Genomic DNA, 288,358 nt, shown 5'->3' with positions numbered 1-288,358 from the left:
GAGTCTGTGGAGGGGAGTCTGGTTTACTGAGGCACTGAGGAAGTGTGGAGTCTGTGGAGGGGAGGCTGGTTTACTGAGGCAATGAGGAAGTGTGGAGTCCGTGGAGGAGAGGCTGGTTTACTGAGGCAGTGAGGAAGTGAGGAGTCTGTGGAGGGGAGGCTGGTTTACTGAGGCAATGAGGAAGTGTGGAGTCTGTGGAGGGGAGGCTGGTTTACTGAGGCAGTGAGGAAGTGTAGAGTCTGTGGAGGGGAGGCTGGTTTACTGAGGCAGTGAGGAAGTGAGGAGTCCGTGGAGGGGAGGCTGGTTTACTGAGGCAGTGAGGAAGTGAGGAGTCTGTGAAGGGGAGGCTGGTTTACTGAGACAGTGAGGAAGTCCGGAGTCTGTGGAGGGGAGGCTGGTTTACTGAGGCAGTGAGGAAGTGAGGAGTCTGTGGAGGGGAGGCTGGTTTACTGAGGCACTGAGGAAGTGTGGAGACCGTGGAGGGGAGGCTGGTTTACTGAGGCAGTGAGGAAGTGTAGAGACTGTGGAGGAGAGGCTGGTTTACTGAGGCAGTGAGGAAGTGTGGAGTCTGTGGAGAGGAGGCTGGTTTACTGAGGCAGTGAGGAAGTGTGGAGTCCGTGGAGGGGAGGCTGGTTTACTGAGACAGTGAGGAAGTGAGGAATCTGTGGAGGAGAGGCTGGTTTACTGAGGCACTGAGGAAGTGAGGAGTCTGTGGAGGAGAGGCTGGTTTACTGAGGCAGTGAGGAAGTGTGGAGTCTGTGGAGGGGAGGCTGGTTTACTGAGGCAGTGAGGAAGTGTGGAGTCTGTGGAGGGGAGGCTGCTTTACTGAGGCAGTGAGGAAGTGAGGAGTCTGTGGAGGGGAGGCTGCTTTACTGAGGCAGTGAGGAAGTGTGGAGTCTGTGGAGGGGAGGCTGGTTTACTGAGGTAGTGAGGAAGTGTGGAGTCTGTGGAGGGGAGGCTGTTTTACTGAGGCAGTGAGGAAGTGTGGAGTCTGTGGAGGGGAGGCTGGTTTACTGAGGCAGTGAGGAAGTGAGGAGTCTGTGGAGGGGAGGCTGGTTTACTGAGGCAGTGAGGAAGTGTGGAGTCCGTGGAGGGGAGGCTGGTTTACTGAGGCAGTGAGGAAGTGTGGAGTCTCTGGAGGGGAGGCTGGTTTACTGAGGCAGTGAGGAAGTGTGGAGTCTGTGGAGGGGAGGCTGGTTTACTGAGGCAGTGAGGAAGTGAGGAGTCTGTGGAGGGGAGGCTGGTTTACTGAGGCACTGAGGAAGTGTGGAGTCTGTGGAGGGGAGGCTGGTTTACTGAGGCAGTGAGGAAGTGTGGAGTCTGTGGAGGGGAGGCTAGTTTACTGAGGCAGTGAGGAAGTGTGGAGAGCGTGGAGGGGAGGCTGGTTTACTGAGGCACTGAGGAAGTGTGGAGTCTGTGGAGGGGAGGCTGGCTTACTGAGGCAGTGAGGAAGTGTGGAGAGCGTGGAGGGGAGGCTGTTTTACTGAGGCAGTGAGGAAGTGTGGAGTCTGTGGAGGGGAGGCTGGTTTACTGAGGCAGTGAGGAAGTGAGGAGTCTGTGGAGGGGAGGCTGGTTTACTGAGGCAGTGAGGAAGTGTGGAGTCCGTGGAGGGGAGGCTGGTTTACTGAGGCAGTGAGGAAGTGTGGAGTCTCTGGAGGGGAGGCTGGTTTACTGAGGCAGTGAGGAAGTGTGGAGTCTGTGGAGGGGAGTCTGGTTTACTGAGGCAGTGAGGAAGTGAGGAGTCTGTGGAGGGGAGGCTGGTTTACTGAGGCACTGAGGAAGTGTGGAGTCTGTGGAGGGGAGGCTGGTTTACTGAGGCAGTGAGGAAGTGTGGAGTCTGTGGAGGGGAGGCTAGTTTACTGAGGCAGTGAGGAAGTGTGGAGAGCGTGGAGGGGAGGCTGGTTTACTGAGGCACTGAGGAAGTGTGGAGTCTGTGGAGGGGAGGCTGGCTTACTGAGGCAGTGAGGAAGTGTGGAGAGCGTGGAGGGGAGGCTGGTTTACTGAGGCACTGAGGAAGTGTGGAGTCCGTGGAGGAGAGGCTGGTTTACTGAGGCAGTGAGGAAGTGAGGAGTCTGTGGAGGGGAGGCTGGTTTACTGAGGCAGTGAAGAAGTAAGGAGTCCGTGGAGGGGAGGCTGGTTTACTGAGGCAATGAGGAAGTGAGGAGTCTGTGGAGGGGAGGCTGGTTTACTGAGGCAATGAGGAAGTGTGGAGTCTGTGGAGGGGAGGCTGGTTTACTGAGGCACTGAGGAAGTGTGGAGTCTATGGAGGGGAGGCTGGTTTACTGAGGCAGTGAGGAAGTGAGGAGTCTGTGGAGGGGAGGCTGGTTTACTGAGGCAGTGAGGAAGTGTGGAGTCCGTGGAGGGGAGGCTGGTTTACTGAGGCAGTGAGGAAGTGTGGAGTCTCTGGAGGGGAGGCTGGTTTACTGAGGCAGTGAGGAAGTGTGGAGTCTGTGGAGGGGAGGCTGGTTTACTGAGGCAGTGAGGAAGTGAGGAGTCTGTGGAGGGGAGGCTGGTTTACTGAGGCACTGAGGAAGTGTGGAGTCTGTGGAGGGGAGGCTGGTTTACTGAGGCAGTGAGGAAGTGTGGAGTCTGTGGAGGGGAGGCTAGTTTACTGAGGCAGTGAGGAAGTGTGGAGAGCGTGGAGGGGAGGCTGGTTTACTGAGGCACTGAGGAAGTGTGGAGTCTGTGGAGGGGAGGCTGGCTTACTGAGGCAGTGAGGAAGTGTGGAGAGCGTGGAGGGGAGGCTGGTTTACTGAGGCACTGAGGAAGTGTGGAGTCCGTGGAGGAGAGGCTGGTTTACTGAGGCAGTGAGGAAGTGAGGAGTCTGTGGAGGGGAGGCTGGTTTACTGAGGCAGTGAAGAAGTAAGGAGTCCGTGGAGGGGAGGCTGGTTTACTGAGGCAATGAGGAAGTGAGGAGTCTGTGGAGGGGAGGCTGGTTTACTGAGGCAATGAGGAAGTGTGGAGTCTGTGGAGGGGAGGCTGGTTTACTGAGGCACTGAGGAAGTGTGGAGTCTATGGAGGGGAGGCTGGTTTACTGAGGCAGTGAGGAAGTGTGGAGTCTGTGGAGGGAGGCTGGTTTACTGAGGCAGTGAGGAAGTGTGGAGTCTGTGGAGGGGAGGCTGGTTTACTGAGGCACTGAGGAAGTGTGGAGTCTGTGGAGGGGAGGCTGGTTTACTGAGGCAATGAGGAAGTGTGGAGTCCGTGGAGGGGAGGCCGGTTTACTGAGACAGTGAGGAAGTGAGGAGTCTGTGGAGGGGAGGCTGGTTTACTGAGGCACTGAGGAAGTGTGGAGAGCGTGGAGGGGAGGCTGGTTTACTGAGGCACAGAGGAAGTGTGGAGTCTGTGGAGGGGTGTCTGGTTTACTGAGGCATTGAGGAAGTGTGGAGAGCGTGGAGGGGAGGCTGGTTTACTGAGGCACAGAGGAAGTGTGGAGTCTGTGGAGGGGAGTCTGGTTTACTGAGGCACTGAGGAAGTGTGGAGTCTGTGGAGGGGAGGCTGGTTTACTGAGGCAATGAGGAAGTGTGGAGTCCGTGGAGGAGAGGCTGGTTTACTGAGGCAGTGAGGAAGTGAGGAGTCTGTGGAGGGGAGGCTGGTTTACTGAGGCAATGAGGAAGTGTGGAGTCTGTGGAGGGGAGGCTGGTTTACTGAGGCAGTGAGGAAGTGTAGAGTCTGTGGAGGGGCGGCTGGTTTTCTGAGGCAGTGAGGAAGTGAGGAGTCCGTGGAGGGGAGGCTGGTTTACTGAGGCAGTGAGGAAGTGAGGAGTCTGTGAAGGGGAGGCTGGTTTACTGAGACAGTGAGGAAGTCCGGAGTCTGTGGAGGGGAGGCTGGTTTACTGAGGCAGTGAGGAAGTGAGGAGTCTGTGGAGGGGAGGCTGGTTTACTGAGGCACTGAGGAAGTGTGGAGACCGTGGAGGGGAGGCTGGTTTACTGAGGCAGTGAGGAAGTGTAGAGACTGTGGAGGAGAGGCTGGTTTACTGAGGCAGTGAGGAAGTGTGGAGTCTGTGGAGGGGAGGCTGGTTTACTGAGGCAGTGAGGAAGTGTGGAGTCCGTGGAGGGGAGGCTGGTTTACTGAGACAGTGAGGAAGTGAGGAATCTGTGGAGGAGAGGCTGGTTTACTGAGGCACTGAGGAAGTGAGGAGTCTGTGGAGGAGAGGCTGGTTTACTGAGGCAGTGAGGAAGTGTGGAGTCTGTGGAGGGGAGGCTGGTTTACTGAGGCAGTGAGGAAGTGTGGAGTCTGTGGAGGGGAGGCTGCTTTACTGAGGCAGTGAGGAAGTGAGGAGTCTGTGGAGGGGAGGCTGCTTTACTGAGGCAGTGAGGAAGTGTGGAGTCTGTGGAGGGGAGGCTGGTTTACTGAGGTAGTGAGGAAGTGTGGAGTCTGTGGAGGGGAGGCTGTTTTACTGAGGCAGTGAGGAAGTGTGGAGTCTGTGGAGGGGAGGCTGGTTTACTGAGGCAGTGAGGAAGTGTGGAGTCTGTGGAGGGGAGGCTGCTTTACTGAGGCAGTGAGGAAGTGTGGAGTCTGTGGAGGGGAGGCTGGTTTACTGAGGTAGTGAGGAAGTGTGGAGTCTGTGGAGGGGAGGCTGTTTTACTGAGGCAGTGAGGAAGTGTGGAGTCTGTGGAGGGGAGGCTGGTTTACTGAGGCAGTGAGGAAGTGTGGAGTCTGTGGAGGGGAGGCTGGTTTACTGAGGCAGTGAGGAAGTGTGGAGTCTGTGGAGGGGAGGCTGCTTTACTGAGGCAGTGAGGAAGTGTGGAGTCTGTGGAGGGGAGGCTGGTTTACTGAGGTAGTGAGGAAGTGTGGAGTCTTTGGAGGGGAGGCTGTTTTACTGAGGCAGTGAGGAAGTGTGGAGTCTGTGGACGGGAGGCTGGTTTACTGAGGCAGTGAGGAAGTGAGGAGTCTGTGGAGGGGAGGCTGCTTTACTGAGGCAGTGAGGAAGTGTAGAGTCCGTGGAGGGGAGGCTATTTCCAGTGATGTGCTGAGCTGTGTTCAAGGTTCAAAGTACGGGCTCTGTAGTTCCTTGCATCCGTAAACAGTTCAGATGCCGTACCGCACTGTGGTGCACCCAGATAGGATGCTTTCCACGGGGCATCTGTGAAAATTAGGATTTGCATAGACACTGCTACAGTGTAAGAAATGAATGCAAGAGATTAAGTGTGTTTGGGATCCATATCATTGGCCTCTGGACACCAAGGAAGGGATGAGGGAGCAGTCATGCTTTCCAGCATGGTAGTGTAGCGGCCAGTGCAAAGCTTTAGTGCACCAGGCACAAGATCGGGGTTGAAACCACACGGGTTTCCAAAGATGTACCAATTCGGGTTAGGGTTAGTAAGTTGTGGCCGTGCTTTGTTGGCGTTGGAAGCATGGCACCATTCACACGTTACAGATCAGGGTTCAATTCCCGCTGCAGTCGGTAAGGAGGTTGTACGTTCTTCCTGTGACTGCGCGGTGTTCCTACGAGTGCTCCCGCATTCCAACGACATACAGGTTAGGGTTAGTAAGTTGTGAGGATGATATGCTGGCGCCAGAAACATGGTGACTCTTACACACATCCTCGGACTTAGTAGTCAGTGACACAAATGGTGCATTTCGCTGTATGTTTCAATGTCCTGATGAACGTTTGACAAATAAAGCTCATCTTTCATCTTTTAGCATCAAGAGGCCTTTTGTTCCTGCCACTAACTAGATCACAGTATGGAGAGGAAAGATTTAAAGAGGTGTGGGTCAAAGGCAAGCAACTGGGAATAGCTCAGGTAGGACACTGGGTCAGCATGAATGATTGGGCTGAAGGGCCTGTTTTGCACGATGTGTAGCTCTGTGACATTATCTTGTACCGCAGCACCATTTTCACATAGTCACACCAATCCCAGTCCTGCACCACAATCGACAGAAGATTTGTGTCCATGTTTGGTACAGTGGGAATGACTGACAGCTTAGACTCTGGAATAAAGAGGGGGTTGGTACTGGTTTAATCGGAGTAAACCAGGAGCCTGAATCCAGGTTAACCCCTTGAACGCTGAGTGGGATTGAGATAGAGTCACAAAGGTATACGGTACAGAGAAAGGCCTATCAGTCAACAATCACATTACACTAATCTGACACACTCCACGTTCCAGTCAACTGCACCACAACCATCACGTTCTGCCACCTACATAGAGCCTACAGCACAGAACCAGGCCCTTCAGCCCATCTAGTCCATGCCCAACTATTTATTTGTCACAACCCGTCCATCAGGACCATAGCCCTCCATACCCCTCCCATCCATGTACTTATCCAGATTTCTCTTACATGTTGAAATCAACCCTGCACCCACCACCTCTGCCAGCAGCTCGTCCCACACTCTCAGCACCCTCTGAGTGAAGGAGTGGGGGGATTGACAGTGGACATTTAACCTGGCTACATGCATATCTTTGGGGTGAGGGACCCTGAACCCCAGCCAGTAGCAGGGAGAATGAGCAAAGACCAAACAGGGAGTGCCGGAGGTCAGGATCAAACCGAGGTCTCTGGCTCTACCCCTTGCACCACTCTGCTGCCCTGAAGTACATCAGTTTCTGAGCTAGTGCACTGTCCCAGAGCGTCTTCCACACTGCACCAGGAAAGCTGAGCTACGCACGTGTGTTTACACTACGCAGGATCAGGAAAAGCTACAGTATGTTGTAAACTCAGCCATCACGGGCTCTAACCTCCCCAGCAACAGGGACGTCTTCAAAGGGTGATGCCTCAAAAAGGTGGCATCCATTATAAGAACCCCCATCACCCAGGACATGCCCTCTTCTCATTGCTACCGTCAGGAGGGAGGTACAGGAGCCTGAAGACACACATTCAACATTTCAGGAACAGCTTCTTCTCCTCTGCCATCAGATTTCTGAATGGACATTGAACCCATGTACACTACCTCAGTATCTTTGCTCACCTTTTCTGCTGCTTATATGTACATCTCATCATCGTCATCATCTGCCGTGTCATCTGATGTGGGTGATCTAGGTTTTTTCCATGGCCATCATTGTTATTGACAAATTTTTCCACAGAAACAGTTTACCATTGTCTTCTCCAGGGCAGTACCTTTACAAGACAGTTTACCCCAGCCATTATCAATATTCTTCAGAGATTGTCTACCTGGCTTCGGTGGTCACATAATGATATGCACCAGCTGCTCCCATGGCTTCACGTGACTCTGATCGAGGGGAAGGGTGGCTAAGCAGGTGCTACACCTTGCCCTAGGGTGACCTGCAGGCTAGTGGAGGGAAGGAGCACCTCACACCTCCTTTGATAGAGATGTATCTCCACCCCACCACCACTCTATCTTGGCCTGTTAATATTTGATAGGTTTTAATGAGATCCCACTCCCACCCCCTCATTCTTCTAAACTCCAGCAAGCGCAGGCACAGAGCCATCAAACACTCCTCCTACATTAACCCTTTCATTTCTGGGTTCATTCTCGCAAACCTCCTCTGGAATCTCTCCATAGCCAGCACAACTTTTCTTGGATAAAGGACTCAAAGCTGCTCACAATACTCCAAGTGCGGTCTTTACCTTATAAAGCTTCAGCATCACATCCTTGCTTTTGTATTCAGATCTTCTCGAAATTAACGCAAACATTGCTTCCTCACCAGCAACTCAACTTTAGGGAATTCTGCATCCCAAGTCACTCCGATTTCTGAATTTATTCCTCTTTCAGAAACTAGTTTACACCTTTATTCCTTCTACTAAAGTGCATGACCATACACTTATGAGTAGATTGGATAGGTATATGGATGAGAGGGGTACAGGAGGCAATGCTCCAGGTGTCACGATGAGCACTGTCAGATGTGGAGGAATGGCAGACTCTGTCACGATGAGCACTGGCAGATGTGGAGGAATGGCAGACTCTGTCACGATGAGCACTGTCAGATGTGGAGGAACGGCAGACTCTGTCACGGAAAGCACTGGCAATGACTGAACCCAGGTGTGGAGGAATGGCAGAGAAGGACACAAGAGCTCGTTCTCATAAGAATACCAACAGAGCATCAGTGGCACAACTGAACGACACCACAAGACAAATCTTTCTAAACCCACAGGGATTGTGCCAAACAAGAGTCCGTTTTAAATTATCATAGAGTGCAGAAAACCCACGTCAGTCACAATTACCTTGGCAAGACTGAACAGAAAGCACGGGGCTTAACGATGCCACTTAAGACAACAATTAGTAAATACAGCTGCTCAAGAAATCTGGACCAGTGCTCCAGGACTCGCTGCAGAATCCCACAGGGCTCATAACACCAGGTGCAGGTAGATGGGACTGATGCTCAAAAGCTCAAAGTAAAATTATTATCAAAGTACATATATGTCACCCTAAACAAACAACCCTGAGATTCATTTTCTTGTAGGCATTTGCAGTAAAAACAAAAATAAAACAACAAAAAAGCTAAATAATATTAATAAATAAATAAGCAATACATCTCAAGAACATGAGAGGAAGAGTCATTGAAAGTGGGTCCATAGATTGGGGAAATAGTTCAGTAGATGAGGCTGGTTATGGACTAGATGGGCCAAAGGGTCTGCTTCTGTGCTTTAGTGGTTGTTAAGTCTGTGAGTGTTGTGAACATTTGTGCCGCCTAATAAGCGACCCAAAGCTGGCATAATCTAGTCAAGTTCATGAAACCGTCCGACTCTTGGAGGGTACCCCAGACATCCCAATTCAAAACTCCAATCACTTCCTGTTTGTGACTGAGTTACCCTGGCAACCGGCCCAAAGCCGCACAGCATCACCCCGATAATTGGCAGCAGATGCTTCCTTGACCCTTGTTCGAGAGAACCTGGAAGCATTTATTCTCTCAAGAAAGATGTTTAGTTGAGTGAAGCAGTGTGTGGCTGGTACGTTTGGATGGTGGAAAATGATGAATATGACTGCTGAAAGGTCTGAAAGCTTTTTCCTGTGTCCTTCCTTCCTTCGTATTAGATTACTGGTTAACAGACTTCCTGACCGACCTCAATATTTGTTTCTTATTTGAACTTTGAGAGTGAGGCTCATCATGGGTGGTTGTGGGCCCTGCCGTAAACCAGAGACTCTCTGATCGGAGGGACTGCAGGTTCAGCAGCAGCCCACAGACCCCGGCACGTACTCCACCAACTCTCGCTACGGCTGGAAGCTTCTGGCATAGAACACTGCAGGCCCTTCGGTCCACAAGGTTCTGTTGACCTTTTAACCTCCTCGAAGATTAATTTGCGCCACTGCAGTGCAGCGGTCAGTGCTACGCTATTACAGTTGGGCTACAGAGTCCAGTTCCAGCTCTGTCTGTAAGGAATTGTATGTCCTTCCCTCGTGTTTCCTCCAGGTGCTCCGGTTTCCTCCCACAGTCCAAATGCGTAGTGGTTAGGAGGTTAATTGGTCATTGTAAATTGTCCCATGATTAGGCTAGGGTTAAATAGGTGGGCTTCTGAGTGGCGCTGATCATTGGGCCAGAAGGACCTGTTCTGCACTGTATCCACAAATAAATAAATAAAATTTCCCTCCTACAAAGCCCTCCAGTTTCTATCATCCATGTGCCTTTCTCAGAGTTTCTTTCACAGTTCCTAATGCGGCTGCCTCTACCAGCACCTCTGGCAGTACATTCCACTCACTCATCGATTGCACTCTATTTCTGATACCCCTGCACTTCCCTCCATTCAACGCACAATTACACCCCTTCATATTAGCCATTTCCTCACTGGGAAAAAGTCTCTGGCTATCCATTCAGTCTTACACATCTCTATCAACTCACCTCTCCTCCTTCTTCGCTGCAAAGAGAAAAATCCCAGTTCGCTCAGCCTATCCTCAGAAGACATTCTCTCTAAGGGAAATCAGCTCATGGCTACAGGAGTCTGACATCCAAAGTGTGATGACCACATCTTGTGCCATCACCTAACCATTCCTTAAACTTCAGAAAACTGGCTTCCATCATCAAGGGCCCCCACCATCCGAGATGTGCCCTCTTCTCATTGCTAGCATCAGGAAGGAGGGACAGGAGCCTGAAGGCACACACTCAGCGCCTCAGGAACAGCTTCTTCCCCTCTGCCATCTGATTTCCGAGCTGATATTGAACCCATGAACACTACCTCACTACTTTTTTGTTTCTGTTTTTGCTTATTTAATTTAACTATTTAATATACATATATACACTTACTGTAATTTACATTTCTTTTTGTCTATTTATCATGTATAGTATTGTACTGCTGCTGCAAAGACAATAAATTTCACAACAGATTCTAGTGATATTAAACCTGATTCTGATTCTGATTCAGTGTCACCAGCACCACAGTTACTATTTGCAGGATGTTCAATGCCAAACAAGATTTTGTTTATTCATTTGACTTTTTATGTTTCAAACTTTTCTTACTTGTATAATTTTGTTTCATTTATATGAAAGTTATGTTTTTCTTGTGACCTGCTTATCTGATGCTCCGTGCCTGTGGTGCTGCAAGTAAGTTTTCCGCTGCAGAAGACAGAAAACTGGATTTGGACTTTGGAGACACGCCACTCACCCCTTTCTCTTACTCCAGCACTGAAACAGAGTACCAGCAGTGCGTTCTGTCTACGGGATGCACTGCAGCAACTCAACAAGACTCCTCAGACAGCAACTTCCAGCAACTCGTTCAGTAAAGATGGAAGATCACATGCATGTCGAAGCATTGAAGCGTACAGTGAAATGTGTCGATTTGCGATGTGCTGGGGGCAGTCCGCAAATGTCGCCCTGCTTCCGGCGCCGACGTAGCACGCTCACAACTTACTAACTCTAATCATACGTAGGAGGAAACTGGAGCACCCAGAAGAAGTTAATGTGGTCATGACGAGAACATACAAACTCCTTACAGACGGTGGTGGAAGCTGAACCCAGGTGACTGATGCTGTTTAGCATTAGACTAGCTACTACACTATTGTGTCCAGAAATGAGTTCTGATGAAGAGTTGCAGCTTGGAAGTTCGACTGTTTGTTCCCCTCCATGGATGCTGCCTGGTCTGCTGAGTTCCTCCAGCACTTTGTGTGTATTACACTAGAATTCCAGTATCTGCAGAATATTTTGTGTTAATGCAGATTATGTAAATTCTGATGAAATATTATTGGCACAAAACCAGCTCTGTTTCTCTCCCCACAGATGCTGCCTGGCCAGCTGAATATTTCCCAGCTTTCTCTGTGTTTATTTCAGGTTTCCAGCATGTGCAGAATTTGCCCCTTGGATCTTCTGTACACCAATTGAGCCAACTGAGGAATGCTGGTGAACACTGTAGTTCAGTGCTGGTCTCTACTCTCATCTCTTTTCTAAAGGGCCGTCCTTCCAATCTGAAGCTGCTCCTTCTAATTCTAAACCAGGGGCTGCCAACCTGGGGTCGACAGACCCCTCGGTTAATGGTAAGGGTCCATGGCATAAAAAAGATTGGGAATCTTTGTCCTAGACTCTCCCACCTTTGGAATCATCCTCTCCAATTCCACTCGGTCTAGCCTTTTTAGTATCCAGAAGGTTTGAGAGAGATTCCCCCCCACCCTGCCTCTTCCTTCTAATCTCCAGCAAGTACAGGCCCAAAGCTATCAAACACTCCTCCTACATTAACCTTTCTATTCCAGCAAGCATTCTAGTAAATCTCCTTGGGACCTTCTCCAGGACCAGCTCATCCTTCCTTAGATACAGCCCACAAAATTGCTGACATTACTCCAGATGCAGAATGGGAGAGTCCCCCATGAGATCAGAGGATGTGAAACTGAGATCTCACAGTTCCCAATGGCCCAGGCAAGGGGGAATGCAAAGAGCAGTCACTCGATTACTGTTGGTAATGTGGGCAGTAGCTGCAACAACAAGCTGAGGAAAGAGAGAGAAGCTTTAGGACAATGAGTTCAAGGAAACGCAATGTTTTAGGCTTCTGTCAGCCCAGACACACTCAACAGGAAATTAGTCGTAGTGAGAGGCAGAGAAGGAAGAGAAGGGTTTTATTAAAACTTGGATCAGGTTTGCAAGCGGCCAGTCCATTTATGGATTGAGTCTCTGTTAGCTGGAGAAGACAAAAACACCAAGAAAGCAGACCCAGTGAGAACGCAGAGGAGACGGGTGACACGAAATGCCAACGTGATGGCGCCTGTACACTGGGTGGAAGATCCATTCAAACGTATCGTATTTCCAAAGATCACTCATAGCTCCAAATGCATATATATCACCATACAGTATGCTACCCTGAGATGAACTCTTCCACGGGCATTCACAGTAAGCCAACGATATAGAATAGAATCAATGAAAAACAGCACATAACAGAGATGGACAAAAAAAAACAATGTGCAAAAGACAACAAGCTGTGTGAATACAGAAAGAATAAATAAATAAACAATAAATATCAAGAACATGAGTAATAGAGTCCTTAGAAGTGAGACAATAGGTTGTAGAATCAATGCAGTGTTGAGGTGAGTGAAGTTCAGGAAACTAATAGTTGAGGGGTAGTAACTGTTCCTAAACCTGGTGGTGTGGCTCCTGAGGCTCCTGTACCTCCTTCCTGATAGTAACAGTGAGAAGAGTGTGTGGCCTGGACAGTGAGGTACTGACTAATGGATGCTGCTTTCCTGTGACAGCGCTCCTTCGATATCAAATAGCCATTTGCATCAGATCATTTTTCCAAAGATGATTTAAATAAATGGGCTAAACTTCAAATGGAGCCGCAAATCAAAATATAAGTTTTTATATGCCGCATGAGGTGATTAATGGATTAATAAGAGAGGTAACTTGGTAAATTTATTTATTATTGTACTGAGATCCAGTGAAGAGCTTGCCTGGCACACCGTTCACACAGATCAGACCGTTCCACCGTGCACGGAGGTAGAACAAGGTACAGTAACAATGCAGAATAAAGTGTGACAGCCACAGAGAGAGTACAGTGCAGGCAGGTAGTAAGATGCAAGGGCGATAATGTCAGGGAATATGTTCAGATCTTTGGACTGAAGGGGAGTTGAGGACTGCGGGGAACGGGTGAAGAAATGGTAGTGACCAGGGTAGGCGGGGTCTTTGATTAATCGCTCGTGTGTTTGTTATATGCTGCGTCGTGTGGTGTGGACGATCATGGTCTTTATGATATGATAGTTCTTGGCAAATTTTTCTGCAGAAGTGGTAGTCAGTGTCTTTACAAGACGGGTGACCCCAGCCATTGCTCCCATGGCTTCACATGCCCCTGTCGGGAGGGAGAGGGGCTAAGCAGGTGCTACATCTTGCCCTATGGTGATTTGCAAGCTAGCAGAGGGAAGGAACACTTTACACCTCCCTGGGTAGAGATGGATCTCCACGTTGCCACCCGAATGTAATTATTCTGGCTGTTTTACCGAGGCAGTGAGAAGTGCAGACAGCGTCCATGGAGGGGAGGCAAGTTTCCGGGATGTGCTCAGCTGTGTCCACCACTCTCTGCTGTTTCTAACAGTCACCAGTTGCTATACCGAGCTGTGATGCATCAAGACAGCACACACAAAATACTGTCCAGTCCAGTCCTGCTGAAGTATTTTGGCCCGAAACCTGGACTGTACTTTTTCCACAGATGCTGCCTAGCCTGCTGAGCTCCTCCAGCATTTGTGTGTGTTGCTCGGATTTCCAACATCTGCAGAGTTTCTCTTGTCTCTGCATCTGGATAGACTGCTTTCAACGGTGCATTGAGATAAATCGGTAAGGGTCGACAGGGTCAAAATGATGTGGATGTGACTGCATTATTATAAAAACTGGGCACAGTCTCTTCTAGCCATGCCTCTTAACTCGCAGCAGCCCCGTAACTAGATTCAACAATTTCCTCAGTTCGAAGAACCATGTGTGGGTCATACTGAACACATTAACTGTTTACCCCATCCTCGGTCATTTTCCAGTTTGATATCCCTCCCGTTTCTCCTGCGGATTTTGGTGATCTCTGAGCATCATCTTGACATTGTTTTGACATGGGGGCTTCAATCTCAGGCCAGATGTGGTCCCACCTGGATTGGCTACAGGAATGCTGAGGAATTCAAAGCCTAATTAGTTAATGAGCCACCTCTGGACCAAAGATGACGGCCAGTCCTGGGGTGAGAGGACTGTGTATATGCGTGGGTGGGTGGGAGGGAGGGAGGAATGGGGCTTGTTGTGCTGTTGCTTTTCGTGTTCTGTTTTGCTGCATCTGTTCAGCATTATTATTCAGTTAGAGACGCAGTGTCGAACAGTCTCTTCTGTCCCAACCAGCCAAACTGCCCAGCGGCCCACCTGTTTAACCCCAGGACAACTTACAATGACCAATTAACCTACCAACCGGTACGTCTTTGGACTGTGGGAGGAAGCTGGAACACACAAGTACGTTTGGGAAGAATGTGCAAACTTTCATACAGAGGACGCCAGAATCGAACTCTGAGCTCCGAAACCTGAGCTGTAATGGCATTGTGCTAACCACTGCGTTACCGTGGCACCCCAAATTCCAGCACGGAACTGTGTGGTGACACATCCTCGGGTGTGTTAACACAACTGGCCCATTTCACTTTTTGTTTCGATGCAGAGAAATAAATGAATCTGAGCCTGGGGAAAACACTCCCTGAGTGGAGTGATAGTATCCCCTCGATCGGAGACAGGCCTCTCAGCCCACCCTATTCATCCTGTCCCTGTCCCTACCCCTCTAATCCCTTTCACCACATTTGGTCCATAGCCTTCTTCACCTTGGTGAATGAAGTTTTGTCCAGTTGCTTCTTCAGTGGCTCTGAGACTCTCTGAGGCTTTGTAAAGCATTGGTCAGACCATACTCAGAGTATTGTGTGCAGTTTGTGATTCCTTATCTAAGAAAAGATGTGCTGGTATTGGAGAGGGTCCACAGAACGATTCCAAGAATGAAAGGGTTAATGTATGAGGCAAGTTTGATAGCTCTGGGTCTGTACTCACTGGAGTTTAGAAGAATAATGGGAGATCTCATTGAAACCTATCAAATATTGAAACTGAGGTACAGAGGATGTTTCCTATAGTGCATAAGTTTAGGACCAAAGGGCACAGCCTCAGAGTCGAGGGATGTCCATTTAGAACGGAGATGAGGAGGAATTTCTTTAGCTGGAGGGTGGTGAATCTGTGGAATTCACTGCCACAGACAGCTGTGGAGGCCAAGCCGTTGGGTATATTTAAAGTGGAGGTTAATAGTTTTTTGATTAATCAGGACGTCAAAGGCTACAGGGAAAAGTCAAAAGAACGGGTTTAAGAGGGATAATAAATCAGCTTTGAAGAAATGGCGGAGCAGACTCAATGGGCCAAATGAACGAATACTGCTCCCATGTCTTATGGTGTTCACCACCATTCCAGAATCCAACCATTCTCTGGGTCACAAAATGTTGGAGAGGCTTGATGGGCCAAATGGCCTACTCCTGCTCCTGCCTTATGTTCTCATTGTCTCAGGTCCCTTCTAATCTTCAATCTCTTAGCTTTTTATTTGTGCTCAATTATCCTAGACAACCCTACCATGCGGCAGAGGTAGAATCGACCCCATCCCTCCCCCTCATGATTTACCTACTGTCTGAGGTGACCCTGGTGTTTAGGTCGGCAACGAAGATCCTCCATCTCTGGCAGTGTTCAGGATTTCCTTCATTGTGTCAGTATCCTCCACTCGATCTTCACTGCCAGCAGTCATGCAAATCCTGGGTGGAGATTCGGGAGTACCATCACACTCAGATTGTTCATTGCTGTTTCTGTAACAATATTGTTTTACCAATTCGGGTTATTAGCCCTCAGCTGAGCCCCCGAATCTGGAGGATTGATGGACAACTCTAGACTGGCCTCTTCCTTTGGCCTGTTTTGCATGAGTGCCCCTACCAAGAGCCGAAGCATAAAAGCCCTGACTCCAGCCAACATAGCCCTCGGGTCATTGAGGCACACAAGCCTCTAGCCACAACAAGGTTGTGGTCCTCTTGGAGGTCCTTATGATTTGGTGATCTCTGACAGGTCCCTGCTTTGGTAAAAGAACACCAGTCTCCTTATAACTGGATCCCATACAACATACAGTGGAGTAAAGAGAATTACAGAGACATGAGAAAGGAGTTGACCAGAATTGATTGGAAAAGAACACCGGCAGGGATGATGGCAGAGCAGCAATGGCTGGAATTTCTGGAAGCAATTTGGAAGGCACATGGTATATACATCCCAAAGAGGAAGAAGTATTCTAAAGGTAAGACAACACAACCGTGGCTAACAACAGAAGTCAAAGCTAACATCAAAGCCAAAGAGAGGGCATATAATAGAGCAAAAATTAGTGGAAAGCTTGAGGACTGAAAAACTTTTTGAAACCACCACAATGCAACTAAAAAAGTCATTAAGAAGGTAAGGATGGAATATGAAAGTAAGCTAGCCAATAATATTAAAAAGGATACCAATAGTTTATTCAGATACATAAAGTGTAAAAGAGAGGCAAGAGTAGATATTGGATCACTGGAAAACATTGCTGGACATGTAGTAATGGGGGAGGGAGAAAATAGCAGATAAACTAACTAGTATTTTGCATCAGTCTTCACTGCAGAAAACACCAGCAGTATGGCGGAAATTCCAGGTGTCAGGGGTCATTAAGTTACCATTACTAGGGAGAAGGTTCTTGGGAAACTGAAAGGTCTGAAGGTAGATAAGTCACCTGGACCAGATGGCGTACACCCCAGAGTTCTGAAACAGATTGTGGAGAGATTGATCTTCCAAGAATCTCTAGATTCTGGAATGGTTCCATTAGACTGAAAGATTGATTGCAAATGTCACTCCACTCCTCAAAAAGGGAGAGAGACAAAAAAAAAGAAAATTATAGGCCAGTTACACTGACCTTTGTGGTTGTAAGATGTTAGAGTCGATTGTTAAGGATGTTGTTTTGGGGTTCTTAGGGGCACATGATTAAATAAGAACCTTCTCCCTAGTAATGGTAACTTCATGACCCCTGATACCCCCAACTTCCACCATACTGCCGGTATCTTCCACAGTGAAAACTGATCCAAAATACTAGTCAGCATGGTTTTCCTCAAGGGAAAATCTTGCCTGACAAATCTGTTGGAATTCTTTAAAGAAATAACAAGCAGGATAGACAAAAGGGAATTGATGTACTTGTGTATTTGGATTTTCAGAAAGACTTTGACAAGATGCCATACATGAGGCTGCGAGCTACGAGCTATGAGCCCGTGATATTACAGGAAAGATTCTAGCATGGACAAAGCAGTGGCTGATTGACAGGAGGCAAAGAGTGGGAATAAAAGATGCCTTTTCTGATTGGCTGCCACAGGGGTCTGTGATGGAACCGATTCTTTTTACGTTATATGTCAATTATTTGGATGATGGAATTGATGGCTTTGTTGAAAATTTTGCAGACAATATGAAAATAGGTGGAGGGGCAGATACTTTTGAGGTATTACAGAGGCTACAGAAGGACAGATAGATTAGGAAAATAGGCAAAGAATTGGTAAATGGAATACAATTTTGGAAAGTGTATGGTCACTCACTTTGGTAGAAAACATAAAGGGGTTGACTGTTTTCTAAATGGAGAGAAAATACAAAAAGCTGACATGCAAAGGGGCTTGAGAGTTCTTATGTAGGATTCCCCAAAATTTATTTTGCAGGTTGAGTCTGTGGTGATGAAGGCAAATACAATGATAGTGTTCATTTCAAGAGGACTAGAATATAAAAGCAAGGATGTGATATTGAAACGTTATAAAGCATCCACTTGATACGTTGTGAGCAGTTTTGGGCCCCTTCTCTTAGAAAAGAAATGCTGAAACTGGAGAGGGTTCAAAGGAGCTTCACAAAAATGATTCCAGGATTGATTGGCTTGTCATATGAAGAATGTTTGATGGCTCTGGGCAATTAGTTCAAGCCTTATTCCGAAGAATGAGTGGTGAACTAATTAACACCTATCGAATGGTGAAAGGCCTTGACAGAGTGGATGTGGAGAGGATGTTTCCTATGGTGGAAGAGTCTAAGACCTGAGGATACACCTCAGAATAGAGCGGTGTCCTTTTAGAACAGAAATGAACAGGAATTTCTTCAGCCAGAGAGTGGTGAATCTGAGGAATCTGTTGCCACAGGCAGCTGTGGAGGACAAATCTGTATGTATATTTGTTGATAGATTCTTGATTAGTCAGGGCATGAAAGGATACAGGGGTGGGAGGGGAGGCAGGAGTTTGGGGCTGAGAGGAAAAATGGATCAGCCATGATGAAATGGTAGAGCAGATTCGATGGGCCAAATGGCCTAATTCTGTTCCTATGTCTTATGGTTATGATCTTATCTTGGTGAATCTTAAACACAAGAGGTTCTGCAGATGCTGGAAATTCAGAGCAAATCAAACAGAAAGATGGAGGAACTCAGCAGGTCAGACAGCATCCATGGAAAGGAATAAACAGTCAACATTTCAGGTTGAAACCCATCATCAGAACTGGAAACAAAGGGAACACTAACCAGAATAAGATGGTGGGTGGAGAGCTGAGACCAGGTGAGAATGAAGGTGGGTGGGTAAGGAAGGAGGGATGAAGTGAAAAGCTGAGACGGGATAGGTGGAAGAGGTAAAGGCGATAAGATGGAATCTGATAGGAGAGGAGAGAGGGCCATAGAAGAAAGGGAAGGAGGAGGGGCACCAGATGGAGGTGATCAGCCGGTGAGGTGAAGTCCTGAAGAAGGATCTCGGCCTGAAACAACAACTGTTTTCCACAGACACTGCCTGACCTGCTGAGGTCCCCCTGCCTTTCGTGTGTGTTGCTCTGGATTTCCAGCATCCGCAGATTCTTTCATGTAGATGAGATGAGAATGAGTGAGAGTCATTTTGTGGGGTTTTATTGTACAAGTCGGTCACTTGATTTCCTGTATGACTTTAGTGACTACTTCAGTAAGTACTCCATTTGGCTGGTATAGAAATGCAAATCTTTCATTGCAGACTGATGTTCATAGTTTAGAATTATAGCAGGGTAACAGGGCTTTCTGGCCTAACAAGCCTACACCACCCAGTTACACCCATGTGACTATTTAACCAACTATCCCGTACGTCTTTGGACTGTGAGAGAAAACCGGAGCACCCTGAGGAAAACCCACACGGTTTCTACATCAAAGCAAACATCATTTGTGTTAACAGCCAACACATTCCAGGATTGAACTACTTGCAGTCCACAAGTGTCCCCACACACTCCGCCACCAACACAATCTGCCCACAATGATCAGCAGAACAACACAGAACACACAAGCAACAAAACAACAGCTAAACAAGCCCCTTTCCTCCCTCCCATCTATACACATGCATGGTCCTCTAATGCCAGGACAGGCCTGAAGCCTCCAGTGGAGTCAGGCCTGCAGACATTGGGCTTTGACCTCCCCAGTGGACTTGCATAGGTTCAAATACTTGGCTCGAGCCAACCGGCCTCAACTTCTGGATTTTGGGTCTCAATCCCAGGACACAGATGACTGAAAACTAGACCTTGAAATCTGGAATTTCCATTGGCAGTACCTCACAAAATAGGCCTTGAACTCTGGTCATTCCAATTCATGAACGCTGGGGGACATCAGAACCTGTTCCTACTTGCCACAAAGTAATGAAAAGTAGATTCCAAGTATTATTTAGTAGTAGTACTTTATCATGTGGACCAGTGCAAGAAACTCAGGCTTTAAAATTGGTAAATGCAACTTTAGGATTGATTTCAGGAAATTCTCCTCTACACAGGCGATGATCCATGGTCAGAGCAGTGGAAGCAAAAATCTGGGAATAATTTTTAAAAACAATCGTATTTTACAATGTGAGTGCTTGGCTCATTTCGGGTAATTGAAGATGGACTTCCTCATCTGTAATTATTTCATGATCTGCCACAGTTACAGATAAAATGTTGTGCATAGATCTTTTATTAACTCCACTATGGACGGCTGCGAAAGGAGGAGGGTTGGGCATGGAGCTAGCAATCCCATCTTGTAAAAACCCAAAGCTACAGAAACGCCAACTGAAGTTCCAATGATCTTTGCCTAGAAGACATATAAAGCCATGTGATGAAAGTGGAGGCCACAGGGCGATCAACCTTCCACACACAACAGAGATGTCTGCCGAGCTGCAGTCTCCAGCCTCTGCCCCAGTGGGGATTCAGAAGGAGAACAGATCTTTTATTCTCATTTAGAATATATCATTCAGTTGAAAATGAGGGAACAATATAAGGATTAATGATTAGCTTTATTTGTCACATGTACATCGAACATTGAGAGTGTCCTGACAAGCTGCATCTCCATCTGGTCCGGGAGCAGCCAAACATTGGATCGGAAGCCCCTACAAATGACTGTGAGAATGGCCGAGAGGATCACGGGGGTCTCCTTACCTTCCATCGGGGACATTTATCAGGAGCGCTGCATACACAGGGCCCTTAGTATTATTAAGGGTCCCACCCATCCATCCAGCATCCTCTTTGACTTTCTAGGAGACTACGATGCATAAAAACAAGAACGGTCAAGATGAGAAACAGTTTCATCCCCAAGCTATTGGGTTTCTGAATTCCCTGCCACATCACATTTGAAGAGCCACCGGTTAATTTGTCCTGCAGCCTACGATAATTAATTTATGCACTTTGCTTTGTTTATTCACGTGTAATTCATTTGTAGATTTAATTCCTACTTTCCTAAGTTATTGTGTTTTATGTGTGTTGTCTGTGTTACTGTGCTTTACGCCCTGGTCGGGGAGAAATGCTCTCTCGTTTGGCAGTATACATGTATATAGTTAAATGACCATTTCCGGTACCACATAGCATGCCCACAACTTCCATAAACTTAATCCGTATGTCTTTGGAATGTGGGATGAAACCAGACAACCCAGAGGAAGCCCACGCGGTCACGGGGGGAATGGACAATGGTGGGAATCAAACCCTGACTGGTAATCACAGACACTGTAGAGCATTAACTGCTACACAACCATGACACCCTTCTTCAGAAACAACATCAGCACAACCCATTTTAAAGAAAATACTTGTATTGTAAAATTTATAGCATTTAAGAAGCATGTTCAAAATTCAAAGCAAATTTATTATCAAAGTACATACTGTATGCCACCATATACAACCCACCTATTTAACCCTAGCCTAACCACAGGACAATTTAGAATGACCAATTAACCTACTAACTGGTACGTCTTTGGACCCTGAGAGGAAACTGGAGCACCCAGAGGAAACCCACGTGCACTTGGGAAGAACATACAAACTTTCATACAGAGGACGCCAAAATCAAACTCCAAATTCCAACACCCAAGCTGTAATGGCATCGTGCTAAGCACTGAGTTACCGTGGCACCCCAAGTTCTGGCACGGGAGTGTGTGGTGACACTTGTGAACTGACCCCAGCGCATCTTCGGGTGTGTTAACACAACTGACCCATTTCACTTTCTGTTTCGATGCAGAGAAATACATGAATCTGAATCTGAATTTGTAAATCTGGTGGGAGCAAAGGATGTTGGGAATGGTGAGGGTGGAACACCAAGGGAGGGGTGTGGGACAGGTGGCTGAGAAGGAGTGCCACGGGCAGGGGGTGCCATGGGTGGAGACACACCCCGCCCCGAGACACCAGGCAAGGTTGTTTGATTCCGAACAATTGGTTTATAGATCATTACAGAATGTCTCTCTGATGTTTTCCACTCCCTCCTCTCTCCCTTCCCCTTTTCCCAACCATGATTCCCTCCTCCCTGCCCCTTCCCACTCTCAATCCACTATAGAGACCCATATCAGAATCAGGTTTATCATCATTCACACATGTCATGAAATTTGTTTTTTTTGTGTGTGGTAGCCATGCAGTGCAATAGATAAAATTACTACAGTACTGGTCAAAGGTCTTTGGCACCCTAGCTATATATTTGTTCCTAAGATATTTGCACAATACTATACCTATCTATCTGACTATGGATCTATCTGTCTATCTATCTATCTATCTATCTATCTATCTATCTATCTATCTATCTATCTATCTATCTATCTATCTGTCTATCTATCTATCTGTCTCTCTCTCTCTCTCTCTCTCTCCCGCAATCTATCTATCTGACTAAGAATCTATCTGTCTCTCAATCTATCTATCTATTTATCTATCTATCTATCTATCTATCTGTCTGTCTCTCTCAATCTATCTATCTGACTAAGGATCTGTCTGTCTCTCAATCTATCTATCTATTTATCTATCTGTCTCTCTCTCTCTCTCAATCTATCTGACTAAGGATCTGTCTGTCTCTCAATCTATCTATCTATCTGTCTGTCTCTCTCTCTCAATCTATCTATCTAAGGATCTGTCTGTCTCTCAATCTATCTATCTATTTTATCTATCTGTCTGTCTCTCTCTCAATCTATCTATCTGACTAAGGATCTGTCTGTCTCTCAATCTATCTATCTGTCTGTCTCTCTCTCAATCTATCTAAGGATCTATCTATCTCTCAATCTATCTATCTATCTGTCTGTCTCTCAATCTATCTAAGGATCTATCTATCTCTCAATCTATCTATCTATCTGTCTGTCTCTCAATCTATCTATCTACTTATTATTTTTGTGTTTGAACAGTTTGTCTTTTGTACGTGGGTTGTTTGTTAGTCTTTGCAGTTTTTCACTGATTCTATTGTATCTCAGGATTGTATAAGTACTTTGAGAATAAATGTACTTGAACTTTGATATATTTACAAGAGATTCTGTGGGTATCGCCCAGTACTTAGAGGCAGTGGTCAGCCAGGTTTTGTTGTTAGACTGGCTGCCAGCCTGCAAGTCCTGAACTAATTTCCTCCACAGTTCTCATCCACAAACCTGTAACATTTGCATTTCTTGACAAAGTGCTGCCGAGCGGGTAATTTGTCCTAATTTCTGGATTGCCCGTCACCACTTTCCTACGGCAGTGAGCTCTCAGAGTGAAAGATGTTCTTTCTGTTCCGTGCCTGCTCTAGCTCAGAGCTGAAGGTTTATTATTTAATTCGGTGACAGCTATTTCCTATGCCGCAAAATAGCTTTAAAGTAAACAATGTTTGCGTTCCTATGGAGCTGATCTGCTACCCTAACATTTACTAAGCCTTATGCACCTCTCCTCAGTCCCGAGACAGTTTCACCTGTCACTGGAGGGAGAATAGCCTTGGGGTTTAATGAGCCCAAACACAGTCAGGGTCTCTCGCTAATCCCAGACTTCCCCAGGGGGTCCTGTTCCTTGCATATGACCTTGTGTGGTGAAAAAACTCAAATTGGCACTTAAAGAACACGTTTATTTTTGTGTTAATATATTTATCATCCAGATTACACAAATAACATAACCAGACTCTTAGGCATGTCTCGGAAAAGTCAAATTTCCAGCTCGTCCCACATTTTGACTTCTGACAAAAATGTGTGGTAGTACGTGTGTCCTGTGCTGTATAACTTTGGTCAGATGCTACACTGATTTTTAATTTAATTATTCTTGATTAAAACAACAAATAAATGAATACAGAACATAGAACAGTCCAGCAAAGTACTGGCCCTTCGGCCCACAATGGTGTGTATTTAATATTTCAGTAATGTTTGTGCATATATTGGTTGATTAAACATTCTTGTTCTTTTCAATAATTAATTACGGGTTATTGTATAAGTACGTGAATCGCATACGTCATTCTGTAGACCAGCATTCCTGGACTCCTGTATCTGAGTTAGTTTAATGTTTTGAAGTTACAAAAGATAACCTTTTAACCTACTCCAAGATCAATCCCTTCTAACCCTTCTCTCGCACATAGCCCTCCATTTTTCTTTCATCCATGTGCCTATCTAAGATTCTCTTATTAAGTCCCTACCACAACCCCAGCAATGCATTCCATGCACCCACCAGTCTCGTTGTAAAAACCCAAACTCTGAAACCCCCTCCAATCACCTAATAATTATGTCCCTTGTATTAGCCATTTCCACCCTGGGAAAAAGCCTTTGGCTATCCACTCCATCAATGCTCCTTATCACCTTGTGACCTCTCATCGTCACTGCAAAGAGAAAAGCCCTAGTTCATTCATACTTTCCTCATAAGACACATTCTCTAATCCAGGCAACATCCTGGTAAATTTCTGCTACACCCTTGCTAAAGCTTCCACATCCTTCCTATAATGAGGAAGCCAGAACTGAACTCAGCAGTCCGAGTGTGGTCTGGTTGCTGTCTTCTTGCTCTTGGATGTTACAAATGGTAAGGTAGGTGCAGAGAAATGTACATTTGTTCGCTCTGAAGGAACTGAATCTCCACACTCCTCTGCACTGGTACTTCAATTGGGAAAGAACCTTCAATCTTTTGAAGGAAGTCTTGTAGTGGAAGTTATGAGTAAACTGAAGGCTTGCATAAGAGGGATTTGTTTTATTTGTCATTGATACACCATCAATAACTCTCGGAGACGTGAGGTGAGAGATAGGCTTTTATTAGCTGGAAGACAGAGCACTATCAGCAGCAAGAGACCATCACACAACATCCTGGAGACTGAGGGGGGAGCAGTGCCTCCAATCGCCTTTATACAGGGGTCTGTGGGAGGAGCCACAGGAGCAGTCAGCGGGGGGCGTGTCCAGACAGGTATAGGTAAGGTATAGGTAGTTCACCACAGGGAGACAGTGTGGGAGGAGCCACGGTCAGTGGGAGGGGCCACAGGAGCAGTCAGCGGGGGGGGGCGTGTCCAGACAGGTATATGTAGTTCACCACAGGGAGACAGTGTGGGAGGAGCCACGGTCAGTGGGAGGAGCCACAGGAGCAGTCAGTGGGGGGGGCGTGTCCAGACAGGTATATGTAGTTCACCACAGGGAGACAGTGTGGGAGGAGCCACGGTCAGTGGGAGGAGCCACAGGAGCAGTCAGCGGGGGGGGGGGGTGTCCAGACAGGTATATGTAGTTCACCACAGGGAGACAGTGTGGGAGGAGCCACAGTCAGTGGGAGGAGCCACAGGAGCAGTCAGCGGGGGGGGGGGGTGTCCAGACAGGTATATGTAGTTCACCACAGTCATGCACACATCGAAACATACAGCGAAATGTCTTGCCGTGTATCAACAACCGGCACACTCCGAGGATGAGCTGGGGCAGGCCACAAGTGTCGCCATGCTTGTAATGCCAACAGAGCGCGCCACAACATACTAACCTTAACCTGTACGCCTTTGGAATGTGGGAGGAAACCAGAGCACCCAGAGGAAATGCATGGGGTCTTGGAGAGAACATACAAACTCCTTGCAGACAGCAGCAGGTATTGAACCCTGATCACTGATGCTATTAGTAATGTTAGGCTACCGTGCCCGCTCACAAAGACCATGTACGTCCAAACGAGCTCATGGTGTGCTGCCAGCAGTGCTCCCTGTCCTCCTGTACAGAGATGTATTTCTTTAGAACAGAAATAAGGAAGGAATTCTTTAGCCAGAGGGTGGTGAATCTGTGAAATTCATTGTCACAGGTGATATAGAGGCCTAGTCATTGGGTGTATTTAAAGCGGAGATTCTTTATTCATTTAGTGACACAATGCAGAGTCTGTCCTTCCAGCCCTTCAAGCCCCACTGCCCCAGCAACACCCAACAAACCCGATTAACCCCAACCTAGTCATGGGACAATTTACAATGACCTAACCTACCCAGTACGTCCGAATCCAGAGCTCCCAGTGAAAACCCATGCATTCCCTAGGGAGGACATACAAACCCCTACAGAATGGCACTGGAATTGAACTCCAAACTCCAGAATGTCCTGAGCTCCAAAAGTGTCCCACTAATGGTGTGCTATCATGGTTAAAAGAGGGTCCCACAGGGACCATGGTCCTCAGCCTCCAAATTTGCAATTCCAAACATCTAGGTGGCAAGATGGAGATACCAAAGAAGGTGTCAGGCACTCCTTCCCTCCCCTAGCCTGCATGTCACCTTTGGACCTTGGACTTGCTTTGTCCCTCGATCAGGATCACGTGAAGCCACGGGAGCAGGTGCTGGATGGTCATATGAGCAGCTGGTGCAGATCACAAGTCCTGGTTATGCACCAGGCAGACAATCTCTGAAGAGTATTGATAATAGCTGAACTCACCTGACTTGTAAAGACACTGCCCAGGAGAAGGCAATGGCAAACCACTTCTGTGGAAAAATTTGCCAAGAACAATCATGGTCTTGGAAAGACCACGATGTCATATGACACAGGACATAATGATGACGATGTGGTAATTATCTGTCTAACACCAGAGGGTATCCACTTGACATTCAAAGTAGATGTACAGGGTAAGTTTTTTACATAGGGTGGTGGGTGCCTAGGGTATTGTGGAGACAAATATTTATTCATTTATTTATTTGGAGATTTAGCGTAGAACAGGTCTATCTGTCCTAATAAGCCACACCACCCAGCAACCCACCAATTTCACCTGAGCCTAATCACAGGGCAATTTACAATGGCCAATTAACCTACTAACTGGGATGTTTTCGGACTGAGGGAGAAAACTGGAGCACCTGGAGGAAACACAGGGGAGAAGTATGATAGGAACATTCTAGAAGCAAGAACTGAAAGGATACAGACATCATACAGGCATAAAAAATTGGTTTAGTTGGGCATTTAATTTGTTCAGCACAACCTTGTGGGCTGAAGGGCCTGTTGCTGTGCTGTACTGTTCTATGATCTATGTTCATTTATATACTGATGGCACGATGGCGCAGCCCTGCAGTGAAGCAGTTAGCGCATTGCTTTACAGTGCCAGTCACCAGTCACTGATTTAGGTTCGATTCCCAACACTGACTGTAATGAATTTGTATTTTCTCCTGATGTATTCCAAACAGGTAGAGGTCAGGGTTAGTGAGTTGTGGGCATGCTATGGTTTTACTTAAAACATGGCAGCACTTGTGAATGAGTGAGCTGGCCTAGAGTGGACCCAACAAGTCCCCTCACCAGAGATGCACCCCATACACCCCAGTGAAAAGAGTAGAATAACAGGCAAATGTCAGAGGTAAATATGTATTATCTTTGGTTTCTATAATTTACTGCGGAGCTTGTTCCATGAGTGTATAACACATTGAGTTCATGTTCCTGTCTCTAATTTGCTTCAATGACTTGGGGTCTGTCAGAACAGACACTTGGTCAATGTAATATGTAAAGTGGGGAAAATTGTGTCGGGGCAGATGGGGCTCGTCAGCCACAGTTGGCAGCTCATCTAGAAGAAGGAAACATCTGATCTCAAACCTCCCCCCACTACTTTCAAATCTCTTAGTATCTCTCCTTTCAGTTAGTCCTGATGAAGGGTCTCGGCCCGAAACGTCGACAGCGCTTCTCCCTATAGATGCTGCCTGGCCTGCTACGTTCCACCAGCATTTTGTGTGTGTTGTTTGATCGCAAACCTCCGCTGTCTTGTGGCTATACACACTGATGGGGAAGGTTTCGGGTGTACACCCCAAGAAAAAATCTGGAACTGGAGTCCCTAAGGCAGTCCTACATTGAGCTCAATGCTGACTGGCAACTCCTGTAACGCTGCTAGTGCCAAACTGTATCGATTTCTGCCGTTGCTTTGGATTCGTCGGCTGTGTGGAGAGGGAGAGTCGGCTGCTCTCCAAGTCGTACTGCCCTGGCTTGTGTATCACGTAGACAGCTAGGACGCAATATCCGTGCTCGACCCTGACCAATGGAGGGCCTCTAGGGGATTAAAGGAGAGGTTTATAGAGAGGTATGGCTTTCAAGTGAACGAGAGGCTGTATAAGGTGAAGGGATACAGGAAATATATACGTGGTCATGTGTTGAAAACACATCATCTTCTCAAAAAGCAAAGTCTGCAGAAATGCCACACATTATTGATCACTTCAGCATCCTGTATTTCACTGCTTAACTGAGATTCACGTTACAGAATTGAAGGAAGTTTTGGCTGCAGCCTAGTTGTGCTGTTGTTGCATGGTTATTAATCATAAAAAAAGCCTTTGCTCTCTGGAGTTCAGAAGAATGAGACGTGATCTCATTGAGACAAACAAGATTCGAATGGGGCCTGATGGAGTGGATGCAGGAGAGAAATTTCTAAAGGGGTCTCAAACTACAAACACAACTATTCAGAAACATAGAACATAAAACATACACAGCACAGTACAAAACCTCCAGCCCAGAATGTTATAGCCATAGAACACTACCACAGAAATAGAGCCTTTGGCCCATCTAGTCTTTGTCGAACTGCCTCGTCCCATTAGCCTGATGCCAGACCATTGCCCTCCATTCCTCTATCATCAATGAACCTATTCAATTTTCTCTTAAATGTTGAAAGTGAACCCACATCCACCACTTCCACTGGCAACTCGTTCCACATTCTCACCACCCTCTGAGTGAAGAAGTTCCCCCTCAGGTTCCCCTTAAACATTTCACCTTTCACCCTTAACCTATAACCTCTAATGCTGGTCTCACCCAACCTTATTGAAAGAATTCTTGCTTCCATTTACCCTAAATACACCCTTCATAATTTTGTATACCTCTATCAAATCTCCCTTAATCCTCTGCAATGTTGTGCCAACCTTTTAACCTACTCTAAGATCAACCTAACCCTTCCCTCCCACATAACCCTCCATTTTTCTATCATCCACGCAAGATGCTGGAGGAACTCAGCAGGTCAGGCAGTATCTGTGGAAATGAATAAACAGTCAACGTTTTGGCGAAAACTCTTCATGAGAACAGGAAAGGAAGGGGGCAAACGACTGAATAAGAAGCTGGAGGAGGGGCAGGAGTACAAGCTGGCAGGTGATAGCTGAAACCAGGAGAGGAGGGAGATGAGTGAGTAGGGGAGGGGTGAAGAAGGAAGAAAACTGGAGGTGATAGGTGGAAGAGGGAAAGGGCTGGAGAAGAAGGGATCTGATAGGAGAGGTGACTGGACCAGGGGAGAAGAGGAAGGAGGAGGGATACCAGGTGGAGCTGAAGGGCAGGTGAGGAGAAGAGATGAGCTGACAGGGGAACTAAAATGGGGAATGGAAAAAGAGAGGGGGGAGAGAAATTACCAGAAGTCGATGTTCATGGTTCAAGGTTATCTAGACGGAATATGTGTTGCTCCTCTAACCTGAGTGTGAGCGTGGCAGTGGAGAAGTTGATGGATAGGCATGTCGGAATGGGAATTCAGGACTGGAATGAGATGAGATGCCTTTACCCAGAGGGTGGTGAACAGCTAGAAGGCTCAATCATTTAGTGACTGAGTGTATTGAAAGCAGAAAGCGATCATTTTTTTGGATACCAGAGGAATCGAACGGTATGTGTTAGTGCAACGAAATTAACGCAAGGTAAGAGATTGAACACGAACTCAGTGAGTGGTGGAGCAGACTCGGAACCGGAATAAAAAGTTTTTGCAGCAGCCGTATAGTGCAAATACATAAATATCCTTAAATTACAAAAAAAAAAAGTTAAAAGGGAATAATGAGGTAGAGTTCTCTGATTCATGGACAATTCAGAAATCTGATGGTGGAGGGGAAGAAGCTGTTTCTGAATCATTAAGCATGTGTCCTCAGGCTCTTGTACCTTCTCCTTGATGGTAGCAATGAGAAGAGGGCACGTCCTGGCTGGTGGAAGTCCTTACCGATGAACACTGCCTCTTTCAGCCTTTTGAAGGTGTCCTTATTGCTGGGGAGGCTAGTACCCATGATGAAGCTGGTTGAATTTCCAACTTTCTACAGCTTATTCTGATCCTGTGCAGTGGCCCCTCCATACCAGACGGTGATGTAAACAGTCAGAATGCTCTCCACGGTACATCTACAGGTATTCGTTGGAGTTTTGGGTGACATACCAAATCACCTCAAAGTCCTACTGAAGTAGAGTTGTTGATGTGCCTTTGGTGTGATTGAAATTCAAGCATTATTCATTCTTATGGTAGTGAAAGGCTGCTGGTTCTTGCTCTGGAGGTGCCGGCCTGTTTGATATGATCTTGGGTGCAGAAGTACACACTCACACTGAATGTACAGGGGAATCCTAACAGTGCCGAGTCCTGTTTGAAGGTGAAAAGTTTGCTCTCTGTGGAGTCTATATTATTCAAAGTTCCTCTTTTGATGGTGAGAATTCACTCATTCATTAGTCTGTATCTCCAGCGAGGATTTTCAAGTTTAATTTTCATTCAGTTATACACATGGATACAGCGAAGCGAACCGGTATTCCTCTGGGGCCAAGGTGTAAAGCGCAGTACCAACAGCACACAACACATATAGTGCATATAATTACGATAGCAAAAAAAAATACAGTCACACAAATAATAATACAGTCCATGTCCCTGAGTGTCATAGCCTGTAGCTCAGTGATACCCTGGAGCCATGTTTCTGCATGAACAAACCCACAGCAGATCCTCAGCACATACTAGTGTGGCCACAGACATATGCAATCCAGCATGTCTTCCACCAAGCGGACACTGGAGGCCTGCCCCCAACCCAGCACAGAATCTAATGGGACACAGCCAGCTCTGGCATCTCTTCCCCTGGGTGGCTGCAATAGGCCATTCCGCGGCATGAGGGCCTGGTCCGTGCAGCAGCCAAGGCCACACAAAACTCCCCTGCTGACAGTCTCACTACTGAACCAGTGACCCAGACTTGCAGTATTCTACATTACCAATTTCCAACAGAGTCTTGCGATCACCTTAAAAACGCCCAAGACAGTCATCTGCATCCTTTGCCGGACCGTGTACTGACTCCACACAACAGGTCGAGGTGACAACATGGTATGTGTCTCATTGTGATCGAGAAACCCGCTGATGGGGTAGGGCTGCAGTACTTGATATTCTTAATATCGAGCGGTGTCTTGTGCTTGTAAAGGGTGTAAAGGACCCTGGTACAGAGGGTACTGATTTTGGGCCATAACCATCTACTGTACACTAAAACAACTCATACTCCGATGCACACACAGCGACACAAGTTCCTGAATTTGAGGACCACACAAACATTTCAAAACTCTTTCCTGGATTTCACAATTTTACAAGTTACAGCTGCAGGGAAGGAAACTCCGCAAACATCAGGAATAAACCTGTCTGCTTATATTAACCTGACGGGTATAAAATATGTGAATCCCACCACAATCTCGGAATCTCTTTTCCTGATCTCTGTTGCCCACAGGGATTAGGAGTCAGTCTTAATCTATGGCATTGGAGAGGAGCTTTCAAACCTAATGCTCGGTAGGCGAGATCTGAGAGACGGTGTCACAGCAACAGAACATGGCTGAAACGAAAACAATTGGCCCAGAAAATAAAACAGAAGCCTCAGATGTAACCAAGGAGGAAGCTCATTGCCTCATCAGACCATAATATACAGGAGCAGAATTGGGCCAATCAGCCCGTCGAGTCTGCTCTGCTATTCCATCATGAGTGTTTTTTTTCTCAACCCCATTCTCCCATGTTCTCCCGTAATCTTTAACCCCTGACAAATCAGGAACCTATCAATCTCTGCCTTAAATACACTCAATATACTAGTCCTCCACTAATCTCTGTGAGAATGAATTATGAATTCCACAGATTCATCACTCTCTGGCTAAAGAAATTCCTCCTCACTTCTGTGCTAAATAGACGTCCCACTATTCTAAGATTGTGCCCCTTGGTCCTAGACTCAGCCAATATAGGAAACATCTTCCCTACATCCACTCTATCTAACCCTTTCAATGTTTGACTTGTTTCAAAGAAATACCCTCTCATTCTTTCAAACTTCTGTAAATACAGGCCCAGTGCTATCAAACACTTTCCTCTCAAATGGAATGCAGCCATTGCATTTACCTTCCTTACCAGCAGCTCAACCTGGCTTTGTAAACTAGCTGTCCTCCCTGTTGGTACAGTCTTTCACTCATTCTATTATGGTTATTGGATTTACTGAGTATACCCAAAAGAAAATGAATTTCAGGGTTGTATATGCTGACATAATAAATTTACCTTGAAGTTTGAAGTTAGCCTTTAGGGAATCCTGCATGAGGACTCCCTAGTCCCTTTGTATATCTGACCTTTAAATTTTCTCCCTGTTTAGAAAATAGTCTACATCTTTATTCCTTCTACTAAAGTGCATGACTATACACTTCACTACACTACATTCCATCTGCTACTTTTTTGCCCATTCTCCACGTCCGCAGACTCCTTGCTTCCTCAACACTATTTGCCCCTCCACTTATCCTTGTATTGTCCACAAACGTGGCCAGAAACCATCTATTCCATTATCCAAGTGATTCACATATAACGTGAAAAGAAGCAGTCCCAATATTGACCCCGTTGGAACACCACTAGTCACTGGCAGCCAACCAGAAAATTCTCCCTTTATTCCCACTCTTTGCTTCCTCCTGTCAGTCAGCCCATCTTTTATCCATGCTGGAATTTTTCCTGTAATGCCAGTGGCTGTTATCTGGTTGAGCAGCCTCAATTGCAGCACCTTGTTGAAGGCCTTCTGAAAATGCAAGTAAGCATCATCCACTGACTGTCTATCCTCCTTGTTATTTCTTCAAAGAAATCCATCAGTTTGTCAGGCAAGATTTCCCTTTGAGGAAGCCATGCTGACTTTGACCTATTTTATCATGTGTCTCCAAGTGCCCCAAAAACTCATCATTAATGGTAGACTCCAACATCTTCCCAACCACTGAGCTCAGGTTAATTTCCTTTCTCCTGTCTCTCTCCTTTTTTGAAGAATGGAGTGACATTTCCAACTTTCCAGTCTTCCAGAACCATTCCAGAATCTAGTGATTTTTGAAAGATTGTTATTAATGCCGCCACAATCTCTTCAGCTCCCTCTTTCAGAACCCCATGGTATAGTCCATCTGGTCCAGGTGACTTATCTTCCATCCCTATGGCTTTTTAGTTGCCTTCTGTTGTTTTTTTAAAAACATCCCAATTCTCTAACTTCCCACTAATTTTTGCAGTATTACATGCTCTCTCTTTTGCTTTTATGCTGTTTTTGACTTCTCTTGTCAGCCACAGTTGCCTCATTCTCCCTTTAGAATACTTATTCATTTTTGGAATGTATCTATCCTTCACCTTCCAAATTGCTCCCAGAAACTCCAGCCGTTGCTGTTTTGTCATCCTCCCTGCTAGTGCCCCCTTCCAATCTACTTTGGCTAATTCCTTTCTCATGCCTCTGTAATTCCATTTAGTCCATTGTAATTCTAATACATCTGACTTTAGCTTCTCCTTCTCAAACTACAGAGTGAATTCTATTATATTATGATCACTGCTTCCTAAGCATTCCTTTACCTTAAGCTCCCTAATCAAATCAGGTTCATTACACAACACCTATTCCAGAATTGCTTTTCCCTGAGTGGGCTCAACCATGAGCTTCTTTAAGAAGCCACTTGGTAAGTATTCTGCAAATTCTCTCTCTTGGGATCCGGCACCAAACTGATATTCCAAATCTAACTGCATATTGAAATCCCCCATGTCTGTCATAAAATTGTCCTTTTGGCATGCCTTGTCTATGTCCAGTTGTAATTTGCTGCCCACATCCTGGATACCATTAAGTAGCTTGTATGTAATTCCTGTCAGGGTATTTTTACCCTTGCAGTTTCTTAACTCTACCCACAAGGATTCTACATCTTCCAATCCTATGTCACTTCTTTCTAAGGATTTGGTATAATTTTTTTCCCATCGAAGCCATCCTATGTCCTCTGCCTGTCCTTTTGATGTGATTCCTTGGATGGTAAGCTCCCAGCTATGACCTTCTTTCAGCTATGACTCAGGGATGCCCACAACGTCACACTGACCAGTCTCTAAATACACTACAAGATCATCTACCTTATTCAGTATACTACATTAAAATGCATTCTATACATTGAAATAGAACACCCCCAGTCCTGTATTCATCACCCTTTTTTTGATTTTGCCCCGTGCTACACTTCAACGCATCCCACTGACTGCAATTTTGCCCCATTGTCTGCCATTCCTTCTGGATAGTTTCACTGCACACTGCATCGACTTGTATACCAACCGCACCATCCTCAGCCCCATTATTCCAGTTCCCATCATCCTGTCAAATTAGTTTAAACAACCCTGAACAGCTCCAGCAAACTTGCCCACAAAGATATTGAGATCCCAATGATCCAGAAATCTGCCCCTTGCAGCAGTTCCTCAGCCACACATTCACCTGCCAAATCATCCTATTCTTACCCTCATTGGTGTGTGGCACAGGAAACATTCAGAGATTAATACCCCGGAGGTCCTTCTTTTTTCAGTTTTCTGCCTAGTTCTCTATACTTTCTCTTCAGGACTTCCTTGCTTTTGTCATTGGTACCAACATGTGCCACAACCTCTGGCTGCTCTCTCTCCTCCTTTGGACCTGATCTGAGATACCCCCAAAGCTGGGAGACAAATACCATCCAGGTATCTTTTCCACACCCACAGAATCTCCTGTCTGCTCTGCGATCTATGTGTTAGGGTTTATTGTCCGCTCTCAACCCCATGCTCCTGTTGCTTCCCCAAACTTTTGATGCACTTACAAATCAACAACCTATCAACCTCCACTTTAAATGCACCCAATGAATTGCCTCAACAGCCATCCGTGGCAATGAATTCCACAGATTCACCACCCACTGGTTAAGGAAATTCCTCTTCATCTTCATTCTAAATGGATGCCCCTCTATTCTGAGGCTGTGTCCTCTGGTCCTAGACTCCCCCACTACAGGGAACATCTTCTCCACATTCACTCTATCCAGACCCTTTAATATTTCTTGGGTTTCAATGAGATACCCCCTCATTCTTTTCAAGATTGATGTCCTCAATTGATGCCCCTCTGAAACCCAGGAGATGTTTACACCAAGTATGTGTAATATTTGTAAAATCTAAAATTAATTAATATGGAAATAATTGTCCATATTAATGTAAATTAGACCATATACTGTACCATAAAACTTAGGAGCAGAATTAGGCCATCGTCTGCTCTACCATTTCATCATGGCTGATCCATTTCCCTCTCAACCCCATTCTCCTGCTTTCTCCCCATAACCTATCATGCCTTCACTTATCAAGAACCTATTAACCTCTGCCTTAAATATATGTGATGACCTGGCTTCCACAGCTGCCTGTGGTGACAAATTCCACAGATTCACCACCCTCTGACTGAAGAAATTTCTCCTCATCTCCATTCTAAATGGACATTCATCTATTCTGAGGCTGACCCTCTGGTCCTAGGCTTCCCACCATAGGAGACATCCAGTCCATCTAGACCTTTCAACATTCCATAGGTTTCATTGAGGTCCCCCCTCATTCTTCTAAATTCCAGCAGGTACAGGCCCAGAGCCATCAACCACTCCTCATATTTCAACCCCTTTCATTCCTGGAAACATTTTCATGAACCTCCTCTTGTCGCTCTCCAATGTCAGCACATCCTTTCTTAGATAAGGAGCCCAAAACTGCTCACACTATGCCAAGTGAGGCCTCACTCGTGTCTGATGAAGCCTCGGCATTACAAATGACAAATTATTGATACTCCACTCCTATTAACTGGTTTTGGGCTGTTATAGTCATGGCATCAAACAACACAAAATGACTCTGCCAAACATTAAGTACTCATCTACACTGATCCAATGTACTTCCTCTAGAGCTTAAAGAAATTTGGCATGTCATTGTCAGTTTTTATTGATGCACCAATGAAAATATCCTATTGGGAGGCATCATAACTTCCTGAACTGTAGGTAAGTGACCTACTGAGTCACAGGCCTCAAATGCAGACTTATATCAATATGATAAATCATAAATCAAATTATCAATAAATAAATCATATTGTCAATGTGATAAATCATATTTTGTCTCTATGTCTACAGGGCAGTACAGTAGCAGATTGGTTAGTGTAACATTTTAAGTGCCAGTGACTAGGTACAATTCTCGCCACTATCTGTAAGGAGTTTGTACCTTCTCCCTGTGACCATGTGGGTTTCCTTCCACATTTGAAAGAGGTACATGTTGGGGTTAGTGAGTTGTCATGTTGTCAGCAGCAGCATGGAGACACTTGCGAGCTGCCCCCAGCACCTCCTCATTCTGTGTTGGTAGTTGACACAAACAATGCATTTCACGGTATATTTTGATGTTTTGATATACATGTGACAAATAAATGTACAAGATCCCCTTTTAAGTTGAAATTCAAATTTAATTGTCATTGAAGCATACATGGATACCCATGAATAGAGCCAACTGAAACAGCGTTACTCTGGGGCAGGGGTTCCCAACCTTGGGTCCATGGACCTCATACCTAATGGCATTGGTCCGTGACATAAAAATTGTTGGGACCCCCTGGTCTAAGGTCAAGGTGCAAACCTCAGTACCAACAGTCAAACACAGCACAAGGCACATATGGCATACAGTCACACCCAATAAATAATAATCTAGCCCTAGTTCCTGAGTGTTGTGTCCTTTAGATTGATAGTGCATGGATGTTGTCGGCAAGATGACGCTCACTGCAGTCCACAGGCAAACGCTCCAGCTTGTCTTCAACCGAGCGAATACTGGAGAGCAGCACTGATGGCCGGGGCCAGTCCCTTACCTAGCATGGACGCCCATGCCACACCGCCTCCAACGTCTCCTCCCCTGGGCAGCTACAGTGGGTAACCCCAAGAGATGAGGCCTAGTCCATGCTACAACCGAGGTCACGCAGCTTCCCCATCATCAGTCTCACCAGTGAAACAGTGAACCAGACTTGCAGTATTCTACATTACCAATGTCCAAGCATTATGGATCATAAGCAAAACCAATATCAAACTACTGGGGACTACAAATAGGAAAGAACTGATTAAAATTATTTCAATAGATATATTAACTCTGCTCTGAATGGCAACGTCTCTCGGATATAAATGAAACACCAGAATCCCCTTGAGTTTCTGATTTCTTAGTAAAGTTGGACTAAAATATGCTTTGACGTTTCAAATCCAACCTAATTGCAGTCACAAATCAGAAAACTGAACAATAGCTTAGTTTAAGGTTCTACGGAGACAGGCCGTGAGTACAGTACTCACAGAAGGATCAATACTAAACATCACGTCGCAGAGGATCAGGGCTGGAGGTCAGGAAATTGCCACAGACACAAAACTAAATATACAATCTCTCTATATCAGCCAATCGTGATATCCAGCAGATTTGAAATGACATTTTAACCACTTTCATTCAAAGAAGCTCTGTCTAAGGAAGGCAATGTGTGCCATCGAAGAACTTCTACCTTTCTTTCTATTGGGCTGAACTTCCCCTGTAATTGACTGCATGTTTGACTAACTACAGTGAATTCTTTAGGTCAGTTGTTTGTAGAGACATCTGATGGAAGGAAATAATTTACCTTATGGGATCAGTTACCTGATTTAAGAGTTTATTTTATAAAAAATTGCTTCGGAATGGTCCGCTGATCTCGCAGCTGCCACACAACAAATCTGGCTTCCAAAACTAAACCATGTGTTTGAAGAGACGCATGTGTACAGTTTGTCAGAGTGTTGCTTCCAGTAATTAAACACTTTTTACTTTCGTTTTGACAGAATTAAACCATTGCTACTCACCATTAGATGTTTGTTAAACTAATTACTCTTTCAATCCTTCCTACTAAATTATTTATTTTTATTGAGTAGGTTATTGAATTTTTGATTATACAAAGACTGTTCAGAATCAGGTTTAATATCACTGGCATACGTCCTGAAATTCATTGTTTTGTGGCAGCAGTACATTGCGATACATAATAATAAGAAACTATAAATTACAATAAGTATATTAAAAAAAAGAAAATTACATTAATTAAGTGCAAAACAAGGGGAAAAAGTACTGAGGCAGTGTTCCTGGTTTCATTGTCCATTCAGAAGTCTGATGGAGGAGGGAAAGAAGCTGTTCTTAAAATGTTAAGTGTGTGTCTTGAGGCTCTGGTACCTCCTCTCTGATGGTAGTAATGAGAAGAGGGCATGTCCTAGGTGTTGGGGGTCCTAATGATGGATGCCACTTTTATGAGGCATCGCCTTTTGAAGGTGTCCTTGATGCTGGGGAGGCTGGTGCCCATGATGGAGCTGGCTGAGTTTACAACTTTCTGCAGTCTTGTGCAGTGGCCCCTCCATACCAGACGGTGATGCAGCAGCTAGAATGCTCACCATGGTACATCCTTTGAAATTTGTAGTGCCTTTGGTGACATACCAAATCACCTCAAACTCCAAGTGAAATATATCCGCTGTTATGCCTTCTTTGTAAATGCATAGATATGTTGGACCAGGATCGACCCTCAGAGATGCTGATACGCAGGAGCTTGAAACTGCTCATCCCTTCCACTCCTGATCTCCTGCAGAGTACTGGTGTGTGTTCCCTCCATTTCCCCTTCCTGAAGTCCACAAACATTTCATGATTATTCTTGCAATGATTTCTGAAGTTGGTATGCACAGTAAAATACCTCTTTCCTCAGCATCCAGATCAGGTACTAGTCAGTCATCCGTCCTGGCCACGAGCAAGGGATGTCAAAGGAGCCCAGATCAGGATCTGGAATGCCAGGTGTCAGGAACAGGGGTGGATTTTCAGCCCGAACTGGAGTCCAGAGTGTTATGGAGTCATAGCACACTACAGCACAGACATGGGCCACCTAGTTCATGCCACACTTTTTCTCTCATCAACCAGCACCTAGACAACAGCCCTCCACACGCCACCCATCCATATAATTGGCCAAATTTCTCTTAAATGCTGTTGTTGAGCTCATATCCACCACTTCCACTGCACCTCATTTCATCCCCGAGTGAAGAGGTTCCTATGACCCCTAGTTCTTGTTTCACTTAACCTCAGTGGAAAAAGTCTGCCTTTACCCTATTGATACCCTTCAGAACGCTTGTATATTTTTTGTTCCCCATATCCACTCTAACTAGACCCTTCGATGAGATCTCTCTCCCCCCCCCCCATTCTTGTAAACTCCAGTAAGTACAGGTCCAGAGCCACCAAACACTCTTCATGTGTTAACCATTTCTTTCCCAGGATTATTCTCATGGACCCTCTCCAATTTCAGTACATCCTTTCTTGGTTAAGGGGTGGCAGTTACCTACGGGCCTCTCAACAGTAGCCGGGATGTGGACCATAGATTACAACAGGAAAAAGAACAGGTGTGTCAAAAGGGCAATGCCATGAGAGGTACAGGAGATTTTAACATGCAGGTCGATTGGGAAAATCAGGTTTGTAATGGATCTCAAAAGAGAGTTTATTGAATATTTACAAGATGGCTTTTTAGAGCAGTTTGTCATTGAGCCTACTGGGGGTTCAGCGATACTGGATCGGGTGTTATGTTATGAACCGGAGGTGATTAGGGAGTTTAAGGTAAAAGAACCCTCAGGAACCAGTGATCACAATATAATTCAGTTCAATTTGAAATTTGATAGGGAGAAAGTAAAGTCTGACATAGCAGTATTTAAGTGGAATAAGGGAAATTACAGTGATATGACAAAGGAGTTGGCCAAAGTAAACTGGAAGGAGCTGTTGGCAGAGATGACAGCAGAGCAGCAATGGCATGAGTTTCTGGGAAAAATGAGGAAAGTGCAAGACAGATGCATTCCAAAACCAAAGAAATACTCAAATGGCAAAATAGTACAACCGTGGCTGACAAGGGAAGTCAAAGCTAATATTAAAGCAAAAGAGAGGATATACAACAAAGCAAAAAATAGCGGGAAGACAGAGGATTGGGAAGTTTTTAAAACTCTGCAGAGAGCAACTAAAAGAATCATTAAGAGGGAAAAGATGAAATATGAAAGCAAGCTATCAGACCTGCCTGGTGGAACTATTTCTACTGACAAGAGAAAAGGCAAGGGTGGGTTACTGGCACCTTAAAACCAGTCACTTCGGGCAGATGGAGCTTGTCAGCTGTGTTTGGCAGCACAGCCAGGAGAAGGAAAACTTTAATCTCAAAACTTCACTGTCTTGTGGCTACATCCTCTCACCCTCTCATGGGGAAGGTTTCAGGAGTAAATCCCAAGGAAAAATCTGGAGCTAGAGTCCGTAAGGCAGTCCTACATTGAGTTCCACACTGACGCATCATATAGTCACACACCGTCACACAGCACACAGCCACACAGCATACAGTCATACAGCACACAGTCACACTGTCATACAGTCACACAGCAGTCACACACAGTCACACACTGTCACACAGCAGACCGTCACACACTGTATATATAAGATAACAAGCACATATAAGGATGATAAAGTGAAAGATCACAATGAGGTAGATTGTGAAGTGAAGAGTTGATATTATCGTACAAGGGGTCTGTTCAAGTGTCTGATAACCGCAGGGTACGGGCTCTAGTCGTAACATTTCAACACAAAATAATTCAACTGATGTTATTAAAGATTGTTTATTGTCAATCTTCTGTATACGAGTGTAAAGGAGAACAAAATAATTGTACTCTGGATCTAACAAAGCATAAAAACACGATAACATAAAGAACCTAATAAAAACACAATAAATATAAATATGTCCAGAATGAGGGGTCACAGTTTAATGATAAAGGGGAAGCCTTTTAGGACCGAGATGAGGACAAACTTCTTCACATGGAGAGTGGTGAATCTGTGGAATTCTCTGCCACAGGAAACAGTTGAGGCCGGTTCATTGGCTATATTTAAGAGGAAGTTAGATATGGCCCTTGTGGCTAAAGGGATCAGGGGGTATGGAGAGAAAGCAGGTACAGGGTTCTGAGTTGGATGATCAGCCATGATCATACTGAATGGCGGTGCAGGCTCGAAGGGCCGAATGGCCTACTCCTGCACCTATTTTCTATGTTTCTATGTGTAAAAGCAATTCTATAAAGCACAATGTACAAGTAAATGGGCACCACAGTAGAGAACAGTAGTTATTAGTAAGTTGTCCTGTGATCAGGCGAGGGTTCAATTGGAAGTTTCTGGAACAGTGTGGATTGTTGGGCCGGAAGGGCCTACTCTGCACCTGCAGCCTCTGTTACCTGCTGTAGAATGTTGATTTTGATTTCTCCAGCCCCTGTATTTGCTAATCATCCTCTTAAACGGAGTCATTAAGCCCTTGTGCTTTCAGTTTAATCTTGTCGATTGTGTCTGGCACGGGTTTCCCACATTCTCTGATTATTTAAAGAGGACTCTTGTTTAGTGCCTTAGTGGGGTCACTGTGTTGGGGAGAATGAATTGTCTCGTGGTGTCGTTCAGTCATTCCTCCGAGGCTCTGTTGGTATTCCTATGCCTGGACTTTTGTTTTCCTCTCTTCATGGGAAACCTGGGGTCAAGTTGTGAGCCTGCTGCTCCTGGGTTGAGGCAGAGCCAGTGACTCCCCGCTTCCCGTGACAGGGAAAGCCTGCTGAATGCCCCCCCCCCCCCGTGAGTGCACACCACGACAATGCTGTATCTCTAAATAAATAAACAAACAAACAAATAAAGCTGCTATATACACAGGTTGATTATATGTCCAAGTGATGCTAGGTACTGGAGTGACTGACAGGAAATGATAAAGCAGTGGTGGTTGGGGGTGTGGAAGGGTGGGTTAGTGGGTGGAGGTGTTGATCAGCCTCACTGTTTGGGGTAAGTAACTGTTTTTGCGTCTGGTGATCCTGGTGTGGACAGCCTCCCTTCTGATGGGAGAGGGACAAGCAGTCCATGAGCAGGGTGGGTGGGATCCTTCGTGATGTTACTGGCTCTTTTCCGGCACCTTTCTGCATGTCTGTCCTTGATGGTGGGTAGACTGGTGCCGCTGACGCTGTGGGCTGTTTTGACCACCCGTTGCAGAGCCTCCCTCTCGGCCACAGTGCAGTTTCCGCACCGTGACTCAGCTTGTTAGAAAGCTCTCCACTGCACATCCTCTCGTGACTTTATAACTTCTGTTGGGTCGGTCTTCCCTCTCTATCACAGGCAACAGCACGGAAAATGTAGCTGTATGTCTTCAGGCCCAAGAATGACTGTTACAAGCCAGTACTGAATGGTAACAGATCTGTTTGCCACATTTCAAATCATTTTCCTGTCTCGGGCTAAAACGGCGTGCAGGTTCCACCACAGCAGCTACAGATGAGTGCAATGGACTTGCTTGGAAGCCGTGTATGTGTTGGGATGTCATGTTTGTGAGACCATTCCAGGAGTATCGTGAAGAGTTTGGGTCACCCAGCTATGGGAAGTGTGTGATTAAGTGTGGTATAGGGAGAGGAAGAAGCTGTTCCTAAAATATTGAGTGTGTGTCTTCAGCCTCCTGTACCTCCTGCATGATTGGCATCCTCTTCTCATTACTACCATCAGGGAGCAGGTACAGAATCCTGAAGGCACACTCTCAACACTTTAGAAACAGCTTCTCCCACTCTGTCATCAGATTTCTGAATGGACAATGAACCCATATACACTACCTCACTATTTTCTCTTTTTTTCCACTTTCTTTTTGCATCACTTAGTAATTAAATGGATACATATGTCCAGTACTATGCAAAAGTCTTAGGCACATATATATTGAACTAGGGTGGCTAAGACTTATTTGTCAACATAGAACAGAGAGCGAGTTTGTGGAGCTGGTGTGAGCAAAGGACGTTGGGACTGGTGAGGGTGGAGCGTTATGGGAGAGGTGTGGGACAGGTGGTGGAGAAGGAGTTCCGGGGCGGAGGGGTGGTGAGGATGCAGGCAGCACTGAAACACCAGGCAAGGTACTTGATTCCAAACAATTGGTTTATTGATCATTATAAACTGTCTCTCTGATGTTTCCCACTCTGTCCCCTTTCCTTTCCCCTTTTCCCAACTAATATTCCCCTCTCCCTGCCCCCTTCCCACTCTCAGTCCACAATAGAGACCCATATCAGAATCAGGTTTATCATCACTCACATATGTTATGAATTTCGTGTTTTTTTGCGACAGCGATGCAGTGTAGTACATAGAATTACTACAGCATACGTTGTATGGTATTACTATGTATGTATTACTACGATGTGCAGAAGTCTTAGGCACCTAGCAATATATGGTATACGTTCCCAAGACCTTTGCACTGTACTGTACATATTCCTCATAATTTATTTCTACATATTGCATTGTACTGCTGCTACAAAGCAACAAATTTCATGACATACGTCAACGATATTAAACCTGATTCTGGGAAGATTCACAAGGATGTTCCCAGGACTGGAGGACATGAGTTATAAGGAGAGAGGAAACAGACTGGGACTGTTTTCGTTGGAGTGAAGGAGGCTGAGAGCTGACCCTATAGCTGTTTATAAAGTCATGAACGGCATAGACAAGTGGATCCTCCGGGCCTGCAAACCCCAGTCCTTGACCTTGGGGATCACAGGTCTTCGACCTCTGCACCTGCCGACCCGACCTCGCTCCTCAGGGATCACTGGAGTCCTCGGGATGTTGCCAGGGCTGCAGGTTTGAGCTACAAGGTGGGACAGGCTGGGACTGTTTTTGCTGGAACGAAGGAGGCTGAGGAGTAAACCTATAAAGTCACGGGGAGGAAAAATAATGTAGGGTGGTTACTGTCATTTCCCCAGGGGAGGGGGGATTGAAACTAGAGGGCAGAGGTTTAAGATGAGAGGGGGGAAATTCAAAGGAGGATTGAGGGGCAAGTTTTTCACACTGGGCTGATGGGTACATGGAATGAGTTGCCAAAGGAAGAGGTAGATGTGGGTACAATTACATTTAAAAGACACTTGACAGGCAGGTGGATAGGAAAAGTTTAGAGGGACTTTGACTTCTTTGACAAGCTCTCCACCGTTGCAGACAAAGGGGGTGCTGTTGTAGTGTGAAACTCTGATCACTACCTTGCCGAAGCCAGGTGACAACCCTCAGTCAGTTCTCCATACCTACCCTCCAGGAGAACCCTACTCCACACCATCAGAAGACTGTCTCCAACACTATCACTGACCTCATCCACTCTGGTGGTCAACCACTGCCACCAAACTGAAAGTTACCTTACCCCATACTGCTCTACCTCCTACCCAAGATCCACAAACCTGACTGCCCTGCCCAGTTCAGCCCACTGTCTCTGCCTGCTCCTGCCCACTGAACTCGAATCCTCTTATCTCGATTCCATTCTTGGTTCAGTCCCTTCCCACCAACATCCGCGACACTTCTCATGCCATCAATCATCTCAGTAACTTTCTGTCATGATCCAGATCATTCCCCTTTAAATTTAGTTAGGTTGCGATCCAGACCATTGACACCTTGTACCCTTCTAATTTCGTTCCACGCATCCCTTGAGCTTGGCAATCAAGGTAATCTACCCTCGACCCGAACCAGCAGCTTATAAGCCCCTGGCTTTAGCCGTTCGAGGCGAGAGTGTTAAGAAGCTTTCGCAAGTCACCGCCGCATCGCCAGAGTGATCCAGCCCGCATCAGAGTACCAGCAATTCGCCTTCCGTCACCAGAGTGGGTCCGGGCAAGGTCAATCTACCAGGGGTGAGTTGAAGGCGGAGTCCTGACTCGACGTTTATGCCCCTTGTTCATGTCTACCCTTTGAAGAGTCCCTGCTCAGTGCCTGAGCTGAAGGCGGAGTCCTGACTTGACATTCATGCCCCTTGTCCATGTCTACCCTTCAAAGAGTCCTGGCTCGGTGCCTGAGTGGAAGACGGAGTCCTGGCTCGACGATGTCATGCCCAGTGTCTGTGTCTACCCCCTGAAGAAGAGTCCCGGCTCGGTGCCTGAGTGGAAGACGGAGTCCTGACTCGACGATGTCATGCCCAGTGTCTGTGTCTACCCCCTGAAGAAGAGTCCCGGCTCGGTGCCTGATCTGAAGGAGGAGTCCTGGTTCAAGATTCCTTGTCCTGAGTTTTGGTGTCCACGTTTCTGGCTGCAGCGATCCCTGGTATCCAAGTGTCTGGCGGTGGTGAATCAAGGTCCCAGTCTCCAAGTCCAAGGGCCGTGGCGATCCCAGTCCCCAGGGTCCAAGTCCAAGGTTCACGGCTGTCCATGCTCCCCCTGTCCAAGTCCAAGATCCGCAGCTGTCCATGCTCCCCCTGTCCAAGTCCAAGGTTCACGGCTGTCCATGCTCCCCCTGTCCAAGTCCAAGGTCCGCAGCTGTCCATGCTCCCCCTGTCCAAGTCCAAGGTCCGCAGCTGTCCATGCTCCCCCTGTCCAAGTCCAAGGTTCACGGCTGTCCATGTTCCCCCTGTCCAAGTCCAAGGTTCACGGCTGTCCATGTTCCCCCTGTCCAAGTCCAAGGTCCGCAGCTGTCCATGTTCCCCCTGTCCAAGTCCAAGGTCCGCAGCTGTCCAAGTCCCTAGTCTAAGGTTCGTGTTCCTCTTTGTCCTCAATTTCCCGACCTTCTGTGTAGCGAGTAATAAACTTTATTTTATTGTACCTAAGAAAGACATGTTTGTGTCCTGCGTGTGGGTCCTCTCCCAGTACCCTTGTCCCCACCTCATGACAGTTTCAGTTCTCTGGCCCTGATGGCCTTATCTTCACCAAGGATGTTCAGTCCCTGTACACTTTCATCCCCTGTCAGGAAGGTCTTAAAAGAATCCACCTCATTCCTGACAGAAAAACTAACCAATTCCCCTCCTCCATTAGGCAGAACTGGTCCTCACTCCGAACAATTTTTCCTTTGGCTTCTCCCACTTTCTCCAAGCCCCAGGGGTGGCCATGGCAGTCGCATGGGCCCAAGCTGTGCCTGCCTCTTCATTGGCTCTGTAGAATAGTCTATGTTTGACACCCTCTCTGGTTATTTTCCCCAACTCTGATGACTGCACTAGTGCTGCTTCATGCACCTATGCTGAGCTCATCAATTTTTTATCAATTTTGGCTCTAACTTCCACCCTGCCTTTAAATTCACTTTGTCCACTCTGACACCTCCCACCCCTTTCTTGATCTCTCTGCCTCCATCTCTGGAGACAAACTGTCGACCAAAACCTTTTATAAACCTACAGTCATCTCGATTGTACCTCTTCCCACTCTACCTCCTGTAAAGATGCTATTCCCTTCTTTCGGTTTCTTTGCCTCTGTTCTCAGCAAGTGGCTTTCCATTGCAGGCCAGCTGAGATGTCCTCCCTTAAAGAACAGAACAGGGTTTCTCTCCCTCTGCTATTGATGCTGCCCTGACTGACATCTCCTCTTTTTTCCATACATCTGTGCTCACACCATCTTCCCGTTGTTGGAATAGTGATAGAGCCCCTTTTGTCCTTGCCTATCGCTCCATCAGCCTCCGCATTCAACACACCATCCTCAGCAACATCTACCATCTCCAGAGGGACCCTGTCACTGGACACATCTATACCTCCCTTCCACTGTCCGCTTTCTGCAGAGATCACTCTCTCCACTATTCCTTTATCTGTTCGTCCCTCCCCACTAATCTCCCCCTGGGCACTTATCCCTGCAAGTGGCCTAGTGATACACCGGCCCATTCACCTCCTCCCTCATCTCCATTCAGGGTCCCAAACAGTCCTTCTGGGTGAGGCAACACCACCTGCACACCTGCTGGGGTACATTGTGTCTGGTTCTCCCGATGCAGCCTCCTGTACACTGGTAAGACCCATTATAGATTGGGGGACTGCTTCGTAGATCACCTCCTGGTGGCCAAACATTTCAATTCCCATTGTTACGTGCCGATCCATGGTCAGTGCTTATGTCAAGATGAGGCCACCCTCCGGGTGGAGGAGGAACACCTTATATTCCATCTGGGCATTCTCCAACCTGATGGCATGAGCATCGATTTCTCCTTCCCGTGAACAAAAATTCCGCACTCTGACATTTTACTTCTTCTCACTTGCCTATCACTTCCCCCGGGTCCTCTCCTCCTCCCCTTTCTCCTGTGGTCCTCTCTCTTCTCCTATCAGATTCCTACTTCTCCAGCCCCTGAACTTTTCCACCCACCTGGCTTCCCCTTAATACATTCCAGCTGGCTTCTTCCCTTTCTCCCCCCACTTCCAATTCCAGCATCTTATCCATTCCCTCTCAGTCCTGAAGAAAGGTCTCGGCCCAAAACATCGACTGTTTATTCTTTTGCACAGGTGCTGGGTGGCCTGCTGAGTTCCTCCAGCATTTTGGGTGTGTTGCTGTCGGGTGATATGGGTCAAATGCAGACCAGTAAGACTACCTCAGGAAAGTATCTCAATGGGCATGGAGAAGGTGGGCTGAATGGCCTGTTTCCGTGTTGTGTGGTTCTGTGACTCTAACCAAATTGAGCTGTCCTGCGAAAAGCTATTCCTTCCTGACTGGAATCTCCTGTGGGCTGCTGGAAAAGCCAGAGACTTACAACATCCCGGTGCCTGGTCTGCTCTGCACAACTTCATCAGGAACTCCCTCTCCACAGAAGCAGCCTGCCTTTAGTGGCGTCTCAGCCCTCATTAAACAGGCTGTCAATCAAACACACAAACAGCGGGGGTGACCCGCCTATTTTATTTAAATTAATGAGACCAATTTGAGGCTCTAGTTGCATCCACATGCACTCGTTTTGTCTTCAGCCAAGACCCAGAGCTGCTTCCTGCCACACAACAGGAGTCGGCTGGCTGCCTACAGGAGTGCTTGTGCAGTCAGAGGTGACCTGGCCAGCTCCTACCACTGAGGATTCCCTTAACATGGTCAAGAACCAATTCCCTCCTCACTGTTCACTACCATTATAACTCCTGTTCTCAGATTTATTCACTTAGCTGTTTTTCAAGCTCAGTTTAATTATAGTTTTTCATAAATTCTATTGTATTTCTTTAGCTTCCTGTAAATGCCTTTAAGACAATCAAGTTCAAGTTTATTGTCGTCTGACTGTACATGTATACAACCAAACAAAACAATATCCCTCCAGACCACGGTACTCCCAAAACATATATCACACAAGACATAAACCAAAGTATTAATGTAAATAAATTCATAAAATATAATACAGAAATGCATGTATCACTCAGCAAAGATGAACAGCAAGCAGCTCGCTGCCCTGGTGACGAGACCTCGGTGGTGACAGGGTATTCATTAGTCTCACAGCCTGAGGGAAGAAGCTGTTACCCAGTCTGGCAGTCCTCGTCCTGCTGCTCCTGTACCTCATTCCTGAGGGTACTGGGTCAAAGAGATTGGGGATGGATGATGGGGATCCTCAACAATGCTTCAGGCCTTTGTATATAATGCTTCCTGTAAATACCACAAATGGGGGGAGGAAGACCCTGGTAATGCTCTCGGCAGTTTTTACTCCCCTCTGTAGGGTCTTGCAGTCCGATGTGTGGTACAGGGACTGCAAGACAATGATGCAGCTGAACAGGACACTCTCGATGTGCTCCTGTAGAAATTGTTAGAACGGGGGCAGGGAGCCTTGCACGCCTCAGTCTCCTCAGAAAGTGCAGACACTGCCATGCATTCTTGACCAGTGAGGAGTTGTGGGTCCAGGTTAGATCGTCCATTGTGTGTACACCAAGGAACTTCATCCTCTTCACTCTTTCCGCGGCAGAGCTATTGATGTGCAATGGAGAGTGGTCGAACTGTACCTTCCTGAAGTCCACAATCATCTCTCTTGTCATGTCCACATTGGGACTCAGGTTGTTGTTCTCTGGGTGGTATGTGGTAACATATAGTGTAAACATTTTGATAATAAATTCACTTTGAACTTGAACATTCAGATTATAACCACTCCCCACATTATCAGCCCTCACCTTCTGCACGTTTCATAAATGGTCCTTCTGAAAGAACAACAGAATTCCGATAACTCAGGGTGGAGATGGCTAAGATGAGGAGGCATAATTTTAGGGTAATAAGCAGTCGATGTTTCCAGCCAAAACCTCTCATCAGACTGGAAAGGAAGGGGGAAGAAGCCAGAATAAAAAGGTGGGGGGGGTGGAAGGAGGACAAGCTAGTAGGTGACAGGTGAAGCCAGGTGAGTGGGAAAGGTAAGGGGCTGGAGAGGAGGGAATCTGGTAGGAGATAAGAGTGGACAATGGGAAAAAGGGAAGGAGGAGGGACACCAGGAAGAGCTGATAGGAAGTAGGAGAAGGGATAAGAGGCTAGAATGGGGAATTCAAGAGGGAAGGGGAAGTGATTTTTTTTTACCAGAAGGAGAAACCGATGTTCATGCCATCAGGTTGGAGGTTCCTCCACCCTGAGAGTGGCTCTGTTGTGGCAGAAGAGGAGGCCATGGACTGGCATGTTGAAACAGGAATGGGGATAGGAATTAAAATGGTTGGATACCAGGAAATTCTGCTCTTGGTGGGTAGAGCGGAGGTGCTCGACAGTGAAATTTGTTGTTTGCATTACCAACACACCCAAAGATGTGCTGGGGCCAGCCTTTAAGTATCACCACACATTCCGGCACCCACGTAGCACGTCCACAACATTCAGCAGAACTAAACAAACAATAAAACGAACACCTTCCATCCCTCCCACCCACGCACCCACTCAGTCACACAGACATGCTCCATCTACAGGATAGGCCACCTCCAGCCTCCAGTCCTTGGCTTCAGGCCTCCCATCTCCATGCTCACCAGCTTCAGTCTTCTGTGGTTTACGCTAGGACTGCAGGATACTCAAACACATTCTATTTACTTTATGTGTTACACAGTGGTATCATAATTATCACAGAGAACCCGGCACGTTCGAAGAGAGTGGGAATCACCCCAACCGCATGGACTCCGACTTCTGTCAGAAGCTCAGCAGTTACTACGACGGTTTACAGTGCCAGCAATCAGGGCTCCAGTGCCACCACTGTCTGCGCGGTGAGGAGATATGTCTGTTCTCCCCATGACTGTGTGGGTTCCCTCTCACATTGTAAATCCGTATATTCCCACTGCGTGTTTCAATCAGAAATAACATCCTCCTTCTCGCTGACAGTTAACACTGGCTCACCTCAGGGGTGTGAGCTCAGCCCACTGCTCTACTCTCTGCTGTTAAATGAACACGACCCCACGTTCCTGCAAAATGGCTACAATGTGAAGGAAATCAATTGGGCCCCCGCCGACGGAAAAACCAGGAAACCGAATAATGAGAAGGAACCCGTCGCTGCCATATGTCTTCCCTACATTTCCACGGTTTCTGGAAGGATTGCCAGGATCCTGAAAAGATAACAGAGTAATACCATCCACGAACGTGGAAGGAAGCTCAAGTCACAACATAGGTGGGTCAAACATGACCTGGGGCTCAGGATGTTTACAGGGTGCCCTGAGAATGCAGAAGAGCATATATCTTCAAACAAGATATACAGTGGAAAACTGCATCAAGGAGAACAGGAGGTGTATCCATTTGGGTTACCCAGAGAAATTGGCGGCAGCTTAACATTGCACTTGCAGTGGCCATAGATTTGACTTTGACAGTACAAAACTACCGTGCTGCACCGATGGCCTTTGGAACTGCCTGGTGAAGGAAGCCTTTGAAATTAAACTGGAGGAAAAGAATTTTAACAAAGGCAAAGATGTTGCTCTATGTAAGAACTGGAATTCAGGGCGGCACAGTGGAAACTTGATCGGATGAGGACAAAACAATCAAAAGAGATGGATGATGGGAGTATAGATACCACCGGACGAGACATGCCTAGGCATATCTGATGAAAATGGCAAAGTTGTCATTGAAACATCGATTAAAATTGATACCTGTACCTAGCTGGAAACCAGAGAAGAAGTTATTCATCAGACATGCCAGGAAAACACTAGATCCTTTTCCATTTATGAAAATCTTCAGAAAACCACAATACTAAACACCACGGAACAGTCTGAAAGTTCCTAGCAATTGAGAAATGAGCTCGCTTGGCTATGCCTGTACCTCAGGTTTTGCCAGCTTGAGCTGAGAAAAAATAAATAATAATAATGAGAACAAGAGAGGAAGAGTTCTTGAAAGTGAGTCCAACGGCTTTGGGAACAGTTCAGTGATGAGGCAAGTAAAGGTGAGTGGAGTTATCCCCTCTGGTTCCAAAGTCTGATGGTTGAGGGGTAATAACTGCTCCCGAACCTGGTGATGTGGGTCCTGAGGCTCCTGTACCTCCTTCCTGAGGCAGTGAGAAGAGAGCATTTCCTGGGTGGTGGGGGTCCCTGATGATGGAAGTTGCTTTAGAAACATTGAAAATGCTACAGCACGATACAGGCCCTTCAGCTCACAAAGCTGTGCCGAACGTGTACTTACTTTAAGAAATGACTTAGGGTTACCCACAGCCCTCTATTTTTCTAAGCTACATAAATATTTTTCTATTTCCTGCCACAGCACTCCATGTAGATGTGTTCAGTGGCTGGGAGGGTTTACCCGTGATGGATTGGGCCGTATCCATTACTTCTCGTAGGTTTTTCCTTCCCTGACATGGGCTCACTTGCAGATGGTCAGGCCTCGTGCAAACCAAGCCACCAACTTTGATGCATTAATTACACCGGCTCGGATTGCCACTTTGAAATGCCGCATTAAAACAGCGTCGAGCGCCTGACACACGGACGCCCTGCTAAATTACATTTGCTTTCTGATGACTGTCCCTCTGAAAGGAGTGGAATCTGGTGTCAGATTAAGTCTTAGAGGCGTAAAGAGGACGGAGCGCCATGCAAAACAGAGCCTCTGATTGCATCATTTCGAACTGAAATCACTTTTTTATTCATCTGGGTGAAGATTACAATGTAATGTACGGTGCAGATGGGGATAAGAGTCATTGACAGCCAATTACAAGCAACTGAAGTGATTAATGAACCTCTTCAGTCTTCTATAACTACCCCTGCATCGCTCTGCAAATTGTATCTCATCAGGTGCCAGTAGAAGGAAGTTAATAACAGATTGATTCATTCTGGGCTTTTCTGCCACTCAAGCGTACAGCCTTACAAGAACATGAGTTATGCTAATGACATTCGATTTGGCGCAAAGATTGCATTCTCCTGTGAAAGTGCTCAGCATCTTGGGGGCCGGGAATAGATTTCTGAAGAAATATCTCTTCAACCATCGCGGCTGAGAGGGAGCGCGCCGGACACAATTGGAGCGCCGCGGTCGGGGTGTTGCCTTTAGTGGCAGACTCCATTTGACGAAAAACTATTAGTCTCGTTTTCTTCCCCACAAAAAGAAGTGCCAGGTGCTGTGGGAGGGAGCTGGCAGTCTCAGGTCTCCATCAGGGGGGAGAATTGGACGTGTGGTGATGGAAATTACCGGTCACTTATCTGCCTCCAACCTTATTTTCTGATTTCACTCCCCTGCTATTTCAAAATTGATTCCTGACATCCTTTGAGCCGAATCAGTGTTCTTTAACGCTTCTGCATTCACCACCTGTAATCCCCAGTGAGATTTCAGATTGTTTGTCTGATTTCACTGAACTTCCTTTGGGTTTTTTTTGTGTAACTCAGTGCAGGGTAGTTCTCGCTCCTGTTTAGCTGAAATACTTGTCGAATGCGGTTACTCCCGCAGTCGTGTCAGAAACTTGGGGAAGAGGTCAGCGCTTCACTTTAAACAGTCACTTTTAATACTTCAAAGTAAGTTTATTGTCAAAGTATGCATATGTCACTACCCAGAGATTCATTTTCTTGCAGGCATTCACAGGAAATAGAGAACTACAACTGAACTTGTGAAAAGCTGTACACCTGCTGGTTATCGAATCAGCCAATCATGTGGCAGCAACTCAATGCATAAAAGCATGTAGACATGGTCAAGAGGTTCAGACCAAACATCAGAATGGAGAAAGAAATTTGATCAAAGAGACTTTGACCATGGAATGATTGTTGGTGCCAGACAGGGTGGTTTGAGTATCTCAGAAACTACTGATCTCCTCAGATTTTCATGCACAACAGTCTCTAGAGTTTACAGGGAAAGGTGCAAAAAAAACAAAGAAAAAAATCAGGGAGTGGCAGTTCTGTGGGCAAAGATGCCTTGTTAATGAGAGAGGTTGGAGGAAAACGGCCAGACTGGTTCAAGCTGACAGGAAAACCACACGTTACAACAGTGGTGTGCAGAAGAGCATCTCTGAATGCACAACACATCGAACCTTGAAATGGACGGGCTACAGCCACAGGAGACCACGAATATACACTCAGTGACCATTTTATGAGGTACAGAAGGTAGCTAATAAAGTGCCCACTGAGTGTATGTTACCATGTATTAACTTGAGATTCCCCTTCTTGCAGGCATTTACAGGAAACTGAAGAAATACAAATGGGTACTACAGTAGCACAGCAGTTAGTGTGTGCTCTTATAGCTTGGGTCGTTTTGTAGTTTGCGGTTCAATTCCAGTACTGTTCTGGAATGAGTCTCCCTGGAATCCCAGTGTGCTCCAGTTTCCTCCCACAGTCCAAAGACGTACTGGGTGGGTTAATTGGTCATTGTAAATTGTCCCATGATTGGGTCAGGGTTGGCTGGGTAGCCTCCAACCTGTGCAACCACGTACTTGTGCAGATGACCATAAACTCAAGTTTGACCCCACAGAGACTTTGTGTTGGCTGCACTAAGCTTCAGTGCGTTGCCTCCAGTGCAGGCTTTGCTTGGTGTCTTCCTGTACTGGACAACCAATGAGCTATGGCAATTGCACCTTTGACAGAGCCGATCTTCAGCAGCATTCGATGTTTAGATCATAGAACGGTACAGCAAAGGAACAGGCCCTTAGCCCATAATGTTGTGCCAAACCAAATCAAATGCCCAACTAAACTAATCTCTTCTGCCTACACAATGTCCCTATCTTTCCATTTTCCTTACATTCATGTGCCTATTTACACTTCTCTTAAAAGTTCCTAATGCAGCTGCCCCTATCACCAGCCCAGGCTGTGCAATCCAGGCACCCATCACTGTGTAAAAAAACTTGCCTCAAGCAACTCCTTTAAAGTTACCCCTTCTCACCGTAAATGCATGCCCTCTGGCCTTAGACATTTTGACCCTGGGAAAAGGATACTGTCTGTCCACTTTATCTGTGCCTCTCATAATTTTACAAATGTCTATCAGATCTCCCCTCAGCTTCCGGCATTCCAGAGAAAACAACCCAGGGTGCCAGTTTCTAACTTATCACATGCTCTCTAATCCAGGCAATGTCCTAGTAAACCTCTTTTGCACCCTCTCCAAAGCCTCCACATCCTTCCTATAGTGGGGCAACTAGAACCGTATGCAATACTCCAGATGCAGCCTAACCAGAGGTTTAAGAAGTTGCAACAAAACTTCCTGACTTTTGAACTCGACTATTAAAGGCAAACATGGCATAAGCCTGCTTAACCGGCCTATCAGCTGGTGTAGCCACATTCAGGGAACTATCAACTTGGACCCTGTGCTCATTAACACTGTTGAGGGTCTCTTTACATTTGGCCTACCAAGGAGCAACACTTCACAACTGCCTCAGTTTGTGTCCTAGGCCCCAGAGTCCAGAGTTAGGCACCCCAACCAGGACCACTCTGTATTCCTTTCCAGACCGTCTCAATGACCAACGGGCAGTCCAAAAAGCTGCCGGCTTCATCCTCACTGCAGCCACATTCCGGGATGCAGGAAAGGCCACTTGGCCCTATCAGCCTCTACTGGCCTTTGTGCTGCCCTCTCTTTTATATCGAACTGTCTTTGCTGAGTAATGTAAACGTTCTGGCTGCAGTCCCCCCAGTGTGACAAGATTTACCTTGTTACAATCTTGCACTTCATCATTTACCTGTACTGCGCTTTTTCAGTAGGTTTTACACTTCATTCTGCATTGTTCTACCTCAGTGAACTGCGAAACGATTCAATCTTAATTTTCTTTCTTTCTTTCATCCCCTCTGGCCCTTCAAGCCACACCGCCCAGCAACCCCTGATTTAACCCTAGCCTAATCCACGGGACAAATTACAATGATCAGTTAACCTGCCAACTAGTACGTCTTTGAACTGTGGGATGAAACTGGAGCACCCAGAGGAAACCCACGGAGTCATGGGGAGATCATGCAAACTCCTCAAAGACAGAGGCAATCTGTATGAACAGTACACAAAGCAAGTTTTGCACTGTATCCTGGTACTCCCGACAATAATAAACCAATACCACTATTTGCCAGTCGTACATACAGGATGTATAATTTATATTTTCCTTGTGACTGTTGTCTGACAGGAGTGCAGAGGATGAAACATCTACATGGAATGAACTCATTCACCTTTAATAAGAACTGCACAGATCAAAGGAAAACAATAAATGCTCAACCAAAAGGGCCACTAATTAAAACCTCTCAAACTAATTAAGAACTAATGCCATCACTACGGCTCAAAAGTAGTAACCCAGAACAAAGTTAATATCACTCCTTTAACAGCGTCTATCTAATTCATTGATCTTCTTTCCCAGAACATGAACTAAGGTAAGCAGGGACTGTTGTCATCGCTGTGCTTCAATAGGATTTGACAAGACTGACACAAAAGGAAGGAAGTTAAAAACAATTACAAGGAAACCATAATTGGTTGGAATGTGTTCATTCCTACATGTGTGTGATTGTCGACTTCTTTCAGCTGCCCACCTGCCAGAACGCCCAGGCTCGGCAGCAGTGTCTGTGGTTGTGACAGTTGTGTATGTGGTTCCATCCAATGCCATGTGCCAGTGATGCTGCTGTAGGTAGGTTTTTCATTGCATTTGTGCATCTGACAATAAACTCAACTTTGAAGAAAGACCACAAACCTTTCAGGCTTAAGCGAATGAGAGGTGACATCATTGAAGCATACAAAATTCCTAGAGGACTCAGCAAGGTAGATGTGGGAAGAATGTTCTCCCTGGCTAAAGAGTCCAGGTGATGAAACTAATTCTTCTAAGAGCAATTGCTTAACCCTTGATGTTTCTGTCACACCCATGACTTGATTGATAATATTTTTGCCAGAAGTAGAATGTACTGGTTTCAAGCCCTGTTCCCAGAAAATGGGAAGCAGTTTCAGCCCTGGGAGAGTGTTGCACTGCCAAAGGTGTCCTCGTTTAGGTGTGCCGTCAAACCAAGGTCGGCAATGAGCCCTCAGGTTGACGTAGAAGAACCCACTGGAGAGAGTTACTTCCAGCAATTTTCTCCCTCCCCCTTCCCTTTTCTTTACCTCTGCTCCTCACCTGCCTATCACCTCCCCCTGGTGTCGCTTTCTCCCGTAGTTCACTCTCCTCTCCTATGAAATTCCTTCTTTTCCAGCCTTTTACCTTTTCCATCAATCACCTCCCAGTTTCTTACTTCTTTACCCTCCCCCACTCATCTGGCTTCATCTATCACTTTCTAACTTGTCTTCCTTTTCCTCCCCCAATTTCTTATTCTAGCATCTTCCCCTTTCCTTTCCAGTCCCGATGAAGCATCTTGACCTGAAATTTACACTATTTCCCTCCATATAGATGCTGCCTGACCTGCTGAGTTCCTCCAGCATTTTGTGTGTGTTGTTCTGGATGTCCAGCATCTGCAGAATCCTTCATGTTTAAGTTACCCACACTCACCTGGCCAGTACCCACTGCAAAACCAGCTCTAATGCTGGTTAACATGTGGCTGTTTTGTGGGATCGTCTGTGCATAGATCTGCCACCTCGTCTCCTGCACTTTAAAAGTTTCTTCATTGGCTGTAAGATGCGTTGAGGTTTCCATGAATGTGAAGGGTACTCTACTAATGTAAGTTGATGAGAATTGCTCTGTCACCAAAGACTCTTGCAAATTTTCAAAGATATACTATGGAGAGTATTCCAGCTGGCTGCATCACTGTCTGGTATGGAGGGGCCACTGCACAGGACCGGAAAAAGCAGAAAGAAGTTGTAAACTCAGCCAGCTCCATCACGGACACTAACCTCCCAACTATCAAGGACACTTCCAAAAGGCGCTGCCTCAAGAAAGCAGTGTCCACCATTAAGGACTCCCATCACACAGGACATGCCCTCTTCTCATTGCTATCATCAAGGAAACAGGAGCCTGGAGACACACACTCAATGCTTTAGGAAGAGTTTCTCCCCCTCCGCCTTCAGATTTCTGTATGGGCAATGAACCCACCCATGGACACTACCTCATTATTTTTGCTCACTTTTTTACATGTTGTATTTAATAAATTCTTATATGCACATGTTATTATAATTTGTAGTTTTTATGTATTGCACTGTATTGCTGTCACAAAACAACAAATTTCAAGACATATGTAAGTGATATTAAACATGATTCTGATTAGTTCTGCTTTCCAATAAAAGATATTCACTCATTTTTGTTCCACATAATGCAGCCACCCCAGTCTCCCATTGAAAGAAGCAAAAACTTAAGAGCACGTGCCACCAGGCTCAATCATAAACACAAGGGATTCTGCAGATGCTGGAAATTCAGGGTAACACACACAAAATGCTGGAGGAACTTTACAAGTTAGGAAGCATCTTATGGTGGGAGATAAACAGTCGACATTTTGACCTGAATCGCGGACTGTTTATTTCTCTCATTAGACACTGTCTGAACTACTGAGTCCCTCCAGCTTTTTGTGTGTGTTCCACCAGGCTGAGGGATAGCTTCTGCCCTGCTGTGGGAAGACTCTTGAACAGACTTCTCCTGCTAGAGAGGATGAGCTCCTGATCTCCCAATCTATCTTCAGCACTTTGGTGTGGACCAGCTCCGCGGTAAACACAGCACTAAACTGGACTGAACTAAACATTCCTAGAATGTCTGAAAGACTCTGCGGTTTGATGTTTAATATTCTGTGGTTTACTCACTCGTTTTTTTTTGCCGATTGCACAATTTGTTCTTTTCATCGCGTGACGGGTGTTTGACGTTTTCTTTGAATGGTCCCATGTAGTTTCTTTGTTTTGTGTTTGCCTGCAGGAAGACAGATCTCAGAGTTGGATACTGCATACATACTGTAATAATAAGTGTACTTTAAACTTTGAACTCTATCTCGTTACGGCCTTGCACCTTACTGCATTTTCTCTATCAATGTTATACTTTATTCTGCCTTTTTGTACTTTTTGTACTGCCTTGATACATTCAAGTACTTAAGGCTTTAAAAGGCTTCGGTTAGACTGTGTTTGGAGTATTGTGAGCAGTTTTGAGTCCCATATCTATGAAAGGAATTGCTGGCGTTGGAAAGGCCCTAGAATGATCATGAGAATTCATGAGAATGATCCTAGGAATGAAAAGGTGAAAGTGCATTTGATGGCTTTGACTTTGTACTCACTGGAGTAGAGGGGAGATCTCCTTGAAACCTACCGAATATTGAAATGCCTGGAGAGAGTGGATGTACAGAGGATATTTCCAGTAATGAGAGAGCTGAGGACCAGAAGACACAGCCTCAGAATAGAAGGATGTCCTTTTAGAACGGAGATGTGGAGGAATTTCTTTAGCCAGTGAATCTGTGGAATTCATTGCTACAGATGACCATGGAGCCCTGACTATGACAGATTTCAAAGGTCCATTTTGATATCAGAGGATGTATACAGTATACAACCTGAAATTCTTACTCTTCACAGACATACACAATACAAAGAAACCCCATAGAATAAGATAAACTTTGAATTCCTGGAAGCCCCCACCTCTGCATTGACCCAAACCCCCCCCCAACTCGCACCAGCAGAAGCACCAACCCCCCACCCCACCCCTACCAACAAGCAACAGCAAAAGACTGCAGAGACCCTGATCCAGAGTCCATCAAAACTATAGTCCATTACCCAGCCCTTCAGAATCTCAGACAGGACTTCTCAAAGGCCACTCCTGCAACAACGATACCCGAAACCAGCAACTCCCTGTTCCCATGTTACAGTCTTCCGCATTGCTTTTCCAAGCTCCCGCCCTGAAGACCAATAGAAAGAGGGAGAGGGAGGGGACTGCTCAAGTACAGGGGCCTTCTTCTGAGAGCAGCCAGCGATTTGCAAACGCACCGCCTGCTGTTGTAGTGTTCCAGTCTCGGTGCTTCAGTCGGCAGAATTGGTGAGGAAACCATCATCCACTGGGCTGTTCCCCAACTGCCCAGCTCCCAGCCCTGACGGCCCATGTCTTCCAGGCCAGTCCTAGAGATAGCAAAGCAGTAGGGTGCACAGTCGTCTGAAAATCAAAAGAACTGTAGATCAGAGACTCCAACAGAACCTCAGCCACCTTGGAAAGAAAAGGAAGACACAGAAGAAGAAAAATAAGCTGTCTTGAATGAACTGGAAAAAGCCGCCTAGGTCTACAAGATCTGCTGGCACCATCTTTCCTTGCTTTAAAGTGGAGGTTGATAGATTCTTGATCAGTCAAGGCATCAAAGGGTACAGGATGAAGGCAGGGGAATTTGACTGAGAGCCATAATAAATCAGCCAGGACTGAATGGCGGTGCAGCATACTCAATGGGCCAAATGGCCTAATTCTGCTCCTGTGTCCTATGGCGTTATTAACTGGATGGCCCACAAGCAGAAGTTTTTCACTGTTTCTTGGTAAACAAGAAAATAATAAACCAATTACCAATTACAAACTCAAGATTCACCAGACAATCAATCTACAATCGTTTTCTCTTGAGGCATTATGGCTTTATTTTATTTAATTCATCCATTTATTTAGAGATACAGCCCGAACAGGCCCTTCTGGCCTCTTTGAATCTCACTGCAACTCCCGACAAGTGTGAACACATTCCAGCCCTTCCACCTTCAGCAGGGACAACATTATATCTGAAATGTAAAAGGCTTTCTTAGATCTGAATCACACACCCCATGTCACAACATCCTCAGAAATGGGAATAAATAGGTTTCTTAAATAAAACATATCATAACTAGTGGCCTCAGGCTAGGAGACACTCAGTGGCCACTTTATTAGCTGCCTCTTGTGTATGTTTGTGGTCTTCTGCTGTAGCCCATCCACTTCAACATCTGCGTTCAGAGATGCTCTTCTGCACACCACTGTTGTAATATGTGGCTATTTGAGTTGCTGTCATTTTCCAATCAGCTTGAACCAGTCTGGCCATTCTCCTCTGACCTCTCTCATTAACAAGGCATTTCCACCCACAGAACTGCCACTCACTGTCAACTCTAGAGACTATTGTGTGTGAAAAACCCAGGAGATCAACAGTTCCTGAGATACTCAAACCACCCCGTCTGGCATTATTAATCATTCCGTGGTCAAAGTCACTTAGATCACATTTCTTCTCCATTCTGATGTTTGGTCTGAACTACAACTGAAGTTCTTGACCACGTCTGCATGTTTTGAGTTGCTGCCACATTTGCTTTAACGAGCAGGTGTACTTACTAAGTAAGAGGCCGCTGAGTGTGTATTTCTTATTGTAATTTATGCTATTGGACCATTTTTCGATGATCTGGACAGTAAGACATAGAGCCGTACAGAATGAAAATAGGCCCAACTTGCCAATGCTGACTGTGTAACCCAATGGCCTAACCAATCTGCCTGCGGTTAAGGATTAATGATGGTCTTTATTTGTCACATGTACATCCAAACATACTGTGAAATTCACTGTATGCATCAATAACCAACATAGTCCGAGGATTGTTCTGGGGTTAACACACAAATGTCACCATTCTTCCAGAGCCAAAATGGCATGCCCACATCACTAACCCGAACCCTAACCCTCACAAGCTTTGGAATGTTGGAGGAAAGTGCAACAGTCAGAAAAAACCCAAGCAAACACAGGGAGAACATACAAACTCCTTACATACAGTGGTGGAATTGAGCCTTGGGCTAGCTGAAAGATTATAGCTGCGAGCTTAATGTCCAAGGATACACATTGTATTGAAAAGACGAGCAGGAAGGAAAAGGGGGCGGCATTGCTCTGTTGGTAAAACAATGAAATCAAATCTGTAGAAAGAGGTGACGTAAGGTTGAAAGATGTTGAATCATTATGGATAGAGCTAAGGAACTGCAAGAGTTAAAAGACCCTGACGGGAATTGGATTCAGATCCTCAAATAGTAGCAAGGATGTGGCCTACAAATTACAACAGGAGACAGAAAATGCATGCCAAAAGGTCAATGTTACAATAGTCATGGGGAATTTCAATATGCAGATAAGTGGGAAAATCTGGTTGGTGCTGGATTACAGGAGGGGGAGTTTCTGGATTGCCTATGAGATATTTTTTTAGAGCAGCTCATGGTTAAGGCCACTGCATGATCATCTGTTCTAGATTGGGTGTTGTGCAAAGAGCCAGGATTGATTAGTGAGCTTAAAGTAAAAGAATCCTTAGGGACAAGTGATAATAATATGATCGAATTCACCCTGAAATTTGAGAAGGAGAAGCTAAAGTCAGATGTATCAGTATTAAGTGGAGTAAAGGGAATTACAGAACCATGAGAGAGGAGTTGGCCAGAATTGATTGTAAAGGAACACTGGCAGAGCAGCAATGGCTGGAATTTCTAGAAGCATTCAAATTCACAGGATGCATACATTTCAAAGAGGAAGAAGTATTCTAAAGGAAAGATGACGCAACTAAGCCCGACAAGGGAAGTCAAAGCCAACATAAAAGCCAAAAACTGGGCATATAATAGAGCAAAAATTAGTGTCAAGCTCGAGGATTGGGAAGCTTTTAAAAACCAGCAGAAGGCAACTAACAAGGTCATTAAGAAGGTAAAGATACGAAAGTAAGTTAGCCAATAATATTAAAGAGAATACCAAAATTTTCTTCGGATACATAAAGTGTAAAAGAGAAACAAGTGTGGATATCGGATTGCTGGAAAATGATGCAGGAGAGGTAGTAATGGAGGACAATGAAATGGCAGGTGAAGATCTGAATAAGTATTTTGTATCAGTCTTCACTGTGGAAGACACTAGCAGTGTGGTGGAAGTTCCAGGTGTCAGGGGGCATGATGTGTGTGAAGTTACCATAACCAGAGAGAAGGCTCTTAGGAAATTGAAAGGTCTGAAGATACACAAGTCATCTGGACCAGATGGTGTAAACCCCAGAGTTCTGAAAGAGGTGGCTGAATAGATTGTGGGGGTATTCGTAATGATCTTTCAAGAATCGCTAGATTCCAGAATGGTTCCAGAAAACTGGAAAATTGCAAATGTCACCCTTTCTTCAAGAAGGGAGAGAGGCAGAATAAAGGAAACTATAGGCCAGTTAGTCTGACCTCAGTGGTTGGAAGATGTTGGAGTCAATTAGTAAGGATGAGGTCTCAGGATACTTGGAGGCACATGATAAAGTAGGCCATTGTCAGCGTGGTATTCTTGCCTGATAAATCTGTTGGATTTCTTTGAAGAAGTAACAAGCAGGATAGACAAAGGAGAATCAGTTGATGTGCACTTGGATTTTCAGAAGACCATTGACAAGGTGTTACACATGATGCTGCTTAACAAGCTGCAAACCTATGGTATTACAGTTAAGATTCTAGCACGGATAAAGCATTGGCTGATTGGCGGGAGGCAAAGAATGGCTTCCGGTGACTAGTGGTGTTCCACAGGTGTCTGTGTTGGGATTAATTCTTTTTACATTACAGGTCAATGATTTGGATGATGGCTTTGTTGCAAATTTTGAGGAAGTAGAGAGGCTACAGAGGGACAGATTAGGAGAATGGGCAAAGAAAAGGCAGGTGGAATACAGTGTTGGGAAGTGTATGGTCATGCACTTTGGTAGAAGAAATGAAAGGGTTGACTATTTTCTAAATGGAGAGAAAATACAAAAAAAAACTGAGATGCAAAAGGCCTGGGGAGTCCTTGTGCAGGATTCCCTAAAGGTTAATTTGCAGGTTGAGTCTGTGATGAGGAAGGCAAATGCAATGTTAGCATTCATTTCAGGAGGACTAGAATACCAATACAAGGACGTAAAGTTGGGACTTTATAAAGCACTGGTGAGGCCTCACTTGGAGTATTGTGAGCAGGTTTGGGCCCCCAATCTTAGAAAGGATGTGCTAAAATGGGAGAGGGTTCAAAGGAGACTCACAGAAATGATTCCAGGATTGAATGGCTTGTCATATCAAGAGTGTTTGTGGGCTCTGGACCTGTATTCACTAGATTTCAGAAGAATGAGGGATGACCTCATTGAAACCTATTAAAAGGTGAAAAGGCACTGATAGATTAGATGGGGAGAGGATGGTTCCTATGGTGAGGGAGGACACGGCCTCAGAATAGAGGAGCATCCTTTTAGAACAGAGATGAGGAGGAATTTCATTAGCCAGAGAGCGATGAATCTGTGGAATTCTTCGCCACAAGTAGCTGTGGAGGTCAAGACTTTATGTATATTTAAGGCAGAGGTTGATAGACTCTTGATTGCTCAGGTCTTGAAGGGATATGGAGGAAAGGCAGGAGATTGGGGCTGAGAAGAGAATTGGATCATCCATAATGAAATGGTGGAGCAGACTGGATGGACAAATAGCCTAATTCTACTCCTATATCTCATGGTCTTATGGTAATAGCATTACACTAACCTTCATGCTACCATACTGCTCCACATAGTAGGTATGATCCTGTGAGAAGAAAACTAGGACCCAGTGCCAGTCTGTGTAACCATTTGCATCAAGCAAGTGTTCCCTCTAAGATGTGTGCGTGTGCACGCTCACACATCATTTCATTTCAATTCAATTTAATTCACAGGAAGGAATATAAACTGTGCACAAAAGGTTGTCACCCTCTACCTCATTAGCATATTAAATACATTTCATGAACGTACACAATCATATTTCCTTTTCCGGTTTCTGATGTGGATGGTGTTCAACAACGTGGAGTTTGTGATGGTTTACCTGCAGATTTCAGAACTGGCTCATTTATACTGTTTTTATTGAAGAAATTATTCAATGCACTCATGTTGTTGTCACTGAGCAAAAAAATCGCACAGCACAAGATGTTTGCACACACTGGTATTTACAAATTAGAGGGAACATTGAAGCCAACTACAGCAGCCATTTCTCCTTGAAAGCTGAATTCTTTCTACAGATCTATGAGGAGAGAGTGGCTTTGGTTTTCTGTTTAATTGGAGAGTGTGCAGTCCTTAAGGTTGGCACAGCCAGGGGTGCTAGTGGGGATAAGCTCCCGCTATTAAATAGTCCCAAAGGTGTGCATCTCAAACAGCCTCTGACAACCAAGTCCAGCTCCTAGCCTACACGTATGGCTTAGCTACTAAGCCCAGCGGAACTGTTTCTACAGACAGGACAAGGGGGAATGGTGGGATACAGGCACTTTAAAGTCATTTCAGGCACAGCTTGTTCTCCAATATCACACTGCCCTGGATTGCGTATCTTGTAGACAGTGAGGATTCAACATCCATGGTTGACCCTGACCAACAAAGGGCCTCAAAGGAGAGTGCTTCTATTTTGTGGAAATATTTGGAACTTCTCGGTCTAACATCTTAACTCTGGACTTTGAAAGACTTTGTTGGAAAAACAGATTTTGTAGATGCCAAAATTTGGATTAACACACACAAAATGCTGGAGGAACTCAGCAGTTCAGGCAGCTTCTGATGGGGGGGGGGAGGGCTATTGCCTTTTCTGGTCAAGACCTTTCATCTGAACCCCAAAACATAAGAAATTCTGCAGATGCTGGAAATCCAGAGTAACACACATGAAATCAGGCAGCATATGGGTGTTCCCAACTTAGGATCCATGGACCCCTTGCTTAATGGTATTGGTCCATGGCATAAAAAAGGTTGGGAATATCTGAACTGGGAGGAATAAAGAGTCAATGCTTCCAGGTGAACATCAGGATTCTCCAAGATGCTGCCTGACCTGCAGAGTTCCTCCAGCATTTTGCGTATGTCAATATGAACTTAATATTGCCTGATTCTTGTAGGGAATATTGAGTTTGTAGATTTACTCAAATCTCTTAGAATGAGGGGACTCTCTCTAGATGCACTCAAAGTTGGCATCTAGAGTCATAGAGTAATGTAGAATGGATACAGGCCTTTCGGCCCAACCGGTCCATGTCAGCCATGGTGCCCACCCAGCCAGTCCCAATTTCCTGTGGTTGGTCCATATCCCTCCCAACCTGCCCCAATCAACTTGATGGAGGTGTTCAAGATATTAAGAGGCATAGACAGAGTGAACAGCCAGAGACATTTCTCAGGGTGGAAATGGCTAATATGAGAGGGCATAATTTTAAGGTGATTGGAGGAAATTATAGGGGAGATGTGTATTTTGTTCAATGCTGGCATGAGAAAGAAGTGAAAGTGGGGGAGATTATTAATGGGGGGGGGGGAATAACTCACAACAGCAGCTTCCTCTGTGTTGTAAATCTATGTGTCCACACATTCTGCATGGTGCAATTTATTTATTTATTTATTTATTTATTTATTTAGAGATACAGCATGGAACCGTCTGCTTCGGCCATTCAAGCCGAACCTCCCAGCAACCTACCAATTTAGCCCTAGCCCAATGACAAGACAATTTACAATGGCTAACCTGCTAACTGGTACGTCTTTGGACCGTGGCAGGAAACCAGAGTACCCAGAGGAAACCCATGCATTCACAGGGAGAACATACAAACTCCTTACAGAGGATGCTAGGGTTGAGGCCGAACTCCGGGACGCCCTGAGCTGTAATAGCATTGCGCTAACTGCTACGCTACCGTGGCGCCCCATCTCTTACACAGTAGTAACTCGGTGTATCCATTGAAAAGTATTTGATAAATGTCAAATGAATTGAAGTGATCAGCTGAAAGCAATTTGTACAGCCCTGGGACTGCCCAGGGGCTTACGATTTTCCCTCGTACATCTATCATGGAATGCCGTTGTTAGCCAAAATACACAAAGCCCAGAAATTGCTGACATATGTAGACCAACTGCGAAAAAAAAATCTCACTCTTCTTGTGAGCGGGCAAAATAAACTTTTGTTTATTTGAAGACTGTTGAACACTTTCTTGCTGTTAACAATCTTTTCTTTTTTATTAAATAATGTGCAGTTTACTCAGAATTTTAAGATGATTGGAAGATGTCATAGGAGCGATGTCAGATATAGTTTTTTTTACACAGAGAGTGGTGGGTGTGTGGAACGTGCTGCCAGGGGTGGGGGTAGAGGCAGATACATTCAGGTCATAGATGATACAAAAATGCAGAGCCATGTGGGAGGGAAGGGCTAGGTTACAATGGGGGAGTCTAGGAACTGAGGGCACAATCTCAGAATAGAAGAACGTCCATTTAGAACAGAAATGAGGAGGAATTTCTTTAGGCAGAGTGTAGTGAATATGTGGAATTCATTGCCGCAGACAGCTGTGATGGCCAAAGGAACACACGCAAAATACTGGAGGAACTCAGCAGGTCAGGTAGCATCTATGGAAATAATTAAGCAGTTGACGTTTTAGCTGATATTTCTTCAGGACTGGAAAGGAAGGGGAAGACACCAGAATAAATAGGTGGGGGGTGGGGTGAAGGAGGCTAGCTGGAAGGTGACAGGTGAAGTCCAGTGGGTTAGAAAGGTAAAGGGCTGGAGAGGAAGGAATCTGATAGTAGAGGGGAGTGGACCATAGGATAAAGGGAAGGAGGAGGGGACCCAGAGGGAGGTGATAGGCAGGTGAGAAGAGTTAGGGCCAGAGAGGGGAATAGAAAAAGAGAGGAGGGAATTTTTTTTAACCAGAAGGAGAAATAGATTTGACGCTACCAAGAAAGAATATAATGTGTTACTCATTTACCCTGAGGGTGGCCGCACTGCAGCACACGAGAAGGCCTTGGACCAACAAGTCAGAATGGGAAGGGGAATGGGAATTAAAAGGTTTGGCTACTGGGGAATTCCGCTTTTGCCGGATGGAACATAGGTGCTTGATGAAACATTCCTTCAATTTATGCTGGGTCTCACCAATGTAGAGGAGGCTGCTTCGGGAATACCAGACGCAATAGACGACTCCAGCAGATTTGCAGGCGAGGTGTTGCCTCTTCTGGAAGGACTGTTTGGGCCATGAATGGAGGTGAGGGAGGAGGTGAATGGGCAAGTGTAGCACTTTGGCTGCTTTCAGGGATAAGTGCTAGGAGGGAGATTAGTGGGGAGGATATATTCAAATAGGAGGTTGATAGATTCTTGATTAGTCAGGGCATCAAAGGTTACGGGGAGACAAATGGAATAGGGCTGGGAGGGAAGATAAATCAGCCATGATGGAATGACAGATCAGACTTGATGGGCTGAATGGCCGAAATCTGCTCCCTCATCTTATTCCTGCTGTGTTCTGTGTTGAAGAAAGCTCAGACAAAACAAAAACCTGTTAGCTAATATCAGATCAAGCTGCACTGGTGAAGGAGGAGTCAGTGTTCTATTTTAGTGACAGCAAAGCAGCTGGATAAATACTGAGTGTCCCACTGTGTAAATGCGCCATTGAAATCACTCAGGTTTGAACAGGGGCATGTGGCAAGGCTCATGTTGAACTGATGTTAACAATAAAATACACTCAGTGGCCACTTTATTACGTACAACTGCTCATTAAGCAAATATCTAATCAGCCAATCATGTAGTAGCAACTCAATGCATAAAAGCTTGGTCAAGAGAGTCAGGGATCACAATGACGTCATTGAAACGTCAGCAGATTACTGAAATTTAACTGCAGGTCTTTGTTTCTTTACATAATATATAACGCCATCTTTAAAATAAACTTCATAAAATAGCTATCTTACAGATTGAGCTCTTAACTCTGTAATTATGGCACCAGCTTGTGGAACTGATGCCAGTTGACCTGTATATTGAAGTGAACAGTGAATTATAACCCAACAGACACAAAATGCTGAAAGAACTCATTACGATAAAGGGTCTTGGCCTGAAACGTCGACTGTTTATTCCTCTCCATAGAAGCTGTCTAACCAGCTGAGTTCCTCTAGCATTTTAAGTGTGTTGTTCTGGATTTCCAGCATCTGCAGAATCTCTTGTGCTTAAAATAGTTCACAATGTTGGATCTTACAACCATATAACAATTAATATTCTAGTCTGTGCTGAACGCTTACTCTCACCTAGTTCCACCTACCTGCACTCAGCCCATAACCCTCCATTCCTTTCCTGTCCATATAACAATCCAATTTTTTTTTAATGGTCTTAGAGCTGGAAAAGTGCACATTTTGCCATTTACAGTGCACTCTGACTTTACACCATTGCGAGTATGCAGTCTGTAAATAGCATGATTCTGCTAGTGCAGAGATTAGCTAATACCGTCATACAATACAGACAGTTTTGGCATTAATTCATTGGTAACATAATTAGAGTTTAATTATTTCATTGTGAACAGTTTTAACACTATAATTTTTTCCACACAAGCACATTCATGCAAAACTTATCATTCTCAACATTTTAAAATACTTGCTAAAACTTCAAAACAACAGCTTAAATGCAGATGGAAAGTAACATAAAAGTGGATGAAAGAGCTTTATTTGTCAGTATGAATGTAGGTGTTGAAGAAAAACAATTTCAAAATTCCATTTTTTTCATCAGAATTATAATCAGGTTTAGCATCACAGAATTATATCACTCAAAATTTGTTGTTTTGCATAAATTCATGGTAAAATAATTAAAGATTTTAATTATTTCATTGTGAACATTACTAACACTACAATGTCTTCCACACAAGCACATTCACGCAAAACTTTTCATTCTCAACATGTTTAAAATCCTTAAAATTTCAAAACAATAACTTAAATATGGATGAAAAGTCATATGAAAATGGGTTAAAGAGCTTTATTTTCAGTATGCATTGAAGAAAAACTGATTGCAAAGTTGCATTTTATTTATCAGAATCTGGTTTATATTATTACTTACTGATAAGACATGAAATTTGTTGTTTTCAGCAACAGTACAGCACTGAGAAAAAAATTACCATAAATTATAAAATAAATAACTAATGCAAAAATCCTCCCTGTTTGGTCTTAAACCAAAATATATTGTAAATCATAAAAATATCACACCCACAAATGTATTATATTTAAACAATAACTCAAACAACTCTGCCATGGACAGTCCCAAGGCTGGCTGTGAGAAAAGAAGGCTTGGACGTGTATTCCGCTAGCACCCTAACACATAAAAACCCAGAGCTACAGAATTGCCAACAGAAGCTCCAAAGATCTCATTCCTGAGAGGAATAATCTCGGAAGATGGGGTACACCTGGCACAACTTGTAAGGAAGGCCCAGGACCGAGGATTCTGGAGAGATGCTGTCAGGCCTGTGACAGGGCTGAAGGCCTTAAAAAGCAGAAGAACTCAAACTATTATTTTTTTTTATATTAAAAAAATAATTTTCAGGAACAATGCAGTTTTCAATCTGATAATAGAGAAAACTCAGCACTGCTTAATCCTGTGGTGGTGAAGCGATAACAATCAGAACAAACTCAACCCTGGCCTTCAGTCTGACAACATCGCCTTGTCCTTAACCACAGTGAAGGCTCAGTGGCAACTCAAGTCATGCTGGTTTTAAGGAATTTAATAGAACACAAGACTGAAAAGTAGTTTTGTAATTAAAAAAAATTATGAATGAAGTTTATTTTGATTTATAGAAGTACATGTCTAAGGAGATACTGTATATGATGATTTTGAGTAAGTGACTGATGAAATCAGGCTGGGTTCCCATCACAGGTAAAGCCCCCTCCACCACTGAGCACATTTGTTGGAGGAAAGCAGCATCCAGCATCAGGGACCCCCGCCAACCAGGCCATACTCTCTAGTCTCTGCTGCCATCAGTTGGAAGGTACAGGAGCCCCAGGACTCAGGCCACCAGGCTCAGGAACAGTTATAACCCCTCTACCATCAGACTCTTGAACCAAAGGGGTAACTTCACTCACCCACCACTGAACTGTTCCCACAACCTTTGGACTCACTTTCTAAGAATCTTCATCTCACGTTCTTGATACTTATTGCATTTTTTTTGTTTTTATATTTCTTTGTATTTACTGTGAATGGCCCACAAGAAAATGAATATCAGGGTTGTAGGTTTTTGCAAATAAAATGATGAGGCATTTTATGTTTAAGCAAAAAAAATCCATCTCATTTGGACGACATCCCAAGGTGAGTACTCAGGATGTGAGCAGCACAACTGGCAGGTGTGTTTACTGACACTTTTAATCTCTCCCTCTCCCAGTGTACAGTGCCCTCCTGCTTCAAATTATCCACCATTGTCCCTGTACCAAAAAAGACCAAGGTTATATGCCTGAACGACTGGTGTCCTGACGCACTCACCTCAATAATAAGCAAATGCTTTGAGAGGCAGGTCAAGGATTACATTTGCAGCTTGCTACCACCCACACTGCACCTCCTACAATTCGCCTACCGACACAACCGATCGACAGATAGCGCAATAGCCATTGCTCTACGTACTGCCCTTACACATCTGGAAAAGAAGGATGCTTATGTGAGAATGCTGTTCTTGGACTACAGTTCAGCATTCAACACCATAGTTCCATCCAGGCTCAACAAAAAGCTCAGGGAGCTTGGCCTTACACTGCCTTGTACAGCTGGATTCTGGACTTCCTGTCGGTTCTCCCTCACCTCCACCCCTCTGACTCTCAATACAGGAGCCTTTCAGGGCTGTGTACTAAGTTAATTCCTTTACTCCCTGTATACCCATGACGGTGTTGCCACCCACAGCTCCGATCTGCTAATTAAATTTGCCAATGACGCTACATTGATTGGCCTTTTCTCAAACAATAATTAGGTGACCTACAGGGAAGAAGTCATTTCTCTGACACAGTGGTATCAAGAAAACAACTTCTCCCTCAACGTCACAAAAACAAAGGAGCTGGTTGTGGACTACAGGAGGAATGGAGATGGGCTCACCCTATTGCCATCAATGGATCCGGGGTTGAGAGGGTGAACAGCTTTAAGTTCCTCGGCATCCACATCACCGAGGATCTCACGTGGTCTGTACATACCGGCTGTGTGGTGAAAAAGGCCTCTTTCACCTCAGATAATTGAGGAAGTTTGGTATGGGCCCCCAAACCCTAAGAATTTTCTACAGGGGCACAATTGAGAGCATCCTAACTGGCTGCATCACTGCCTGGCATGGGAACTGTACTTCCCTTAATCTTAAGACCCTGCAGAGAGTGATGCAGATAACCCAGCACTTCTGTAGTTGTGAATTTCCCATGATTCAGGACATTTACAAAGACAGGTGTGTAAAAAGGGTCCGAAGGACCATTGAGGGCCCAAGTCACCCCAACCACAGTCTATTCCAGCTGCTACCATCCGGGAAATGGTACCGCAACATAAAAGTCAGGACCAATAGGCTCCTGGAAAGCTTCTTCCACCAGGCCATCAGATTGATGAACTCATGCTGATTTGATTGTATTTCTATGTCACATTGACTGTTCTAATTACTATAAATTATTATAAATTACTATGATTGCACATTTAGACAGACATAACATAAAGACTTTTATTCCTCATGTATGTGAAGGGTGTAAGAAATAAAGTTAATTCAATTCAATTTAGTTCAATTTATTGAACTCCATAAAACTGTAGACAAAGTGCAGTACAAGCCTTATACATAACTGTGTCATTGCATCAGATCAGCCTCTTGCAGTGAACCCCAACTCAGTCAGTGGTTGTGAATTATGGACATTTCCACCAATTACATTACCCTATGGGGTCGTATATGGTGACAGATATGTACTTTGCTAATACATTTACTTTGACTTTGCAGTTTGTGTCTCAATTATAGTCGGTCCTGGTCAAAATTCTATCCTTACAGAAAAATAACAGAAATGTAGAAACACATCCATACTAAGTGCTGGAGGAACTCAGCAGGCTCTCACGCAGCATCTAGGTAGAGGATCAAACGGTCAACATTTTGGGCTGAGACCCTGATGAGCAGTCTTGATGAAGTGCTTAGGCTAAAATGTCTACCATTTATTCCCCTGCACAGATGCTGCCTGGCCTACTGAGTTCCTCCAGCATTTTGTGTTTCTCAGGATTTCCAGCATCTGCAGAATCTCTTGTCCAGGTGAAACATTGGTGTTATACTGTTTTGGAGCCTTTTTTGGTACACAAACACAAGAGGTTCTGCAGATGCTGGAAACCTTAAGCAACAGACACACAATGATGGAGGAACTCAGCAGGTCAAGCACCATCAATGGAAATTACTGTATTGATTCCAATACCCCTTCTGGCAATGCCTTCCAGATATCAATTACTCCAAGCACTTTCACCTTAGGTCTCCTCCTCACATTTTATTTATTTTATTTACTGAGATACAGAGCAGAACAGAACCCTTCCAGCCCAGAGTCGCATCGACCAGCAACCGAACGATTTAACCCGCCTAGCCCAATCACAGGACAGCTTACAATGACCAGATAGCCTACTAATCCATACATCTTTTGACTGTGCAAGGAAACTGGAGCACCCAGAGGAAACTCACATACTCACGGAGAGAACACACACAACTTTCTTACAGAAGGTGCTGGAACTGAACTCTGAAATCTGACATCCTGAGCTGTGATAGTGTTGTGTTACTGTGGTGCCCAAAGAACCGTATACTTTAGAATTTAAAGCCAGCTACAGTGTGCTTTGAACCCCTCACCAGATCAGAACCATTCTGCTAACATGAATTATTCTAAAATGTAGACCTTTTATTCAGAGTCTTTCACATGTTGACCATCGTTAATGAAGATCTCGGTAATTCTCCCACAAGGACGCAGTGATGTAGTCGTTAGCGTAACGCTAGTACAGTGCCAGCAACTCGAGATCAGTTCCTGTCATTTTCAGTAAGGAGTTTGTACCTTCTCCTTGTGACCATGTGTGTTTCCTCCGAATGGTCCAGATTCCTCCCACGTTCCATAGACATACAGGTTGGTAGGTTAATTGGTCACATAGGTGCATGGGCTCATTGGGTTGGATGGGCCTTTTACTATGCTGTATCACTAAGTAAATAAATCAAGCCAACTGTACAAATATTAGTGCATAAACAAGAAAAAATCTGCAGATGCTGGAAATCAAAGCAACACAAAATGCTGGAGGAATTCAGCAGGCCAGGCAGCATCTATGGAAAAGAGTACAGTCAACATTTCAAGCTGAGACCCTTCAGCAGATATTGGTTCATATCTGCAGGTGAAAGTTGATCCTGGTCCAGAGCAATGGGGGTGATTTTGTTGATCTTGTAGGTTTAAGGGATTGTAGATACTGTCAGGAAATATAGACAAACAAGCCACAAAGGGTCACAAAACAAGAGAGAACAGATACTTAACACCACAAGGCAACAAGATACCTTAAGGCTGGGAGCAACTGATTGGCTAGGTTGGCTAGATCGATGAGTAAACAAGGATTGTGGATGAGAGCTGAGTTTAAATAGGCTGCAGGTAATGAGTTGAAAACGAATGGCAGTAGACTCCTGTTAGCTGGGCAGATACTGAGAGTTACCTACCTATTCAGGCCTGACAGACGCAGAGTTACAGGGAATTTCAATTTCAATAGGTGGAATTTCAATCCTAATTTTACCTTCAGGAATTCTAAATCAGTATCTCAGAGTGACCACACACAACTCACATCACATAATTTATTAATAATGCTCAAAAATCCTGAATTTACAATTCTAAAGTAACCAGGCTGAGTTGATCCAAATAATCACACTATTTCTTTCCGACTCACATATGTTCCCATTTTATTTAGCAAGTGACCATAAAGTCAGAGTCAATTGTGAAACACAAATACACGGACTTTCCGTTTCAGTGGAGTTGGGACGTGTCTTCAGCTCCTGTTATTTCTGCTGCCGATTTTCTCCCCTTGGGGCTATTTTCAAGACCACATTGCAGGCTCTTTTGTCTCTTTAGCATTTCTTTTTGTACAACAGGCTTACTACTAGTCTTTAAAACATTCTGCTGTTTTGTGCTTGTCGCTGTATTTATCATAGAACACAGACTAGTACAGCACAGGAACGGGCCCTTCAGCCCACAATGTTGTGCAGAACCAATTACATTAGTAATTAAATGGCCAACTAAATTACTCCCTTCTGCTTACACAGTGTCCATATCCTTCCATTTTCCTCACATTCATGTCTTGTCTAAACGTCTCTTAGAAGCCCCTAATGTATTTACCTCTACAACCACCAGGCAGTGCATTCCAGGTACCCACTACTCTCTGTGTAAAAAACTTCCCCATCACATCTCCTTTGAAATTACCCCCTCTCACCTTAAGTGCATTCCCTCTGGTATTAGGCATTCCAAACCTGAGAAAAAGGTACTGTCTGTCTACGCTACCTATGCCTCTCATAATCTTATAAACCTCTATCAGATCTCTGCTCCACAGAAAACAACCCAAATTTGTCCAACCTCTTGCCCTCTAATACAGGCAGCATTTTGGTAAACTTCTTCTGCACCCTCTCCAAAGCCTCGGTATCCTTCCTGTAATGGGGTGACCAGAATTGTATGCAATATTCAAGATGTGGCCAAACTAGAATTTTATGAAGCTACAACATAACTTCTTGACTTTTGAACTCAATACCTCAAATAATAAAGGCAAACATGTCATATGTATATACGTGTAATGCCCTGGTTCACATCTTTCCTGTTATGCTGTAGGTATTTCATTTAGCCGCTGTTCTGATTTCAGCCTGTTTGGGTTATTGTTGAAGACAAGGGCTGATGTGCCATCCAATTAGTGGGAGGTTTTCTTGGTGAGGTACAATAAGGTTGGGCTTGGGGTTTTGTTTCAAGAGGAGATGAAGAAAATAGACGTGTGGAGAATCAGTCGTAGTATACGATCCGGTGGGAGATCTGTTTGCTCGAGATGGATTGCGAACGACGTTCGAATGGTGGTGTGTGGTTTCACGTTGACCGAGGGTCCAGCATGTGAGTGACAGAGAAGTTCAAGATGAGCTCCAACTTGTGCGCATTTGTTTGTTTAATTAGAATAGGCTACCTTCTTTTTGTTATTCTTTACTACCCTTCAGTTAAAATTCATGAATATAATTCCTTTAATTGTACACAGTGTAATCATGTTACTTCATGGCATTAATTTGTAACAGGGTAGGCAATGACACAGCATCCACACAAACCAAGGTTTGGGGTGGGATCAAGCACGTCTCAATCACAAGAGTTTGGTGGGGCCGTAGGTTGTCTTCCTCAGACTTACACAGCCAAGGAAACCGGGGTGTTTCACACAGTTAGTTTACTCTGTGCAAGCAAGTAATTTCATTATGCTGGTGTATATGACAATGAACTATACTGAATCTTGAAAGGTAATTTGATCACTAAGAGATTGTCACACTCACCTTAAAAAGGTCAAATAGGTTATTCCCTAGAGTGTAGGAGAATGAGGGGAGATTTTATTGAGTTATGCAAAATTATGAGGGGTATAGATAGGGTGATAGAGTGGAGATACGTCTCTACCAAACAAAGTGTAAGACTCTCCTACCCTCTGCTAGCCAGCAGGTCACCTTGGGCAAGGTACAGCACCCGGTTAGCCCCGATCAGGGTCATGTGAAGCTTTGGGAGCAGGTGGTGGATGGTCACTGGTGCACGTCACAAGTCCAGGTTATGTGACCACTGACTCCAGGCAGACCATCTCTGAAGAGTATTGATAACAGCTAGGGACATTAGTCTTGTAAAGACACTGCCCAGAAGAAGGCAATGGCAAGCTACTTCAGCAGAAAACTTTGCCAAGAACAATCATAGTCATGGAAAGACCATGATCAGCCACATCATATTACATGGCACATAATGAATAACAGATAGATTAAACGTAAGCGGGCTTTCTCCACTGAGATTAGCTGAGACTAGAGGCCATGGGTTAAAGGTGAAAGATGAAATGTTTAAGGGGAACCTGAGGGGAAATTTCTTCACTCAGAGGGTGGTGCAAGTACAGAATGAGCTGCCAGCAGAAGTGGAGGTTGTGGGTTCAAATGCAGAATTAAAGAGAAATCTGGACAGGTACATGGATGGGAGGGGTATGGTCCAGGTGCAGGCAGCTTAATAATTTGGCACAGAGGGGCCAAAGAGCCAGTATCTGTGCTGTACTGCTCTACGGATCTATCACCTCTGCAATCCTGTTTCATGCCAGTTAACTAAGAGTTCATGTGATTTGATCTCATCTTGTGTGCTCAGAGGTGGCCTGTCTTGGGGTTGGAGGACGATCTGAGTGTGTGAGTGGGTGGCTGGGAGGGAGGAGAAGGATTTGTGGTTTTTTCCCCTACCTCCTACAATTACCCACTCTGACCTCTAACCTCTTCCCCTCACCTGTCTAACACCTCTCCCTGGTGTTCCTCCTCCTTCCGTTTCTCCCATGCTCCAATCTCCTACCAGATTCCTTCATTTCCAGCCCTTTACCTCTCCCTCCCATCACCTCCCTCCCGCCTGGCTTCACCCATCACATTCTAGCTTGTCCTCCTTCCCCTCCCTCCTCCTCCTTATTCTGGCATCTTTCCCCTTCCTTTCCAGTCCTGAAGAAGGGTCTTGGCAAAAAGTTGACTGTTTATTCATTTCCACAAATGCTGCCTGAGGTGCTGAGTTCCTCCAGCACTGTGTGTGTGTTGCATTGTTCTGCTGAACATTGAGGGCTGGTGCAGTGACATTTGCGGGTGGGGACTGCCACATCCTTAGGTTGTAACGGTTGTTAACACAAATGACACATTTCACTGTATGTTTTAATGTGCATGTGAATCTGTATCCGAGTCTGATTTCACTGCCTCCACCTACAGTACGTATTAAGGGTACCTGGTGTGACCTCAGAGAGGTGAAGAGATGGACAGTCGATGACAAATCCCATGCTCGGATAACATTGCCAGCCGTGTCGCCTCCATACTCTGATTCAGGAATATTTGACTTTCAAACTGGCACCTCATAAACCCTGAAGAAAGACTGAAGATTGAGCATGTTGTGCATTGTTACACCCCTTCCAACAAAATTCTACTAACCTTTGACCATAAGACATGGGAGCAGAATTAGACCAATAGACCATTTAGCCCATCAAGTTAGCTCCACTATTCCATCATGGCTGATTTATTATTCCTCTTAACCCCATTAACCCCTTTAACCATATACAAGACTGAGGTTCGTTTCTGTAGGATTTTCCATTCGAGGGCTTTGGTGTTCCCATACCAGGTTGTGATGCAGCCAATCAATATATTCTCCAAACCCAATCAACAGAAATTCGTCGAAGTTTTAGATGTCACAAAGAATCTTCACAAACTCTTAAGGAAGTAGAGGCACTGCCATGCTTTCTTCATTGTTACACTTGTGTGCTAGGCCCAGAACAGGTTGTCTGAAATGGTAACACTGAAAAATTTAAAGTTGCTGACCTTGTCCACCTCTGATGCCCCGACAGGAACTGGCTCATGGACCACCAATACATACATCTAACTCATGACAAAATCTGCATTTCCCAGAAACTGATGCTTGAATACTGAACCAAATTAACAATGGGAAATTGAACTCTGTAAAGGCCATACTGTTCTTGACATTTTGGAAAAATTACAAACTTCTCCAAATAAAACTTTTCTACAGCCACAAATGAAAACCACAGCACTGAATTATTTATTCAGGAAAGACATGATTTTGATGCAAAACATTAAATATAGTCAGATAAAATTGTTTGTGTTTATTTCCGGAGTCACCTGTTGCAAATCAATAAGACATGAGCGATGATTTAAGAAACACATCAGCTCATATTGTTTATAGATTTCTGGAAGGGAATTTTGTGAAAAGAACAATTATTTTACAATCACCAATTTCTGTTGGTAGTATTATAAAAGAACCTCCCAATTATTATCATTGTTTGAGTGATAAAATGGTGCAGGCTTCTTCTCACATCTGTTAAATTGAATTATTCTGCTTCACTGAATGAATTTATTGAGGCACATTGGTTAGAAATGTCAATTGCATTTTCTGTATCTATTTATTTATTCATTTATTAATTTGGGATGCAATGCAGAACAAGCCCTTCCAGCACAACGAGCAGAGCTGCTCAGTAACTCACCACCTAATCACAGGACAATTTACAATGACCAATTAACCTGCTCACTGGTAACCCTTTGGATTGAGAGGGGAAACTGAAGCACCTGGAAGAAACACATATACATTCGGGAAGAATGCACAAACATTCTTACAGAGGACACCGGAATTAAACTCCAAATTCCAATGCCCCAAACTGCAACAGTGTCACACTAACTGTTACCCTACTGTGGCACTGTAGCAGCAAGTGTGTAGAATGAAGATGAATCAAGCCTCATCATTGTACAGAGTACCTTCAGTGACCATTGTGTAACGTGGTGCGATGCAGAACTAAGGATAAGGAGGAGAGGAAAACTTCCATTTATAGAAATGTTCACCTCCTCAGGAGATAACCTGTAGACCATTATTCTGAAAGTAGTCATCCGAGTCATAAAGATCAAGAATGGTGAAATTGGACGTGCACTGTCCCCAGTTAACGAGAAGTGAGGAGAATAACGGGCAGGGGTTCTGCACCCACAGCTCTGTGGATAGAATCCATGTTCCATAGTTCATTAAAGTTCACAGGCTATGTAACGTGTATTAGTGGAGTTAGATCATGAGTTCCCAACCTTTTTTATGCCGTAAACCAGTAAGTAAGGGGTCCATGGACCCCGGAGTCAGATGGTTGAGGGTACCGGTCTCACGCTGGACAGCTGAGGACGAGTTGACATTCGGGCACAGTGCTACGGGAAGGTTAAACTGTCAGAGGTGCCTTCTTTCAGGAGAGATGAGGCCGTCTGCCCTATCAGATGAAGAATCCTCCAAGATTCTGTGGGCTGAAAGATAACTGTGTTCTTGAACTTTTCAGCTGAGCCAGGCAGATCGCTGTATTTAAAGCTGACTGCTGCATTTTATCAGTGATATCACCTCAAAAGTACTTCAGAGCTTTAGACTGTGTGAAAGGAAGTAATTAAATGCAAATCTTTCTTTAGGAACATGTAGAAAATGGTGTCCGGAATAAACTCTCTGACTGCCAGTACTTACAAACAGGAGCACTAGGTTTTTGGGAATAGGGGTGGGGGAAGGGAGCAGGGAAAAGGCTTTGCTTATTCCCAGCTCATTTCGCACATTTTCCCCATCCTGATCATCCCAGCAGTTCTTTGGTTTTAGCCACAAGATGTTTGTCCATGTCAGCAGTAACATCCTCTGTCATCTGTTGAATCTACAAAGAAATACACAGCAAGTTACCAGCAAAACTTAACCCTTGCATCTCCTAACAACCCTTGTTAATCCATTTTATAAATAATCTGAATTAGCATTTCATCATTATGCATTAGACACCAGAGTAAAATGGAAAAAACATTTTACTGAGCTTTAGTTTTAAAATTGTCTAATTATAATAAATCATCATAAAATTGAGTTTTCTTTTAATTTAATGAAAGGGGAGGGGTCATAGGTTTAGGGTGTGAAGGGAAAGATTTAAAAACAACCTTGAGGGTCAACTTTTACATGCAGATGGTCGTGAGTAAAATGGAACGAGTTGTCAGATAAAGTGATTGAAGCAGATACAACAGTATCATTAAGAGGCACGTGGACAGGTACACGGAGAGATATAAGCTGAATGCTGGAAATTGGGCACCATGCAGTACCGCTCTGTGATTCGATGGAAAGATAACGAGCAAGCATGTGCCAAAGAGATTTTGATTCTCCCAACAAAGATCTTCCAACTGAAATGTTAACTGAGGCTGCCTGGCCTGCTGAGCGTTTGCAGCAGTTCATGTATTGATTTCAGAGATTTACATATTATTCAGCAACACTGAGACCTAAGTAAAGCATGATAACTGTATAAAGCTCTGCTGACTTTAATAAATTTAATTCAAATGCACCTTAAATTATCACTTACTCACTGGTGGCAAGGGTAGTGTGAAATTTGCAGATGTATGTGGGTGTCAAAGTTGGGGGCTCTACCAATGTTTTGTTTGTTGTTCCTTTCCACGCATTGTGGCACATTGGATGGCAACCTTGCTGTTTCTTTAGCATTTTTTGTCAGTTTTTTTTTACAAAGCCAAGTTGCTAGCTTGACACTCAATCCAGCACAGATAGAGAGCCGGCAAGGAGCTGGCCAGATCTGAACCCGGGACCACTTGCCTCAAAGTCTGGTGCAGATGTCACTACACCGCCAGCCAGCCAAACATAATGAGAATTACTGAAAAAGACCCTGAACAAAGGGACAAAACACTGACACATAATAATCATTTTGATATAAATGTAGGAATACATCTTTATGTAAAGGGCTGTGGAACTCATTGCTACAGATGGTTGTGCAGGCCCCATCATTGAGTATATTTAAAGCGGAGGTTTACATCCACAAGGAGTGCTGTCACTGGAAAGCAGCATCCATTAACAAGGATCTGCACCATCCAAGCCATGCTCTCTTCTCACTGCTGCCATCAGGAAGGAGGTACAGGAGACTCAGGACCCACACCACCAGGTTTGGGAACAATTATTACCCAGCTATCAGAGTCTTGAACCAGAGGGGATAACTTCACTTGGCCCATCAATGAACTGTTCCCAGAATATAAGGACTCACTTTCAAGCATAATTTATCTGATGTTCTTGATATTATTTGCTTATTTATTTATTTTCATTGTTTTCTTTTGTATTTGTAGTTTGTTGTCTTTTTTTTTGTACACTGGTTGTTTATCTGCCCTGCTGGGTACAGTCTCTCATTGATTCCATTATGGTTCTTGTTACTGAACATGCCCGCAAGAAAATGAATCTCAGGGCTGTATATGGGGCCATACATGTACTTTGATAATAAACTTACTTCGAAACTTTGATAGGTTCTTGATGAGTCAGGGTGTTATAGGTTCCAGGGAGAAGGCAGGAGAATGGGGTTCAGAGGGATAATAAATCAGCCATGATGGAATGGTGGAGCACATTTGATAGGCCAAATGGACTAATTCCACTCCTATGTGTTATGGTCTTATTGTCTACTATCTACTGAGAGAAAATGATGACATGTATGTACTTCGATATTAAGTTTATTTTGAACTTTGAATGCTGGCAAGTGGGACTAGCTTGGATGCACCTTGCTGGGCAAAGACCAGATGAGCTGAACAGCCTGTGTCTGTGCTTTATGACTCTATGAGTAGAATATCTCTCAACTTTTAGGTACATTGTGTCCCAAAGAAATCCAATAGTTTAATTGGACATCATCTTCTCCAATAAGACCCTGTGAATATAGTAACTATCCCTGGGTGGTTCATTATTCACCTCATGTCTTATGGTCTTATTATCGGCATTTCTCTGTCCCAGTACCACTGGGCAATGGAGCTGGCAAGGAGCTGAGATTCCTGAGAGCCCCAGCAAACATCATGCAAGTGGCTCACATCTTTGTCCGAATGGCTTGCTTTTCTCTGCTCCTGTCCCTCACCCTGTTCATCTGTAAGAGGCCAAATCGATGGAAGATAACTCAACGCTGACAACTGACAAATTGATGAGCTGACCTTTTGAGGGCACTGTATTGCTGGGCTTGGTAATCAGTGAACTACAAGTTAAAGTGTCAATGGAAACATGCTGGAGAAATTGCGGGGCTTTCAGATTAATTGGAGAGCCCTTTCAAAGCGTCAGGAGAGACAGGATTCGTCAAACCTGCTGGTGTACTAAACCATGCAGAGAACAGGGAAATATAGACCATTAATGGCTTAGCAGAAATCAGCTAATGCAGAAGCACTGAGAGGAGCAAAGATAGTCCAGCGTGATTTTTCTTTGTTCAATTATTCCTTGATTTGCACTGATTTGCAGCTGACCCTTGTCAGATCATTTCACATGCCCGTGCTATATGTACTGTGGTCCAGGTATAAAAATAACCGAATGTCAGCTTGAAAATTACCTCATACAGTTGACATTTTAAATGTATGTGGAAGCTATTCCCTACCTGTAACAAGCAGAATTAGTGCATACAGCTCCTGTAATTCAGTTAAACCTTTCCAGCATTCTTACAGCGAACCCTAAATTTGCTCCATTATAATACCATGTTTGAACACTTAACCCATTCGGAAGAAATTACTCTCAGCGTTACTTTATTTAAGGTGTCAAGCCACTTACAATGATTATGTGATTTCAGAGCCCATGTTTAAAAGATTTGTTTAAAGGGGGAATTCCCATGGTGTTAGAATCACTACATTTCCTTTGCTAAAGTGCAAACTATTTAAAATAATATTAAAAAATCAGCAATTGTTAAATAAATACACAGAAATCCAAATAACACCCTTCCACAATGCACAAAAAGCCTTTTTATCCCCAGCAAATCTATTTGCCTGTTTCAGGACAACATCACAAACTTCTGCAAGTGGTATCTCGATTATAGCCATTAAAGTTTAAAGAATTATAAAATGGGTCAAATCTAAACGACAGTCAGAAGGAAGTAATTACAGGAATTCATGCAAGAGGCTACAGTGATCTGCAAAGGGTTTTGGCTGCAGTATCACTTACCAGAAAATTAATGTAGCTATGCTGTATAATTACATCTTCCTTTGTTTAGCAACCATTTAATCTTTGATATACACGATATCTATAGCAACATTAATTGGCCTTCACTATTATGGTCTCTGCAGTCAGCAAGCCCAGGTGCTTCCCCACAGGAAGCAAGAAGGAAAGATCAGGGGGAAAAAATCGTTGCAGCTATTCGAGTGACCACAGTGACTCATGTCGGGAACAATGCGTTCGGAACGCTGGAGGAACTCAGCAGGTCAGCCAGCATCTATGGAGGGAAACTGAGAGTTGATGTTTCAGGCTGAGACCCTTCATTGGGGCTAGTCAGGAAGAGAGATGTGCAGACCAGCATCTGTACTCTTCCCCCTCTCGTCTTTTTCCATTTGCCATTCTAGCTCCCCCTCACCCCTTCTCTTCACCTGCACATCACCTCCCTCTGGTTCCCCCATCAACCCTTCTCCTCACGCCCATCACCTCCCTCTGATTCCCCTCTCAACCCTTCTCACTTGTCCATCACCTCCTTCTGGTTCCCCTCCTCCTTCCCTTTCTCCACTCTCCTCTCCTATCAGGTTCTTCTTATTCAGCCCTTTACCTTTTCCACATATCATCTCCCAGCTTTTCAATTCATCCATCCTTCCCCACCCACCTAACTTCCTCTTCAGCCAGTCTCATCTATAAACTGCCAGCTTTTACTCCTCCTCTCCCCCACCTTCTTATTCTGGCTTCTTCCCCCTTCCTTTCCAGTCGTGATGAAGGGTTTCAGCCTTCACATCACCGAAGACCTCACGTGGTCTGTACAACATCAGTTGTGAGGTGAAAAAGGCACATTGCGCCTCTTTCACCTCAGATGGTTGAGGAAGTTTGGTATGGGCACTCAAATCCTAAGAACTTGCTACAGGGGCACAATTGAGAGCATCCTGATTGGCTGCATCACTGCCTGGTATGAGAACTGTACTTCCCTCAATCGCAGGATTCTGCAGAGAGTGGTGCGGACAAGCCCAGCGCATCTGTAGTTGTGAACTTCACATGATTCAGGGCATTTGCAAGGACAGGTGTGTAAAAAGGGCCTGTAGAATCATTGGGGACCCAAACCATCCCAACCACAATCTATTCCAGCTGCTGCCATCCGGGAAATGGTACCACAGCATATAACCAGGACCAACAGGTTCCAGGGCAGCTTCTTCCACCAGGCCATCAGAATGATGAATTCACGCTGCTTTGAGTGTACTCTATATTACATTGACTGCTCTACTTATTATAAATTACTATGATTGCACATTGCACATTTAGATGGAGACATAACATAAAGATTTTTACTCCTCATGTATGCGAAGGATGTAAGAAATAAAGTCAATTCAATTCAATTCAAAAGGTCAGCATACCATCATGGGACAAACAGTCTGTACTGTTCTATGTTCTGTATGTTAATACCAATTTCAGTATCAAATGTTGATTAGTACTAAGGCAACATGAGTGAATCTGCAGATGCAGGAAATAAATAAAAACACAAAATGCTGGCAGAACTCAGCAGGCCAGGAGGTAGGGTTTCGACCCGAAACGTCGTCACTACCTCCTCCCATAGATGCTGTCTGGCCTGCTGAGTTCTGCCAGCATTTTGTGTTTTTTTATTGTTATTACCTCCTCCCATAGATGCTGTCTGGCCTGCTGAGTTCTACCAGCATTTTGCGTTTTTGTTGATTATTACAAAATGGGTTTGTCTTTGAAAACCAGTACCAACTCCTCCACCAAGCTAACTTGGACTTCTATTGATATGACCGAGATTTGCAGTTCAGGTTTGAAGCCACTGGACCTTTGATGGTCAGATTTGATTTGATAGGATTTTAACCTGGCTCACACAATCTGTGGAATTGTTACACAGTCAGAAAGCCTGTTTTTACCCTTATCTCTCTCCCTCCTCATGTCTGTGCAGTGCTGGACTCCATATCAGTAAAACCACAAGAGATGGAATGGATATTCTTTATAAATTCTTTATTTTCATCCAATTAATTGGGCCACCAAGTAAGAAATCTTAAATTTCAACCCCAAGCAAATTAACCATTCGACAAACTTCAAAAAATCTTTGTTTGCAGAAGCAGGGTGATTATAGGGCACGCCGCAGAGCACTGACGTTCTGGCAATTGATCAAAACGTCATGTACACACAATACTGATCCATGTAGCAATCTCTGCAAGGTTGCAGAAAAGCCAGAACTGAGTGCAACACAATGGTCAGACTTTCTTTCGTCTTTACTTCTGTTGCCCTTTTCACTTTTCCACTGCTCTACAACTTATAGATCTACTGGTATCCTGACATGGCTTCCTAAGGTTGTATTCACTGGAGGAGGAGGAGGAGTGGGATAAGCTCCCACTAACTATTAAATGCTTATAATGGCGTGCCTCTGACAACCAACTCCTGGCCCTTAGCTACTAAGCCTGACGGAACCAATTCTACTGACAGGAGAAGGGGCAAAGGCAGGATTCTGACACCATAAATCCCATCATTTCAGGCAAATGGGGCTCTCAGCCCTTGGCATCTTGTCTAGGAGGAGGAAAGCTCTGATTTCAAAGCTCTGCTGCCTTGCGGCTATATCCACTCATGGGAAAAGCTTTGGGAGTAAGCCCCGAGGGAAAAAGTCCTGAGCTGGAGCCCCCAAGGTAGTCCTACGCTGAGTTCAACGCTGACTGGCAACTTCTGCGATGCTGTTGGTGTCAAATTGTATTGATCGCTGCTGTTCCTTTAGACTCATCAGTTGTGTGGAGAGGGAGAGCCTACAGCACGGGCAAGTTTGCTATCCATATCGTTCTGCCTTGACTTGCATACTGGCTTGGGTATCACGTAAACATCTAGAACACAACATCCATGGTCAACCCCAACCAATGAAGGGCCTCAATCCTGACATGGGGCGCAAAAGCATTTGAATATTTGTTGGTCAGAATGGCAGCAAATGCCTCTGTGGGCATCATATGTTGATACTTAGCTGGAGAATTATACAATAGGGAAACAGGCCCTTCAGCCCATCTCATAAATGCCAACCAAAGGAGTCCTATCCAAACTAGTCTCATTTACCAGCATTTCAATGTTCAAAATTCAACCAAATTTATTATTAAAGTATGTATATGTCACCATATACTACTCATTTTCTTGCAGGCATTCACAGTAGAACAAAGAAGTTCAATACAATCATTGGAAAAACTCCACACAAAGATTGACAAATGACCAAGTGTACAAAAGAAGACAAACTATGCAAATACAATAGTATTAAATCAATAAATAACACAGAGTATGAGGTGCAGAATCCTTGAACATGAGTCCATAAACTGCAGTGACAAAAGAGCATGGCCTGGATAGTGGGAATCCCTGAGATGCTGATGCATTTGGTCCATACCCTTCTAGATTTTTCCAATCTATGTACCTGTCCAATTGCCTTTTAGAAGCTGTCACTGTATTTGTCCTGAAGAATGGTCTCAGCTCGAAGCATCAACTATTTATTCCCCTTGGCTAAAAACGTTGACTGTTTATTCCCCTTGGCCCAAAGCATCTACCGTTTATTCTCCTTGGCTCAAAACATCAACTGCATTTTACCCTCGGCCCAAAGCATCGACTGTTTATTCCCCTCGGCTCAAAGCATCGACTGTTTATTCCCCTCGGCCCAAAGCATCGACTGTTTATTCCCCTCGGCCCAAAGCATCGACTGTTTATTCCCCTCGGCTCAAAGCATCGACTGTTTATTCCCCTCGGCCCAAAGCATCAACTGTTTATTCCCCTCGGCTCAAAGCATCGACTGTTTATTCCCCTCGGCTCAAAGCATCGACTGTTTATTCCCCTCGGCTCAAAGCATCGACTGTTTATTCCCCTCAGCCCGAAGCATCAACTGTTTATTACCTTCAGCCCAAAGCATCGACTGTTTATTATCTTCAGCCCAAAGCATTAACTGTTTATTCTCCTTGGCTCAAAACATCAACTGCGTTTTCCCCTCGGCCCAAAGCATCGACTGTTTATTCCCCTCGGCCCAAAGCATTGACTGTTTATTCCCCTCGGCCCAAAGCATTGACTGTTTATTCCCCTCGGCCCAAAGCATGAACTGTTTATTCTCCTTGGCTCAAAACATCAACCGTTTATTCCCCTCGGCCCAAAGCATCAACTGTTCATTCCCCTCGGCCCAAAACATCGACTGTTCATTCCCCTCGGCCCAAAACATCGACTGTTTATTCCTCTCCCCTGCCTGACTTGCTGTGTTCCTCCAGTATTCTGTGTGTGTTGCTCAAGATTTCCAGTATCTGCAGAATCTCGTGTTTATGTTATTGCACCTGCCTTAACCACTTCCTCTGGCAGCTCATTCCACACCCTTTGTGTAAAAAACCTGCCCATCAAGTTCCTATTACAGTAAAACTTCCTTTTCTCCTCTTAAATCTGTGCCCTCTAGTTTTTGATTCCTCATTGTTGGGAAAAATATTGAGTGCGTTCACCCAATCTGTTCTCAGATTTTATACACCTCTATAAGATCTCCTCTTGGTCTCCCATGTCCCAAGGGATAAAGTGCAAGCCCAGCAACTCCATTTGCCATTCCTTGGCCCACTAATCAGTTAATCAATCCCCTTGTAATGTTTGATAGCTTTCTTAATTAACCACCACATCACCTACTTTGGTGTCATCTGCAAACTTACTGACCATGCCTTCTACATTCTTATCCAAATCATTGATATATCCAGCATAGCAATGTAGCAGTCAGCATAATGCTTTACAGAGCTAGCAACCGGAAGATCAGAATTCAATTCCTACTGCTGTCTATAAGGAGTTTGCATGTTCTTCCTGTCACTGTGTAGGCTTTCACCAGATGCTCCAATTTCCCCTACATTGCAGACATATGGGTTACGGTTGGTAAGCTGTTGACGCTGGAAGCCTGGCAACATTTCTCCATGCTCATGCTCCACAATGGTCACTCCTCTCTCTCTCTCTCTCTCTCTCTCTCTCTATGGTGGTAAGGCTATGAAGACTACCCTGGCTGCTATGTTCCATGCCTGCTAATGTGATGAACTGATAAGCAAATCTCTGGGCTGCTCTGGGGTTTGGATCTGAGGACTCAATTTTTGGTTCAGATTGTCATTTGCTTCAATCGTTTCCATGATTTGTGCTTTTATTTCTTTTCTCTTGCGTTTCAGGTGTTGGTCTTTTATTTATTTAATTGGGTTCTGGGCTTCTTGCCTTGTGGTACCTGTGAGCAAACAAACCTCAAGGTTGTATAATTTATACACTTTGAACTTCGGACACTTGTGGGCTGCTCCCAGCACATCCTCAGACTGTGTTGGCCAACGGCGCAATTCACCTCATGTTTTGATGTACATGTGACAATTACAGCTAATCTTTAGTCGTTATCCGTGCTCCTGAATATCACTAGCTTTCTCAATCAGTGATAATCAGTGCAGTCGACCGATAATCTCTTCTGACCACATTCATTGTGTAATGCAGCCTGTATGTTTTTTGTTCAATCTCGGTATGCAACATGAACAAAGACAGGATTCTAGGGGAGAGATTGCTCCCAGATGACCCATCCTGGGGTTAGAGGTCTGTGTATGAGTGAGTGACAGAGCTTGTTTTGCTGTTTCCCCTCCCTCTTCCTCAATTCTGGCCTCTTACCTCTTCTCCTCACTTGCCTATCACCTCCCCATGGTGTCCCTCCTCATTCCTTTCCTCCCATGGTCCACCCTTTTCTCCTATCACATTCCTTCTTCTTCAACTCTTTACCTCTTCCTCCTATCACCTCCCATCTTCTTAGTTCATGCACCCTCCCCACCCACCCACCTTTGACCTCACTTGCCAGCTCACGCTCCTTCCCCTTCCCACACCACCTTATTCTGTCATCATCCCTCCTTCCTTTCCAGCCCTGATGAAGGGTCTCAGCTGTTTATTCCACTCCATAGATGCTGCCTGACCTGCTGAGTTTCTCTAGCATTTTGTGTGTGTTGCATTTCCAGCATTTGTAGAATCTTTTATCTGTTTTGTTTTGTTGTTGTTGTTTTGTTGCTTGTTGTGTTCTGTGTTGATCTGCTGAGTTGAACGTGTGGCAACATTTGCAGGCTGCCCTCAGCACATTCTTGGACTGCGTTGGCCGCATGTCACTGTGTGTTTCAACGTACAGTGATAAATAAGCTTGTATCTTGAAATTGAATCTTGATCTGATTGAGAGAGTGAGAGCAAAAGTGTGCAGGAGGCAAGCAAACCTGATAGCACACATTTAGTGCCAGAAACCAAAGATAAATTTCTCATTTGCAATCTTATGGTGCAATTGGGAACACCAAATGCCTTTGGTTAGAAGATTATTATAGTGCTTTTAAGAAACACTTAAGAAAACATTAAAAGGAGGGGGAAGGGGGAGTGGGGGGAAAATTGCAACCATATTGTATTAAGACACTCCACTGACCTGCTTTTCCAGCAGTCTGATTGTATCTTCAGAGACAGAATCCTTTGATTTCTTAACTTGTGCAATGGCATTGGCGCGCAGTTTTCGCAGCGATTCCTTTGACTTGTTTGTTATCTGCTTTGCAAGTTTGGCTAGATGTTCCCTGTGCTCTCTGGTCACCCTGTGGGAACAGTTAACGATGTCAAAGCAAATCCCAGAAAGATAAAGCATGAATTGAAACAAAACGCCTGATGTACACATGTACACGATGCTGCCCGCTTTAGAGGACGCGTGCTATGAACAGAGGGTGAACAAGTGGGAACTGTTTTCTCCAGAGCAGCAGAGACTGAGGGGACATTTGATAGAAGGTTATAAAATTATGTGAGAATTCTAGCCTGCCCACCTTCTCAGCTGAGCAAGATCATCTGTAATTTTATTTGTAATAAAATTATAGGGCAGAGAGCTAGTTTCCATAGACCATAAGACAAAGGAGCAGAAGTCGGCCATTCGGCCCATCGAGTCTGCTCCGCCATTTCATCATGAGCTGATCCAATCTCCCCTTTAGTCCCATTCCCCCGCCTCCTCACCATAACCTTTGATGCCCTGACTACTCAGATACATATCAATCGCTGCCTTAAATACACCCAATGACTTGGCCTCCACTGCCGCCCGTGGCAACAAATTCCATAGATTCACCACCCTCTGGCTAAAAAAATCTTTTTGCATCTCTATTCTGAATGGGCGCCCTGCAATCTTCAAGTCATGTCCTCTCGTACTAGACTCCCCCACCATGGGAAACAACTTAGCCACATCCACTCTGTCCATGCATTTCAACATTCAAAATGTTTCTGTGAAGTCCCCCCTCATTCTTCTAAACTCCAAGGAATACAGTCCAAGAGCAGTCAAACGTTCCTCATATGTTAACCCTCTCATTCCTGGAATCATTCTAGTGAATCTTCTCTGAACCCTCTCCAATGTCAGCACATCCTTTCTTAAATAAGGAGCCCAAAACTGCACACAGTATTCCAAGTGATGTCTTACCAGTGCCTTTTCGAGCCTCAACATCACATCCCTGCTCCTATACTCTATTCCTCTAGAAATGAATGTCAACATTGCATTCACCTTCTTCACCACCGACTCAACCTGGAGGTTAACCTTAAGGGACTCCCAAGTCCCGTTGCATCTCAGAACTTTGAATTCTCTTCCCATTTAGATAATAGTCTGCCCGTTTATTTCTTCTACCAAAGTGCATGACCGTACACTTTCCGACATTGTAATTCATTTGCCACTTCTTTGCCCATTCCCCCAATCTATCCAAGTCTCTCTGTTTCCTCAGCACTACTGGCCCCTCCTCCTATCTTTGTATCATCAGCAAACTTAGCCACAAAGCCATCTATTCCATAATCCAAATCGTTGATATACAACGTAAAAAGAAGCGGCCCCAACACAGACCCCTGTGGAACACCACTGGTAACCAGCAGTCAACCAGAATGGGATCCCTTCATTCCCACTCTCTGTTTCCTGCCAATCAACCAACACTCTATCCACGTATGTAACTTTCCCGTAATTCCATGGGCTCCTATTTTGTTTAGCAGCCTCATGTGTGGCACCTTGTCAAAGGCCTTCTGAATATCCAAATACACAACATCCACTGCATCTCCCTTGTCTACCCTACTTGTAATTTTCATAGAACATAGAACACTGGAACAGGCACTTCAGCCCACAAATTTGTGCCAAACCAAATAAATTAGTACTGACTGAGAAAGGTTGCACTTGCCATTGAGGACTCATTAATCCTCTAGAAATTCCAGGGATAACAGACCTGCCACAGGAGATGGAGTAGACCAAGATTATACTCTCTGAGAGGAGATCACATTGAAATTTACAAAATCCTTAAACACAAGAGAGTCTGCAGATGTTGGAAATTTTAAGCAACACACAGAGTGCTGGAGGAACTCAGTAAATCAGGCAATATTTGTGGAGAGGAACAAACAGTCGATGTTTTGGGTCAAGATCCTTCATCAGGACTTTATCATGAATGGATAATTTCACTTACCCCAACACTGATCTGTTCCCACAACCTGTGGACTTACTTTCAAGGACTCTTCTTTTCGTTCTCCATATTTATGGTTTATTTATTTATTTTTTTCTTTTTTTTGTATTTGCACAGTTCATTGTCCTTTGCAAATGGGTGTTCTTCCATCTTACTGTGTTTGTTCATTGATTCTATAGTGTTTCTTTGTACCTACTGTGAATATCTGCAATAAAATGAATCTCAAAGTTGTATATGGTGGCATATATGTACAGTACTTTAATAATACATTTACTTTGAACTTTGAAGGTCTTGGTCTAAAAAGTTGACTGCTTATTCCCCTCTACAGATGCTCTCTGACTTGCTTGCCTTTGCAGTTTTGATCTCATTTATAACCCTTTTGTATCTCCAGTTTGGATACAAGTAATAGACACTTCCTAAACCTTTTCCAGAGAAAGCAAGGTTGTGTTTGGGGAACTGTGTCCATAGCATCTGCATCTTCCCTTTCTGCCTTCGAGTCCTGATGAAGGGTCTTGACCTGAATCATTCACTGTTTATTCCTCCTCATAGACTCTGCCTGACTGATTGAGTCCCTCCACCATTTTGTGTGTGTTACAAAATTCCTACAGAACTCCATCATGGACGTTCTAAGCCTGGCTGCAAAAGGAGCAGGGTTGGACCCGGGGCTAGCAAACACATCCTACAAAAACCCAGAGATACAGAAATGCCAAGGCAACTGAAAGACTGGCCCAGGACAGAGAACTCTGGCGAGCTGCTCTAAGTGGCCTATTCCTCAGTGGGCTTAAGTAGAAAAAGATGATAAGATTTTTACAGGGCTTAACAGTAAGGATTGGAACCATAGAAGACAGCAGTCACTGAAATGTGGAGCAAAAAATAAGAAACCGCTGAATGAACTCAGCAGGTCAAGCAGCATCAGTAGAAGCAGAGGGATAGTTAACATTTTGTGTTGAGAGCCTGCATCAGGGAGTAAGGATTGTTTCCAACCCCCCCCCCCCCCACCACCACAGCTAAAGCATCTAAAACCAGGGTCACAGAACAACGGTCAGCTATTTTATACTGAGAAGAACAAGATCGGAAAAAAGCTGCAGAAAGTTGTAAACTCAGCCAGCGCCATCATATGCAATAGCCTCCCTAACATCGAGGACGCCTCCATAAAGTGATGCCTCAAAAAGGTGGCATCTGTCACGAAGGACCCCCATCATCCAGGATGTGCTCTCTTTTCATTGCTACCATCAAGGAGGTGGTACAGGAACCTGCAGACAGACACTCAACACTTTCGTAACAGCTTCTTACCCTCTGCTGTTCGATTTCTGAATGGACAATGAGCCCATGAGCACTACCTCAGTATTTTTCCCTCTCTTTGCACTACTTAATTAACTAATACATACTTATTGTTACTTATGTTTTTTTTATTATGTATTGCACTGTACTGCTGCCACAAAACAACAAATCTCACAACTTAATCCAGTGATAATAAACCTGATTCTGATTCTGAGAAGTCTCTTCAGTGAGAGGGTAGTGAAAATCTGTAATTTTCTATCCCAGTGACTTGGTCACTGAGCTCATGCAGAATAGAAATATAGATTTTTGGATATTAAGGGAATAAAGGAAAATGGGGACTTAAGTCTATGAACAGCCTGGTGTCACTTTATGTATACATAATCAGTCTATGTACAGCATATAAGCTACCTTATGTACTTCTATTTATTGTGTGTTTAATCATAGCGTTTGTATATAGAACACAGAAATCTACAGCACATTACAGGCCCTTCAGCCCACAATGTTGTGCTGACCATGTAACCTACTCTAGAAACTGCCCAGAATTTCTCTCGCGAATAGCCCTCCATCTTTCTAAGCTCCATGTACCTATCTGAGAGGCTCTTAAAAGACCCTATGGTATCCGCAAACAGCTACACGGGCAACAGCTTGCTCCCCATATCACATTGCCCAGGCTGCATATCTAGACAGCAAGGAGGCAATATTCATGGTCAATTCTAACCGACAGAGGCCTCAAAAACGAAACCAGGAAATTATAGACTGGTGAGTCTGACACCAGTTGTGGGTAAGTTATTGGAAGGTATTTTAAGGGACCAAATACACAAGTATTTGGATAGACATAGACAGGTTTAAAGACCTCTCTGAGAAAAGTAAAGGTGTACGAGTATGTTTCATGGTGAAGAATGCTTGATGCGACCCAGGTAGTGCGCACACCCTCAAATCCTTTTGCTCCCCACATCTGGAATACCTTATGCTGCTATGTTGACCTTTCTGGCTGCTTAGAGAATTCATGTATGTTATTACACATCTTACCACAGGCCGATACCAGCCTGGCTTTCAATGAACTTTGTGAAACCATCAATATCCATGAACTCACACACCCTGAGGCCGCTTTCATCATCACTGGACACTTTAACCAAGTGTCGCTGGCCAGATCTTATGTAAAATTCTGCCAACATACTCGACCACTGCTACTTTCCTTACCACAATGCTTACAAAGCACTTCTCCACCCTCCGTTTGGAAAGTCTGACTACTCCTCCATCTTGCTCCTGCACGCCTACAGGCAGAAACGGAAAGAGAAAACGGCCATAATGAAAACCATCCAGAGCTGGTTGGGACAAATCCCCGTGTTGCTGTATTGCCACCTTGATGGCTCTACATAAATCACAGCGGCATCTATTGAGCTCTTGTTGGTCTCTAGAGGCGAAGGCTTTACCCCGCACTGAGAGCAATATGCACTGAACTATTTATCCGAGACTTCTGGTTTGCTGCAATGGATCAGAGTTTCTCTTGTCCTTATTTATTTCCTATTCTAGTTACCCTCTCACCCTTTCTGCTCTCTTCACCAACCTATCACTGTTTCCCCTCCTCAATGGTTCATTGCTTTCTCCTATCAGATTCCTTCTTCTTCAACCTCTTTCACCTATCCCCTCCCAGCTTCTTCATTCCTTCTTCCACACTCCCCTTCTCCCTCACCCGGTCTCTCCTATCACCTGCAAGCTTGTACTCCTTCTTCTTCTCCCAACCTTCTATTCTGGCTTCTTTCCCCTTCCTTTCCAGTCCTGATGAAGAAAGACATCAGCTCTTTATTTCCCTTTTTTGTGCTGCATCAGATTGAGAGTAACAATTATTTTGTTCTACTTTACACCACAACCTATGCCCTCCTTAGGGCTGCAAGGAAAAGAGCCATCAGGATCATCACAGAGGCTGCTGAGCAAGTCTCCAGATGGGTATGGATGAAGACGGCGTGACCCATGGACCAGTACTGCTGGGACACAATGCCACGGACTAACTTCTCTATTTATGCCCTTGCAAAATTCAAAATACACATTAAGCTAAATGTGAAAATATTCAAAAATCCAATTCACCTTTTGCTCAAGACAATTTGGATAACATGCTCCAAGTCCCAAAAGATTATTTTGAACATATACGAATTGGAATTAATTCTTGCAAGCCCATGTTACAACACGTTACTGTATGTCTGGGTAAGACCTTGACATTTCACTGTCCTTCATTACAGCAGCAGTGCAGTGAGAATTACAGGTTCATTATTAAAACAATCTCACATTGTAACAGTAGCCCAGAAAGCTATGTGGTTCGAACTGACTCCGAACTTCATCTTGCATAATTACCAAGGGCCAACTGAAATTATGAAGAAGTAATTTGAATTTAAAATACAAATTTTGCTTAATAACTATGATTAGATAGTATCTAAAGTTCCTATTCTTTTACAGCATGTGAAAACACTTGTTACATTTCTATTTACATGAATAACAAGCTTTGATTTTTACTAACAATAGACCATATTATACAGTCTACTTCATAACGCATGGATTAAAATATACTGATTGTAAATTGCTTTGCCTTTTTGCATATTAAGGCTGAAATAATGGTTTTCTATATTTAACGCCAACTTTGCATTTTGTCACTGGAGTAAGAATTTTAATTTTTTGTCAAAAGGAGGTTATAAAACAAACATTTATACACTTCCAATATCTTACATTTTATTTTATTAAAATTACAGGATTCTTTAAACTTAGAATTGATCACTGAAATTAAAAGTGCGAAACTTATAATTATTTTACAACAAATCAATCAGTCTTTGACAACCGTCATTTTGATTAGCTGTCAAAACAATATGTAGGGAAATATCACATCTACACGGAGTGTTGTCACAGGAAAGCAAAATCCAGCATCAAGAGCCCCCACCACACAGGCCATGCTCTCTTCTCACTGTCACCATCAGAGAGGAGGTACAGGAGCCTCAAGACCCACAACACCAGGTTCAGGGACAGTTATTACCCCTCATCCATCAGGCCCTTGATCCAGAGGGGATAACTTCACTTATCACAACAGTGAACTGTTCCCACAACCTATGGAATCACTTTCAAGGATATTTCATTTCATGTTCTTTCTATTATTGCTTAGTTTTTTTCATGTTTCTTTGTATTTGTTGGGAATGCCTGCAAGAAAATGAATGGCGACATATATGTACTTTGATAATCAAGGACTCATCTTATGTTTTTGATATTTATAGTTTAGAAAACAGAAAACCTACAGCACAATACAGACCCTTCGGCCCACAAAGCTGTGCCAAACATGTCCTTACATTAGAAATTACCTAGGGTTACCCAGAGCCCTCTATTTGTCTAAGCTCCAAAGAAGCTCCAAAACTCCAAAGTTTATTTTTATTGCTTTTTCTTTCTTTTTGTATTTACACAATTTGTTATCTTTTGCACACTGGTTGTTTGTCCTTCCTGTTGTGTGTAGTCTTTCATTGATTCTATTATGTTTCTTGTATTTATTGTGTATGCCCACAAGAAAATAAATCTCAGGGTTAAATATGGCAACATACATGTACTTTGATAATAAATTTACTCTGAACTTTTGTACTTTGTATATCGATATCAAATGCATCTTAATGCAATATTCCAAACCTACCAGAAGTATTTTAATCTTTAACATATGTATTGAGTATCCAAGATGCATCTGCTGACATAAATCATTGCACATTGAAAACTTATTTTAACTTTATTTAGAGATACAGCGTGGAACAGGCCCCATCAGCCATTAGAGCCACACTGCTCAGCAACCCCCGATAACCCTAACCTATTCACAGAGACTACTTAACCTACCTGGTATGTCTTTGGACTGTGGGAGGAAACCAGATCACCCAGGGATGACCCACACATCCCACAGGGAGAATGTACAGAGACTCCTTACAGAGGATGCTAGAATTGAACTCCAAACTCTGATGCCCTGAGCTGTGGTAGCACTGCGTTAACTGTGGCGCCCAAAAGTACTAAGAAGTAACACACACGAAATGCTGGTGGAACGCAGCAGGCCAGGCAGCATCTATAGGGAGAAGCGCTGTCGACGTTTCGGGCCGAGAACTACTAAGAAGAGCTTAGCGCTATTTTAATTTGATAAATAGCAGTTAGCATGATGCTATTACAGCTTGGGGTATTCCAGAGTTCAGAGTTCAATTCCAGCATCCTTTGTAAGGAGTTCATGTGTTTCTCCCAGTATGTGTGCACAGTCAAGACCTACAGGTTGGTTAATTGGTCTTTGTAAAGTATCCTGTGATTAGGTTAGGCTGAAATAGGTGGGTTGCTGAGTGGTGAAGCTCATTGGGCCAGAGGAGCTGCATCCCTAAAGAAATAAATAAATAAAACCAAGTGCCTGGTGGCATTATGTTATTTTGGAATACAACATTGTGTCATGAAATTAAAATTTCTCTTTTGCCTCCCACTTTCTCCTGGCTTTCCTGGATCCATTGTAAGTTGTAGACAAGACAAGAGGAAGTTAACGCTGATAGCATGCCTCGCTATCAAGATTTCACTTGGTACTTTAGAGCTGGCCACAGTCCAGTGGTTTTCCTAAAGCAGGAACTACTTGGGGCTGTTAACCCTCTACCGGATGTTGGAACACCCAAACAATGCATGATTATATGACAACATAATGCATTGCCTCGCCACCCCACGGTCCAGATGTTTCACAATTTGATAAACTGACGCAGCCCTCCATTGGTTATGGATGACCATGGATGCTTGCCCTAGCTGTCATAGGCAAGCCAGGGCAGTACGATATGGAGAGCAAGGTGTTGCCCAATGCAGCAAGCTTCCCCTCTCCACACAGCTGATGAATCCAAAGGAACGGTAAAGGTCAATACAGTTTGGTACCAGCAGCATTGCAGGAGTTGCCAGTCAACGTTGAACTCAATGTTGGGCTGCCTTAGGAACACCAGCTCTGGCTTTCTCTTCAGGAAGATTATTCAAGGCTCTACTAATTGGCTTCAATCATAACGATGTCCGCAAAGAGCAGGGTGAGCTTCCTCAGTGCTCATCGCCCAGTAGCACTCACTCACACCTTCCGTAATGAAATGATTTGAGAGGTCGGTCATGGCTAGAATTAACTCTTGTTTAAGTACGGACCTAGACCTGCTGCAATTTGCCTATCATCATAATAAGCATATCGTAGATACAATCTCACTGCCTCTCCACTCATCCTTGGACCAACTGGACCACAGCAATATCCCTGTCAGGCTGCTGCTTATTGATTACAGCTCAGCGTTCAACACCATCATACCACAGTACTAATCAACAAGTTCAAAACCTAGGCCTGTGTAACTCCCTATGTAACTGAAGCTTTGACTTCTTCATCAGAGCATCTGGGGGACATTGACCACCGCTCCCTGGCCTTTAGCATTATCATGGAAAAGGATAGAATCAGAGAGGGGAGGAAAATTTTTAATTGGGGAAGGGTAAATTATGAGGCTATAAGGCTAGAACTGGCAGGTGTGAATTGGGATGATGTTTTTGCAGGGAAATGTACTATGGACATGTCGATGTTTAGGGACCTCTTGCAGGATGTTAGCAATAAATTTGTCCTGGTGGAGGAAGATAAAGAATGGTAGGGTGAAGGAAAGTTGATGAGGGTAAAGCAGTGGATGCTGTCTATATGGACTTCAGTAAGGCCTTTGATAAGGTTCTGCCTGGAAGGTTAGTTAGGAAGGTTCAATCGTTACGTATTATTATTGAAGTAGTAAAATGGATTCAACAGTGGATAGATGGGAGATGCCAGAGAGTAGTGGTGGATAACTGTTTGTCAGGTTGGAGGCCGGTGACTAGCGGTGTGCCTCAGGGATCTGTACTGGGTCCAATGTTGTTTCGTCATATACATTAATGATCTGGATGATGGGGTGGTAAATTGGATTAGTAAGTATGCAGATGATACTAAGATAGGTGGTGTTGTGGATAATGAAGTAGGTTTTCGAAGCTTGCAGAGAGATTTAGGCCAGTTAAAAGAGTGAGCTGAAGGATGGCAGATGGAGATTAATGCTGATAAGTGTAAGGTGCTACATTTTGGTAGGACTAATCAAAATAGGGCATACATGGTAAATGGTAGTGCATTGAGGAATGCAGTAGAACAGAGTGATCGAGGAATAATGGTGCATAGTTCCCTGAAGGTGGACTCTCATGTGGATAGGGTGGTGAAGAAGGCTTTTGGTATGCTGGCCTTTATAAATCCAGGCATTGAGTATAGGAGCTGGGATGTAATGTTAAAATTGTACAAGGCATTGGTGAGACCAAATTTGGAGTATTGTGTACAGTTCTGGTCACCGAATTATAGGAAAGATGTCAACAAAATAGAGAGAGTGCAGAGGAGATTTACTAGAATGTTACCTAGGTTTCAGCACCTAAGTTACAGAGAAAGGTTGAACAAGTTAGGTCTTTATTCTTTGGAGCGTAGAAGGTTGAGGGGGGACTTGATAGAGGTATTTAAAATTATGACTGGGATAGATAGAGTTGACATGGATAGGCTTTTTCCATTGAGAGTAGGGGAGATTCAAATAAGAGGACATGGGTTGAGAGTTAGGGGGCAAAAGTTTAAGGGTAACATGAGGGGGAATTTCTTTACTCAGAGAGTGGTAGCTGTGTGGAACGAGCTTCCAGTAGAAGTGGTAGAGGCAGGTTCGATATTGTCATTTAAAGTAAAATTGGATAGGTATATAGACAGGAAAGGAATGGAGGGTTATGGGCTGAGTGCAGGTTGGTGGGATTAGGTGAGAGTAAGTGTTCGGCACGGTCTAGAAGGACTGAGATGGCCTGCTTCCGTGCTGTAATTGTTATATGTTATTAGGAGACCACAATCAGTGTGGATTGGAAATAAAATCTCCTCTTAGCTGACAAGGATGTGTGCTTGTCCCACTGCTCTAGTCCCTCTGCACTCATAGCTGCAATGGCAAGGCAGAGCTCAAATGTCACCTATAAATTTGCTGATGACACAACTGTTGCTGACAGATTAGCAGATGTGACAAGGAAGCATACGGGAGTGAGATGGATCATTTGGTTGAGTGGTGTCGCAATAACAACATTAAAAAAATTTATTTAGAGATAAAGAGTAGGCCCTTTCATCCCTTTCAGCTGCACCGCACAGCAGGCCGACAGCCTCGACCTCATCACAGGACAATTTACAATGACCCATTAACCTACTAACTGAACTGAGGGAGGAAACTGGAGCACTTGAAGGAGGATATACTCCCTATGTACTCTTCTCATTACTACCGTCAGTGAGGTGGTAGAGGAGCCTGAAGATGCACCTGTATGTTTTGGGAATAGCTTTTTCCCTCTACCATCAAATTTCTGAATGGTTCATGAACAGTACCTCACTACATTGTTCTCTTTTTGCACTTCTTATTTATTTTTATATACGTTGTAAATTAGTTATTTTTTATGTGTTGCACAATACTGCTGCTGCAAAACAACAAATTTCATGGCATAAAGCTGATTCTGATTTAAAGTCACACCATGTTCTGCTCTGTGTCACCCTTGCGCTTGCTGATTGACCTTGGCTCCTAGTCTAAAATCAGTTCAGCTTTGAAATTCCCATCTTCGATTTCAAACTCCTCGCCCTCCCCATCTTTATAAACCTCTTCCACCTCATCTCAACAGTGCTTCACCAATCCCAGCACTAGTCCCTTAACCTGCTGAACAACCCCTACCTTCCCATTCTGACCTACCTCAACATTTTCTCTCTCACAAGGTCAAAGGAACTTCCCTAGAAACTACTGGTATTATTTGCATTGCATTTCTCAATTACACCCTGAAACACGAGATCGCCTTCGATTTTGATATTATTACCATTCAGATTTGGAATTTTCAGCTGAATTACACACATACTGAAGATATTTCTGAAAGAAAATTCTTAAAAATTTTTATAAAGGCCATATGCAATAAGGCATGGTAGCAGACTTTAAAGGAACATTCTCTCCTGGCAATTTAATTGGAGTTTCTCGATGCACTTTCCAATTGACTTGAATTGTTAACCCCATACATTTAACATTTCCATGTTTCCACAACGTAGGAGATATAACACATAGTACTAGAGCACAGTACAGACCCTTTGACCCATGATATTGTGCTGATGTTTCAACCTACTCCAAGATCAATTTAACCCTTCCCTCCCACCTATCCATCATCCAAGCACCTACCTTAGAGTTTCTTAAATGTTCCTAATGTACCTACCTCTACCATTACCCCAAGCAGCACTCCCCATTCACTCACCATTGTGTGTAAAATACCTACCTCCGACATGCCATACTCTCCTCCAATCACCTTAAAATTACGCCCCCCTTGCACCAGCCATTTCCACCCTGGTAAAAAGTCTCTGGCTGTCCACTCAATTTATGCCTCGTATCGTCTTGTACACCTCTGTCAAGTCACCTCTCATCCTCCTTTGCTCCAAAAAAAAGTCCTAGCTTGATCAACCTATCCTCATAAGACAATGTCTTAATTTTTCTACATTATGCAAAACATTCTAAATTAGAGCAAGAGGATGGTAAAATATTTAATTCATGTTATTTTCTGAATTTTATTACAGAAATAATTAGTATTAACAAAATCCACATCACATTTTAGAAACAATTTTTTTTAGCCTTAAGTAATTTTGCCAGCAACTGCCCTATAATGACAATCAGCAGACAAGGAACAAAACCTTAGGCATAACCTTCAAATTACTTACTTAGGAATTGGCACCCTGATCAGAGTTCCATCCACTTCGGGGTTCAGGTTCATTCCACTTTCCCTTATGGCCTCGGTGACAGCCACTGTTGCCTGTGAACCAGATCAAAAGGTACAGGGCATTAGCAGAATAATTACTTGCAGCTGGCTGTTCCGTCTCCGTCCGGCTAATCTATTTGCCCAGAACATGGAAACGTTTACCTCTTTCACCAAGAATATCAGGAAGTTAGATTCAGTCCAAGCAGCTTTGATCCCACTGTGACTTGTGAGCCAAGTCCCCTCGCATACACACGGATAAACCGTGTCATGGTAAAGGAGGAGAAAGGGGGAAAAAAATTAAAAGAACAGAAGTTCTGCCTCTTTGAACAAATTTTTCAGTGGTTTGAGGCAATCTGTTTCAGAAACTTCAGATTAATGCTCTGGGGAGTTTCTGCATAACCAAGATTTTAAGAAAAAAAATTAAAGGTTTTTAAAATGCTTGAATTAGATATTACCACAAATATTTTATTGTATCTATTAAGTGAATATATTTTCTAAAATATGAATGAGAATCAGATTTAATAACACTGGCACATGTCGGCGGCAGTACATTGCAATATATAATTTCTAAACTATAAATACAAAATAAAACAAAATATAAAAAAGAAAGTAGGTAGTGCAAAAAGAGAGCAAAAAAAATACTGAGGTAGAGTTCATTGGTTCAATGTCCACTAGAAATCTGATGGTGGAGGGGAAGAAGTTGTTCCTGAAACACTAAGTGTGTGACTTCAGGCTCCTGTACCTCCTCCTTGATGGTAGCAATGAGAAGAGGGCAAGTCCTGTGCGATGGGGATCCTTAATGATGGATGTCACCTTTCTGAGGCATCGCCTTTTGAAAATGTCCTCGATACTAGGGAGGTGAGTGCCCACGATAGAGCTGGCTGAGTTTACAACTTTCTGCAGTTTTTTTCCTATCCTGTACAGTGGCCCCTCCAGTGTTCAATATAGGACAAACAAAATTGAAGGAGTTATTGTCAAAGGCACTGATCTAACATCAAGAAAAACACAGGTTAAAAAGTTATAAGAAAAATGTCTGAGCTGATGTAAAGCCAATGAACATAAAGATCTTCATAATCAAACCCAGATTCCTTCCTAATTGTGTTAAACATCTATTTTATTGTGAACTAGGCAGAGAATTACTCGCCAATCAATTGCAAATTATGTCATGATAAATCACTGGTTGCATTATGGCCTGGTATGGAAACACCATTGCCCTTGAATGGAAAGCTTACAAAATGTAGTGGATACGGCCCAGTCCATCATGGGTAAAGCCCTCAAACCATTGGGCACATGTACATGGAGCACTATTGTAGGATGGCAGCATCTCAACAGGGAACCCCACTATCCATACCATGCTCTCTTCTTGCTGTTGTCATTAGGAAGGTGGTACAGGAGCCTCAGGACACACTTCAGCAGGTTCAGAAATAGCTACTACCCCTCAGCTATAGGAGTCTTGAACCAGAGGGGATAACTTCAGTCACCCCAAAATTAAACTATTCCCACTACCTATGGACTCACTTTCAAGACCTCTTCATCTCATGCTCTCGATATTTGCTGCTTTTTTTTTTCTTTTTTGATATGCACCACTTGTTGTATTTTGCCCATTGGTTGTTTGTCTGTCCTGCTGTATATGGTCTTTCACTGATTCTATTGTGACTGCCCACAAGAAAAGGGTTGTATATGGCGACTTTATATGGATATTGATATTAAATAAATTTACTTTGAATAACAATGCATATTAAGCAGTAAAACTTGGTGTTCACAGAGTCATTTGTTGCCAATGCAATAAATCTTCCCTATCCCTATATCTTAGAGAGCCTACTGAAAACGTTTTGGCTAGTACTCTAATCCTGGGTTCAGCATTGTTTTCACTATCCTTTCCACCCTTTCAGTAGTTCCTCAAACAACCATCCCACCAGGCATGGATTTATTAAACTTCTAATTCTCCAGCAATGATTCTCAAAATCCATATGCTGACAAATGTGGAAAAAGTACTCGGTGGGGAGGCGAAATGTTTCCCCGGCATCAAGGACATCTTCAAAAGGCGAGGCCTCAAAAAGATGGCATCCATCACTAAGGAATCCATCACCCAGGACATGTCCTCTTCACATTGCAACCATCAAGGAGGTGGTACAGGAGCCTGAAGACACACACTCAACGATTCAGGAACAGCTTCTTCCCCACTGCCACCACATTTCTAAATGGATAATGAACTTATGAACACTACCTCACTATTTTTTTTCTTTTTTGTTGCACTACTTATTTAAATATTTATTTGCTTATTGCAATTAATAGTTTTAAATTATGTATTACAATGTACTGCTGCCGCAAAACCATAAAATCATAACATATAGGAGCAGAATTAAGCCATCTGGCCCATTGAATCTGCTCCGCCATTCAGTAATGGCTGACCTTTCCTCCCCCTCCTTAGCCCCACTCCCTGGCCTTCTCCCCTTAACATTTGTTGCCATGTCCAATCAAGAATCTATCAAGCTCCTCCTTAAATACACCCAACAATCTGGCTTCCATGGATGCCCATTGTTATAAATTGCACAAGTTCACCATCCCCTGGCTAAAGAAATTTCTCTGCATCTGTTTTAAATGGATGCCCCTCTATCCTGAGGCTCTGTCCTCCTGTCCTAGACTCCCCCACCACGGAAAACATCTTTTCCTCATCTACCAAGTCTCGGCCTTTCAACATTTGAAAGGTTTCAATGAGATACCCCCTCATCCTTCTAAATTCCAGCAAACACAGACCCAGAGCTATTAAACGTTCCCCATGTAACATTTTCACTCCCAGAATCATCCTTGCGAAACTCCTCTGAACCCTCTTCAATGCCAGCAGATCTCTTCTTAAATGAGGAGCCCAAAACTGTTCACAATATTCAAAGTGAGGCCTCACCAGTGCCTTATAAGCCTCAGCATCACATCCTTGCTCTTGTATTCTAGACCTCTTGAAACGAATGCTAACATTGCATTTGCCTTCCTCACCACCAATGCCTCTTGCAAATTAACCTTTAAGCTGTTCTGCAAAAGGACTCCTAAGTTCCTTTACATCTCAAATTTTTGGACTTTATCAACAACGTATTTCACATCATACGCCAAAGATACTAAACCTGATTCTGATTTCCCCTCCTTGATCATTCTCGTCACCTTCCTCGGGATTCTCTCTATTGCTAACACATCCTTTTTTAGATAAGGGGCCCAAATTGTTTGTTTTAATGCAGTTGTAACCTAGATGTCACTCAAAATATCTCAGACCTTAATTTTAAATTTAGTCATTGAGTTTATAGTAACTAAACTGCCAGTAAATTGTTTTGCATTGGATGGAATACACTATAATCTCATTGTCCTCAGCAATGTCAATGAAGTTCTAACTAACTAGCATAACTGCTCCCAATACTCCGTGCAGTCTGACCATTACCTTATAAAGTCTCAGCATTACATCTTTGCTTTTATATTCTACCTCTGGAAATGAATGCTAATATTGCATTTGCTTCCTCACCACCAACTCAACCTCTGGAAAAGGCAGCTAGCGTTGCATTTAGGAGTCCTGCTGAAGGGTCTCGGCCCAAAACGTTAACTGTACTCTTTTCCATAGATGCTGCCTGGCCTGCTGAGTTCCTCCAGCATTTTCTGTGTGTTGCTTGGTGACACTGCATTTGCCATCTCTTGTTCAAAGAGATCTGGGTCAACACAGGAATGAGGGAGCAGTTCTGCTGGGCCTGTATTATTATAGGACTCTTTGATTTCATGACATGCACTAGTCGGGAATCAATAAGCTACTGTTCTTGTAAAACAAGTTTCTAGTTAAAAAATCAGAAAAGTAACAGCTGTAAATAAAGAATAGTAATAATGCTGGTATTTTAAATAAATAAAAACCCTAGAGATGCTGAGGAAATTCCTAGAATTTCTTTCGGGAGCCTCATAAATAAGATAGAAAATACAAACCTGAAATCTCAGTATCAGTCCTACACTTTACTGATACTGTCCTGATAATTGCCTTGCCAAATGAAAATAATTAAATAAAGACTGCTTCCAAATTGGTAGCTCTCAAATAACAAACAACGACATGTTCTTTTGATGAACAGTGTTTAAGTATTTTTGTTTTATTTATTTAAAGCCACAGCCCACCACCCAACATCCTCCTATTTAATCCTAGGACAAATTACCATTACCAACTAACCGGTATGTCTTTGCAACGTGGAGGAAACCGGAGCACCCAGAGGAAACCCACACATTCACAGGGAAACATACAAACTTTCTTACAGGGGACGCTGCAGTTGAACTCTGAATTCCAATTCCTTGAGCAATAATAGTGTCCTGCTAACTGCTGTGTGTTGACTAGCATATGGAAAACTGTGCTGAAGGAACTCATAAGCAAACTTGGGAAAGAATGTGTCGATGTAGTCTTTCTTAGCTTCACTTAGTTATAGCTCCCTCACAGAAACACAGAATATTCACAACATAGGTGGGCCAAAGTTCAGAACATATGGCTGTGAAAACTGATATTAAGCCTCTTGCCTGAAGAGACAGCCGCAGCCTTTGCCTGCTTACCAGGTCCTGAGGTGGACCATTTAACACTGTGATTGTCTATTGCCTATATCTTCACTCACCCCACCACTGAAATATTCCCACAACCTATGGACTCACTTTCAAGGGCTCTTCATTTCATTTTCTCAATATTTATTATAACTTTCTTTTTCTTTGGTATTTACATAGTTTGTTGTCTTTTGCACATCAGCTGTCTGTCTGTCTTGTTAGATGCAGTCTTTCATTAATTCTCAAACACGAGGAAATCTGCAGATGCTGGAAATTCAAGCAACACACACAAAATGCTGGTGCAGCAGGCCAGGCAGCACCTATAGGAGGAAGTACAGTCGCCGTTTTGGGACGAGACCCTTCGTCAGGACAAACCGAAAGAAAGGACAGTAAGAGATTTGAAAGTAGGAGGGGGAAATCCAAAATGATAGAAGACAGGTGGGGATGGGGTGAAGCTAAGAGCTAGAAAGGTGATTGGCAAAAGGGGTACACAGCTGGAGAAGGGAAAGGATCATGAGACGGGAGGCCTAGGGAGAAAGAAAGGGGGAGGGGAGCACCAGAGGGAGATGGAGAACAGGCAAAGAGTGATGGGCAGAGAGAGAAAAAAAAGAGGGAGGAAGGGGGGAACTCCCCCTCCCCCTCCTACTTTCAAATCTCTTACTATCTTTTCTTTCAGTTAGTCCTGACAAAGGGTCTCGGCCCGAAACATCGACTGTACTTCTTCCTATAGATGCTGCCTGGCCTGCTGCGTTCCACCAGCATTTTATGTGTGTTGCTTTCATTAATTTTATTATGTTTCTTGGATTTACTGAGTATGTCCGCTAGTAAACAAATTACAGGGTTGTATGTAGTGGCGTATATGCCCTTTGATAATAAATTTACTTTGAACATTCCACTATTTTATACAAACGTTTTCTTGGTCTGGTGGAAAAAAGGGATTCATATAGTTATTCATTATGGAGACAGGTCCTTTGGCCCAACTCCATAAGACCAAAAGACATAGGAGCAGAATTAGGCCAATAAGCCCATTGAGTCTGCTCCGTCATTTCTTCATGGCTGATCCCAGACCCCTTTCAACCCCATATACTTGTCCTCTCACCATATCCCTTGATGTCCCAATCAGGAATCTATAAACCTCTGCTTTAAATATACCCACAGACTTGGCTTCCACCGCAGTCTGTGACAGAGCATTACACAGATAACTCATCAATGCCGACCAAGATTCCCATCTAAGCTACTCCTATCTGGCCACGTTTGTCCTATATCCTTTTAAAACAGGGGCTCCCAACCTAGGCTCCACGAACCCCTTGCTTAATGGCATTGGTCCAAGACATAAGAAGGTTGGGAACTCCTGTTCTAAATCTTGTAAACTCATAGGCTCCATATTGGAAGCAACCCTTTCCACGACCAAGGACATCTTCACGAGAAGGTGGCATCCGTCACTAAAGACCCTCACCATCCAGGACACATCACCTTCTTGTTAGTATAATCAGGGCAAAGGTAAAGGAGCCTTAAGATCACTTACAACAATTCAGAAAGTTTCTTCCCTTCAGCCATCAGATTTCCGAATGATCCATGAATACAACCTCATTATTCCTTTATTTATTTTGTAATTTATAGTAATGTTGTGCCTTTGCACTGCACTGCTTCCACAAAATAACAAATTTCATATCATTTAAGACAAAGATTCAAACCCTGATTCCAAAACACCTCATGATTTGGGGTGCTGGTGTGATGCTGAAGATTGAGGACTGGAGTTCAAATTGGAAGCACATAAGATGAGGGCAATTGGCCAGAGCCTCAGGTTTCAGAATCTCTGCGAGTCCGCTGGGATAGCTAAAGGCCCAGTGTCCGCATGTCCCAGGCTGGAGACCAATGGAGACAAGACTGTCTTTGGGATAGAGGAGCGTTTGTGGGTGGGAGGAAGGAAGGGGGTTTGTTTTGCTATTTTTTTGCTGCTTTTTGTGCTCTATGTTGTTCTGCCGAGCATGACATGCTTTCTGTGTTGGCGCCGGGCTGCTCGTAACACACCCTCAAGTGTGTTGGTTGTTAACACAAAAGGCACATCTCACTGCATGTTTTGATGTGCATGTGATAAATAAACTTGAATTCTAATTCTGATTCTATCCATTTACGAGTCCAAAGTTTGTTTAAAAGCTCTCATCATATCTCTGCTATTTCCTCTGGCCATTCATTCCACATTCGCACCACCCTTTGCGTGAAGTTGTTGCCCCTTCAGTTCCCTTTTTCCCCTTCGGGTCAACTCAGGAAGAACATTAACTGATTTCCTGATGTTGGATTGACCACAAACAAACCAACACAGTTACGCTTTTACACTCCAGTGTTTTTAACACTGAATAAAATACACACAAGTTATTCATAGACAAAATATTTCAGTGTTATGCTGTCATCACACATAGCCAACGCAGTACATCTTGATCTAGCTTGTTTTGACAGACCAGTTCCCTTTTATTCAAACACAAAGAGAAATCAGAATGCAATAAGTGAGCTCAGTTTGCTATGTTGGTGGTGAAAGGAGAAACACCGATGTCTTTCTATATCAATAGTTAAAGCAGACAGGGAAGTGGGTTAGAATACCAAAGATAAGCCACCTTACTCCCTGGATTAACCGTATACATTTTTGATAGTTGTCAAATTTAAATGTGTAATATCTGTAATAGAACAGCACACCTTGTTCAGAAAGACTCTTTCTTTTCAAAGTATTCCTGTCTTCATTAAAGTGTCACTCACAAACAGTGGTGCCTTAAAAAGGCAGTATTTATCAAAGAGGAATTTCACTATCTAGGATATGCCCTCTTCTCTTTACTGCCATTGGGGAGGAGGTACAGGTGCCCGAAGACACACGGCAATTTAGGAACAGCTTCTTGGTCTCCACATCAGATTTGTGAACCATCCATGAGCACCACCTCACTCTCATAAACAGAACAGATTCTGCAGATGCTGAAAATCTTAAGGAACACACAGAAAATTCTGGAGGAACTCAGCAGGTCAGGCAGCATCCATGGAGAGGAATAAACAGCTGACACTTTGGGCTGAGACCTTTCATCAGGACTGGAAAGGAAGATGGAAGGAGCCAGAAATGATTCCTTTATTATACCTCATTATTCCTTTATTGCACTATTAATTTAATTTGAGGGACACACCTGCCCTAGCATGCAAAGTCACCTCTGGTGCACTGGGTGGATAAAATCAACAATAAGATCTAACTGCCCGGAAGGTGGTTCTGCAACACTCGTGGAGGCCAAAGGGCATGACAAGGCACAGAAGACATCATGGTCATCCAATGCAACAAAGGAAGACCCCAGTTTGTGATACCTGTTTATAGTGTTGGATTGTTGGATCACACTTCTGCTGTACAAAACAACAAATTTCACGCCATACAAGATGGTGATAATAAAACAGATGATTATGAAGTTTCTTCCCCTCTCATCAGATTTCTGAACAGTCCATGAGCACTACCTTATTGTTGCTTTTTTGTGCACTAGTTTTTGTCCTTTATAGTATTTTTATGTCTTTGCTCTGTAACGCTGTGGCAAAGCAACAAATTTATGTCCAACATCAGTGATGATAAACCTGATTTTGATTCCTGTTCACCTGCTGTGTATGAACTGGACCACTCACAGCTCCTTGATGTTGATATTTTGTCAGAAAGGGTGTCTAATTAATAACAAACTTGACCTTTCGGGTATTTAAAAGGTCATTTTGACTGAGTAGGAAAGTGATCAGATCTGAGAAATCACAACCCAAGCTGTGAGGTTACTCAAAATGATTTGGGAAATATTAGACCATAATATCCTAAGACATAGGAACAGAATTAGGCTATTCAGCCCATCGAGTCTGCTCTGCCATTCCATCATGGCTGTTTATCATCCCTTTCAATCCCATTCTCCAGCCTTCTCTCCATAACTTTTGAGGCTCTGACTAATCAAGAACCTATCAACCTCCACTTTAAATATACCCAGTGACTTGGACTCCACAGCCATCTGTGACAGTGAATTCCACAGATTCACCACCCTCTGGATAAAGAAATTCCTCCTCATCTCCGTTCTAAAGAGACGTTCTTAAATTCTGAGGCTGTGCCCTCAAGATAACATTCTTTCCACTTCCACTCACTTTAAGCCTTTCAATATTTGATAGGTTTCAATGAGGTCTCCTGTCATTCTTCTAAACTCCAGTGAGCACAGGTGAAGAGCCATCACATGCTCCTTCATTCCCAGGATCATTGCTGTGAATCTTCTTCTAGATCCTCTCCAATGCCAGCACATTCTTTCTTAGGTAAGAGGCCCTAAACTGCTCACAATACTTCAAGTACACTCTGACTAATGCCTTACAAAGCCTCAACATTACAACCTTGCTTTTATACTCTAGTTCTCTAAAACAAATGCTAACATTAGACATTCAGAATGAGAATCAGTACCAGTATTAATATCGTTGACATATGTCGTGAAATTTGGTGTTTTGTGGCAGCTGTTCATTGAAATTACATAATAATAAAAACTATAAATTACAGCAAGATATGTTAAAAATTTAAATTAAATTACATCATATTGTTCAAACCTCTATACAAGTTGTTTGAACAATTTGGTACTGAAAGGGTTATTCTCCCATGTTTTGCTAAAGCATTTTCTGGCTGTTGCAAGATGATCTAAATGTTGTAACACGTTAATAGCATCAACAAAAAGTGATTCTAAAGCACTTTCCAATTGAACTGTAAATGGCTCAAAGTCTAAGCTATTTCCACATACATCACATATGGAAAACTATGGGAATACAGAGATAGACACATTGGAAAAACATAACCCTCAGTCCAAAATATGCATTTTCTGACACGGTTGACTTTAAAATATTGATGGCAAGATTTTATCTTTAATCTGATAACAAGGAAACAGTAATGCACACACGACAGATGTGCAACAAAAGAAAGCATTTTATTTCAGACTAAATATAGCTTGCTCCATGCAAGGCTTGATGGGTAAACGGCTTGGTACTGAACGGAAAAGCCCAGGGAAATCTGGATTCAAATACTAGCATATTCCAAACTAGTGAGGAATAATTTTTATTTTTTTAAATTTCGAGTTACATCATGGTTCCAGGAAGGTGGGGCTCATCAGCTATGCTTGGCAGCTTATCTAAGAGAAGGAAAACTCTGATCTCAAATCTCCGCTGCCTCGCAGCTATACTGACTCGTAGGAAAGGTTTCAGGAGTAAATCCCAAGGAAAAGTCCCGAGCTGGAGTTCCTAAGGCAGTCCTATGTTGAATTCAATGCTGACTAGCAAGTTCTATGATGTCGTTTATGCCAAGTCTGCCGTTCTTTTGGATTCATCAACTGAGTAAAGAGGGGGAGCCTGCTGCAGGAGCAACAGCTTGCTCTCCGCATCATACTGCCCAGGCTTGCACATCTATTTCAAACAGCTAGGTCACAACGTCCATGGTACAGCACAGTAAAAGGCCCTTCCACTCCAACGAGTATCAGTTGCCCAATTAACCTAGAGACCTAAACATCTTTGGAATATGGGTGGAAACTGGTACACCCAGAGGAAACTCACGCAGTCAAGGGAAGAACATACGCACTCCTTACAGACAGAGGCAGAATTGAACCCAGGTCGCTGGCACTGTACATCATCAATCTTCAACAGTATTAAAAGTAAAGCAAGATCAGTTATTAACTCCAATCACATCTGCTGCTCCTGATTCTCTTGCTGTGGGATGTGCTTGATGACATAAGGACAGAATTAAGCATGGCTACAAGGCCTTCCACAATCAAATCACCTGCTAATTCAGACTTGCACACTACAATTGATTTCTGAGACAAATTACAATGTCAGAGCAGAAACAAAGTTTGTACCACCTAAACATGTGTGCCAGCATGCTGGCAGAGATTAGAGCTCACGAAGACAGAAGGAAAAGAGGACAAACTCTCACTGTTATAATGGCAATCCTATTCACAACACTTTTGTCTTTACAACCACATTCACAACAGAAAAAGACGTTATCAGAGCAGGCAGAGCAATTCCCCACAATTGAAGTGAAAGCTGTGTTTAACAAGCAAACATGTTCCCAAAGACAACAATACAAGGTGGAAGTGTGGCTCATTTCCTTCTCATGAAAGATGCTCGGAACGGAGTGCTTAAAAGTTAAAGCAAGCTTCGAACAATCCATCATCTTGTCATACAGTAAACAACAGGCTTCACTGGAACTGAGAATTTAACTGAATGGCCCTCTGCTATCTTCCTTTTGGCAATCTTTAGAATATAGTAGTAGTACGATTACTCCAGTCGAGTACTGATGCTCCCCTAAGGGAATGTCTGAAGGTGGGTCTTCAGTGGCTGTAGAGGCCGATCCGAGACTCAAATACTCCAGTGCAATGTGGGCAAGAGTAAGTGGTGGCTATGGTTAGAGGTTGGGTCTTTTGGTCATTCAGTCTCTCCTTTCATAGCTGCCACTTGTTCTCTGCATCACAGCAGAGGTTGTTCTCACATAACACAGCTCCCTCTTGAACAGATTTCCTCCAGGTGCATCTATTGAGTGCAATGTCTTCCAAATTTTTAGATGTAAAACTGAACTTATTCCGGCTGATTTTGATGTCATCTTTGAAGTTAGTTAACATCGTGTGGAATATAACAGATCCAGTAGCATGTGCTCTTCAAAACAATCAATACAGAGACAGAACAAGGTTGAGGGCAAGACTCTTAATAGCGTCAAGGCTTTAGAGAAGCAGCAGAAGATGCTATCTGGATTAGTAGGCATGTGCTATAATGAAAGTCTGGAAAAACTTGGGCTGTTTTCTCTGGAGAGGCAGAGGCTGAGGGCAGATCTGATAGAGGGTTATAAATTATGTGAGGCATGGATACACAGCATCTTTTTCCACAAGTTTGAAATGACTAATACCAGAGAGAATGTATTTAAGGTGAGAGGGGTAAGTTCAAAGGAGATGTGAGGGGCAGGTTTTTCCACACAGAGAGTGATGGGTGCCTGAAATACACTGCCTGGGGTGGAGGTAAAGGCAGATAATTAGGGACTTGTTAAGAAACATTTTGATAGGCACATGACAGAGGAAAATGGAGGGATATGGACATTGTGTAAGCAGAGGGCATTAGTCTAGTCAGCCATTTGATTACTAGTTTAATTGCTCAGCACAACATTGTGGGCTTGTGGTGTACTGTTCTATGTTGTATTGTTCTGAAACAAGACACAGAATCAGTCAAACTGAAGCATGGAAGAAACTATACAGCCTAATTCATCAGCATCAGTACTTTAACTGCAGCTAAACACTGCAATTACAACTCTTTCAACTTTCCCCATTATCCTTTTCTATTCTCCCTATTCTAATATGTTTTCCATTCCCTATTTAGCTGATGATAAGGTTTCTGCCTTTACAATTAATGGCCATTACTCAATAATTTCATAATTTTCTACATTAAAGCAATTTCTCTTATATTCTTTTAGTTAAGATCTTGAGTTTTTTTTTCCCTCCCTGGCAACTAGAGACACCACTTTTCCCTGTTTGACATCTCAAGACTTCTTTAATGTTTCGAAATGATGAAATGCATTTCAGAGGTTCAGTGCTTTTACCGGCTGGATTGTATGACATAGTGCTTCACAGGAAACTCTAATGCATCGTAGCATGCTGGTGTACAAAGGCTCAGAGCCACAGGAATGGGATATTAATGATTCCCCACACTGTAAATTCCAAATTTTCAGCAATAGTGCATTTCCCAGTGTGAAAAGCATAATTCACAGTGGTCTGCATTGGCAGAGTGTCTGAGGCAGGATACCTCTCACCCACTTTGGCTGTTGGCACTCACCTCAGCGCTGGACTGGCTCCACTGGGCTCTTGGACTGGTGGCAATGCTGAACCGGCTCTGAGGCTGTGGACTCACTTTCAGAGACTCTGCAGGTCATGCTCTGCGTGTTATTTGTTTACTTTTTTATTGTTTGCACATTTTTTCTTTATTTTGCACGTTGGATGTTTGACTGCCTTTGTGGGGTGGAGTTTTTTAATGGGTTCTATTGTGTTTCGCTTTTTAGTGACTACTGAAAGAAGATGAATGTTAAGGTTGTATATGGTCTACATACTTTGATAATAAATATACTTTGAACTTCATCATGCATCAAAGTGGAACCGGAAAGCAAGATGCCTCTCTTTAGTTTTGTATTCTAGAAGTTTCAGAGAATTTTAGTTATGAGGAGAATGTGCTTTAGTTGCAGTTTTCTTTGGAACAAAAGTGGAGTCTAAGTCTCCGCTCGGTGTCAAAGGCCAACTACATGGGCATGTGGTGAAGGACATCCATGGATGTCCGGTTGTCCAAGATTGAATGTCCACGCAAACAAGAAGCACAAGGACTGGTGAGTCAACAAGTCTAGAGTTCAAGCCTGGAATTCAAGGTCCTGTCATCGGTCAATACTGAAGGTGGGAGCCCGAAGGTCGGTCGGAATACAGGGTCCCATCGTCGATCGACACTGAAGATGGCTGGCTGAAAGTCGATCGGAATGCAGGGTCCTGTCATTGATGGACACTGAAGATGGGAGCCCGAAGGTTGATCGGAATGCAGGGTCCTGTCACTGATGGACACTGAAGATGGGAGCCCAAAGGTTGATCGGAATACAGGGTCCCGTCGTCGATCGACACTGAAGATGGCTGGCTGAAAGTCGATCGGAATGCAGGGTCCTGTCACTGATGGACACTGAAGATGGGAGCCCAAAGGTTGATCGGAATACAGGGTCCCGTCGTCGATCGACACTGAAGATGGCTGGCTGAAAGTCGATCGGAATGCAGGGTCCTGTCATTGATGGACACTGAACATAGGAGCCCGAAGGTTGATCGGAATGCAGGGTCCTGTCATTGATGGACACTGAAGATGGGAGCCCGAAGGTCGATTGGAATGCAGGATCCTATCATTGATCGACACTGAAGATGAGTGTGGCTGAAGGTCGACTGGAATGCAGGGTCCCATCATCAATTGACACTGAAGATGAGTGGCTGAAGGTCGACTGGAATGCAGGGTCCCATCATCAATTGACACTGAAGATGAGTGGCTGAAGGTCGATTGGGATGCAGGGTCCGGTCACCGATCGACACTGAAGATGGGAGCCCGAAGTTCGATCGGAAGCCCAGAAGATGAAGCCTGATATGCGAGCCTGGAGGCTGGACGAGGACTGACCTGGATGTCCATGTGTGTGTGGTGGGACGGAGGAACGGGTCTATTTTGCTGCTGTTTGTTGTGTTGTGTTGCTCTGTTGAGAATTCTGGTAATGCTATGTATGGCGACTCTTTGGGACTTGCCCCCATCACTTCGTTAGGTAATGCTGGCTGTTAATGCAAATGACACATTTCATTGTGTTTCCATGTACATGTGAAAAGTAAATTTGAAAGTGACCGAGGAGGGTTTAATTGAGGTATGAAAGGTTTTGACTGGGTGAGTTGAGTTAGTAGACAGTTCAATAAACAAGGTACAGAATCATTGTCAAAAAGATTATAGAGTAGTTGAAGAAAAGTTAAAGGAGGGATGGGGTTCTGGAACACCGTACCTGAAAGGATAGTGAAGACACAAGTCCTTACTATATGATACAAGCATCTGAAGTGCTGTGGACCATTGGCTAAACACCAACAGGTATGGAATGAAGTTGAATATTATATTTTTACTTTCATGGTGATATTACAAAACAAATAGACTCCTTTTAGGCATTATATTTCCATAATTGTATGAAGATTATGAAAAATCAAGGTTCGCACACTGAATATTTGAAATCTTTCAGAGCTGTACTTAAACAAAAGACACACAAAATGCTGGAGGAACTCAGTAAGTCAGTCAGCATCTATGGAGGGGAATAAATAGTTGATGAAGTAAGAAGCTGGGAGGAGGTAGGTGAAAAAGGTAAAGGGATGATATTCCATCTGGGTAGCCTTGAATCTGATGGCATGAACATAGATTTCTCTAACTTCCAGTAATTTCTCCCCTTCCCTCTCTCTTTTTCAATTTCTCATCTGGTTCCCCTCTCACCACTTTTCTTCTCACCTGTCCATCACCTCCCTCTGGTTCCTCTCCTCCTTCCCTTTCTCCCATGGTCCACTCTCCTCTCGTTAAGATTCCTTCATCTTCAGCTCTTTGCCTCTTCCACATATGACCCTCCCAGCTTCTCATTTCAGCCCCCCTCCCCCACCCACCCTCCTTCTCCCTCACCTGGTCTCACCTATCACCTACCACCTTGCACTCCTTCCCCTCCCTCCCACCTTTTTCTGGCTTCTGGCTCCTTTCTTTTCAATCCTGATGAAGGGCATTAGCTTGAAACATCCACAGATGCTGCCCGGCCTGCTGAGTTCCTCCATCATTTAAAGATTAAAGACTGAAACATTGACTCATACAGCGAAGTGCATCGTTTGCGTCAATGGCCATCACAATCCAAGGATGTGCTGGGGCAGCCTGCAAATGTCACCATTCTTCTAGTGTATGCTCACAGCTCACTAACCCACACCGGTACATCTTCGGAAGGTTGGAGGAAACCAGAGCACTGTCCCTCCCCCACCTGATTTAACACTCACCTAATCACAGGACAATATACAATGACCAATTAACCTACTAACCGATATATCTTTGGACTGTGGGAGGAAACTGGAACACCCGAAAGAAATCCACACACTCCAGGGGGAGGAAGTACAAACTCCTTACAGAGGATATTGAGATTCCAGCATCCCAAGCTGATATACACCACTAAGCTTTCCAGTTTCTGCAGTATTTCTCACGCTTAAACAGAACAGCTTGTTTTTAAAAATACATATAGTTTAGAAACAAAAAAAGCAGTGCTATATTTTATCAAAGTGCTACCTCTGCTGCATTCATGGAATTATACTATTTTGGATCCACCAATAATTAAACATATATCAAAAAAAGATTAAATATACACAACATTAACTGTATCCATGATCTACTAGTGTGTAAATAATTTTACACGTTCACTCACCTCAGGGAAACTTGTCATATTTACTAAAATGAGTTGAGGTGATTTCATGGAGATTTGTCCCAAGTGGTTTAATGGGAATTTTCCACTGTTAGTTGTAACCGTTATATGATCCAAAGCACCTGAAGAAAAGAAAATGGAAGTCTTTAACAAATAAGCTCACATGCAGCATATTTGCAGTGAGATACATTCACATCCTGGAATGTAGCCTGTTGAGCTTACAAAACCTCTGTCCCAACATACACACTGAAATATGGACAGGAGCTATCTCTGGTTGCCAGTGCTACACATAAAGCACTCACTGCACTGCCTTCCTGACTGTGAGAGCCGGGCATCTATTTTCTGTCTGATGGAGCCATGTTTCAATTTGCTATCTCTATTGTTTCCACTAGTAGGTGAGACTAGAACTAGGGGACGTAGCCTCAAGATTCAGGGGAGTAGATTTAGGTTGGAGATGAGGAAAAACTGCTTTTCCCAGTGAGTGGTGAATCCGTGGAATTCTCTGCTCAATGAAGCTGTGGAGACCACCTCGGTAAATATATTTATGACAAGGTTGGATAGATTTTTGCATGGTTGGGGAATTAAGGGTTATGGGGGAAAAGGCAGGTAGATGGAGATGAGTCCGTGGCCAGATCAGCCATGATCTTATTGAATATCGGAGCAGGCTCGACAGGCCAGAAGGCCTATTCCTGCTCCTATTTTGTATGTTCTTATTGGCTTCTACCTGCCCCGACCCACGTGACAGATGACCATAATCAACGCACCACAGTATACAATAGAGATAGCAAATTGAAACATGGCTCCATCACTGTATGAAGATTATGAAAAATCAAGGTTCGCACACTGAACTCCAATTCAACAAGATTTTGATAATTTTGTTTTTCACTTTGACTGTATGCAGGAGGACATTGAAGGGAGTCCAATATCCATACACATGTCTGAACAGATTTTGTTCACTTACAGTCACTCCAAAGAACACGGCAGCGTACACTGGATGAATTCTTTCGTTAATAACTATTAGGAATTAATACAGTTTTATTCTACTGTAGTAGTATTGATAGTGTTCTAATTTGTTCTGCATTTAATTTAAATACATATACATTGTTTGTTACTCGATTAAATGGTAGCTTGTCTTTTTCATATACCTTTTTAACTATTTCCATGAAACTTTGGCTAATTGAGACAGCCACTTAATTGAGCCAAAATGTACCGATCTTTATGCGGCCTAATTAACTAGAATCCACTGTAATAATGAATAAATACTGAGAACATGAGCTGTAAAATCCTTGAAAGTAAGTCCATAAATTTGTTCAGTGATCATTTCAATGTTGAGGTGAGTGATTCAGGGATCCAGATGATTGAGGGGTAATGATTGTTCCTGAACCTGGTGGTGTGAGACCTGAGACACCTAAACCTCCTTCCCAATGACAGCAGTGAGATGGTGGTGGAGTATCAAAAGTAAAACAAGGGTCAGTTACTATACCAGCTGTTTAGCACTAGTGACCTTCCTGCCATCAGAAAGGAAGTATAGAAGCTCCAGGTCCCATACCACCAAAAGCAGGAACAGCTACTACCCCTCAACCAGATGAATAAACAGTAAACGTTTCAGACCAAGACCCTTCATCAGGACTGGAAAGGGAGGGGAAGATGCCAGAACAAAAAGGTTGGGGAGGGGGGTAAAGGAGAACTAGCTAGAGGTGATGGGTGAAACTATGTGGGTGGGAAAGGTAAAGGGCTGAAGAAGTACGAATCTGAGAGGAGAGGAGAGGGGATAATGGGAGAAAGAGAAAAAGGAGGGGAACCGGGGGAGGTGATAAGCAGGTAAGGAGAAGAGGTAAGAGTGGGGAATAGAAGAAAAGGGAAGGGGGAGGGAAAATAATTACAAGGAGAAATCAGTGTTCATGTCATCAGATTGGAGATTCTACAGGCATTGGAAATCCAGAGAAACGCACACAAAATGCTTGACGAATTCAGCAGATTAGGCAGCATTACGGAGAGGAATAAACAGTTGACTTTTCCAGCCGAGCCGCTTTATCAGGACTGACCTGCTAAGTTTCTCTAGTATTTTGTGTGTGTTAAAAGAGAAGAAATAATTTCAATAATGGGGCGACTCATTCTCACAAATTTTGCAGTAGAGTTCAACCAATAAATTTTAGGTTAGTACTTCTAAACAGTGACAAAAAAAAACAAAGGACAACACCTTAAATAATAGCAAAAAGATTTAATAAATTCCTTGATATTTAGAAGAGAATTGCACTGCTGTTTTTTGTAAATGTTTTCAGGACAACGGGATTTTTTTTTTGCCCTCAGATGCTGTTACCTGTCAACCTACATGGAGAACCAATCCATCACATCTGCAAACACTTCAGCTAGACGGTTTTGACATGTGCCTCTTACAAAAGCCATTTACAGGAAGCTATTAGCAAAAATGGATTCTTCCTGGTCAAGACCACGGTGAAGAGGGGCTACAGAAGGTCAAACAGGGCAACAGAAGTCAAATGTAGCACAGCCGAAGCATGGTGAGCCACTCAGCATAAATGTGAACTTTACAAGTCAGCAAGATATCAGAAACTGGCCATCTTTTACTTAGGAAAGATGAACAACACATTTTTTTTTAAAGTTAGTGTTTGAATGTCTACTTTTATACTTTTCCTGTTTCAGATTACTCCTCTATAAGATTGTCTGTCCGTGCTGCACTTTCTCCGTAACTGTAACACTATATTTTAAGTAACACATACAAAAAAAGATGGAGGAACTCAGCAGATCAGGCAGCATCTATGGAGGGGAATAAATGGTCAATGTTTCAGGCCAAGACCCTTCATCAAATATTGATGTTTATTCCCTTCCACAGATGCTGCCTGATTTGCTGAGGTCCTCCAGTATTTGTATGAGTTGCTCTGGATTTTTCAGCAACTGCAGAAGCTCTTGTGTTTATGAATCTGTATTCTGTTCTTGTTTTCCCTTATACTCCCTCAATGCACTGCTGTAATGAAATGATCTGTATGGACGGTATGCAAGACAAGTTTCTAGTTGTTTATTTTTATTTAGAAAATGGCACAGAGCGGGCCCTTCTGGCCCAACAAGCCGCACCACCTAGCAACCTCCAATTTAACACAAACCTAACCACAGAACAACTTACAATGACCAATTAACCTACTAATCTATGTCTTTGGAATTTGGGAGGAAACTAGAGCACCTGGAGTAAACACATGCACATCACTGGAAGAACATACAAGCTTCTTACAGATGGCATCAGAATTGAACTCTGAACTCTGACACCCCAAGCTATAAAAGAATTGCGCTAACTGCTATATGCTATCGTGGCACTGCCGTGTACCTCAGAAGACATGACTATAATAAACTAACTTTTACAATCAGGAATAAAAATATTGAAATATAGTATTGGTAATTTTTTATGATTTTAGAGAAAAGCAGAAAGGTTTTGCCCCATTTTTTCATAGAAGAATCAGTACATCTCACTCCTGCTACTGTTTTGTAAAAGGTTATATATTACAAATAGCAACCTAGGTTAAAAGTGAAAATAAATGGAACACCTTCATCACAGAAACTGAGCTATGGTCCCCAAACAAGCATTTCTGGAAACCATTAGAGTTTCACACCACAAAATCTTTTAAATATAAAGTTGTCTAATTACCCATCTTGACATTTGAGCTGCTGCCACTCAGTGAAAGAAGGTAATGAAATTTAACCAGGGGGCAGATTTCAGGAAATCTAGCAGCACTTAATTCAGGCACTTGACCGGAAAAATAGTGTTGCATCAGCAAACGACCAGCCTGACAAATGCACAGTAGTGCGAATGAAGGTCAATTTTGCCAAACAAAATGAGTGATTACTCGAGCAGTGATTTAGGTATTGGGTACATTGTGGGGAGCCCAATCAGCTTGTTGGATAATGAATAAAAATAAGTAAAATTGAGGTCAACTTACTGCAGCATTTTATGTCTCTTATGATTTTGATGAGGACATTCTGAACACATTGTAATGGGTACTTTCACCATAGCAGCAAAGAGCCGCTTAAGAATTCTCTGGTAAATGTTAAATGCACTTTGATGGACAAGCTACATCACACTGTGGGACAGAAACTACACTGCAGTGGACAGGAGAACTCTACAGTGTGTAGTTAAAACTGTCCAATGCAACAGTGGCACCTGCCTACCCGCCATCAATTGACCTATATACAGAAAGGTGCCAGAAAAAGGCCAGCAAAATATCATGAAGGATCCCACCCACCCTGATTATGGACTGTTTGTCCCACTCACAACAGGGAGAAGGCTACGTAGCATCCAAGCCAGAGTTACCAGACTCCAAAAAAGTAACTTCCCCCAAATGGTCAGGTGATCAACACCTCCACTCATTAACACACCCCACCGCCACTCATACAACAAGACCATAAGACATAGGAGCAGAATTAGACCATTTGGCCGATCACATCTGCTCTGTCTTTCTATCATGGCTGATTTATTATCCCTCTCAAGCCCATCCTCCTCGCCTTAACCCAATAACCTTTGACACACTAACTAATCAAGAACCTATCAACCTCTATTTTAAATATCCCCAATGACTTCACCTCTACAGCTGTCTATCACATGAATTCCACGGGTTCACTACACTGTGGCACTCCTTCTACGTCCTGATTAATTCGATGAGGGAAGTACTGATTGGCAAAAACAAAGCTCTGGGTGAGCTGTGGAAGGCATGAAATTATTCTGCTGAATGAAAAATTAGTCACAACTAAGAAATACAGCAGCATGCCTAAGGCCATAATGAAACATGCACCATTTCCAAAACACCTAGGTCTTCTCAATTGTTTCTTTCTGTAAAGCAGGTGCTGTACCATTATACAACATGTATAGAAGATAGAACACAGAACACTACCACACTGGACAGACCCGTCAGCCCACAGTCTTATGCCAAACCAAGAAAAGTAGTAATCAGATGGCCAACTAATCACTTCTGCCTACACAATGTCCGTATGCTTCCATTTTTCTCACCTTCATGTGCCTACCTAAACATCTCTTAAATGTCCCTAATGTTTCTGCCTCTACCACCACCCTAGGCAGTGCATTCTTGCCCCTCACATCTCTTTTGAAATTACCCCCTTCTCATCTTAAATGCATGCCCTCTGGTGTTAGACACTTCAACCCTGGGAAAAAGATACTGTCGGTCTAATCTATTTATACCTCTCATAAAACCTCTATCAGATCTCCGCTCAGTCTCCGCTGCTCCAGAAAAAAAAACCAAACTTTGTCCAGACTCTTGTTACAGCACATACAGTATATTGAGAAAGCTTACCTGGAGAGGTTCTTATGCTCAGATTCTTCCCATAATCATCTTTAAGATTCTCTACGATTTCCAACATATTTTGTTTTAATTCATTTAGGTTGATAATGTCCTCCACTAAAGCAGCATTGATGTTCACTCGAGATCCTGGGTGTCCTTTGGATTTCACTGCAATTGACAATCAGTAATTGTTAAGGTAACTTCCCGATGGCTGGTGCCAAGCCCAGCTGTGAAAGGAGGGTGAGGCATGGGTTTAGCAACCCCATTCCATAAAAACCTAGAGCTACAGAGACACCAACAGAAGCTGCAAAGACCTCTTTCCTGGGAGAGCAAGGATCTTCGCCTAGAAGATGTCCGAAGTCATATGATGATAGTGGAAGACACAGGGCTGATTAACCTTCTATCGGCCCAGGACAAGGCTCTGACAAGCTGCTGACATGGGCTGAGGAAGAAGATTTGTTACAACGGGGACTGAAGCTAATGCAGGTTCATTCACAACTTACCTGTAAAGAGTTGAAGTTGGTTTACTTTATAATTGCAGCTACATCAGAATCAGGTTTACTATCACTGACATTAGTAGTGAAATGTGTTATTTATTTAAAGATACAGCACAAAACAAGCCCTTCTGGCCTAACGAGTCATGCCACCCAACAACCAATTATTCTACTAATCTGTATGTCTTTAGACTATGGGAGGAAACCCATAAAGTTCACGAGAACATACAAACTCTTTACAGACAGCAGCAGAATTGAACTCTGACGCTCTGAGCTGTAATATCCTCACGCTAACCACTATGCTACCGCAGTAATAATACAGTGCAAAACATAAAATATACTATATTTTATATTTAATATACAATCAATTATACTAAATATAGATTATATACAGTGGTGCTAGAAAGTTTGTGAACTTTGTAGAATTTTCTCTATTTCTGCATAAATATGGCCTAAAATGTCATCAGATCTTCGAGCAAGTCCTAAAACTAGATAAAGAGAACTCAATTAAATAAATAACAAAAACATTATACTTGTTCATTTATTTATTGAGAAAAATGATCCAATATTACACGTATTTGTTGCTAAAAGAATGAGAACCTTTTCTTTCAGTAACTGGTGTGACCCCCTTGTACAGCAATAACTTCAACGAAACATTTCCGGTAACTGTTGATCAGTCCTGCAAATCGGCTTGGAGTAATTTTAGACCGTTCCTCCTTACAAAACTGCTTCAACTCTGGGATGTTGGTGGGCTTCCTTGCATGAACTGCTTGCGTCAAGTACCTTCCTCAACATCTCTATAGCATTAAGGCCAGAACTTTGACTCAGCCATTCCAAAACATGAATTCACAAACAAAAGAAAATCTGCAGATGCTGGAAATCCAAGCAACACACACAAAATGCAGGAGGTACACAGCAGGCCAGGCAGTATCAATGGAAAAGAGTACAGTCGATATTTCGAGCCAAGACCCTTCAACAGGACTGGAGAAGTTCCGCTGAAGGGTCTCAGCCCAAAACATTGACTGTACTCTTTTCTTTCCATGGATGTTGCCTGGTCTGCTGAATTATTCCAGAATTTTTGTGTGTTGCCAAAACATGATTTTTCTTCTTAAACCATTTTGTTGTTGATTTACTCTTGTCTTTCGGATCATTGTCTTGTTGCATTATCCAAATTCTATTAAGCTTCAGGTGACAGATTGGAACCCCAACATTCTCCTGTAAAATGTCTTGAAACAATTTTGAATTCATTGTTCCCTCAAAGTTTGCAAGCTAGTGCAGGCCCTGAGGCAGCAAAGCAGCCCCAAACCATGAAACTCCTTCCATCATGCTTAACTGTTGGGATGAGGTTTTGGTGTTGGTGTGCAGTGCAGTGTGCATTTCTGCCAAGTTCAACTTTTGTCTTATCTGTCTACAGAAATTTGTCCCAGAAGTGTTGTAGAATATCCGGGTGATCTTTTGCAAACTTGAGATGTTCAGCAATGTTTCTTTTTTGGACAGCAGTGGTTTCCTCCGTGAATACCATTCCCGTTCAGTGTTTTTCTCATAGTGCACTCATGAACAGAATCTTTAGCAAGTTCTAGAGATTTCTGCAAGTCTTTTACTGTCACCCTTTGTTCTTTTTCACCTCCTTCAGAATTATAATTTGTGCTCTTTGCAGGATGCCTACTTATAGGGAGCACTGTGTTTCCTCCATTTGTAGACAATTTCTTTTACTGTGGACTGATGAACAGTCAAGTCTTTAGAAATGCTTTTGTAGCATTTTCCAGCTTCATGCATCTCTACAATTCTTCTTAAGTGCCTCTGAAAGTTGTTTTGATCAAGGCATGGTGCACATAAACAGATCTTTCTTGGGAAGCACAGGTTCTGTCAGTACCTGACTTTGTGTGACTTTTTTTTATATAGGGCAGGGCACCTCTACAACCCACACCTCCAATCTCATCTCATTGATTAGAACACCAGACTCCAAATAGTTTTTGTAGAAGGCAACTGCCCCAGACTTTTTCCAACAAATACATGTAATATTGAATCAGTTTTCTCAATAAATAAGCGAACAAGAATAATGTTTTTTGTGTTGTTTACTTAATTGGGTTCTCTTTATCTAGTTTTAGGGCTTATGTGAAGATCTGATCACATTTTAGGTCATATATATGCAGAAACAGAGAAAATTCTACAGGGATCACAAGCTTTCTAGCACCACTGCAATTAAATAAGTAGTGCAAAAAAAGCAAAAAATAGTGAGTAAGTGTTTATGTGTTCATTCAGAAATCTGATGGCGGAAGGGAGTTTGGTCTTTTTCTGTTTGCACTATAAAGGAGCTGGAGTAAAGGAGATTTGAGCTGTTAATTTTTATTTAGAGAAACAATGTGTTAAGTAGCCCTTTCACCCAATGGGCCCATGCTGCCAATTAAACTACTAACGCACAGATCTTTGGAACATGGGAGGAGAGCATCCACATTCCATTCAGACAGCAGTGGGAATTGAACCATGTTACTGACACAGTAATAGCATTACACTGTTACGAACCCTGTAACTGGGTCACTTACCAGCAAAGATAGAGAGGTCCATTGAAGTCTGATGGTACTATATTTAACAGTATTTATTAGTAAAATCACACAAAAATAATATCAATGCAAACATACAGATAATATACGTCGTCAATACTAAATCTAAAAGTGCGGGTATAATAATAATCAATAAGAAATAAGCTCTATCGTTGTCTAGGGGATAATGTATTGTCCAATGGAAATATAAAAGTCACTCCGTTCATGCAGGCTGCAGCCTTTGGGGACCGCTGGGCTTTGCAATGGTTGGAGAGAGAGAGAGAGATTTGGAGAAAAACTTGCCGGCTTTCCTTTTATGGTTTCGATCCGTTGGAGTCTCATTAGTGTGGCCGTTCACTTGTGGCCTCTCCTTTAGCTAAGCCATTCTTCCGTGGTAAGCCTGCCAACCCAGGCAAGGGAGGACGCACACGGGCCCCACCGGCTTTTGCTATAAAACGCTGTCACTGGATTTCCAGCGTTTCTCCTGGTGCATCTAAAGGGGTTGTTCCCCAGACCCCTCTTTTATCCTTACTCACAGGGTCTCAGATGTCAATCAGGTTGGGATGATGCAATCCCTCAACCAGTTCACTCTGGTCGTCCCCTGAGGGCTTCAATGGATAGTACACAATTCCGTCTCCAAGAGACAATAGCCGTTATCAGGGGTTTTTGTTTCGCCAAGGCCAGGACACATTCCAAACCTTGTAGATTCTCTCTCATTTCCTGGGTCCCAGACCCGAATTAATAGCGATCTTGTGATTCTCAAAAAGGAGGGGGTGACTTTGTACCCTTCAGCCCCTCAGAGTTGTGGCACATTAGTATCAACACTAACTGCTACACTACCATCCCTCACTTAACATTTCAGTTCAGATTTTTTTTGCACTACTTCAGATTACACTATCTTTGCATAACTCTGTTGTGTAATGTCATCACTATATTTAATTATTACCACGTATACCTGCTTACGCTGTTAGCTTCACGTGAATGAGGCACTTCATTGCACCAGGTCGATTCATTCCACAATTGACCTGGATTCAATTCTGTCACTGTCTGTAAGGAGATTAAATATTCTCTCTGTCACATTGTGGATTTCCTCTGGGTGTTACGGTTTCAAAGATGTATGGCTGTGGCTTGCTATGTTAAGTGGTTATAAGGATATATTGGGCAGCAGGGGCTTATTGGGCCGGCAGGACCTGTTACCGTGTTGGTTCTCTAAATAAATAAATAAAATTAAGTATGAAGTTCTCTTACCTGCTAATTCTCAAAAGCACTCATTGAAATGTGCTTATAGTTTAAGAAATCAAAATCTTCTCTAAACTTTCTGGCTCAGACATTCACATTTGATGGTCACATCTGGCTGAACGGGTTTGCTGCTAATTTTTGTGATCAGTCATTTGCACATTAAGGATCACCTTTATTCATCATATACATTTACATGTATTCATATAAACACACACACACACACAGTCAGTTTAGTCGTAAGTGCCAAAATGGAACCCATTTGTATTATTCTTAATTAAAATAGGTCTTAGAGAATTTTCAAATCAAAACTGTTAACATTTTAAACATAATATAGAAGATTAAAACTTCACTCTAATTAGCTGATCTACAAAACTAACTCCTCCAGATAATTTTCCTTTAATAAAATTATAAACATTGCAAAAGTAGACATTACATGTGCTTTCAAGAAGCAGGCAAACATCCTTTTCACTCCTACAACAGATTAGATGAGAAAGGGAGTATTAATGCAGAATTACCTTTGGTCTTCTTGGTGGCAAGTAGTCGGCTCGTAGTTACGTACAGGGCCTCACACTGACTACAGAGAGCTGGACGGCTGACTCGATGCTGGACTGCTGATTGTATGAGGGGTGAACAACACTTGTAGACCCTTGGTCCTAGCTGACATATCCATCGCAGTGTAAACGACATTGTGCAGCGAACCGATTTTAACTGTTACCTGGAGTACAGCAGGAAAACAAGACAGAAAACCTTTCAGCAGTTTGCCAGCATGGATTACAATTGGATTTTCCACACACTCACTAATTTCTCAGACTTTAAGACTCAGTCTACTGCAAGACACATGAAAACAACTATTCTTTCAACACTTTCCAATATTCAAAGTCAAAATACGCTTCCTTATTTCATACCAGGTTTCTTTAATAACACACAATGTCAAAACCATTCTCTTTATATTTCTAACAATCTAACAGTCAGAAGAGCAAGCCACTGGGAGAAGTTAGAAAAAGTAACAGAGAAGACCACCGGGGTCTCCCTCTCCCCCACTTGTGACATTTCAACATTCAAAGTACAAAAGTATGCATGCAGTATACAACCCTGAGATTTGTCTTCTCAGACAGTCGCAAAACAAAGAAAGAAAACTATAGAATCCGTTCAAAGAGAAACATTAAATCCCCAACAAACAAAAAAAAGGAACAAATTACACAAATGGAAAAAAACAAGTGAAAGACAGAATATAAAGCAAACCACAAATCATTGAAATCATTCAGCCATATTCAGTTCAATCTAGCTGTGTCATTCGTTAACTTCAGGTCGCAGAGCCAGTCTGCCCTGTTCAAAACGCAGAAAACAGCAATAAAAAAGAGCAAGTAGACACCAGAAAAACATCGTAAGTTGACTGGCAGTGTTATAGGCGAAGGACCTTATGTATTATTGAGGATCCTTACCACCTATCCCACAATCTCTTTGACCCACTACCGTCAAGTAGGAGGTACAGTACAGGAGCATCAGGACTAGGACTGATAGACTGGGTAATAACTTCTTCCCTCAGGCTGTGAGACTAATGAATATCCTGCCACCACCCGAGGTCTTATCACCAGGATAGTGAGCTGTTTACTGTTTACCTGTACTGCTACTACATGCAATTTGAACTATATTTTAACTTAATTATGGTAATATTTTCTTTATGTACTGTGGGTGTACCATGGTCTGAAGGAACATTGTTTCATTTGGTTGTATATATGTACAGTCAGATGACAATAAATTTGAACCTGATGCTGCTAATCAATCATCACACTGAATTACATTTGACATCAGCTGTTACCTTATGCTTAACCAATAAAAGTGAGCAACTTGTATTATTCTGATAGTAAGTTTGGCCTTGTACTTTTAGGACCATTTCAGGAACAAACTCTTCCCCTCCACCATCAGATTTCTGAATGGGCAATGAACCCATGAACACTATCTCACTACTTTCGGCTCTCTTTTTACAATAAAATTATAATGACAAAAGAGATGATTGTTGACTTCAGGAAAGCACAGAGTTCTCTACTGAACATTGACGAATCCTCCATTGAGATTGTTAAGAGCATCAAATTTCTTGGTGTGGGCAGAGGGGCTGGGGTGGCCCTGTTGGTGAGGAATGAGATTCAGTCCTTTGCAAGGGGGGACATAGGGTCAGGAGAAGTAGAGTCTGTGTGGATAGAACTGAGGAACAGAAAGGGCAAAAGGACCCAAGTGGGCCACCAAACAGTAGCATGGATATTGGGTGCAAGTTGAATAGGGAGTTAACATTGGCATGTGGCAAAGGTAATGTCGCAGTAGTTATGGGAGATTTCAACATGCAGGTGAACTGGGAGAATCGGGTTGGTGCTGGACCCCAGGATAGGGAGTTTATAGAGTGCCTACGGGATGCATTCTTGGAACAGCTTGTATGAGAGCCGACCAGGGACAAGACTATTCTGGATTTAGTGTTATGTAATGAACAGGATTTGATAAGCGATCTTGCAGTAAAGGAGCCATTAGGAGGTAGTGATCATAATATGATAAGTTTTAATCTGCAATTTGAGAAGGATAAGGGCAGCCTGGAGGAGTCAGTGTTGCAGTTAAACAGGGGAAACTACGGCGCCATGAGGGAGGAGCTAGCCAAAGTTGACTGGAAGGATAGCCTAGCACAGGGGTCGGCAACGTTTACCACTGAAAGAGCCAATATGGACCCATTTCCCACAGAAAAGAAAACACTGGGAGCCACAAACCCGTTTGACATTTAAAATGAAATAACACTGCATACAACGGTTTTTTTTGCCTTTATGCTATGTATAAACAAACTACAATGTGTTGCATTTATGAAATTGATGAACTCCTGCAGAGAAAACGAAATTACATTTCTGCATGCAACAAAAACATTTTGAACTCCGAAAAAAAGACGTTGGGTTGAAGGTTACTCCATAGGTAGCCTACCTTGGATCGAACAATTAAAAGAAAGCGCACACTGGCGGGTGTCAGGCATTGGCATGTATATTAATAGCGATAAAAAACACGTTGTAGCGGTGTAGCGCTACATGCAGCGCTAAAATAAAGACACTGCAGTCAAAGGTAACTTTATTCGAACTAAACAGCCTTGATTTAAAGCCTCCCTCAACCCGTCCCCGTGGGCGCGGATGCTCCAAAAGACACGTACTCACAAACCCCCGTAGGCTATCTCCCTTAGCCGGAACGGTGGATAATTGTGAGCCGGTTCGGATGTGCCAGGAAATGCGGTCTCCACAACGTTTTTAGATTGTACAAGATCACCATAATCTTCAAACTTCGAATTACATTTCAAAAACTAACAAACTACGGGGAGCCGCAGCACAGAGATCAAAGAGCCGCATGCGGCTCCGGAGCCGCCGGTTGCCGACCCTTGGCCTCACAGAAAAGACAGTGGAACAGCAATGGCAGGTATTCTTGGGAATAATGCACAAGGTGCAAAATCAGTTCATGCCCCAGAGAAGGAAGGATTCAAAGGGAGGAAAGGGGCCACAGTGGTTGACAAAGGAAGTCAGAGATTGCATAGCATTTAAAAAAAGGAAGTATGACAGAGCTAAGGTGAGTGGGAGGACAGATGATTGGGAAGTTTTTAAGGAACAACAGAACTTAACTAAAAAGACAATACGGGGAGAAAAAATGAGCTACGAACGCAAGCTAGCCAGGAATATAAAGGAAGATAGCAAAAGCTTTTTTAGGTATGTGAAGAGAAAGAAGATAGTTACGAACAATGTTGGGTCCTTGAAGAATGAATTGGGTGAAATTGTTATGGGAAACAGAGAAATGGCAGAACAATTTAATGAGTACTTCAGATCTGTTTTCACTAAGGAAGACACAAGCAATCTCCCAGATGTATGGATGGGCCAAGGACATAGGGTAACAGAGGAAATGAAACAGATTGACATTAGGAAGGAAACGGTGATGAGAAGACTGATGGGTCTGAAGGCTGACAAATCCCCAGGTCCAGATGGTCTGCATCCTAGGGTACTAAAGGAGGTGGCCCTGGAAATTGTGGATGCATTGGTAATCATTTTCCAATGTTCCTTAGATTCAGGATCAGTTCCTGAGGATTGGAGAATGGCTAATGTTATCCCACTTTTTAAAAAAGGAGGGAGGGAGAAAACAGAGAATTATCGACCTGTCAGCCTGACGTCGGTGGTGGGGAAGATGCTAGAGTCCATTATTAAGGATGAAATAGTGGCATATCTAGATAGCAGTGATAGGATCGGGCCGAGCCAGCATGGATTTACCAAGGGTAAATCATGCTTGACTAATCTGTTGGAGTTTTTCGAGGATGTAACCAGGAAGTTAGACGGGGGAGATCCAGTGGATGTAGTGTACCTCGATTTTCAGAAGGCATTTGATAAGGTCCCACATAGAAGATTGGTGGGTAAAATCAAAGCTCAGGGCATCGGGGGAAGACATTGGCATGGATAGAAAACCGGTTGGCAGATAGAAAGCAAAGGGTAGCGGTGAATGGGTGTTTCTGGGAATGGCAGGTGGTGACTAGTGGGGTGCCACAGGGCTCGGTATTGGGACCACAGCTGTTTACAATTAACGTCAACGATTTGGATGAAGGCATTGAAAATAACATCAGCAAATTTGCTCATGATACTAAGCTGGGTGGCAGTGTGACATGTGATGAGGATGTTAGGAGAATTCAGGGTGACTTGGATAGGCTGGGTGAGTGGGCAGATACTTGGCAGATGACGTTTAATGTGAATAAGTGTGAGGTTATCCACTTTGGGAGTAAGAACAGGAAGGCAGATTATTATCTGAACAGTGTAGAGTTAGGTAAGGGAGAAATATAAAGAGATCTGGGAGTCCTTGTTCATCAGTCACTGAAGGTGAATGAGCAAGTGCAGCAGGCAGTGAAGAAGGCTAATGGAATGTTGGCCTTTATTACAAAGGGAATTGAGTACAAGAGCAAGGAAATCCTCTTGCATTTGTACAGAGCCCTGGTGAGATCACACCTGGAGTATTGTGTACAGTTTTGGTCTCCAGGGTTAAGGAAGGACATCCTGGCTGTAGAGGAAGTGCAGTGTAGATTCACGAGGTTAATTCCTGGGATGTCTGGACTGTCTTACGCAGAGAGGTTAGAGAGACTGGGCTTGCACACGCTGGAATTAAGGAGATTGAGAGGGGATCTGATTGAAACATATAAGATTATTAAGGGATTGGACAAGATAGAGGCAGGAAATATGTTCCAGATGCTGGGAGAGTCCAGTCCCAGAGGGCATGGTTTGAGAATAAGGGATAGGTCATTTAGGACAGAGTTAAGGAAAAATTTCTTCTCCCAGAGAGTTTTGGGGGTCTGGAATGCACTGCCTCGGAAGGTAGTGGAGGCCAATTCTCTGGATGCTTTCAAGAAGGAGCTAGATAGGTATCTTATGGATAGGGGAATCAAGGGATATGGGGACAAGGCAGGAACCGGGTATTGATAGTAGTTGATCAGCCATGATCTCAAAATAGTGGTGCAGGCTCGAAGGGCCGAATGGTCTACTTCTGCACCTATTGTCTATTGGTGTTCACCTGGTGGAGAATCGCACCTGGTCTATCAACACCACCTCCATAGCCAAGAAAGCCCAGCAGCATCTCTTCTTTCTGCGAAGGCTGAGAAAAGTCCATCTCCCACCCCCCCATCCTCACCACATTCTACGGAGGATACAGTGAGAGCATCCTGAGCAGCTGCAGCACTGCCTGGTTTGGAAATTGCACCGTCTCGGATCGTGAGACCTTGCAGTGAATAGTGAGGTCAGCTGAGATCATCATTGAGGTCTCTCTTTCTGCCATTGGACATTTACACCACACGCTGCACCCACAAAGCTAACAGCATTGTGAAGGACCCCACGCATGCCTCATACAAACTCTTCTCCCTCCTGCCATCTGGCAAATGGTACTGAAGCATTCAGGCTATCACGACCAGACTATGCAAGTTTCTTCCCCAAAACCATCAGACTCCTCAATACTCAGAGTCTAGACTGACATCTACATCATTTATTATTATACTGAAATTTGTTCTTTACTGTGCCTATTGTCTTGTTTATTTATTTATTAATTACTGTACTGCCCTGCACTGTTTTGTGCACTTCATGTAGTCCTGTGTAGGTCTGTAGTCTAGTGTAGTTTTTGTGTTGTTTTACGCAGTCTAGTGCAGCCTTGAGCTGTCTCACATAGTCTAGTGTAGTTACGTGTTTCATGTAGAACCATGGTCCTGGAGGAACGTTGTTTCATTTTTATTGTGTACTGTATCAGCAGTTTACGGTCGAAATGACAATAAAAAGTGACTTGACACGACACCTGCTCAGTAGGGAAGGAGTTGGTGGAAGGCAGAGGTGAAGACTGGGACAATAGCAGTTGGTATGATAGATAGATAGATAGATAGATAGATAGATAGATAGATAAATAGATAGATAGATAGATACTTGATTCATCCCCAAGGGGAAATTCAACATTTTTCCAGTGTCCCATACACTTATTGTAGCAAAACTAATTACATACAGTATTTAACTCAGTATAAATATGATATGCATCTAAAATCACCCTCCCAAAAAGCATTAATAAATAGTTTTTAAAAAGTTCTTAAATAGCTTACTAAAGTGCAATGAGTGGTAACTTAAGCTCAGTCCTAACCCCGGCACTTAACATGACTTGCCCCTTGTGGTTGAATTGTAGAGCCGAATGGTGTTGGGGAGTAATGTTCTCTTCATCCTGTCTGAGAAGCATTGCATTGACAGCAACCTGCCGCTGAAGCTGCTTCTCTGTCTCTGGATGGTGCTGTGCAGAGGATGTTCAGGGTTTTCCATGATTGACCGTAGCCTACTCAGCACCCTCCGCTCTGCCACCGATGTCATACTCTCCAGTTCTGTGCCCACAACAGAGCCCACCTTCCTTACCAGCTTATTAAGACGTGAGGCGTCCCTCTTCTTAATGCTGCCTCCCCAGCACGCCACCACAAAGAAGAGGGCGCTCTCCACAACTGACCGATAGAACATCTTCAGCATCTCACTACAAACATTGAATGACGCCAGCCTTCTGAGGAAGTACAGTCAACTCTGTGCTTTCCTGCACAGGGCATCTGTGTTGGCAGTCCAGTCTAGCTTCTCGTCTAACTGCACTCCCAGATACTTGTAGGTCTTAACCTGCTCCACACATTCTCCATTAATGATCACTGGCTCCATATGAGGCCTAGATCTCCTAAAGTCCACCACCATCTCCTTGGTCTTGGTGATATTGAAACGCAGGTTGCACCATATCACAAAATCCTGTATCAGTTTCCTATACTCTTCCTCCTGACCATTCCTGACACACCCCACTATGTGGATGGTAGGTGCAGGGCAAAGGAGGGGATGTAGACAGCGGTAGCCTGAGTTGTTCATCCACATGTTGAACTGGAGGAGGGGAAGTGTTTATGCTGAGAGAGCATTACGTGCTTCGGTACCTGGACTGGTTTGCTGAGGGATGTGAACAGGTGGGCAGTTGTCAAACCTATTGAAGAACTGGTTTAACTCATTAGCAAATTCACGGGTGCAATCGGGGGCTCTCCAGCTAGGCTGATTGAAGCCAGTGATGTTCTTCATACCTCGCCACAAGTCATGTGCTATTCTGCCCAAGCTTTTTCTCCAGCTCTCTGCTTCATTCCTCTTTAGCCACCTTGATCATTTCCTTTAGCCCCCTCTGCACATTCCAATTCCTCCCTGTCTCCTGATCTGAAGCTCTCTTTCTGAGGTTACAAAGAGCATTTAGATCACTGGTAACCCATGGTTTGTTGTTAGGGAAGCAGCAAACAGTCTTTGATGGCATCACAGTGGCCACACAGAAGCCAATGGAGCCAGTGAAGCAATCTGTAAGTCTGTTAATGTCCTCCCCATATGGTTCACAAAGCACATTGCAGTCAGTAACCCCAAAGCAACCCTTTAAAACCTTGATGGCCTCTGGAGACCACATCTTTACTATCTTGGTGGTAGCTAGCTGTTTTTGTACTTAGGACATGAGGTGAACCAGGTTGTGCTCTGATCTTCCAAATGGGGAGAGAGCTGTGGAGCTGTATGCATATTTAATATTTGCATACAAGATATCTAGCTATCCAGTAAAAGACTGTCCAGCATAGACATACTATATCCCAGATAGAATATAGTTAATTTCACTCTGTTCCATGCACCTTAAAAGCAGTTTTCACAACAGAATACACCACGTCAAGGGACTAAATGATTCCCATCTTCATACAAACCATTCCAGTGGCCTCTGAGAGACAGATTGCCACTATATTTAAGAGGATAAGAGATAAGAGCAGAATTAGGATATTCATCCCATCAAGTCTGTTCCCCCATTCCACCATGGCTGATTTATTATCCCTTTCTCCTTGTAACCTTTGATGCCTTTACTAATTAAGAACCTATTCACCTCTGCTTTAAATCTAGCCAATGACTTGACCTCACAGTCATCTGTGGCAATGAATTCCACAGATACACCAACCTCTGGCGAAATAAATTCCTCATCTCTGTTCTGAAGGGATGTCCTTCTATTCCAGGCTGTGCCCTCTAGTCTAGGACTCCCTGACCATTCTCTCCACATCCACCCTTTTTAGAACAGTTTGCACTGTATGGGGTTTTAGACATTGGATTTAAACAGCTGAAACTTCTCATTTTTTTTGTGGGACTTCTAAAGCAGAAAAGGGAAGCAATATATCCATCAGCGTGGACTTGTTTTTGATGCTAGTCTCAATATAGATGTAGGATAACAGCTAATTCAGCAAAATTGACTGTCTGATTTTCAGCAACATTTAAGGTCATGGTTATAAAACTTCCACCTACTTAAAGGACAATAACTAATATTAATTCAAAATTAGATTTATTAGTCAAATGAAGACTAATTCATAACTACCATGCTCAGTCTCAAGCCCGGCTGAGAAAGGAGGAGGGTTGACCATGTGACTAGCAACCCCATCTTGTAAACACCCAGAGCTACAGAAATGCCAACAAAAACTCCAAAGACCTCATCACTGGGAGAAGGAGGAAACACCAAGAAGCTGGGCCAATCCTGGGAAAACTTGGAAGACTAGCCCAGGACAGAGGACTCTGGCAACCTACGCCCAGTTAGGGGCAATGGGCTTAAGAAGACCACACCAGTTCATACATTGATGTTATTAGAGGACGCACACACTTCTCATTGCTACCATCACAGAGGGGTCTGAAGACACACATACAACATTTTTAGTGATAGCTGCTTCCCCTCTGCCATCAAATTTCTGAACAGTCCACAAACACTACCTCTCTTTTTACATTTCTTGCAGCTTATAGTAATTTTTATGTATCACAATGTACTGGTGCTACAAAACAACAAACTTCAAGACAAGTCAGTAATTTTAAAAAACTAATTCCGGCACCACAAACTACTTATACTCCCCTGTTAACCTGCCAATAAATCTCAGTTACTCCATTTTCTTATTCCCTAATTTGTATTCATGCTAATCTACCAAAGTTATTAATATCAAGGATCTTGATTTAATTCAGTCATGTAGTCTGGTTATCATATGGCTAATTGCAAAAAGCTACCTTTATACAAATGAGCAATTTGTATTGCTTACATTAGAGAAAATAAACAGCTTTTGAGGTGCATTCACTATTGTAGAATGCCTCCCGATGTCCTAAGATATGAAAGTTCTGTAGAAATACAGTGGATTCTGGTTAATTGGGCCATCGGTTAATACGTGTAGCCATTTATTTGGGACAGCTCTTGATGAAACAAAAACTAATTAAGAAAATAGCTGGGATTCCCTTTGCTTATTTAGGACAAAAGACTGTTGCTGAGCTGTTTCTAACTAGTGTCAGTCACGTGCACTTGTATGGCTGTTGTACACTACACTATGCTTTGATCGAAAAGTTTATAAATAGCTTCAGTTGTGTGCGTTTATGTTCAAAAGGCAGTGATTTTTGTCACTGATAGTTCATGAGAAATAAGCAGTAAGACAATTCAGAACCATTTTGCTCACAATAGTTTCAAGCATTTAAACTTGGAGATGCCATAAACAGCCAGGAGTGAAAATGAAACGTCACTACTTCAACAAATTAGGAACTACAAAGAATTATGGTATCAACAACCATCTTGGATGTTACAAAGAAAATGAAGATTGAAGATGCAATCTTCAAAAGCATTGTATGAACACAGTCTGCACTAGATGTGTGCATTGATTCTGTTCATTTACAATCAAAATAACACAGCAGTGTACACTGGATGAATTCCTCCATTTATAATAGCATTTTATAGTACTGTAGCACTATTGGTATATTTCATTTAACTACAAACTTTGTTCCTCAGTTAAGTGGTAGCATGAGTTAATAACTCATCAGGGGTGATTGATAGGTTTGTGGTCCAAGGTAGAAGGAGATGAGTTATTAACTTCAAACTTACTGCATAATCACTCAAAGAGTTGAACTGCATATGCATGTAACAAGAGCTGTATAACTCATCTCCTTTTACCTTAGGCCACAAACTTATTAATCACCCATCTGTGGACACTTTCTGGAGGTCCAAGATCCGTATGCTCCACGACCGCTGGACTAAGTGCGTAAATGCAGGAGGGGACTATGTTGAAAAATAAATGTGCTAGGTTTTCTAAAATAGACTGCTTCTCCCTTAGGACACAAACTTATCAATCACGCCTTGTATAATTTATAGTATACTCTTATGTATTGCACACTGTACAGCTGCTGCAAAACACCAAGTTTCATGAACTTGTCCAGGGGTCTCACCCGACTTCAGATTGCCCCCCTCTGGTATGGATGACACATCTGCCTTGGCTTTAGAGTCTAGGCACAACATTCCGAAAGTGCTTCCAGGGTTGGACTGAGCATGGACTTGCATTGTGATTGGCTCGGGTTACAACTTAATCACTGAGCAGATTTTTAGAGGAACAATCTGCTGTTCTGCACGCAGCTACCAGGAGGCAGATAAGAGTGACCTGGGCCACCTCCTTCATGAAAAAAGAAATCTATTTCTACTCATATCCTTCAGTATTATAGGCAATCAGAGGCCAGGAGTTCACCAGGTGGGAAATGCATTCCAACCACTGTGCTTAATAGGTTGACACACTGACGAAACAGTGTGATACAAAAACTATTTTAGAAGAACTATTTCAATTTTAATATTAACTCATTTGAATAAAAGCTTCATCTCACACAGATCACTCCCCAATCAATATCAGCTTCATTGTAACCTCTGGAACCTGATTTTAACTTACCGCACCGTAGAAAATTATATGCAAAGTTTTAACTAAAAACCTTTCTAAATACCTTCAAGTACAGAAGCAATCATGTACAGAGTGCTTGAGGAACAAATGAGATGCACATTTTAATGTTTCCTTCCCTTTATTCATAATGGTTTATTCAAATCATTTCATGTGTTTTTTTTAAACTATTTTTGTAATTCCACCTACTGTATGGTTGGACTTTTAATGCTACTTTGGAGCACATATGCTGTGTAATAGTATTTTTCAGTAAATCGCTAAAAGAATAGCCCAATTGTGGGGCATCGGCATTAAGGATTTAAGGCTCATTAACAATCTTAATTCCCAATGAAATCGGTAATTATTGTATTCGTGCAGCTGCATATTTAACCCTTTCTTCCTGAAACTGGATTCTCAAAGGCAGCCAGCACTGTTATTTATAACTTAATCATTATTCTAGTCATCTGCAATTAGAATTTGTGCAGTAACTCTGTTCTGGAAACAACTCTTTTTACATCTCTGGTCTTAATGTTACTGTGCAATTTCCTTCTGTAAATTAAAGTGTTAGGTGGTTGGTGATGAATAAGGTTACAACTTCGCTCCACAATATGTAACCGTATTTTCCAACTGTAAAATTAAGCATAGTTAGAAACTTAACTAGGTATTAGAAGACATTGGGCAAATTTTGCTCACAGATTTCCTTTTAAACAAAGACTTTTCTCAAGTCTCACCTAGTAATTCATCTTTCTTTCACCTTCTAATATCTCTCTTCTCTTTCCAAGATTGCCATCAGGCAGTCTGCCTTTTTGCTTGAGACAATCACCAGAAGACCAATCCAAGGTAATATGTTTACAGACATTCTCAGTATTCCCAAAAAAGGCTCCGGGCTCAATCGCCATGGTGACATATTCACGGATGTTGTCAATATTTCTGAAAAAGGCTCCAGTCACCAAGGTGATATGTTTATGGATGTTCTCAGTATTCCCAAGAAAAGCTCTGGGCTCCAGTCACCACCTGCCAACAATGTTGCTCTGAACAAGAATTTGTAGAGTGGCAAATCATGGCTTCACATTTTATCATTCTAAGGCAGAGATGCGAGGACTTTGTAAAACATTTATCTAACTAGCATCGTGGCCTCATACAATATTTCCAAAGCAAAAGAACACAAAAGGCTGCAGACAGCAGTAGACCATACCCAGTCCATTATGGGCACAGATATTTGTCTATTACAGGCAAAGCCTTTCCCACTATTGAGCACACTTACAAGCAGTGCTGCCACAAGAAAGCATTATCCATCAAGGATGTCCACCGTCTAAGCTATATTCTCTTCTCACTATCATCAGGAAGGAGGTACAGGAGCTTTAGGTCCAATACCACTAAGTTCAAGAACAATTATTACCCTTCAACCATCAAGCTCCTAAACTGGTGCGATAACTTCAATCACGATTACATTGTACTAATTCTAGACTTACAGACTAGCTTTCAGGGACTCTACGACTCATGCTCACAGTATTATTTTAATTTGCAGTTTGTCTTCTTTTGCACAGTCTTTGGTTTTATATATATATATATAAAATGTTGTAATATTCTATGGTATTCCTTTTTTCCTGCAAGAAAATTAATCTCAAGGTAACATATACATACGCTGATAATAAATTTATTTTGAATGCTCCCTGAATCATTAATGATCCCCATCACCCAGGACATGTTTGTTTCTCATTGCTACATCAAGGAGGTGGTACAGGAACTTGAAGACACAGACTCAAGGCTTTATAAACAAATTCTTCCCCACCACAATCAGATTTCTGAATGGACAATGAACCCATGTACTCTACCTCACTATTTCTTTTCCTCTCTTTTTGCACTACTTATTCAATATAATTTTTAAGAATTGTATTTCTTACTGTAATTTAGTTTTTTTATTATATGTACATCCATACAATATTCTACAGCGCATCATATTTGCTACATCACTGCTTGGTATAGAAGCTACACTACAGCAGAAAGAAAGGCTCTACAACACATCACTAACGCCAGACTACCTGCCATCAAGGACGTAGACAGAAAGGTGTCAGAAAACGGTCAGTAACATCATGAAGGATCCCACACACCGTGCTCATGGACTGTTCGTCCCTCTGCCTTCAAACAGAAGGCTACATAGCATCCACACCAGGACCACCAGACAGTAAGCAAGTAAGCAAGCAGTAAGCAGTAAGCTTGATTAACACTTCCACCCACCAACTCCACCACTACTTTATTTTTTCCTGTCAATCACTTCTTGTACTGCCTAGTGTCACTTTATGGACATATAATAAATCTCCTTATATAAGCTATCTTATTTATTGATATTGTGTTTTTTTATTATATTTGTTATCTTTTGTGGGATTTTATGCTTCATCAGATCTAGAGTAACAAGTATTTTGTTCTCCATCACACTTGTGTACAGGAAATGACATTAAACATTCTCGAATCTTGCAATGAACTGCAGCCACAAAATTGCAAACATCGCGACATATGCCAGAAATATTAAACCTGATTCTGGAAGTGTGCGCCTTTCAGGTAATGCCCTGTGTTCCCCTTGCATTATATTAAACCTGCAGTGAAGACAGGAAGTGCAGGCATAGGGTGCAAAACTTAGCTCTTGACTTGAAAAGTCGACTCCAATTCTCTTCCCAAGGTTGCTGCAGAATATGGAGACAACAACCAGCATTTTGTGTTTTTAATTTGGATTTCAACACCTTCAGTATTTCCGTTCCAGTTTTTTTAAACAAATTACATGGATATTTCAAGTGCTGTTTATAGTTACTTGCAGCAGGTCGACTGTCTGCCACATTTCCGACGTTGTGACAATACTTCAAAAATACTCATTCATTCTAAAGCACTTTGAGACATCCTGATAGAGAAGGACAGAAAGGAAAGTAAAATGCACCAAGTATCTTGCACCCAACATCAGGACAACCAAGGAATTGATTTTGGACTTCATGAAGGGGAAGTTGGGAAAACACACACCAATTCTTACTGAGGGATCAGCAGTGGAAAGGGTGAATACATTCAAGTTCCTGGGTGACAACATCTCTGAAGATCTGTCCTGGGAATACATAAACATGCTGGCATGACAGCAGCTAAACATCATTAGGAGTGTGAGGAGATTTGGTTTGTCACCAAAGACTCTAGCAAATTTCCACAGATATACCATGGAGAGCATTCTGTTTTTATCACCATCTGGTTTGGGGGGACCACCGCATAGGATCAGAAAAAACTGCAGAAAATTGGAAACTCATCCAGCTCCATCACGGGTACCTACAAAGGTATTAAGGACCCTCACCATCCAGGACATGCACTCTTCTCATTACATCAGGGAGGAGGTTCAGGAGCCCGAAGACTCCACACAATGTTTTAGGAACAGCTTCTTTCCCTCTGCCATCAGATTTCCACACAGCTCATGAAGCCATGAGTATCACCTCATGATTCTGCTCTCCTTTTGCACTACTTATGTATTTTTTTGTATTTCTTATTGTAACACAAGGTAATTTTCCTTTTTATGTATTGCACTGTACTGCTGCCACAAAACAACTTTCACAACATGCAGGAGGAAATCTGCAGATGCTGGAAATTCAAGCAACACACACAAAATGCTGGTGGAACGCAGCAGGTGAGGCATCATCTAGAGGGAGAAGCACTGTCGACGTTTCGTCCTGACGAAACTGTTCTGAAGTCTGACTTTGTATCATCAATAACCATACAGAACTAGAAACATTAAAAAAAAGGACTTCAAATTCTTCTTCTATCAGCAAAAGTTAGATTGCATTTCTTTCAGAAACATTAAGGCAGGAGGTCACTATACCTGTGTCATTGACAACATGAAGCACTGATTTCTCCTGTTGTGTTAGTAGAACAAACCTGAGTTCATACATCCCAAGAATAAATAATCACATTATTTAAAATGAACTCCATGCACCTCCCCAGCACTGAAGACGTCTTCGAAAGGTCATGCCTCAAAAAGGCAGAAACTATCATTAAGGAATGCCATCACTCAGCACATGCCCTATTCTCATTGCTATCATCAAGAGAGAGGTACAGTGGCATGAAAAAGATTGGGCACTCCAGTCAAAATTTCTGTGGCTGCGAATAGCTATGCGAGTAAAAGCGAGTAAACTTGATTTCCAAAAGGCACATGACATATTTCTTTAATATTTTAAGCAAGATTACTTTTTTTATTTCCATCTTTTACAGTTTCAAAATAACAAAAAAGGAAAAGGGCCCAAAGCAAAAGTTTGGGCACCCTGCATGGTCAGTACTTAGTAACACCCTCTTTAGCAAGTAGCACAGCTTGTAAACACTTTCTGTAGCCAGCTAAGAGTCTTTCAATTCTTGTTTGGGGGATTTTCGCCCATTCTTCCTTGCAAAAGGCTTCTAGTTCTGTGAGATACTTGAGCTGTCTTGCATGCACTGCTCTCTTGAGGTCTATCCATAGATTTTTGATGATCTTTAGGTTGGGGGACTGTGAGGGCCATAGCAAAGCCTTCAGCTTGCGCCTCTTGAGGTAGTCCACTGTGGATTTTGAGGTGCGTTTAGGATCATTATCCTGTTGTAGAAGCCATCCTCTTTTCATCTTCAGTTTTTTTTTACAGACGGTGTGATGTTTGCTTCCAGAATTTGCTGGTATTTAATTGAATTCATTCTTCCCTCTAGCAGTGAGATGTTCCCCGTGCCACTGGCTGCAACACAAGACCAAAGCATGAGTGATCCACTCCTGTGCTTAACAGTTGAAGAGGTGTTCTTTTCATGAAATTCTGCACCCTTTTTTCTCCAAACATACCTTTGCTCATTGCGGCCTAAAAGTTCTATTTTAACTTCATCAGTCCACAGGACTTGTTTCCAAAATGAATCAGGCTTGTTTAGATGCTCATTTGCAAACTTTGACACTGAATTTTGCGGTGAGGACGCAGGAAAGGTTTTCCTCTGATGACTCTTCCCTGAAGGTCATATTTGTGCAGGTGTCACTGCACAGTAGAACAGTGCACCACCACTCCGGAGTCTGCTAAATCTTCCCGAAGGTCTTTTGCAGTCAAACGGGGGTTTTGATTTTGCCTTTCTAGCAATCCTACGAGCAATTCTCTCAGAAAGTTTTCTTGGTCTTCCAGACCTCAACTTGACCTCCACCATTCCTGTTAACTGCCATTTCTTAATTACATTACGAACTGAGGAAACGGCTACCTAAAAAGGCTTTGCTATCTCCTGATGAAGGGTCTCGGCCCGAAACATCGACAGCGCTTCTCCCTATAGATGCTGCCTAGCCTACTGTGTTCTACCAGCATTTTGTGTGTGTTGCTATCTTCTTATAGCCTTCTCCTGCTTTGTGGGCATCATTTATTTTAATTTTCAGAGCGCTAGGCAGCTGCTTAGAGGAGCCCAAGACTGCTGATTGTTGGGACACAGTTTGAGGAGTCAGGGTATTTATAAAGCTTTGAAATTTGCATCACCTGGCCTTTCCTAACGATGACTGTGCATAAGCCATAGTCTTAACAAGCTCATTAAGGTCTGAGACCTTGGTAAAAGTTATCTGACAGCTCAAATCTCTTGGGGTGCCCAAACTTTTGCATGGTACTCCTTTCCTTTTTTCACTCTAAAATTGTACAAAACAAAAAGAATACACTAATCTTGCTTAAATGTTGAAAAGAATGTTTCACCTTTAACTTTATGACTTTTGGAGATCAGTTCATCTTAACTATTCACAGTAACAGACATTTTGACCAGGGGTACCCAAACTTCTGCATGCCACTGTATATTTCCTTTTATACCCACAACTGGGATTATATTGCAGGTATCCAATCTGCAATTAATTCATTTTCTGTATTTTTAAATTTAACTCAGCATTGTACTTAACTATTTTGTGACATTGCGCAGAATAGGCCCTTCAGGACCTTCAATCTGCACCGGCAAGCAATCCCCGACAAACCCAATGTAACACGAATCTAATCATAAGACAATTCATAATGACCACCTATACTACCTGGCACATCTTTGTACACTGAAAGGAAACCAGAGAAAATGCACGTATTCCACTGGGAAGACAAATTCTCAAAGTGTTCATGATTTTGGTTCGGGTTGCGTACAAGATAACTGCTTCCCACTTTGAATCAGCAGTTCACTGAAATCACTGAACGCATACCTACATCCCAGCACCAGACACTGGGTTACTTATAGCGGCATTATTTGCAGTGGCTAGCAGCGTTGTCCCTCAGCACCAAAGACTCGAGTTCAATCACAACCTCAGCTGCAGTCTGTGTGGACCTTTCACATTCCCTCTGCACCTGGGCGTCCTCCAGGTGGTCTGATTTCTTCCCACATGCCAGTAGGATAACTAGCCACTGTAAATGATACCCCAGTGTAGGAAAAAGCAAAATAACGCAATGCAGTTGATAAATAAACAAAGAATGTAAAGGTTGGGGAATGGAACTATTGGGATGGCACTGGCACATCAGAATAGAGCTGATAGGCTGAATGGTCCCTTTCATGTTATAATTTATTTACTTCATTATATGTAGAACAATACAGCACAGTGCAGGCCCTTCAGCCCAGTGTTGTGCCAACCGTTTAACCTACTCTTAGATCAATGTAATCTTCCCCTCCCACAAAGCCCTATTTTTCCATCATCCATGTGCCCATCTAAAAGGTCTTTAAAATATCCCTAATGTACCTGTCTCTACCACCACCCCTGGCAGCGTGATCTACAGACCCACCAGTGTCCCCCCCCTTACACTTTCCTCCCCACACCTTCAAGCCTCTCCAAGCCAAGTTGACTATTCCTAATCACTCTATACGTTTCCAAATGTTCATAAACTGTCTCAAAGGATCTTCTCCAATAATTTATACACCATTTCTTTAACAGATGACTGCTTGTAACTGAAGGTTTAAAGTTATTATTTGTTGAGACAAGTTGCATTTAAACAAAAGTTTACGGTAAATAACCCCTCACCTCAAGCTGATTGAGCAGAACTCCTGATAATTCAGCACCCAGTTCCCTTGAGGACACCGGGGCCTCAGTTCCCACACTATCTCCAGCACACTAGGCCAAATCTCCCACACTACTCCCAGCACACCAGACCCTACTCCTGTGCTCGCTCTAGCATGCTAATCCCATTTCCCGCATTGCCTCTGTCCTTAGAGACACCAAAAGTTAGGCATGAATTCAACGAGACAGCATCTGTGGAGGCAAATATATTCAACCATTTCTTTCTCAATAGATGCTGCCTGACCAGCTGAGTTCCTTCTGTAGTTTCTCCTTTTGTTCTACATATCAGCATCTGCTGTCTTCTGTAGCATCACAAAGGCATTCCCTCCAACAGTGTAGCACTCCCTCAATACTACACCATGATGCACTTCCTCAGTACCACCCCTCCTCAGTGCAAAGCTCCCTCAATACAGGCCCTCATACAGTGTAAAAAGAACTCCCTCCCTATTGCCGTAGTAAGACGCTTCTTCAGCACGATCCTTCATTAGTGTGGAGCTCCCTCACTACTGCCCCAGTACGGAACTCCCTCAATACAATCCCCTCCACAGAGATCCCCCATGATTGCATTAGTCAGCCGCTCCCTCAACACCACATTTTCCCAACTGCAGTGCTCCCACAATACAGTCCCTCCCACAGTGGAGACCTCCCTCACTACAGGCTTGGGGAGATGCTCCGTCCCCAGTGAGACACTTCCTCAGTACTGGCCCTTTATCAGTGAGGAACCCCCTTATTCAGACGCTCCATCGGCGCAGAGAGATTACCCAATGTCAGGACCTACCACTAGCTCTCCGGCTCCTGACAACCACCTTCCCGAGCATCCGGCCCAAGTAGTGATCCCGCGCATGCGCCATAGGAACTACATTTCCCAGCATACCATCGTATCGCCCTATCCGTTCGCCAGGGGAGCGCATAGCACATTGGGTAATGTAGTTCCGTTGCTCGCAGGCGGGAAGTGGTGGCGCGGGGTGAAGGGTCAGCGGTTGTCTCGGCCGGATGTGGTGGCGAGGGGGCGGAATGCGTCGGTCCGCGGGCGGGGAGGTGAGCTTTCGGGGTCGGAGTGAGGGACTGGAGGCCTCCCGGCTGGGTCAGTGTAATCTGAAGGGCGATTCTCATCACTACACCGAGTCTAAGGCTTCGGGAAGGGCGCGGAACTGAGGCTGGGCTTGGTACCATTCACTCTGCGCTTCTGTGAAGCCCAAGGCCTCCGTGGGGTCAAATTCCGCTTCATTCGGCGGCGGGAAGGTGAGGGATCGCCGAGTTATCTGCGGCGGGGAGGTGAGGGAGCTCCGCAGTGTCAGTGGAAACGGTCTTTCCTCAAATTTCTTAATTGTACTGCTTCTGCTTTCACTCTCCATCAGCTTCCCATTGATAATTTTGCATTTGGCTACACTGAGGTTTTCTTTATCATATATAATTGCCTGTTGTCCTGTCAGCAGGAGTTTAGCATTTGAGAGGAAAGCTGAACACCGGCATAAACTCACATGATCACTGAGAGAATGCACGGATTCTCCACTGACAACAGCCAGACCTGGACTCTGGAGCAGTTTTCCATGATACGCTTTCTGTTCCACTAACCTCCCTCTATCGCCATGTTTTATTAATATCCAGCTCTCAATTTACTCTATTCAGGCAGATGGGGCTTGTCAGCCGTGGGTGGCACCTCATCTAGGAGAAGGATCTTAAACCTCCACTGCCTTGCAGTGAAACACACTCGAGGAAAAATCCAGAGCTGTCGTCCACTATGGCAGTCCTACACTGAGCTGACTGGCAACTCCTGCAATACCACTGGTGCCAAACTGTATCAGTCTCTGCCTTTCCTTTGGAATCATTAGCTACATGGAGAGGGGAGAGCCTGCTTCACGGGCAACAGCTTGCTCTGTATATCATACTGCCCTGGCTTGTGTATCAATGAAGATCATCCAGGTCTCTCTTCCCACCATTACAGACATTTACACTACACGCTGCATCCGCAAAGTAAACAGCATTATGAAGGACCCCACACACCCCTCATACAAACTCTTCTCCCTCCTGCCATCTGGGAAAAGGCACCGAATCATTCAGGCTCTCACGACCAGACTATGTAACAGTTTCTTCCCCCAGCCATCAGACTCCTCAATACCCAGAGCCTGGACTGACACCAACTTACTGCCCTCTACTGTGCCTATTGTCTTGTTTATTATTTATTGTAATGCCTGCACTGTTTTGTACACTTTATGCAGTCCTGGGTAGGTCTGTAGTCTAGTGTAGTTTTTTTCTGTGTTGTTTTCACATAGTTCAGTGCAATTTTTGTATCGTTTCGTGTAGCACTATGGTCCAGAAAAACATTGTCCCGTTTTTACTGTGTACTGTGGTCGAAATGACAATAAAAGGTGTCTTGACTTGACTTCCACAACTAGGATGCAACATCCATGGTTGCCCTTGAAGATTACTCTGTCTTCATCAACTGCATATCTGGAAATAGATATGAGTCAGGGTGTCAACCCATGCTATCCACCTACCCCCTTTTAAGCCTTGTTAGATCTTGGTGCTTGGTGTTATAAATCTGTGTTACAAGAGCATTGCATTATAAATGCTGATTTTGTGTTGTTCAACTAAGCAAAATCATAATTAACATTCCTTGTTTGTTCAGCACACTCTGCTTCATCCTTTTTGAGCATATGGCTTTTGATGTGCTGACCACTGAATTCTCTCTTCCTTTGTCCAGCTGAGTGTGACACTCGTCACCCTGGTTCATCTCTGATGATAAACGAGAAAATCTGCAGGTGCTGGAAATCCAAGCAACACACTCAAAATGCTGGAGGAACTCAGCAGGCCAGGCAGCTTCTATGGAAAAAAAGTACAGTCGACATTTTGGGCCTTCGAAGGGTCTTATATTATCATAGATGCTGCCTAGCTTGCTACGTTCCGTCAGCATTTTGTGTGTATCATCTCTGATGGTTTCGGTTTCTTTTCTGACAAATGTAATGTTTGAAGAAGCCACCCTAATTCTAATTAATCTAAATCCTTCAGAAGTGCAATTATGTCAGAAGAATGAAGTTGAGAGGGATAATAAATCAGCAATGATGGAATGGCGGAGCAGATTCAGTGGGCCGAGTAATCTACTTCTGCTCCTATATCTTATGGTCGTATGTTGATGATCTCAGAATCAGGTTAAATTCCACTGAAATATCTTGTGAAATTTGTTTTGCTGCAGCAGTACATTGCAATAATAAAAGCAACTATAAATTATAATTAGAAATATATATTTAAAAAATAAAGCAGTAGTGCAAAAAGGGAATGAAAAAATGTCAGGTTCATTGTCCATTCAGAAATCCAGTGGTGGAGAGGAAGAATTTGTTCCTGAAACATTGAGTGTGTATGTACTTCCTTTGTGATTGTAGCAATGAGAAGACAGCACCCTTACCTCATTCCTTTACTTGGCAGGCTGCTTGTCAGACGTGTAGTCCTGGAGGGACCAAAGCTATGGTCTTTTTAGGTTGGCACAAACTTGTTCTCTAGCCATCGATTACTGTGCTTAGAGGCAGCCTGTCTCAGGCTGACACAGATTGTTCCAACTGTGTCTCCTCTCACTCACAAGTCAACTTCTATGACAATGCTCAACACTGAGCTCCAGATTCAGATGCGGTGTTTGCAATGTGCCTGTGCTTTATAAAATTTATTATTATTATTGTTGCCGTTCAAAGCAGTTACTATCTGACCAATGACTAAAATCCTACACATGAAATAGAATTTAAAAGTAGTGCTTGGACTGGTGAGAAAAAAAGGTAACTTTCTGTCAGCTTCGGGTATTGAGCTAGAGATAATGTGTTGGGAATGGTTACTAACTTAGTCTTAATGGTACTTGTCCTATTTTTATCCTAATATAATGCCTGTCTACTATACAGATCAGAGCATAGTGCTTAGTGGATCTCCACATAGTCCAGCTGTAAGATCAGGATTCAATTTCCACCGCTGCCTATAAGAAGTTTGCATATTTTTCCAGTGACCACATGGGATTCCTTCGGGCACTCCGGTTTGCTCACACATTCCAAAAGCATCCGGATTAGTAAGTTAATTAGTCACATGGGCATAATTGGACAGCTTGGTTCTATAGGCTGGAAGGGCCTGTTACTGTGCTGTGTCTCTAAAATAAAACTTTTTACATAGCTCTTCTGAACTGATTTTCCTGCATTAATGTGTATTGGACCTTCCTTTGAGTAAATTGACTGTTTTGCCTTAATGACAATCAATCTCAGAAGGATTTTAATGGGATTATGCTTGGGTGCTGATACATTCCTTGTTTTGTTGTAGTGACATATGGAGACTGAAAATGAATCTCTTCCGTTGGAGAACGCTTCAATTCTGTCTGAGAGCTCCTCACAGGAGGGGCATCGACTCTGGATTGGCAATCTCGATTCTAGGTTAACTGAGTGAGTACTGTGAATCAGAATCAGGTTGATTATCACTGGCATATGTTGTGAAATACGATTTTTGGCACCAATTCAGTGCAATACATAATTGAAATTGCAATAAGAAATACATAAGTAAGCAGTGCAAAAGAAGTATAAAAGGAAAAAAAAAGCTGAGTAAGTGTCACTGGTTCATTGCCCATTCAGAAGTCTGATAGCAGAGAGGCAGAAGCTATTCCTGTTTAGACTCCTATACAGTGGCATGCAAAAGTTTGGGCATCCCTGGTCAAAATTTCTGTTACTGTGAATAGTTGAGTAGAAGATGAACTGATCTCCAAAAGTCATAATGTTATAGATGAAACATTCTTTTCAACATTTTAAGCAAGATTAGTGTATTCTTTTTGTTTTGTATGATTTTAGAGTGGGAAAAAAAAGAAAGGAGCATCATGCAAAAGTTTGGGCACCCCAAGAGATTTGAGCTGTCAGATAACTTTTATCAAGGTCTCAGACCTTAATTAGCTTGTTAGGGCTATGGCTTGTTCACAGTCATCATTAGGAAAGGCCAGATGATGCAAATTTCAAAGCTTTATAAATACACTGACTCCTCAAACCTTGCCACTGGCTGCAACACAAGCACAACCCCCGTGCTTAACAGTTAGAGAGCTGTTCTTTTCATGAAATTCGTCACCCTTTTTTCTCCAAACATGCCTTTGCTCATTGCGGCCGAAAAGATCTATTTTAAATTCATCAGTCCACAGGACTCTTCCCTGAAGGTGATATTTGTGCAGCAACCCAGCAGCATTGGCTCCTCTAAGCAGCTGCCTGGCACTCTGAAAATTAAAATAAATGATGCCCAAAAAGCAGGAGAATGCTATAAGAAGATAGCAAAGCCTTTTCAGGTAGCCGTTTCCTCAGTTCATAATGTAATTAAGAAATGGCAATTAACAGGAATAGTTGAGGTCTGGAAGACCAAGAAAACTTTCCAAGAGAACTGCTCGTAGGATTGCTGGAAAGGCAAATCAAAACTCCCGTTTGACTGCAGAAGACCTTCAGGAAGATTTAGCAGACTCTGGAGTGGTGGTGCACTGTTCAACTCTTCAGCGACACCTGCACAAATATCACCTTCAGGGAAGAGTCCTGTGGACTGATGAACTTAAAATAGATCTTTTCAGCCGCAATGAGCAAAGGCATGTTTGGAGAAAAAAGAGTGAAGAATTTCATGAAAAGAACAGCTCTCTAACTGTTAAGCACGGGGGTTGTGCTTGTGTTGCAGCCAGTGGCACGGGAAACATCTCACGGTAGAGAGAAGAATGAATTCAATTAAATACCAGCAGATTCTGGAAGCAAGCATCACACCGTCTGTAAAAAAAAAACTGAAGATGAAAAGAGGATAGCTTCTACAACAGGATAATGATCCTAAACACACCTCAAGATCCACAATGGATTACCTCAAGAGGCACAAGCTGAAGGTTTTTCCGTGGCCCTCACAGTCCCCCGACCTAAACATCATCAAAAATATGTGGATCAACCTCAAAGTAGCAGTGCATGCAAGATGGCCCAAGTATCTCAGAACTAGAAGCCTTTTGCAAGGAAGAATGGGTGAAAATCTGCCCAAACAAGAATTGAAAGACTCTTAGCTGGCTACAGAAAGTGTTTACAAGTGGTGATACCTGCCAAAGGGGATGTTACTAAGTACTAACCATGCAAGGTGTCGAAACTTTTGGTTCGGGCCCTTTACCTTTTTTGTTATTTTGAAATTGTAAAAGGTGGAAATAAATAAGTAATCTTTTTTAAAATATTAAAGAAATGTGTCACCTTTAACTTTATGCCTTTTAGAAATCAGGTCATCTTTTTCTCGCTTAGCTATTCACAGCCACAGAAATTTTGACCGGGGTGCTGAAACTTCTGCATGCCACTGTAGCCCTCTCTTGATGGTAGCAATGAGAAGAGGGTATGTGCTGAGTGATGGCATTCCTTAATGATAGACTCTGCCTTTTTGAGGCATGACCTTTCGAAGACGTCTTCAGTGCTTGGGATGTGCATGGAGTTCACCACTTACTGCAGTTTGTTCCAATCTTGTGCCATAGCCTCTCAGTACCAAGCGGTGATACAACCAGTTAGAATGCTCTCCGTGGTGCATCTGTAGTAATCTGCAAGAGTCTTTGGTAACATACCAAATCTCCTTAACTCCTGTTGAAGTATAGCTACTGCCATGCCTTCCTTGTAATTACATCAGTATGTTGGACCCAGGGTACACCTTCAGAAACATTAACACCCAGGAAGTTGCGACTACTCTTCTTTCCACTGCTTATTCCTTGATGAGGACTGGTGTGTGTTCCCTTGACTCTCCTTAGTCAATTCCTTCGTCTTCCTGGCGTTGAGTGCAAGGTTGTTGTAAATATTCCCTTGGTGAAACACAAGGTTCAGATTCAAAAATTTGTCTCTCTAAATGTTGAATAACAAAACTATGTATGAATGTTGATAATCATGTCAGTTGGTAAGTTAATACCCAGTATTTGGATTAAATATGAAAGTTCGTTCATTCTGTGCCGTGTCGTATGATGTGGGCGATCGTGGTCTTTCCATGTCCGTGTTTGTTCTTGGCAAATTTTTCTATAGAAGTGGTTTGCCATTGCCTTCTGGGCAGTGTCTTTGCAAGGTGGGTGATCCCAGCCATTATCAGTACTCTTCAGAGATTGTCTGCCTGGTGTCAGTGCTCATATAACCAGTACTTGTGATATGCACCAGCTGCTCATATGTCCATCCACCACCTGCTCCCATGGCTTCACATAACCCTGATCAGGGTGGCTAAGCAGGTGCTACACCTTGCCCAGGGTGACCTGCAGGTTAGCAGTGGGAAGGAGTTCCTTTCACCTCCTTTGGTAGAGACGTATCTCCACTCTACCACCAAAACAAAATATTTGTTACTGAGATTCAGATTCAGTTTTTTGTCATTTATAAACCACAAATACAATGCAGTTAAAAAATGAGACAACGTTCTCCGGAATGATATCACGAAAAAGCACAAAACAGACCACACAAGAAAAACCACATAACGTTTGGTAATCCCCAATCCAGAGTCCGGAGAGGCTGCTGCATATCGGTATCTCGCTGCCGTCTTAGCACGTTCCCCAGAAAGGAACTACAAACCCATCAGACAAACCTAAAGCTACAAAACCTACACAAAACCACATAGTTACATATAATTATAGTTAACATATAGTTTCAACAGTGCAGACAAAACCATAATTGATCAAAGACTAACTGACAAAGACCACATAATTATAACGCATAGTTTCAACAGTGCAAAGCAATACCGTAATCTGATAAAGAGCAGTCCATGCACGGTTTAAAAGAAAGTCTCAAAGCCCCGACAGCCCATCATCTCACGCAGACGGAAAAAGGAAGAAAAACTCTTCCTGCCTTGAACCTCCAGCGCCACAGCTTGCCGATACAGCACTTTGGGAGCTCCAACCACAGCCAACTCCGAGTCCGTCCAAAAACTTCGAGCCTCCGACCAGCTCTCTGACACCGAGCACCATCTGTGCCGAGCGCTTCAACCCCAGCACCTGCCGCCAAGCAACAGGCAAAGCCAAGGATTCGGGACCTTCCTCCCAGAGATTTTTCCAATCGCACACTAGCAGCGGCAGCGAAACAGGCATTTCAAAAGTTCCACCAGATGTTCCTCCGTGCTTCGCACGTCCGTCTCCATCAAATCAGGATTGTACAAGGCCCCTACTTACAGATAACAGATATTCATTCCTGGAAGCATAGAAATATAGACATAGAAAATAAGTGCAGGAGTAGGCCATTCGGCCCTTCGAGCCTACACCACCATTCAGTATGATCATGGCTGATCATCCAACTCAGAATCCTGTACCTGCTTCCTGTCCATACCCCCTGATCCCTTTAGCCACAAGGGCCATATCTAACTTATCACTGGAGTGGCCACTGCACGCTGCGTCGCGCCGCCATCTTGAAATGTGTGTGATGCAGATCTGATGCAGCACAGAGAAAACACAATAAATATAAATATGTTGTATACATTGATTGTATGTTCATAGAATGATGCTAGGTACAGGAGTGCCTGTACATAAGGTGATAAAGTAGTGGGTGGGGTTGTGGATGGATGGTTTAATGGGTGGAAGTGTTACCAGCCTTGGGGAAAGTATCTGTTTTTGAGTCTGGTGGTCCTGGTGTGGATGCTGCATAGCCTCCTTCCTGATGGGAGTAGGACAGACAGTCCATGTGTAGGAAGTTGGAATCCCTCGTGATGTTGCTGGGCCTTTTCCAGGACCTTTCTGTATAGTGATAAATTTCAACTTGGCCTATTTTATTTTGTCTCAAAGTACCCTGAGACCTCATCCTTAATAATTGACTCCCAACAGCTTCCCAACCACTGAGGTCAGAGTAACTGGCCTATCATTTCCTTTCTTCTGCGTCTTTCCCTTCTTGAAGAGTGGAGTGACATTTGCAATTTTACAGTCTTCCGGAACCAGCCCAGAATCTAGTGATTCTTGAAAGATCATTACTAGCCTTCATGACCACTTCAGCCATCTCCAGAGTGTACACCACCTGGTCCAGTTGAGTTATCTACCTTCAGACCTCTGTTTCCCAAGAACCTACTCTCTGGTTATGGTAACTTCACACACTTCATACCCCCTGACTCCTGGAACTTCCAACATACTGCTTGTGTCTTTCACAATGGAGACATGTAAAATAATTATTCAGTTCATTGTCCCCTATTACTACATCACCTGCATCGTTTTCCAGCAGTCCGATAGCCACCATCAGCTCTCTTTTACACTTTATGTATCTGAAGAAACTTTTAGCATCCTCTTTAATATTAGTGGCTAGCTTACTTTTGTATTCCACTTTTACCTTTTTACCTTGTATTCCACTTTTTACCTTTTCCACTTTTACCTTTTTTCGCTGTTACTATCTACCACCATATTGAAGTCTCCCATGACTATTGTAACATTGCCCTTTTGGTGTACATTTTCTATCGCCTGTTGTATTTTGTGGACCACCTCCTTTTAACTATTTGGGGGTCTGTATACAACTCACATCAGTCTTTTTTACCTTTGCAGTTCCTTTGCTCTATCTACAATGATTCAACACCTTCCAACCCTATGTCACCTTTTGCTAATGATTTTATTTTATTTTGTACCAGTAGAGCAATGCTGCCTTCCTGTCTATCCTTTTTGATACAATGTGTATCCTTGGACATGAAGTTCCCAGCTATAATCTTTCAGCCAAGATTCAGTAATATCTACAGCATCATACCTGCCAATCTGCTGCTGTGCTGCAAGTTCATCTGTCTTGTTCTGTATACTTCGAGCATTCAGATACAATACCTTCTGTCCTGTATTCACTCTTTTTGATATTGTCCACCTTTTACATTGCAGCTCATCCTGGTGACTGCAATTTTGCCCTATTAACAGCTTCTCCTTGCTACACATTGCCTCTATTTGTAAACCAGCTACCTTATCTTCAGCACTATCTACCTTATCTGTCTTTCCTAGGACATTTCATGCATTGAAGTATAGGCAGCTCAAGACACCAGTCACACCATGCTGAACCTTTTGATTCGTTACTTTGTCTGAGGTCTTGCCAACATTTGCCTCCATGACCTTTCTACTAACTGTTATGACACTCTGGTTTCCATTCCCATTCCCATGCAGCTCTAGTTTAAACCCCACTGTGCAACTAAAGAGCTCGTAAGGGTATTACACTTAGCGTAAAATTAGACATAATTAAGCGTTTCAATCGTGGTGAACAAAGTAAGGGCATTGTCCGTGCGTTCGCAATATTTACATGCAGAGAGAAAGAATCTTGAAAGTTGCCGATGGTTGGTTCTGCTCATAGCAAAGTGGTCTCTCTTAGTCGGCATCCAATAATGGATAAAATGGAAAGTCTGTTGCTTGAGTGGATTGATGGGTGTACAAAGCGTGGTGTTCTGTTAAGTTATCTTATGCTTAAGGAGAAATCAGTCCAGTCTTTTTAATAAGCTGAAATAGAAAGCACTGGACGATGGTGATGAAAGTGTTGTGAAAGTGGAGTTTAAAGGTAGTCATGGGTGGTTTGATCGGATTCTGAGGCGAGGGCAGCTTCATAGTTTAACGTTTACTGGAGAGAGTGCTTCGGCTGATACTGAAAAGTTCCCAGCAGAACTGAAGAAAATAATTACAGAAGGTGGTTATTCATATAAGCAAGTGTTTAACTGTGACGAAACTGCAATTTATTGGAAAAAATTGCTGAGCAAGACATTTATTTTGATAGAAGAAACTGACAGATGAAGAGCTGATGCAATTGCAAGAGGAAAGGATAACAATCAAAACCGAACACAGTAGCAAATGAAGTTGTCCAGAAACTGAACGTGAAGCAATTGAGTGAGATTTTTGCTGCAATAATTGCAGAAGAGTATGACTTCAGTTTTGAAAGGGTACGTAGGTTTAGGGCATATTTGCAGGATGGTTTGAGTGTTTACAAAGAACTGTATGATAGAAAAATGCATGAGGCTAAGCAATCAAGCATACTGTAATTTTTCATGCCTTCCACATCAGCCACAGCAGACGATGAACTTCGACCTTCGATTTTGAGGCAGGCAGACATAGATGTTAGTGACCTGCCTGCCCTGGTGGAAACAGACAACAATGAGATGACAACCCAATCTCCTGTACCTCCCACCACCCAACCTCTGATGACTCAGCCTAACACACCATCATCAGTGTGCTCACTGTCTTCCTGATTCCAGTAAGTGAAACTACACTGTACATACATTATTTCTACTTTATATAGATGGTTGTTGTCTTCAGGAGGGCACGGGGTGACCACTCCCCACTGAACATCGACAGCTCCGCGGTAGAGTGTTCGTTAAGAGTACCAAATTTCTTGGTGTTCACCTGGCAGAGAACCTCACCTGGTCCCTCAACACCAGCTCCATAGCAAAGAAAGCTCCGCAGCGTCTCTACTTTCTGCAAAGTCTGAGGAAACTCCATCTCCCACCCCCATCCTCATCACATTCTACAGAGGTTGTATTGAGAGCGTCCTGAGCAGCCGCATCACTGCCTGGTTCGGAAATTGCACCATCTCAGATTGCAAGACCGTGCAGTGGATAGTGAGGTCAGCTGAGAAGATCATCGGGGTCTCTCTTCCCGCCATTACGGACATTTACACTACACATTTACATCTGCAAAGCAAACAGTGTTATGAAGGACCCCACATATACAAACTCTTCTCCCTTCTGCCATCTGGGAAAAGGCACCATAGCTCTCCTCTACAATCACTCTGAGCACCGGTGCCCCACAAGGCTGTGTACTCAGCTCCCTGCTGTACTCACTGTACACCCATGATTGTGTAGCCAAGTTTCCACCGAACTCAATATACAAGTTTGCTGATGACACCACAATAGGCCGTATCTTGGGTAATGATGAGTCTGAGTACAGAGAGGAAATTAAGAATCTGGTGGCATGGTGCAAGACAATAACCTATCCCTCAACGTCAGCAAGACGAAGGAATTGGTTGTTGACTTCAGAAGGAGTAGGGGACCACACGATCCCATCTACATTGGTGGTGCGCAGGTGGAACAGGTCAAGAGCTTTAAGTTCCTTGGGGTGAATATCACAAATGACCTGACTTGGTCTAACCATGCAGAGTCCACTGCCAAGAAGGCCCACCAGCACCTTTACTTCCTGAGAAAACTGAAGAAATTTGGCCTGTCCCCTAAAACCCTCACTAATTTTTATAGGTGCACCGTAGAAAGCATTCTTCTAGGGTGCATCACAACCTGGTATGGAAGTTGTCCTGTCCAAGACCGGAAGAAGCTGCAGAAGATTGTGAACGTAGCCCAGCACATCACACAAACCAATCTTCCATCCTTGGACTCACTTTACACCACATGCTGTCGGAGCAGTGCTGCCTGGATAATCAAGGACACGACCCACCCAGCCAACACACTTTTTGTCTCTCTTCCCTCTGGGAGAAGGTTCAGGAGCTTGAAGATTCGTACGGCCAGATTTGGGAACAGCTTCTTTCCAACTGTGGTAAGACTGACCCGATCTGGGCCGTACCTTCCAAATATCTGGACCTGACTTGCACTACCTTACTTCCCCTTTTCTATTTTCTAATTACGATTTATAATTTAAATTTTTATTATATATACTTCAATTTGTACTTCAGGGAGCGCAAAGCGCAGAATCAAATATAGCTGTGATGATTGTACGCTCTAGTATCAGTTGTTTGGTAACAATAAAAGTAAACTAAAAGTAGCATTCAGACTCTCATGACCAGACAGTTTCTTCCCCCAAGCTTTCAGACTGCTCAATACCCAGAGCCTGGACTGACACCAACTTACTGCCCTCTACTGTGTCTATTGTCTTGTTTATTATTTATTGTAATGCCTGCACTGTTTTGTGCACTTAATACAGTCCTGGGTAGGTCTGTAGTCTAGTGTTTTTTTTGTGTGTCGTTTTTACGTAGTTCAGTGTAGTTTTTGTACTGTTTCATGTAACACCATGATCCTGAAAAACGTTGCCTCATTTTTACTGTGTACTGTACCAGCAGTTATGATCAAAATGACAATAAAAAGTGACTTGACTTGACTTGGCCTGATGTGTTACTTGGTATGAGTTGGCAGCTTCATAGCTTAAAGGATACTGGAGAGAGTGCTTCTGCTATGCTAGTAGCACTACATAATGAGGTTATACGCTACGTTGTGAGATTATACGCTACGTTGTGAGATTTTCACTACGCTAGACAGTGCTGCAAAGATTGCAGTAAAGTATTTCTACTTTATAAAGGTTGTGTATTTATCATATGATTCCTGCTTTTACTATATGTTACTGTTATTTTAGGTTTTATGTGTTATTTGGCATGATTTTGTAGGTTATTTTTTGGGTCTGGGAACACTCACAAATTTTTCTTATACAAATAGTAATTGCTTATTCACTTTACAACATTCCAGCTTACGAACTGTTTCATAGGAGCGCTGTACCTTCAAATAGCGGGGGAAACCTGTACTGTGCATTAGCCAGGTAACACCATCCCTATTGTAAAGTGTGATGGGGATGGCATCATGCTATGGGAATGCTTTTCAGCAGCAGGGACTGGAAATCCTGTCAGGATTGATGGGAAGATGAATGCTGGTAAATACAGAGAGATCCACGGTAAAAGCCTGCTTGCATCTGCCAGAAATCTTAAAATGGGGAGTAAGTTCATCTTTTAACAGGACAATGACCCAAAGCACACTGCCAGAGCAGCCGTCAAGTGGTTTCAAATGAATAAAATAATGTACTTGAGTGATCCAGTCAGAATTTTGACCTTAACCTAATTGAACATCTCTCACAAGACCTCAAGATTGTGTCCGCTGCCACTCCCCCCAACTAACCTGGAACAGTTTGAGTAATTTTGCAAGGAGGAATGGGCAAATCTTGCCCAAAAAGACTACTGGCTGTAATTGATGCAAGGGGTGGTTCAGTTAAGTACTGAGCAAAGAGGAATGATTTCTTTTGAACTTCTGACATTTCAGTTTTTGAATTTTTAGTTTTTCAAATGCTTAAAAATTTTCCTTGCCTTTTGGGCTTTACTGTGAAAAAAGGAGCATGTGATTCACAAATAAAATTTCTCAGTTAAATTGCTCAAAATCAGTGCCCTGGCAGAGATATTTAAATCATCCTTGGTGACAGAAGAGGTACTAGGGAATTGGAGGATAGCTAACATTATTCTGCTGTTTAAGAAAGGCTCTAAACATAAATCAGGAAATTAGGCCGGTGAGTCTGAATTTAGTAGTGGGAAAGTTATTGGAAGGTATTTTAAAGGACCAGCTAGATAAGTATTTGTATAAACATGGACTGATTAGGCATAATCAGCATGGCTTAGTGTGTGGTAAGTCATGGCTCACCAATCTTGTATAGTTTTCAAGGTAATTACCAGAAAATGAGATGAAGACAAGACAGTGGATGTTATCTGCATGGACTTTAGCAAGGTTTTTGACAAGATCCAGCATGGGAGATTAGACAGGATGATTCAGTCACTCAGCATTCAAGATACCGCAGTAAATTGGTTTAGACATTGGCTTTGTGGGAGAAGCCAAAGAGTGATAGTTGAGGGTTGCCTCTCTAACTGGAGGCCTGTCACTGGTGGAGTGCCACAGGGATTGCTGATGGGTCCGTTATTGTTTATCATCTATAGCAATGATCTAAATCAGTGCTCCCCAACGTTTTTTAGCCCAACGCTTCCCATGCCAACCGCCCCACCCAAAGCACCTTCATACTTGCCAATGCCTTTCTTAGGTGCAATATACTTTCCAGCACCCCTCTAGAGTAAAAGCATGTCTGCCATATGCTAACATGAGAAAAATAATTGTGCTCTAGTTTTTTGTTTGTCTTTAAACTGAGCTTACGCAGTACCTGTGCGCTGTATAGCAGCTTCGATATCAATATGATCCTTAAGCTTGATGATTTTTAGCAAGAGTTGAAATATCTGGTTCAAGTTGTGACAGCAAAAGTCTTAAGTCCCCACGAAGGTGTGAGGGTGGAAATGCAATGAAGAGCAGTTGGGCTCTTCTCCAAAGACCAGGAAACTTCTTATGACATTGTAGCTGCATGCCACAAAAGTCAACATGTTTGAAAAGCATTTTTCTGAATTACGATAATTTCTTCTTGTAAGCTCCCTTCCTTTTCTTCCACCTTGCAAAGAAATGGGTTAATTACCCAGTCCAGAATTTCCTGATTGTTTAAATCCTTAAATTGATTCTGAAAATGCTCCTTTAATGACCGCAGGTGTAAGCAGTACTCTTGCAGATCACCATCTGGGAATTAGAATGCCATACTTTCTATTCAGGGAAACTGAGAACATTCTTCTCCCAATGTTTTGCTTATTTATTTCCAATTTTCTGATAAAAATGGACACTTCTCTTTTTGCCTGGATTAAATTAAAATTCTCACCCTGGAATTTCATACTTAGAATGTTTATTTTGTCATGCAGATTGGCTAGGCATGCCACATCTCCACGTATTTCCCAAAGCTCTTGTCCACTTTGAACAAAAATTCAACCACAGTATCGAAAAAAATCAAAGAAGCACTTTAAGCAGCAACCTTTTGACAGCCAACGCACTTCAGTGTGAAGAAGCAAGCACATTACTGTCGAAATGTTCAGCTATTTAATGGATGAGTTTTAATTTTGATGATATTACAAGAGTCATACTTGATAAAAGTCACTGGCTGATGTTTTTCACTGCAAGATGTTGATGATGAATTGCACAATGGATTGCAAACGGAATTTCTTTTTTCATAAATGCCACTAAACCAGCATAGCTACCAGTCATATATGGTGTTCCATCTATTGCACAAGAAATCATGCTTCTAATTGGAATACTTTTATTTTCAATATACATTTTGGACTCAGATTGATTCATTGATATTTGGTTTCAACTTTTTACAAAGAGAATCTCTTCATAAACTTTTCTACTTTTAATAAGCCGTACTTTGATTCTGATATGCCATCATCAATGCCTCGTCGTCTCCCACGGTTGTATCCCATCCAGTTGTATCCCAAATTTTTTTTGTAGCTCGGTGCATAGTTGATACTCAGTGTCTTCACCCATTTCGTCAATACAACGAGCTGCAGAGTTATTTCTTAGAGGAATTGATTTTAAAATACTGGTATCCGTTTTAAGAACCGTGGTGAGCACTTCTGATACAGCAGGCATTGTTAATCTTTCACCCATTGTATGAGATTTCCCACACTTTGCTATCATTTTGGAAATGTTGTAAGAAGCAATGAGACCACTATCAAGGTCATTTTTAGCTTTCTTGGCAAATGACTCAAGTGTGCAATGCTTTTCAAATGCTTCTTTCATCTTCTGGAACTGAGTAATACCATAAGTAGCCTTTTCAACGTGTCTTTTACGGAAGTGTTCCTCCAATCTTGATGGTTTCATGGCTTCATTAGGCAGTACAGTATTACAAATAAGACACATGGGGCGTCACTGATCTGACGGGAATGGAATAAATCCATACTCCAGGTTTGTGACATTGTATTGACGCACTTTCTGTAGTTTCTGTTTCTTAGCAGTTAGTATTCAGGGCTTCACTGCTTTATTTGACTAATAGAGGTTGCACTGTACATACTTATCCATTATAAACAGGGCTAAATTCATTGTAAATTGTCCCGCAATTAGTGTAGGGTTAAATCGGGGGTTGTTGGGTGGTACAGCTCGTTGGGCCTAGAGGGTCTATTCTGCACTGTATCTCTAAGTAAATAAACGCACAATTACTTTGGTAAGTTAACTGAGGATGCAACCAATTTGTGGATATTCTTTGAACTTGCGCTTTGTGGTACTAGTTTTGTCTACTATCATTGGTTTACTATGTGGTGTGTCATATGACGTGGGTGATCGTGGTCTTCCCATATGTTCATGACAAATTCTACAGAAGTGGTTTGCCATTACCACCTTCTGGGCAGTGTCTTTACAAGTCAGGTGATCCCCACCCCCAGCCATTATCAAAGCTCTTCAGAGTGTCTGCCTGGCATCTGTGGTCATACAACTAGGACTTCTGATATACACTGGCTGCTCCCATGGCCCTGATCAGGGCGGCTAAGCAGGTGCTTCACCTTGCCCAAGGGTTCATTTCATAGCTTGTCACACCAGACAGTCAGTCATTCTTGTCTGGCGCGTAGTGTCAGGATTGGTCTCCTTTCAGATTAAGCAGGTCACGGTATGAACGTTCCTGACTCGACTCTTGTTTTTTACGAGGCTGAGTGGCTAGCTCGACACTCAATCTGGCACGGATGGAAAGCGTGCTCGGGGGAGGCGACTGGGTTCAAACTCGGGAACCTTCGCTTCCTAAGTCCAGCACTGATGCCACTGCGCCATCAGCCGGGTGACCTGCACTATAGTGGAGGGAAGGAGTGCCTTACACCTCCTTTGGTAGAGATGTGTCTCCACCTGCCTCCCAGGCCTACTATGTACTGGTTATTTAATCATATTTTATTCTAAAACAATCTTTGAGAAAGAAAGCACAGAGTCAGTGAAAAAATCGTACATACAGTTGATATTCAAAGTAGAGTATATCCTTAAATTAATAGAACACTATAGCACAGAAGCAGTGCCTTTGGCCCATCTAGTCCATGCCAAACTGCCTAGCCCTATTGACCTGCAGCTGGACCATAACCTCCTGTCCAGGTACCTAGCCAAACTTAAGTGTTGCGATTAAATCCGCATTGGCCACTTCTGCTGACAGCTCATTTAATCCTCTAAGGTGAACTTTCACCATTAAGACATAACCTCTAGTTCTAGTTTCACCCAACCTCTATGGAAAATGCCTGCTTGCATTAAACTTCTGTACCCCTCAGAATTTTGTATGTACCCATCAAAACCCCACTCATAACCGATAGGGAATAAAGGTTATTGGGGTGGAGATATGTCCCTACCGAAGGAGGTATAAGGCACACCTTCCCTCCGCAAAAAAAAATAAGGAATAAAAGTCCTAATTAACTCACCTTTCCCTATAACTCAAGTCCTGGAAATATCTTTGTAAATTCTCTTCTGTACTCTTTCAACTTTATTGCTAACTAGACAGTTGATCTTGATATTACCTAAATATTAAGATTATCACTTAATTATCTAATATATTGATATTAGGTTATGTTAAATACCATAATAATAATGATAATTGATAATGATACCTAATCCTTTCATGTTGTCATTCACATCCTGTGGAGAAGCTGGTATGATTTATTGTTACACCAGCTTCTTTTTAACTGTATCTTAAATACAAAAAAAGGCTTTGGCAGTTTTATTACCTAAGCCACCATCTGGTGTTTGTTCCTTTCCTTTGCATTGTTGAAACGGTGTAACACTATTAATCTAAAACATATTTCTCTTAATAACTTTGGAAGTTGTCAAGTACCCACAGATTGGACAGGTGAAGGAGCAGAGGTTCGACAGCCAGTGTGGTCTGAGAAGTTTTTAATATGGAGAGCAAAATGGAAAAACCTAATAAGTTTCCCTGTCATTAGGTCACCTCTGTGAACTCTTAAATGGTTGTCAGCTCAAGGGCTCAAACATTACTGTAGAGATTTAGTTGCCACCTGAAACCTGAGACGTATGTTACTAGAATGTTTATGCCAATCTGATCTTGGTAATGTATTCAGGGGTGATATTAGAATCAGAATCAGGTTTATTGTCACCAGAATGTGTTATGAAATCTGTTAACTTAGCAGCAGCAGTTCAGTGCGAAACATAATATAGAACAAGAAGAAAAATAATAATAATAATTAATAAATTTTCAGTATTACGTATATTGAATAGATTAAAATCGTACAAAAACAGAAATAATGTTTATTTAAAAAGTGCGGCAGTGTTCACAGGTTCAATGTCCATTTAGGAATCGGATGGCAGAGGGGAAGAAGCTGTTCCTGAATCACTGAGTGTGTGCCTTCAGGCTTCTGTACCTCCTACCTGATGGTAACAGTGAGAAAAAGACATGCCCTGGGTGCTGGAGGTCCTCAATAATGGATGCTGCCTTTCTGAGACACCGCTCCTTGAAGATGTACTGGGTACTTTGTAGGCTAATGCCCAGGATGGAGCTGACTAAACTCAACCCCCTGCAGCTTCTTTTTTGCTTCTGAGTAGTAACCCCCCCCCCCCCCGCCCCATACCAAACAGTGGTGCAGCCTGTCAGAACACTCTCCACCTTCTCATACCAGACAGTGATGCAGCCTGTCAGAATGCTCTCCATGGCACATCTATAGAAGTTTTTGAGTGTAGTTGTTGACGTACCAATTCTCTTCAAACTCCTAGTGAAGTATAGCTGCTGTCTTGCCTTCTTTATAATTGCATCGATATGTTGGGACCAGGTTAGGTCCTCAGAGATCTTTACATCCAGGAACTTGAAACTGCTCACTCTCTCCACTTCTGATCCCTCTGTGAGGGTTGGTATGTGTTTCTTTGTCTTACCCTTCCTGAAGTCCACAATCAGCTCTTTCGTCTTACTGATGTTAAAGTATGCTTATACTTCAGTATCCAGGTAAAAGAAATTGTAAAAGTAATAGAAAAAATATTTCTACTCATTTTATATCCCCACCTACCCTCTTAATACATCTGTACTGCAAATTAGGGTGCCACAGTAATGTGGCAGTTGCTGCAAAGCTATTACAGCTCAGGAGTCAGGGTTCACTTACGGTGATGTCTGTAAGAATTTTGCTCGTCCTTCCCATGAGCACATGGGTTTCCTCCGGGTCTCCAGCTTCCTTCAAAGTCATACCAGTTGGTAGGTTAATTGATCATTGTAAATTGTCCTGTGATTAGGCTAGGGTTAAATAGGTGAATTACTGGGCCGTAAGAATGAAATATATTCTAAGAAATTGGAGAAGACTTATCAGAATATTAAAATTTATCAAGCACCAGGCCATACACCACCAGCCTCAGGAACCGTTATTGCCTAACAATCATCAGGCTTTGAACCAGCATGGATAGTTTCATTCACCTCAACTCTGAATTATTCCACAATCTTCCTACTCACTCACAAGGATGTTACAAGTCATATTCTCAGTATTATTTAACTTATTTGCACAATTTGTCTTCTTCTGCACATTGGAATCAGAATCAGGTTCAACTTACAATTGACTTTATTTTCCATGTGCAGTGCAGTGGTAAGGACAACATCACAGACACCACATTACATCTAGTTAAACACAATATAAGTACTCACAATAGGTAATAAATACTAAAGATTAATGCGTGTAATTTAAAATACAAATACACATAATAAAACTGGCTGTTTTTACTGTTAAAGGTGCTATTCATGTTATATGTTCAAAATTGGGTGTTGAGGAGGCGAATGGAGGAAGACAGAAAACTGGATCAGACTCTTCTGGTAGGGACTAGTGGCAGTGTCCAGATGGTTTGAGAGTTTGAGAGTGTATTATGTGTAAAATCCTCTACTATTTGTTGAGCCTCCTTTAATGTCCATCTCCAATGGACTGCTGAGTGATTCTTGTTCCTGGACAATGATTTTACTACTTAGTCTGACAATTCTGTTGAGTGGGCTGAGGTTGATGGTGCTCATTGCTCCAAACCATGCCATGATGCTGTAGGTCAATATTGATTCAATTAAGTATTTATAAAATGTCTGGAGAATCGGTGGCTAGACCTGAAGTTTCCACGTCTCCAACCTGAAGTTGTTGGCACTTGGACAGTATCAACCCACCATTGGTCTTAAAGATGATGTTGTTATCTATAGTGCCAAGGTATTTGTATTCTCCAACACTATTTTCAGGGTTGGGACAGTGTACTGTTGTTTTCTGAAGTCCACTACCGTTTTATTGGGTTTCAGGTTCAGATAGTTGTTTGCACACTACCTTGCACATTTATTGGTTTCCTCATTGATGCAGTCATCAGTGTTGGTAGTGTCAGTGATAACTGTGTCATCTGAGTATTTGGTGTACTGCATGTCTGGGTGTGAGCTTCTGCAGTCGTCTGTGTAGTGTGAACAAGACTGGTGAGATAACCAAGGCCTGTAATGCTCCATTTGATAAGTAGTGAGGTCATGGAACCTATACAGATTGAAGAGGAGGAGTTGCTTGCTATCTTGAGGTAAATCAGAGTAGATAAATCCCCAGGACCTCACAGGGTATTCCCTCGGACCTTGAAGGAGACTAGTGTTGATGATAAAAAGATTGGAGGTGTAGTGGACAGTGAGGAAGGTTTTCAAAGCTTGCAGAAGGATTTGGGCCAGCTGGAAAAATGGGCTGAAAAATGGCAGATGGAGTTGAGGTATTGCACTTTGGAAGGAAAAACCAAGGTAGAACATACAAGGAAAATGGTAGGACACTGAGAAGTGCAGTAGAACAGAGGGATTTGGGAATACAGATACAAAATTCCCTAAAAGTGGCATCACAGGTAGATAGGGTAGTAAAGAGAGCTTTTGATACATTGGCCTTTATAAATCAAAGTATTGAGTATAAGAGTTGGAATGTTATGGTGAGGTTGTATAAGGCATTGGTGAGGCCGAATTTGGAATATTGTGTGCAGTTTTGGTCACCGAATTACAGGAAGGACATTAGTAAGGTTGAAAGAGTGCAGAGAAAGTTTACAAGGATGATGCTGGGATTTGAGAAACTGAGTTACAGAGAAAGATTGAATAGGTTAGGACTTTATTCCCTGGAGCGTAGAAGAATGAGGGGAGACTTGATAGAGGTATATAATTAGGATGGGTATAGATAGAGTGAATGCAAGCAGGCTTTTTCCACTGAGGTTAGGGAAGAAAAAAAAACAGAGGACATGGGTTAAGGATGAAGGGGGAAAAGTTTAAAGGGAACATGGGGGGGGGCTTCTTGGCACAGAGAGTGGTTGGAGTGTAGAATGATCTGCCAGATGAAGTGGTAAATGCAGGCTCACTTTTAACATTTAAGAAAAACTTGGGCAGGTACATGGATGAGAGGGGTATGGAGGGATATGGTCTAGGTGCAGGTCAGTGGGACTAGGCAGAAAAATGGTTCGGCACAGCCAAGAAAGGCCAAAAGGCCTGTTTCTGTGCTGTAATGTTCTGTGGTTCTATATTTGTTAGTGTTCATATAACCATTATATCTCACTTTTTGATGTCTGTCTGTGAGGAAGGAGATGATGAGGAGTATGAGGTGGGGGTTTTACATCCATTTACTGGAGTTTGTGTCCCATGGGATGGGGTTCCATGGTGCATTGGAGAAGTCCACAAGCAACATCCTAACAAGTGGTCCGGGCCTCTCCAGATGTGTGTAAGTATGGCGCAGTAACGTTAGTACTGCATCATCCACACCTTGTTTCAGCCTATAAGCAAACTGGAAAGGGTCAGTGAGCCGACTTACCATCACCTGTAGCTGCGGTGGGAGGAGCCTTTCAAAGGACTTCATTACCAGCGATGTTAGAGCTACAGGATGGCAGCCATTATTGCAGGTGGGGTTGCTCTTCTTGGCAATTGGGCATCTGGTGGCAGTTTTCCAAATGGTATGAAATGTTCAGAGAGCAGTGTTTGGAACCATCATTGGTTGTTCGTCTGCCTTTAGGTTTAGTGTTGCATAAATTCTATTGCATATCCTTATTTTCCTGTAAGAAAAATGAATCTCAAGGTGGCATATAATAATCGGGAATTAGAGGACATCACAGATTTTATAATCCTGCATGAGCTCTCAGGCCTCCCTCCACCAGTCTCTTAAACGTAAACAATTTCCTTCGAGTCATCCTTTGTGAACCCTAAGTTCCTAAATTGTGGACTTCAGTACCTAAAACTATAAGGGATGCACTCAGTTGACGCCAGCTCAAAACCTTTTTAACTAACATCTTTTTGTCTTTTTTGTGTTTTTTAAAATGTTTTATTTTCATCTTCACACTTTTAACCAATTGTAAAACACTTTGCATTACATCATCTGCATGAAAAGTGCTCTATAAAGTTATTATTATCACTTTGATAATAAATTTTCTTTGACTATTGGTCAGTGCTGTAAAGTTCGGATTAAGTTGCTAAATATAAATGAAATATCAGTTTTCATACTTTAAGATTTTGTAACAGGACTAGGTCAGATTCAGCTAGCATTGTTCCTCAGGAGGGTACAATCACTCAGGTGATTGATTTAGCATATGCGGCAGACTGCTGTTTTATTGCTCTGGGTGTTTTGAAGATTATTGTTTTGAAAGAAGCCTTGACTCTAATGGCAAAAATGTTTGAATAGTTGATGCTGTGCCAGGCGGAAAGCCAGAGGAAGAGGAAAGAGAAGAGAACTGGGGAGAAGGCTGTCGTGACTCACGTTCACATCAGTTGTCAGGAAGTGGAGGACGAACTTGCCTGGCAGTGAAGTGCGTGGCCACTGCTTTGTGGGCAGCTGGGAGCTCGTTAATCATGACTGCTGCCCACACCGCGAACCTTCAGTATATTTTACTAATGAACCAAATATTACACCCGGTCCAGAATCGCACCTTCGCATGGTTCCAATTTTATTGTCAGAATCTGGCAAGTTCTTGTGTAAAAGAAAGCAGTCAAAGTGATTGCCCTGAAGTTCACACACCTCACTGATAAGCAAACAGCTAAGTGGTTTTGTCGGCAACTGAAGTACGGTATTAACATCATTACAACAGTCTAGCTGTAACTTAAATACTTCCTCGTCATCAACTTCAAAGTAAATAGACCCAACATCTTAAAGTCTATTCAGATAAGTACCATTACTTAATGTTTTTATTTCTTTTCCTTTATAATTTATTTTCAGCATTTTCTGCGACATGAACCATCCACATCAATTATTTTTACAAAATAATTTGCAATTTTCAATTACTGATCATCTAGAGAACTTTAACATTCTAATAAAATTTTTCTACATCTCTGTCAGTGCTAAAGCATTCATATACTACGGAAGCCAGCCACCCTTCTGTGAACTCTGTCTGTACTTCTCATTGCCACAGTAAAATTGCCAGCATAATCAAAGACGCCACCCAGCCCAGATGTACCTTTTCCCCCTTCACCGAACTAAAAATACAAAAGCCTAAAGGCACATATCAGCAGGCCCAAAGACAGGTTCTACCCTGCTGTTATAAGATCAGTTCCCTAGCATGATAATGAACTCATAATCCCTCTCGTTAATAACCTTGCTTATTGTTCACCTGCACTCCACTTTCCCTGTAGCTGTCACATTTTATCCTCCATTCTGTTATTGTTTTACCTTGTTCTACCTCAATACACCATGTAATGAACAGTGTGCAAGACAAGCTTTTCACTGCAATTCAGAACATGTTACAGTAATAAACCATTTCCAATTCCATTCCAAGTATAGAGGAACTATCAGAATCAGGTTTATTATCACTGGCAGGTGACATAAAATGGCAATATTTTAAAGTATTTCTTTGCTTCTTTCACATGAAGTTAGCACACGCTAACTTTCCTTATTTTCTCTGCACTCTATACAGTTCTACCACCCATCTACAATAGAGGCACCTGCAACATCATCTTAAGCCCGTGACCCTACTGGAGCATAGGCCACTGACAGTCGCTCACCAGAGTCCTCTGTCTGGGCCAGTCTTTCAAGTTGTCTCTTCAAAGATTCTTCCTCTCCTAGGGATGAGGTCTTCAGAGTTTCTCTTGGCATTTCTGTAGCTCTGGGTTTTTACAGGAAGGGGTTGCTAGCCTCATTCCCAACCCTCCTTTGGCAGCAGACTTGGGACTGTCTGTGGCGGAGGTAGAGGCAGTTTACTTTGGCCAAATAACCTATTACACTGATCAAGGAATAAATGTGGGTGCAGATCTCAGGAGAATACTCTTGAGCAAAGCAGGCTAAGAGATGATGTAATAAAGGTATATAAAACTGAGAGGCACAGACAGATAGAAAGCAAAAAACTATAGGCTTAAGGTGAAGCGGAGGACATTTAAAGGGGATCTGAGGGGTAAATTATACACTCTGCTGGTCAGGGTCTGTTGTGTCCTAGCTGTCTGTGTGATACACAAGCCAGAGTAGTACGGTATGGAGAGCAGCTCCCCATCTCCACGTAGCTGAAGGATCCAGAGGAATGGCAGAGACTGATACAGTTTGACCCTCATGGCATCACAAGAGTTGCCAGTCAGCGTTGAACTCAGCATAGGACTGCTTTAGGGACTCCCGCTCCAGATTTTTCCTTGGATCTACTCCCAAAGCCTTTCCCGTGAGTGGGTTTAGCCACAAGGCTGTGGAGGTTTTCCTTCACGTAGGTGAGCTGCCAGTGATCTGCCTGGAACTGTGTTGTATCTTTAAAAAGCTCATTAGTTTGGAATATACTAGTGCTTGAACCCCAGACTTCCCTGGGGCTTTCTTTTCAGTGCCAAGCTGCGGAGTCAGGTCAGGTCAGTGCTGAGGAGAGTAAAGCTTCTCGGAGAAGTGAGCTAAACACCAGTTCGTCCTCTGCCCTCAGCCTCAACACTTTTATCTTTTTAGTCTGGCTCAGCACTTAAATCATCCAAACTGTGATCTCAGTCTAGACAATTCTATAACGCCCTTTGATATGGTGGAGTTATCGATGATCAAAGTTATTCAGTGTATCTTTTCTTCAGACCCCCTCAATGTTGAGCTCAGTGACTAAGTCATACCAAGTATTTCTAAACAACTGTTTCTATCTTGATAGCATCCTTTAATATAAAACAAACTGACTTCAGAATTGTAATGAGAGAATGGACTATATAGCGGTGATGTAGGGTAGTTGAGTACATTCAAATAGCTCTCAGTGAATGAAATGGACGTGGAGAAGTTGAGAGAGTTGCAGGGGACAGCCCCAATGGTTGTCTCACTGAAGTACATGAACTGCAATGCTAATAACACCACAACTACAGTTGGTCTTGGATACTCCACAGTAAATATTTTTCCTGCTTACTTTGGTCAGATAATGGCAGATGCTCCTCACACTGCACTGACTTCTGCTCTGTTCTTTCACTAAGAGCATTGGTTTCATTATTCTTCTATTTTCCAAAATTCTTTATTTGCTCCTTATTTTTTTTCTTCCTCTTAACCAGTCAAAGTAAAGTAAAACACAGAAACAGGCCCTTCAGCCCACACAGCCCATGCCCAGCCATTTAATCTGCTTACTCCCATCAAACTGCATCCAGACCATAGCCTCCATATCCTTCCCATCCACGTACAGATCCAAACTTATCTTAAACATTGAAATTGAACTTGTGCTGGCAACCTATTGCACACTCCTGAGTGAAGAAGTTTCCTGTCTTGTCCCCCCTTAGTCAGCTTTCACCCTTAACCGGTGGGCTCTGTGGTCAACATCCCAGTGAAATATTTTAATTGAGGTTCACAGCAACAATCCCGGGAATGAAAAGATTTAATTTATGAGGAACATTTGATGGCCCTTGGCTCGTACTCGCTGAGTGAGGGGGTTCACATTAAAACCTTGTTGAAGGACCTAGTTAGAGTGGATATGGAGATTATATTTCCTATAGTGGGAGAATCTTGGAACAGAGGGCACAGCCTCATAATAGTGGGGCGTCCATTTAGAACGGAGATGAGAAGGAATTTCTTTAGGCAGAGCGCGGTGAAGCTGTGGAATTCATTGCCACAGGCGGCTGTGAAGGCCAAGTCATTGGGTGTATTTAAGTCAAAGGTTGATAGGTTCTTTATTAGTCGGGGTGTCAAAGGTTACAGGAAGAAGGCAGGAGAATGAGGTTGAGAGGGATAATAAATCAGCCTTAGTGAAATGATGGAGCGGACTCGATGGGCCAAATGGTCTAATTCTACTCCTAGGTCTAATGGTCTTATGTTAGCAAGTCACAGAAAGTTAGCATGTAATGGCTGAATAAACATTTCCCACAATAGCTTCTTACAAAAAGAATTTTATGAGTGCTTTTGAGACTTGGCAGAGAATGGGGTGGAAATGGTGTGTGTGATTGACTGACAGGCTGCATATGCATCTGTTGAATACATTGTTGTTGGTGGCAGTGTCCTGGAAATGCAGATTGGTCTGGAAAATGAGTAGCAGTACCAAAAAAATTTGAACATTCTTTCAGAAAGATATGGATACGGGGCTGGTTTATAATGTTTCATTGGAGTCATAGAACACTACAGCATGAAAAGGTCCATTGGTTCATCTAATCTATGCCAAACTATTTATCTGCTTAGTTCCATCGGCATGCACTCAGACCATAGTCCTCCACACCCTTCCCATCCATGTGCCTATCCAAATTTCTCTTCTACTTTGAAATGGAACCCCAATCCACCACTTCTGCTGGTGGCTCATTCCACAGTTCCACCAACCTCTGGGGAGAGAAGTTCTTCCTCATGTTCCCTTAAGTATTTCACCTTTCACCCTTAACCCATGACCTCAAGTTCGTCCAACATCAGTGGGAAAATCTTGCATTTACCTTTTCTATACCCCTCATAATCTTATATACCTATCAAATCTCCCCTCATTATTCTATTCTCCAGAGAATCAAGTTCTAACATATTCAACCTTTCCATATAACTCAAGTGCTCAAGTCCTGGCAATATCTATACACTCTTTCAATCTTATTGACACACTTTCTGTAGGTGGGTGACCAGAACTGCATGCAATACTCTTAATTAAGCCTCACCAACATCTCTGGTCTCTTTTGGTCAAATTTTTAAATGACCAAAATCTTGTTTTCTTTGTCCCTTGGACTTCGCAAGGTCAAATGGTATTTGGAAGATTCACTGAGATGCTCCATGAAGTACCAGTTTAACCTGTCATGTTTCATTTTGCAATGAGTACCATTTTAAAAATTGCCTCCCTCAGGCAGTTAATCTGATCAACGATTCTGGTTAGCCCCACCCACCATCTATTAATTTAGTCACTGCACTGTAAACCCTTCAAACCACTTCTTATAATGCTGCTTACATTGTAAATACAATGCATGCTGATATTTTTATTCTTTTTATTCCATATCCATGCTTTAACCTCACACTTTAATTTTTCTATAATTCTTTATAAATTGTTGAATGCTGATGGTTTCTGTTGCATAGCACATCCTGACCAACAATCACAGCAAATTCCTGATACATATAATTGTATGTGGTGAATAAAGTTGATCTTTGATTCAAGAATGTGTAAAAGAGAATGAAATAATTGTTACTCCGGATCCGATGCAGCACAAATAAAAACTCAATTAGATAAAGAACACAATAAATATAAATAAATGAGATACTTTATATAAATAGATTGATATAGATTGTCCATTAAGTGACACTAGGCACAGGAGTGTCTGTACATAAGGTGACTGACAGGAAATGATAAAGTAGTGGTGGTTGGGGGTGTGGAGGGTTGGGTTGGTGGGTGCAGGTGTTGATCAGCCTCACTGCCTGGGGAAAGTAACTGTTTTTGACTCTGATGGTCCTGGTGTGGATGCCATGTTTCCTTTTTCCTGGTGGGAGTGGGACAAACAGTCCTTGAGCAGGGTGGGTGAGGTCCTTCATGATTCCACCTACGTGACTGAAAATTGAGTGAGTGGATTGATACTCAAGTCAGTCCATACAGCTAGTTTGGACCAAGTACGATAAATTTTCTTGATGCATAACCCATAACAGAAGCAACATTAACAAGATGAATAGAATACAGTCTTAAACTGAATTGTATTAAATCCCACACTTTAACGAAAAATATGCAGAATGTTTATAAATGAAAGTGCTGCTCCTTTTTTAAAAAGGTCAGCAGGCCTGCCTGTGAGGGTACATTTCAGTCACTTTACTGCTAACTTGCTAAGGAAAATTTTAATTTATTTCCAGGTCCAAAAAATTATTTACTTCCCTGCTTCTCCACCTTTTGTGCACTTTGTCTTTCATAACCCTTAAAAACATAGCATGGTCTTCGATACTTCCATTAGCTCTCCTGACATTAACCACTCCCCATGCTCACCTGTCTGGAGAAAAGTTCATTTCAAACGTTTATTCTTGTTTATATTTACATTATTTAGAGAGACAGCATGGAACAGACTTTTCCAACCCACTGGGTTGTGCCGCCCAGCAACCCACCTGTTTAACCCTAGCCTAATCACAGGACAACTTATAATGAGTAATTAACCTACCGACCAGGATGTCTTTGGACTGTGGGTTGAAACGGACTTATCATAGGGAGGATGTACAAGCTCCTTCCAGAGAATGCCATAATTGAGCTCCAAGCATTAGCATCCCAAGTTTTAATAGCCTATGCTGTCTGCTGTGCTATCGTGGCGTACTATGTATCCAACATAATACTGATGCCTCACCAGTAACAGTGACGGATTCCTGTAAATATAGTGTGACCTGAACCTAGTAGAGTGTTCTCAGGATCATGTCCCTAATAAAGCCTTTGGCAAAAATAGAAAATCATCTCCTTGAATTTACAATTCAGAATGAGCCTAACATGAGCAAATGGTTTAGCACATGAGTGATCTGTCCTCAGTAAAATCATGTCTAATCTCAGAAACAAAATCAAGTTTATTAGCACTGAAGTATGTCAGGGAATTTGTTTTGCAGTAGCTGTGCAGTGCAATATATAATAATAACTAAATTACAATCAGATATACATGACAAATAAAGTAGTGCAAAAAGAGAGGGAAAATCTTACCTCTGTGTCAGTTTCATGTAGTTTGTAAGATTTTTATTCAGATTTATTTTTCACATGTACATCGAAGCATACAGTGAAATGTGTTAACAACCAACCAGCACACCCAGGGATGTGCAGGGGTCAGCCTGCAAGTGTCACCTCACATTTTGGCACCAAAATAACATGTCCACACAACACGAGCAGCAGCAGCAATAACAGCAGGATATTACAAGACAACAGTAAAACAGGTAGCATCAACATTTAATCAGGACCTGAAATGTTGACTGTTTGGTCTTTTCCATAGATACTGCCTGGCCTGCTGAGTTCCTCCATTATTCTGTGTGTGTTGTTGGACTTTCTGCATCTGCAGATTTTCTTGTGTTTGTGACAAAACAAGGCATTTTTCAACACAGGCCTCCAACCACAGGACAGGCCACCTCTGTGCCCCCAGATTCTCAAACTCTTAGACAGCAGGCCTCCAATCCCCAGTCTCTGACACGGAGTTGCCCTCTACCTCCAGGTCCACCAACTTCTGACTTTGACCTACTGGGCTTTCTACCAATAGACTCACCAAGCTCTGGACTACAGCCTTCTGCCCTCTAGACTTGGGCTGAATTCTCATTTGTCCAAACACTTAACAGTTTTGAAAACAATCAGCATCTGATCTTCCACAGCCCTCTGAGAAGGGAATTCCAAAAAGGTAAAAAAAAATTCCCCCTCCCATAAGACCATAATATGGAGTAGGAGCAGAATCAGGCCATTCCTTTATGGCTGATTTATTGTCCCTTTCAACCCCATTCTCCTGCCTTCTTCCTGTAACCTTTGACACCCTGACTAATCAAGCACCTATCAACCTCTGCTTTAAATATACCCAATGAGTTAGCCTCAACATCCGTCTGTGGCAATGAATTCCATAGATTCATCACTCTCAGGCTAAAGAAATTCTTGCTCATTTCTATTCTAAATGGACATCCCTTTAATCTGAGGCTATGGCCTCTGGTCCTAGACTTCCCCACAATAGCAAACATCCTCCCCATATCCACTCTATCTAGGCCAGGGGTCGGCAACGTTTACCACTGAAAGAGCCAATATGGACCCATTTCCCCATGGACCCAGAAAAGAAAACACTGGGAGCCACAAACCCGTTTGACATTTAAAATGAAATAACACTGCATACAACGGTTTTTTTTGCCTTTATGCTATGTATAAACAAACTATAATGTGTTTCATTTATGAAATTGATGAACTCCTGCAGAGAAAACGAAATTACATTTCTGTATGCAACAAAAACATTTTGAACTCCGAAAAAAAGACGTTGGGTTGAAGTTAGCCTCCATAGTTAGCCTACCTTGGATCGAACAATTAAAAGAAAGCGCGCACTGGCGGGTGTCAGGCATTGGCAGTGGTGATGTATATTAATAGCGTTAAAAAACATGTTGTAGCGGTGTAGTGCTACACGCAGCACTAAAATAAAGACACTGCAGTCAAAGGTAACTTTATTCGAACTAAACAGCCTTGCTTTAAAGCCTCCCTCAACCCGCCCCCCGTGGGCGCGGATGCTCCAAAAGACACCTACTCACAAACCCCCATAGGCTATCTCCCTTACCCGGAACGGTGGCTAATTGTGAGCCGGTTTGGATGTGTCAGGAAATGGGGTCTCCACAACGTTTTTAGATTGTACAAGATCACCATAATCTTCAAATTTCGAATTACATTTCAAAAACTAACAAACCACAGGGAGCCGCAGCACAGAGATCAAAGAGTCGCATGCGGCTCCGGAGCCGCGGGTTGCCGACCCCTGATCTAGGCCTTTCAATATTTGATAGGTTTCAATGAGATCTGCCTTCTCCCACACTCATTCTTCTGAACTCCAATGAAGACAAGCCCAGAGCCATCAAACCCTCATATATTAACCCTTTCATTCCCAGGATAATTCTCATGAACCTCCTCAGGACTCTCTCCAATGCCAGCACATCTTTTTTGGGATATGGGGCCTAAAACTGAGCACAGTTCTCCAAATGCAGTTTAACTAGTGCTTCTCATTCCTGAACAGTTGAGCTCTTATTCTGTCATTCTGGTCCCCCACCTGTGAGAGGCAACATCCTGACTGTGTCAAGCCAAAAAATTTCTGTGAGATGGAGTTGTGCCTTTTCAAGCCAATGATGTATTAATGAACATCCCCGGTCTTTACAGGTATAATCTTCTAAAGCTGCTGCAGAAGTTTGGAAAAGTGAAGCAGTTTGACTTCCTGTTCCATAAATCAGGTCCACTTGAGGGGCAACCTCGAGGTTACTGCTTCGTGAATTTTGAGACTAAAGAGGTAGGTATTGTTGGATTAGAATGTATAACTGTTATTTCTCATGTAGATAAACTTTCTAATGCTTGTTTATATTTTAATATAATTACCTGTATGTAATTGTTCAGAGTGCTTTGTAGTGGATACAGCTGTGGATACTGTTCCATATTACTTGAATAGGGGCTTTCATAGGTTATATTGTTTGGAAGTGTGAAACTTTGTAATACAGTTTGTAATTCATTTTTCAAGTTCTTTGCACTCAGAATTAAAGTCTTATTAGTATTACTATTATTCCTGGATTTGAAACTTGGCTGTACTGATAGTTAAAGTTTTTCTGAAAACATCCAAACATTGCTTCCATTAAGTTTAATGAGGGAGGGGCACCAGTTTTTTTTTAAAGATTAGCTTTATTTGTCAAATGTACATCGAGCTATACAGTGTAAGGCATTGTTTATGTTAAACCAGCAAGGAATCAGAATCAGGTTCAATATCACTTACATGTGAGACTTTTTGATTTTGCGGCAGCAGTATAACACAATAACATATATATAATAAGTAGTGCAAAACTGGAAGTTAAGAAGTGTGCAGTAGTGTTCAGGGGTTTACTGTCCATTCAGAAATCAGATGGCAGAGGGGAAGAAGCTGTTCCTGAATCGCTGAGTGTGTGTCTCCAGGCTTCTGTAACTCCTCCCTGATGGTAGCAATGAGAACAAGGCATGACCTGGGTGATGGGGATCCTTAATGGGAGACTCTGCCTTTCTGGGACACACTGCTTAGAACCATAGAACATTACAGCACAGAAACAGGCCTTTTGGCTCTTCTTGGCTGTGCCGAACCATTTTCTGCCTAGTCCCACTGACCTGCACCTGGCCCATATCCCTCCATACACCTCTCATCCATGTACCTGTCCAAGTTTTTCTTAAATGTCAAAAGTGAGCCCGCATTTACCACTTCATCTGGCAGCTGATTCCACACTCCCACCACTCTCTGTGTCAAAAAGCCCCCCTCCCAATGTTCCCTTTAAACTTTTCCCCCCTTCACCCTTAACCCATGTCCTCTGGTTCTTTTCTCCCCTAACCTCAGTGGAAAAAGCCAATCAATGTAGTGTCATTGGCGAATTTAATTAGCAGATTGGAGCTGTGGGTGGCGATGCAGTCATGGGTGTACAGTGAGTAAAGGAGGGGACTCAGTACACAGCCCTGAGGGGCTCCTGTATTGAGAGTCAGAAGGTTGGAGTAACCTGCTGGCGATCTGACAGGAAGTCCAGGATCCAGCTGCCCAAGGCAGGGTCAAGGCCGAGGTCTCTGAGCTTCTTGTTGAGCCTGGATAAACACAAGAGTCTGCAGTTACTGGAAATCCAGAGTAACACACACAAAATGCCACAGGATCTCAACAGCTCAGGCAGCATCTATGGAAATGAATAAACAAGCAATGTTTCGGCCGAGACCCTTCATCCAATCCTGATGAAGGGTCTCGACCCAAAACATCAACTCTTTTTCTTGTTTCCATAGATGCTGAGTTCCTTCATTATTTTATGTGTTACTCTGAACGTCTATGTATAATCTTTGCGACAATAGCATTTCAGTGCCATCAACAGGGGAGAAGTTAATAATATGTATGATCTTACTAATTAAATGTTTACTTTAGATTAACAAAAATGCCTTGGGAGGTTAGAAAGACATTAATACCTACTTATTAACGAACACCTGTATTACTAACTAATACCTTTACATTTTAATTTCTAAGAATGTTATCTTTTAAATTTGCCACTATATATACCTTTTCCTTATTGATTAGGGACTCTTTTAATGTTTATAATGTTTATAAACATTCCTTTAATGGTTAATGTTTCTTACTCGAGAAGATGCAATGTTTGTGGGGTTTTAAAATGCAATCAGTTAGTTTCCTACTGTTTCCTTTCGAATTTTGCAAGAATAGTGACTAGTGAAATTAACGTTTTGATATTCCATGTATAAAATGTTAAACCTGATAAAACACACAATTGAATGCATGCAGGTTTGAAAGGGAGGGTAAGTCATGTTATTTTCAGTACCTTCAGGGACTTTTAAAAATATTTACACAGACCTGTACCCTAATTTTCACAACCCACTTGTGTATAACTTAGAAAACTAAACTATTGGCCGGGAGCAGAGTTTCAAATATTAGAGCATGGTAGCACCAAAGGAAAATAAAGTCCAGATGACCTTTGCCAAGAACATGAGGCACAACTCCCGAGCCTTTCTGTTTACCAGTCAGCTATACAGCCCTTAATAATCGATGACCTGAGGTGCCCTCCCTCAGGTGTTTTTTTCTCTATTGACTTCACTTCCTCTCACATGCTAATAAGGTGCATTTAGCATTTTCCTGCCAAGAAAAGGAGCCCTCAAAATCAAAACCAGCCTTGGCTGTGAAGGACAGCCAGCCCTTGAATGTTGATTTATGTTGCCATATTGTTTAAATGAATCTTGTTAGCTGTGTTGTGCTAACATATTCTCTGGACCTGTTTCTTGGCAAGATTGGGCACAAAGCCTGCTGTGTTTAAAATCATCACCTGACCGCAGACACGAGATTTATGATCGTTACAGAGTGGATCACAGCATTCTGTGAGAAGTAACTTGGCCTTAAACTGTCACAGGCAAACAACTAACTGTTGCTGTTCTTTTTCTTGGCATCTCTTGAGATCCACTAATCATTTTGAGCCTAGACTGCCTATCCCTAGCTTTGTCCACCCTTTGACACTTTGCACTATTTGACTAACTTATCTGCTCTTTTCTGCCTGCTTATAATTAACTTTTATATGTAAACATTGTCCATCACACCCTCCCCTCCCCCATGTTCGTGTATCTCTGTAGAAATAAAATGTACTAATGAGTCCACCTACCTTCTCACTTCTCAGTTATAGATACAATCAACAAAGATTCTGTCACCAACCTTCATAGTTCAAAGTAAACTTATTACCAAACTACATGTATGTCACCATATGCAACCCCACGATTCATTTTCTTGCAGGCATTCACAGTAAATAAAAAGAAACACAATTGAGTTGGTGAAAAATCGCACACAAGATGGACAACCAACCAATGTGCAAAGACAACAAACTGCACATACAGAAAGAAGAAGATGATTGATATATAGATAGATAAATAAATAAGCAAGGAAGCAATAAATATGAGATGAAGAGTCTTTGAAAATTGTCCATTACTTGTGGGAATAGTCCAGTGTTGGGGCGAGTGAAGTTATCGTCTCTAGTTCAAGAGCCTGCTGGTTGAGGTGTAATAACCATTCCTGAACCTGGTGCTGTGAGTCCTGAGGCTCCTGTACTTTCTTCCTGATGGCAACAGTGAGAAGAGAGCATGGCCTGGATGGTGTTGGTCCTTGACGATGGATGCTGCTTTCCAGTGACAGTACTCCATGTAGATGTGCTCAATGGTTGGGAGGGCTTTATCCATGATGGACTAAGCTGCATCCATTTATCATTGTAAGCTTTTCTGTTCAAGGACATTGGTCTTTCCATACTGTGATGAAACCAGACAGTATACTTATCATCACAGATCTATAGAAATTTGTCAAAGGTTTAGATGAGCTGCCAAATCTTTGCAGTCTTTTCCTTTAGAACTCCACAAGTTTGTAATAGTTCAGACCATCTGTACCCTTACAATCCTTTCTGACCAATGAATTGATGTATTTTGTGGTACTTTTGAATTACGATCATTAGAAATAGTGTGTGTGCGCGAGCATTGTACAATGCACTGCCTGAGTGGAGCACTTTTGTTTAAAATCCATTTTTGCAATTACTTAAATTTTCTTTGTAACTGATAAAGTTTTAGCCATCTATAGGTACAATCCATTGCTATTTATAGTAAAACTGATCATCTCCATTTAGCAATGATTGGATTGACTAAGAAAGCCTATACAGCAATCTTCTGTTTCATAATGGCTCTAAATCAGTAATGAATGAATAGTTCACCAGTAATTACTGTAAGATTAACTTCCAGCTTTACCTCTTTTATTGAAGACAAGCACAATCTGACATTCCTAATTATTTAAGAAAATTATAATAATAAGCCTTACTGGCATCTTCCCCTTTCTTCCCAGTCCTGATGAAGGGTCTCAGTCTGAAACATTGACTGTTTATTCATTTCCATGGGTCCTGCTGAGTTCCTCCAGCATTTTGTGTGTACTACTCTGGATTTCCAGCATTTACAGTATCTTTTGTGTTTACAATCAACCTTTGCTATTTCTTAGAAGGGTCCTCCTTCCATTGACTAATATAAGCCAGTAAAGCCCCAGTGGTTTAGATGCAGTTTGGGTAACTTCCTTGTCAATCTTGTTTTAAATAATTGCTGAGATGATTGTGCATCTCTTCTGACCTGATATTTAGCTTTTTATGCCTGCTGTACTCCTTCTGTTGACTAACTTTTGGCTTTCATCTGGGAGTATTCCTATCTGACCTTCCACTTAATGCTACACAGCATTTGTATCTGTTTTAAGAGACAAGTTGGTGGATTACTGGTTGCTGGCCTTGTGATTTATTTTTTGACCATATAAATCAGGGTTTCCCCACCTAGTTAATGGCAGGGGTCCAAGGCCATTTAAAAAAAAGGGCTGGAAACCCCTGATATAAATCCTGAAAGCTGCCTCTTTTGGTTTAGTTTTTTTAGTTTCACAGCGTTATGACTGCAGCTTCTACTTGTAACAGGGTGAAATGTTGGCCATTTGGTGATACACACAGATAATTTATAATTTGAATTAGCAGTTGTGCTGACAGCTGAAGGAAGTGTGCTTTCACAATTCCTTTACTTTCAGCAGTAACACTGACTAAAGTGCCATTTGAAAGAAGGCACACTAGCATCTCTACTTTCTTTTAGGTTTGTGTTGTTATGTGCCAGCAGCAATAGACCACAGACTGAGTCAGGGTTTAATGTTAAACCACTGTATTTATTATTATCTACTTAAAATATATAAAATTAAACAAATTACTCTTCTAACCAGAAGTTAACAGTGTTATATTTTTGTGGCTCCCAAACCATCAGGCTTAGGGGCAGTTCTTAAAATTTTAGTATGGCAAGCTAGAAAGTTCCAGTAATCCACGGAATAGGTGAGAGGAGAAACTTGTAAATCCACATTAAAATGCAATGAGGAGGCGATTACGAAGAATTCCTCAGGTTCCACACTGGGAAAGCGAAGTAACAGTCACAGAAGATCTCAGCCATTGAGTTGTATTCCGAAATCCACATAGCAATATCACAAGGTGGCAGTCACGGAATATTCCTTAGGACAAGTGGTCACCACCTAACACACCCGAATCCATGTAAGGGTTAACGAAAGTGGCACAGAATACTCCAAAAATCCTTGTATGGATCATAAGAAGTGACAGTCACATATCCAATATGCACCGTGTGCCACTCAGTCACCCAATCCTTTGGGCATCGGAAACTATCAAACTTCGCCCATTACTGTAGCAAGCTCCTGCTCACAGTCTCTCCCCCCTCTCATCCTCCAGATTTTTCTATAGAAGTAGTTTGCTATTGCCACCTTCTGGGCAGTGTCTTTACAAGATGGGTGATCCCAGCTATTATTATTACTCTTCAGAGATTGTCTTCCTGGCGTCAGTGGTTGCATAACCAGGACCTCTGCTGTGCACCAGCTACTCATATGACCATCCACCACTTACTTTTGTGGCTTCACGTGACCCTGATCAGGGCGATAAACAGGTGCTATGCCTTGCTCAAGGGTGATCTGCAGGCTAGTGGAGGGTAGTAGGTAGCTGTCAATCCCAGGGTTACTTGTCGGTCTTATAGTTTTTCATATTTTCTATTTTAAATGCCTGCAAGAAAATCAATCTCGATGTATATGCCTTGTTGTTTTGTATGGCAGGTGTTTTTCTCTTCACACTTCTAATTGTTTTTTGTCAAGCCACTCCTCCAACTCGTGGCCACATTGAAGGACTGCGACAAATCTGTCTGGGATCTTGGTGAGAGGGCATGTTTAGACCAGTGGGAGTACATACTGGGCTGGGGCACCGCAGGGGCAAGCTGGGATTCGTGGATGCCCCATCAGTGTAGTGTTTGCGCATGGCATGTTGACTTCCGAGTCTTCTTGCAGCTGTCCAGTTTTTTCTGGTAGCTGTAGTAAGGTCCAGAAGGAGTGAGTTGGTGTCATCGATCGGATCACCGCTGGGGGGGTGGCCATTGGAGGACGCCATTGCAGAATTTCAGAATGAGACTGGTGTCACTTCCCAAGTAGGTGAAGAAAGAACAGCTGCCTGTGATTCTGTGGAGGAGGCATAGGATCTTTTTACATGGGATGATTCGGGTTAGTTTTAACACTGAGTCTTGATTCGAAATGATGTCGGGTGCAGCAGATAAATCCATAAAAATTGCTCCAATTTTCTTTTTGAGTTCAAAACCTGATTCAGTGTAAGATGTGAGTCCAAGAACTTGTTCACTGGTACTGTGATGTTGTCTGAAGCCAGCTTCTCAGTATGTAAGGATCTACCATTGGTAATATTCTGGATAAAATAATACACTCAAGAAGTTTGTAGGTACAGCAGAAGAGAGAAATTGGACAGTGACTTACTGGATCTTCTGCAGGCTTCACACACAAAATGCTGGAGGAACTCAGCAGGCCAGGCAGCATCTATGAAAAAACAGTACAGTCGATGTTTCAGGCCAAGACCCTTCAGCTGTATCAGAGAAAAAATGATGAGTAGTAGGTTTAAAAGATGGGGGGGAGGGGAAGAGACACCCAAGGTGATAGGTGAAACCATGGGGGGAGGGATGAAGTAAAGAGGTGGGAGAAGGGGTAATTTGATAGAAGAAAGAAAAGGTGGGGAAGCACCAGAGGGAGGCGATGAGCTGGTAAGGAGATAAGGTGAAAGAGGGAAAAGGGGATGGGGAGTGGTGAAGATGGGTGGGTTGGGGCATTACCAGAAGTTCAAGAAATTGATGTTCATGCTTTCATCTAGAGGCTATCCAGATGGAATATAAGATCTTGTTGCTCCAACCTGAGTGTGGCCTTATCGCAAGAGTAGAGGAGGCCATAGAGTGACATATCAGAATGGGATTAGGAAGTGGAATTAAAATGGGTGGACACTGGGAAATTCCACTTTCCATGAAGCGTAGATGCTCGGTGAAGTGATCTTCCAATCTACGTCAGGTCTCTCCAATATACACAGGAGGCCACACTGGGAGCACTGGACACAGTTATGACTCCAGCAGACTCACAGGTGAAGTGTTGCCTCACCTGGTAGGACTGTTTGGAGCCCTGAATGGTAGCGAGGGAGGAGGTGTTGGGGCAGGTGTAACACTTGTTCTGCTTGCAAGGATAAGCCAGGACTGAGAACAGTGATGAGGGACGAATGGACAAGGGAGTTGCGTAGGGAGAGATCCCTATGGAACGTAGAAAGTCAGGGGGGTGGAGATGTGCTTGGTGGTAGGATTCATTGGATATGGTGGAAATTCCAGAGAATTATTTGGTGGTAAGTGAGGACAAGAGGAACCCTATCCTTGGTAGAGTGGTGGGAGGATGGGATAAGAGCTGGCATGCATGAAATGGAAGAAATGCGTTTGAGGGCAGCGTTGATGGTGGAGGAAGGAAAGCCCCTTTCTGTGAAAAAGGAGGATATCTTCTTTCTGGAATGAAAAGCCTCCTGAGAGCAAATGCAGCAGAGACAGAGAATTGAGAGCAGGGGGTGGCATTTTTACAAGTAACAGGGTGGGAAGTAGTATTGTCCAGGTAGCTGTGAGAGAATGTGGGTTTATAATAGTCATCAGTAGATAAGCTGTCTTCAAAGATAGAGGCAGAGAGATCGAGAAGGGGGAGGGAGGTGTTGGAAATAGACCAGGTAAATTTGAGGACAGGGTAGAAGTTGAAGACGAAGTTGATGAAGTCAATGAGTCTGCATTGGTGTAGAAAGCAGCACCAATGCAGTCGTCAATATAGCATAGGAGAAGTGTGGGGCAGACACCAATGTTGGCTTGGAACATAGACTGTTCCACATAGCCGACAAAAAGGCAGTCATTGATATGACCCATGCAGAGTGCCAATGGCTACTCCTTTTGTTTGAAGGAAGTGGAAGGAGCTGAAGAAAAAATTATTAAAAATGAGGCAAGTTCTGCTAGAAGGAGGATAGTGGTGGTGCAGGGGAGCTGGTTTAGTCTAATATCTGCAGGCTTTTCTGGTTTGGATATCGCAATGACTTTGTTTCAAAGTGTCGGTATTTTCCTTTCGTTATGACATAAGTGAAAGCATTAGTTAGCCATACTCTCTTCTCCAAGATTTTTCAGCATTTCTGGGTAGATAGCGTCAATGCCAGCAGTTTTTACTGATTTAGTGCTTTGCAAGGCGGATTTTATTTCGGCTGATGTTATTGGAAATGTAAGTATGTCATCATCTTCTGGCACGCTATCGTAAAGTTTTTAGTATTCGTCTCTGACTTGACGTTTCAAATTTATGATTAGGAGTGTGCATTCTTCTTTGTCTGATGTGCTTTGCTACTGTGTTTGCACTGACTGGACAATTGGTTTGTTGTTTTGGTGCTCTGTTGGGGTCTAGTTTCTTGAAGAGGTTCATGTAGGTTTCCCAGAGTTAGTGGTCAATATTTTCCAACAGTTGCCATCCACCTATTTTGTCTGTCGTTTGAAGCGATTTGCGGAGATCATAGCTGTAGTTGTATCACCTGTTATTTCAAGAGTTTAAAACAATTCTTCACTTTCTTTAGACCAACAAGGAATGTATTCTTGTCAGAATAGCATCTTTTGTGCATTTTAGCATGAGTCTATGAAGTCAGTGGAAATTTTCAGTGGTGAGTGGTATTCTTCTACATGTACTTGTGAGGTGAAATTTTTCCCAGTTTGCTTTTCTGAAGTTCCATCTGGGTTTTGGGATAGAGAGATGAGTGGGTATTTGGGTCCAATCATTATTAGCAAGGCTCTATGCTGACCATAAGGAAAATCACCAAGGATTAGCTGGTAGGGGTTCAAGTTGACTGTTGTTTCAAAAAAGAGGTCCGGTGTGTAATTCTGTTGCCATCTAGCTGAGGAGAATCTTTAAGATCATATGGTAGTTGAAGATCATTACTAGATGCCAAATGACTGATCACTTCTCCAGCTGTGTTGTTTTCTGTGTATCCCAAATCAGTATGATGACTGTGAAGTCTCTGAGGAATATTGCTGGGTGTTTGATTCTTTGGCAATGGTGGATTTGGCCATTCCTTTTTTGGAGATTAATGGGTATTTACAGCAGATAAACTTTCTCCCATTTGAATAGTAGTGTTACGGATATTGTTACCTGGTGTGAAGTTCAAGCTATAACTGAAATGGAAGTAAATGAGTTTTTAGCATAAATAGCTGTCCTGTATTTCTTGTGGAACTCACCTGTCACTCTATCATATCCTGGTATCCTATCGTTAGGTGGAGCAGAGGTCTCAGTAATGTGAGTTTCTTGGAGGGCAATTACTTCAATGTCATGATCTGTCAGGATTTTAGAGAGGTATTCGCATTTCACCATTGACATGCCTTCAACATTGAGTGATAGTATTTTGATCTGAGTTTCCAGTGATCTTCGTGCTGGTTTGTTACTAGAGAAGTTTCCTTTGGGTGTTGAGCTTGTAGAGTCTAGTATACTTTGCAAACATGGTGGACTCTGGGCACTGTGAACACAGATCTTATTGTTGTGGGTGATGACCAAACCAGTATATACTGAAAAGTTGGCTTGATTCATGAAGTGTGGACCAGGAGGGACAGATGCCAAGTCTGTCCCTTCAGGAGCTGGGCTTGAATCAGTCTTCATTTGGCATCTTGTCCACAGCCATTCCAACATGGGTACAGCTCCAACATATGGTAACAAACACACTTTGATCATTTTACTTTGCCATTGAGAACTCTTTAGATAGTGCTAAGGGAGGTTTTCCATCCACCTGACAGGCAGAGGGGCTGAATATTTCATTCGACAATAAGACATCGGTACAGAATTAGGCAATTCAGCCAGTGAAGACTACTCTGCCATTTGATAAGGGCTATTTTATTTCAACCCCTTCTCCTCATAACCTTTGCAGCCTAGCAACCTTAACTTTAAATATGTCCTTCTATTCAGAGGCTGTGGTCTCTGGTTCTAGACTGATCCAGGTGTATTATCTGCAAGCTTGCAACCATGAGGGTTGAGCATTTTCTCAGTGCAGTATTAGGGTGGATTATGTATTCACGCCCTCAGTCTTCAGTCTGAGGCAGCACCATTATCATTGCTCCAAGACTCGCAATGCTATTCAATAACTTGGGTTGCTACTGATATTTTGTAAGGAAAATAAATGTTACCTATTCAAACACTAACTTCAGTCTTCTCTTTCATCATTGCAGGAGGCTGAGCGAGCTATTCAGTGCTTAAATGGAAAACTTGCTCTCGCTAAGAAACTGGTGGTGCGTTGGGCACATGCACAGATAAAGGTGAATATCGATAATGAACTTCCCTCAGTTTACATAGATACTTTATTGGTCCCAAAGGGAATTACATTGTCATTACAAGTGCACGGATAAATAAATATTAGAAGAGAAGAAAGAACATCTTGTACATTTTATTTTTATTCTTTCAAGTCAAAAATTACAAGGTGACTTCCCTGGCTATAGGTTGACTCGTTATAGATCCTGATGGCTGAGGGGAGGCATGACCTCATATAGTGGTCTCTGGAGCAGCGCAGTTGTCTTAGTCTATTACTAAAAGTGCTTCTCTGTTCAGTCAAGGTGGCATACTGGGGGTGAGAAACATTATCCAGAATTGCTAGGACTTTCAGGGGAGTCCTTTATTCTACCACAGCCTCCAGTGACTCCTATAACAGAGCCAGCCTTTCTAATCAGTTTATTGAGCCTGTTGCCATCACCCATGTTGATGTCATTGCCCCAGCACATAGAAGATTGTACTGGCAACAACTGACAATATGTTGTCTGTTGTCAGGCAACAGAACGTGTGAAGGAGAGGCCTACATACTCCAAAGGACCTCAGGAAGTAGAAGTGACTGTGGCCCTTATTATACACAGCCTATGTGTTGGCGTTCTACTCAAGTCTATAAATTTATTTATAGAATTGAAATCTAGAATCCTATCTCATCATTTTTTAAACAGGCATAATTTTATAGCATTTGTTTGTTGCCCTTCTGAATGACCTGAAGCTCCATGTAGTTTATTAAACACAACTTGTAACTTTATGAAATCCAGATTTTTTTCCTTTTTCTTGCATTTTCCAAGTTTAGTTTTTAAAAAATATGTCAAGACTTTTTTTAATCTTTTGCGCTGTTACAAGCAGCAGTTGCAGCCAGCTCAGAAGCTAATTTTGACAGGTTAATGTTAATCCTTAGCTATTATCGAGAGCAAAGTTTACTGAGCTGCTGCTATACTAACTGGTCAAGCTGACATGGGCTGCTGCTCAACCTCTTCGTTCCAATAAATAATCAATAATCATCCCAAGAAGTGAGGATGATTTAATCTGAACTAACAGTCTGGTATTGTCTTAGAAATGTTCTACACTTATAACAAATTCCGGTTACTTTAGTTCTGCCTGATAAATGGGTTTATGTTCCTGGCATTAAAGGACTTTTATCAGAATATTTCAGAGATATAGTGATCTGTTTCAGGGGACATCCATAATATTAGCATGGAAATAGTCAGGTCTTTCAGACAGATCTGTTGTCAGTCACGTAAACAATACTGGAGCATCATATTGTCTAGATTGTATCTAAATGCAATTTCTGCACCTTAAATCTGAGGTAGGACCAGGGGAAAATGTCACAGTGAAATATAAATAGTTAATAATTAGAGCATTGAACAGTAGGCCTTCGGCCCACAATGTTGTACCAAACCAATTCCATTAGTAATCAAATGACCAGCTTCTCTTCTGCCTACACAATGTCCATATTCTTCCATTTTCCTCTCATTCATGTGCCTACCTAAATGCCTTTTAAAAGTCCGTCGTGTTTCTGCCTCTACCACCACTCCAGGAGCGCCTTCCTGACACCCACCATTCTCTCTGTAAAAAAACACCTGCTCCTCCCATCTCCTTTGAAATTGCCCCAATACATTTATATGGGGAGGGTAATGATGAAAGGGGAAGCCAGTTCTTGGCTTAAATCCTCAAGGATCAACGATGAACTTTATTCACCAGATACGTTTCCATGTATTAGGAATTTGCTGTGGAGCATTAGCATGACATGCAGCAAAAAAATAGCTTCAACAATAATAAAGAATTACATAAAACAAAATTAGAGATTAATGTACAGATATGAAATAAAATGTGCATGAATATATAAATACCAGCATGTATTTACAATGTAAACAACATTATAAAAAGTGCAGTGCAATATTAGGGATAATAGTTAGAGCGGGGTTGTGGGGGGGCTAACTAGAATGACTGATCAGATTAACTGCCTGGGGGTAGAAACTTTTAAAATGCCATGGTTTTGTTTTAATAGTTGAGATCTGGTTCTTAAGCGGTTAATTTTGGGTTGAAAGCAAGTCTGCAGTTCTAACTCCTTTCATTTAAACTCCAACCAAAGGTTGTTTTTGTCACATTGAATATTGTTGATTGTACTGGTCACGTCAACTGATTAATTTATCGAGCTATGCTAATTTCTGTTTGAGTGCTGTCGTAAATAATGGGGAATGTTGTTTCGTACTCGAATTACAACCTTTACCTGGGCTGTGTTTTGGGATCCTGGCTATTTTCAGGCTAACAGCTGCTGCACATTTCAAAAGATCCGCCTAGATGTAATTTTGAACCACAGCCAAATAAAACATTTGTGAGGATGCTGTTGTAAGAGGCCCTGGGACATGGAGCCAAGACCCTAACATTCATATCCTAACTGAAGAAAATTCTGACCACCCTGCCCATGGACTGCTTGTCCCACTGCCATCAGGGAGGAGGCTACGTGGCATCCATTCCAGGATCACCAGGCTCAAAAAGTTACTTTCCCCAAGCAGTAAGGCAGATCAACACCTCCTCCCACAAACCCACCCCTCCACATCCCCAACCACCACTGCTTTATCAGTTCCTGTCAGAATCACCTTATGTACAGGCGCTGCTATACCTAGCATCACTCAATGGACATACAACCAGTCAATTATGTAAGCTATCTTATGTATTTATTGTGTTCTTTATCATACTGTGGGTTTTTTGTGCTACATCAGATCCAGAGGAACAGTAATTTCATTCTCCTTTATACTTGTGTGCTGGAAATGATATGACATTAAACAATCTTGAATATTACAACTTGCATCTCAGAAATTCAGCATATTGTGTCGTTGGCATAAACATCTTCAAAATGTGTATTTTGTTTGAGCATATTTGTTGTCATATTGACTGTCTTCCTTAGAAAATGTTTCAAAATGTGGATTCAGATTTATTTATTACATGTACATCAAAACATGTAGTGTAATGTGGCTCTGGTGTTAACAACCAACACACCAAGAGATACTTGTTTATTGAGATACAGTGTAGAACAAGCCCACCTGGCCTTCCGAGCCACACTGTCCAGCAACTACAATTTCCAATGATCAATTAACCTACTGATAGGTGCATCTTTGTAGTGTGGGAGGAAACCAGAGCATCCAGAGATAATCCATGCATTCCACAGGGAAGACGTACAGGCTCCTTACTGATGACATCAGAATTGAATTCTGAATTCCAACACCCTGAGGGGTAATAGTGTCATGCCAACTGTGTCGCTCATGGATGTGTTGGGGCCAACCACAAGTGTCACTACACATTCTAGCACCAACATAGCAAACACACCATGCTCAGCGGAACAACATTGAACACAACAAACGACAACAGTGAGGGACACCCCTTTCCTCCCATCTCCCCATGGACACTGAGCCCATCTTCTTCAGGGGACTTGCAGTGATTCACGAAACAGGCTGTGATGAGCAAAGGTTCTCTGTTGTGAGATCAATACGGAAACCATGCACATAACTTTTACTGGTATATAGTCGTTGATTGTCAACAACCAATAGTAAAAGTGATGTCTTTATTCTGTACAAAGCTAAAAATTGTTTGATTTTCATTCTTCAAAACCAATGAAATAATTTAAAATTTGTCCATGATTCCTGATATGTGTCTATTTATTAACATATATTTCATGTAACTCTATATTGAATACATTTCAAAATTAATCAGTGCCCAGTTGTTTTTCCAGCAGGAATATCGGGGGGGGGGGGGGGGGGCGAGGAGAGATTTGACAAGATGGGCGGTGACATGATGTTGAAACAGCAGTGTACTCCAGAACAGTCCCCTGTAAACCATGTTGGTAACAGTCTATCTCCTTTGTTTCCTGAAACGACCAGAAATAAAAATATTCCTGTAGTCGTGTAGATATGGGCTGCCTACATAACTTTATAGGAAACTAACCAAATGCCTGGGCACCTTCTGGTTAGTTTTTGTCGATAAATAGTGTTTTAGAATCATGGTGGATGTGGGTACAATATAACACCAGAGTACTGTATTCCCCTATCATTGTGTTTCTTTCAAGAACACAGAGCCATGTTTGTCCTCTGCATTAGTGCCATTTATTCATTGCCACGCGTTCTGCAAGTCTCAAGCTGGCCGTATTTCCTCCCTACTGTTTGTAAAAATTAAATGTAACATGCTTTAGGCCTGAAGGAATTTGTACTTGCTTAGCAACACATACAAAAACCTGGAGGAATTCAATAAGTCAGGCAGCTCCTGTGGCATTAGAGTTCAGAAGAATAATGGAGATCTCATTGAAATCTACCAAATATTGAAAGGTCTAGATCTTTCCCCAACCTTAATTATGCCATGGAGCCTTACCATTAACTGAGGGGTCCATGGACCCCAGGCTGGGAACCTCGGATCTAAATAGAGTGAATGTGGAAAAGATGCTTCCTATCATCAAGGAGTCTAGGATCAGAGGGCACAGCCTCAGAAAACAAAGACATCCCTTTAGAATAGAGATGAAGAATTTCTTTAGCTAGAGGGTGATGAATCTGTGGAATTCATTGCCACAGAAAGCCGAGGAGGACAAGTCATTGGGCGTATTTAATGTGGAGGTTGATTGGTTCTTGATTAGTAAGAGCATATAAGATTACAGGAAGAAGGAAGGAGATTGGATTTAAGAGAGATAATAAATCAGCCATGAAGGAATGGCAGAGCAGACTCAGAAGGGATGAATTACTAATTCTGCTCCTATGCCTTAGTCAACATTTCAAGTTGAGACCCTTCATCCAAAAACAGAGTCTTGAACCATTGACTGTTTATTCCCCTCCATAGACACTGAGTTCCTCGAGCATTTTGTATGTGATGCTCCATATTTCCAGTACCTGCAGAAACTGCATCACAGTATCATTATTTACTGAATAGAACAGATCTACACTGCCCACTGAGCATGGGGAAGATTTGGCCAAATGGTAATTAATCATCGGTATTTCTTCAACTTGTTTTTTTATGCAGAGATATGATCAATACAAAAATGATAAGATTCTTCCGATAAGTCTGGAACCATCGTCAAGCACTGAACCAGTCCAATCCACATTAAGGTAACAACAGTATGTTAACTAGTTAGTCACAGGTGGTGCAGTCTTCAAGTTTCCATGCTTAACTGTATACTCTGGTTGATAATTTTGTGGAGAGGTTTCAAGCCTCATAGATTCTGCCACATGCAATCTTCAATGCTGCCTAATGGGTACGATGAGGTATTAAACTGAAGGTCTGTCTGCTCCAGGTCAGATTGATCCCATGATACTAATTATTGTAAAGTCTGAAAGATCTATCACTGCCTTTGGTAATATTGCTGTAGGTCACAACGGGACATTGACAGGATGCAGATTTGGGCTGAGAAGTGGCAGATGGAGTTCAAACCTGAAAATTGTGAAATGATTTACTTTGGAAAGTCAGATTTGAAGGCAGGGTACAGGGTTAATGACAAGATTCATGCAGCATGGAGGATCAGAGAGATCTTGTGGTCCGTGTCCATAGATCCTTCAACGTTGCAGCACAATTTATAGATTAGGGTAGAAAATTGTTATTTTTCTTGTAGTTTAACAATTTTTTTTTGTAATTTCCCCTTTATTATGGTACAGTGGTTTTATATTTTTTTCTGGAAGCTTCTTAGATTTTCTGTAGGGGGTGTCATGCCTCGTGAATTTGGCTATGTTATAGGTTAATTGTTATCTCTGGTCTGAGGTCTGAGTATGAGACCACCATAACCTTTTTTTCTTTGAATTTTTTTTGTTCTTGTAATCAAAATAGGACATACATGGTAAATGGTAGGACTTTGAGGAATGCAGTAGAACTGAGTGACCTAGGAATAATGATGCATAGTTCCCTGAAGGTGGAATTTCATGTGGATAGGGTGGTGAAGAAAGCTTTTGGTATGCTGGCCTTTATAAATCAGAGCATTGAAAATAGGAGTTGGGATGTAATGTTAAAATTGTACAAGGCATTGGAGAGGCAGTTCTGGTCACCGAATTATAGGAAAGATGTTAACAAAGTAAAGAGCACAGAGGAAATTTACTAGAATGTTACCTGGGTTTCAGCACCCAAGTTACAGAGAAAGGTTGAACAAGTTAGGTCTTTATTCTTTGGAGTGTAGAAGGTTGAGGGGGGACTTGATAGAGGTATTTAAAATGATGAGGGGGATAGTTAGAGTTGACATGGATGGGCTTTTTCCATTGAGAGTAGGGGAGATTCAAACAAGAGGACATGAGTTGAGTGTTAAGGGGCAGAAGTTTAGAGGTAACAAGCAGGGGAACTTCTTTACTCAGAGAGTGGAACGAGCTTCCAGTAGAAGTGGTAGAGGCAGGTTCGATTTTGTCATTTAAAAAAAATGGATAGGCATATGGACAGGAAAGGAATGGAGGGTTATGGGCTGAGTGCAGATAGGTGGGACAAGGTGAGAGTAAGCGTTCGGCATGGACTAGGAGGGCCGAGATGGCCTGTTTCCTTGCTGTAATTGTTACATGGTTATATGTATAAAGCATTAATTTTGAATGCATACTACTGGGAGAAGGCAGGAAATGTGATTGAGAGGGATAATAAATCAGCCATGATTGAATCGTGGAGTAAACCCTAATTCTACTCCTATATTTTATGGTCATATGTTATTCCAAGATATGAAGCAGTTACTAAAAGATAACCTCTTGAAAAGGCTTATTGATGTTCTGCTCACATACACATTCAGTGGCTACTTGATTAAGTACCTCCTGTATCAAATAACGTGGCCACTGGGTGTATGTTCGTGGTCTTCTGCACCCCACTGTTGTAACGTGTGGTTATTCGAATTACTGTTGCTTTCCTGTCAGCTTGAACCCCATAGAACTGCCATTCACTGTTTTTATTTTGGTTTTTCGCACCATTCTCAGTAAACTGAAAACCACAGAGGATCAACAGTTTCTGAGGTACTCAAACCACCCTGAATGGCACCAGTGATCATTCCATGGTTGAACTCACAGGTCACATTTCTTCCCCCATTCTGATGTTTGGTCTGAGCAACAACTGAACCTCTTGACCATGGCTGGATGCTTTTCTGCATTGAGTTTGTTGCAACATGATTGGCTGATTAGATATTTGCATTAATAAGCAAGTGTACAGGTGTATCTAATAACGTGACCACTGAGTGTATCACTTGCTGGAAGAATGGTTATTCCATTGTGTTACATTGAATAAAAACTTCAAACATTTTGGGAAAGCTTTCATTTCGCTCATTTTACATTAGGCATATACATTTTCCTGAATTCTGTCAGACAATGGATTACACTACTGGGTTAACAGGCAGCTAGTTGATTTAGAAAGTCACTTTGCTGACAGACCTTTCAAAGCCAAAGGATCTAATGCAGATTGTGTTCCTTTAATCTTGTTCTAATAGCCTCCTCTTTTCATTTCCAGCATTAGTGCAAAAATAAAAGCAATTGAAACCAAGCTCAAAATGATGGCTGAAAATCCAGATATGGAGTATAAAGGAGCCCCAACTTACTCGTACAATAAGCCCACGGAAAAAGTGTTGGGTAACAGGTCACGGACTGCTCCCTATTCTAAGTTTGCTCGTAAATCCAAACGATGACTGTGACAGGGACTTCTGTGCGATCTTCCTCATCAGAATTTTTAAAGGCATTGGCGGCACCGTAACAGACACCAATTGCTGGACTGTGACGATATGATATAATTTATTTTTCTAAGAAAACAAATTTATCTTGTTTCGCTTTCTAGCATATAATATTCCAGTGTGGTTATTAAGATTCCACTTGATGTCAGGTCTCCATGCTGGAGAGCTGGTCCTCCAACCTGAGTGTCTGCTTTAACCAAGCTGTTTACAACTCATGATGTTGGCTGATGTTATTTTACTGTTTGTAGAGCAAGAATGTTATCAGATTTGATCATCGAGGATACTTCATAATCATGTCACTTTTATACTTGAGTAAACTTGCGAGTTTTCCACAAAAAGCCTTGGATATTGGATATCTTCATCTTTCCGTGTTGTTGTGACACACAGATGTAAATCTGACAGCAAAGAATATCGTAGAATTTTGTATTAGCTGTGTTTAAAATAGTGGATTCCTGGTAATTGGGATACATTGGAACCAGTACATTTTGGCCCAATTAAGCGGCTGCTCCAATTAGCCAAAGTTTCATGGAGATACTTAAAAAGGTATAAAAAAAGGCAAACTATCATTAAGCTGAGTAACATTTTATGTATTTAAATAAAATACAGAACAAATTAGAATGCTAGAAATACCATTCATCATCATCATTATGTGCTGTGTCGTAAGCTGTGGTCGATCATGGTCTTCCATTTGTCTTTAATCTGACCTCTTGTTGTTCTTATCCTTTTCTCTAACCATCACCATGATTGTTCTTGGCAAATTTTTCTACAGAAGTGGTGTGCCATTGTGTCCTTCTGGGCAGTGTCTTTACAAGACGAATGACCCCAGCCATTATCAATACTTATCAGAGATTGTCTGCCTGGTGTCAGTGGTCACATTAGTAGGATTTGTAATGTGCACCAGATCTCCCATGACTACATGTGACCTTGACTGGAGAGGCTACACCTTGCCCAAGGGTTAGCAGAGGGAGAACTGCCTTACACTCCTTTGGTAGAGTCATGTCACCACCCTGCTACCTGAACTAATACTATAAAACTAAATTAGTTTCTAATTGTTATTGTCGGAGGAATTTGTTTGCTGTGCTCTTTTAATTTACTATAAATGAACAAAATTAGCGCAGGTACCTAGTGCAGATAGTGGATTGCCTTCATACAATGCTTTCAACAATTGCATCCTCCAAATCTTCATTTTCATTGTAACATTCAAGATGACTGACGATACCTTCAAATTCTTGATAATTCCTAAAGTTGTTGAAGTAGTGAAATTGTTCACTTGGCTGCTTCTGGCACCTCCAGGCCTGAATGCTTGAAACCACATTGAGCAAAAAAAGTTCTGAATTGTCTCACTGCTTATTTCTCACCAACTATCAGTGACAAAAATATCACTGCTTTTTGAAGAAAAGCACATTTAAAAATTGTTCGCTGTAAACACGGTGTAGTGTCTAACAGCCACACGAGTGCACACAACTGACGCTAGTTAGAAACTGTTTGGCAACAGTCTTCCGGCCCAATTAAGCAGTGTTGTGCCCAAATGAACAAAGGGAATCCCGGCTATTTTCTCAATTTAGTTTTTATTAAGAGTTGTCTCAAATAAGCCGCGGCCTCAATTAACTGGAATCCACTGTAATTGTAAGATAGTGTGAGTGGTAAAATAGATCAGGTTGTATATCATAAACATAGATAGCAAAAGAGAAGATCCAGGCAATGTTCAGGGAGTTGAGTGTAGGAGGGAGATACACTGTTCACGTTTCACATCATTAATATTTTGACAGAATTGAAAATGTTGGGAAAAACACAAGTTTTAAGATGCAGAGAAAAACAGGGAGGTGGTGTACAAAAGGAAAGGCCCGGGATAGGGAGGAAGACACAAGCAGTTCAATGACTAACACAAGAGATTCAGCAGATGCTGAAAATCTAGAGCAATACACCCAAAATTCTGGAGGAACTCAACAGGTCAGGCCGCATCTATGGTGGGGAATAAAGAGGTCAGGACCCTTTATCGTTGGATTTTGATCTTTAAGAGTTGTCCCAAATAAACAGCTGCCCTGATGAACCCAATTAACCTAATCCACTGTAATGTGGTTAGTTATCAATCAGTCTGTGTAGCTGGACTCTGAAACAGCTATTTGTTTCCCCTGTCACACACTGAAATCTACAAATGCATTGTGGTTGGTGGGTATATTTTTTTAAATGAAAGTAAATTTTACTCATCTGTAATAAGAGCAGATGAGTACATATTTCTAAAGTTATATACTTGGAGTCCATGACTCTTGAGTCCCAGATCGAGTCCTTCCTTCCTGTGCAAACCTGACTAATACCTCACGTTTGCTCAAAGGGATTCCTTGCAGAATGTTAAAGAGAGATCTTGCCACTAATCAGCTATGGTTTCCCCCTCGCATGCAAGGGGGACACAAAACAATTTAAACCGTTGGTAACAAAATATTTAGCATACAGTAATATGATCACGGACCAGTCAAGTATTGTAATGTGCAAACATGAAGTCGTAAATATTTACAAAAATTGATACTGTCATTCTAAACTGCCTTGGAGTTAAATTGCTTCATGCTTCAAGGGCTGAAGTTCTGATCTTACCATGTAGCCGGCCAGATGTCTTAAACACGATGCACAGCTTTGTGAAGACAGAGCCTTTCATATGTTAGCCAAGCCACTAATTCAGTCTCAGGAACTGACTGGTCTCTTTTTTTAAATACGAGCCACCCAGAGAGGTAAGATTGCTTCCTTTTCTGCCCCCAAGACTTGGTATACAAATCAGGCCCAAAGTGACTCCATAATTCCCAGTTATACTGAAGTTCTTAAACCTGTACAACTTGAAGGCATAGCGGTTAGCTCAACACTATTAAAGCTCGGAGTTTGGGGTTCAATTCCAGCATCTTCTATAAGCAGGTTTGTGTGATCCTTTCTGTGTGCACATGGGTTTCCTCTGGGTGCGCTCTGGTTTCCTCCCATAGTCCCAAAGATATACAGGTTAATTGGTCATTGTAAATTGTTCTGTGATTAGATAGTGTTAAGTCAAGGGTTGTTGGGTGGTGAGGCTCCAAGGGTTGGAGGGGCCTGTTCAACACTCCCTCTCAATAATTAAATATTTTTAAAAATCATGATTTTAATTGGAAACCGTATTTTGTGACTCAGTCCCTTTCTAAAGGTTGTGAATCCATGCCAATGATGGTAAAATGTTAACATCACTTCTTGTATGAAATTTGTTACTTATACTTACAATTGACCATACTAGAGTCAAAATCAGATTGGACACAAGTGTGTTGGTGGCTTTTTTGTACATTTTGTGACTGGTTTACCAGTTTCCTTTTCTGTACTGCCCACGTTGTCTTTTTGAGACTTAAAAAAATAAACATATTTAAACAAATCCGGGTATCTTGGTCTGATTGTTTTCAGTTGGCAGTGACACATCTTTCCAATTCGATTGGAAATATTTTACTAGCCAAATTGTGGCTAAGTAACTGGTTCAAGATGGTTTAATGTCATTCCCTTACACAAGTGTAAAGGAGAATAAATAATTGGTCTGGTACAGCACAAAATAAGGTAACACAACAATAATAAAATACAATACCTATAAATACAACATAGATTGAGTGTATGTCTACAAAGTGACACAAGGCTAAGGAGTGTCTGTACATAAGGTAACTCTGACAGGAAATTAATAATGTAGTGGTGGGGTGGGTTAGTGGGTGGAGGTGCTTGGGGGATGTGTTTGAGACTGGTGGTCCTGGTGTGGATGCTGCGTAGCCTCAGCCCTGATGGAAATGGGACAAACCGCCCATGAGCAGAGTGGGTGGGATCCTTTCAGTTATTAGATTATGACAACAGGGGATCATATTCAGGTGTGTGGCTGTCACTTTTGTATTTCAGAAGGTAAACATGAACGATATTGAAATTAAATTTCAACATTTCTGTTTAACTTATCTTGAGAATAGCATGCCTTTTGATTGTATAACTTTGCCTGCCAGTTTATCGTCTGAATGCTACATTCCAATCTACAAATATATTACATTTCATACTCAGAATAAAATGCTTTTTACAGAGTTTAGAATCAGGCTGTGATGCAGCCAGACAATATGCTCCCTACCATATGTATATAGAAGTTTGTCAAAGTTTTAGATGTCATGCTGAATCTTTGCAAATTTCTAAGAAAGTAGAGGCACTGCCTCTTTCTTTGTAATGGCAGTTACATACTGGGCCCAGGACAGATCCTCTTAAATGATAACACCAAGAAATTTAAAGTTGCTGACCCTCTCCATCTCTCATGGATTTTGGCATGAACATTGACTTACGTAGAGCAGTGCAGCATAGGAAGAGGCCCTTCTGCCCACAGTGGTGCCAAGCCAACTAGTAAACAATTGGCCAACTAAACTAATCCCTTCTGCCAAAAGAAAATCCATATCCTTCCATTTTTCTCACATTCAAGGGCCTATCTAAATTATTCTTAAAAGTCTCTAATGTATCTGCCCCTACCGCCACCCCGGGCAGTGCATTCCAGGCACCCACCACTCTCCCTGTAAAAAAAAACAACTTGCCCCTCACATCTCCTTTGAAATTAACCCCTCTCACCTTAAATGGGTGCCCTCTGGTATTAGACATTTAACTCTGGGAAAAAGATACTGTCTGTCTACTCTGTCTATGCCTCGCATAATCTTATAACCTCAGATATCCCGTCAACCTCTGTTGCTCCAGAGAAAACAACCTCTCATAATAGCACAAGCTCTCTAATCCAGGCAGCTTCCAGGAAACCTCTTCTACATCCTCTCCAAAGCCTCGACATCCATCCCATAATGGGGCCACCAGAGCAGTATGCGATACTCCAGATGTGGCCTATCTAGAGTTTTATAAAGCTGCACCTTAACTTCCTGACTTTTGAACTCCATTTCTTCAACTGCTGGTAATTTATCCAACACTCCCTCCTTCTCTCTTTTTCCATTCCCCATTCTGGTTCCCTCTTACCTCTTCTCCTCACCTACCCATCACCTCCTTCTGGTGCCCCTCCTCCTCCCCTTCCACCAATGTTCCATTCTCCTCTCCTATCAAATCCTTTACCTCTTCCACCTATCCCTTCCAAGCTTCTTACTTCATCCCCCCCCCCCCCCCACCTACCAGCCTTCTCCCTTGGTTAAATCGGTGGGTTACTGGGCTGGAAAGGTCTATTCTCTAACTAAATAAAAATTAACAACTAACACACCCAAGGGTGTGCCGGGGGCAGCCAGTAAGTGTCGCCACACATTCCAGCACCAACATAGCATGTCCACAAAGCTGGGCAGAGCAACACACAACATGCCCAAATAACAACAGTGAAACCAGTCCCATTCCTCCCACCCATACACCCATGCACAAACACAATCCTCTAATCCCAGAACAGGCTGTCTTCCTTGGCCTCTAGTGGACTCGTGTCTTCCCCGGCTCTGAGCCCTACTTTCCCAACAGGCTCTCAATAACAACAGCAAAATGTCAAACCCAAATGTCAAAGTTGAAAGTAAATTTATTATTAAAGTATGTACTGTATATGTCACCATGTACAACCCTGAGATTCATCTTCTTGTGGGCATTCACAGTAAATTCAAAGAAACAATATAATCATTGAAAAACCACAAATGACAGGATGGTCAAACAACCAATGTGCTGAAGACAACAAACTGTGCATCTACAAAAAGAAAAGAAATGAAATAATAATAATTAACAATAAATATCAAGAACAAGAGATGAAAACTACTTGAAAGTGAATCTACAGTGTTAGAGTGAGAGAAGTTATCCCCTCTGGTTCAGGAGCCTGATGGTTGAGGGGTAATAACTGTTCCTGAACCAGGTGGTGTGGGTCCTGATGGCAGAAGTGAGAATGTTCCCTTTCCAGCTTAACGACATCCTTCCAACAGCAGAGCGAGTAGAACTGCACACTATACTCCGTGTGCCGTCTCATCAATGTCTTGTACAACAGAACCAACTTCTGTATTCAATATCCTGACCTATGGACACAAGCATGCAGGCACCTCCCTCACCTATCTACCTGTGTGTCCACTTCACCCCCATAAGACCATAAGCTATAGGAGCAGAATTAGGCCATTTGGCCCATCAGGTCAGTTCCACCATTTCATCATGGAGATCCACTTTTCCTTTCAGCCCCAATCTCCTGCCTTCCCCCCTTATCCCTTCATGCCCTGGGGACCAAAGGTGAGTGAGCTGCCCCAGAATGAACACGACAAACTCCTTTACCAGAGGTGCTACCGTTCCCTGGACACACTGTGGACCCCGGTCTCAATAACTAATGTCATGTGATTGGTGATGGATTATAGTCTCATGAAGAGTGAAAGTCCCAAGAGAAGTGAGCCAATCTGCCCAACGACCGGGTGTGGTGCAGTCACCAGCATTGGATCAGATGGGGTCCGGTGCTGAAGAGGGAGGCAGAAGCGAGTGGGTGGCGGTGGGGTCAGCAACAGCTCCTGTGCAATACACACAACAGGCTGGAGGAACTCAGCAGGTCAGGCGGCAACCATGAAAATTCATCAACAGTCGGCGTCTCGGGTGGAGAACCTTCATTAGGATTGGAAAGGAAGAGGGGAGACAGCGGAATAAAAAGTAGGGGAGGGGAAGAAGAACACGGGAAGGTGAGAGATAAAGCCGGGTGGGAGGGACGGTCAAGGCTGGAGAGGTAGGAATCTGATACGGGAGGAGGGGACCCGGGGGGAGGTAAGGTGAGGTGAGGAACTCCCTGTGTTGCTCAGAACTGCATTTCGTTCCCTGGAAAAATGTGTGAAAACTTCAGCTTTTAAACTGCAAAGAATTAAAAAGCTCAGTTCGCCAAGAAATTAGCAATTTAACTGCAAGCATTAGGCGCTGAGGCATCCTTATTTTCAGAGCAGAATTGCAGATTGTCCTTGATTTCTGATTTTAATCCGATAGTAGTTGATTACACTCGCTAAAGCAACGGTAATGGCCTGAATTGATAAATCATTCACGCACTGCGTGGAAATGGTTCGGTTAGTGATACAAACTCATCGGCCTGTTTAACATGAACTTCACTGTTCTGCTCTTCCTGGCTGTTCCTGCCCTACTGGGTCACCACACTGGGTCCGACGCTGTAATAGCTCGGGACGTCCCGGAGTTCCGAGTTCAATTCCGCCGCTCTCTGTAAGGGGTCGGGGGGTGGGGGTGGGACACGTAGGCGATTCTGTGGACCCGAAAAATAAACACGGATGGTAGTTTACCTCCCAGGTGCGAGAGTCCGCGATGTTTCTGAACATGTCCACAATATCCTGAAAAGGGAGGGTGGTACATATTGGTACCAGCGACAGAGGTAGGAAAAGGGAGGAGGTCCTGAAAACAGACTACAGGGAGGAAGGAAGTTAAGAAGCAGGAAGCTCGGGACTACTGCCTGTGCCACAGTGAGGATAGGAATAGAATGAGGTGGCAGATAAATGCGTGGCTGAAGAATTGGAGCAGAGGTCAGGGATTCAGATTTCTGGATAATTGAGACCTCTTCTGGGGCAGGTGTGACCTGTACAAAAGGGACAGGTTGCACTTGAATCCGAGGGGAACTGATATCCTTGCAGGCAGGTGTATTGGAGCTGTTGAGAGTTCTTGAAACTAATATGGCAAGGGGATGGGAACCAGTACGATAGAGCTGAGGATGAGCCCGCAGGTTTACAAGTCGATGATGGATGTAACATGAATGTAAGGACGGACAAGCCAATGACTGGGTACAAATGCAGACAGAGTAAAGAGCTAAATTGTACCACAGAGGCAAAACTCAAAAGGGTGAAGAATACAGGACTGAAGGTGCCGTATTTATACTGCCTATAAAAAGTATCCCCCCCACCCCCAAAGTTCTCATGTTTTATTGTTTTACAACATTGAATCACAGTGGATTTAATTTGGCTTTTTTTGACACTGATCAATAGAAAAATAATCTTTCATGTCAAAGTGAAAACAGATCTCTACAAAGTGATCTAAATTAATTACAAATATAAAACACAAAATAGTTGATTACATAAGTATTCACCCCCCTTCAAGTCAGTATTTAGTAGATGCACCTTTGGCAGTAATTACAGCCTTGAGTCTGTGTGGATAGGTCCCTATTAGCTTTGCACATCTAGTCACTGCAATCTTTCCCCATTCTTCTTTATAAAACTGTTCAAGTTCTGTTAGATTGTATGGGGATCATGAGTGAATAGCCCTTTTCAAGTCCAGCCACAATTTCTCAATTGGATTGAGTTTTGGACTCTGATTTGGCCGCTCTAGGAAATAAACTTTGTTGTTTTTAAGCCATTCCTGTGTGGCTTTGGCTTTATGCTTGGGGTCATTGTCTTGCTAGAAAAAAAATCCTCCCCCAAAACTTCTCGTAAGTCGTAGTTCTCTTGCATTCTGCATCAGGTTTTCCTCCAGGATTTCCCTGTATTTTGCTGCATTCATTTTACCCTTTACCTTCACAAACCTTCCAGGGCCTGCCGCAGTGAAGCATCCCCACAGCACGATGTAGCCACCACCATGCTTCACGGTAGGGATGGTGTGTCTTTGATTATGTGCAAAGCATTTAATCTGATGGCTAAAAAGCTCATTTCAGACCATAGAACCTTCTTCCAGCTGTCTTCAGAGTCTCCCACATGCTTCAGGCAATCTCTAGCCAAGATTACATGTGAGTTTTTTTTCAACAGTGGTTTTCTCTTTGCCACTCTCCCATAAAACTGTGGCTGGTGAAGCACCCGGGCAACAGCTGTTGTGTGCACAGTCTTTCCCATCTCAGCCACTGAAGCCTGTAACTCTTCCAGAGTTGTCACAGGTCTCTTGGTGGCCTCCCTCACTAGTCCCCTTCTTGCACAGTCACTGGGTTTTTGAGGACAGCCTGCTCTAGGCAGATTTACAGCTGTACCATATTCTTTCCATTTCATGATGACTGACTTAACTGTACTCCAAGGGATATTCAGTGACTTGGAAATTTTCTTGTATCCATCTCCTGAGCTGTGCTGTTCAATAACCCTTTTGTGGAGTTGCTTGGGGTGTTCTTTTGTCCTCATGGTGTAGTTTTTGCCAGGATACTGACTCACCAGCAGTTGGACCTTCCAGATACAGGTGTATTTTTACTGCAATCAATTGAAACATCTTGACTGCACACAACAGATTGCCCTTTAATTAATTGCGTGATTTCTAAAACCAATAGGCTGCATCAGTAATAATTTGGTGTGTCATATTAAAGGGAGGTGTGAATACTTATGCAATCAATAATTTTGTGTTTTATATTTGTAATTAGTTTAGATCACTTTGTGAAGATAGAGATCTGTTTTCACAAAAGAGTCTTTTTATGTTGATCAGTGTCAAAAAAGGCAAATTAAATCCACTGTGATTCAATGTTGTAAAACAAACATGAAAACTTCCAAGAGGGATGAATACTTTTTACAGGTACTGTAAATGCGTGTAGCATTCGGAATAAGGTGGACAAACTCCTGCTGCAATTAGAGACTGGTCAGTATGACATTGTGGGCAACAATGACTCGTGGCTGAAAGAAGGCCATAGTTGGGAGCTTAACATCAAAGGACTTACTTTGCATAGAAAGGACAGGCAGGAAGGCAGAGGCAGTGGTGTGGCGCAGATGGTAAGAGATGGAATTACATCTTAAGAAAGAAGTGACATAGTCACAGAATGTTGAATCTTTGTGGGTGGAGTTAAGAAATGACAAGGGTAAAAAAAACATTATAGGAATCATATACAGACCTCCCAATAGTAGCCAAGAGCTACTTGGTAGCCAAATAGGGTTGAGATTGCAAAGAGAGCTGGAAAAGGCATGTAATAAGGGTAATAGAACCATAGAACACTACAGCACAGTACAAGCCCTTCAGCCCTCCATAGTGTGCTGACCCATATAATCCTTAAAAGAAGTATTAAACCCACTACCCCATAACCCTCCATTTTTCTTTCATCCATGTGCCTGTCCAAGAGGCTTTTAAATACCCCTAATGTTTTAGCCTCTACCACCATCCCTGGCAAGTCATTCCAGGCACTCACAACCCTCTGTGTAAAAAACTTACCCCTGATGTCTCCCCTAAACTTCCCTCCCTTAATTTTGTACATATACAGTTCCATCAGACAAACCTAAAGCTACAAGACCTACACAAAACCACATAGTTACATATAGTTATAGTTAGTGTATAGTTACAACAGTGCAGACAATACCATAATTGAAAAAAAAAACAGACCATGGGCACAGTAAAAATAGTCCAAAGATGCTAAAAAACTATAAGTTCGAAAAAACCACCACACAGTTTCCACAAGTCCTCAGGGTCCTGATGGACTTGTCATCCCACGCAGGTGGCAGAAGGGAATACCCCCGCTATGGACTTCCACGGCGCTGCCAGACTCAGCCTCGCAGACACAGCACACAATGGAAGCTCCGTCAGATTCAGCCTCACAGACACAGCATTCAGTGAAAACTCCATCAGACCCAGCTCTTTAAGAATGGAGGAAGGCAAAAGAAAGGAAATTATAGGCCAGTTAGCCTAACCTCAGTGAATTGAATTGAATTTCAGTTTATTGTCACTTAGAAACCACAACTGCAATGCAGTTAAAAAATGAAACAACGTTCCTCCAGAATGATATCACAAAAGCACACGACAAAACAAACTACACCAGAAAATCCACATAACATTTGGCAATCCCCAATCCAGTAGACCCAGCCTCACAGACGCAGCACACAGTGAAAGCGCCCTGACTGCAGCGGACTCCGAGTCTGTTGAACCTCCAAGCCTCTGTCATCCCCTCCGGCACAGCTTCTCCGAGCACCATCCTCTGCCGAGCGCACTACGACACCCCCGCTGGCCACCGGCAACGTGTCCCCGAGGACTGGGGGCCTGTTCTTCCCAGCAGAGACCCGGACCTCACAACAGCAGCAGCAACGAAGATTCCTGGAGATTTCCAGATGTTCCTCCGTGCTCCCACATCCGTTTTTCATCAGATTGGGATTGTGCACTGCTCCCCGCTTGACAAATAACAGATATCAGCTCCAGAGAAGCCGCTGCAAACTGCATCGTGCTGCCATCTTGAAGCGGTTGGGAAAGTGTTGGAGTCCGTTATCAAGGATGAGGTTTAAAGGTACTTGGATCCTAATGATAAAATAAGTCCAAGTTAGCATGGTTTCTGTGAAGGGAAATCTTGCCAGACAAATCTGTTCGAGTTCTTCGAGGAAGTAACAAGCAGGGTGGACAACGGAGAGGCTGTGGATGTCATTTACTTGCATTTTCAGAAGGAATTTGATAAGGTGCCACACGAGGCTGCTCAACATGATAAAATCCTGTGGCATTACAGGAAGGATACTGGCATGGATAGAGGAATGGCTGACAGGCAGGAGGCAGCGAGTGGGAATAAAGGGCCTTTTCTGTTTGGCTGCTGGTGACTAGTGGTGTTCCTCAGGGGTCAGTATTGGGACCACTACTTTTCACATTGTCAATAATTTAGATAATGGAATTGATGGCTTTGTGGCAAAGTTTGCAGATGATATGAAGATAGGTGGAGGGGTCAGTAGTGCTGAGGAAGCACTTCAACTGCAGCAGGACTTAGACAAATTGGAAGAATGGGAAAAAAAAGTAGCAAATGGAATATAGTGTTGGGAAATGTATGATAATGTATTTTGGTAAAGGGAACGATAGAACAGTCTATCATCTAAATGGAGAGAAGATTCAAACATCAGAGGTGCAGAGGGACTTTGGAGTCCTCATGCAAAACTCCCAGAAGGTTAATTTACAGGTTGAGTCTGTGGTAAAGAAGACAAACACAATGTTGACATTTATTTCATGGAGATTAGAATGTAAAAGCAAGAAGATAATGTTGAGGCTTTATAAGACACTAGTCAGGCTGCACTGTTGAGTATTGTCAACAGTTTTGGGCCCCATATCTCAGAAAGGATGTGATGTCATTGGAGAGAGTCCAGATGAGGTTCATGAGGATGACTCCAGGAATGAAAGGGTTAACATGTGAGGAGCATTTGGCAGCTTTGGGCCTGTACTCACTGGAATTTAGAAACATACGGGGGGATGGGGGGGGATCTGATTGAAACCTACCAAATGTTGAAAGGACGAGATATGGTGGATGTAGAGAGGATGTTAGGGTATCCAGAGCTAGAGGACACAGCCTCAAAATTGAGGGATGACATTTTTAGAACAGAGGCAAAGAGAATATTTTTAGCCAAAGAGTGGTGAATCTGTGGAATGCTCCACCAAAGACTGTGGTGGAGGCCAAGTCCGTGGGCATATTTAAAACGGATCATTTTCTGATCGGTCAGGGCACCAAAGGATTCGAAGAGATGACAGGTGTACGGGGCTAAGTGGGATCCGAAATCAGCCATGATGGAATGGTGAAGCAGACTTGATGGGCTGAATGGCCTGATTCTGCTCTTAGGTCATATGGTCTTATGAAGTTTGAACCTTTTCTCACCATGACCACGTGGGTTTCCTCCGGTTGCTCCGGTTTCGTGTCACAGTCCAAAGATGTACCAAGTAATAGGTTAATTGGTTATTGTAAATTGTCCTGCGATTAGGCTGCGGTTAAATGGGGGGGGGGGGTTTGCTGGGCGATGCAGGTCATTGGGCCAGAAAGGCCTGTACTGCACTGTATTTCCAAATAAATAAATAAACTGATTAATTAACTGGTAATGAACTTGGTAGGTGGTGAGGCAGGTAAATCGCAAAATCTTGAATAATTAAATTATTCTACGTCATTTATACTTTTGTTAACAAAGCAAGATTAATATTCCATTAATACAAGTGTTTCTGCAGATGCTGTGAATCCACAGTAATACACACTATCAGTGGCCACTTTATTGGCTACCTCCTGTACTTAATAACCTGAATGTGTTTGTGCTTTTCTGCTGCAGTAGCCCATCCACTTCCACTTGACGTGTTGTGTGTCAGATGCTCTTCTACACACCACGGTTGTAAGGTGTGAATATTTGAGTTACTGTCACCTTCCTGTCAGCTTGAACCAGTCTGGCCGTTCTCCTCCGACCTCTCTCATTAACAAGGCGTTTTCACCCACAGGACTGCCACTCACTGGATGCATTTTTGTTTTTTTGGTTTTAGCACTGTCCTCTGTAAACTCTAGAGACCGCTGTGTGTAAAACTCAGCAGTCTCTGAGATACTCAAACCACCCTGTCTGGCACCAACAATCATTTCACTGTCAAAGCCACTGAGATCATGTTTCTTCCCCATTCTGATCTTTGGTCTGAACAACAACTGAACGTCTCGACTGCATGCTTTTATGCATTGAGTTGCTGCCACATGATTGGCTGATCAGATATTTGAATTAACAAGCAGGTGTAGCTAATAAAGTGGCCACCGAATATACAAAATGCTGGAGGAACGCTGCAGGTCAGGCAGCATCTATAAAAAGGAATAAACAGGGCCGAGATCTTCCCCACAGATCCTAAATTGATAACAGAGTTTAATTACGATGGGACACTGCAACCCCTGCGCTGCATTGTCTCAATAGCTTCAGCACTTCATTCTGCACTGTTATTGTTTTACTCTGTAATGCTTTGATCTGTATGAACGGTATGCAAGACAAGTTCTGCTCTGTACCTTAGTCCATGTGACAGTAATAAACCATCTACATGGAGCACTTCCATGAGAAAGCAGCATCCATTCTCAATGACTCCCACCACCCGGGCAAAGCTCCTTTCTCGCTGCTGCCGTTGGGAAGGAGGCACGGGAGCCTCAGGTCCTACACCACCGGGCTGAGGAACAGTTATTACCACTCCTGAACCAAAGGAGATAACTTCTATCAGCCGAACACTGTATTTACGATTTGTTGTCTTTTGCACTCCAGTTGGCCGCCTCGTTGAGTATGATCTTTCACCAGTTCGATTGGATTTACCGAGAATGCCCACACACTAAAAAAACAAATCTAGGGTAGACTATGGTGACACATACATACTTTGATGATAAATTTACATTGAACTTTGTATTTTATTTACTAATTTAAACCCAAGTGTTGAATAGGAAGTTATTTGGAGCTATATCAGAGGACTTGAAATCTAACCCTGGCTAGCAAAATTGCACCAGTGTCTGTGGGGAAAGTGAAACAGGCTGTTAGCTGAAGCACTATGAAGTTAACTACTTTGACAGGATCTAATTTTGTTGCTTTTGATGCAGACGTGGTATGCCAAGATCACATCGACGTCGCCTGGGCTTGCTAATTGGTTTATTATTACGGTATGTACTGAGGGACGGTGAAAACCTTTTGTCTGCATACCATCCAGGCAGATTGTGCTGTACGTACGTACATTGAGGTAGTTACAAAAGGAAAACAACAATAACAGAATGCATCCCACAGACTGCAGTCCTACACAAAGAAGTGTTTTTAGGAGTTTCAAAGTTCAAAATAAATTTCTTATCAAAGTACTGTACATGTGCAAAAGTCTGAGGCACGCTAGCTGTGTTATCTGGTTTCAGATGGTGTGACCTCCTCTGATCTCAGCATCCCCGAGGCTGTCTGGGATTACCTGCAGAGACAGAGCAAGCAAGACAGTCAAAGTCCAAAGAAGAACTGTGGCAAGTTCTTCAAGATGCTTGGAACAACCCATCAGCCTGTTTTCTTATAAAACTGGACAACGATCTACCTAAGAAAATTGATGTCATTTTAAAAGCAAAGGGTGCTCACACCAGATATTGATTTGATTTAGTTTTTTATTGTTTACTGCTCTTTATAGTAATTTTTATGATATTAGATTTTTGTCTCATTATTTTTGAAAGTATCTTCTCTTTGCAGAACTTTTTTACATGTACCAAAGAAATTACTTACACCAATATTAGTTATACTCCTGTTTTTGTCTGTGTAAAGTCAGTGGGTCAGTCCATTCATATCACCACCACTGTAGTTCAAAGTTCAAAGTACATTTATTGTCAAAGTCATACAGCATGTCACCCCGAGATTCATTTTCTTGCAGGCGTTCACAGTAAAACAAAGAAATACAATAGAATCAATGGGGAAAAAAACTACGTACAAAGTCTGACAAACAACCAATGTGTTAAAGAGGACAAACAGTCCAAATGCCAAATAAATAGCTACATTTAATATGTACGGTACTGTGCAAAAGTCTTAGGCACACACATAGACAAGTCAAGTCACTTTTATTGTCATTTCAACCATTACTGCTGGTATAGTACGTAGTAAAAACGAGACAACGTTTTTCAGGACCATGGTGTTACATGACACAGTACAAAAACTAGATTGAACTACGTAAAAAAAAACACAGAGAAAGCTACAGACCTACACTGGACTGCATAAAGTGCACAAAAACAGTGCAAGCATTACAATAAATAATAAACAAGACAATAGGCACAGTAGAGGGCAGGATCCTCAATACCCAGTACTGTGGGTATTGAGGAGTCTGATAGCTTGGGGGAAGAAACTGTTACATAATCTGGTCGTGAGAGCCCGAATGCTTTGGTGTCTTTTCGCAGACGGCAGGAGGGAGAAGAGTTTGTATGAGAGGTGCATGGGGCCCTTCATAATGCTGTTTCCTTTGTGGATGCAGCGTGTAGTGTAAGTGTCCATGATGGCAGGAAGAGAGACCCCGATGATCTTCTCAGCTGACCTCATTATCCGCTGCAGGGTCTTGTGATCCGAGACGGTGCAATTTCTGAACCAGGCAGTGATGCTCTCAGTACAACCCCTGTAGAATGTGGTGAGAATGGAGGGTGGGAGATGGACTTCCCTCAGCCTTCGCAGGAAGTAGAGACACTGGTGGGCTTTCTTTGCTATGGAACTGGTGCTTAGGGACCAGCTGAGATTCTCCAACCGGTGAACACCAAGAAAATTGGTGCTCTTAACGATCTCTACCAAGGAGACATCAATTTTCAGTGGGGAGTGGTCGCTCCGTGCCCTCCTGAAGTCAACAACAATCTCTTCCTGGTGTCTCTGGGCTGGGTGTGTCTGCGCCTGAGCCATCCCTACCCCAACACTCCTTCTGTGCCACCTCCCACAGCCCTCCACCCTCACCATTCCCAACATCCTTTGCTCCTGTCAGATTTACATGCTTGTTCTCTGCTTTACGTTGTCCAAAAAGTCACAGTCATCCTAGCTATGTATAAATATATGTACCTTAGACTTTGTACAGTACTGTAGATAGATAAATGGATAAATAAATAGATAATGAGCTGCAGAATCCTTGAAAGTGAGTCCATAGGTTGTGAATTTGGTTCAGAGTTTCCACGCGCTCATTAGATTTCTTGAATACATGCTCAGTGGCTACTTTATTAGGAACACTGAACACCTACTCGTTAATGCAAATATCTAATCAGCCAATCATGTGGCAGCAACTCAATACATGAAAGGATGCAGACATGGTCAAGAGGTTCAGTTGTTGTTCAGACCCAACATCAGAATGTGGAAGAAATGTGATCCAAGTGACTTTGACTATGGAATGATTATTGGTGCCAGATGGGGTGGTTTGAGTATCTCAGAAACTGCTGAACTGCCAGTATTTTTCTGCACAGCAATCCCCAGAGTTTATAGAGAAACAAAAAAAAAATCCTGTGCTCAGTCTTCTGTGAGTGAAACACCTTGTTGATGAGAGAAGTCGGAAAGGAATAGCCAAAGTGGTTCAAGCTGACAGGAAGACAGCAGTAGCTCAAGTGACAACATGCTATAACAGTGGCATGCAGAAGAGCATCTCTGAACACACAACACTTTGAAACTGGAGGTGGATGGGCTACAGCAGCAGAAATCTGCACCCAGTTCCACTCCTGTACCTAATAAAGTGGCCACTGATATCCACCAGTGTATACATGCAGTACAGTAAGAAAGAGCAAAACGTATTATTTTAATATGAAAAATTGTAAGCTTTTCCAACCTAATCGATTGAAGCCTGTTTGAAGAGAGGACCTTCAGGAGGACTGAGATACAGAGGGTCCACCATCTTGTAATTGGAGTCTCTCTGCCAAGTGCCTTATGCAAAAAGGAGATGCCATGGTCACGTAACAGCTAGCACAATGATATTACAGCTCACGGCGTCAGAGTTCGGAGTTCAATTCTGCTGTCCTCCGTAAGCAAGGTTGTACGTCCTTCCCGTGAGCACGCGTGTTTCCTCCAGGTGTTTTGGCTTCCTTCCATAGTCCAAGAATGTGCCCTTTAACTGGTCATTGCAAATTGTCCTGTGATTAGGCCACAGGGTTAACTTGGTGTGCTGATGGGTGGTGCTGCTCTCCTGATAGGAGTGGGACCAACAGTCCACAAACAGGCAATATCTTAAGCTCTGGCACAGAAGGGAGACTGAAATTCTTTCCATGAAGCATTTAAATCCATATTGAAATTTGGTAAACTAAGAACCTCTGGTGATGTGTGATACCTCTGACAGAATGTGACAGTGTGTAGATGTATTGAATCTATTTGAAGCAGAATAACAATTGTCAGAGAATTAAACTGTGATCCAAAGCATTTTGAGGTTAACATACGACAGATTACCAGATATTGCAAATCATAAATCTGGTATACTTGATAGAGTTTAATATTCCTTTATGGGCTGTCCTAAATGTTCCATCAGATGACCCATCATCAAGAACATATGTAGAGAAAGGTGTCGGAAAAGAGCCAGTAACATCATGGAGGATCCCATCCACCCTGTTCATGGACTTTTTGTCCCTCTTCCATCAGGGAGGGGGCTACATAGAGTCTACGCCAGGACCACCAGACTCAAAAACAGTTACTTTCCACAAGCAGTGAGGCTGATCAACACCTCCACCCAGTAACCCACCCCTCCACACCCCCAACCACCACTACTTTATCATTTCCTGTCAGTCACCTTATGTACAGACACTCCTGTGCCTAGAATCACTGCCTGGACATACAATGAATCTGTGTATATAAGCTTTCTTACATATATATATATATATTTAATAGTGCTTTATTATTATTTTTCTGTTAAGCCCATCACCACTGCTGGGATATACAATAGGTCATTGACAACAGCTTACCAGAGTTCTCTGTCCTGGGCTGGCCTTTCATTTTGCCCCCAGGTGAAGCCCATCTTCTAGGCGAAGATCCTTCCTCTCCGGGGGATGAGGACTTTGGAGCTTCTGCTGGCGTCTCTGTAGCTCCGGGTTTTTACCGGATGGGATTGCTAACCCCTGGCCAACCTTCCTCTCTTCCCAGCCAGGCTTAGAATCATCCATGGTGGAATTTTTGTTATTATTATTGTGTCCTTTATCTTATTGTGTTTTTTTGTGCTGCAGTGAATCCAGAATAATAATTATTTCATTATCCTTTATCATTGTATAATGGAAATGACATTAGACGATCTTGAATCTGTATAATGTCTTCAATGGAATTGTACAAACAGAATATTAATAAAAACTGCCTTCCTAATACACTGAAATGGAGTTTTCATTTCAGTCCTTTGGAAGTAGCTGGTGGCAATGGATTTCTGATTTTAATCTCAGTTTAATTTGCTAATTAGTCTAATTAGTGATTTATTCATTTAGTGTAATTTTCAAATGAGAGTTTATCTAACAGGTGAGAGAAGATAAAACAATGAAAAGATTAATGAGAGAGCTGAGTTCCTTGTTCAATCCTGACTGACAAACACACCATGGTTACTGTAGTTTCTCTGTACACAGATTAATGAGAGAGCTGAGTTCCTTGTTCAATCCTGACTGGCAAACACATTGTACGAGCCAACACTTCTCCACTATGGGCAGGACCAACCGAGACATCATTTTCCTGTCAATGCTGAGAATGACACAGGGTGTTCTTGAGACCCAGAGTAATAAAGGAGTGTCATGATTCTAGAAGTGCGCAATATTCAAAGTTAGTTGAGGGCGCTGGGGTAGCATGGTGGTTAGCACGACGCTGTTACAGCTCAGGGTGTTCTGGAGTTCAGAGTTCAATCCTTGCAAGATCTGGAAGGAGTTCGTACATTCTCCCCGTGAATCGTGTAGATTTCCCTGGGGTTCTCCGGTTTCCTCCCACACCAGTTAGGAGGTTAATTGGTCACCTAGGGTTCAATCGGTAGATTGCTGAGTGATGCAGCTCAGTGGGCTGGAAAGGGCCTGTTCTGCACTGTATCTCAAATTTTAAAAACTAACCATAATCCACATCGGCCTGTAGCAGTACAGTGAAACTCTGGTCATCCAGCACCCAGTTATTTAGAAATCCTCGGAGAGTCTTGGTCTTTGACACAAACGCCACATGTCACTGAATGTCTTGATGTACACGTGACAACGTAACAAGGGGTGGCATAGCAGCATAGTGGTTAGCACAGAGCTGTACAGCCCCAGTAATGCGGTTCTATTCCTGCTGCTGTCTGTAAGGGGCTTGTACATTCTTTCTGTGACCGTGTGAGTTTCCTCCAGCTGCTCTGGTTTCCTCCCGCATTCCACGGCCATCCAGGTTAGGGTTAATGAGTTGTGGACGTGCTCTGTTGAAGCCAGAAGCGTGGTGACACTTGTGGGCCGACCCCAGCACGCACGCGGACTGCGTCGGTCGTTGATGCAAATGTCTCATTTCACTGCATGTTTTGGTGTACATGTTTCAAATTAGTCTTTAATCTTTTTTAATCCTACTCACAGACACCTCAGCCAAGAAAAACATTCTCCCTGCATCTGACTGACAAGCACTGCGAGAACTTTCAGAGTTTCAGTGGGTTCACCTCTCTGCCCAAAATACAGAGAGCACAGGCCCATTGTACACAGCCTCTGAGAAGATGATCTCAGTCCAGTTCTGGCCAGGTCTGCGAGACCAGAAAACTAACAGAAACGGTAAATTGGATTATTATCAGCTCCAGTAAAAAGCTTGTTTTGCGTAGTGTGAGAAATCTGAATCAGGCAGCAGTACATTGCAACACAGAATAATAAAAACTGTAAGAAGAATAAAAAGATGGGAAGAAGTAGTGAGGAAGTGTTCATGGGTTCGATGTCCATTCATAAATCTGAAGGCAGAGGGGAAGAAGCTGTTCCTGCATTGCTGAGTGGGTGTCTTCAAGCTTCTGTACCTGTCCCTGATGGTGGCAATGAGAAGACGGCGTGTCCTGGGTGGGGAGGGGAAGGGGTTCCTTAATAATGGATCTGCCTTTCTGAGGCATCGGTCAATGAGAATATCCTGGAGTCTGGGGAGGCTGGTGCCCATGATGGAGTTCACAGCTTTCTGCAGCTTTTTCCGATCTTGTGCGGTGCACACCCCCCCCCCCAACCAGACAATGAGGAAACTATTTAGAATGCTCTCCATGGTACATCTGTAGCTATCTGCTGACAAACCAAACCTCCTCAAGCTCCTAGTGAAATATAGCCACTGTTGGCCTATGTACGTACAGTGAAAATCTTTGTTTTGTGTACAATTCATGCAGATCAGATCGTTACATGGGGAAAACAATAACAGAATGCAGAATAAAGTGCTGCAGTTACAGAGAAAGTTACAGACAATTCCCGCCAGTGCCTGTAAGGAGGTTTGCACGTTCTCCCTTTGAGCACATAGATCTCCTCCGGGTGCTCTGGTTTCCTCCCACACTCCAAAGACGTACCGGTTGGTAGGTTAATTGGTCATTACAAATTGTCCCGTGCTTAGGCTAAAGTTATTCAGGGGATGCTGGGCTGTGTGGCTGGAAGGGCCTATGTCATGGTGAATCTCAATAAATAAGTAAATAGGCAGTAAGGTGCAAGGTCATGACGATGTAGATTGTGAGATCAATCATACTAGGGGACTGGTCAATAGTCTGGTAACAGCAAGGTAGAAGCTGTCCTCGAGCCTGGTGCTACGTGCTTTCAGGCGGTTGTATCTCCTGGGAGAGAATGTCCGAGGTGGGTGGGTGGGTCTTTGATTGATTATTTATTTAGCGATTCAGACAGTAACAGGCTCTTCTGGCCCAATGAGACCGTGTTGCCCAATTACGCCTTTGAGCAATTCATCTCCTAACCTGTGTGTCTTTGGACTGTGCGAGCGAACTGGAGCACACAGGAGGTCATGGGGAGAACGTACAAACTCCTTACAGAGAGCGACGGGAGTTGAACCTGGGCCGCTGGTGCTGTGGTAGCATTACTCTACTCAGGACCATCACCATGCCCTCGTTTCTTTGGGGAGGAGGTACAGGAGCCTGAAGACCCACACAGTGACTGATAAACTGCTTCATTCCCTCCGTTACCCTACCCTACCATCCCAAATCCTGCTGCTTTACCAAGGCAAGGGGAGGTTTAGACTGTTTGGCATCCAGAACCACTCATTAGCTCAGAGCATGAGAGGGAAGTACAGCGTGCAAGCAGGGTCAGGGTCCAGACTGTGGGCTGGGGAGCTGCTGAGTCTGGTGTCCAGAACCCCGGAGCTCACTGGGCATAGGAAGCTTGGTGCTTAGCGCTTTGGGCCGAGGTAATCCGATATTTCCCTCTCACCACGTCACTGCAATTTTTAAAATACAGTACAGGAGATGCTGGAAATCCAGAGTCAGGGTCTGTCCTAGTTGTCTAGATATACAAGCCAGAGCAATGTGAAGCCCATATAGCAAGTGTAATGCCCTGGTTCATTTTTCTCACAGTTACGCTGTATGTATTTCATTCTGGCAGTTCTGTCAGAGCTGTTTGTTTTCAGCTTGTGTTTGGCTAATTGTTGAAGATAATAAATAAGGAGAAATGTTAGGACAGTTGAATTAAGGGGAGGTTTTCCCAGTGAGGGACACAAGGTTGGACTTAGGGGTTTTTTTTTGGTTTGAGGGAGACGAAGAGAGAAGACGCCAGAGAGAAGAGGTCGTGGGATCCGACCCGGAGCGGGACCATGATTTGACAAAGCCCAGGGGTGAGATCGATTGGGGATCGGTGACTTGGGGAAACGGTGAGCTCCAACTTGTGCACATTGGACTGTTTCGTTAAAATGGGCCCTTTTCTTTTTGTTTTACTTTACTAACCCTTTAGTCAAATTAAGAATTATAAAGATAAATCTTTTAATTGTATGCGGTGTACTGTCTGTTATTTTGTGACCCTCATTTGCAACAGAGTTGTGAATTACACAGCTTCCACACGAACAGGGGATTTTGGGCTGGGCTCGTGCCCCAATCTCACAAGTTGGGTGGGGCCAGAGTGTCTTCCCTAGACTTACACAGCCGAGGAAACCAGGGTATTTCACAGGCCCCCCTCTCCACACATCTGAAGAACCCAAAGGAACAGCAGAGACCGATTACACTTGGGCACCAACAGGGTCGTAGAAATTGTTAGTCAGCATTGAACTCAATGCCGGACTGCCTCGGGGACTCCAGCTCCGGATTTTTCCCTCAGGGTTTACTCCCGAAGCCTTCCCTAAGAGGGGGTATAGGCACAAGGCTGCAGAGCTTTGAGATCAGAGCTTGCCCTCTCCTAGGTGAGCTGCCAGGCATAGTTGACAAGCCCCATCTGCCCAAAGAGACTGGTTGTAAGACACAGGTAACTGTCCCTTCTCCTGTCAGTAGAAACTGTTCCGCTGGGCTTAGTAGTTAAGCCATACGTGATGGCCAGGAGCTGGACTTGGTTGTCAGAGGGTATTTGAGACACACCACAGCAGGAGCATTTAATACAGAGCGGGAACTTGTCCCCATGACCACCCCCAGCTACGACAAAGTTAGGAACCTTAAGGAAATCTGTAGTAACCTCTACAAAATGTTGGAGGAGCTCAGAGGTCAGGCAGGCTCCATGGAAATGAATAAAACATTGATTTTTCGGGCTGAGTCCCTGTATTGGGACTCGAAGGGAAGGGAAAAGATTGGAAAGGTAGGGGAAAGACTGGAAAGGAAGGGAAAGACTGGAAAGGTAGGGAAAAGACTGGAAATGAAGGGAAAGACTGGAAAGGAAGGGGAAAGACTGGAAAGGAAAGGAAAAGACTGGAAAAGAAGGGAAAAGACTGGAAAAGAAGGGAAAAGACTGGAAAAGAAGGGAGAAGACTGGAAAGAAAAGTAAAGACTGGAAAGGAAGGGGAAAGACTGGAAAGGAAGGGGAAAGACTGGAAAAGAAGGGAAAAGACTGGAAAGGTAGGGAAAAGACTGGAAAGGAAGGGAAAAGACTGGAAAAGAAGGGGAAAGATTGGAAAAGAAGGCTGAAAAACAGCTACTTCCTTTTAACCACACAAAATGCTGAAGGAAATCAGCAGGTCAGACATCATCGATGCTCACAAACAACAGAAAATCTGCAGGTGCTGGAAATCCGAGCAACACACACAAAATGCTGGAGGAACTCAGCAGGCCAGGCAGCACCTATGTAAAAAAATTAAACAATGGATGTTTTGGGCAGGGGAGATTTCAGTATCCATAGATTCTGTCTGACCTGCTGAGTTTACCTCCATCATTTTGTATGCATTCTCTGGAAAATTTACATTGGGGTGCCACTGTAGTGTAGTGGTTAGCACGGTGCTGTTACAGCTCAGGGAATAGGTGTTCAGACTTCAATTCTGGAGTCCTCTGTAAGCAAATGTGTATGTTCCCTACATGTTCTCCTTTTCCTCCGGAGCTTAGCTTTCCTTACACAATCCAAAGACGTATTGCTCAGCAGGTTAAATGGTCATTGCAAGTTGTCCCGTGATTGGGCTGGGGTTAACTAGATGGGATGCTGGGCAGCGTGGCTCGGTGGGCTGGAAGGGGCTGTTCTGCACTGTATCTCTAAATAAATAAAGTGTGTTGTAATTCTATGTAACGACGAGTTAAGACCGTGCTCGGGGACTTTCCAGAATCTGTACTAACCCGGTTAGTAAAGTCTCAAGGTTTCCTGATGGTGGGAATTTTATTGTATTCTGTGTTGAGGTTGATGTGTGGAAAGGGAACGCTGCTAGACTCACTCATCAAGAGGAAAGGGGACACAATAGCACGTCACCTGGGGAAATGAGTAATTCCCACAGGATAACATTAATGTGGGTATCTAGCAAGGAAATATGTGTGAGAGAGTGAGTGTATGTGAAAGCGTGCGTGTCTGTATGTGAGTGTGTGTATGTGCATGTGTGTATATTTGTATGTGTGTGTCTGTGTATGTGAGTGAGTGAGTGTATGTGAGTGTGTGTATATGTACGTGTGAGCATGACTATGTGTGTGTGAGTGTGAGAGTGTGTGTGTATGTGAGTGTGTCTCTGTGTGTGTGTGTCTGTGTATGGTGTGTGTATGTGAGTGAGTGTGTGTGTGTGTCTGTGTTTGTGTGTGTGTGTGTGTGTGTGTGTCTGTGGCTGTATGTGTGTGTGTGTGTGTGTGTGTGTGTGTCTGTGGCTGTATGTGTGTGTGTGTGTGTGTGTGTGTGTGTCTGTGGCTGTATGTGTGTGTGTGTGTGTGTATGTCTGTGGCTGTATGTGTGTGTGTGTGTGTGTGTGTGTCTGTGGCTGTGTGTGTGTGTGTGTGTGTGTGTGTGTGTGTGTGTGTGTGTGTGTGTGTGTGTGTGTGTGTGTGTGTGTGTGTGTGAGTGTGAAGGTTGCTGCTGAGACACTATACAAACTATACAGAAGTCACCAAGAAATGCTGATTCAGGTCCTCTCCGGTCCCACATACCTCACCTTATGGTCACAGGCATCAGAAGAGTTCAATCAGTCAAACGGCTACAGAGAGTGGTGGGTACATTCCAGTCCAAAGCCTCCCCACCATTGAGCACAATTACACCGAGCGCCGCCGCATCCATCACCAAAGACCCCCACCACCCAGGCCAGGCTCTCCTCTCACTGTTACCACTGTACAATCTCCTTCCGGACAGCGGAGAGAATCGAACCCGGACCACTGGCAAAGCATTGCACCAGCCCCCACGCCTCTGAATAAGGGGCAAGAACGAGCCAAGGGAAATTTCTTGGCACACAGGGCAATGATGAATGTTTGGAATTCCCTGTTGCAGGAGCTCGATCGCTGATTTCAGCCAAACAAAAATCAACGGGACAGATTTGTAAGGATGTTGCCAGGATTCGAAGAACTGGATTATCGAGGCAAATGGGGCGGACTTGGATTTTATTCCCAGGAGTCTGTATGTCCTCCCCTTGAGAAACGTGAGTTTCCTCCCACAAATCAAGCACTGTGATTAGGCTAGGGTTAAATTGCTGGTTTGCTGGACAGTGCGCCTCGTTTTTCTCAAAATAAAATCCTGCAGGGGATGGCTCGGCCGATCGGACAGTGTCAATCCTAAATGCTTCCCTCAGTACACCTTACCTTCCTCCGGTGAGATCGCCAGACCCTCTCTCTGGGCCAGTATTAACTTGCTATAAATACTCGGTATTGGGGAGATGGGGATTTTTTTAATTTAGAGATACAGTTTTGAACAAATCCTTCCGACCCACTGAGCCTCACCGCTCAGCAACCCACCTATTAAACCTTCGCCTTATCACAGGACAATTTACAACGACCAATTAACCTACTAACCTATATGTCTTTGGATTGTGGGGGAAACCTGGAGCACCGGAGGAAACCCACGTTCTCTTAGGAAGGACGTACAAACTCCTTCCAGAGGCCGTCGGAACTGAACTCCGAACTCCGGAGCCCCGAGCTGCAATCCGAACTCTGGAGCCCTGAGCTGCAATCCGAACTCCGGAGTCCCGAACTGTAATCCGAACTCCAGAGCCCCGAGCTGCAATCCGAATTCCGGAGCCCCGAGCTGCAATCCGAATTCCGGAGCCCCGAGCTGCAATCCGAACTCCGGAGCCCCGAGCTGCAATCCGAACTCCAGAGCCCCGAGCTGCAATCTGCACTCCAGAGCCCCGATCTGTAATCCGAATTCCAGAGCCCCGAGCTGCAATCCGAACTCCGGAGCCCCGAGCTGCAATCCGAACTCCGGAGCCCCGAGCTGCAATCCGAACTCCGGAGCCCCGAGCTGCAATAGTATCGCTCTTTCCGCTACGCTGCCTTGACGCCCGTGAATGACAATCCCCTCGGCCACGAGCGAGCCCAATGATGGTCGCGGCGGGGGTTACCGCGTGGAGGGAAGCTGTCTTAGTCCGTAACACAAATGAACTGGATGTGAATATTAAAATAAAAGGCAGTGGTTCGACATTCAGTGTTATTAGCGGGTCCGGACTCACCAGCCTCAGATACAAAGTTAATTACTTCGAGTCTAATCCGAAGAAGTGTTTCATTTTGGAAGACCAAACCGGAAGGCAGAGTACAGGTTAATGGCAGGACTCGTAGGCTTGTGGACGTTCACGTCCATAGGTACCTGCGCCGGTTGACAGAGTGGTTGTTGTATACACAAGACATTGCAGATGCTGGAAATCCAGAGCGACGCTCACACAATGCTGGAGGAGCTCAGCAGGTCAGGAAAGGACGTTTTGGGCGGAGACCCATCAGTTTGACTCGTGATCTGTTATTCCTGATGAAGTTTCAGCCCGAAACGTCAATTCTTTATTCCTTTCCATAGATGCCGTCTGATCTGCTGAGCTCCTCAAGAACTACGTACGGTGTGCTGACTTTCATTAGTTGGAGAATTGACTTCAAGAGCAGTGAGGTGATGTTGCAGCTCTATAAAACCCCGGCTAGACTACGCGTGGAATAATGTGTTCCGTTCTGGCCACTTCATTATAGGATGCGGGAGCTTTAGAGAGGATGCAGAGGAGATTTACCAGGATGCCGCCTGAGTTAGAGAGCGTGCTTTATGAGGAAAGGTGGAGTCAGCTAGGGCTTTTCTCTTTGGAGTGAAGGAGGATGAGAGGTGACTTGATAAAGGCTTACGAGATGATAAGAGGCAGAGATCGAGTGGGGAGCAAGACACTTTCCATCAGAACAGAAACGGTTAATTTGACGAGGGAGCGGTATAATTTTAAGGGGGGAAGTATAGGGCGGGATATCAGAGCTAAGTTTTTTACACAGAACTTAGGTAGGTGCATGAAACATATATGGTGTGCTGGTAAAGGCAGATAAATTAGGGGCATTTAAGACACTCTTGGAGGAACTTTGATGATCAAAAAATGAAGGGTTATATAGGAGGGAACAAGTAGATTGATCTTAGAATAGGTTAAAAGTTCAGCATAACATCTTGGCCCAAGGGTCTGTACTGTGCTGTAATATTTGTTCTGTGTTGTCTCCCACTCCTACGGACTACACACATAACCAACCACCTCCTTAACATCCCCTTCCCAGCAGTTCGCGAACTATTTGCTCTATCTAAACTCCAGAGATTCTGCCGATACTGGAAATTCAAAGCAACACACACAAAGTGCCGGAGGGCTCAGCGGGTCAGGCAGCATCTGTGGAAAAGCTCTGATATAAGGTGTCGGCGCGAAACGTCGACTTAATTCCTCTCCCGGATATGTTGTTTGACCTGCTGAGTTCCTCCAGCATTGTGTGTGTGTGTGTGTGTGTGTGTGTGTGTGTGTGTGTGTGTGTGTGTGTGTGTGTGTGTGTGTGTGTGTGTGTGTGTGTGTGAGTGTGTGTGTGTGTGTGAGTGTGTGTGTGTGTGTGAGTGACTCTCTGCCTCTCTCGTTATCCCGTTATTGTCACATTCTGCACGAACCCAGACTGCACTAATACACTTGGCATCGTTCTGTTGTGTTGCGTCGTCACTGTATTTATCGTCGTGTTAATTATTACAGCGTGTACCGTTTTACTCGGTGAGTTTCACGCCAGTGAGAATTTTCATTACACCCCGGAATAACGACAATTAATTGATATGAATCGAAATCACAAACACACTTATAGATATCAAAGCAGAATTAGGCCACTTGGCCCGTCGAGTCTGTTCTGCCCCATTGTCTTGCCTTCTCCCTGTGACCTTTGACAACCTAACTAATCAAGGATCTATCAACCTCTGCTTTAAATAGACCTTTGACTTCGCATCAACATCCGTCTGTGACAATTAATTTCACAGATTCACCGCTCTGGTTAAAGAAATTCCTGCTTATTTCTGTTCTAAATTGATGCTCCTCAATCCTGAGGCTGTGCCCTCTAGTCCTACACTCCTCCACTATACGAAACAGCCTTTCCACAGTCACTCTATCTAGGCCTTTCATTATTCAGTGAGATCCCCCTCAACTCCAGTGAGAACAGGCTCAGAATCATCAAACGCTCCTCATAAATTAACCCTTTCATTCATGGAGTCCCTCGTTAAAACGAATCAACAGAAAAAGCGAAACTAGTACTGTATCATAAAATCTCACTCAAAAGGCGGTAGGAACTTGGCAAGACAGGATGCTGCCTGACCCGCTGAGTTCCTCCAGCATTTTGTCACCGTTGCTTTGGATTTCCAGTATCTGCACAATCTCGCGTTCAAGTGTAAAATCTCTTTGATAAGGAACAGGTTGGCTATCATGCGGGACGGGTAAAACCCCGGCGCCGGTTACGTCCCAAACTTTGGAAGTGAGAGAGAGATCCACCAGCTCTGGCCCCGCTGCGGGTCTGAGACCGGCGCCTTGCGAAGTCGGCTCTCATCCAGGTTAACAGACACAGCTTCAGCAATAACCAAAATTGCGCCGAGTTTCCGGCAGCCAGCCTCTAAAGGCTGAAGTTTTGTAAAGAAAAATATGGTTAACTTGATTTCGTTGACGGGGTGAGTCTTAAAACGCACCAAACGACCCCAACGAAAGTCCGTACTTCAAGTGCGTCGCGGCGGGTCTGCGCGTCCACATAAAACACCCGTAAGAAATTGTGGAAGTGATCTTTCGCGAGCCTGAGCCTTGGGCCTGAGGGAGAGATTCGCCGCTAATACAGTCAGCGAGAGAAGGGAGACGTTGTCCCGCAGCCCCTCCAGTCACTCTCGATTATACGGTTAGAATAAACAGACCCCCCTAAACCCCTGCCACGGACTGCCCCCAGCATCTGACACAACAGGCCAGTCCTACACCAGCTACTCTCTCCGGACTGCCCCCAGCATCTGACAGAACAGGCCAGTCCTACAACAGCGAGTCCCTCCACTTCCTCGCTCCCGGCTACTTTACCTCCAGGCGGAAGAGTTGGAAGGAAGATTTTTTTTAACCGAAAGTCCGGTAAGCATTTAGTCTCTGGGAGAAGCGCGCAGCCGACGAACAGTTCGCCGACTTCGGATCTGAGACTTCAGCCTGACTTGTGTTTGTGTGTGTAAGACTCTCTCTCTCTCTCTCTCTCTCTCTCTCTCTCTCTCTCTCTCTCTCTCTCTCTCTCTCTCTCTCTCTCTCTCTCTCTCTCTCTCTCTCTCTCTCTCTCTCTCTCTCTCTCTCTCTCTCTCTCTCTCTCTCTCCCCCTCTTTCTCCCTCTCTCTCTCTCTGTCTCTCTCCCACTCTCTCTCTCTCTCTCTGTCTCTCTCCCACTCTCTCTCTCTCTCTCTCTCTCTCTGTCTCTCCCACTCCGTCTCTCCCTCTTTCTGTCTCTCTCTTCCCCCCTCTCTGTCTGTCTCTGAGTCTCTCTCTCTCTTTCTTCCCCTTTCCCTCTCCCTCTATCCGCCAAATGATTGTAGAACTCTGTTTGATGTCCAGACCCTCTGAGTGTACCCCCTCGCCCCTGTCAGCCTTCCTCGCTGTACTCCGACCGAACTCGGCTGCCAAAACCAGCAAACTGGATTTCTGAACCGCCTAGGCGGCAGCCGAAGATTCACCGGACCTTCCCTCGGCGTTGCGGAACCACAGCTTCCCAGACTCGGCGCTCCCATGTTCTGGAAAAGCGAGAGCCTGGTACTTCTGCCAGAGGGGAACAAGGTCCTAGCCGAAGGTTTCCTGGCCGAAAAGGTAACCAAAAAAAAGTTCCTGTTTTACTGAAGTGAGCTGGTGGGGAGAGGGGGTCGAGAAATGTCCTTCTGTAATCGGCGCAAGAACGAGTTTTCTGAAACTTTCTGTCGACAGCCCTGTTTAACCCGACCGTGAAACCAAGTTCGTTGCAATTAACGTAGAGATTGTTTTGTGCAGATATTTTTTACATTTGGAAAAGACCATTCTCTCACGAATTACGCAAACTATTAGCAGGGAGAAAATATTTCCCGATGTAAGGTAAAAGGGGAGTGATCGGCCGGACACTGAAATCTGGTGTTCGAAGGTAGAATATAAGAACCAGGAGCAAATGGAGCTCGGCGCTGTGCTTGGTGTGGGCACATTTCAAATAGTTGCTTAAAGAGCAATTATGCCCGTAACCATTTCGGTTTGGGGTGGAATATATTCAGCCCAGCCTGTAATGTTTTAAAAGACCTCTGGAAACGAGATGATGATGCAATGCTAAGATGCAAAGCCGAGCGCCAAAAAAGGGCCGGCAGAGCGGACTTGCAGCCACCGAGCCTCAATAGAAACCAATAATCGAAGGCTGCTCTGTGTTCATTTAACACGGCACTATAGATCCAGAAATAATTGCAATTGCAAATCTCGATCAAACATTTAAAAAAAAGAGCTTGCAAAAGATGCCTACTTCACGCCTCATCTCCTAGTCATTCGTTCGAAAAAATATTAGATTTTTAATTACTACCATTTAGGAAATCAGATTTCCAAAGCCGCGTTGCCCGGATGCCATGTTGATTGACAGCTGTAATTGACATACTTATCTTCCGGATTTCATCCAGGTTCTAATTGTCGGTGGTTTATTTCCCCGGCTAAGATTGATCAGAAAGTGAGCGATTACTTCAAGAGCCCAGGGTGAAGTGGATAAGGGATCGAATCAAAATTAAAATTGCCTCATTAAATGCAGTATTGTTGCCTGGATGTAAATGCCCACTAGAAAAAATATTATTTATTCTTTTAGCCGCATATATAAACGTTTAGACCTCCTTTAAAGAACTTTATGAAACGGCGATAGTAAGCAGTGCATTTCATGTTTCTGGTTTGCAATCTCTCTCGAAGGTAATGTCACAGGACAGAGAGCATCTACAAGCCGCGTCTCGCTGCGTGGAAAGCAGCGTCCCCCGCACCGTGGTAAGTCAAGTCTTCCCGAACTTGCTTCGTCCGCCCGGCGTTTGTCTTACCTGATTCCGGATCTGAGATTTAATTCCCCCCTCACCCCACCTCCCCGGTGTAACTCGAATATTCACCCAGTTTTACAGAACATTTGAACGCTGTTACAAACAGGGAACAATATTTATTTTACCGTATCGTATATTGCGTGCAGCTTTTATATATATATATATTTTTTTTAAATCGGTCTTAATCTTTTCTTGAAACTGACCATTGTGTAATGATTTTTGACAGGCTGACTTCAAAACGGCGCAGTACTATAATTGAAACTATTTGATTTAAAATCCTTTAGGGCGCGTTACTTCGTACAAAGTCGGTAGCGCTTTCAGCGCTCCGGGTGTTTCTCCCTGTAACACAAGAGTTTTAATATATTTGCATTTTTAAACGATACCAATCAAACTGCGTTCTTCAGATATAAATCAGCCCGGCTGACAAGATGAAGTGTTTTGTTTCTTGTTGGCTAAGCACATAATATTTAGAACCTTTTCAACAAGCCGTGTCAAAGAATGCGTTTCCCTTCGATTCCCGAGTGCAAGTCAAAAGTGGGAGGCCGTGGCTAGGCCGACTAATCTAGTTTGAAATCGACCGCCGATCGGGGCAGATCATCCGTGCAGCTTGTAGCTGGCATTCCAGTCCGTCCCTGTCGCTGGAGCGAGAAACCGGCGTACACACAAGCTCTAAACAGGTGGGAATAGGTAACCGTCTCCAAGGCTCAGAGATGCAATTTATTAATAATCCTTCGACCCCCTCTGCACTCGACTCAATAACAGTAATTTTCAAGCGATTTCCGAGGTTTAACACAATCAAGAATCGAACACCAATACTTTTTGACAGATGCCTTTCAAATACTAGGGCTTAGACACATTCAGACATATTTTTCAAAAGCAGCCCTTGTTTAGAGCGATGTGCATCTGAGTAATGTGTACTGGATAAAGGCATCTTTAACTGAAAGACGACAACTGTATTTTCCCAGAAGATCCTATCTATCGAGGTGAAAATTATATGATTTTATTTTAGTACAAGCCGATCCTATATCTTATATCCTATGAATCTGGCAATCAATTCGAATATATACCATCGACTGTAACGTGGGAAAGACCATCAGCATCGTGTTTGAATGTAGGGATGAAATTCAGTATCTAAATTTAAAACTGTGCACGGAAAAGTTGTTTGTAAGTTCTACGATACTTTTAAGAACGATACAGTTGTATTCACTGTTCACGTCTCTGGCCCCCAGTCTCATTCGGATAACGACACGCTGGGAGCGAACATGGAGAAAGATGAGATTCGATCTTCCCCCAGTCCCCCGTCTACCCCGTCGATTTCATCCCCGCCTTCCTCGTCGTATTCCATCATCTCCGCCGACAAGAACATCTGCGCCAGCTGTGGTTTAGAGATCTTAGATAAATATCTGCTGAAGGTGAGTGTTTTGAGGAGGAGGTCAGCGGGTGTTGCACCGACTGGCAAAACGCTTCGACATGCCGCAGTTACAATCGCGCACGAAGCGGTTAACAGTCACAGAGTCCGAAGCTTCAGTTAAAACGGAGAAGGAGGTCATGGGCACGAGGAGGAAAGGACAGTGTGAAATGTCCATTTCCTCTATCAAAATTTAAAACATAGAACAATACTGCAGAGGGACCTGTCCTTCGGCCCACAACGTTGCGTTAAAACAATTAAACTAGTAATCGAATGGCTAACTAATCTCTTCTGCTTACACAATGTCCAACACACACAAAACGCTGGAGGAACTCAGCAGGCCAGGCAGCATCTATGGAAAAAAGTACAGTCGATGTTTCGGGCCGAGACCCTTACCAGGGCATTCGTCGACTGTACTTTTATCCATAGACGCTGCCTGGCCTGCTGAGTTCCTCCAGCATTTTGTGTGTGTCGCTCTGGATTTACAGCATCTGCAGAATTCCTCTAGTTTGCAATGCCCATAAGCTTCCATCTTCCTCACATTAATGTGTCTATCTGAAAGTCCCTAATGTACGTGCCTTTCTCAGCACTCCAGGCTGTACACTCCGACATCTTGCATTCTCTGTGTAAAAATAAACTTGTCCCTGACATCTCCTTTGAAATTACCCCTCTTACCTTAAATACATTCCCTCTGGTATTAGACGTTTCAACCTTGGGGGAAAATAGACTGTCTACTGTATCTATGCCTCTTATAATCTTATAAACCTCTATCAGATCTCCCCACAGCCTCTGCCGAGTTTGTCCAACCTCTCATTATAGTCCATGCCCTCTAATCCAGGCAGCTTCCCGGTGAACCGCTGTTGTTTCTGTCTATCCTCATTTTATATTTAATGCTGTATATGTACACGAAAAGTTAACTCTTAATTTTTTAAAACAACATTTCGGCAGCCAGTAGATTTTCAACTCCCTGGACCCCTGCATGTGAGCTTTTGTTTTCAGTTGACGCCAGGGTATTGATAACGTTCCCAATTTTTCAGATGGATAAGGTAAAGAACGGTCCAAACACCGAGATAAAATGTCTTCCGAAAAGGCCGAGACTTGAGCTGTCATTGGACGTGCCTTCGTAGCCGGACCTAAAAATGTCTTGTTGGCAACGTCCCAAACTCCCTGATGTTGATTTAAGAGGCGTTATGCATGCTGGGTAGATAAAGGTCTATGGAAAGTGAATCAGGCTGCTTTAGCCGAGGACTAGGGAACGACACTCCACAAACGATCTCGAAACTGTTGCTTTCTAACCCCTGGTTAAGCGTTAACCACCCGACAGGCATACTGACTGAACAGCGCAAACTCTTACTTTATCAAACGATTATATTTTTCTATTGATCATCCGTGAGGAATGGGTAGTTAACAGGACACCCGGTCAGTTCAGTGGCTGTAAACCCATAATTTCACCCGCTTATATATGTGGGGAAGGGCACCGATTTCTGGCGCTCGGTTCCTTCGCGTTATCCGTTTATATTTTATAGATTCATCCTAATTACGAAAAAGAAACAAATCCTGTGTTGGCAGCTGCAGCAGCTTGCGGTTGTTTCTAAGTTACCACTGCAGAGTTCTGCCCAATGGAGGGGTGAGATATGTGGAGACGTTACGACAATAATTAAAATCAATTCCCTGTGTAAAAAAAAATCAGTTGCGGTGAGGGCGACTTTTATCATCGTCTGCCTACCTTTCCACGAAATCGCGAGAGGACTCATATATCACCGTGCTAAAATACATTTAAGAAAAATATGATCGTTTTTGAACGTAATTCAGAAAGAACCGTCAGACATCAGGCAACCGAGGTGTAATGTGCATGTAGAACCAAATGCCAGCGTCAAAATAAACTGGTTTAAACAACGAACTTAAATATTATTCTTTTTAATTAAACTTTCAATTTTTGCTTTTCTTGCTTAAGCCGACTATAATATTTTGTTAAATCAAAAGGGGAGCATGTCAGCACCTCTAAATATATATTACAATAAATTGTAATAAATTAATCGAATATGAAGTACATTGTAAATGAAAAATGCACAATTAAGCCTAATTATAACAACCTATGTGTTTATAATAAGGATAGAAGATGTGTCTGAAGTATTGGCAGGAAGTGCTACAACTTCTCAGTTCCATAGGAATCGAATTTTACACTCTGTGCGTTCCGACAATAGCACGGTGGGGTCGCAGATAATAATCTCATAGATAACATTGAATAAATTGTATAGTTCCTCATGAATGAGCCGAACTGTTGGGTTCAGTTCCGAGTTTGAGGATGTGTTCAGCCGAGGTGGCTGTCTGATGTTGGATGTGTTTAGCCGAGGTGACTGCGTGATGTGATCAGTGACAGTTGATGGATGTCCCGCATTTAATTTGCAGGTGAATAATTTGATATGGCATGTTCGCTGCCTCGCTTGTTCCGTCTGCAGGACTTCCCTGCGCAGGCACGCCAGCTGTTACATTAAAAACAAAGAAATCTTTTGCAAAGTGGATTATTTCAGGTAAGCATTTACAACTTACTGCAAATGTGCATCGTTTATGATCCCATTTGGTAAAGAGATTTGTTAAAAATGCATTAATTTAAATGTATAATATCTACTTGTCTATCAATTTTTTCTATCCATCGATCTATATCTGCCTCTCTCTATATATGTATTTATCTATCTATCTATACTTAATACTGTATTTATATTATATATATATAGCGAAAAAGAAATGCAGAGCTTTACATATATAGAGTTCACTTTATAGTACTCCAATATAAAACTTGGCGAGGGATTCTCAAAGGATGAAGCATAAGTATTAATATTATCTAGTATAAGTTACATCAACTAGTTATGTTAATGTAGCGAAACTGATATCATAAAACATAACTAACGAGGCAAAATAAATTTAACAATAACGACAAAAATACAATATTAAAATATCACACTAGAGGACGAGGACATTTCTTTAGTTGATTAATCATGCAAAAGAAACAGCATTTCAAGGTGAAAGATGTGTTGAGTCTCTCAGTGGGTAGGGCCGATATTGGGTGAGCTGGAGTTTAGCGGGGAACTTGGTCTCTTTACGAGATGTGTGTGTGTGTGTGTGTGTGTGTGTGTGTGTGTGTGTGTGTGTGTGTGTGTGTGTGTGTGTGTGTGTGTGTGTGTGTGTGTGTGTGTGTGTGAGTGAGAGTTTGAAAAGACTCTACTGTCACCAGAACCAATTATCTCCTATCTCCCGGCCTCCAACCGCACTCCTCATTGAGCCCTGCAGGCGCTTTGAAAGTTGAAGGAAAGTTTTACCGATCTGTTTACCAAATCACAAACTCTCCCCGAGTCCCGTCCGCAGCTGGCGTAACCTCCACAGTGTGGACTCAACTGTCCATACTCTTCCCATTTCAGTTTCCGTCACCCGCTTATATATCTCTCGTCCCATTATCTTTCACCCATCTGCGTGATAATAATTCTAGGAGAATAACCGGACCCCCGAGAATGTGGATAGTACGGAGCGTAATGAGCGGCTCTTTTGGTGTGAAACATCTTACATTGGCTATATGTTCGCAACGCGGGGTTGTAACCCTGCCCGCTCACTGCAACCAAATTTAATGTTCCAGCTGTAGAATGGAGTCGGTGTAAATCGGGCCGGGGCCCGTTGTGTCCCGAATTCTTAACTTGGTCTCTCGCCTAATGAAGCCACTGAAGTTGAATGGTGAAACAGCTAACCCTGTGTAAAGACTTGAATAAACGAATTGCGATTGTAAAATTTCCGCAGGATTCCTATAACATTTAGTGGGCACAGAAGTGGGTTATATACATAAAGATACCGGGAAAGAGCTATTCACTTCATGAAGGATCCCACCCACCCTGCTAATAGACTGTTTGTCCCACTCCCGTCAAGGAGGAGGCTACGTAGCATCCACGCCAGGACCACCAGACTCAAAAACTGTTATTTCCCCCAAGCAGTAAAGCTGATCAGCACCTCCACCCACTAACACATCCCACCACTTTATTATTTCCCGTCAGTCACTTTATGTACAGCCTAGCGTCACTTTATGGACAAACAATCAATCTCTGTATGTAAGCTCTCATGTGTATTTATATTTATTGTGTTTTTATTATTGTGTTCTTTTCCTTATTGTCTCATTTTGTTTCGTGTTGCATCGTATCTGAGTAACAATAAATTCTCCTTTACGCTTGTGTCCTGGAAATGACATTAAATAGCCTTCAATACGTGTTAATGTTAGTTTGAAGGTGGTAGGTGCTTGGTATTATGTAGCAGATCACCATTAAGTTGGACATCACTGTTAATGTCACTTTCAGAGGTGAATGGGGGCGATTTCGCTTTGAGGCGAGTTAACGCGCACATTCGAGAAATGGCGGCAAGTTTTATGTTGAACTGATGCTGAGCTTGTGGGAACTATTTTTAAAATGTGTCACTTCAAACGTGTTATTAGGAAACCAGGAATTGTCTGGTAAAAACCCGTAGGATTGTTTGGGTCTGGATATTTAGAATCTGGATCAGGCTAAATATTACCGGCTTATGTCGTAAAATTTGTGGTTTGTGACAGCAATACATTGCAATACGTAATAATAAAACTATAAATTACAATAACAGGTATATATATAATAAATTAAATAAGTGGTATAAAAAGAGAGCCAAAAAGAGAAAAAAATAGTGAGGTCATGGGTTCAGTGTCCATTCAGGAATCTGATGGTAGAGGACAAGAAGTTGTTTCTGAAACAATGTGTGTTTTCAGGCTTCTGTACGTCCTCCTCGATGGTAGCAATGAGAAGAGGGCACCTCCTTTATGATGAGGTCCTTAATAATGGACCTCACCGTTTAGAGGCACCGCCTGTCGAGGGTGCCCTCGGTGCTGGGGAGGCTGATGCCCACGATGGGGCTGGCTGAGTTTACAACTTTCTGCAGCTTTTCCTGATCCTGTGCAGTGGCCCCTCCGTAGCAGACAGTGATGCAACCAGTTGTTAATGGATACACGCCCCATCATATCGGCTCTCCGAGACAGGCCGTTACCTGCTGTACACTCAAACAAAGCAGACGTTTCTCACCATTAATGTATTAGCCGGACCAATCCCCTCAGCAACTCCCTATTTAATGTTCAGCTATTAAAAAAAAACTCGCAGCTTTTTTTCCATTCTGACTTCGTGTTCTGTCAAATGAACAATATTTTTAGATTTGAGCAAACATGTTTTACAAATATATCACGGCGCATGACACGTGTTGTGACAGCCTGTTAGGTTAATTTCCCTTCAAATATCAAACAGAGTTGGACTGTCATACCCATCAGGGTTCAAACGGCGTGAAGTAAAATAGTTAACTAATCGATGTCACTTTTCTACTTCCTGTGCCTGCCTTACAACTGAGATCATTTTATTTAATTTGTTAAACTGACCTGCATAAATTCACACACATACGAGTGCGACCCACCGCGCAGGATTTATTTTTGAGCCGATAAAGGACTTCGGTAAATCTGAAAGGCTGTTGTATATTTATCCTTCCTTTAACGAACTGCGTTCGAATTAAGCAATTTTTATTTAAACAACTTCATGAAAAGATAATCCAAACGCAGACTTTTTTAGGCAATCAGACACAACTGGGGCAAGAACAAGAGAATGTGGTCCCGTTAACATTATTGAGGTAGATTAGTTGAGGTAGGCCCTGCACATCAACAGACTGTAAATACTGTTTACGGTGGATTCCGGTTAAATTGGGACCCATCGGAATTAGTTTTTGCTCTTTAAGAGTTGTCCCAAATAAACGGCTGCCCCGATTTACAGCTGGCCCAATTAACCGGAATCCACCACGTTTTAAAGTCGGCAAATTCGCAACCAATCTTGCACTGAATATGTTTTCTTTACAATTTATCCGGCGTGGGGTTTGGGGGAAGGAATTGGGGGAGGACTTGGTTTATCCGGTGAAGGAATAATGAGGAAGCAACGGCGGGACGAGGTGATTTATCCAGCGAGGGGATGTAGGGAAGGAACGGCGGGACGAGGTGATTTTAAGAAATTATTGCCACCCTAGGAGGTGCTGACATTTGACATTTTGACCATCCAGGCCGCGTTTTCAGGAAACTTTAAACCTGGGAATAATTGAAGTCAGTGTAATAAATTACCGGGAGAGCCGCTAATTATGCGGCACATTTAACATCTGGGCGCGTAGGCAGCGGTGTCTGAGTCAACTCTGTCGTGGAGAAATACGAATATTGTCCTTGTGTAACAGCGTTCATTTGAACTGTGTATTGATGTTACACGGACTATTGGGAGTCAGGAACCACTCAGAATCAGAATTAGGTTTAATAGCACTGTCACTTGTCATGAAATTTGTTGTTTAGTATATTGTAATTCATAATAAAAACTATAAATTACAATGAGAAATATATCAGCGTTGATGAAGAGCGCGGCTCGAAACATCGACTGTTTATTCATTTTATAGAGGCGGCCTCTAATACTGCATATTTAAACAATTAAACGAGTGCGCAAAAAGAGAGCAAACAAGAAGAGGAAAAATGCTGAGGTAGTGTTCATGGGCTCATTGTCTATTCAGAAATCTGACGGTGGAGGGGAAGAAGCTGTTCCTGAATCGTTGAGCATGTCTTCAGGCTCCTGTATCTCCTCCTTAATAGTAGTAAAGAGAAAAGGACATGCCCTGGCTGATGGGGGTCCTTATCACCCAGGACATGCCCGAGGTGATGCGGGAGATTTTAAGATTTATTTATTTTATTAGAGGTAAAGGTGGGAAAGGCCCTTTCCCGACCCAGCGAGCCGCGCCGCCTGCAACCTACCTATTTAACACTAGCCTAATTACAGGACATTTACAATGTCCAACTAACCTACCAACCTCTACGTCTTCACCAGGAGGAAACCCACGCGGTCCACGGGAGAACGGACCTACTCCTTACCGACGGCACCCCGGAACTCCGGAGTGCTCCGAGCTGTAGTGGCGTCGCGCTAACCGTTACACTACAGTGGCGCCCATTCTGGGGGTTCCAGCGATTTGTAAAAGGGGTTCGGGCGATTTAGTAAAAGCGAACACATTATATTCTGGTTTTGTTTTCGATTAAGTAATGGGTTAGGCATTGCAGGCCTCCTACTACCCTGTAACAGAGGGCAGTTTGGCGGGCCTGGGTCACATCTTGGTCGGTCCAGGGAAAGGGTGTTCCCGAACCAGAGGGACTGTAAAGACAATTCATTCACCACTTAAATTCCAGATTTATTTGATTAACTGAATTGAATTCGTTCGAGAACGTGGCGGGATTGGAAGTCCCGCCCTGCTACTGGCCCGATGAATTATTAGACCATGAAAGGATTAGAATTGGGCCTTTTGGCCCATCGACTCTGCCTCGCCATTCTATCGTGGCTAATTTATTACTCTGCTTGACTTTATTACTCTTATTACTCATTCTCCTGCGCTTCCCCTGTGCCATTTGACGTCCTGAATAATCAAGAACCCATCAACTTCTGCTTTAAATGTGCCCAATGACTTGGCCTCCACAGCCGCATGCAGCAATGACTTCACCCTCTGGTTGAAGAATTACTCAAGGAATATAGAGACTGCGTGTGCTGGAATCTGGAACTACACACAAAACGATGGAGGACCTCAGCTGGTCAGGCAGCATCTGTGGAAGGAAATGAACGGTGAACGCTTCACCTAAGGGTTTCGATCCGCAACCTTGACTGTCCATCTCCCCACAGACTGTTCAGGGATAGATCCACTTGTCCCCCGTGTCCAAACGCTTCACTTACAGGGCTTAATTCCCCGCCGCGCAGAGAGCTCCCAGTGAAGACAGGCCCGTGTTTAAAGGGCGGCCGGGGCAGTTGGGAAAGGTGTAGACACAGATCGTTGTCTTTGGCGTTTTGGTTATTTCTCCGGCTCTGTCGCGTGCGGGTTTTCATACCGTGTTTTCTTTCTGTGTATTGTGAATGCCCGGAAGGAGATGAATCTCAGGGTAGCATATGGTGACATATATGTACTTTGATAATAAATTCACTTTGAAGTTTAAGGTATAAAATACGGGGGAGAGGGCGAGGTGCGTTGAAGTTACAAAGTAGGTCGCCGCCGTTTCACTCGGCGAGAGGGCAGATCCCTCCCTTCCTAACAGACCTGTATATTCCACACCCCGGCATTAAAATATAGCCGCTCGGGATGAAAGTAGACGCGATGAAATAGTTACACTTGCAACGTGAAACAATGGGAACGATTACGAGCATCTATATTAAGGAAGCACTTCGGCTGTTTACAGTTCAAATGACGAGAACGTCTATATTTCAGGGAATACTTCGTGGGCGGTAAGAGCACTGTGGTCCCTCAACGCCGGTGAAAGGAACTATATATCTTACTTATAGTTTCAGTAATTATCAAAGAAAGGGGCCAATAACTGTAACACAGGAGGGGCAGCCTCCCTGAGCCGGGTACTAACAAGCCGCCACGTTGTCTATTTGAAGGAATACTTCTGCCGCCGGCCCTGCACCGCCGGGTCTGCGGAAGCTCAGTGCGATGTCAATTGAAGTACTAACCGGGAGAGCAATCATAGACACAAACGATTCAGCGTTTTGTGTGTGTATTACCAGCTGCCCCGGCCATCCGCTTTCGCTGTCCCCGCCCGTCCCTCTCCCTCCCCGGGAAGGAGACCCACAATTAGCCTCTCGAATAAACCAGCCTTGACGGAGCAGACTCGATGGGCTGAAAGGTCTCATTCTGCTCCCAAGAGTTCCCTGCCTTTTTTTTAAAATGCCATGAGCCAATGTTGAAAAAGGAGTCCGTGGACCCCTCCCTTATTATCCTAATCAGGCGCGATCCCGGGCATTGTTACCTGAACGACACGTGTCTCCTTTCCGGCATCAACCTGCACCCTAACTAACTTTGAGCAGGGTTGTCATCGTCACCGCAGAACAGAGGAATTGGATATCGGTCTATTATTGTCACATGTACCGAGACACAGAGAAAAATTCGTCTTGCATACCGTTCACACAGAGCACTGAGGTAGAACAACAACAGAATGCAGAGAGTGCAGTGCAATGAAGAAGATCATTCTGAGGTGGATTGTGAGGTCCAGAGGCCACTCGGGAACTGTTTAAAAATCAAGGATTAACTTTATTCGCCGTATACGTTTAAATGTATTGGGAATGTTACGTGGTCAGAGCACGGCAGACATCAAAAAGAACATCTTTCAACGATTATAAGAATAATTACTATAAGAATAAAAAAGAAATATCTAAAATTAACTTAGAGATTGAAATACGGATATGGAGTAAAATGTGCATAAACGTATAATACCGGCATGTATTTACAATATAAACAGCATTATAAAAATGGTTTAAAGTGTTTACAGTGCGGTGCAGTGACTGAAGCAATAGGTAGAGGGGCTGGGGAGCCAATGAGAATGGTTGATCAGATTAACAGCCTGGAGGAAGAGATTTTTAAGATGGTGTGAAGTTTTTGTTTAATAGCTCTATAACGCTTTGCAGAAGGAACGTTTTGGGAAAGGCGGCCTGCTGGGCGGGCAGTGTCCGCAGTGGAGTTCCCTGCCTCTGCTTTGTCCTCGACAGTCCAACATCAAGGGAGAGGCGCCCGACCAGGGTCTCGGCCCGAAGCGTCCATCACACCTTTCCCTTCACAAATGCTGCTCGACCCGCTGAGTACCTCCAGCGGATTGTTTACTTTGTTAAAATTTGATCTTTCCTCATTACCGCGGGGCTGTAAAGTATCAGTCAAGCCCACTTTAATTAAAAAAAATCACAGACCTAAGATTGAGATTGAACACGAATATACGCCCCACTCATAACATCATGAAGGATCCCACCCACCCTGCTCATGGACAGTCTGACCCACTCCCAGCAGGACCAGAAACCCAAAAACAGTTAATTTTCCCGAGCAGTAAGACTGATCAACACCTCCACCCACTAACCCTCCCCTCCACACCCCCAACCACCACTACTTTATCATTAAGATGAGAAAATCTGCCGATGCTGCAAATCCAAAGCAATACACAAAATGCCAGAGGAACTCAGCAGGTCAGGCAGCATCTATGGAGGGGATAAATCGGACTGAGACCCTTCACTAGGACTCTAGAGTAACGACTTTATCATTTCCTGTTAGAAACACCTTATGTACAGACACTCCTGTACCTAGCGGCACTGTATGGACATACGATCAAGCTATGTATCTAAGCTCTCTATATATTTATATTTATAGTGCTTTTATTTTTGTGTTCTTTATCTAATTGAGTTTTTACTTGTGCTGCGTCGGATCCGGAGTAACCATTATTTCGTTCTCCTTTACACTCGGTGCACTGGAAATGACATTAAACACTCCTGAATCAAAGGCGCCGGGCTGGGGTGCTGGGTCCCTGCACCTGTTCCTCTCACTTACGGCGGTCTCCACGTCACATGTCGTGAAATTCGTTGTCTTGCGACAGCGGTGCTTTGCAATTCATAAGCGTTACCACAAGAAAGACATAAAAATAAATAGTTTAAAAGGGATCGAAATGGACTAGAGGGTACGTGAGAGGCTGGACAAGAACTTTGTTTCCTCTGGAGCGGGGAGGCTGGGGGGGGGGGGCAGACAGACAGCATCTCTTCCCCAGAGTCGGAATGTCTAATACCAGGGGGTAGATTTCAGGTGAGAGGAGGTAAATTCAAACGAGATGCGAGGGGTTACCGGAACGCGCCTCCCGGGGCGGGGGCAGAGGCTGATACATCAGGCACTTCTACGAGCTGCTTCGACAGGCAGGTGGATGTGAGGAAATGGAATGATAGGGACATTGTGTAGACAAACGGGATTAGTTTTGTCAGCTATTTGATTACTAACTTAAACGGCTCGGCACAATATTGCGGGCCGAAGGGCCTGTTCCTGTGCTGTACTGTTCTACGTTCTGAGGTCGTACAACAGGGACAAAATGCTGGCGGAACTCAGCAGGTCAAACAGCATTTGTGGAGAGGAACAACAACAATAACAAATCCTTCATTGATCTCAAGTGGGAATAACGGGTCGGCGTTTCCCTCCTCCAGCATTTTGCGTGCGTTACTCTGGATTTCCAGCATTTCCAGTACTTAGTGAGGCAGTGTTCAATGGTTCGTGGATCATTCAGAAATCTAATGGCAGAGGGGAAGAAGCTGTCCCTAAAAACTTGTGGCCTTTCGCCCCTGTCGCTCCTCCCTGATGGTAGTAACGTAAAGAGGGTGATGGGGTCCTTAATGATGGCTGCTGTCTTTTTTGAGGCATCGCCTTTTAAAGATGTCCTCGTGTGGGAGGTTGGTGTTCATGATGGAACTGGCTTAGTTTGCAGCCCTCACCGTGCCGACTTCAGGTACCCAGACCGTTACGGTGCCACCCCACCTGCGGGCTTCAACACATATCCCGCTCGGTAGTTAAAACTGTAAACGTCCCTTCCCCAACTCGAACATCCCCCAAACTATCGGAACTAATAGCGGAGTGGAGGAATTAGCGGGAAAATGCTGCGGGGAAGGAGGGTCGGCGCACTTCCGACGGCGCCTGCGGCTCGCCAGGCCCCGTGCACGACACGGATGCTCCCACTGAACCGGGTTCCATGCAATTATAAACCATTTGGTCAGGGTGCTGCTCCAATCCTGGCTTTAAACTCGGCCTTCTCCCGTTGCCTCTCCAAACTTCACCCAAGTCCCAGAATCATACTGTCATAAAGCACTACAGTATAGAAACAGGCCCTTCGGCCCACGCAGTCCGTGCTGAACTAGTATTCTGCCTAGTCCCATCGACCCGCACCCAAACCAAAGCCCACATGCCCCACCCCTCCAAACTTCTCTTAAATGTTGAAATCCAACGCACGTCCACCACATGCGCTGGCAGGTCGTTCCACACTCTCACCATCCAGAGTGAAGAAGTTTCCCCTCATGTACCCCTTGAACATTTCACCGCTAATCCTCGACTTTTAGTTCTAGTTTCACCCAACCTGAGTGGGAAAAGCCCGTTTGCCTTTACCCTATCTATACCTTTCATCAGTTTGTATACCTCTCCTCGTTGTCCTGAGCTCCAGGGAACAATGACCTAACCTAGTCAACCTTTCCCTATCATGAAATCACAAGACACACAAGTAGAATCAGGCCATTTGGCCCATCGAGTGTGCTCCACCATTCCATCATGGCTGATTATTAATCCTCTCAATCCCATTCTCCTGTAACTCGGGTCCTCATGCTCTGTAACATCTTGTAAAGTTTCTCTTCACTCTTTGATCCCTGATCAATCTACACCTCTCCCAGCCTTTCCCTGCACACTTTTTTTTAACCAATAATTTCCATGCACCCTTGTTAGACACACTAGCCTGTAATTGCCTGATTTATTCCTGCTTTTCCTGTGTTATGGAATTCCAGAAAAAAATCCGGCTCTTCACCTATGGATGGGGGAGTGGTTGCAAATTGGATGAAGATCCAGGAGATATTGGCTTGGAAGTCCAGGAGACATCTGGCTCTTCATCTGCAGATGGGAGGGTTTGAAATTGGAATGAAAGTCCAGGAGAGATTGATATGGAAATCTAAGAGATATCTGGCTCTTCATCTGTGGATGGAAGAGATTCAAAATTTCTGTCAAATCTCCAGTACCACTCTTTGTACCATCCAAGACCCTCCAGAGCATCTTGGTACATCCCAGGCATGTAGGTGTTAGTGTAATGCCTGCGACGCAGGTTCAAATCCTGCCACTGTCTGTAAGGAGTTTGTCTGTTCTCCCCATCACCACATAGATTTACTCCAAGTGCTCTGGTTTCCTCCCACTTTCCAAAGATGTACAGGTTAGTCAGTTAATTGGTCACGCAGGGTGTAATTGTGTGGTACGGACTTTGGGACGAAAGGGTCAAATTCTGGGCTGTACCTCAAGTTCAAGTTCAAGTTTATTGTAAATGTATAAAACCAAAAGAAACAATGTTCCTCTGGGCCACGGTACTCCCACACAACGTATATCACGCACAGCACATAAAGTAAAAATATTACCGCAAATACGGTAATAAATATAATTCAAAATGCACAGCACAGGCAAACAGCTCACTGTCCTTGTGATGAGACTCTTCCTCATGCCTGGGTTCCCGTTATCGAGGAAACCCAATCGCTCCTGTTTAGAGGCTGGGATGGTTTTCGACAGGCAGGTCAACAGTGGCTGACCGGAAACTCAGCTGATAGGGGTGACCCCCACGATATGGCAAGATGAAAAGCCCTGGCTTAAGGTAGGGAAAAAGGAATCTTAGTTAATTGCATTAAGAAAAGAAACAATCTCCTTGATTGGACATTATTGGAAGAGAGGTGCCTTGATAAGGCGTATAAGTTGGTAAGAGGCACAGATCAGGAGGACGACCAGAGACATTTTCCCAGGGCAGGAATGGCTAATATGAGGGGCGTTATTGCAGGAAAATGGGGCGACATCAAAGAGGACATATCAATATGCCTATCTCAGAGTTTCTTATATTTCCTGATGTATCTGTCTCTACACCACCTCTGGCAGCACGTTCCACACGGCTATCACAGACCTGTGGTGACGATGACCTGTGGAAAATGCATTGTCATACCTGGCTAGTATGTTATTTAGCGTGACTTGTGTATGGAAAAAAGACATCTGTGGGTGATAAAGTGTTACCTGGCAGCCCTGTTACCCCTCCGGATGTTACTAATGAACCAAAGTTAAGGTATGATTAATGTGCCTTTGCAAAAAGGGCCACAAATTGGATCAATACGTGGGGTGTAGACAATGTGATATTCATACATGTTGCGGTGTTCAGGTTTAGGGGCACTGTGTGAATGGTGCCCCACCCAAAAGACACGAGGGCACAAAGGCCTCAACAGAGTGGATGTGGAGAGGATGTTTCCTTTCATGAGGGAGCCTGGGACCAGACGGCACAGCCTCAGAATACAAGGACATCTCTTTAGAACAGAGATGAGGAGGAGTTTCTTTAGCCAGAGGGTGGTGTATCATTGTCAGGGATGGCTGTGCAGGCCAAGTCACTGGGTGTATTTAAAGCAGAGGTTGACAGGTTCTTGATGGATCAGAGTGTCAAAGGTTACATGAAGAAGACAGGAGAATGGGGTTGAGAGGGATAAAAAATCAGCCACGATAGAATGGTGGAACAGACTTGATGGGCCAAATGGTCTAATTCTGCTCCAATGTCTCATGGTCTAACTCAGAATAGCCCAAATGTAGCCATCAGCACTTGCCTCGGTGTTGACCTGGCTCCATGGCTGTGGCCTATTGTCAGTCTCTGTATGTTGTGTTTAATTCCTGATTGAGGGAATGAGAATAAAGCGTATGTGTACATACAGTATATGTCACGATATACAGCCCTGAGGTTTGTTTCTTTGTGGACATTCATAGTAAGTACAAAAACACAATGGAATCAATGAAAGACCACACATACCAAGATGGACAACCAGTGTGCTAAAGACAGCAAACTGTGCAAATACAAAAAGAAAGAAAAAAAGAAATAATAATACATAAGTAAGCAATAAGTATGAAGGACATGAATAGAAGAGTCCTTTATGGGAACAGATCAGTAAAGGGGTGAGTTAGTTGAGTGAGGTTACCCACTGTATTTTATTTAAAGGATGGGGAGGAATTTTGTTGGGGGTCCCGGCTATGTCAGGAGAGCACACAGGATAAAGTACACTAACTGTTCTGAAATCACCATTTGCCGGACATACCTCAGCCAGGGATGGGCACCCTCAAACATGTCCTTCAGCACTTTGGCAAGGACGGGGAGGTGATGGAGTCAGTGAGGGGAAGATCTACCAGAGTGGATTCCAAGCTGACGTTGTTCGGTTACTTGGACAGAACAAAAAAAAAGCTTTTGAAGACAGTTTTTGTTCTATCTTCAAAACTTCCAATTAAAACAAAAAACTTCACATTTGTTCCCCCAGGCAGTTAATCTGATCAACCATTCCAGTTAGATCCCACCCATGCCCTCTATCTATTTATTCCCATCACTGTAAACACTTCAAACCATTGTTTATAACACTGTTTACGCTGTAAATACAAGCTGGGATTTATACACATTTTAATTCCATATCTGCACTTCAAACTTTATTTTTATATAACACCTTATTATTATAATAGTTTAATGACCAACACACCACAACAAATTCCTACTCCATGGAAATGTGCTGGGGAATAAAATTGATCCTTGGTAGAGCAGAGAAACTGAGGAGGCTTTCCTAGCAGCGGACGAGATTGAAAGGATGCTTCGGAGAACAGTTGTGAAGAATCTTAGTTGAAACTGTAAAGATATTGTTCCCATTGGTGAAGGAATGGGGGTCTACCAGGCACTGATTTAAGGTGATTGACTGAACAACCAAGGGTAGGCTGGTAGTGTGAAACTTTATGGAGTTCAATTCCCACCTCTGTCTGTAAGGTGTTTGTACATTCTCCCCTTGACCAGCAGCTCCGGCTTCCTCCCACATTTCAACGATGTACAGGTTAGGGATAGTGAATTGTGGACGTGCTGTGTCAGCACTGGAGGTGTGATGACACTTTTACAGGCTGCCCCCAGCACATCGTCACTGTTGGTCGTTGACGTTGGGAAATGGCACAGTTCACGGTCTGCTTCAAAGTACAGATGACAAATAAAACTAATCTTTAACCAACAGTGTAATGCAGCTTCTTGTGCTGTGATTATGTATGGGATACCATCATGACATCACTACCCGAAAGGGTGAGTGGCCAAACACTGGCCAGTAGAACAAGCTAGGATGGGGCATCTTGGACTAGATGGGCTGAAGGTCCTGTGTCCATGATGTATGACTCTCTGACTCTATGGTCATGGAAACTAACTCAACCATGGCTTTCCAAGCAAAATTTACTGAGCTAAGAGTTAGGGCAGGAGACTAGCTGTTTAGTCTTATGAAAGGCTAGCATGGGTTAAATGGGCCAAATGGCTTAAGTTGCACTGCGGTGATTTCTGTTCAACTCAGTCCTCTGATCAGTGTATTCATTTTGATCTGAATGTGACTCTCATATTGATGGTGTTCTGGAAATAACATTTAAATAGCAACACAAGTCAAACTTCAGAAATGAATTTTGAATAAATATATACATCATTGAGGAGGCATTTCACCCTGTGAAGTTTCTTTTCCTTACTTGCGATATTTATTTTGACTTTAAAAAAAATGCTCTTTGTTTACACCACACTATATTCAAATGCATGATACATTGTGGTAGTGAGTGAGCTTTACGTTATGGATGGCTGTGGAAATTGATTCCAGGAAGTGGGATTGGCAGTAGTTTGGATTGTTGTACTCCTCTGCTGTCTCAGGGCTGCAAGGATTTTGGCTGTGTGATTCGGAAATTTGGAAGGTTAACCTGTTGGAGTGACTGGACTCTGTGAGAGCAGCGTGTGCACATTGTTGTTAAACTGCTCTTCTGGAGCAGGCAAAGTGGTTTAAGATGACAACTACCTCCCATGTAAGTTAGACCATGCAATGTAAGAACAGGATTAGGCCATTTGGCCCATTGCATCTATTCTGCCATTTGATCATGACTCATTTATTGTCCCTCAATGCCCATTCTCCTGTCTTCTCCCCATAACTTTTGACACCCTTATTAATCAAGAACCTATCAAGTTCCATTTTAAATATACCCAGTGACTTGGCTTCCACAGCTGTCTGTGGCAATGAATTCCACAGATTCCCCACCCCCTGGCTAAAGGAATGTCTCTTCATCTCTGTTCCACAGGGATGTTCATCTCTTCTGAGGCTGTGCCCTCTGGCATGAGACCCTGCCACAATAGGAAACATCCTCTCCATACCCACCCTATCTAGGTCTTTCAATATTTGATAGGTTTTATTGAGATTTCTCCTCATTCTTCAAAACATCAGTGAGTACAGGGCCACAACCATCAAACACTCATAATATATTAACCCTTTCATTTCCAGGATCATTCTCGTAAACCTCCTCTGGACCCTCTTGAAGGCCAGCACATCCATTCTCAAGATAAGGGGCCCAGAACTGGTCACAATACTCCATATGTGGTCTACCGAATGCCTTCTAAAGCCTCAGTTATAAAGTTCAATCAGAAACCAGTCTGCAGATCAAATTCTTCATTTATCAGTTTAGTGCAGTAACAGCTTGTCTTCTTTAGAGATGGGAAAACAATCTTCTTTATTAGTACCTCCCATATTATTTCCAATCTGATTTTCCTTGGATTAAACTGGAATTTACAGAAGAATTAGCAGCTGTGTATCCCCCCTGTGGGAGGTCAGACCGGCCTGCCATTGTATGGGCAAATAATCTCCATGCAGTTAGTGACATTTCACACATTGATCGTTTCAAATATTTTCCAAAAAGTTTTAATTTGATATAAACTAAAGAATGTATTCATTTTCAATATATTTGAACCAGTGTTCGGCTTTCTGCTCCATGAGGCTCTACTCACCTCAGTACTGAGATGATTCTGCAGCCATCTGCACTCGCCTCAGCGCTGACCTGCCCTGTGGCTGTGGCCTGTAGCCATCGGGCTCCTGGACTGGCTACAGCGCTGACCTGCCCTGTGGCTGTGGCCTGCAGTCATCGGGCTCCTGGACTGGCTACAGCGCTGACCTGCCCTGTGGCTGTGGCCTGCAGTCATCGGGCTCCTGGACTGACTACAGCACTGACCTGCCCTGTGGCTGTGGCCTGCAGTCATCGGGCTCCTGGACTGACTACAGCACTGACCTGCCCTGTGGCTGTGGCCTGCAGTCATCCGGCTCCTGGACTGGCTACAGCGCTGACCTGCCCTGTGGCTGTGGCCTGCAGTCATCGGGCTCCTGGACTGGCTACAGCGCTGACCTGCCCTGTGGCTGTGGCCTGTAGTCATCGAGCTCCTGGACTGGCTACAGCACTGACCTGCCCTGTGGCTGTGGCCTGCAGTCATCGGGCTCCTGGACTGGCTACAGCGCTGACCTGCCCTGTGGCTGTGGCCTGCAGTCATCGGGCTCCTGGACTGGCTACGGCACTGACCTGCACCTGCCTGTAGCCATTGGTACTCGTCTCAGTGCTGACCTGACTCTATGGCTGTGGACTTACTCTCAGGAACTCTGCGGTTTATGTTCCATGAATTGTTTGTTTGCTTTTCATTATCAAAATCAGGTTTAATATCATTGACATATGTCATGGAATTTGTTGATGCTAATATCTAATCGGCCAATCATGTGGTAGAAACTCAGTGCATAAAAGCAAGCAGATATGGTCAAGAGGTTCAGTTGTTGTTCAGGAAAAACACTAGACAGGGGGAGAAATATGATCTAAGTGACTTTGACTATGGAAAGGTTGTTGGTGCCAGATGGGGTGGTTTGAGTAATTCAGAAACTGCTAATCTGCTGGGATTTTCATGCACAACAATCTCATGAGATTACAGAGAACAATGTGAAAAACAAAAAGTAAAACAGAAGACAGTGATTATATTCCCTATAGCCACTTAATTAGATACAGGAGGTACAAGAGGTAGCTGTTAAAGTGGCCACTGAGTGTATGTTCATGGCCTTGTGATGCTGTAGCCCATCCACTTCAAGGTCCAACACGTTGTGCATTCAGAGATGCTCTTCTGCACACCACTGTTGTAACACGTGGTTATTGGAGTTACTGTCACCTCCCTGTCAGCTTGAACCAGTCTGGCCATTCTCCTCCGACCTCTCTCATTAACAAGCATTTCCACCCACAGAACTGCTACTCACTGGATGTGTTTTTTTGCACCATTCTCTGTAAACTCCAGAGACTGTTGTGTGTAAAAATCCCAGGAGATCAGCAGTTTCTGAGACACTCCAACCACCCTGTCTGGCGCCAACAATTATTCCATGATCAAAGTCACTTAGATCACATCTCTTCCCAATTCTGATGTTTGGTCAACTCTTTGGTCAACCTCTTGACCATGGCTGCATGCTTTTATGTGTTGGGCTGCTGCCACATGATCAGCTGATTAGATACTGATGTCCCCCCCTTTAGAGCGTTCCTATGAAACCTTTCTTAAGCAGAAATGGCGTTAAGCGAAGAACCATTCATTTATATGGGGAAATTTTTCGTAAAAACGAAAATCCTCTTTGTAATGCGAAAACCGGTTACTAATGTAGGTCTTTTGTACAAACGAAGTGGCATAAAGTGAATATTCGTAGAGCGGGGGACACCTGTATTTGCATTAATGAGCAGGTGTACAGGTGTATCCAATAAAGTGGCCACACAGTGTATTAAATTATTTTTACTGAGAAAACTAAGTAGCTTAACATGATTAAAGTTAGTTTATAGTTGACCACACCAAGGTGTGATGAGATTTTTTTGCTTTTGTGAAACTCACCGAGTAAACAGTGTGCATGGTAATAAAAGAGCAGTGTTGCAGCTCTATAAAACTCCCGTTGGATCACACGCAGTTCTGGCCACATCATTATAGCTTTCGAGCGACTGCAGATGAGATTTACCAGGACGCTGCCTGCATTAGAGAGCATGTCTTATGAGGAAAGGTTGAGTGAGCTGGGACTTTTCTCTTTGGAGTGATGGAGGACGAGAGGCAATTTGATGTAAACGTACAAGAGCAAAGCAGTTGCCGTCTTCTTCTTCTTCAGCATTATTCTTTCTGCATTCTGTAAAAGTCTACTTACCATCTACAATAGGGGCAGTTTCTTCTTCTTAAGCCATTACCTCTACTGGGGCATAAGCCACCGACAGACACTCACCAGGTTCCTCTGTCCCGGGCCATTCTGTCACGTTGTCTCCAGGTACAACCCATTAAAGATCCTTCCTCTCCCAAGAATGAGGTCCTTGGAGCTTCTGTTGCCATTTCTGTAGCTCTGGGTGTTTATGGGATGGGGTTGCTAGCTCCATGCTCAACCCTCCTCCTGTCACTGCTGGACTTGACACCATCCATGGAGGAGTTAGAAAAGTTGCTATACCAGGCTGATACACAACTCATCAGGATACTTTCTGTAGCATATCTGTAGGATTCCTACAGTGTGGAGGAATAGAGGGATCTTGGGGCCCACATACATAGATCCCTCAAATCTGTGACGCATATTGATAGGTGGTTAATAAGGTGTATGATGTGTTGGTCTTCATTAGTCACGGGATTAAGTTCAAGCACCACAAGTTCTATAAAAGTCTGGTTAGAACACAGTTTTAAGAATTGCGTTCAGTTCTGTATGCCTCATTTTAGGAAGGCTGAGGAAACTTTAGAGAGACTGCAGAGGAGGTTTAGCAGGATACTGCCTGGATTTGATTGCATTCCCTATGAGAAAAGGTTGAGCAAGCTAGGGCTTTTCTCTTTGGAGTGAGGAAGGATGAGAGCTGTACAAGATGATAAGAGACATAGATAGAGTGGACAGTCAGAGTCTTTTTCCCAACTCCTATACACAAATGCACAAACCAAGGTCAGCTTTTCAGACTCCCTCTTCGCCGCCTACCTATCTAGCTGAGATGCCACTTTCACTTGCATCTCCAAGGTATTCTGTTCCATAATAGTCCTAGACAACCCTCTCAGGGAAAAAGAGTATGTCCTTTTATGTCCTCTACACCTCTCATGCATCACGAAGAGCATTCTAGCTGGTTACATCACAGTCTGGTATGGAGAGGCCACCGCACTGGATTGGAAAGTTGTAAATTCAGCCAGTTTCATCATGGGCGCAGCCCTCCTCACCATCGAGGAGATAGTCTAAAGGCGATGCCTCAAAAAGGTGGCATCAATCATTAAGGACCCCCATCACCCAGGCTGTGCTCTCTTCCTGTTACTACCATCGGAGAGAAGGTACCACAAGCTGAAGAGACACATGCAACAGTTTAGGAACAGCTTCTTCTCCTCCACCATCAGATTTCTGTATGGACAACGAACCAACTCATGAACACTACCTCACTACCTTTGCTCTCTTTCTGCACTAATTATTTAATTTATATATCTTGTAATTTGTAGTGAATTACTGTCCCGCTGCCACAAAACAACACATTTCGCCACATATATCAGTGATAATAAACCTGATTCTGATTTTCTGCTTCAGGCTCCAATGTTAAGTCGGATAATCATGTTCCACCCACTTGAAGCAGAACCAACACATTCAGAAAAAAATTGAGCCACAGTCATAGAAGCTGCAGCACAGGAACAGGCCCATTGGCCCATCTGATCCGTGCTGAGCATCTATAATTGCACCATTTAGTGTTAGGCCATTTTTTAACCATGCAGTGGGAATGTAACATCGTGTAAAGCAGTTCAGAATCGATCACCACTGATGAGAAATTCAAAGTACATTTGTTATCGAAGTGTGTATACTATATACAACCTTGAGGTTCTTGTAGGCACCCACAAAACAAATAAACAGCAAAAACCCCAAACAGCAAAGATAGTCAAACACCCAATATGTGAAAAAAGGACAAATTGCACCAACGATAAAAAAGTAAACAGATATCACTGGGAGTGTGAATCGCAGAGTCTCTGAGTGAGTCCACAGCCGCAGGGTCACTTCAGTGCTGAAACCAGTCCAGGAGCCCAATGGCTGCAGGCCACAGCCACAGAGCCAGTTCAGGGCTGAGGTGAGTGAAGCCTCCTAGAGTAGTGAGCTCCAGCCCTCCTTCACCCTCGGCTTCCAAACCTTATTATTTTTAATCTGACTCGGCACTTAAATTAGCCAAACAGGTCTTGTGCCCTGGCCCCGCCACTTCATTTCATCGCTGCGTATGATATAGTATGGGTTTCATTTCCTTGTTTGTAATCTTTCTACACTGTGGTAATGCTGCCTAACTGTCATTAACATTTGATTAACAGCATCCTTCCTCCCCTTCTTATTCTGTCTTCTTCCCCCTTTCTATCCAGTCCTGGTGAAGGGTCTCGGCCCGAAACATCAAATGTCTATTCCTCTTCATAGACGCTGCCTGACCTGCTGAGTTCCACCAGCATTTTGTGTGTGTTGCTCTGGATTTCCAGCATCTGCAGAATCCCCTGTGTTTATTCACAATTCCGTCATGCATTCCTAAATATGGCACCACTCCCCCAGCTGTTACATCTGCAGACTGTAACATTCATTTGAGTTGTAATCAGATTCATCACTCCTTGTCCTACAATATCCTTAACTATGTTATGTACTCAAGGAGGTTTCAAACACATTATTTACTTGAATTGTACTAGTTCCTACTCCTTCTCCACTTCTGTTGTCTCCTGAACCTTAGAGATTAGGATCACTGAGTTAATTTTACGTGCAAACTCCAGTGAATAAATCAGACGCTTTCATGTTCTGAACTCAAAGAAATCAAACATCTGCTCAGTTTAATCACGTTGTTACCACATGAGCAATGTTGCAAAACACCAGAGGGAAGAGTTCCCCGGATGTAAACTGAGACATCAAAGTCCTGGTTCCAATGGAACTGGTGAAAGGGCAGATTACTCACAAAAATATGAAATGTTTTGGCTCTGACATAGCTGCACTATTGGCGTGGCAGCCAAACTTGGCACCTTTTTGGCACCAGACCTGGCCTTTCTCTGTCGACCAAGTTCACGTTTCACTACATGATGTACAGACTGAAGCCAAATGCCCACAAGGCAATCTTTTACCAATTATAGTCTGGATACTGAAGCCAAGATAAGATTTTTTTTATTGGTTTTAACATTCACACAATATTGGAATTATGGAAATAGACATATTCCCTTAAAACTGGTGATGTAATGTAGTATTGACAACCCAATCCAATTATCTCAGGTTTTATAAAGTCCATTAAAATCATCTTGCAAGCTTAAAGTGAAATGAGATGCATTCGTTCAGGCTGAACATTGACTGCAACACTTGTCTGAAATCTGGTAGTAACCAATAAGGCAGAGATTCCCTTCTCTATCAGATACTCCCTCAGCCGAGATTCTGATAACAGTTCAGTACACGTACACATTACATAATCCTCTCACAATCATTTCATCATTTTTCTATTCAAACAGAATAAATTCCAGTTGAAAAATGCTTATTCCAGAGCCTAACTAAAACATAAGAAATTAATTTTGCAGTTTGAATTGACAAGATTTGAAAAAAGATAAGATTATAGCCCTTCAGAATAATACAGCATTTCATGAAAATGGAATTAGGGAATTACGAAATCCTGAGATGCAACAATCCTATTGCATAACTGGAGGTTATATCTTGTTGAAAGGATAAATTAAACAAAGCTTGAAGATAGAAGACAGAATGTACACTCGAGGAAATTTCAAATGCATTATTTGCTTGAATTGCACTAGTTTCTGTGCCTTCTTCACTTCTGTCGTCTCCTGAACCTTAGAGAGGATCTCCGTGTTAATTTTACATGCAAAAGTTCAAAGTACATCTATTATCAAAGTATGTATACATTATACGATCTCAAGATTTGTCTCCTTAACAAAAGAAACCCAAAAGAACTAATTAAAAAAAGCCTGTCAAACATCCAATGTGCAGGAAAAAAAACAAATCATGCAAAGAGTAAATGGAAATAAATAGTGCTCTGATCTCCAGACCCTTAGCTGAACCAGCCCGACCCTTGCCTCAGGCCCCGACTCCCTGATCTTTTCAATCTTGCTCAGTGCCTAGATCATCGTCCAAACATAGGGTTCTGTCACTTCGGTAAGATCTGGGGCTTGGATCCCACCACCTTGATTCACCCTGTACCCAAGCTTTCTGATTTGTCCTGTTGCTTGAATTGTTGTCAGAATACATACCTGTACCTAATAACATGGCCACTGAGTCAATGCACATGGCCTTCTGCTGCTGTAGCCCGTCCACTTCAAGGTTCAACATGTTGTGCACTCAGGGATGCTCTTCAGCACACCACTGTTGAAACCCATTTGAGTCAGTGTCGCCTTCCTGTCAGCTTGAATCAGTCTGGTTGTCACCTCTGACCTCTCTCATTAACAAAGCATTTTCACCCACAGAACTGCCACTCACTCGGTGTTTTTGGTGTTTCACACCATTCCCTGTAAACTCTGGAGACTGTGTGAAAATCCCAGGAGCTCAACAGTTTCTGAGATACTCAAACCACCCCATCTGGCACCAACAATCATTCCACAGTCAAAGTCACTTGGATCACATTTCTTCCCCATTCTGATGTTGGGTCTGAACAACAACTGAACCTCTTGACCACATCTGCCTGCTTTCATGCATTGAGTTGCTGCCACATGATTGGCTGATTAGATATTTGCATTAACGAGCAGGTGTACAGGTGTGCCTAATAAAGTGGCCACTGAGTGTAGAAGTCTACAACACAGTACAGACCCTTTGGCCCTCTAAGTTTTTCTGAGCATTTAACCTACTCCAAGATCAATCTAATCCTTTCTTCTTACATGGCACATCACTCTCTATTTTTCTGTCATCCTTGAGCCTATCTAAGAGCCTCTTAAATGTCCCAAATGTCTGCCTCTACCACCACCCATGGTAGTGTGTACGAACACACCCACCACTCTCCGTATAAAAACCTGCCTCTGACAGCCCCCCTGTTCTTTCCTCCAATCACCTTCAAATGATTAAGTATCAATCTTATTCTCCACATACATTTGCATGTATTAAACACACCCTTAGCCTTTTTTCTGATAACAGTTCCCACGTATACACATTACATTACCTTGTTGTGCTAATTTCTTTTTTTTTCCTTTCAATTCAAATACAATAAATTCAAGTTATGAGATAATTATTCCAGAGCCTAGTGGGAACAGAGGAAATTAATGTTACAGTTTTGAATAGATTCAAAAAAGATAACATTATAATTTGCTATGATGTGTTGGTCAGAGTGCAACATGCAACAAAAACAAAATTCAACAATTATAAAGAATAAAAATGATGAAATAAACCATCTCTGCTCTGGGAAAAAGTCTCTGACTGTCCACCCTACCGATGCCTCTTTCCATCTCGTACACCTCTGTCAAGTCACCTCTCATCCTCCTTCACTCCAGAGAGAAAAGCCCCAGTTCACTCAGCGTTTCTTCATAAGACATGCTCTCTAATCCAAACAACTCAAGTGCCTGATTTATTGAAGCTAGATTGAAGGGGAAGCGATTGGTGAGCGAGAAATAAGTGATAGTTGACTGTTGTTTCTGTAGTTCTTTCATTGTTTGAACAAATGGAACTTTCGTTAGGACAAGGACTGTTAGGATGGAAACAGCTTCTTCCCCCAGGCCATGAGGCCACTGAACTCCCTGCCACCACCCAGGGCTCATTATGTATGAAGCACCAGTTGTGTTGTACTGTTTTATTTTTAACTTGTCTTGTAAGTGCACCTTATTCTAAATATCAATCTGCTGAAATATATTTTATTATTTGTTAATTGATTTGTGGTATTATTACTTCATGTGCTGTGTGTGTGTGAGTTGCACGTACTGTGTTGCCCACTTTGGTCCAGAGGAACGTTGTTTCGTTTAGCGGTATACATGTGTACAGCTGAATGATAATCAACATGAACTTGATTATCAGTACGTCTGTTTCGTTCAACATGTCCTTGAATTGTGTTGGCTGTTGATGCAAACGCCACATTTCACTGTATGTTTCAATGTACTCGTGATAAATAAATTGGAATCTGATCTGAATCTTGCTTGTAAAGCAGGGACTGAGCTATCACAATCATCCACGAGTGCTAACAGCGTTACACAATTTGGACACCATGGTAACATAGCAGTTAACGCAATAGTATCACAGCTCAGGGCGTTCCGGAGTCCGGAATTCCCGTACCAGATGTAAGGAGCTTGTATGTTTTTCCTGTGTGGGTTTCCTCTGGGTGCTCCAGTTTCCTCCCACAGTCCACAGATGAAAAGGTGAATTTTGGTCATTGCAAGTTGTCCTGTGATGAGGCTTGGGTTAATTGGGGTTGCTGGGATGGCATGGCTCAAAGGGCTGAAAGAGTGCTCTGTGCTGGATCACTAAAATAAATTAAACATTTTTTAAAGAGCTTTATTAGAGTCATAGAGGACCAGAGCACAGAAACAGGCCCTTCAGCCCATCTAGTTCATGCTGGCCTGGATTTCTGCCTTATCAAATCTACCTTTTCTATACTGCAAATACTGCACCGTTAAGCCCTCTTGATCAACGTCACTATAAAGTTATTGTTAGTTTTAACAATATTTTGTTTTTCTTTGTTGTTTGACTATTTCGAATATTTGCTGCAGACTCAGCTGTGAACAGTTGCCAGAACTGACTCTAATCTGCAAATTTCATATTTAAAGGCAAGGCTTGTTTGCTTGTTATGTGCCGTGTCATATGATGTGGGCACTCATGGTCTTTGACCATGAATATTCTTGGCAAATTTTCTACAGAAGTGGTTTGCGAATGCCTTCTGGGCAGTGTCTTAGTACGGGGACCCCAGACATTATTAATACCCTTCAGAGATTGTCTACCCGGTGTCAGTGGTCACATAACCAGGACTTGTGATATGCACCGGCTGCTCATACAACCATCCACCATCTGATCCCATGGTTTCACCTGACCCTGATCGGGGGGCTGAGCAGGTGCTACAGCTTGCTCAAGGGTGACCTGCAGGCCAGCAGGGGGAAGGAGCGCTTTACACCTCCTTTGGTAGAGACGTATCTCCACCCTGACATCTGGAAAGACAAGGTTAAATGCAGCAAAAGCTAAAAGATACTAGAAATACTCGGCAGGTCAGGTGCTGGGTAAAAATGCAAGTGACTTGAGATGTATTAACTACGAATCCAAAAACTTCAGAATATTTCTATTGGTTTGAAATTTGAGCTTTAATTGCCTTTCATTCGATATGTTCTTCCTTTTGGCCTGACTGTTACTCATTTTAGAGAAATAAAAACCTCAATCAAAAAGTTAAACTCGTGTTTAGATGTTTCTAATTAACGTTTTGAAAGGAATGCGCATTCACTGCCTGTCATATAATAGATATTTTAAAGGAATGTTTTTAAATATTTATCAAAGACCTGCATAGCATTTGCCAGTGTATTTACTGGCTGGAAACGTTGCTTGGAGCACTTTGAAGAAGACATTTTGCACAGGACTGATTCTGTGTACAGTACAGCGATGCGGTTTCACTTTGGGACTCGACAAATGGTGATTTCACTTGAGTGGAACTTGAGACGGAACTGTTTTGAATTCAGATTTAAAACACTGAATCAACGGAAAATAATTTCTAGAGACAGGCGCACATCAGGAGATAGAACCTCCTCGTCCTCCTTTGCCATCTTTCATACCGTTTGGAGTGTCCCCCTTTGTGCGTTTGCCTCTGGAGAGAGTCCTTTCAGCAGTTGAACTGTCAGGCAGGTGTATGGAGCTGTAGGTCTGCCCTGGACTCAACATATTGAACCAATCACAAAAAAAAAAGGCATGCCAGCAGCTATACTTCATTTGGAGCTTGAAGAGATCCATTATGTCGCCAAAGACTAGCAAATTTCTACAGATACACCAAGGAGAGCAGTCTAACCATCTGGTACGGAGGGGCCACAGCACAGGATCAGAAAAAGCTGCAGAAAGTTGTAAACTCAGCCAGCTCCATCATGGGCACCAGCCTCCCCAGCATCGAGGGCATCTTCTATAGGTGGTGCCTCAAAAGACAGTATCCATCATTAAGGACCTGCATCACCCAGGACATGCCCTCTTCTCATTGCTACCATCAGGGAGGAGGTACAGACTCCTGAAACCACATACTCAACATTTCAAGAACAGTTCTTCCCCTCCATCATCAGATTTTTGAATGGACAATAAACCCATGAACACTACCTCAGAATTTTGCTCTATTTTTACCTATTCAGTCTTTATAATACATATTTCTTATTGTAATTTATTGCATATTTTATGCATTGCATTGTGCTACAGGGGCAAAACAACAGTTACATTGTGTACTGTAGGGGTTAGCGCAGCGCTATGACAATTTGGGGTACCGGAGGTCAGAGTTCAATTCCGACACTGTCTGTAAGAAGTTTGACGTCCTTTCTATGAGTATGTGTGTTTCCTCCGGGTGCTCCGGTTTCCTCCGACAGTCCAAAGATATACCAGTTAGTAGGTTAATTGTTCACTATAAATTGTCCTGTGATTGGGCGAGGGTTAAATAGGTGAGTTGCTGAGAGCTGTGGCTCGTTGGGGCCAGAAGGGCCTGCTCCACGCTGTATCTCCAAATAAAAATATAAGAAATCTGATTCTGATTCTGCGATGATGCCAATGTCCTTTGAAACTCTACTCGCCAAGTCATTTGGTGTGGAAATGGGGTTTTCAGATCAGTACATCTGCACTGACAACCAAGTACCCGCTGAACATTAAACTTAGAGTACTCACTTTATTCCCTCCCCACAACCCAATCAACCCTCCCTTCCCCAAATCCTACATGGGGGGCAAACATAGAATGTTCGTCCCTCTCCATCAGGGAGGAGGCTACGTAACACCCAGACCAGGCTCACCAGACTCAGAAACAGTTACTTTCCCCAAGCAGTGAGGCTGATCAACACCTCCACCCACTAACCCTCCCCTCCACACCCCCAACCACCACTACTTTATCACTTCCTGTCAGAGTCACCTTATGTACAGACACTCCTGTGCCTAGTGTTATTTTATGGTCACCCAATCAATATGTATATAACAGTTACTTGTATATTGTGTTTTATAGACTTGCTTTTGTGATTATACTTATTCTGTTTTTTATGTTTGTTGTGCTTTTTAATGCTGCTTTGGATCGGGAATAACAATCATTTCATTCTCCTTTACACTTGTGTACTGAAGAATGACAACAAACTATCTTGCACCGCCACAGGGTACCTATTCTCTGCATTAAGATCCTGATTAAATCTTGAACCTAGAGCAACCTATTGCCACAGGAGCGTAGTGGTTAGAACAGTGCTAAAAAAGCTCAAGGCATCGGAGTTCAGAGTTCAATTCCGGCATCCTCTATAAGGAGTTTATGTGTTCTCCCTGTGAATGTGTGGGTTTCCTCTGGGTGCTCTGGTTTCTTCCCACAGTCCAAAGACATACCGGTTGGTAGGTAATTGGGTCACTGTAAATTGTCCTGTGATTAGGCTAGAGTTAAGACAGGTGGGCTGCTGGATGCGCAACTCTTTGTTCCACTTGTATCTCGACCAACCTGTGCATTGTAGAGAGGTGGCAGACACCAGGGGCATTTAGGGAAACCCCCATGATCACAGGGAAATTGTGCAAACTCCACACAGACAGTATTCAAGGTCAGGGTCTCTGAGCCATGATGCAATGGTTCTACCCATAGTGCCAGTTGCAGTGAGATATTTATTTACTTAATTAGCGATCCAGCACAGTAATAGGTCTACGAGTGGCACCATTCAATTACAGCCCATGTGACCTACCAACCGGTACACCTTTGGACTGTGGGAGGAAACCCGAGCACCAGGAGGAAACCCACATGGTTACAGGAAGAATGTACAAAATCCTTACAGACCTTACAGTGCCAGGAATTGAACCCAGTTTGCCGGTGCTGTACAGCGTAGTGCGAACTGCTACGCTACCGCGCCACTCACGATGGCAACTCCGGTAAAAGTGCAACCACGGAATGCCGGATTGAACAGCTGTTAGCGTCTCCAAGGCGACCTTTCCACTTCCTGCAATTTGATTGGATAAAATAACTGTAGTAGTTTATGTAATGCCATCAAAACAAATTAAAGGCATCCTAAGCAGAGTTAATCCAAACCAGTCTGAATATGCACATTGACGATGAATTCAGCAGATCACTAAAAGAAAAATTAGGAAATTTTGATCTTTCTTGAGCATTTCTTGGTAGCGATCTAGTGGAAAGGCAGAACCTTTCACTCAGGGTGGAAGTAACTATTGCTGGGGGGAGTAATTTTAAGATATTTGGAGAAAAGTGTAAGGGGGGGGATGTCAGAGGTAGGTATTTGCACAGAGAGTGGTGGGTGAATGAAACGCCCAGCCACGGGTGGCGGTAGAGGCATTAGGGACATGAATAATAGGAAAATGGAGGGCAATGTGGGAGGGAAGGGTTAGGTTGATTTGAGAGTAGGTTAAGGGGTTGTCACAACATTGTGCTGTAATGTTCTATGTTCTCTGAGTATGTTTTTGTTCTCATGGTTTTTGGATTTCAGCGTTCTGCTTTTGAGAGGCAGTTGGCTGGGGAAGAATGGTTGCTGTCTGCTCTGACAGAGGCCACGTACTGCTTGATTGTTGGCTTGGCTGAAGACATTGCCCCTGCTCCTCGGATCAGTGGGATAGTATCTCTTTGGTTATTCTAACTCAGCTGCACTCCCTTGTTAAGGAGTCACGGTAAACTACAACAGAAAAACAGGCCCTTCAGCCCATTTAGTCTGTGCCAAACTATGATCCTGCTTAGTCCCATCTACCTGCACCTGGAGCATAGCCCTCCATACCCCTCCCATCCACATACTGTGCAAACTTCTCTTAAATATTGAAATCGAACCTGCATCCACCACTTCCGCGGGCAGTTCGTTCCACACTCTCACCACCCTCTGAGTGAAGACGGTTCCCCTTTATTTCCCTTAAACAGTTCACCTTTCACCCTTAATCCATGGCCTCCAGATCTAGTCTCACCTAACAGCAGGGAAGAAGCCTGCTTGCAAGCTTTTGCCTATTGGGTAGGCTCCAGTGTAAGATTAAAACCGTCGACCTTCTGGTTCAAGGCCAAAGGTGCTGTAGCCATTTTGGATCAATTTTAGACAGCCCCGGTCTACTTTCCCTACTGTTTGTACATTTATATGATGGCTTTGTAAACCATCTTTGATAAACGGACAATCTAGTGGCAGTGTATATAATGGGGCAGTGTTTCTGAACGAGTGGTTAACAGAGGGAGGGAGTACATTCATCATTTGGGATTTAATATCTTTAATACGGATCTTGCAGATGGACCTTGGCAATGGAACAGGAAGCCTGGTATATCAGTTCTCTGACTATAAATCTACATTACTGACAGCTAAATAAACCTGTCTTTACCTTAAAAGAAATAAACTATAGGCTTTAAGCTAAGGATATGCCCACTATAATCGTTTTAACAAATTTCTAAAAATACTCCATTGTTAGAAATGTTGATTTTTGAAAATAACTTAAATTCCTATTTGTTTTGATTGATCGGAAAAATTGCAACAATAACAACTTCTGGATTCTATTACCCTTTAAAGACTGATTTCCTTTTTTTAGTTTGTGAGAAACTATTATGTTTCCCATCGCATATCGCTTCCTGCAATAATATTCTGCTTGGACATAAGGCGGAATGAGACCGAACAAAGCACAGAGCAACATATGTCGTCTTTATGGGCTGCAGCCTTTGAACATTATAGCCCTAGAATATTCAATGATTATATACTTGCCAGTCCACTAAATCCTCCCCACCCACTTCCAAACCTCACAACCAGCACTACAGACAGCCCACTGCTGTTGGGCGTTTCTCTGGGACATTTATTGAACTTATGTCCATGCACAATTCTTCTTTTCAAGTGATGGAGTCACTGTCATAATGTCAGAGAAAGCCAACTTCGTCAGACCTGGCAGATCAGGAATTCATCTTAAAAAAACATATCGAGTATTGTCAATTCTGTGTGTCTGTGTGTGTGTGCATGTGTAATGTGTAATCAGTGAGAGAGAGAGAGAGACAGAAGGTGAGTGTATGTGTCGTAGTGTGTGCCTGTGTGTGTACGTGTGTGTGTGTGTATGTGTGAGAGTGAGTGTGTGTCGTACTGTGTGTGTGTCAGTGTGTATATATGCTTGTGAGTGAGAGAGTGAGTGTGTGTGTGGAGGTGAGTGGGTGCATGTAGGTGTGAGTGTGTGTGTGTGAAAGAGATTGAGGGTGTGTGTATGTTTGTGTAGCTGTGTGTATGTGTGACTGTGTGTGATGTGTGTGTGCCTGTATGGCTGTGTGTGTGTGAGTGTGTGTGTATGAATGTGTTGTGGGTGCATCGTAGCATGTGAGTGTTGTTATGTGAGTGTCTGTATGTTTGTGTGTGTGCGTGTCTGTGTACGTATGTGTATATGTGTGAGTCTGTGTGTGATTTAGTGTGTGTATATATGTGTGTATGTGTGTATGTATGTTTGTGTGTATGTGTACGTGTGTATGTGTGTATATGTGTGCGTGTACATGTGTATGTGTGTATGTGTACGTGTATATATGTGCGTGTATGTGTGTATATGTGTGTACATGTGTATGTGTGTATATGCCTGTACTTGTGTATATGTGTGTGCGTATGTTTGTGTGTGTGTATGTGTACGTGTGTATGTGTGTATGTATATGTGTGTATATGTGTGTGTATATATGTGTGTGTGTACGTGTGTATGTGTGTGTATGTGTGCATGTGTGCGTGTGTATATCTGTGTCAGTAGGTCAGTTATTGTAGCACCGCGGGTTGGCACTGGTCAGCAATGAGCCACCGTCATCTCTGGGGCGGGGCGGGGAGCAGGGTTGAACATAATTTCAGAGGGAGGATTACTGTGAATGGGTGCAGAGTGCACAGTATCGACATTGTGTTCCCATTCCCCATCTCCTCATACACCCAGCTCCGGAGGTACCACGCACTGCTGGGTCAATGGGGAAGCGATATTGTCTGTGTGTGTGTGTGTGTGTGTGTGTGTGTGTGTGTGTGTGTGTGTGTGGGGGGGGGGGAATTGTGTTTCTGTTCGAGGTATTTGTTGTTCTAGTTGACAGCTTGGCAAAGAAGCTGCATTTAAATTCTTGCCATTAGCCAAAGCAAAGTTACAAGCCATACAGTATTTCTAAGATGCTACAGAAATACCAAAATACACGCGGAATGCTGTAAGGATAGGGATGTCTTGGACCTCGTCTGTCCTTCGCTGAGCGCAGCCAAACAGCGTTCCTAATGAAAACACGTATCATAAAATCAAAGCAATTACCAGTGTTTTAAAGGACAACTGCTTCCAAATTACAGGCTTGAAGGGTCGGCGGCCAATTGGCCTTTGTTTGTGCAATGGGATATGCTCTCGCTACTGGGAGAGAAGTCCGGAGATCGGCTTCGTAAAGTCGCAACGCTTTAGTGTTCGCTCGACGCGTTCTCGCGCTTGAGCCGAGATAATTATATTTATTTAAATCGATAAAGTCTGTTACTTTTACATAATTGGGTGTGAGTCCACGAACCCGTTTTATTTATTATTCAGATTAAATGAGAAGACATTGAAAATGCAGCACAATTTTCTGCCGTTAGTGTTGTCGCTGGGCATTCCGTACAGAACTGTATTGGAGAAAGAACTAAGAGACCATTCTTCTCACCCCCCCCCCACCCCCCGGTACCCCTCCTTCTTCCCTTTTTCCTCTGGTCCACTTTCCTCTCCAGCCCTTTCCCTTTCCCACACACCTGGTTTCTCCTGTCACCCTCTAGCTACCCCTCTTCCCCTCTCCCCACCTTTTTATTCTGGCATCCTCCCTCTTCCTTTCCAGCCCCGAAGGAGGATCGGCCACTGCTTGTTCATTTCCATAACTGCTGAGTTCCTCCAGCATTTTGTGTGGGTTGCTTTGGATTTCCAGCATCTGCGGAATCTCTTGTGTTTATGATTTCATTCCGATGATTGGTTTTTGCAGACCTTCAGCCACATAGAAGTTATTTTCAAATGGATAGCAATCTTACCCTCTGGGAGGGGGCTACGTAGCCCCCACGCCAGGCCACCAGAGTCAGAAACAGTTACTTTCCCCAAGCAGTGAGGCTGATCAATACCTCCACCCACCAACCCTCCCCTCCACACCCCCAACCACCACTACCTTATCACTTCCTGTCAGAGTCACCTTATGTACAGACATTCCTGTGCCTAGTGTCACTTAATGGACATACAATCAGTCAATGTATGTAAGCTATCTTATGTATTTATATTATCACTATTGTATTCGTTATCTTACCGTGTTTTGGTGCTGCATCGGATCCGGACTAACACATACTTCGTTCTCTTTTACACCTGTGTTCTGGAAATGACTTTAAACTATCTTGAGTCTTGTATCCGGTAGTGAAAAATAAATTGTCTGATGAAAATAAAAACGTGAAAGAGCATAAAATGGAAAATAGAGAACAGCGGATCACTTACCAAGCGGGAAATAAACGACGCGACTTTATCTGAATTAATTATGTAGTCAACAATGTAGGAGCAGAATTAGGCCATTTGGCCCATCGAGTCTGCCCCACCATTCCAACATGGCCGATTTATTATCCCTCTCAACCCCGTTCTCCTGCCTTCTCTTTGTAACCGGCGATGCCTGACTAATCAAGAGCCTATCAACGTCCGCTTTAAATATGTTCAATAATATGGCCTCTACAGCCGTCTGTGGCAAGCAGTTCCACAGATTCACCACTCTCTGGCTAAAGAAATCCCCTCTCATCTCTGTTCTAAACGGACGCCCCTCTATTTTGCGGTTGTGCCCTTTGGTCCCAGATTCCCCCACTATAGGGAACATCCGTAAAGAACAAAAAGAGACAATTTCACACTTACGTTTTTACAGTTCACGCACTTCACCTAAGTTAACACAATCAAGTCATTTTGCAAAGAATAACAATACAAAAAATAAAACTGTGCGTGGAGAATAAAAATGAGAAAGAACGTAAAATGAAAATGGAAAACACTTCTGTAACTTCCCAAGCAGGGATTAAACGCTGTGATTTAATCAGATGTAATTACTTAGTCATAATAAACACTTACATTGATAATTCATGTGTCAGTCTTGCACCCACTGACGCATCCCAGCCGGCACCTGCCGCTCGCTCCAGACTCGTGGCCTGCAGCCTATTTAACCCAATTCTCATGCACAGACCTCGTTCACTCATCGAACCAGCCGGCCTCAACCAGTTGCTCCGAGCTTTCAGTCCCCCTGCCTGAAGTTTACCTCGTTACCTGTTGTCCTTTGTTTCTGTTCCCTCTCATTTCGTGGCCCCTCGTGGCTTGTTATTTTCCTGTCTATTATTCAAGTTATCATTCACTACTGAATCGTCTCTGTTTTTGGTTGAACCCAACTCTCCAGTTTCTGAAAGCACACACATTAAATACAAAGAGGTTTGAAAATTGCTAAGTACCCAAACACCTCTGCATTGCAAGATTTGTATTTTCCAAATATTCACAAAGATGCCATTAAACTTCACTGTGAAATCGTCTAGACGAGAGTCACCCAGTTACACGCTACGTTCGTGTACTGGCTCACAGTAAAACAGCCATTGGCTTATTTGTCCAAGCCTAGTGTACATTTGAGTGGATAACTTCACTCTCCTCAACTCTGAACTGATTCTACAACCTGTGGAGTCACTTTCAAGGACACTACAACTCGTGTTCTCAGTATTCGTTTTACTTGTTTATTATTATTTTATTTGCACAGTTTGTCTTTTGCACGTTTGTCAGTCTTTGGGGGTAATTTTTCAAAACATTCTATTGTATTTCTTTGTTCTACTGTGAATGCCTGCAAGAAAATGAATCTCAAGGTAGTGTAGGATGACACAGTATGTACTTTGATAATAAATTTACTTTGAACTTTGAACTTTTTTATTTGATTTAGAATCAGGTTTAATATAACTGGCATATTTCGTAATATATGTAGTTTTGTGGCAGCAGTACATTGCAATATATAATAAAAACTATAACATATATATAGGGTGTTTTTACATATATACAGCACTGTGCAAAAGTCTTAGGCACATATATATCGCTGGGCTGCCCAACACTTACACAGTACTGTAGTAATTTTATGCATTGCACTGTACTGCTGCTGTAAAAAAAATCATGGCGTATGTGAGTGATAATAAACCTGATTCTGATATGGGTCTCTATTGTGGACTGAGAGTGGGAAGAGAGCAGAGGGAGGGGTATCATGATTGGGAAAAGGGGAAGGGAGCGGGGACAGAGCAGGAAGCACCAGGGAGACATTCTGTAATGATCAATAAACCAACTGTTTATCAAACAGCCTTGTCTGGTGTCTCAGGGCTGGGTGTGCGTGCATCCGCACCTGCCCCTAACCCGTCCCGCGGTGTCCCACTCTCACTATTCACCACACCCTTGCTCCCGCCAGATTTACAAACTCGTTGACAATTACAGCACTGTGCACCCTAGATATATACTCATGTGCCTAAGACTCCGTACGGCATTGTATACAAACAGTACGTCAATTCAATGTGGTTCCAAAAAGAGAGCAAAAATAAAAACAGTGAGATAATATTCATGAGTTCATTGTCCATTCTGAAATCTGATGTCGGCGCGGAAGAAGCTGTTCCTAGAACATTGGGTGCGTGTGCCAGACTCCTGACCCATCTCCTTGTCGGTAGCAACGAGAAGAGGGCAAGTCCTGGGTGATGGGCGTCCTTCATGACGGACTCCGCCTTTCTGAGGCGTCGCTTTTTGAGGATGCGGGGGAGCTGTCACCTCGAGGCGACCCCGAGCCCCCGCCCTGAATCCCGTTGCTAGGAATTCTGCATTCTGCTGGATTAGTGCAGAGGGTATATACGATGGAGGCTTAGACAGGCACGTGAGTGTGAGGGAAGCGGGAGGGTATGGACATCGCGACGGCAGAAGGTTGAGTTTAGTTGGACATTTGATAGCTAATTAAGTTAATTTGATACTGAATTGTGGGCTAAAGTTCCAGTGATGTACCCGTGTGCTCGCTGCTGTGTCTAAAATACAATGGAAACGCCGTAGCAGGAAACCAGACACATCGATTTAATTAGAGACGCGACACGCTAACAGGACCTTCCACGAGACCAGTTACAAGCTTGTGACCAATTAATCTGCTGACCGGCAGATCCTTGGACTGTGGGAAGAAAGCGGAGCACCCGGAGGAAACCCACGCTGTCACGGGGAGAGCGTGCAAACTCCCCACAGACAGCGGAGGGAATTTAACCGTGTGGCACGGCGGGTTCAGCACAGTTAGATTTGAAAATCCTCATTTTCTTCACCTAGAGAGGGTGGCGAGAGCGCGGGACTGGCCCTCGGCGTAAGTGCTGGATGCGGTTTCGCTTTCAACATTAAAGAGAAGTTTGCTCCGGGTCCGCCCCCCCCCCTCCACACCCTACCACGGTGGGTTAATTGGCCGCTACAACTTGCCCCTAGTGTGTCGGAATGTTGGGAACGGTAGGTGACAAGAAAGTTTAGGGTTTGTTCTGTGACTTGACGGGCCGAACGAAAGTGACAGTCGGTAATGCAACCAGGGATTTTCTCAGCCTTGAGATTCAGCAGCGAAAGGGTTAAGGTTGGGACTGTGAGACGGAACAGTTGTCGGCGCTCAGGCCTGTAAGAGATGATTAATACCGTCATGGCTTTCCTCACACAAATAAACACAACTCCATGAAAAATAACCTCTGCAGGTTGGGTTATAAACACCTTGTTGCACCGTCTGGGTTTCGGCTGCGCCTCCCAAGCGCTGGGACCCGGGGGGACACGGCTGGGACTCCCCAGACCCCCTGGGTTAACGACCCCTGGGGACGCGCCTCCCGAGTCAGAGCCAGCCCCGCCCGCACATATGGAACCGTTTTGTACGGGCCAGGGAGTCGGGAGAGCGTCACGTTGTTCGAGCAGCGGGGCGAGAGAGATATCCCCACTCACTGCGACAGGGGAGGGGGAGGGGGAGGTGGGTGGCGTGGGCAAGAGGAGAAGGAAAGCAGCGTCCGTCATCAAGGACCCCCTCAATCCAGACCATCCACTCTTCCCGCTGCTGCCATCAGACAGGAGGGACAGGAGCCTCAGGGTCAGGAACAGTCCTTGTCCTTCATCCTTCCACCACAGTGGATAACTCCACTCACCCCGACGCTAATCCCTTCCCACAACCTGTGGACTCTTCATCTCGTGCATGATTTTTATTACCTATCTATTTATTACTTCTTGTTGCCTTCGGCACATTGGTTATTTGTCCACCTTGCTGGTAGTCTTTCGTTGACTCTCTCGCGTTTCTTTGTGTTTACTGTGAATGCCCGAGGGAAATGAATCTCAGAGTTATATATGGTGACGTCTGCGCACTTTGATAATAAATTTACTCAGAAGGTGCGGGAAAAAAGGAGGGGCAAACGTGGGGAGTGTGAGGGTGAGGGTTGAAGAGAATGGGAGAGATAGAGGCTTGGGTGGGAGAGATAGAGGCTTGGGTGGGAGAGGCGGGAGGCGGGAAATCGTTGAGGAGAAAGGGAGTGGGAGGGGAGCATAGTCTGGTATCCAGGGATGGGATGCTGCGGTGGGGAATGATGGGAGGGGTGGGCAATGTGGGGTGGTATTGTGACGGGGGTGCCTGACCCCGCAGGACCCCCGTTGCGAGGCACCACGTCCTGTGCCCGACCCCTGGGGAGGGAACCCAACCTGCCCTCCCCTGATCTGTTGCTTGGTGTCTTGCAGCCGGTTCGGGACGACGTGTGCCCGCTGTGGGCGCCAGATCTACGCCAGTGACTGGGTGCGCCGGGCGCGGGGCAACGCCTACCACCTCGCCTGCTTCGCCTGTTTCTCGTGTAAAAGGCAACTCTCCACCGGCGAGGAGTTCGGTCTGGTCGAGGAGAAGGTTCTCTGCAGAATCCACTACGACACCATGCTGGAGAACCTGAAGCAGGCAGCGGAGAACGGTAAACCAGGGGACAACGGATCCCTCTCCTAACCTCTTCCACGCCTTCCCCAACCCCACTTCAAACACTCTTCCTCCTCCCCAAACTCGCGCACCTTGACAGCTATTCAACGCTCACCTTCCCTCGCTCCCCAATTCCTCCTTGGCTGCACCAGACTCCTACCTCCCCTGCTGTGGCTTCAGGCGAATTCCCTCAACCATTGTCAAGGGGAGAGTTTGTTCACTGGGACCAGGTTAATGCCCCTGCCTGGGTCCTACGGCCAAACCTGGAGGGGTTGTAGTTCTGCCCCAGAGGCGGAGGGGCGAGCTGTGGGCGCCGCCAGCCGCGGAGCAGTTTACTGCGCCATCGGAGATGGTGAGGGGACGGATTCCTCACTGGGGCCTGGATACATCAGAACATCCCCAAATAAAGAATTGGGGTCCGCAAAGACAATCTGCCCCCTCAATACCCACTGCACCACTCCATAAGTCTGTGGTTTATGTGTTACCTCTCCAGCTGTGGCTACCAGATCTATCGCTCTGTCTTCAGTGGTGGCCCAGCCTCGGCGTGTCTCCTCAACTATCCACCTCCCCCGGAAGGAATGTCTCGTCGTCATGGTAAATCCGCAGTACTGGACCCCTTATTTTTTGACAGTGACCTTGGTTCCAGCCTGGGGAAACGCTCCCCCCCCATGAAGGTTCACCTCCCAGCTTCGCACTTCATCCCCCCTCACCTCTTGTCACCTCTCACCTGCCAGCCTGTACTCTCCCCCCCCAAAAAATCTCCCACCTTCTTATTCTGATTTCTTTCTTCTTGGTCCTGAAGAAGGGTCTCAGCCTGAGATGTCCACTGTCTATTCATTTCCATAGGTGCTGCCTGATCTGTTGAGTTCCTCCGGCATTTTGTGTGTGAGCTCCCAAATGTTTGCCTCTAAATTTTAGTCGATTATCTCCACTGTTTATTGGTTACGTTTGCTTCCAATGAAAGGTCCCACTAGTATAATCTCCTGCATTTTTCTATTTTCCTGTAACTGCTCCCACAAAAAAATTGATCTCAAGACAGTTTGATAATAAGTTTATTTCGAACTTTCCTATGGATGACATTGCCAGGGGTGGTGATAGAGACAGATACATCAGGGGCATCTGAGAGACTCCTAGACGGGAACATGGATGATAGAAAAATGGGGGGTGATGTGGGAGGGAAGAGTTGGATTGGTCTTGGAGTAGGTTAAAAGATTGGCTCAACATAGTGAGCTGATTAACTCGTACTGTGTTCTGTGTTCTACAACTCCAATTACATAACTGGCTGCTAAGACCTAGCGTCAGACTCAGAACTGGGTTTGGTATCACCGCATATGCACATGGCTGCAACACACTGCAATGCATAATAGAGGAAAAAATGTTGTATCTATATCGATTAGTTAGATTAAACAAGTAGTTCAAAAATAGAAATAAAAAAAGTAGTGAGGGAGTATTTGTGGGTTCAATGTCCATTCAGAAATTGGATGGCAGAGGGGGAGAAGCTGTTCCTTAATCACTGAATGTGTGTCTTCATGCTTTTATACCATCTTCCTGATTGTAACAATTATAACGAGGCATGACTTGGGTGATGGGGGTCCTTAATTTAAGAGACTCTTAATGAGGGTGTCTGAGTGGAGATGCGTTTCTACCTAATGAGGCATAAAGCATTCCTTCCCTCCACTAGCCTGCAGGTCACCCTTGGGCAAGGTGTAGCACTTGCTTAGCCCCAGTCAGGGTCACATGAAGCCATGGGAGCAGGTAGTGGATGGTCGTACGAACAGCGGGTGCATGTCACAAGTCCTGGCTATGTGACCACTGACACCGGGCAGACGATCTCTGAAGAGAATTGATAATGGCTGGGGTCACCCGTCTTGTAAAGACACCGCCCAGAAGGCGGCAATAGCAAAGCACTTCTGCAGAAAAATTTGCCAAGAACAATCTTGGTCATGGAAAGACTGTGCTCACCCTCATCAAATGATATGGCACATAATGATGATGATACTTCTATGAGGTATCTGTTATCAAACCGATGGGAAATGTGTTTGACTCAGCAGATCTTTCTGGCAAAACACTGGCTCATAAACCAATGTGGTCAGATAACGCTCGTTAGTTCAACAACATCATGGCTCCTTCTTCCTTTTCTTCCATGGTCGTCTTCCTCGCCTATCAGACTTCTCCTCCTCCATCTATTTATCTCTTTCCCCAATCAACCTCCCACTCTTTACTCCCTCCCCCTCAGGTTTCACCTATCAATACTACCTTGTACGTCTTCCTCCCCCTCCCCAATTTCTTACTCTGACCTATCATCTTTCTTTCTAGTCCAGATCAAGGGTCTCGGCCTGAGAAGTCGACTGTTTATTCATTTCCACAGATGCTGCCTGGCCCACTGAGTTCCTCCAGTGCTTTGTACAGATTGGTTTGGATTTCCAGCATCTGCAGAATCTCTCGTTTGATTTTAGTGTGAGTTGGGGAATGGATGATAACTTCATCAGGCTCATGGCTGCAGCAAGACACATGGTCTATCTAGAGGTCTATCCTACTCTATAACTGGGAACTGAACACTGTCAAGCTGGTATTTCTGAAGGGGTTAGCCTGTTTGAACACCATAACCCCAATATGACTCTTCCCTGAATTTGTATTTGTTATTGGTTTATTATTGTCACGTGTCAATATACAGTGAAAACTTGTCTTGCACACTGCTCATACAGATCAAATTGTTACATGGTGCATTGAGGAAGAACACCATTAAGCACACGGTTATGTAGTGGTTGTTGTAGTGCTACAGAGTGCCAGCAACCCAGGTTCAATTCCTGCCACTGTCTATAAGGAGTTTGTACGTACACCCTGTGACCATGTAGGTTTCCTCTGGGGGCACAGGTTTCCTCCCACATTCCAAAGTCGTATGGGTTAGTAGGTTACTTTGCTACATGGGTGTAATTGGGTAATGTGGCTCAAAGGGCTGGACGGGTCTGTAACCGTGTTGTATTTCTAAAAAACTAAGGAAAGTAGTATGAAATGCAGTATAACAGTTACAGAGAAAGTGCAGTGCAGGCAGACAATAAGGTACGTGTCATAATGAGGTCAAAAGGCCATCTATTCTGTTCAAGAGTCTGGTAACATTGCGGAAGAAGTTATCCTTGAGCCTGGTGGTACGTGCCTACAGGCTTTTGTATCTTCTGCCCAATGGGAGAGGGGAGGAGAGAGAATGCCCAGAGCGGGTGCAGTCTTTGATTATGCTGGTTGGTTTACCAAGCCAGAAAAAGCAGGATCTCCCAGTGGCCACCCAATATAATTCCACGTCCCATTCCCATTCCGACACGTCAGTCCGTGGCTTCCTCTACTGTCATGATGAGGCCACACTCAGGTTGGAGCAACAACACCTTGTATTCCATCCGGGTAACCTCCAACCTGCTAGCATGAACATCGATTTCTTGAACTTCCAATAATGTCTCCCTCTCCCTCACCATTCTGCATTCCTTTTTCCCTCTTTCACCTCATCTCCTTACCTACCCATCGCCTCCCTCTGGTTCTCCTCCCCCTTTTCTTTCTTCCATGGCCTTCTGTCCTCTCCTATCTGACTCCCCCTTCTCCGGCCTTGTATCTCTTCCACTAATCAACTTCCTAGCTCTTTACTTCATCCCTCCCTCCTTCCCTCTCCCGTTCCCTCTCCTTCTTTACTTCCCCTCTCACTGTTTCTTTCCCCCCTCTCCCACCTTCTAACTCTGACTCCATCTTTTTTCTCCAGTCCTGCTGAAGGGTCTCGGCCCAAAGCATCAACAGTACTCTTTTCCATAAATGCTGCCCGGTCTGCTGAGTTCCTCCAGCATTTTGTGTGTGTTGCTTGGATTTCCAGCGTCTGCACATTTTCTCTTGTCCCAGATGATGGATGCAACTCTCTTGTGACAGCGCTTGGTGTTTGTTTGCTCAATGGTGGGGAGGGCTTTACCTGCAATGGACTGGGCCATATCCACTACTTTTTGCAGGACTTTCCATTCAAGGCCATTGGTGTTTCTATACCAGGCAGTGATGCAACCAGTCAACATACACTCTACCATACATCTATAGAAGTTTGTCAACATTTTATATGACATGCTGAATCTTCGCAAACTTCTGAGGAAGTAGAAGTGCTGCCAATGATCCCTCTCAACTCCATTCATCCAATAATTTCTGATGCCTTGATAATCAAGAACCTATCAGCCTCTGCCTTAAATATACTTAATGACTTGGCCTGTACAGCTGGCTGTGGCAATGAGTTCCACCGATTCACCACCCTCTGGCTGAAGAAATTCCTCCTCATCTCTGTTCTCAATAGATGTTCCTCCATTTTGTAGCTGTGCCCCTTCGTTCTAGACTCATCCACTACAGGCAACATTACTTCCACCTTATCCATAGCTTTTAATGTTCAATACATTGCAATTAGATCCTCCCTCATTCTTCTAAACTCTGGTGAGTACAGGACCTGAGCCATCAAATGCTCCGTGTAAATTAATCTCTTCATTCCTGGGAAAATTCTTGTAAACCTCCTCTTGTCCCTCTCCAACGCCAGCACAATTTTTTCATAGATAAGGGGCCAAAACTACTCACAATGCTCCATGCAGTCTGAAAAATGCATTTTCAACTATCTGGATTACATCCTTGGTTTTGTACTCCTCGCAAAATAAATGCTAACATTGCATTTGCCTTCCTCACCACAGACTCAACCTGCAAATTAACTTTAGTGAACAGACACAAAATGCTGGAGGAGCTCAGCAGGCCAGACAGCATCTATGGAAAAGAGTAAACAGTCAATGTTTTGGGCCGAGACCCTTCATAAGGACTGGGGGAAAAAAGACGAGAAGTCTGAGTAAGAAGGTGGGGGAGGAGAGGAAGAGTTACAAGATGTTAGGTGATAAGTGAAACCAGGAGAGGGGGAGGGGTGAAGCAAAGAACTGGGAAGTTGACTGGTGAAAGAGATAAAGGACTGGAGAAGGTGGAATCTGATAGGAGAGGGTAGAAGACCATGGAAGAAAGGGAAGGGAGAGGAGAACCAGAAGGAAGTGATGGGCCTCATGGCAGGAGCAGAGGAGGCCACGTATTGCCGTATTGGAATGGGAATCTACTGTCACAATGAGGCCACACTCAGGCTGCAGGAGCAACACCTTGTGTTTGGTCTGGGTAGCCTCCAAACTGATGGCGTTGACATCGATTTCTCGAACTTCCGGAAATTCCACATTCCCCATTCCAGAAAGTAATAGCAATGACACTCATTTCTGCCACTTAACAGTCTTTCATTTCTGGCACTCCGTTAGTGTCTTCCACAGTGAAAACTGACGCAAAATGCTTATTGAGGTTCTTCACAATTTCTTTGTCCGCCATTACTTCCTCTCCAGTGTCATTTTCCAGTGGTCTGATATCCACATTCATCTCTCTTTGACTTTTGATATATATATATATAAATTTTGCTATCCTCTTTTATATTATTGGCTAGCTTACCTTCTTATTTCATCTTTTCTCTCTTTATGGCTTTTTAGTTGCCTTGTTTTTAAAAGCTTCCCAATCTTCTACCTTCCCACTACTTTTTACTATATTAGAATTGTGTGCTGTCTTTGTCTACCCTTGTCAGCCATAGTTGCCTCATCCCTGTCTTTGGAATATCTCTTTGGGATGTGTCTTTTCTGCACCTTCCATATTTTCCTCATAAAGTCAAAGTCAAAATAAAATTTATTATCAGAGTACTTGTCACCACATCCCTTTTCTGTGGGGTGGGCATACTTAGCAAATTTAAGAACAGTAACTGAACAGGATCAAGGCTTTTAATAACATCCTGAATCTCCGCAGACTCCTAAGGAAGTAGAGGCACTGTTGTGCATTCTTTGCAATTATATGATGGGTCCAGGGTAGGTCCTCTGAGATAGTGACACCCAGGAATTCAAAGTTGCTGGCCGTCTCCACCTTTGATCCTCCAATCATTACTGGCTCATGGACCTCTGGTTTCCCTCTCCTGACATCTGCAATCAATTCCTTGGTCTTATTGACATCGAGTGAGAGGTTAACTGTTCTGCCTTCGTCTTGCTAGTGTTCCCTTCCAGTCAACTTCGGCCAGCTCCTGTCTCTTGCCTTTGTAAATCCCTTTACTCCGTTATTATACTGATGCATTCGATTTCATCTTCTCCTACTGAAACTGCAGGGCGAATTCTATCATGTTATGATCACTCCCTCCTAAGGGTTCCTTCACCTGAAACTCTCTAATCAAACCTGGATCACTGCATAACACCATATACAGAATGTCATCTCCCTGGTAAGCTCACCCACAAGCTCCTCTAAAAAAATATCCCATAGACGTTCTACAATTCCCTCTCTTCGAATCAAATTGATTTTCCCTGCAAACTGAAATCCCCATAATTATTACAACATTGCCCTTATTACATACCTTTTCTATCTCCCATTGCAATTTGTAGCCCACATTGTGGCTGTTGTTTGGAGGCCTGTATATAATTCTCATCAGGGTCTTTCTACTCTTGCAATTTCTTTGCTCTACCCACAAGGATCCCACATCTTCTAATCCTATGTCATCTTTCTTGAGGATTTGTTTTAAATTTTTACCAACAGAGCCACCTCATACCCTCTCCCTACCAGCCTGACCTTTTGTTACATTGTTGGATGTTAAGCTTCGAACAATGATCTTCTTTCAGCCATGACTTGGAGATGCCCACAACATCATACCTGCTGATCTCTAACTGCACCACAAGATCATCTATTTTACACTGCATGCATTCAAATATAACACCTTTAGTCCTGTGTTCATCACCTATTTTGATTTTGGCTGGGTGTCTCCTTCAGGCCCACAGAATCTGCTTTCTGCTCTAGTTATGGGGTCTCCTATCACTACCGCACTCCTCTTCTCCTTTTCTTTCTCAGAGCCAGAGATGTAGTTGTTGTGGCTTCCCCTTGGTAGGTTGTCTCCCTCAATAGTACCCAAAGTGGTAAACTTATTGTTGAGGGGAACGGTCACAGGGGAACTCTGCACTGGCTGCCCATTCCCTTTCCCACTCCTGACAGACACCCAGTTACCTGCCTCCCTGTAGCTCCTATCTATCACCTCCTCATTCTCCCACATGAGCCAAAGGTCACCCAGTTCCTTAACATGTTCCCTAGCGAGGTAGAAGAATACAAATCAGGCAAAGAGTAAAAAGTAGATAAGTAATACGATACAACTCATGTTACAGTCTTTGAAAGTGAGTCCATAGGTTGCGGAGTCAGTCCAGTGTTGAGATGAGTGAAGTTGGCCTGATGTTTGTAGAGTAATAACTGTTCCTGAACCTGTGGTGTGGGACCTAAGGCTCCTGTACCTTCTTCCTGATGATAGTAACGAGAAGAGAGCATGTCCAGGATGGTGGGGTCCATGATGATGGATGCTGGTTTCTTATGATAGCACTCCATGTAAATGTGCTCAGTGATGGAGAGAGCTTTGCCTGTGATGGACTGGGCTGCATACTCTACTTTTTGTAGACAATGTTACGCTGTAAATGCACAGTGGACCCTGTCCGCAGTCTCCACATCTTCCTACACAGTGAGGACATTGTGATTGTGCAACAGGATGTATTCGATATAGATTGAGCAAAAACCTGGCAAGTGGAGTTCACTGTGAAGATCAAGCACGTCAATAAGAGGAATCAAAACGCAGTTGATTTATCTCCCTGGAGAGTGATTGGAATTAAGCGAGAGACAAAGAGATCGAAATGTTCTTGCACATAGATCACAAAAGATTATCAGGCAAGGGCAGCAGGAGTCCAGAAGGCAAGTGGTGTACTGACATTTATTGCAAGAATGTTGGAACTTAGTTTTATTGGGAATTTTCATGTACTGGAGAGGCTATGCTTGAAATACTGTGCAGAATCAGGTTTATTATCTCTGACATGTATCATGAAATTTATTTTATTGTGCCAGTAGTACAGTGCAATACATAAAATATACTTAAATTACAAGATATCCTGGGTGATGGATTCCCCCTTTTTGAGGCATTGCCTTTGGAAGGTCTCCTGGATGCTGGGCAGGCCAGTGTCCGTATTGGGGCTGGCTGAGTTTACAATTTTCTGCAGCATTTTCTGATCCTATAGACTGCCACCCCCACCCCCATACCAGATGGTGATGCAGCCTGTCAGAATGCTCTCCACAGTACATCTGTAGAAATTTGCAAGAGTCTTTGAAAGCATACCAAATCTTATCAAACTCCTAATGAAATATAGACGCTGGCTTCTTCGTGATGGCATCACATGTTGGGCCCAGGACAGATCTTGACACCCAGGAATTTGAAACTGCTCACCCTTTGCACTGCTAACCCCATAGCCAGATAGCCAATTAGTAAAGGATATAGCAGCATGGAGGATTATACTGTTCTATATGAAGGGTTGAGGGTTACTGGCGGAGGATGGACTATGGAGCTGAAAGATGACTGAATTGCAGAGGGGACTTGATGGGCCAAATAACCTAATTCTGCTCCTGTATTGAATGATCATTGGAGACAGTCCAAAAGATATTCAATAGGCTAATTTCTGGGAAGAGAGAATTGTCGTGTCACTCGCAGATAAAGAAATAAGGTCTGTACTCTGCAGAGTTGGGAAGAATGAGAGGTGGCTGGACTGAGAGATAATATCCCGAGAGGGCACGTTGGGGCAGGGTAGTGGGAGAGTCTTGGACAAGGTGAGATAGATAAGAGATAGGTAAGGGGCAATCACTGAAGCTTGAAGAATGAAGGGGCTTCTTCTCACAGAGGATGGTAAATCTGTGGAATTCATTGCTGTAGAAGGCTGTGGAGGCCAAGCCATTGTTTGAAGCAGAAGTTGATTAGTCAGAGCCTCAAAGGTTATTGGGAAAGGGCAGGAGAATGGGGTTGAGAGAAAAAATAAATCAGCCATAATCAATTGACAGAGTAGGTTTGATGGGCCAAATGGTCTAGTTCTGCTTCTATGTCTTGTGGGTAGACACCCACAACAGCAGTGGCTCATTGAGACATTGGGAGCTATGTTTCAGTGACCGAGATTCTGTGAATAACTGTGAGAAGGTGTTTGTGTTTGAGCATCTCAGGAGGAAAGGAGCTAACAGAGCACCTCAGTTCCAACCCTCTGCCATGTGTTTACCAACACACTTCATCTGTTAGTGTTGTGAGTCACAGGAGAGCGTGGGTCAGCATTCCCAATGGAGAGAGAGATTGACTGGAGTCAGAAGTCCTTCAGGGATGAAAGTGGGGACAAATCAAGTCAAGGCAATTGACAGAAAGGAGGCTTGTATTCACAAATAGAAGCCTACACTGTTTGAGCAGACAAAGAAACAGCCCATGTTGGCCAAATATTTCTTTGGTGTCATGGCGATAGATGCATTGGCCAGGGTCTTAGCCCACAGACGCATTCATCTTGAAATTTGATCCCAGCCAGACCTCTCCACATTTGATTTGCTTCTAAAAGGCAGTGCTCTGAGCCAAACTCGGAAACCTGTTGTAATTCATGCAGGTGATGCCTGATGAAAATAACATGGCTGTTTGTGATTACAATTGAAAAGAAAATTCTGTGCAAAATTACAGAAAGACTCAGCTCTTTGCAATGTTCAGCAGACAGATGAGTTTAATCCTTTATTTTAAGACCATGAAACACAGGAGCACTATTCAGCCATTCAGGTCAATGAGTCCATTCCATGATGGCTGATTTATTACCCCTCTCAATCCCACTCTCCTGCCTTCTGCCCATAACCTTTGCTCTGACTAATCAAGAAACTGTCAACTTCTGCTTTAAATATATCCAATGACAGACCTCCACAGCCATCTGTGGCAATGAATTCCAAGAGCCACCACCCTCTGGATAAAGAAACACTGCTTCATCTCCGTTCCTAATGGATGTCCCTCTATTCTGAGGGTGTACCCTCTGGCCCTAGACTCACCCTCAATAGGAAACGGCCTCTCCACATCCATTCTATCTAGGTCTTTCAATATCTGATAGACTTCAATGAGATCCCGCCCTCATTTTTCTAAACTCCAGTGAGTACAGGCCCAGACATCAACTGCTCCACATACGTTAACCCTTTCATTCCTGGGATTATTCTCGCGAGCCTCCTGGACCCTCTCCAATGCCTATACATCTTTTCTTAGATCATCATCATTATGTGCCATGTCATGGTCTTTCCGTGATAGCTCTTGTCAAATTTTTTCTACACAAGTGGTTTGCCATTGCCTTCTTCTGGGCAGTGTCTTTACAAGATGGGTGACCCAGCCATTATCAATACTCTTCAGAGATCGTCTGCCAGGCGTCAGTGGTTGCATATCCAAGACTTGAGATCTGCACCAGTAACCATCCACTTCTTGCTCCCATGGCTTCATGTGACCCTCATTGCAGTTGGGGGGGTGGAGTTGCTAAGCAGGTGCTACAACAGTCGTGGTTCTTGGGGTTTGGAGGGGTGGGTTAGCGGGTGGAGGTGTTGATCAGCCTTACTGCTTGGGGAGGGTAACTGTTTTTGAATCTGGTGATCCAGTGTGGACGCTACATAACCTCCTCCCTAATGGAAGAGGGACAAGCAGACTATGAGGAGGGTGGGTGGGATCCTTCATGATCTTCTCTGGCACCTTTCGGTATATGTGTCCTTGACAGCAGGTAGGCTGGTGCCAGTGATGCGTTGGGCAGTTCTGACTACCCGTTGTAGAGCCTTCCTGTTGGCCACAGTGCAGTTTCCGTACCATGCAGTGATGCAGCTTGTTAGCAAAATCTCTACTGCACATCTGTAGAATTAAGGAGTTTCATTAAGAGATTGTGTTCTTGATTGAACCAAATTCTCTGGGCAAAACAAGAGACCAGCAGTTTAACTAAATAACCAGCTCCACATTCAATAAGCACCCACATCTGACAGAGGTTCAGTGTGATATTCATTATACGGCCAAGTGGGTAATTAATATATTTTCTTTCAATCAGTTCTACATTAGTGAGAGGCAGCAGCAAAGGCCATTATCATTTCAATTAAGAGATTTATAATTTTAGTTTTACAAATTGCTTTCAGGACTATTTCTGCTGTGTTAACATCTAATGCACAGCAGAAATGATTGGCTAAAAGAAGCACCCTCTGTCAGAGAGCTGTGCAACATTCACCACACTTATGAGAGAGTTCAGCTTGTAATAACTAGAATTTGGACAGTTCAGGCAAAGCTGTCCTCGCTTGTGGTCATGTACAGAAGCTGTTGGATCAATCTGACTATTTAAATTTTGTGGACAGAGTTTGTTCCTCATTAGTTGAAAGGGATCTTCTAGTAGAGATAAGATGTTTGCTCAACACACGCAGAATGCTGGAGGAACTCAGCAGGTCAGGCAGCATCCACGGAAATGAATAAACAGTCAATGTTTTGGGCCAAGACCCTTCTTCAGGACTGGTGTGTCCATGTGTGTGTCCGTGTCCGTGTCCATGTGTGTGTGTGTGTGTGTGTGTGTGTGTGTCTGTGTGTGTGTCCGTGTGTGTGTGTGTCCGTGTGTGTGTGTGTGTGTCCTGACCGAGCTGAACCACCTCATCGACATGCAATTGTTTCTCTGATGCAGGGAATGGGTTGAGCCTGGAGGGAGCTGTGCCCTCGGATCAGGACACTCATCCCAAGCCGGCAAAGAGAGCGCGGACGTCCTTCACGGCAGAGCAGTTACAGGTAGCATTGCGGCACGGATGATTCCTCCTTACTGTGCGCATCCTCCTCCTCATAAATTTTACAGAACCTTTTCAGGAAACAGAATAGAACAAACAAATCAGAATTTGATTTAATATCACTGGCATACATAGTGAAATTTGTTGTTTCATAGCAGCAGTACATTGCAACACATAATAATAAAAAGCTATAAATTACAATATTAAGAAGAATCTATTTTTTTGAGGCCTCAGTGCCGGGGAAGCTAGTGTCCATGTATTATACTTTGAAATGCAAAATGTTTGCAGGGTTACTATGCCGAGACAGTGATTGGGGTCAGTTAGACCCAGGGCCGAATGGTTGAAGGGAAGGAGCTGTGTCTGAATCTGGTGGGGACACGATGATGTGACCATCCGTTGAACATTACCCTTGCTGACGGTACATTCCTCGCTCTGTGTGCAGGTGATGCAGGCACAGTTTGCACAGGACAACAACCCCGATGCACAAACGCTTCAGAAGCTCGCGGACATGACTGGTCTGAGCCGGCGAGTTATCCAGGTACTGGTACACCTGTGTATCGGCGGGCGTGTCACTGGCCACAGGGACAGGCTAGGGAACTCTAAATGCCCTGGTTCAAAGGTCAAGGTAACTCTATTATCAAAGTGCATGCACGTCACCATTTACAACCCTGAGGTTCATTTCCTTGTGGGCATTCCTAGTAAATAGTATAGAACACAATAGAATCAATGAAAGGCTGCACGTGACAGGACGGACAAACAGCCAATGTTCAGAGACAACAAGCTACAAATACAAAATAAATAATAAACAAATAAGCAATAAATATTGAGAACACAGGTTGTAGAGCCCTTAAAAGTGAGTCCATAGGTTGTGGAATCAATTCAGTGTTGGGATGAGTGAAGTTATCCACGCTGGTTCCAGAGCCTGACGGTTGAGGGGTGCTAACTGTCCCTGAACCTGGTGGTGTGAGTCCTGAGACCCCTGTACCACCTTCCTGATGGCAGCAGCGAGAACAGAGCATGGCCTGGGTGGTAGGGTATGTTGGGGATAGCTGACAGGTCAGGCAGCATCTGTGGAGAGGGAAACAGAGTGAGTGTTTCTTGTTGGCAGATCAAGGGCGGCGCAGTAGATTCAGCCACTTCCAATGAGCCCCAGAGGCCCTGCCTGGTCCCAACCTCCAGCGCTGTCTGTAAGGAGTTTGCACGATTCCCCCATGACCCTGTGAGTGTCCCTCAAGGGCCCAGGTTTCCTCGCACACCCCAAAGACGTGTTGATGGGTTACATGGACACGACAAGACGTCCCCAGTGTGTGAATTAGGGGCAGAACCTGGGGAGAGGGGAAATTGTTGGGAATGTGGGGAGAATGAAATCGGATCAGTGGAAATGGATGTTTAAAGATTAGCTTTACTTACCACACGTACATTGAAACACAGAGGGAAATGTGTTGTTTGTGTCAAATAAAAGCAGAGAGGATGCGAGTGTCATTGTGACATTGTGCCTCTGACACCGACATAGCTCGCCCACAAATTACTAACCCTAAACTATACAGCTTTGGAACATGGGAGGACACCAGAGCACCTGGAGGAAACCCATGTGGTCATGAATTTATGCAGACAATGGTGGGAATTGAACCTCTATTAGTGATTTCTGGCACTGTGAAGCAATTGCACTCTGCTACGCTACCGTGTCACTTGTACCATGTTCATATTCAACACTCACCCTGTGGGCTTTTCCTTGTTGTATGACCTGATGATGTAATAGAGTCACATAATCATAGAACACTACAGCACAGAAACAGGACCTTCAGCCCATCTAGTCCATGCCAAACCCTTAATCTGCCAAGTCGCATTGACCTGTAGCCAGACCATAGCCCTGCATACCCCTCCCATCCATGTACCTATCTAAACTTCTCTTAAACTTTGAAATCGATCCTGGTTCACCCGGAGAGTGTTGCTCAGATTTTTCTCTGTTTTAGAGGGGACTTGGACTATAGACTCTTCTTTTCTCATCTTACTGTTTCTATATTCTGTGTTTTCTCACCTGATCTTCTCAGTTTTTCGTGTGGGAGGAGGGATTTGGAGGCTGATGTGTCTCATCCATTTTGTTTGTTTTTAAAAATTTTATATACATACACACAAACATACAGGAGGAGGAATTTGGGAGTCAATGTACCTATTCCATTTTTTGTTAGTTGTTTTTGCGATGATGTGGGGTTTGGGGGTTGATGATCGTGCTGCCCTTCTTTTCATGGCTACCCGGAGAACTGAACAATTTCAGAGTTGTATTCTTTGATAATAAATGAACCTTTGAACGTTTGCATTCACTGTTTCCACTGACAGCTTGTTCTACACTGTCACCCCCTCCCCGAGTGAAGTTCCCCCTCATGATCTCCTTAAACATTCCACCTTTAATCCTTAGCCCGTTAGCTCCATTTGTAGTCTCATCCAACCTCAGTGGAAAAGCCCGACTTGCATTTACCCTACCTATACCCCTCAACATTTTGTATACCTCTATCAAATCTCCCCTTAACCTTAATATTCTAGGGAATAAAGTCCTAACCTGTTCAATCTTTCCCTATAACTCAAGTTCTCATGTCCTGGCAACATCATTGTAAATTTTCTCTGTACTCTTTCAGTCTTATTTCATCTTTCCTGTAAGTGGGTGAACAAGACTGCACACAACACTCCAAATTAGGCCTCACCGAGGTTTTATACAATTTCAACAGAACATTCCAACTTTGTACTCACTACATTGATTCATGATGGCCAATGTGCCAAAAGATTTCTTTATGGCCCTATCTACTTGTGATGCCACTTCCAATGAATCATCTACCTGTGTACCCGGATCCTTTTGTTCTACCACACTCCTCAGTGCCCTGCCGTTCACTGTGTAAGACCTACCCTGGTTGGTCCTACTGAACACCTCACCTCACACTTGTCTGCACTATACTCTGTGTGGCATTTTCCAGCTGGTTCAAACCCTGTTGTAAGTTTTGATAGTCATCCTCACTGTCCACTACACCCCCAAACTTGATGTCATCTGCAGATTTGCTGATCCAGTTTACCACGTTATCATCCAGATCATTGATATAGATGACAAACGACAAAGGACCCAGCACCACATCACCAGTCACAGTCCTGCATTCAGAGAGGCAACCTTTCTGGTTTCATCTGCTAAAGAAATTCCTCCTCTTCTCTGGGACATCCTTCTATTCTGAAGCTGTGTCCTCTGGTCCTAGACTCAGAAACATCCTCTCCAGATATAACTATTATTTTGTGAAACTTCCACTTCCTCATGCACTTCCTCTGCGACAGTGATAACTTGCTTCCACTATGGTCTTGCTTTCTTGGAGCATAGAAGATTGACAGGAAATTTGACAGAGGTACACGGTTATGGGGGGTATAGATAGTGTAAGTTCATGCAGACTTCTCCACGGAGTTTGGGTGAGACTACAACTAGAGGTCACGGGTTAAGGGTGAAAGATGGAAAGTTTAAGGGGAACATCAGGGGAAATTTCTTCACCCAGAGGGTCGTGAGAGTGTGGAGTTGCCAGCACAAGTGGTGGGTGAAAGGGAAGGAAGAGGAGCACCAGAGGGAGATGGTGGGCAGGTCAGGAGAATCAGAATTAGGTTTAGTATCACTGACATGTCATGTGAAATTTGTTGCTTTATGGCTGCAGTTCAATGTAATACTGTACATAATAAAACTATGGATTATAATAAAGAAATATACAGTATCATATATATCATATATGATATGGTATATAAATGAAGTAGTCTTCATGGGTTCATTGTCCATTTCAGAAATCTGATGGCAGAGGGGAAGAAGCTGTTCCTAAAACATTCGGTGTGTGTCTTGAGGCCCCTGTACCTCCTCCCTATGGAAGGAGGAGAGGGCATATGCTGGGTGATGGAGGTCCTTTTAGAGGCATTGCCTTTTGAAGGTCAACTGGAAGGTAGGGAGGCTGATGCCCATGATGGAGCTGGCTGAGTTTACAACTTTCTGCAGCTTTTTCCGATCCTGTACACTGGCTCCTTCACACCAGACAGTGTAGCAACCGGTTAGAATGTTCTCCACATAAATCTGTATAAATGTACTAGTCTTTAGTGATATACCAAATCTGCTCCAACTCCTAATGAAGTATAGAAAGGAGGGATAAGTGGGGAGACTGATTTTCACCAACCAGAGCCGTGCAAAGGTTCCCGAGCAACTTTCAACTTTCGTGAGAGGTTCTTTTAAACTTCACATCATTTTTATTTGAGTACAGATTTGAAGTTACTCGTGAAGCAGAGAGTATGAGAGGTACCACTTACACCCTTGCATATTGTGCTGCTGTAGTAGGCAGCCAATTATCTGTAAACAAATCACGAGATGTAAGATTGAAGACGGCCAACCTCAACGTCGAAAGCAAAACCAAGTAAACATAGTTCCAGGTTTAAATTTACCATTTCACACTAATCAGTAGCTTAATCTATGGTTCTCTTTGATAGTCAAACCACAATCATTAGAGTTTTACTCAGGGGCACAAAAACCAACTGCATGAAAGAAAGATTTCCTCTACAGTCTCAACTACAGGGCATAAGCTGTGATTCATACTTCCAAACTTCCAAATTTATTTAAAGATACAGCATGGAACAGGCTCTACCAGTTCTTTGAGCCGAGCCACCAGCAACTCCCGACATAACCCTATCCTAATCATGGGACATTTTACAATGACCAATTAATCTACTGACCCGACAGCTTGGGAATATGGAGGAAACTGCAGCACCTTGAGAAAACCCATGCATTCAACATGGGGGACATACAGAGGACTCAGATTGAATTCCAAATGCTGACGCCCCAAACTGTAATAATGTCACACTACCGTGGCACCTAACTGTAATGATTTCACTTAATTATGCCCCCTTTGGCATGGATGTGAACACAATACTTGACCTGGCAGTAGGGCCATTGACGTTATAACTCAGAAGTGCATTGGTCACACAAGAGATTCTGCAGATGCTGGAAATCCAGAGCAACCCACACAAAATGCTGGAGGAACTCAGCAGGTCAGGCAGCCATCCATGGAGAGGAATAAACAATTGATGTTTCGGGCCAAGGCTCTTTGTCAGGCCACACGGGGTGCCGGGGTAGTGTAGCCGTTAGTGCAACACGATTACAGCTTGGGGGCATCGGAGTCTGGAGATCAATCCTGGCACCCTCTGTCAGGAGTTTGTACTGTGGAAGGTGTGAGTTTCCTTTGGCCTCTCTAGAATCCTCTCACGTCCCAGAGACGTACCGGTTGATTGGATTATTGATCATTGTAAGTTGTCCTGTGATTAGGAAAGGGTTAAATCGTGGATTGTAGGCGGTGTGGCTTGTCGGGCTGGAAAGGGCTATTTCGCACTGTATCCTTAAATAAATTAAATAAATCAGGACCCTTCATCAGCCCAAACACTGACTGTTTATTCCTGTCCATAGCTGCCAGCTGACCAGCCGAGTTCCTCCAGCATCTTGTGTGCGCTGCTCAAGAATTCCATCATCTGCTGACCCTCTTGTGTTTCTGAGTATGCTCCTGTGTCTTGTCATATGGTGCGCCATGATGTGTCGTATCTTGCAGGTCTGGTTTCAAAACTGCAGAGCGCGACATAAAAAGCACACGCCCCAGCATGCTGTCGGCCAGCCTGGTCCCCCTCGGTCTCGCCTCCCTCCGTCCCTACCGGAGGACCTTCACTACCAGGCTTTCGGTCATCACGAGCGGACCAGGATGGTAGCGCTACACGGATACGTGGAGAGTAAGTACATTTCACGTTCGCTCTTGACAAAATGTTTAGAGTACAATGGCCCACTGCCATTTTCTTCCAAAATGTCTTAAGCTTTTTGCAGATTACAGGGAGGTTGGTGGAGTTGTGGACAGTGTAGAAGGTTGTTGTTGGTTACAAAGGATCATTGACAGGATGCAGAGCTGGGCCGAGAAACGACAGATGGAGTTCAACCCAGGGAAGTGTGAACTGATATTATTTTGGAAGTTCGAGCTTGAAGGCAGGTACAAGGTTACTGGCAGGATTCTTAGTTGTGTGGAGGAACAGAGGGATCTTGGGGTCCACACGCATAGATCGCTCAAAAGTTGCTGCACAATTTGATTGGAGCAACTGTACACGGTGCTCCCAGTGTGGCCCAGCCAGCCTTTTATACAACATGTAATCCTGCACTATTCTCACCAGCTCTCCCCAGACCACTCACCTGTACACTGGATACAATTTGTAGAGGCCAATTAACCTATTGGTCTGCTCGCCTGCACCCAGGAGCAACCCACCTGATCCCAGGGAAACGTGCCAGCTCCACAGGGGTCACTGGAAGTCGGAATGAGCCCCTGTCGCTAGAATTCTGAGGCAGCCGCTCTATCAGCTGCATTACTGGGCCCACACAGGAAAAGCACAGGGAAAAACCACCCCATTGGGAATGGCTGAAGTGGTTGCATGGAGTCGCAATGATCACCTTTGATCACCTTTGTATTATGCCCCTTGGCATCTGCCATTTCCACCCTGGGAAGAAGTCACCAGCTGTTCTCCCTATCAATGCCTCTTATCATCTCTCATCCTCCTTCATTCCAAAGAGAAAAGCCCTAGCTCGCTCATACGATGTGTTCTCTAATCCAGGCAGCATCTCTGCACCCTCTCTAAAACTTCCACATCCTTCCTGTCATGAGGCGACTAGAAGTGAACACAATATTCCAAGGATTGTAGGGAATTTCGGTTGTCTCTGATTTACCCACCACTACCACCACCCCAGCAGCACATTCCACACACTTCCTGTGAAAAACAGCCACTCCTGACATCCCCCTGAAACTTTCCTCCAATCACCTTAAGATTATGCCCCCTCATATTAACCAACCTAGGAAAAAGTCTCTGGCTCTCCACTCGAGCAATGCTTCTTACAATCTTGTATGTCCTCCTCTCATCCCAGAGTGAAAATCTTGGCTCGCTTAACCTATCCTCATAAACAATGCCTCTAATCAGGCACGACTGATAATTGTAGCCTTTTCCCAGGGTAGGGGAGGACAGTCTAAAACTAGAGTGCATATGTTTAAGGGGAAAGATTTAGAGTGGCAGCTTTTTTTGCACAGGGGTCTGAATATATAGAATGAACTGCCAGGGTAGGGGGTGGGGGTGGTACAGACAAGTATATTTACAACAATTTGGGCCTGCTCCTGATGACACTTCCCAGCAGGCAACTCCCCATCTCCACCCAGTTTATAGGATTCATCATTCACTCATTCCAGACTTGTGGCCTGCAGCCTATTTAACCCTAGTTCTCATCCACATGCAGGCAACTCCCCATCTCCACCCAGCTTATAGGATTCATCGTTCACTCATTCCAGACTTGTGGCCTGCAGCCTATTTAACCCCAGTTCTCATCCGCAGTCCTTGTTCACTAATCGAGCCAGCCAGCCTCAACCAGTTGCCTAGAGGTTTCACTCCCCTGCCTGAAGTTCACCTTGTTGTCTGTTGTCTTTAGTTATGTTTCTTCTTGTTTTGTGACCCCTCGTGACTGACTATTTGGCTGTCTATTATTAAATTTATCGTCTGCCACTGAATAGTCTACACTGCTCTGCTTTTGGGTCAAGCCTCCTACATTTCCTGACACAGCTTTTAAAAGATAGTTGGACAGGTAGATGGGTAGGAAAGGTTTAGGGGGAATGGGGAAAACGTGAGCAAATGAGATGAGCTTTGGTTAGCATAGAGACTTTGGGCTGAAGGGCCTGCTTCCTTGCTGTGAATCTGGGATTAGTGTCGACGGGTGTATGGTGGTATATGTCAGAGGGCCAGACGACTCCAGGAATCTATTACAGTTCAACCTACATTTACAAACACCACACTCAAAATGCTGGAGGAACTCACCAGGTCAGGCAATATCTGTGGAGGGGATAGACAGTCAATGTTTCAGGCTGTGACCCTTCATCAGGACTGGAAAGGAAGGGGGAAAGAATCCCAAATAAGAACTTTGGGGGTTGGGGAAGGAGGACAAGCTGGCAGGTGATCGTTGAGACCAGGTGAGGGGGAAGTTGGTGGGTGGGGGGGGGTGAAGTGAGAACCTGGGAGGTGATGGGTGTAAGAAATAAAGGAGTCTGATTGGACAGGAGAGTGGACCATGGGAGAGAGGGAAGGATGTGGGGAAGCTGGGTTCCCAGATCTGTTCCCACATCTGTATCCTTGGTTCCCAGATCAGCATCCTGCTTTTCCACTCCTGTATCCTGTATTCTTGCATGTATATATCACAAGAGATTCTGCAGATGCTGAATATCCCGAGCAATACTCACAAACTGCTGGAGGAATTCAGCAGGTCAGGCAGCATCTGTGGAAATGAAAAACCTTCCCCCTTCCTCTCCAGTCCTGATGAAGGCCTCGGCCAAACATCGTCTGTTTATTCATTTCCATAGATGCTGCCTGACCTGCTGAGTTTGTCTGGCAGCTTTTTATGAGTGCCTTTGGATTTCCAGCATCTGTAGAATCTCTTGTGTTTATATAAAAAAAAACACAGAACACTGGAAATACTTTATCATGTGCAGTTCTGGTCATCTAACTATAAGAAAGAAAAATTTACAAGAATGTTGCCCGGACTTGAGGACCTGAGTTATAGGGAAAGATTGAATAGGTTAGGACTTAATTCCCTAGAGCGTAGGAGAATGAGGGATATTCAACAGAGGTATAGAAAATCGAGGGGTATAGATGAGGTAAATGCAAGCAGGCTTTTTCCACTGAGGTTGGGTGGAACCAGATCTAGAGGGCACAGGTTTAGGAGACCCTGAGGGAGAACTGCTTCACTTGGAGGGTGGTGAGAGTGTGGAACGAGCTGCCAGTAGAAGTGGGTTTGATTGCAACAAGTTTGGATAAACTCTTGAATGCAAGGGGTATGGAGGGCTAATATCTGGGTGCAGCTAGATGAGACTAGGCAGAAAGCCAGGCTGGCACAGAGCAGATGGGCTGAAGAGTCTTGAGTGCTCTGACTCTAGGGCCGAGTAGGTCAGGCAGCATCTGTGGAGAGAGAATGGGAGGATCCCTACCACCCATCCCACAACCTCTTTGACACAAGATCGTCAGGAAGGAGGTACAGGAGCAGCAGGACGAGGACTGCCAGACTGGGTAACAGCTTCTTCCCTCAGGCTGTGAGGCTAATGAATACCCTGTCTCCACCGAGGTCTCGTCACAGGGACAGCGAGCTGTTTACCGTTCACCTGCGCTGAACATTGCATGCATTTTGATTTATATTTTATGAACTTATTTATGGTAATATATTGTTTTATGTGATGTGTGTTGTAGGTGCACTGTGCTCCAGGGGAAAGTTGTTTAGTTTGGTTGTATAAATGTACAATCAGATGACAGTAAGATTGAACGAGTTGATTTTTGGGCATAGTAACAGCTCTGTAATGCTGCACGTTCTGTGTTAAGTGTGACTTTACGCTGTGAAATAATTCCCTCCTGCACTGAAATACATTGGGATGTCTTTTCTTTCTTCCAAGGTCATCCATTTTCAGTGTTGACAGCACAGTCAATCCCACATCAAGCATTGGCTCTCCCTCAGCTCCCAATTAGCCGCTGATCCCTCGACCGACAGATCCGGTTTTTGAAGAACAGAAGGATTCATTGATCACGCGCCAAGCAGAAACTCAGTTTGTAAATCCTGTTTGTGTACATTCTTGGTCGTCTGTCAAGATGCTCAGACCTGTCGTTACACAGTTTCCATGGCTTGGTTTTCACGTTGTGTTGAATTCAATTCGATATCTGAGGAGTCACTGGGAGGACTCGGCAGGGCAGGCAGCGCCTCTGGAGAGTGCAGACGAGTTCCAGCTGCAAGTGTGTTTGTCACGTGTACATCAAAGTTTACAATGAAATGCACCATTTGTGTCAACAACCATCGCGGTCCGAGGATGTGCTGGAGGCAGCCCGCAAGCGTCACCATAGCCTGCCCACAACTCTCTAACCCCAACCCATATGTCTTTGGAATGAAACCGGAGCACCCTGTTCTCCAAGGAGAATAATCTCTTTCTGTAACTCAAGTCTTCCAGTCTCGGTAACATCCATGTGAATATTTCCAATTCAGATTCATTATCACAGGTACATTGAAACATATAGTGAAATGCGTTGTTCACATCAAAAACCAACACCCCCGGGTCATGGCTCATTCAATCGTCAACATAGCGTACCCACAATGCTGAGTGGGACAACACAGAACACAACAAGCAGCAAAACTTAAAGCCCCGGTTCCTCCCACCCACACACATAGTCCTTTAACCCAGGACAGACCTCCAGCCTCCGGTGGACACCCACAAACATTGGACTTTGACCCATCCAGCGGTGGGGTCCCCTGTCTCCAGCTCCACTGCAGTGTTTCTCACAAAGAAACAGACTCCCCAGTGTGGAGACGGATCCACTGTCACGAGACTGAAGTCTGTTGGCAAGAAAGCATAGACCATAGGTGCAGAAATAAGCCATTCAGCCCATCGAGTCTATTCCGCTATTCCATCATGTCTGATTTATTATCCCTCTCAAACCCAACCCCAATGCTCTGACTAATCAAGACCCTATCAACCTCTACTTTAATTATACCCAGTGGCTTGGCCTCCACAGTGGTCTGTGGCAATGAATTCCACAGATTCACCACCCTCCACAATCTCTTCAGTTATCTCTTTCAGAACCCTGAGATGTAGTCCATCTGGTCCATGTGACTGGTCTTCCTTCAGACCTTTCAGCGGGAGCTGAACCCAGATCACTGACTGCAGGTGTTACACTCACTTTACTGTCCTTTGTGTCTAATTATCAGAACTGAGTGTTGGCCAAAGGAGGTGGTTCATCACATCATCCTTAGTATTGCGTTAGCAATACTTTATAGGAGGAGCTGAGAAGAGTTTGAACCATTTTCACTTCCATCATTTGTATAATTTCCCTTTTAGAGAACTAAAGTACAGAGGGAAAAAAAGCATTTTAGGATGTATATTGTATACATTTCTCTGACATTAAATTGGACCTTTGAACCTTTGAAGTTCAGCTTGGTGACTCTTCTTATGCCCCGTTAATCTAACTAGGGCCTAGGCTGCCGACAACCGCTCTCCAGGGTCTTCTGTCTTGGGCCAGTCTTTCACATTGCCTCCAGGTGTACCCATCTTCTCCCAGGGATGAGGCCTTCAGAGTTTCTGTAGCTCTGGGTTTTTACAGGATGAGGTTGCTGGACACATGTTGAACCCTCCTCCTTTCTCAGCCAGATTCAGGACTGTGCATGTTACAGGGGCTCTCTCTGTCAAAGATGTTTATAACCTGTCACCTCTGTCCCATCCCATCTTACAAATGGACCGTTATTCTCGTGCTTCCTTTGAGTATTTTGGCGATCCAGCCTCCCCTAGTCTTCCTTCAATGCCTAGTTCCACATTAAAGATTAAAGATTCACTTTATTTGTCACATGTACATCGAAACATACAGTGAAATGCATCATTTGTGTCACTGACCAACACAGTTTGGTAGCGTAGCACCGTTACAGCTCGGGGCATCAGAGTTCAGCGCCCTCTGTAAGGATTTTGTACATCCTCCGCGTGGGTGCTTGTGTTTCCTCCACATGCTCTGGTTTCCTCCCACAGTCCAACGTTGACCATTGTAAATTGTCTGTGATGAGGCCAGGGTTAAATAGTTGTGTTGCTGGGCCAGAATAGCCTGCTCTGCTCTGCATTGTATCTCTAAACGAAGTAAAATGTGTCACCACGCTTCTGGCACCAACATGGCATGCGCACAACTTACTAACTCTACCCTGTACGTCCGTGGACTGTGGGAGGATACCAGAGCACCTGGAGGAAACTCACACAGTCATGGGGAGAATGTACAAACTCCTCACAGTCAGCAGTGTGAATTGAACCCCGATCGCTGATTACAGATGCTGTAAAGTGTTACAGTTACGCTACTGTGCTACGTAGTAAAGCAGAAATATTCCTTCTGTCTCTCTCATCTTGTCTCATCCTTTCTGTTCCCAGGAAAATATTAAAGAGAGCTCCCTCCATCCTCTTTACCCCTCACTGACACCAGTACCACGGTGAGCTCCTTTCTGTCAGCAGATGTGTTGAATTGGCGAGACCCAAGGTTAGGATAACAAACCCCTTTAAATCTGTTTTAGAACATGCACTGTAGAGCACCACAGCACAGTGTAGGTGCTTCGGCCATAATGTTGTACTGACCTTGTAACCCACTCTGAGATCAATCTAACCCTCCCCTCCTACATGGTCCTGCATTTTTCTATCATCCATGTGCCTATCAGAGTCTCATAAATGTCCTTAATGTATCTATTTATTTTTTTCATTTAGAGATACAACGTGGAATAGGCCCTTCTGGCCCATTGAGCTGTGCTGCCCAGCAACCCACCTATTTAACCCTTGCCCAATCACAGGACAATTTACAATGAACAATTAACTTACTAACTGGTATGTCTTTGGACTGTGGGAGGAAACCCATGTGTTAACAGGGAGGAACATATTAACTCCTTACAGTGGAAGCTGGAATTGAACTCTGAACTCTGATGCCCCGAGCTGTGCTAACTACCGTGACACCCTCTACTGCATCTGTCACCGTCCCTGACAGTGCAGTCACCATTCTGTGTACAAAAAAACCTTACCTCTAACATCCTGCCCCATACCTTCCTCC

The 288,358-nt window shown here is 43.6% G+C and overlaps 3 protein-coding genes across 8 annotated transcripts; 2 read left to right on the top strand and 1 right to left on the bottom strand.

The window, feature by feature from the left end:
• Positions 1 to 70,798: 70,798 nt before the first annotated feature.
• Positions 70,799 to 144,488, bottom strand: mrrf (mitochondrial ribosome recycling factor). 3 transcript variants are annotated; one of them, XR_009516480.1, is made up of 8 exons: positions 144,374 to 144,488; positions 125,851 to 126,050; positions 121,075 to 121,230; positions 115,766 to 115,884; positions 100,205 to 100,296; positions 92,665 to 92,738; positions 90,187 to 90,388; positions 88,173 to 88,311 (listed from the first exon to the last, which is right to left on the bottom strand). XR_009516480.1 is itself a non-coding variant. In XM_059993972.1 (7 exons), exons 2-7 carry the CDS (start codon positions 126,020 to 126,022, stop codon positions 78,381 to 78,383), a joined length of 777 nt encoding a protein of 258 aa, XP_059849955.1. In that variant the 5' UTR covers positions 126,023 to 126,050; positions 144,374 to 144,488; the 3' UTR covers positions 70,799 to 78,380. The 3 variants fall into 3 exon arrangements, 2 of the variants coding, with proteins under 2 accessions (XP_059849955.1, XP_059849956.1); XM_059993972.1 differs by lacking the exons at positions 90,187 to 90,388; positions 92,665 to 92,738 and adding an exon at positions 70,799 to 78,458 and having other exon boundaries at positions 88,152 to 88,311; XM_059993973.1 differs by lacking the exons at positions 88,173 to 88,311; positions 90,187 to 90,388 and having other exon boundaries at positions 91,212 to 92,738.
• An 89-nt stretch (positions 144,489 to 144,577) lies between these two features.
• rbm18 (RNA binding motif protein 18) lies at positions 144,578 to 196,794 on the top strand. Of its 4 annotated transcripts, none has more exons than XM_059993968.1 (6): positions 144,578 to 144,837; positions 147,886 to 148,004; positions 175,213 to 175,339; positions 185,671 to 185,757; positions 190,766 to 190,851; positions 193,199 to 196,794. In XM_059993968.1, the coding sequence occupies exons 2-6, from the start codon at positions 147,892 to 147,894 to the stop codon at positions 193,371 to 193,373; spliced, it is 588 nt and encodes a 195-aa protein (XP_059849951.1). In that variant the 5' UTR covers positions 144,578 to 144,837; positions 147,886 to 147,891; the 3' UTR covers positions 193,374 to 196,794. The 4 variants fall into 4 exon arrangements, with proteins under 4 accessions (XP_059849951.1, XP_059849952.1, XP_059849953.1 ...); XM_059993969.1 differs by having other exon boundaries at positions 144,578 to 144,870; XM_059993970.1 differs by having other exon boundaries at positions 144,584 to 144,633.
• A 25,374-nt stretch (positions 196,795 to 222,168) lies between these two features.
• lhx6a (LIM homeobox 6a) lies at positions 222,169 to 286,815 on the top strand. Its single transcript, XM_059943774.1, has 10 exons — positions 222,169 to 222,289; positions 222,755 to 223,003; positions 224,099 to 224,170; positions 225,447 to 225,629; positions 228,035 to 228,156; positions 263,839 to 264,059; positions 275,605 to 275,705; positions 276,144 to 276,239; positions 281,299 to 281,473; positions 285,199 to 286,815. Exons 2-10 carry the CDS (start codon positions 222,926 to 222,928, stop codon positions 285,276 to 285,278), a joined length of 1,128 nt encoding a protein of 375 aa, XP_059799757.1. The 5' UTR covers positions 222,169 to 222,289; positions 222,755 to 222,925; the 3' UTR covers positions 285,279 to 286,815.
• Positions 286,816 to 288,358: the final 1,543 nt, after the last annotated feature.

The sequence above is a fragment of the Hypanus sabinus genome, chromosome 18, assembly GCF_030144855.1.
Source record: "Hypanus sabinus isolate sHypSab1 chromosome 18, sHypSab1.hap1, whole genome shotgun sequence".
Taxonomy (NCBI): Eukaryota; Metazoa; Chordata; class Chondrichthyes; order Myliobatiformes; family Dasyatidae; genus Hypanus; species Hypanus sabinus.
The sequence above is the reverse complement of the archived record's forward strand: the minus strand, read 5'-3'. Positions and strand labels throughout refer to the sequence as shown.

Excerpts from the sequence above, each read along its gene's own strand:
- mrrf (XM_059993972.1), bottom strand. The coding sequence starts at position 126,022 with ATGTCGTTTACACTGCGATGGATATGTCAGCTAGGACCAAGGGTCTAC. Across the intron at positions 100,297-115,765 it reads ATATGACAAGTTTCCCTGAG|GCAACAGTGGCTGTCACCGA; the intron begins GTGAGTGAACGT and ends TCTGGTTCACAG. Across the intron at positions 88,312-100,204 it reads ATCAGGGTGCCAATTCCTAA|GGTGACCAGAGAGCACAGGG; the intron begins GTAAGTAATTTG and ends CTGTTCCCACAG.
- rbm18 (XM_059993968.1), top strand. The coding sequence starts at position 147,892 with ATGGAGACTGAAAATGAATCTCTTCCGTTGGAGAACGCTTCAATTCTG. Across the intron at positions 148,005-175,212 it reads CTCGATTCTAGGTTAACTGA|GTATAATCTTCTAAAGCTGC; the intron begins GTGAGTACTGTG and ends CGGTCTTTACAG. Across the intron at positions 190,852-193,198 it reads CCAGTCCAATCCACATTAAG|CATTAGTGCAAAAATAAAAG; the intron begins GTAACAACAGTA and ends TTTCATTTCCAG.
- lhx6a (XM_059943774.1), top strand. The coding sequence starts at position 222,926 with ATGTTCTGGAAAAGCGAGAGCCTGGTACTTCTGCCAGAGGGGAACAAG. Across the intron at positions 225,630-228,034 it reads TAGATAAATATCTGCTGAAG|GTGAATAATTTGATATGGCA; the intron begins GTGAGTGTTTTG and ends TTTAATTTGCAG. Across the intron at positions 264,060-275,604 it reads GAAGCAGGCAGCGGAGAACG|GGAATGGGTTGAGCCTGGAG; the intron begins GTAAACCAGGGG and ends TCTCTGATGCAG.